Consider the following 288358-nt stretch of genomic DNA (forward strand, 5'->3'; position numbering starts at 1 on the left):
ACACAGCTCTGATTGACCTTGAGACGCAACTGACCGGATATCCACGCTCTGTGCGGTACTCGCGCTTTCAGCCAGAACTGCAAGGGGCGCATGCAGAGCAGGCCCAACTGAAGAACTGGTGATGCTGAGGCCATGAGACCTAGCATCTTCTGAAATTCTCTGAGCGAGAAGGTCGCGCCGCAGCGGAGAGAGCTCGCTGCGCGCTGAATGCCCAACGCGCGCTGTGGCGAAAGCCGCGCCGTCATGGAGCGTGAGTCCAGAGCTATACCCAAAAACAGTATCGTCTGACTGGGGTTCAGCGAACTCTTCGTCCAGTTGACACTGAGACCGAGTTTCTCGAGGTGATCGAGTAAAATGGCCCTGTGTTCCACGTCTGAGAGGAGTGAGCGCTGCGTCCATGCACCTCGTAAACGTACGATGAGCCATGGACAAGCCGAACGGCAGGACTGTATACTGGTATGTCTGGCCCTCGAAGGCGAATCTCAAGTATCGCCTGTGACGTGACGCTATCTGTATTTGAAAATACGCGTCCTTCAGATCTATCGACATGAACCAGTCTCCTCTGCGAATATGCGCGAGGAGTTTCCTGGTTGTAAGCATTTTGAAACTGCGTTTCGCCAATGCTTTGTTCAGCTGTCTTAGATCCAGTATGGGTCTGAAACCCCCGTCTTTCTTGGGCACTAGAAAGTATCTGCTGTACAGCCCACCTTCGCTTTGAGCTTGAGATACAGGCTCCACAGCCCCTTTGCTCAACAGTTTTGATATTTCGGCTCAAAGTAGGTGTGCTACTTCTGTTTTGACCGTAGTTTCGACACACGCTAAAAAGCGCGGAGGGCGTCGAAAAAACTGTAGCGAGTAGCCTCTCTTTATAATGTCTAGCACCCAATCCAAAACCCCTGGAAGCGCTGACCATGCGTCTGCATGAATGGCTAAGGGTTGGATGCGAAGCGCGCTCTGTTGGCTGGGCAACGGCAGCGCTTCGATGTGCTGTAACATGGGCGTTATGCCTGTGACATTTGAGGCGGGGAGCGCGCTGATCACAGCGGGCAGATCGCTCGTCCTCGACCCCGCCACTGTGCTTAACCGAGTGAGGGAGGGCTGAGCGGGTCCCGTGGGACTCGTGCTGTCTGTGAGTAATTGTGGGCTGTAAGCGTGCACATTTACTGCTTTCGACTCGCTGTCTGCCTGGGCAGAACGAACGTGCACGGGTTTCGTTTTTACAGAAACCACATGACGTGTGTGACATAGTGTTCGTGGGCACTGAGGAGTGGGCACGTTTACTATGTAGTGCGCGCGATCGACCTGAGTCGCTTTTATGGGCGCGAGCCCTGTGTGAAGGGCTGTGCTTATATGTGGAGATGGCACTGAGCAGTGGGCATCGTCACTACATTTATAGCACCATCGGCCGTGGCCGGGACACCAGAAATTACACTCTTTTCGGGAAATATCTGGGTAGCCGTGATAACGGCTTTTGTGTGCAGGCAAGCTGGCAACTGTACCGGCTTGCGCGTTGCAGAAGACGCTGAGACAGTCACAATCCCTGGAACTGAAACAGCGGCGCGCTTGGGTGAGAGTTCGGCCACAGCGGGACTCGTACACCGGCGCTTTCCCAGGAGTGTTAGGATGACTTCGGGGCTTCTGGCCTCACCGTAATCCTCTGCCGTGGTCCCCGCGGCGCGGGGCGACGGCCGGTAGAGCGAGAGCGGGGTCTCGAGCTGCATTGCTGACGCTGTTGCGATGAAGGAGCAGGAGGCGGGGGGTGTGGCTGAGAGCTTTGCGGGGCCGGTCTAGCACGACTCGCTGCAGAACCGGAGCGCTTCGGGAGGAAGTGCTTGAAAGCTTGCGACGCTTTCTGGTCCTCGACGAATCTCTCAACGAGCTCGTTGACAGAAGATCCGAAGAGGCCAGCGGGAGTCAGGGGGGCGTCGAGGAACACAGTGAGTTCAGACTCTGCCATGTCTGATAGCGTCAGCCATAGATGCCTCTCAGCCACAGTAGCGGAAGCCATAACTCGTCCCATGGCCTGTGCAGCGGACTTAGTAGCGCGAAGAGAGAGATCTGAAGCGCTCCTCAAATCCGCGAGACAGATAGCCTCAGGTCCCATCTCGTCCAGCTTACGGAGGAGATCACCCTGGAATATCTGCAGCGTGGCCATAGTGTGTAGTTAGGGTGACCACCCGTCCCGTGTAGCGCGTGCACGCACAGCATTTGAAGCCCAATTCATGCGTCCCGCAAATTGAGACTGTGTCACGCATAATCAATGCTTGCTCAAAAAAAGTTGGTTGCTCTATATCCTCGAGCCCCAGGCAGCCAAACGAACTTTACTTGACAGTTCAGCACGCTACTGTTGCCACACCCACCCCTCAGTTGAACTGATGACTAGGTTGTTGTCAACTTTTCCTTGTTGTCATGACAGCGCACGCACGTGCATACTTTAGATGCGCGCTTTCCAATTCGAAAAATGGAGAAAGAGACTCTGAGGCACCGCCATCATCAGTTAAAAAAGAGAACGTGTGTCCTGTTTCAAACTGTTTTTTATGCTCTTGCCTTTACTAACATGCGAGTTCACCATCCTTCCTCCTCGTGAACCTCTGGAGTTGTGAGTTTAGACCTTTTTTTAACTGTTCCTGTGGTGTTGAGCAACTACAATTCATTTTAATCCTATAATTTTATATTATAATTTATTTAAATTGAATAAATTGTAATGAAAAATAAATAAAATGTAATAGCTAAAGTAAATCATAAGTGGAAGTGCATCTGTCAATTCTGTCATGAGCATACATCAGCAATTACACATGTTTAGGGGAATAGGGCATTATTAATATACCATGTAAGGTGGTATGTGCTAGAAATGGGTAAACCACTATCAGTGAGTCTGCCCATGGGGTGGGGGCACCGCCGTGCAAGGCAGTGTCCCAGATTGTCCCTCAGAAACATACCCCTTGTCCCCCCTTGGGCTTATTAGCAGGTGGTCACCCTATGTGAAGTGCAGACGCAGCCTGCCCAGCAGCAGAAATGACGTCATGCAGCAGGCTTTAGATGGCAACACCGCTTTCATCCGCCGTCCATCAGAGGGCGGGCAAAGGTGCGTCGCTATCGCCTGTTCCACTGGCGGAAGTGACTGGTAGCCTCTGTTTTTAGCATCATCCAGTGTGGAGAATGCTGGCGAGACAGACGAAAGATTTCGCGCTGAATATGGAGCATTCAAAGCCTTTGCCACCTCTTCGTGAAGCTTAGGAAGAAATGGGGCGGGCTTTGAGTTCGGCGAAGTACGCTCATCCGGAAGAAAGCTACCATCCAGCCGGGAACGAGAGGGGGCCGCTGGTGCAGACCACTCGAGGCCGAGGCTCGCCGAGGCTTCTGAGCAGAAAGCGTGAGATCCCCGGAGCTCGCCCAGCCTTCACTGCCCGAAGCTAGCAGAGAGCACGTGTCCTCTTCCCCCGACGCGGGAGATCTACTTCCTCGGAAGACGCGGCGGCAGACAGCGGCGCTGACCATCGGGAAGCGATGCAGGGGAGGCCGGTGAAGCAGGGCGAACCGGCGAGCTCGGTTGAGCTGGAGACGGTTCCGGAATCCGCTGGGAGCGGCGCTTTTTACGGCGCTGCAGCGCAGCGGGGAATGCAGGCTCAGAGAAAAATGCCAAGCGAGTCCTCAGAGTCACCATTGGCAACAACTCGCAGTGAGGGCAGCCGCCGTCAGCGAGCGCGAGCGCTGCATGATCCTCACCCAGGCAGGAGGCACAGATAACGTGACGGTCTCCCTCGCTGAGCGGGGCTCTGCACGAGCCGCAAGAGGGCATCTTTAAAAAGACGCAGCTCTTTTACGAGTGTGTGTCGCAGGGCGAACACACACACGAGGATATGAAAAAAGGATATAGCCGCCGGAACGCGCAGCAGGAACGGCAGTGGAAGGCGGCGTTGGCCAGCGGCTTCAGGAATGGCTCGTCCCGCTGAGATGCAATCGGACGACGCTTGCTTCCTCTCGTGATACAACGATGCGTGAGCTTCGCTGAAGAGATGAATCTCAGGTGAGTCAGCCTTTTCGAGCTCCCTTTATAGGGCTAGGCCACACCCGTTTCGGCGGGAAGTGGCATGGAGGGCGCGAAGCCTGCGCTCGATAGGCTTATGCAGTTGCCGCAGAGCAGCCAATGAGCGAGCGAGCCGTCTCGCCTATGGCTGTGTGCTGCTGCAAATGCGCTTTACAATAATTCAAAATTAAGGATAATTTTTTGCTTCAGTGTATCGTGAAAAGAGACTTTTCCCGTAGCGTCTTAGCTAAGACGCAGTACGAGAGAACTCTCGTAAGAGAACCAACACAATCTGAGACCCATTTCAGATTCATTATTAAGGAGTTTTAACTTCAAACCGGCACTTCTGACAAAAATAATAGTCCATAACCCAACAGTTCCTCCAGTGAAAAAGGCCCCTGTTGTCCTCTTATATTTAACTTAAAAATGCTTAATGATGGATTTCTCTTAAATTACATAAATATCTGCATCAAATATCCACTTAACAGTAAGCGTTATTCCTTACTCGGGAGTGACATCGTGTGGTTATTATAGTACGGAAACAGAAATCCGGAAAACGCACTTCTTGCCAAGGACGTTTATTGCATGCTATGGCACACCTACATTCCGAAGTTTACTGAAACCGTTATATTTATTCGTTAATTTAGGTTAATACATTTTCAAGAAACGTAGCGTTAAATAATAACGGCTGACCAAATTATGTCTTGATTAATCATGGGAGAATCAATTCCATTCACAGTGGCATTTTTGTTTCGTTTTGTAATGGAAAGTACCCAAGGGCTCTGACCTGAGATCATTGTACGCGCTCCCGTCTCGCCTGTTGCGTCGGTTGCGCGCGAATATTAAATCTGATCCCAGATCATCCGAAGTTTTAAGAACGCGGACGAGCTCATAGATGCGCCGCGCGGTGCATTCTGGTAGTAGTTGAAAGATTCAAGATGGCGGCGAGCAGGAGACTACACAAGGTAGACGTCCAAACCGTATACTTTTTATATCGCAAAAAGAAAAGCCACACACGACGACGCGATGGGGTTTTAAACATAAAGTTTAGCCCCTAGAAAATGCGATTTGATCGTTCGCTGGTGCTATATAGGCGTTGGTTCGAGCAGTTCTCTCTCTCGATGACTCGGCTCGCTTCGCGTTTCCAAACATGAAGGAGATAAAGCGCCGGTGGAGGCCGCGGGACGCTTGAACAGGGTTTTTGGGTCTAGATCGGAGAGATACATGGTCAAAGGACACGTTACAGTAGGCTTCAGTGTTTTATCATTCGTTGACACAAATGATGTAAATGACATAAATATACGTTAACGCACAGGAGTCTAATACGACGAGTTCCGTCACAGCGAATTCGGTTGATTCAAACAAATCGGATTACAATAACTATAAATTAATCGACTGTTACAATAACTAATCGATGTTTTTAAGCGAATAATGTTGTTTTAACCCCGCTGCAGTGACGTTAGACATGACCCCAAAGAACCAAACCAGCCACATCTATCAAATATACGCATTTATTTTTACATTTTAAGCTTTAAATAAAACAAATAAGTAGAATACTACTTAAACGGTTTCGTAAGTTTCAGGTGATTAGCTGTAGTTACGCCCTTGATAAAAAAATAATAATAAAACGAAACCGTAAGTATGTCTTCAACAAGCTTTCGTTTTTCTAAACTTCCGTCTTGTCGAAGTCTCTTCATTTACAACTCATGAATAACCTGGGTTTAGACACCTAACGTTAGATGTGTCTGACCAATGCTTTTTGTAGCTTAACTCCTCTGAACTGTCGTATATTTGAAGTTTTAGGGTGTTTATGTACAGTTAGTGGACGTATTGTATGTCACAGGGATCATTTTAACTAGTTTACTTCCTTGTTTGATAAGAATGGCTGTAAATGTCAGACAGCTCTCAGTGGAGATTGAAGGAAATGGGTTATTCTTGCAGGGCACTAAAACACACCCTTTTACTATACTACAGTGAACATGTAGTTGCTGATGTTTGATTTGACTTATTGCAATAAGTAGTCAACAAATTTGATTATAAAATTCAGATAGTAACTTATTTTTTTTTTATCTGATTAATCAAATGAATAATTGACAGAATAATCTAATTAGTTGCATAGTTCCTATGTGAGACTAAATATTAATCGTAAACCGCACATGTTAGAGCAATTATTGAATATGACGCTGCATGCACTTCAGATATTTAAGGTGTGGTTTGTTGTTGTTTTTAATGCAGGCACACTTGTACTTCAGGTCAGTTATTTACAGTAAGCTGCTGAGCAAGGGATCATTTCTCCAACCCCTTAGGTCAAGACCTGACTCACGTTACATTTGGGAACGATGTCTTGTCCATGATAAACATACATAGGAGGTCTTGGCATATGATGTTAACTGTCATTTGTTTGCGCTTTGTTTGCTGCCTAATTAATGGCCATTGTGTGATTAGGAGAGACTGTCTTAGCATAAGCTATATCTCAACGTTTCTACTTGAGAAGCAGAAGTTGCAAACCCAGTAATAGTATCTAATGCATCCTTGTTTCTAACCCTTTTTATCAGGAGCTTGAAGAAATCCGCAAATCTGGGATGAAAAACTTCCGTAACATTCAAGTTGATGAATCAAACATATTGACATGGCAAGGCCTCATTGTTCCAGTAGGTGTTTAGTAAATGCTCATACATCTTTTTATGAATTGTTTACATGTTCATTGCATATGTGTAAAGTATACAGACAAGAAATGGTATGTTTTAACAGCTTTAGGATATCTTTTTTATTTTTATTATTATTATTTTTACATTTTAAAATTATTTTTGCATTGTAATTAGCATTTTTGCAAATATAGAGAGTATATGTAAAATTTTTTTTCCAAAGTTGTTTGTTTTAATATATTGCTGTTGAATAAAGTGCAACATTTACTTTCAGTCGACAGCTTTCATTCGAGGTTAGATTTTTTTGCACTTCGTAGTAAACAATTTGGGCACAAAAAACATTGCTTGAATTTTAGGTGGACTTTCAGATTTCTTGTGGACTTTAAAGCTAGACTGCATTTAGACCTACACTATATCAATGCATCAGCTATATGTGTTCTTATTCCTCATGCATTCACACTTCTGTCCTGATTTCATCATTTATTTATTTTTTAATCATGTACATTATAGACTGAGCTGGGCTCACCTCATTTACCTTATTCTCCCACAGGACAACCCTCCATACGACAAAGGGGCGTTCAGGATCGAGATCATCTTCCCTGCAGAATACCCTTTCAAACCACCCAAGATCACGTTCAAAACGAAGATCTACCACCCCAACATTGACGAGAAGGGACAGGTCTGCCTGCCTGTCATTAGTGCAGAGAACTGGAAACCAGCCACCAAAACTGACCAAGGTGAGATGCGCTGCAGTTGTTGCAGTATGCCTGAAACTGCCACATAAGTCAGACTGCTGAAGCTCGGTTGATCCTGGTGCAGAAACACACTCAGAAATCACGAACAAATGCTTTGTGATGATGTTTGTATTTATTGTCCATCTGTTTATATAGTAGGCAACATCCTTTATTTTTTTTTATTCAGGTTTATTTTGATTAATCCTTTTTTTCTGTTTTTTGTTTTATGAAGATGATGGTCATTTACGTCTTACTAATAAAAACTATAATAGTATCTAATTGATACTTAAATGACACTGGATAGATTCTTTTTTTTTAATTCAGATTTTTCATAAATATGAAGGCCAGGGTTATTATAGTTTACTCAAATTGTAAAAACACTTTTTTACAGTGTGTAAAAACACAATTTTTATTACTTAAAATAAAACAAATGTTCAAATGTTAACTGAAATAAAACATAACATTTTTTACTCCGCTAGTTGCCAATGCAGCATTTCTCTTAATGTACTAAAATAACTGAAATAAAAATAATTTAAAATGAAAGTAAATGAATGAAAACAAACATTTAAAAATAATTGTTATTAAACCACTAAAATTACCAAAAGACACAACACAATAACTAAAACTTTACAATTAAAATAGGGGGAAAAACTGAAACAAAAATTATATAAAATCCATATTATATTATAGTTCTCTATATAGTTCTCTCACTAAACTATAGAGTTTAAAGCTTAAAAGAGTATTAGAAATATAAAAAACAAATATATATAAATTCATCTCTCTGTTATAAGAACAGTATATGTATGTGTGTGTATATATAAAATAGTTAATAAATACTTTTTTTGTTGTTGTTGTTGTTGTAACCAATGATTAATGATTTTTTTCCCTTTCTTCTCACAGTAATTCAGTCGCTCATTGCCCTGGTGAACGACCCACAGCCAGAACACCCTCTGAGGGCCGACCTAGCAGAAGAATACTCAAAAGACCGTAAAAAATTCTTTAAGAATGCAGAAGAGTTTACAAAGAAACACGGCGAAAAGCGGCCAGTGGACTAACAATACAAGACAAGTGTGTAGCCCCAGACCCCTCCTACTCCTCTGATCCTCTTCCCCTCGCTCTACTACCTTCCTCCCGACTCCCAAACCATATCCTCTATCCCTCCCTCCCTCCTGCCCGCTTTCCCTCCTTCTCCTCTCCTTTCCACGTGTCACTCTAGTCGAGCTGGAGAAGTACAGCGCAGCTGCAGCCTCCGTCTTGAAGCAGGACGCCGCGAGGACATCAGATCTGAGTTTCTGGTGTTAGCTTGAGGCCCTTACTAACTTGTTTATTTTTCTTTCTCAAGTTTGAAAGCATCAAAATTTGGTTAGAGGCTAACTTAAGAAAAAAGAAGTTGGAAGTTGTACAGGGTGTTTCATTGACGAATGCTGTTTAACCCTTTTGTAATGAGAAATTGAATCATTGCATTATTACACAAAACTTTCAGAAATTACTTTTGGAAGTGACAGTTCATTTAAAACAAAGATGGATTGTTATTTATCATGTATATTATTATTACGCTGTTGTTGTTCCCTCTTCTTACATTTGTGCTCTTTGACTTCTACAAAACAAAAAGGAGATATTAAGGAGAAATGGAGGTTACGGAGCTGGAGGATTTCAGCGACGGTGACAGATTATTTCATATAACCTTTTTATTTTAACTGCACTTGTTGGGTTGCATTGTATGTCTAAAGAACAGGCTACTTTCAGCCCTTTACCAAGCCTCGAATTGGCAAAAACCACTGTAAAGTCAGTAACAAAGGTGGCTTAGGAGCAGATATTTGTGTCAAATATATTTGTTTCACAAATGAAAATGGGAAGGATGAAAACAAAGCTCTTTGTGTGAGTGAACGTAAATTCCATGATGGCTAATTTTAAACATCTCTTTTAACATGTTTCATAGGAAATTCTTGTATATTGTTGATTATTTGGGTTTAATCATGGAAACCGCCCCTAGATTTACAGAGATGTATGCTACTGAGAATTATTATTCCCATTTTCTCCCGACACAGAATAAACGCAGTAGTTGACCGTGAGTTTTCTAGAACATTCTCAACAGTTTCTTTATGAAGTATATCATTTTAAACTTTCAAAATCCATCTTAAGTGGTATTTTACTCCACTCTTTATGATGCAAAGAGGTTCTGCGGGCTTTCTCTAGTTCGAGATATTTCAGTAATATTTGCTTATGGATATGGGTGAAGTCTCTTGCAAACCCGCCTCAAATAAGCCCCAGTGTTTTCGTCTATTGTTAAAAATGTATTTTCATGCAGTATCAGACTTTAAAAATGCTCCACACTGTGTACCAAAAACAAAAAAAGGACGACCAGGCATACTCAAACGTTGGCTAAATTCACTTCTGATTAGAGTTTTCGTATTAAAATCAACCAATCCAGTAGGTTTTCTGGGATTCCCTGTTTTAAAACAGCATTATGGATCTGTGTGTGCATCAAATCTGAGCTTGACCATTTAGTGATTTTTTCTTTTTAAACCTTAATATATTAGCATAAGTAATATATTTATGAGGACTACTACTTAAACCCCAAACTGTTGCTTCAATTGCAGCTTATTCTGAAATGTCCTTAATAGCCTGAATTTAACATACAGGTTATAAACAAGTTAAACCTAATATGTGACAAAACTTTGAACTCTCCAAATAAAGGCTATTTTGACCTAGTTCTGAATGAATGTTTCAATAGGATGGGTGCTCAGTGTACAAATGTACTCCTATGATGCAACTAGTTGGTTTAAGCATGTTCTAGTGTTTACTAGAGGTGTAACAATATGCCAATACGGTTCATATCATCGTTTTGGATCCACGGTTCAGTTCTGTTTAGTGTGGGGCTCATGGCATGACACCAGCAATGCTAAAGAACACTAGATTCACTTTTAACTTCATAATAGTAATAATTGCTCTCGGTTCATGTTAATTAATGCATTAACCAATGACTGTTTAAAATTTGTTGTTTTGTAAAGTGCACAAAAAAGGTATTGCTTTAAAAAAAAAATAATGCAAACAAGTCATTGGAGAACATTACTTATGGTAATATGTACCAAAACATACGCAGGGGGTGGGGTATCAAGAGAGTATCGTGGTACATACTGTGATTGGTGTAGGCCGACTGTGTTTTTTGGTTCGGTTTGAATATCGTTACACCCCTAGTGTTTACTAGTAGGCCTATTTTACATACAAAATATTGTGCAGCAAATTTGCTGTGCTCGTATAATTATCTAATAATTTTTTCAATCTTAAATCACTTTGACCATCGTAATACTTGTTCCAAAGTTATTTTTATATTTCAGAAAGAAATCCAGATTAGGTTAGTTTTTTTCCTGTTCATAAAAAAATCATAAATACATTCATTAAAAACATTGTACCCAAAAATACCTTTGATTTTTAAATAAAGTAATTGCTACATGTTCAGTGGAGTTCAAATCTACATCTAGTACGATAAAGTCTTAAATATGGCATTGTTGTTGGATTTTACAGTTCTCTACAATATTTATATATGGCTTTGAGAGAAACTTGCACAAATGAGGCAACATTTCTAGAAACAAGTCCAGATAAAATTGCACTTTCCTAGTATAAGGATACAGCTCTCTGTGTTGAAATGGCTAGCTGCATTAAAATTAAAAGTCTAGTTGAGAAATTTAAAAAGAGGTCAATCTAATCGTATCTCGTGTTTCTGTTGAAGAATATGTATAATTCAGTTGTTTTAGCTCTACTTGAAGTAGCAGCTTCAAAACACATTTTATATGGGCTTTCGAATTCTGATTTTCTGCCTTTCCCAATCCCAAACCAAGCACTTATATGACTAATTGAGGTATGGGTTAAGATCTTGTTTCCTTAAAGCAGAAGACATTCAGTGTGCCAAACCTTAAATACTCTGACCTAAGGGTTTAAAAGTCTTTAAAGGCACAGAGGTGGATCCCCTGTTGCCTGTAGTAGTTAAGCACAAAAGGGTCACTCAAAGTGTTAAGCTCGTGTAGTCGGTCTGGAGACTGTGAGAAGTCATCTGGTCCTTCTCCACATCCGCCCTGGTGAGGCTGACTCGGATATCCTGGATGCACCATAAGCTCTGCTGTAACCGGACGATAGGAGTCAGTCACAGCATCATTGCACTGTATCAATGAGGAGGACACAGCATCATCTAGTGAAGTGTCCAGCGTGAAGCCCAAAGCACGTTTCAGGTTGGGGACAGACATGTTCTTACCCATGGTGCTCAGGCCCAAGTATACATCAGGCCATCTGAGAGGACATACAAAACCAGTATCGATTAGATTTCATCAAGCAAAAATGGAAAATACATTTAATGCATGTTGTGTACATACTGCACCTAATGTATTTGAAGGACAGAATTCATATTTATAGACCATTCAAATGTAACTAAACCTGCTCTAATGAGTACACATGACATTGTAAATGAAGTCAATATTGTAACCAGGTGCTGATCATTTAAAATGTTGCCTCACAAACCTAATTCCATAGCGATGAAAGACCTCCATAGATTCAAGGGCATCTTTTTCAACCTGTGCATTGAAGTCTCGCAGATGCGGCGGGAGGAAGGTGCAAAATTTAAGACCGGGTTCTATGGGGACCCGTGTGTAGGTGATCCCAAAATCAGAGAGAACCTGGGCGAACACCTCTCGCACCTCTGAAATGCATGGTAAAAAGGAATATTTTTTGAAAGATACTATTATTTTTATTCAGCAAGAACAGATTAAATTGATCAAAAGTGTTGCAAAAAACGCTGTTCTTTTGAACTTTCTATTAATAATAGAATCATAGTTTACAACAATATTAAGCAGCACAACTAATTTATAATATTGATATTAATAGTAAATGTTTCTTGAGTATATTATGTACTGGGTGAGTGTAATGTATCAGCATATTAGACAGATTTCTGCAGGATCATGTGACACTGATGCTGAAAATTCTGCTTTGCATCACAGGAATAAATTACATTTTAATATATATATATTCAAATTGAAAAAAAATTTTTTAATAATTTTTCACAATATTTACAGTGGTTTGGTTAGATAAACACAGCCTTCTTTAGTGACTGATTTCAAAAACATTTTTACAAATTATAATTATTTTGAACAGTAGTGCACATGAATTGTTGGTTATTTGGTGAAAAGGATCGTTCAAACGAACCCACTGTTACCTGGCAGCACGTGCATATGCTGGTGGCCGTCCATATGATAGGGTTCGTGGCCAATAAGTTCACAAAATCGATTTACCTGGGCTCTGAGCTCCGCCTCCACCTTTTAAACAGAAAACACAACTTAAGCAAACAGCATGACAGAACCAGACAAACCCGTTTCGTTGTGCTTAGTTCTGAAGTCTAAAACTTTAAAAAGGTTTCATACAATGTATTTAAAGAGATTACATAATGAAAAGTACTACTTTTGATCTTTGCAAATAAAAGAGGTTAACGAAAACAATGAAAACTTCCTCCACAGTCCAAGAAGACCATCTACTGAAACTAAGCTTTATTAAACAATTTGTTTATTTAAAAAAAGAGAGAGAAGGTGGAAAATGGTTATGTAAAAGTATAGTGGATCTGTTTTTGGTGTAAACACTCAACTAACATTAGTGTGCTTAAAAAAAGGAGAGAACAATTATGATACGGCCCCTTTACATTTTTTTATTCTAATGAAAGAAAGAAGAAAAAGGTAAAAATGGTTAAGTAAAATCTGTTTTTAGTGAAAACACTCTTGACTAACAGTGAACTTTAAACAAAATGTAACAAAAAATCAGATACAACACCTTTACACTTTTCACCTGGTTGTCACTCTTTCTAATTTAGAGGATTTATATAGTGGTATGTATTTTACCTGCTGCAGATAATGCAGTACATAATGTCATAACCCCTCTTATAAGCAAGATAATAAAATCCTTTCATGTTTTACTTTGAGCAACCTTTGACACTACTATATATGTGTCCCTGGAGCACAAAAACCAGTCTTAAGTCATATTTGTAGCAATGTCCAACAATACATTGTATGGGTCAAAATTTTAATGCCAAAATCATTACGATATTAAGTAAAGATCATGTTCCATGAAGATATTTTGTAAATTATCTACTGTAAATATATTAAAACTTAATTTTTGATAAGTAATATGCATTGCTAAGACCTTCATTTAGACAACTTTAAAGGTGATTTTCTCAGTATTTTATTTTTTTTGTTCTCTCAAATTCCAGATTTTCAAATAGTAGTATCCCCGCCAAATATTGTCCGATCCTAATAAACCATACATCAATTATTTATTTATTCAGCTTTCATCTGATGTATAAATCTCAATTTTGAAAAATGTACCCTTATGGCTGGTTCTGTGGTCCAGGGTCACATATAACATCAGTACAGTCCTATACAGTGTGATGTAAACATGCTTTATGGTTTGAATTCACTCCCATGTGACTTACTGTTGGTCTTTATGAGTGTGTGTTCCTGTGTACCTCTGACATCTTGAGATGACCACACTGCAAAACTTCCCGGAAGCCCATCTTGCCATGGAAGAATCCATCCTTGTTGAGGAGCGTCGAGCCCTTTAGATCCCGAGACACTGGAAGACCCTCTGAAAGATTCGCATGGAGCCCAATGGGGATGTGATTCCTGTGTGTGAGAAGCACTGTTATTTTAGTATCACTGAGATACTATTAGAGATTTTAGTACTATTTTGAATCAGATTTTTTTATGTTCTGTTTTCATTAAAATTTTAGTTATGTGATTTAGTCATTTTGTTTTGTGTTTTTTGATTTTTTTTCTTTTTTTATATTATGTCTATTTTTTGTTGTTATTTTAGTAAATCATGTTAAACTTAATGAATTTTTTTTTCTTAGCAAAGAGTTATGATAAAATTCTAAAGGTTTTTATGTATTTTATTTAATCTCAGTTATTTTTCAAGTTTAAGTGTTAGTTAACTATAATAGCTATACATCTAACCTCATATAAACTAGGCCTTGTCTTATCTTTGGCAATAGGTTTAAAAGGCTTACAATTCATACGGGAGTGTTGAAACAGTATGTTTAAATGTAAGATACTCAAGCTTAGATATCAAATTTTAATATATATATATATATATATATATATATATGCATGAAATTAAAAGTATTTAGAAAATCAGCTCTGGTACCTTTTGGCTAGGTCTGCCGCGTGCTCCGCTGAGACTGCATTGACCAGAAGAGAAACGTTAGAGATCCCACCAGCTTTAAAGCAGTCCACAATCCCTTGATTTCTTCTCTCGCAGTACCCAAAATCATCTCCTGTCACCACCAGCTTCACCTTGGGTTGAGGCATCTTCTCTTCTCCCTGCTGATGAAAGACAAAAATACTAGATTAGAGATTGACCCATAGCTTTTTTTAATTATTTGGTTTTTTTTTTTTGGATTAATTTTTTTTATTTCTGTTTTTAGATAATGAGGATCTTTAGACTCCACTACAAAATACGAATCAATAGCTATAAATAATAATAAATCATGCTAATTATGGCATTATATGAAGATTTACCTTATCTTAAAAAGCCACTTTTTTCATCTTTGTTTTAGGCTGTAGATCTAATTGTGAAGCTATTCCTTTCCTACTTGAAAAATAATTTCTGATTCATTAATAATGTTTATTTTTATGCTTACCAGAATTTTAATTCATTCTATTTTGACTTAATAATTACTTAAGGATCATTAGACTAAATGTTATACATTTTATTAGATTTTATTAATGCAAAATTATATATTATTTAAATATTTCATTAACATATATTTACTAACATAACTTTTTATTTTTGCTATTTATTAAACCCCTTTTGCCCGCTCCAAAAGGTCAATTGTTTATTACTGCGTCTAATTGTTAAGATAAACATTTCTAACTTTGCTGTAATTCATTTATAATTCAAAATAATCAAAATAATCAATATGAAGACAGACAGAGAAGTGTCATTCACACAACAGGAAACGCGATTCTGAGCCGCTTCCCGCGAAATCACCGGCTCGTTAATAAGACAGATCTAAAAGTCTTCGTCAGTGTTAACCAAACATGAGCAGCTGCCACTCTCTGTCCATCACATATTTTATACAATCAGCTCGATTACATACCGGTTATATATTTACTCCGCTTGATCTATTAATAAGAAACACAAAGATGTCTTACTATTTCTTTTTTGTGATATACTCCTAGTCAGCAGTAATAATGTAGTAATCGCTTACCCATTTTATAGCGAGGTTTGTGACATTATTACAATGTAACCAACTATGCGGATAGAATGACTGAAGACAATGACATTACTGAAGTTTCCTTTTCCGGAGTTGTAGCGCCCTCTACCGGATGTGAATAAAACATCGCCCCATGTATAAACAGGCTTCCCTTTCATAGGTCACTTCGATGCTGCGGTGACGTCACCACGTATGGGAACACCTTCGGTGTGACGAATGTCTGAATCCCTATACCATCCCGCCAATCCTATTGGCCAAATAGCGCGTGGCACCGCCCATGCATGCGTACGCATATATATACCTGGTGCCGCGCGCCATTTCACTCAGATTTCATTCCTTCAGTACGAAGCGAATCTTCTGTGCCCTATTATCTCGCGTTCTCAGTGATCATCTACGAGCAGTATACTCCTCTCCGCGGACGCGATGAGTCAACGAAAGGTAGGAGCCGTATGATGGGTTATCACGAGGAGGCACTTATGAGAAGTTCGTTGCAGCCTCTCTAGAGGTTCTCTCCTTGATAGCCTATGGCTACAGTAAAATATGCATACACTTCCCCTGTGCACTAACGCCAATAGGAAGTATCCGCGCTCTGGAGTGTATTTCTTAAGTCGCCTCGCGTCTAACCCCCACCGTTTCGCTTCTGCGGTCGCCGAGGCCCCGCACGAGGTGTTGGTTAGGGGCGATATGTGCGGCTTGACTATGAATACAGTGATGCACTGGAGTTCCATGTGCTCGCTCTCCACCACTCGAGCGCATTAATCAACAGTTTTGCTCTTCAAATGGTGGATTACGGCTCACACAGCCGCCGCGTTTTCGCTAGCGACTTGGACCGATGTTATCTTGTTGGATTGAATCCTGCCGTGGATACGCTTCAGGATTATATACAACGAAACCCAGCGAGTTTGACGCACACGCTTTTCTTCATGTTAATATGCCAGGGACTATGCCCTTCACTGAGAGTGCTGTTAGACTGCTAATGCACATCTACCCTCTCACTGCAGTCCCCAAACTCTAACTTTGACTGTCTCGCAGCAAAGGCACCTCGAGCGACATTGAACGGAGCTATCATTCGCGCGCCCCCTCAGACACTCTGCACAATCCAGCCTTCAGAGTTTGAGGGACGGCGCGGAGGCTGGCAAATATGGCCAGCGTATGACGGTTCACACAGCCGCCGCGTTCTTGATAGCGGCGTGGCCCGATGTTTATCTTGTTGGATTAAATCCTGCCGTGGATACGCTTCAGGATTATACACAACGAAACGCAGCGAATGTGACGCATGCGTTTTTCCTTCATGTTTGCCAGGGACTGTGCCCGCCTCCAGAGAGCGCTGTTGGACTGCTAATGCACATCTAAGCCTCTCACTGCAGTTTCCACACCCTAACATTTGACTGTCTCGCAGCAAGGGCACCTTGAGCGTCATTTAACTGAGCTATCATTTGAGCGCCCCCTCAGACACTCTGCACAATCCAGCCTTCAGAGTTTGAGGGACGGCGCGGAGGCTGGCAAAGATGGCCAGCGGATGACGGTTCACACGGCCGCCGCGTTCTCGCTAGCGGCGTGGCCCGATTTGATCTTGTTGGATTAAATCCTGCCGTGGATACGCTTCAGGATTATACACAACGAAACGCAGCGAGTTTGATGCATGCGTTTCCTTCATGTTCTCTAACATTGACTGTCTCGCAGCAAAGGCACCTCGAGCGTCATTGAACTGAGCTCTCATTCGCACGCCCCCTCAGACACTCTGCACAATTCAGCCTTCAGAGTTTGAGGGACGGCGCGGAGGCTGGCAAAGATGGCCAGTGTATGACGGCTCACACAGCTGCCGCGTTCTCGCTAGCAGCGTGGCCCGATGTTTATCTTGTTGGATTAAACCTGCCGTGGATACGCTTCGGGATTATACAGAACGAAACGCAGCGAGTTTGACGCATGCGTTTTCCTTAATGTTTGCCAGGGACTGTGCTCGCCACCAGAGAGTGCTGTTGGATTGCTATGCACATCTAACCCTCTCACTGCAGTCCCCACACTCTACATTGTCTGCCTCGCAGCAAACGGTGCTTCGAGCAGCATTGGGTTGAGCTGTAATGCCAAACGTTCCCCCAGACACTCTGCGCAACCCAGCTTTCAGAATTCGAGGGGCGATTCAAGGGTCCTGCACAGACGACCCATTTATGACAGCTCGCACAGCCGCCGTTTTTCACTAGCGGCAGAGCCGATGTTCAATCTGTTGGCCTAATTCCTGCCGTGGACACGTTTCAGGATTATACACAATGAGACGCAACGGCTCTTATACATACACTTCCCCTGTGCACGAACGCCACAAGCTTTTCGTGCCCGGACATTTTAACATGTATGACAGCGTTGCAGCGGAAATTTTGAGACCGCACGATTTGTCACGGATACACCATTCAGTTTCAATAAGGCCCGCCTCCTTTCCGCAGAATTCTTTCCACGGTGGCGAAGCCGATGGAAATAGCGGTGCTGCGACAGGAGATGTCAACTCTGCTGAGCAAAGGGGCTATAGAGGAAGTACACCCCTCTCAGATGGAGGCGGGGGTTTTTACAGCCGTCATTTTGTGGAAAAAAAAAAAAAAACACGGCGGATTACGACCCATTCTGGATTTACACCATCTGAATCTTGCAGTCAGGCTGAGGAAATTCAAGATTTTGATGATCATCAGGAGACTCAGGTAGTTCCTCAGATTCGCTTTAGAGAGCAAAGCGTATCAGTACTTCTCAAAGTGCATGGATGGATCTCTGGCCCCGTTGCGGCCGCAGGGCGTTCGTGTTTGAACTATTTTAGGCGATTGGCTGGTGTTTAGCGCAATCGCAGACTCAAGCACACTCTCATGGGGATCTTGTGCTGGATCATTTAACAGCCTGGGCTTACACATGGAATGTTTCACTCCGTTGTCTCCGCATCGGACGATTCCGGTGACACGGCGATGTGTGATGGCGCTAAAACTATGTATGTCAACTGAATTCTCCTGACCGGAGTCCGGCTGGGGATTTGCGCTTCCCGAGAGACTGTCACGACGGATCCGTCTTTGACCGACTGGGGAGCTGTTTGTCAAGGGAGTTGGCACATAAACAGGTTGGAATTACTGGCTGTTTTTCTGGCTCTCCAGTATTTCTCGAATCTGCTGATCAGCCGTCATGTGCTGCTCAGATCAGACAACACAGCGGTTGTATCATACCTGAATCATCAGAGAGGATTATGCTCTCGCCCCCTGTGCAGGCTGGCGAAACATGTTCTTTGGTTTCAGAACTAAATTCTATCGATCCGAGCTGTTCATGTCCCCGGACGTTGGACTTTGGAGCGAATTTGCTATCCAGGCAGACTCTGGAGCAAGCGGAGTGGGGATTGCACCCCCAAACAGTAGTCTCCTATGGCAGATTTTCGGGGAAGCGAAGGGGATTTCTTTGCGTCAAACACGACTACGCATTACCCGCTTTGGTTCTCCCTATGCCCTCCAGCACCCCTGGGCTTGGATGCTTAGCCCACAACTGGCCCAGGACCAGTTTGTATGCGTTTTCCCCCAATCTGTCTGATTCCGGCGGTATTATGCAGAATACGGGTGGACAGAGTGGAACAGCTGCTGTTGGTGGCTCCGCGGTGGCACACACACAGCCGTGGTTTGTGGATCTGATCAATCTGTTAGCGGGTTCTCCATGAGGGACTGATTTGGCACCCGAGGCCAGATCTATGGAATCTGTGGGCGTGGCCTGTGAGCGGAGTGAGTTCATATGTCTCGGTCTTTCTGCTGAAATTACCGAGACTATACTGAATTCTAGAGCAGCTTCTACGAGACACTTATATGCTTTCAGGTGGAGACTGTTTACGGCCTGGTGTGAAACTCATAATATGGATCCAGTTTACTGCCCAGTGCGTCAGTACTGGAGTTCTTTCAGGAACGTTTTTCGGATGGAGTGACACCAGCTACCCTAAGGTTTACGTGGCAGCCATTCAGTTTACCACGAATATATAAATGGTGCCTCAGTGGGACGTCATCCACTGTTTCTCGTTCATACAGGGTGCGCGACGGCTGAGGCCTTTCCGCCCCGTGCGCGTTCCTTCATGGTTTTTCCATTGTGTTGCATGGTTTATCAGGGCATCTGTTTGAGCCCTTGGAATTTGTTCCGGATAAATCCTGACTTTTATAGCACAGACTCTGTGGAAGTGTTGTTGCGACCAAGGCCTAATTATGTCCCTAGGTCGCATCTATCCCTGTCGCTTTCAGCAGGTGGTCCTGGAGGCTTTTTCCCCTGCAGTGGCGAAGTCTGGAGATCTAAGTCTTGCCCTGTGAGAGCTTAAGACTTATTTGGATCGTACTGCCCCATGGTTGAGTCTGACCAGCTGTTGTCTGTTTGGACAAAGGAATAAAGGCCATGCGGTTACAAACAACGCATGTCCCATTGGCTGGTGGAGGCAATATATTTAGCCTATGAGGCGCGCGGGCTCGCTTCGCCGTTAGGAGTAAAAGGTCAATCCACGAGAGCAGTGGCTTCTTCTCAAGCCTTTCTCAGTGGATCTTCTATGGATGATATCTGTGCTGCGGCAGGCTGGTCCTCACCGAGCACTTTTATCAGGTCTTACAGTCTGGATGTGAGGATGGCTCCTGGCTCCCGGGTTATCTCCGCTTGAGCAGATGCTTCCTTGAATCCAAGCTATCAGGTACGTCAGGCGTGATGGTATAGCGTTCCCATACGTGGTGACGTCACCGCAGCATCGAAGTGACCTATGAAAGGGAACATCTCGGTTACGTATGTAACCTTGGTTCCCTGAATAGGGAACGAGATGCTGCGGTTCTGGCCGTGCCATACCTTGATAGCTTTCTTCTTCTTCGTCATGAAATCTGAGTGAAATGGGCTATTTGGCCAATAGGATTGGCGGGATGGTATAGGGCTTCAGACATTCGTTACACCGAAGGTGTTCCCATACGTGGTGACGTCACCGCAGCATCTCGTTCCCTATTCAGGGAACCAAGGTTACATACCTAACCGAGATGTTATGCCATTTCAAAGTTACTTACATTCCATTTACATTACAAAGCAACTTACAAATGAGAGGTTTCTCTTCCTGATTTATGTCAAAGTCTATTTTTAAATTATAAATATATGTTTTAAGTGGATATTTGATTTTTTTTTATTTAAAAAATATATATATTTATACCATATGATCACTGCATGCCATGGAATCGTGTTCTTATTTGTTCTTAAAATGATTAATTTGATTTGTTTTCCAAGATGTTGGCCACCAAAAACACAGTATGTGCTTCTAAACACTTTAGGAATAATAGAGACTGAATGAAATGATGACAATGTGGTGTTTCAGAAATGTTTTAGATACAAGTTATAAACATTTATATAATTTTTTTATCAGATAATTAATAAACAATAATAATAAACTATAGGCATACTCACCAGATCCATGATTTTGCGGTTGTCAATGTTATGAATTTAAGCTGAATGTTATCCTTGTACACATACTTCTGGCAGCAGGTGTGACTTTGCTTACGTGTCTATGGAGGCTACTGAATGTTTTCCCAAGACACATAACCTCGTTTAGGAATAAGGAAAACATCATAAAGTATCATGTTTATGATCTTTGTTTGCACATGTTCAAGTTTTTTCAACTTCAGCCACTTACATTATGTGTTAGAATAACACTGTAGCATCACAGTTTACTCCAAACAGTGGGATTTAATGCCATTTAGAAATTTGATACATTCCCTTTAAAACTATTAAACCCCAGAAGCCTGTCTTGTTCTGCTATATATATATATATATATATATATATATATATATATATATATATATATATATATCAGCATTTGTTAAACACAGGAATTCATCATCCTGTGTATAAGCGGCTCCTGGTGAAAGAATGGTACAAATAGTAGTGAGAAACACTAAGTGAACATGAATTCTTTATTAAGTTATAGTGGAGGCCTGGGCAAGCTGTCACATGTAATGTTGTCACTATTTCTCAGTATCTATTTATGGCGTTTAGAGGCTAAAGTCCAATTTCCCTCTACTTTGTTAGTTTCAAACACCTGTTTCAAAAGAAGTGTTAAATTAGGATTACACTTTCTTGGCTAATCAAAAGGGAATTATAAAGTAAAAATAATGAAATAAATTAAATAAGGTTAACATAATAAATAAGGTAAATAAATAAAGTAAATATGGGGACGATTTTAACCGAAGGTTGAACTGTGCAGGTTGCCATGTAAATATACTGAAATGTTATGCAAATAATTTTAATAAAAAAAAAAATCAGTGGTTTCATTTACTGTTTGATAATTTTGTGTTTGTTTGTTAATATATATATATATATATATATATATATATATATGTATATGTATATATATATATATGTATATATATATATATGTGTTATATATATGTGTGTGTATATATATATATATATATATATATATATATATATATATATAGTGACGTTCATTAATATGTCGTGACGTCACAGCGTCCTCGTCCAATCACTGCCTTCCGTGTGTGCGCGTGGATCACTTCCTTGGTTTCGGACTTGTCATGATGCGATTGGTTAGAAAGCGTGTCCGCGTTTGAATGGGGTTCTCCGTATCCATCTTTCTGTGATGTACACAGACGCGAGCTGTAACAATGAGACCATTTCGAGTTATATTTGTCTTTGTGGATTTGATTTTAGTGTGTTTGATGTGTGCCCAGTGCGGCGCTCGTGATCTGGACTCCAGCTATGTGACGTGTGGCTCTCTGGTCAAACTGATGAACACTCGGCACAGTGTCAGACTGCACTCGCATGATGTCAAATACGGATCAGGTAGAGTGACATAAACTATAATCTATAAACTATAGCAATTTGATCAGCGAAGCTCTCAGAGAATGCTGTTGTTTAATTAAGCAGATTAATATTCGATTGTAGTCTTTTATGCACTTATATTGAAAACATTGTGTAATAGCAGTTGGTGCATGCATGCATTAGCCAAGAAGCTAACAACTGGTGATATTTCTAAACAGTAAAGTATTTATTTGTACGTTAGCCAATTATAGACTCTCATTCATCCCCGGGGGCTTTATTTCTGTTGGTTAGGATGTATCATGTTTACCTGAACGATCCAAGTAATCATGACAGGTGCACTACAAAATGTACAATGGTAATACTTGTGGTATTCATTCGAGTGGCGTGAATTCCTTTCATGGTTTTATATATATATGTATATGTGTGTGTGTGTTTGCTTTTCAAGTTGTGTCTATACAGAAACTGACCAAAATAACCCTGAATAGTTGTTGTTGTTATTATTTTTATTGATAATAACAAAATTATATTTAACTTGGTGGAACCAGACATTTGAGCAAGTTCTTTAGGTAAAAATGTTTGTACAACTATCTGTATGTCTACACAAAAACTGACCAAAATAATTCCAGCCTAAATAAAAAAACAAATATAATAGAAATCACTACGACTAATAATAACATAATATTGATAAGTGATATTTAACTTGGTCATCCAGATTTTTAAGGTATTGCTTAGTTAAAATATTTGTTTAATTATCTATATGCGTCTATACAGAAGTGGACCAAAATAGTGATGATGATAAATTGATATTTCACACACAATGAATCCAGATGTTTTAGCAGTTGTTTAGGTAAAATTGTTGTGTAATTATCTGTGTGTTTAACTGACCGAAAGAACTTCAGAAGAAACAAAATAATACCCAGAACACCATGAATAAGCAACATTTTATATATATATATATATATATATATATATATATATATATATATATATATATATATATATATACATATGATAATGATTTAATATTGTTATAATTAGTCATATTAATGACATCATATCAAAGATCAATTATACAAACATTTTTCCTAAAGAACTGCTAAAATATCTGGTTATTATTATTATTTATTTCTAAATATAAATATATATATATTGTACTATGGGCTATTAAGGTATTATTATTTTGTATTTTCTATTCTTATTTTGTATTTTGGAGTACTATATAAATACAGTAGTAAATGAATATGAGGTTGAAGATGATATACATATATGCTGAAATTAAACATTGTTTGCACGATATCCTGTTTTACAGGAAGTGGCCAGCAATCAGTAACCGGTGTGGATTCGGCCGATGATGCCAACAGCTACTGGCGTATCCGTGGGAAACCAGACAAAGTTTGTCAGCGTGGGGAGCCTATTCGATGCGGACAGGCCATCCGGATTACACACATGAAGACCGGACGCAATCTACACTCACATCACTTCAGCTCCCCACTGTCTAACCACCAAGTAGATCCTCTTCTGTCTTACCCTTCATGTTCTGGTGACTGTAACAGGCCGGATTTGAATGATATCATCATGATGATTTGTTTTACGTTTGCAGGAAGTGAGTGCATTTGGTGAAAATGGAGAAGGAGATGATTTAGACGTATGGAGCGTGCAGTGCAGTGCAACATACTGGGAACGTGATGACGCGGTGCGATTCAAACATGTCGGCACCGAGGTTTTCCTCAGTGTAACCGGAGAGCAGTACGGTCAGCCAATCAGAGGCCAGCGTGAGGTCCATGGAATGCCTTCACCCAATCAGCATAACTATTGGAAGGTGATGGAGGGGGTTTTTATTCAGCCCAGCAGTGATCCAGTGCGTCATGATGAGCTCTGATGATGCCGCTTCATTATTGTAGTGAGAGCGACTGAGAACTCTACTCACACATGCTGTGAAACCCTCTCTATATATACACCTTCAGTTTCTATAAAGTTGTACTTTTATTGGTCAAATAATTTTTGAGACTAAAGCCACTCACAAAATGGACAAAAAGGCAAAACGGTTCGTTTGACAAGATTTCGTATGATTGGTATGTGTTTGTTTGTACATAAGGGAATAAAATTACATGACAAACCAGGATTTTGGGCTTTAAAACTGAGTATTTAGTATTATTTATATTTAGACTGGATTACTACTGGAACAAATGACATTGTACTATAAAATAGTGTTTCTGCACCTGTGAAATCCTGTAATCTTTCTGAATTCAGTGGGGGAGGGGGATGAAATGTGCTTTGGTTGAAGTTTTCTATAGTACTGTAATTCCCAATAGTTGTTTTCCGCCTCATACTGTATATGACCCAATATGTACATAATTTGGTGAAACCATAAATAAAGTTTTTTGAAAACATACTGTAGGTACATTTTAATTTCAGTTAGAACAACTAATATGTTTTAAAGAACCATATCATTAAAAAAATTGCGAACAAGCAGACGCATTGTTGTGATGCCCAGATTTCTGAATCCAAGTCAATAAATTCTCCACACTGTCTAGACTTTATTAAAGATCACTCTAAAATTACAAATGCAAATGCATATTTCTGCTCATCTCGCTTTTCTGGAAAATCAGAGATGACACACTGCATCCAAACGGGGGCAGCATTCAGCTACTGTTTGGCACATAGTGCGTGAATATTGAAACGAAAGAACTATTGCTGTGAAATGTGTCTAGGACTGTAAACAATATGTGTAATAATGCACAGTGAGGACAAATGACTAACCGTTTCATATTAGAATAATGAAACACTGAACATTGATATAACCAAATGAAAACTGCTGTTTTTAAGAATGTAATTTGTTAAATGTAGCCTACAGTTAATTATTAGGTTTTTTTTAATTAAAACAAGTAAACAGCTTACTAACGATCTAAATGCTTTATTATTTATATATTTACTCTTTATATAAATATGTTTCGAGACCTTTTTTTTTTTGTTATGTTTTTTACTCAAATATTTACAAAAATTCACCACGGGAAGCACAGTTTCCGCCACAAATATTTTTACAATAACCCTGTCATTCAATTTAAACAAAATGTAAGTTTCTGTAAGCTTACGCAGTTTGAATCACATCCCATATTCATTCATTATGGTTTTACTTTAGTATTCACTGCCTGAATGAATACAGTTAAAGTGGGATACTCTTAATAAGTTGTCCCAAATGTTTTAGCCTCGTAGATATGACAATGTAAACAGCAACGGAAAACAATAGGTCTATTAAAAATAACTTAATATTCTTAATCGAACACGGAAATCAAGGATCTTTTTTTTTTTTTTTACTAAATTAGTTATGTACATTTTCAAACTGCACTGATTAAACTTCCTTGACTGAAACCGTGACTCTATCCTTTTACTGTTTAGAAATTTCTATTCAGATACGTTTTTGCCTCAGTAAGTTTTGTAGTTCGACTTCTCATAGTTTTTCCCACCACTGCTGATTAAATATGATACTGTTATAGAGCTGTAATATGACTCGCCTCTCTGAAAGATGTCAAAACCAAAGGATCTCATTTATAACCTCCCTCTCTATTTTAGGATGATGTGGATTAGAGAAATGGGAAAATGCACATAATGATGATTAAACCGATTAGATGAATAGCAATGTCCCACTTTACCTGTTGAAACAGAAGCCAGTAAATAATTGAAGAGACCAATGAATGAAAAAGCATGTAAAACAACTGGTAAGACAGACTTGTAATAAGATTATGGATCATTAATACATGATGCTCAACATATTAGAGTAATTAGCATACAATTAAACTTATAGATTAAACATATGAAGTTTTATTATGTGTTAAATACATTTTCATATTGCTTATTTAAACTTCAATTTACATGAACTAGCCTATCTTAAGCGCTATCTAATTTAAAATGAAATTAAGAGTTGTCAAACATATAAAATGTTATCTTAATTTTAATACTAATGCTCATTTTAAGTTTCACACACGTGTACTAATTTTAAACTTAATTTTGATAAACTGTTTTATAAACAATTTTTATCTTCCTTTGAGAGGTAAAACGCACAGAGGCAGTGGGTTGAAGTCAAACCTACTTTTGTTTTTTTGTCTTCCCAGAAGATGGCGACATAACACAGGGTTTCATCATCTGAGAGCGACTCAATTAATATCGTACAAAAATGTATTTTCATCTAAACTGAACTGCATCTGTAACAAAGACACTTCGTGTTATTATCTTCATATAGGCCTTTTGTGCCAAGCAAGGCTATGTAGATCTTCTATGTCGATTCTACACATTTATTGCAGCTGTTTGTCAACATTAATTATTGCTACGCAACATAGGCCATTAAAAAAGAGCTGATAACTGGTTGTAAGTATTACCCATCAGGTCTGTCACCATATGTGAGATACATACTGCACTAAGGGAGCCTAGTGTCACATGGGGTAAATAGCTTAAAAGCTCTCTATTGCACTATACATAATCAAATGAATAGCTGAACTGAGAATCCACATGGATGGGGTAGTCATGAAAACACGTGTCCTCGCAGGGTCAAGTGAAGAGCTATGAAAAAACATTGTACTCAAGAGAAGACAAGTATTGAGGTTACAGCATAAATGCGATCGAGGGCCGAATATTGTTGAGAGTGACCAGCAAACCGAAGTGTCTGACGTCGAAATATAGTGTGAACCACTTCTGTGAACAGGGCGACTGGATCTGAAATATGCCTTCAGAAAGTCAACTTGAATGCAAAATTGTCCCCATGGCAATTTAAGAAACACAAAGACATAAACTGGTCACAATAGCAGTTAATTAATGCAAAAAATATATATTCTTTTTTTAAATACGTTTTTAAGGACCATTCACACCAAGGACGATAACTATAAAGATAACAATATTTAGTTTTAATAGTTGTAAGCGTTAAAGAACAGCAAAGTCCATACTATAATGGCCCAGAGGAATGATATCATTGGAATCCTTTTCAGAACATATTTTTTCCAGCTGATGAAGCATAAAACATTGACAACCGGTCAGAATCCATTCGATTTTAAAGAGTGCATGCTTTTAAAGAGATAGTGGCACGTGAATATACAGTAAACAGCACATTATTGTCTTTAGGTGTGGGCATAATTTGGTTATCCTTCTAGTTTTTGGCCTGAAAGGACCTTCATTCCAATCATTTAATATATATATATATATATTTTTTTTTTCTCAACAAGCATTTGGAGATTCAAAATCAAAACAAACCTATAAACCTAATAAACTATAATCTTAAATATGGCCAAGAAACCAAAGCTACTGCATGAGACTTCTATAAATCTAATAAGTCTCTTACAATAAACTATAAAAGTAAAATTATTAATGCAAATACAATTTATGGACAGCATCCTATCTGAAAATACAATGACATTTTCCTCCTACACTTTAAGCAATAAATAATAAAATGACATTTAATTTCTAAAGCAGGCAAAATACATGTATTCTTTCAGCAATTAACAGCAATACTAATAAAAAAAATACAAGATTTACTTAATGCATTTTGCTTTTATTGAAGACTGATTATGTAGCCCTACAGAGCAAGTGAAAGATTTTCCAAAGCAAAAATCACTTGTATTCCTCATTTGTATCCAAAGTCTCTTAAAAGTCGATAAAGGCGTCTGCTAAATAAAAGATTGTAAATACAAACCACCACTTAATGAAGGTATATGGACAGATTAGTGCTCTGCGGCTCATCTGGGTTGAAGCATGAAGCATGTAGTTTGGGGTAAATAAGGGAAAGGTGTGTGTTTGGTGGTCTGGTTCAGTGGACTGATGCCCTTTCATTATTGCACTGCTAGCTGCAGCTCCCACAGTAGTGCAACAGGGAAAGAGTGTCAGGCAACAGACAAACAATGGGACCAAGAACATGCTCACACAAACAGTATGTTGTTGTTCTACATCATATTACACTACATTTTTATCATTTATAAATAGCCAAATTTATAAACACTCATTGCAGGTGGTCTAAAAAATAAAACCCTCATTCAACAGCCTTTAGAAACACACCTGTCAATCTCTGACCATCACAAGAAATGCTTTCTTATGCCTTTCATGATCCATTTCGAAGACCTCTACACAGCTTCCATATTACTGCATACACAGACTCACTCAAGGTTAAGCTATTGATTATGGGATTATGATGATATGAACAAAATTACAACTATTTGAAACCACATTTAGAGAGCTAGATTTTTATACAAAATGCATTATGAAATGTTGAATTAACTTGCTTAATATTGATTTAATGTTGAACTGCTTAACCTAAAATATATTACATATTGTATATTATAATAAAGGATATTCGGTTAAAATGTTCAGCAGTCAATAGCATTTCAAAAATCACAATTTGCAAATACAAATTCAGCTAAAAACAGTTGTGTTTTTATTAGATATGGCCAACAGAGAAACAAAGGAAGTTAAAATTGTTGTTTCAGAAAAATTTTAAGTCTATTGAAATGACAGTGCTGTAGTAATTTCTTTCTCTAATGACTTGTGAAGTTGAGATGATGTTGAGAAAGACTATATGAGAGCATGTTGAGGAAAAATTTACATGATCAAAAATGGAAATATTTCCTTCCATACACATCGAGTTGACAGAAATGCTGATTTACACTTGTCCATGAAAAGAGTATCTGAATAAATTGCTGAAGAAACTAGCCTGGGTCTATATTGTTTAAAATTAGTCGTTTTTCGACTGTGCAAAGGACAGCTTGTTGCCATGACTTAATTTTATAATTCATATTAGGAAAGGTTAGAATATAATAGCTGTTTGCACTGCTAAAAGCCAGCTATATCTACAACCATACCAAAATATTTGTGGGCCATTTCGTTTTAATGTAAAACAGGTGTTATTTATTGCATTTCAAATGAAATTGTTTAAAGCAGCCACCCCATTCTTTCTCCATAAAAAGATTCACAGATTTTCAATTCTTAGAATAACATCATTGCACATTTTAATAAAAATGACAAAGGACAATCAAATCCCTGAATATTCCCGAAATTGCAGATTACCCTTAAAGTCAAGACCCTATAAGCAATATTGCACTACTCCATAAACAGTGAAAAAAGCAGAGGCAATATTGATAGGGTCTCGCCTGCAAGATGCATTTATCATGATTAGGGAAAAAGAAAAAAAAAACATGCCTGTGCAAAACACAATAACTAGGGGTTTAAATCCCTGAATGGTGAGACTGAAAATGGATCCTACAACCCATGATATGCAAACCTCTTTGTGAAATTTGACCCTTCACAGCAAGAAAGAGCCTACAAACAAACCAAAGTGAAGGGCAAAATGGGGTTTTCAAAATTAATTTTAAGCAGAATTCAGTTTAGTTGATTTCCTGCTAAACAAAACATTTAATATAAAATGTTGTTATGTTCAATAGAGCAAACTGTTGAGGTTTTTACATGGTTGAGTTTGAATGATTTCATCTTTAATCATACATATAATTTAATCTGCATTTTGTAAAGAAACGATCATGAACATTTAGAATCATAAACCATGTGAATTTTTTTTTTCAAAAACATCATTTGTAGCACATCTGGCATTTTAAATGGGCTACTTAAAAACAATCATCTTCTAATAACAATACATGCATGCGATCAATAAAGACGCATTCTTTCAAAACAACGCAAATGGACTGACTCAGGCATTCAAATATGAGAAGCACTGAGTGGAAAGCATATTGTAGGCCCTTTGGTTATCTGCGTCCAAAAGCAGTCTTGGCGCTCTGCAATTCCAACCATACCAGCTTCTGCCTTGGAGTTAACGACATGCTACAACAGGATTTTTTTTCCTCCTTAGGGAATTTCACATTGAATTCACATGCATGATCTTACTTGTCCCCCTCGTGAATAAAACACGTTAAACATTTTACCAATCAGGTTTCATGCATTGAACTTACAGTGAAAATGTTGAATCATGACAAGAGGACGAGAATACGACGCCCTAAAAGATATAAGACGACCGGTGTAGTGTATCAGCTGAACACACTGACAAATAGTGGTCTTGTAGAAGAACATTACGCGTTGTTGAGTAAATGTAGTAGGCCTATGCAAATACGCGTTCAATATGAATTAGCGTATGGCAATTTTATCTATATAGGTTCTACATAAGAATATAGAACGCGCTACCAAATCTGCAGATGAATGCAAACTTACCACTCCTCATGTGAAGCTTAAAAAAAATACTAGCTCAGAGCTGAACCAAGATCATGGGAACAGAGAATCTGTAGGCCTCAGTATGCTATAGTGCCCTATGAATGCGCTGCGCATGCGCGTTGTGGTATAGCGCAACATTCCTCAGTTCAGACCTGTGAGTCTCAAGCTTGCCTTCCACTGTGGAGCCTCTACATACATGGGTCAATAACAAATGCTCGAGATGATGAAAATAAGTCTTTTTATAGGTCTAGTTTAAAACACGTGTGCCGAGTTCCAAGTTAACGTTCCTTTTATTTATTTTTTATTTTATTTTTTACAAAAGACTTAAAAAAAGGTCCAGTGGCTTAAACATTGATTTAATTTAAAGTTTTAAAATGCATTCCTTAGGCTACTGTGAATCCACATGAATTTAAAACAAATAATAATACGATTTTATTTTTTTTAAGTCATGATTATCACAAAGTTGTCTTAGGACTTAAGGCCTAGCCTACTTCTTTTGAATAAAGCGTGCGTTTTCATAAATAATAATAATTATTATTACCTATAACCTCGACACAGTCAAGTCATAATGGTCTTCAATGGTTCTTCTTTGTTTTTCTTGACACGTGATAACAAAATGATTCCGGAATGTTTGTTAGAACGCGTATAGCCTACTTATAAATATTAAATCAATAATAATAAAATATTATGTCTGACTTCTTACGCCAATTGTATTTTTTCATCTCTCTCGCTCTAACAATTTTAGCGTTTTATATATATATATATATATATATATATATAATTTTTTTTTTACAATCACAATTACACTCCCAAGATGCCTATTTAAGTCACACACAAAAACAATCATAAGGATAATAGCTACTGAAATAATTCCAGAGTTAAAAACGCGTTCGTCATATAAGATGTAGGCTATTTTGTATGAATTGCATGTAATATATTTGATTCAAAACTATGTGTCACGATATTGACTCGCATATACAAAGTCTGTGTGTATTGCGCAAAGTGTATTCACACACACACCAACCTGCCTACGTACAACCAATAGCAACTAATAGATTACACTTCGTTTGGCCAGATGTCCATTACTTTGATGACACAACCAAAAAGTTCAAATTGCATAACCTTGCAGATTTTGACTTGCAGAGTAAAATGTCATACGTGCGACCTCCCCTCCTCACATTCCCTCCCTCTCCTCCCATCTTGGAAAGGGACCTGCCCCCTACATTCCTTACAATAGTCCCATCCCCCACCGATCTGACTCAAACAAGAGAATCATCCCTTCCTTCTGCCTTCTGGAAGAGCTCCTTTATTAGAAATAAAAATCTAAATATATGGTCACACACCTACCAGCTCTGTTTAGTGGAGAGTTACAAATAAATGGAAGCACTGGTGGCACTTTGCATCAAACACTTTAATTCCCACAATAGTGATTAATACATTATGAATATCTGAATATCTTAAATTTCCAATTTAAGAAGAATTAGGAAAAACGATTAAACAATAAACAAACTTTACCTGCGAGAAAGATTGTAATTATATAGACTAATTTAATCATAAAGAATAAAATGCAGGATACAATTATTTACATAAGCAATATAAATGCATCTTAGCCAAAAATAAGTAGCCTATATAATATAATATAATATAATATATATATATATATATATGTATGTGTGTGTGTGTGTGTGTGTGTGGTTCTGATAATAAAAGAAAATAATGAAAATTCAACACGTTGCTATTTACAACAAGCATACACAGGGTGTATATTTAAAAACAGTAAAAGGACCATCACACTTTATAAGAGGATATTAATATTATAATAATAATAGCTATAATAATAGTGACATTTACGAATGGACAAAAAACATACAAAATGGCGTTTAGATGATTACTTGTGTCCGCTCGTGCTTTTCTGCACCTCTCTGCGGGCAGGCCTCATACAGAAGTTCCCGAAATATGCAAAAGGTTGAGAAACTCACTTCAAAGCATTGTTGGAGTGTTACTTAATCGAACACGTGGTTTTCAATGCAAACGAAAACGACCTCCGTCGTACAAAATGTTCTTTCGAAGGAGGCGTGGTCTGTAGGCATTTTCAAATAAGTGGAAAAACCTGGTATCACAGATATACCTTAGGTCAAAAATCTGCGGTTCACACGCCTGGTGCGTGCTCTACAACAATGCTGTTGTTCATGGAATGAATCCAACACCGTGCACACATCTGGGCCCTACATTTAGGTGGTCTAGACTCGTGTGAACCTCCATCTTCGCCATTTGAAATAGTCTACTACTTGAACGCCCTTAACCATATAGCCTACCGCTCGCCACAGCAATGTTTAAAGGCTCTTGTGGGTGAGTAGGCGAAAGCCGTATGCAATGACAATACTATTGCACTGCTTGAGTAGATGGTTCAGTAGTGCAACATCGTCAAAGCAACAGACTTTAGCACAGGCCACAATGCATGGGCCACATTTGAACAGGCCTTCAATCCAGCGGAGCGAAATCATCCGTCATAGTTGCATTTAGGCAAGTGAATTTAGGCTAATTAAAGAGCAATAGCCTATATAATAGTAAACGGGTAGACTAAATTTTCGCTAACCACACGTTTGCTTTAATGGGTAACCATTACGCTTTATTTTATTTTACTGGAGCGCGTCAGCATCTGTTGTCTTATAATTCTGTATAGTTGAGTAGCAACGCCATTTTGGCGTCATAATACGTCTTTATAGAATAAATTAATTACACCTGTTATATCAATCATGAAATTTAAACGGATACACAAGTTATATAGTGTACTGAGGGTGGGAGAACTTGAAAACTTCTAGGGGGAGGGTAAAGGTGACTTTTTCTGTCTTTCTATCCTCTTTTTTTGTCATCCAATGCCCTTTTAATATTGCACTGCTCATCTGACTGCACAGTAGTACAACAGAAAAAGGGCCCTGGACAACAACAGTTAAGAAACTGAACACAGGGTGTGAAATAATGGTTTATATTTTGAACTGATTAATCGAAATGACACGTGCTCCACATAGAGTGCAATCCCCCAAAATAACAGGAATTTTAATGTAAATATTAGACCATGTACTGGTCAAAATGGTGATTACCATAATCAACTTAACGCGATGTAATTTTAAGAGTTGATGTAATTTATAAAGCCTACGTGAAGGGAACATTTAAGAAAAATAAAGATACTGGAGGGCCAAATTAAAATTAAAAATCTCCAAACCTTCCAACTGGGGTATACCGTCTGTTATTAAAGCTTAAGCTGAGGGAGAAAACACACATGTAATTAAAACTAAGCAAGACGTGGCACAATCACCAAATGAACATTTATATTTAGCAGCATGTTTTTCATACAATTTCAGCAGCAAATAGCAACGAACACACTGCTTTGAGTGTGATACGAAGGAAGAGGAAAAAATAGGGCAAAGAGCACATTCCGCGATACAGTAGGCTATGAGAAACCTTCGTTTAATACGTATTATTCTTGTCCCCTTTGCCAAAGTGGCAATTTGAAACCCCCTGGTTAGGGGACAAGGTGAGGGGGCGGAGGCTCCGTAAGGTTGTTATTTTCAATGCATACATTATCAGTGCTATTGGACACTTGGTGGGGAAAAAACACGGAAGGTTTTAATTTTTCCTAAAACAAACCTTTATATTTTGGCTGAAATGTAAATATCAAACCGAACTGTACAAATCATACTTTAATGAGGAGCTAAAAACACACATATTTATGCACAACTTCGTGCAATCGACCAGTACATTTTTACGCATTAATTACGGACATTAAATTATTTATAGGAATTGCTACCCTGAATATTTTTCGAAACAACAATGGCAGTGTAAACGCACACACAAAAAAGACTGAATTTCAATGCACTCAGGAATTTATCCACAAACAAAGCATTTGCAACAAAATAACACTCTTGCAATTAGAAACTGCACATTTTTGTTTCGTTTATATAGACTTAAAACCCGGAGCTGCGATATTTAAAAAAAGAAAAGAAAAAAAAGAAGAAAAAAAAGAGAAAGAAAGTGGCACATCGTGTTTCTAGCTACTTCTCCATTTCACTTGAGCTTGCAAAATCTTTTATTTCCCAAATCTATTATCTTACAGTTACTGATTTAGACAGTGTAGAAAGACACGTGGAAAATACGGACTAGGCTTCCAACACCCTTTTGCAAGTTAATCATTGGCTTCTTGAGAATATGGTGAAGTTAGATGCTTTAGCTACATGGATTCCTCGGACTAAATAACCAACCAGGTGGCTGCAACAGATCAACACTGATGACAAAAGAAAAGAAAGAAAGGAGCTTGTTCCCTCGGACTGAATGACAGCCTGACAGACAAGACTTCTCAAGCGCGATGCCCTCTTGATATCATCACCAGCGCGCGCTTCACATTTCTAACTACAGCCATGTTAAGGGGCTTCTATGGCACCCCATTCGTCGTTCTCCCCACCCAAGCCGACTCAACGTTGTCGTTTTTGCCCCTGAGCTCCCGCCATTTCCATCAAATCACCCGGATGCTACTTGCGAACAGAAAAAGGAACCCCTAAATTTCATGAATGGTACCTGGCCAAGGGAGGGACAATCCTTGAAAGCAGAAGAAGACACCGACAAAAAAAGAAAAAGTTGGACCGAAGGGTTGCAAGGAAAGAAGCGTGAATTTCTTCAAATATATTCGCATTCATCCCGCGTAACATAGTGCCATCCCTTCACGCTCGCGCATTCTTTCCCCTCTTGGTCTAAAAAATCAAAACCGTAATTTATCCATGGCAAGCCAATGGCCCTCCTTGCTCAAGACTCCATCTTTGACTAGTTGACATTCAGCTCTTGCTGAAGCAAATTCCTCATTTGCATGCGTCTTCGCGATTGGCGCGTTTCTGCGCTAGTCTTTGCCGCTTGAAGAACCATTGGTTGAAGTCAAAGGCATTTAACTGTCTTGTGAAACCCGCGATAGGCTACTTGGAGGGAAACGTCATCGTATAGTTTTAGTTTTACAATGAACTCACAAATTCTGCTCTCCATTCACAAATTTCCTTTTATGCTAGATTGAAAGACTACATGAATTTGTAGTTTTAAAGTAGCAGATTACATGAAAACTGTTATTAAATTCCATGCCACAGGAAGAAACATAATAAAGGTCAATTTTACAAACGTTTATTGTTGACCGTATAGCTACTTTTAACTAGTCAAAATTCTAAAATAATTCTAATGGAATTTAATCATCGTTTAAAACCAATAGCTATTACTAGAACTATCATAATAGAACTATAATACATAAACAAATGAGAATCCTGTAAGAATAAAACAAGATCCTGCACAAACTCGAAGAACCCATAAAACACAAAAATGGAAATTTGTTCATTATATCTATTCGTCATTTATCCAGAATAATCTTATGTGACTCTGTGAATCTTAATTAATGTACAAATTATTATAGACATTCCATTGGCGTTTATTGAGGATTCTTTGGCTGGGAACGCTTTTCCACTTCAAAGCAGGAAAAAAGGTTGCATATTATTCGCACTAGCATAAACACATAATGATATTTTTTTATGACAAATCTTTAATATTTTAGTACACCGTAAAGTGGTAACACGCAATTGTTACCAATAGTTATTTCTACCTGATTTAACTCATACAAACATTTTGTTGTCATAAATTGGTTTATAGGTTGGATCAGTAATGTTAAATTGCCTAACGTTTGTGACTTAGTTAATTCAAATGTTGCCTTTTTTGTGTTAATTGAAGAGCCTTATATTTGTATGTTTCCTATTTGTTTTTTTTTTTCAGTCAAATTAAATGTCATTATTAGCCTATATATTTAATATAATTTATGTTAGCCTTATATCAATAGTTTGAAAATAAAAACAGATTGTAGTTTTCTCTATAATGAGCTTTGTAAGAATTTGACGGCCCTGCTGGTTTTTATAGCCTCCCAGAGATGCCAGCTTAGAGAAGCAACTGGCACTGAGAAAGCTATAGGTCTCCGGGACAGATATGGTGACCCGAGGAGAGAGAGAGGAAGGGGGGGGGGGCCCTCAGTGGAGGCCCTTTGGTTGACGCCTAGAGGAGGGCAGCGGCCTGTAAAATCCGGCATTCCTGACCAATGGAGCTTAAATAATGGCATTGTCCGGCGGAAAAGAACCGCCTCTCTCTGTCTTACTCTCCCCCGTTTACTGCAGGGAGCTGATTGTGTAGCTAATCGGCAGAGAGCGTTTGATCCAAAGCAGAGCGTGAATTCAGTATGCAGCGGACGTATCAAGAGGGACACCCTCCTCTCCCTCTCCCCTTCTATAACACACTCACACACACACACACACACACACACACACACACACACACACATGAAACGGCCTATATCCTAGCTATACCTTCTCAGTGCAATGTGTGTTTGTGTTTGTAGAGCAAATAAGAAGCATAACACGCAGGCCATGATAAGGATGATGCACTTTATTAAAAGATTAGTGTTTTTCGAAGGTTTACAAATACAATCTAAAAAGAATGTCCTTAGAATGTGAGGAACTGGTTTTGAAAATAACTTTACCCTTAACGTCAAAGGAACGTTGTTTGTTTGCTGGGAACATAAATCACGAAACATCAACCCTTTGGCCGTGAATCCATTAGCAAAATAGCATGCACTTCACAATTGTCAACGAACCATTAACTTTCTTCTCCGTGCTCGCATGCAATGGTTAATATATAGCCTGTGTTCTTGTTTTGTTCGTGATGCACGTGCTGTCCTTCTCAAACTTTCAAAAAAACACACACACACACATGCGCACAATCAGGAGTTTACACGACTAGCCTAACTATTTTTACGCATTGTAATTTTTAAATATTTATGCACGTTTAAATGAGAAATAATAAAATGAAGTTAAGTGTTTTATTATAGCCTACAAATCACTAAAGCATTTGATCTATTCTGCTATGAACATTTCGCTTTAATATTTTTAAAACATTTGCAAGTTTAACATAAATAAAAAAAAAACTTTACATTTATGTTGGTTCTGTGTATATTCCTAAAGATGAATAAAATATTCTTATTCATCCAACCCATGTTACATAGGTTCGAGAATGAGGGGAAAGAAAGAAAATCTCCGCCTCTTTAATGACCACGTGACGCGTCCCAAACCCTGATGGTCACGCCCACATCCCAGCAAATGGAGTAAACTCTCATGGGTTTGATAAAAGTTAGCTTAATTTGAGAATACTTTGCTGTTCTTTCACACGGCTTTGTTATTAATGTTTTATAATCTAAATGTCTGTACAGATACATCGATCCAAGATTATTTTTATACAGACAGATTATTTAAAATACACATTTACTGCACTTCTCTCAGTTAAGCTCAAAACCAAGTACATACAGTTGTTTACACTCATTTAACATTTGTAAACATTTGTAACATAAAATCTCATGGTGCAATTGTCTTTTTTTAATTGCAATGGTGTATGATGTTATACACTTTACATTTGTATGTTCTATTTTTTTTTAAAGCTGTAGGATTTTGCTAGAACTAAATATGACATCAAATAAAATGTTTGTAATAAAACAATGAAACATTTTGATGCATCTTTTTGGATGTATGTACAGTATGTTTGTGTTTCATGTGAAAAACAGTTTAGCTGTTAATGATAAAGAAAACAATATTAACCGCACAATCTTGTAAATCATCACAAATAAATCAAATTCTTGTTGTATTTTAGATGGGTAATCTGTGAATTTAACTGGGATTACATGAAATATAAATAAGCGTGATTAGAATAAATCTCACAATCAAAATATGTGAATAAAGAAGTGAACAGTTCAAAACAAATATAGCTTATAAAAGTCCTGAAATGTGTACAATTTTCAGAAATGTGCATATGTGTCAACCAACTCATATAGATCACTGTGTTTTTATTTAATGATTAAATAATAATAATAATAATAATAATAAAAATAGGTTTCGGTTTATGCTGAATCTCATTTTATGTGAAAAATGCATGTGTGCCTGTGCAAAAACATCTGACTATTTAAAACATATTTGCAAAGCATTGTACAAGGGGGACTTATCCAACTCACTGAAAAACAATTGATATTGAAAGAAAGTATTTAATTAAAAAACTTGCTTTTATTTAATTTAATGTTTAATTTAATTGAAGTATTTATTTAATTGAATCTGTAGCCTACATCTATGTAATTTTTTGCAATGCATTCCTCTTTGCTTGTTAATCTTAAGCGTTAAATATATAATGGAGTAGGTTTAGTAGTTGTTTCTATTTTGGGGAAATGACTCAAACATTCACTTAATTTGAGTTTTTTTCTGTTTTATCTTTGATTATACATTTCCTTCTGTTTGTTAATGTATGTAGCTGTCCTCTCTCTTCTATCTCTATATCTCTTCTACCCCCCCCCCCCCCCCCCATGTTGCCAATAGCTATTGATGACTGTTAGGGGAAGGAACTGTGAGGTTGTGAGAAGCCGATGTGTTCAAACCTCTCTTCACCTCACTTGTTTTTCTGAAGGCCCCTTCCACCTTTTCCTTTCTCTCCACCCCCTCTCTCTGACTCTTCAGGCAGTCTCCAGCTCCTTAGTGTAGCCCCAGCCCCCATCCCATCCCGTACCAGCCCCCCAGCTCCTGCTACAATCTCTCCTAATTGCATGCATGACATTCCAGCTAGGTGGGTGGCATAGAGCCTTCTGTACACTGTAAAGTGTTATAGCAGGAACTGGAGAGCTGTTTAGAGTTGAGTGACATGCAAACACAGACACATTGATGCAGGAGCATGTCATGCACTTTCACTATACCTCTGTAAACTCTCATGCATCATTCCTCTTTTAATTTTTTATTTTATTTTCAGTATTAAAAAAATACTGCCTGGTCAGTGTATATAATCAAAGACCATCCATTATTGTTGTTAATATGATTTAATTATTGGTATTTGTTAAACTGTATTTTTCATCATTAGTAATTTTGTGTGTAATGCTTTGACAATATTGTATGTAAATGCAATTACGACATCCAATACTTTAAACTGAAATTTTTATATTCTTAGTATTTATAGCTATAGATAAATCAAAATTCGGCATTAACAAATCTTGAGGGATGTTTACTTGTTTTTATAGCTGTGTGGAAAAATTAATTTTTCCTGTATTTATTTAAAATTTAAAAGCATGAATTGGTTTTGTTCTTATATTTTAACATTCATGGACTGCATGATTTCTAAGCAGCATTGAAAAGTAGAATAATGAGGGAAAAAGTCAAAGAAATTTTTTTTTTTTTATAACATTTTAATTAGGTCCCACACTGTTAGCAATTGATGTAATTTTACAATACATTTTACAACAATACACTGTATTCATGGTTTTTATTGTAAATGCGAATGCATGATGGGAAATTGAAGGACAGTCCTGTAATATTATTGTAACTACACTGTAGAAGCATTGTTTTACAGACACCACAAAGCATTGTGGGATAGCATTAAAACTGGTACTTTCATATTCTTTCTAACATAAAAAAATCCAGTTTCCATATTAGTATAATGTTATTTTAAGGTTAGTAAAATTTTCCTGCAACATTCTCTCAGTCATTCAAACACCTGCTGTGAACAAGCAAGAAAGAAAGAGAAATAAAAACACAAACTACAACTTTCTTCAGCCACAACTCCACAAACAGCATTACCAGCTTCACTTATAGTAATACTAACCAGAATGATTTTATTTCTGTCATGCATCTACAGAAGTTCTTATTGAGAATTCACAGAGGTTAAGATGTTGATGTCTTATTGAAAATGTTTTTTTGAGATCACCATCATAGAGATCAGGGTTTGCTTCACTTGTGCTCTTGACCCTCAACTTTTGCTGCAATAATTTTTTCTGCAGCAGTTGCTTTCAGAAAACATTTCTGCATATATAAAGCAGATCAGCAAGTCTGTTTTAATAGCAACCTACTGACTGCACTAAAATGGTTTAAGTGAACCAACTGATATAAAAATAAGTAATTTGAAACACTGTTGTGGTTCGTACACTGATGTTTAACAGCGTATAAATATTGTCTTTGCTAACTTTTTGTTTAAAACATGTTTTGGTTATTTATAAACTCACACACATCAACATTTGGCGTATGAAACACAACAATGGTGACATGTTTCATGCCAGCATACAAAACATGTTCATGGCTCCCAGCATGCATTGCTGCAATTCTGTTTTTCGGGATTGTCACCACTGTTGAGGATTGTACAACAACAATACAAAATACAACATTTTATTGTATTAATGCTACTGTAATCACAGCAACACTGCTTTATAAACACAGAATTTTATTGTATTAAATCAACAGTATGTTTCTTGTATTACTTGCTGTAAATTCACGGCATTTAGTTGCCAGGATTTTCCAGTAAAAATACAATACATTTTTAACAGTGCATCAGTTACTTCAGTTAATAAATGAACCAACATTAACATTGAGCATTACATTGGTCACTGTATATATATATATATATATATATATATTTCACTGTTAGTTGATGTTAGTGCAGGTTCATTAATATTAACAGATACAACGTATTACTGATGTATTACAAAATGTTGAAATTAACTAACTAATATTAATAAAAGCTTTCAATAAAAATGTATAAAAGTATATTTAATGATTAGTTCATGTTAACTCTTATGTAGTTAACTGTAATTTTAAACAAATGGAACATTATTGTAAGACCTTGCCATTTTAATTTTGTGATTTACATATATTGTTTTATTTCTATCAGAACAAGTCATATTTTAAAAAAATGTTTACATTAAAAATAGATATTTTTTAAATCGTTACGACAATTTTTGCCATCTGCCTCACGTTTGTTGCTGTCAAAAAATGAACAAACACACTGTGAATCAACTATTCACAAATGACTGGGAACACTCCCAATGTTTGTCTCACAGGACACTCAATCTCTCTTTTCACCAAGGTGCCGGAAATGCTTTCTTGAATGGAAATGTAAATAATAAGATATCCACCATTATTGCCAGATGTGGGCTCAGGCATCATCAACCTTCCTCTTTCCTCTCTTCAGACTAGTCAATGACCTCTCTTATGGTTTCCTTGCTCTCCCCCCACCTGCCCCTTGATCTCCGTCTTGCTCGCTCTCCCTCTTCTCAAAAAGGAAACTGGTGGACCCCCAGGTGACTTCTGGCCCTCAGAGGTCAACATCTACAGAATTCCCAGATGTCAGAGTTCAGAGCCACTGCTCAGTGTCTCAGGTTTCGAGCATATATCCATGTGGCGCCAGGCCACTGCTCCGCACCATACATACCACCCAGACCCGCTATTCAGCCTTCAGTCTCGGTATCAGTGTTCCTGCCTAGCAGAGCGAGAATCAGCAGAATGAACAAAAGACTGCCGTTTGGTGACGTCACAGAAGAGCTGATTGGTCATTGTTGGATCAATGCATTTAATGGATTATTTCATGTTTACTTGTGCTTGGTCTGTTTTCTTTGTTTCATTTTATAGTAATAATGATTAATTTTTTTCTTTTTAAAACTTTGAATCCTTCACAACTGATTTAATTTCTAAGATTAAAAAATATCTAAAGCCAAAAGCAAATTAACTTGCATTAAAGCATTACATTTTCTTATAATTTAATTCGTCAAACTTTCACATTAAAGAGCAAAAAATAAATAAAATAATAATAATAATTATTATTATTATTAAATTTAATTCATCTATATGCATCTTAATATACTCAAACACAATCACTACCTTGCCTAAAAATGTTTCTATAATTTATTTGACAGGATCTCAGACAGATACCTTTGTAATTTCCTGTCAAATATAATTTAAAACTCTTTAACACCTAGAAGTCATCCACTGTATCCCCTTTTTGTCATGTTTACAAGTCATTAAAACTGTCTATAATGAGAAATAGATATAACATTTTAAATTATATTACACAAAAAACAATGTAGCTAACATCAAAATGAAAATATTTGCTTGTTTGTTTTATTAATTACATTGTTGTAAACAAAAATAACACCAATCATTTAATTTACTATTTCTACTTTATCTAAGTTATTATGATTTTTATAAAGGTGCTTACGTTTGTTGCCTTTGTTAACTTCACCTATGGATTTTACATACATCCACGTTATGGAGTTATTTCTACTCTTTGTCTTTTAACAGCTAAATTTATGAATGAGCCCTATTGAGACGTAAAACTATTGGAGCTCATCTTTAAAAGCGATTAAAGGTCACAGAGATGTCTGACATTCCTCAGCGCGCGTGCGTGCGTGCGTGGAGAGGCGTGTCTATGTAAAGTGCTCATTTGTTGTCACATCACTGAAACTCAAGAGCGCTTTAGTTTTTCGACATCACGTTTAAAAGCAACTGATTTTTCGTTGATATGTGACTGTTTATTAGATGATCCACGTGTTTTGGCGTCTGATATGTGATCCAACAGGGAAATGTATGCTCTTAAAGCTTGCAGAGGGAAGTTTAAAAAAATAGCCTAACTCTGCTGTAAACGGAAAATCGCTTTAAATTATACAAATAACGGCAACATTGATAAAACATTCTTAATTAGACAAATATCTTCGGGTTGTCGTTTAAGTATCCGTCTACCCGTCTGTTTTAACAAATCCATTTTAATTTGCTTGTTCTATCGTTACAAAAACGAAAAATAATGTTTGTGCAAGCGACAACAGTTTTATTTGATCGAATTACTAAATGTAAGTGTTTTGAAAATGATGTTTAAACGAATAAAATAGAAATGAATTAATAAAGTGTCCTTCCACAACAGTTTTTTCTATTTTATTCATTGAAGAAAAAACATTTTATTTGTTAAATGTCAATACTTATTTAACATTCATTTGTTTTCATAAGAACATTATTTTAATGTTCAAACATTTCACAGCCTTATAGACTTACTATAAACTAATTGTTAGGACACCAAATAAGAACGAATTATGTGTTACAAAGGAACTTTAGTTAAAATTTTGCCATTTCTGTAATGATGAAGATCTCAGTAATTACAAGAATTGATATTCCTTTCATAATTTGTCTCGATTAACATTAATATTTTCTTTCTTTGCAAGATTACAGTAGCTCTGAACACTTTGAAAAATCTGCTCAGTGAAAAATGTCAGTGATTTTTATTTCTTAACCTTTTCATGTTTAGGTTAAATACCAAAAGTAAGTTACAATCAATAAGAAACAAAATACATATAGGAGGAGACAATTTTTTAGTTCCACAAATCATATTTTAATTCTCTAGTTCTTTAGAAAACCATCTACTGGTGTTTAAAAAAAAGTGCTGATCTGAAAAACCTATGATGTGACATCAAGATGTTTTAGAACCATAAAGAACTTGCTCTTTGCTGAACTTCAGGTGAAAAAAAAGATTAATTGAAGAAATGTTATTTTAAATGCAAACACAACCTTCCTGAGAATGTTTAGAGAATATTGCAGTTTATTAAAAATAAATTTTAATGCAGAAACAACTGGAGACATTTCTTGTATGAAAAAAAAATTGGTGATGCTTTCCATGTAAAGGAAAAAACTATCTATAAAGCATGCCTGATTCTTCCTTAGAAATACATTATTCAATTTTTTTATATCAAACATTATGATAAAGATAATTTAGGATCTAAATGACCGTAAGATAACAGAATATTTTTCATTTCTAAATACCAAAAACCCCTTGATGATGTGTGCAAGAGGATGATTACAAAACCACAGTGATAGCAGAGAGAAACCAATGTTGTGAGTAATTAATCATTGCTTTTATTCAAGTGTCTCATGATGGATGGATGCCGGACAGAGGCTGTCCCACTGTGGTCTCCTGTTCCTATTGAGAAAATAGTTAAAAAAAAAAAAAAAAAAAAGATCTGATCATGCATGTTGATAGAAAAAAAAGTCAACAAAAAATTTTATTTTCATAAAATGCAACAAAAACAAGTGTCCATCACAGTGTTTTTGTGTGAGATGGTGAGTTCAGCACATGGAGGAGGTCCCTTGTTTTTCTGCATGTGTGTGATGAACGGCGTTCCTGAACATGTTGTTTTCAACATGTTCCCAGCCCCTCGGTGGTCCTCCATGGTGTGTGTGTGTGTACTTCCCTTGTGTGTCAGCACACAGGTTTGACTTCAGACGGATTCCAGCTCTTTGAGGTCTCGCTGCACATACCTAATGCAGGAAAGGTCAGAGGGTAACAGCCCCTAGCTGAAGGCATGGCCTTGATGTGAGGACCCTGTTCAAACAATAAAGGAATGCCAGGTTCCCAACTAAGACAGAGTAAAGGATGAAGGAGCAGCAGACAGGGAAAGAGGACAAGGTGGCATTTAAACATAAATATGAATATAGTTAACACTTAAAAAGTTTGTAAGACTATTGAAAGTAAATCATATCTTAATTTTCTTTTTAAAGCTTCAGCTAAAGCTCCCTTTCCTTTTTCAACATTTGTGGTGGTTTTGATATCTACACTGCATGATGATATTGTTCACTGATCAGATGATCTGGCAATGTTCATGTTAAAAGTTCATGTTCATGTTAAAATAACTGTTTTATATTTTATGTTTTAAAATGTGATTATTCCTCTGGTGTAAAAGCTAAAGAAAATTTTCAGCATCATTCCTCCAGTCTTCAGTGTCACATAATTCTTTCAGAAATCATTCTAATATTCTAATTTGATGCTCAAGAAATATATTTTATTATTATCAATATTTCAAACAATTTTGTGGCTTGATTTTAATTCTTGTGGAAACCACTGATTTTTAATGAACGGAAAATAGCATTCATTTGAAATATAAATCTTTTGTAACATTAGAAACGTCTTTGCTGTCACTTTTTACAAATGTGACGTTTTCTTGAAGATTATTATAGTAATGTGTAATTAGATAACTTAGAGTGTAAACTGATATTTACATTCAGTATCCTAGCTCAATATCTATGCTTCGAAAAGCAATACAATTCCAGATGTGTTAAAAAAATACAGCTTTCCTCTTCAACCTCTTTCTCAGATGAATTGCTTTCCCCACCTTCCTCTTCATCACATCTTTCACACTCCTCACCTTCCTCACTGCAGAGGGATAGAATGCTTCACTCCCCGCATATCTCAGACATGTGAAGATGAGAGTAGGAGGGGAGAAGGAGAGTGATAAAAGAGAGGAAAAGATGATGACGATGATCAAGGAGAAGAGTAGAACTATTAACCTGATCTCTGAAACAGTATCCATATTGATTAACTGAACAACATAGCTTAAATTATTAGATGATTAAGAGACAACATGTTAGCAAAAGCTGTGTCTTAAAAATAAAGGGGCACCATGTGATTCCATGAAGAACCTTTTAACATCCATTAAACATTTTCATCCAACAAAAGGTTCTTTATAAATTGATAAAATGTTACTTTTAAGAACTGTTCATTGAAAGGTTCTTTGGGGAGCCAACACTAATGATAAAAAAACACTTTTTTGGATCCGTGTTTTTTAAGAATGTGTCCTCTCTTAAATATTTGAATTGTACAGCACCCAAGCAAAGACTTCAAATGTTATAATTAATGTATGTGCATAAATACTTTTTTATATGTATTGGGAATAAACCTGTTCATATTTAATCATCACTTATCTAAAAAGTTTTATTTCAAACAGGATCCGTTCAAAGCACTTTGAGTACAGTTTAGTCGAGTAGAATTTGAGTTGAGTCTAAACTATCGGAAATAAAGCGTATTGTGATGTTTAACCAGCTGATCGATTTTGTGTTTGGAATGATTCAAAAGCTAATCATTTTAGATTCTAGGTCCTTTATATTTAAATGTATTGCCAAAACCCAGAGTACAATTGTATTTTTAGGAGGGTCAATGGAGATCTCCCTCGTGTTTTATGTAGCTTTCAATATATTTCTCCTAAAATTCATAAGTAGAAATAAAAATTTATATAAGTAATTCATAGATTACATGGTCTTGGAAGTATTAAACAAGAAATGTCATATTAAGCTCTCTTGCTTTTGATTATAAACCTTTGTATCTATTGTTGATCAGATTGCTGAAACATAGAAAGAATTCTCAGTTTGCTCTCTGTTTAGATTCATTTGCTGTCTGAGAAACAACCCAGATATTAACACTATTAAGTCTTACATATGAAATAATAGTTGGAATCTAATTTTTTAAAACCAAAACATTTAATTGAACCAATGACAAAATATTTAGAAAGAAAATGCATATGTGTATTAATGTTTGTATCATATTTGATAGATCAGGGTTTCATGACTCATATAGTACAATATAGTAAGAATATATATATATATATATCAGTGTCACTTTATATCTCCAAATAAAATGTCTTGGTTATATTTAAAGAAAATTATATTAAAATGCTTAATTTTATGATCAAAGCGATGTAATATATATTGTGGGGGCAAAACATGTAATGCAATGCTATGATGAACAATTAAACGCTCCTCAAAAGCCTGATGGATTATATTAGATATTAGATTAATTTTAACATGATTTTTCTATAAAAAATAAATAACATCAAATAAACCTACATTGCTTCAGCCCAGTAAGCATTCATCATGAAATATTACTAACAATATAATTTACTCTTATTTTTAAGATTTCACAACAAAAAGTGTGCCACGAGCTCAAAGGGTAATACTTACCAAAAAAAAAGGTTGAATTATCAATCAGATTTAAAAAAGCAGGTATAGATTGTGTGCAATTGGTTTTCAGCAAAGTTTTGATCATATTGATCATTCAGATGCCTTAGAAATCTAATAAGACACATTATAGGGTGAAAAAGATTTTGTGAAGTGTAGCATGCAAGAAAACACAGTTTAGTTTTGCACATTTGTAGAAAAAGATCCTCAAAAATAAATAATTAAATAAATAAATAAAATAAGATGATGATGATGAAAAATGACATGGAGAAAAACAAGACAACAAGTGAGATCTTCACTGTTACAGTCTTCAGATCTCCACCCTGTTACATGGTTAGATCAAGCGAGTGAGTCAGCCATCTTTACTGGCAACACTTTTAATGGTTAAGATCTTTTCCCCCATCCTGCCAGTCAGTTCCTCCCTCCCTCAAGCTTTCATCCAACATATACAGTACTGTGGTGTTTATATTGTAAATTTGAAAGGGAATCCATCAAAACCTCTTTAATTTCATGTGAAAAAGCGAATGAGTGTTAAAGAGAAAGAGAAAAAACAGCAAAGAAATAAGTGCAGTTTGTTCATCCATGTCTGTAATTTCATCCATCCTAGGCCCTGTAATCATTCACTTGTCTCTCTCTTTGTCTACAGCCTTATGGTCCTCCTTCAATGTGGTGCATGTGCTCTTGGTCTTAAACACTGCTTTTTTCTTGCTTTAGATGTGTTTATGTGTCTGTCTATGAGTAAGAGAGGATGAAAGAGACAGAAAAAGGCAAAGAGTGCTGATGAATAGTGGTCAGTCATAGAAATTATGACTCATCTCACTGTATCAGTGTCACATACACACATGTACATGTAAAACTCTTTGCGGATTGATAGTCCAAGTACTCTATGACCATCTATGTTCTGGTTTTGCATAATAAAACCATGACGAAGAGAATCCGGATCAAAATTTCATTGGTTTATGTGTGTCAGTAATCTGTGTGTGTGTGTGTGTGTGTGAGACAGTCCAAATGAGTCAATACTGGAGGAGGCAGTCAATGTGGGTTGGATGGGTTTAATTGATCACTCCTGAAGGAGACAAACTCACTTCCACCCTCCCTCTGCCATCTGTGGGGTCACAGGCACATGCTGATTTTAGCAATGCAATGCAATGCACTGACTTGTCTTTCCCCTATAATCTTTTTTTTTATTAACGATCTTCCCCTTTTTTCCACTCATTCTTATAAATCAGCAATTCGGCATTGGACATTTGACTAAACAAACTAGGTGAACAAACTGAACTGTCCTGTTCTGTATTTTCTAATTGGAAGGATTTCACATGAACAGTTGCTGTTAGTGAGCTGAACTCAGATGTTGCAACAATCTGCTAGAGGGATCAAGAGATTCTCGTAATGTTACGTCGGCACCTAGTGGCCATTGAATGTAATTGCATGCGTCAATACTGCCTGCCTGCTTAATAAAATAAAATAAAATAAAATAAAATAAAATAAAATAAAATAAAATAAAATAAAATAAAATTTATTAAATAAAAAACATTTATTTCTCCTTAATTTCTGCTAGACATCTTGGTGTATTGTATACGTATCTTACAGCTATGAAACCAATATATCATATATCAAGGCAATAATGTAGGTTATGATAATTGTTTATTTGTTATAATTTATACATGTATTTCTTTATTCATGTTTTTTTAATCAATATGCCAGAATTACGATTTTATAGATATATTTTAATTTGCCAATTTGTGTTATTTAATTAAATTTTTATTTTGTGTTTTCTAATTATTGTATTATTAAATACGACTAAAATAACAGTAAATCGCATTTTTACTCTACATGGATTATGTGATGTGGATTATGGCGTTTTGAATTTTGGTATTCAATATTTCATAAATTTAGATTGTTCTTAATTTTAAAAAGTTTCTTTTTGTGACAGCTTGTGTTAAATTAAAGTTTTTATTTCTTGGACATTTTGTTGCCAAATATTCACTGGAGTGATGTGGATTAATGGAGTGATGCGAGTGGGAAATTGTGACAGACAGTTAGCAGTTTTATTTGTGAAAGTCTTCTTTTAATCTGCCTTCAGGGTGCAATTTAGGTTGGTGGTTCAATCCCCGGCTCCACCTGACCAAGTGTCGAGGTGTCCTTGAGCAAGACACCTAACCCCAGCTGCTCCCGACGGAGCTGGATGGCGCCTTGAACGGCTGACACCGCAGTCGGTGTATGAATGAGTGTGTGAATGTGAGGCACATTGTAAAGTGCTTTGGATGGCCATGTGGTCTGTTGAAAGCGCTATATAAATGCAGTCCATTTACCATTTAGGCTACCATTATTTTAAAACAAAACATCTTCACATTTTCTGTGTATTTATAATATTAATTTATATACATTTAAGCCTACTCATAATAGATAAATTTATATGTATATGTAAATAAATAAATACATTATTAAATGAATGGATGAATGCAAAAACGAATTAATTAATTAATATAGTTAATATAAATAAAATATAATTTCTAAAATTTTGAATAAAAATCAAACGTGTCAATATATTTAATATTATTTTGTTATTTTTATATTTTATATTGTTGCTTATTAGTTAAGGGGGGGGGGGGGGGGGTTAAGAAATTGGCACTTTATTGCGGGGCGGGTCACTAAAAACAAATTTATGTTGCATGGAATTTAGTGGTGGAAATTTTGATTCTTTCAAGAGATTCGTTGATTTTCAGTTGGTTCACCAAAATGATTCATTCACTGATTCGTTCAGTAAACCTTTCTTATTACACAAATACGTCACCAGCAGTTGGCGAAAAAGAGTGTCTTATGTGTTATGTCTTAGGTCAACGAACGTATTTACTTGTGACGAAAACTGATTTGGCTTTATTAAAGTGTGTGCATGATCGCATTAAATAAATAGTCTAAATAAATTGTTCAGATTAACAAACCACGAGGTTTTATCGGGGATTAAACGTGGAGTTATGTTCTGTATTCCAAATATGAAAACAAGCGTAGGCTATGTGCACCAATAACTGCGCTTTGTATCTGCTGATTGCTGATCGAGATTTACATGCTTGGCCGACTGACCCTGTATAATCTCATTCATTTCATTCACGAACGAGATGTATCAATTCATTCAACTCTTTCACCTACGAGAAGATCGTATTCGTTCACTACAGTCGTGGCCAAAAGTTTTGAGAATTACATAAATATTGGAAATTGGAAAAGTTGCTGCTTAAGTTTTCATAATAGCAATTTGCATATACTCCAGAATGTTATGAAGAGTTATCAGATGAATTGCATAGTCCTTTTTTGCCATGAAAATTAACTTAATCCCAAAAAAACCTTTCCACTGCATTTCATTGCTGTCATTAAAGGACCTGCTGAGATCATTTCAGTAATCGTCTTGTTAACTCAGGTGAGAATGTTGACGAGCACAAGGCTGGAGATCATTATGTCAGGCTGATTGGGTTAGAATGGCAGACTTGACATGTTAAAAGGAGGGTGATGCTTGAAATCATTGTTCTTCCATTGTTAACCATGGTGACCTGCAAAGAAACGCGTGCAGCCATCATTGCGTTGCATAAAAATGGCTTCACAGGCAAGGATATTGTGGCTACTAAGATTGCACCTAAATCAACAATTTATCATCAAGAACTTCAAGGAAAGAGGTTCAATTCTTGTAAAGAAGGCTTCAGGGCATCCAAGAAAGTCCAGCAAGCGCCAGGATCATCTCCTAAAGAGGATTCAGCTGCGGGATCGGAGTGCCACCAGTGCAGAGCTTGCTCAGGAATGGCAGCAGGCAGGTGTGAGCGCATCTGCACGCACAGTGAGGAGAAGACTTTTGGAAGATGGCTTGGTGTCAAGAAGGGCAGCAAAGAAGCCAGTTCTCTCAAAAAAAATACATCAGGGACAGATTGATCTTCTGCAGAATGTATAGTGAATGGACTGCTGAGGACTGGGGCAAAGTCATATTCTTCGATGAAGCCCCTTTCCGATTGTTTGGGTCATCTGGAAAAAGGCTTGTCCGGAGAAGAAAAGGTGAGCGCTACCATCAGTCCTGTGTCATGCCAACAGTAAAGCATCCTGACACCATTCATGTGTGGGGTTGCTTCTGATCCAAGGGAGTGGGCTCACTCACAATTCTGCCCAAAAACACAGCCATGATTAAAGAATGGTACCAAAACACCCCCCAACAGCAACTTCTTCCAACAATCCAACAACAGTTTGGTGAAGAACAATGCATTTTCCAGCACGATGGAGCACCGTGCCATAAGGCAAAAGTGATAACTAAGTGGCTCAGGGACCATGTTGAAATTTTGGGTCCATGGCCTGGAAACTCCCCAGATCTTAATCCCATTGAGAACTTGTGGTCAATCCTCAAGAGGCGGGTGGACAAACAAAAACCCACTAATTCTGACAAACACCAAGAAGTGATTATGAAAGAATGGGTTGCTATCAGTCAGGATTTGGCCCAGAAGTTGATTGAGAGCATGCCCAGTCGAATTGCAGAGGTCCTGAAAAAGAAGGGCCAACACTGCAAATACTGACTTTTTGCATAAATGTCATGTAATTGTCGATAAAAGCCTTTGAAACGTATCTAGTGCTTGTAATTATATTTCAGTACATCACAGAAACAACTGAAACAAAGATCTAAAAGCAGTTAAGCAGCAAACTTTTTGAAAACTAATATTTATGTATAATTCTCAAAAACTTTTGGCCACGACTGTACATTCAACAAGTCACATGCTCCGTCAAATCTTGAGTAACTCTTTGACAGGATGAAACAGTTCACAGAGCTGTTCACGAGCTGCGCATGCGCTGCTAATAGGCTGTGGAGGGAGGAACTTCATTGAACGAGAAATTAGTCTTTTACTGTCTATGGTCAGTGGATTACGTAAACGAGAACGATTCGTTCACCTGAAAGATTTTTTCACGAACGAACCATCATAGTGCAATTACCTATAGCCTATATTGATGAGGTTACGATACGAAGATCTAAGTAGCACGTAACTTCCGTGATGTCCCCGATACGCGGGGCTGGTCGGGGCGGGTCAAGAAATTTTACCTTATTTGCGGGGCGGGCTGGGGCGGGCTGGGGCGGGCTGGGGCGGGCCAAATAATTTCATAAAAGCGGGACCCGCGGGTTGGTAAAAAACCCCGACCCGCGCACCACTAACGGTCAAGCCGGAAAAAGTGCCTGCAGCAGGTGTGTTCATGTCTCGATTGTTGGTCTAATTACTCTATTTTTAGTTTTAGCTGTTAACTTTGAAATAAGATATTTTGTTATTTCATTGTCAGGTTGCGTTGATGTTTGTGACTGATAAGTAAACCCAGCAGCGATGAGGACTGAAACATTTGTTTCTTTTTTCTTCCTTTTTTTTTATCTGTTTATTGAACTTTTACAATAATAATCGAATACAGATACAGGAGAATCATGACAAAATAGTTTTTCCCCATGCACCCACCATCCCAAGAGAAAAAAAGAAAATTTATTAAATTATAATTAAACAAACTAAATAAAACATAAAAAAACCTTGATACATATTATAAAACAAAGAACATCAAGCCTAATTTGTCGAGTATAGAATATATATCAGAGCATAACAGTTTAGACGTTTAGACCGTTTATCAAAGGTATGCATACAGTATATTACCTCCACAAACAAAACATTACAGCTTTAAAGTATATAAAGCTGCATATACATAATGCATATACATAAGTATCCACACATAAAATCACACACTCCTTACCAGATTCAGGCCACGGTCATGTTAACATCTTAATGCTTAGATTGACACACTCTAAGAAGAAGTACTTTCTGACATATTCAGAAAGAAAAATAATGAAGGGATCCCAGATCTCAGAAAATATACCAGTGTTGCCCTTTAACATACACCTCATTTTTTTCCAAATGAATGAAGCTCATGACATCTCTCATCCAGTCATCGAAAGATGGAGGGAATTCTTGTTTCCACAGCAGGAGAAAGCAGCGTCTAGCTAATAATGTTAAGAAGGCAAACGTCTTGCAGTTTTTCCAGGTAGCCTAAACCAGTGACATTTGAAGGAAGTCCAAAAAGTGCAAGGCTTGATCTGTTTCATTGTCATTAAAGAACAACAATTAAAGAATGATAGCCAAAAATAAGTTATGGATGGACATATCAAAAACATCTGTATTAAATCCGCTTGGGCCTTGATGACAACGATCACAGAGCTTGATTTTTGCTAACCTCGCTTTTGTCCAGTAAATTCGATGAATACATTTTAATTGGAGACACATTTGTTTCTTGAATGAGAGAAAGAGGATTTTGTTACAAAACTAGTTTATTTAATCACATTTACAAGCATTCAGCGACTCAAGACATCTATATTGTAGTATGCGTTGTGGTGGTGTTTGTTTAAGATGATAAGCATTGTTATTCAGTAGATTTCTTTGTGGTTGAGATTACATTTAAGTGACGCTATTATAATAGTTGAATTGTTAGATTGCTTGATTGTTAGACCCAGCGCTAATTCTGTCTGGATGTAGCACATATACAGGCGATGTTCACATCCTCAAATTCCAGTGCATAAGTTGGGCATCTTGGGTTTTTTCGGAGAAAAGGCATTTTGATTGCAATGGGGATGCTCTCCAGACTGAAAGAGCTGTCGACCCCCTTACAGGAATGACTGTTCAGGCAGTTTGCTTCATAGATGACCTGTGGCACACGGTCCAGGTCGATGTTCTCCCTGTTATTGGTGCAAAAATTTTTTTTATATATATATATATATTCAGAATTGTATGGTCTATAATTGTCCTAATTGGCATCAAAACGTCTTTGAGATAAGATTGTCTGTATTTAATTCCAATTAAGACTGTCAAATTCTGAATTGTTACAAAATGTTATAAGAAAATGATTGGATGTATCTTGTATAAAATGGACCTGCAGTATACCTTTTCTATTAATGTCTGTAAATCCATATTTTTAAATGGCTTAAAAATCAGCTGTACTCACTCGTAGCTCCATGCAGCGACGCTGCGCTCGTTGATTCTGCTGGGCAGGCTGATGAGCTGTGTGTGGTACTCTTTCAGGGTGGAGGAGCAGTAGGTGTGCTCCACACACTGGGTCATGATCGGACTGCACTGGCTGGGGTTCAAGACCAGCACAAAAATGCTCAGGAGTCCTAGAATCTGAGTGAGAGAATGAGAAGTAGGCAACAAACCATCATTACGTATTATGTGGGCTTCTTTGTGTTTGGTGTGCTTTGGATGATGGGTACAAACTAATAATGTCATGCTCATGTCATCTTCAGTCTTTTAGTTGTAGACCCCTTTATGGATTGCGGCCAATTTGAAGCTAATGCCAAAATATAACACCTACATTCACAGACACTTTTCAGCAGTGTACATTGGCATCATTCAAGTTTAAGAATAGTTATAGATTAATTGTATCCCTTAGTCTATATTAAATGCACCAGTAATGACTAAATGTAGTTTACAAAAAATTTGTCCTGGGCTCTCAGTTATAGTAATTTGAGGTTTGCATCTCAGACATTTTTATTAATTGATTTTTTTTAAACAAATTTCTAATAAATACTAAAAACGTATTTTATCCTAAAGTGTCAGGTTACTTTCAGGTTTGGATCCCCATCTGTTTTAGTTTAGCGATCAGCCAAGACACTTTTGGTCAATTTAATTTTCATGATTTGTCAATTTCTCAATGTTTTTTGTTGAATTTATATATATGCATTATTTATGTATTATTTATTATTTATGTATATTATTTGCACACTAGCTTTAAAAAATTTGGGGTCTTTTTTTTTTTCTTTAAGTTCATACTTTCGGCAAGGAATCATTAAATTGATAAAAAGTGACATTAAAGACATTTGTCATGTTAGAAAAAAAAATTACATTAGATAAATGCAGTACTTTTGAACATTTTAACATCATCAAAAAATAAAATGCATGATGGTTTTCACAAAAGTACTCAGTACAGTTGTTTTCAACATTGATGATAATAAGAAATATTTCTTGAGTTCCGAATCTGTATTAGAATGATTTCTGAAAGATCATGTGACACTGAAGACTGGAGTAATGATGCTGAAATTTCAGCTTTGCATCACAGGAATAAATTACATTGAATGTATATTAAAATAGAAAACAGTTATAAACAGTTTTAAACAGTTTTAAATTGTAATAATGTTTCTCAGTATGACTGTTTTTAATGCATTTTGGTCAAATAAATGCATCCTTGGTAAGCATAGAAGACTTCTTTCAAAAACATTAAGAAACCTTACCAACCCCAAATGTTTTGAAGGATAGTTATTGTCTGTAATCGGCTGTATCAGAAGTAGAAAGTGATTCAGTCCAAGTAACTGAAGTTCTCTAGTTCTGGGTCCTAGCTGATCTTGTGAGGCAGTTCATGTGAGAATGGTGTTGGATACTTACCTGTAGATGTTGCATGCTGGAGAAACGGAGGTGAGGAGTGCAGCGAGAGGCTGGAGGCTTGCCGTGCCTGTAGAGGGTAAAGCTTCCAGTCCAAGTGTGTCCATCCCCTCCTTTTGGGTCTATATTTATGTACCACCATCTCAATGGAGACCTCCAAAATCTGTAGCATGAGCCAGAGAGGACATCATCATCATCTCATTCACAATGAACTCCATCATCAGATTTCAGCCTTGGGACAGCATCTCATTACCTGACGGGGACCGATGGCGTCATTCAGGTTTAACTCTGGTAGAGCACAAAATAGAAAAAGAATAATGCATAATCTGCTCTTAGCTTTCTCATTTTACTTTATGATGGATCGCTCAATGCCAGCACTAATTAGACTGCTTTTAGTCTGCTGGTTTGTCAGTGTCGACCATCAAAGTTTCTGACGGAGCGCTTACTGCAGAAGTCAAGCTTACGTGATCACATTAGTTGCTTTTGCAGACATTGCAGATGTGGTTCTAAGTGTGAAGAATGATGTTTGAAGCTAAGGATAAAGTCTGAATGCAATGCAATCAATGCAGTAAACAAAGTGTAAGCTTATGTTTGCGTGATTTTTAGGTTAAAATGTTTTGTCAAAATGTTTTGTCAAATGTTAAAATGTCACAAAACCCTCGTCATTACAAACTTGTATGCATTTCTTTCTTCTGCTGAACACAAAAGAAAATATTTTAAAGAATGATGGTCTCAGTGACTTCCATATTGTAAGAAAATATCGATACACGTGAGTATCGCGATATTTTGTTTGGCGGTACTGTATCAATTCTCAAAAAGGGAATATCGATATTTTTAAAAAAATTAATTCATACAAGATTCATGCCAGTTGTTTCGTTTCGAGTTTACATTTTGACTGCTACATGGCAGTCTTTATCTCTGAACCACAGTGAGCATGACAGGAAATACTAGCATTAGAGCATTACGACATGCAGTTGTGCCAATTTGGGGATTTTGTCACCAAATTGAGCTACTTTCTCATTGTTGCTGCAACTTTTTTATTTTTATTTATAAAAGTAACGATTTTTTTGGAGATTTTTTATTTTTTACACCTTGATGTAGGCCTGTGACCTCTCACATTTGCTCTCGAGTTGTTCATTAAAGCTCCGACTGAGAAGAAAGAAGCAAACCCCAAACTAAATATGGTCAAATTCCTTCAGGTGACTTTACCTTTCTTTACATGACCGATTATGGTGTTTCTAGAATTCCTGTTCTATAAATATTATATAATGTTATTATATTATAGTTAGTTTAATAACAATATTTTAACAATTACATTTAGCAGTAGTCTTTTATGTATTTAAAAACCCTTCCATAAATAACTGTTTATTGACAGGTTGAAGCGAAAAGTTGTGACTATGTCGTCTTGTGGTTGGACTGTGAAAAAGAAGGAGAGAACATATGTTTTGAGGTGAGCATGAATATGTTGAAAGAAAATGCATCCTAAGATTGTTCATATAACTGGGGCCGAGGTGTTTTTTGATTATGTATTTTTTGTTGGATGCCATCCAGCCTGTGATGAGTTTAGCTCCATCACAGACACGGATATCTGTAACGCCATGAACCGACTCGGAGAACCCAACCAGAACGAGGCTCTGTCTGTAGATGCACGTGAGGAACTGGACCGCAGGATCGGCTGTGCTTTCACACGGTACGAAAGAGGGCAGACCTGCTTTGATTTCTTGATTGTTTTTATTACATTACAATACAATCTTGTTGTGTGCAATATACACAACTGTTGAAAAGTTTGGGGTTGGTAAGATTTTTAGAATGTTTTTAACATGTTTGTTAAAATGTTTTCCTTTTAAGTTATAATAATATAATAAAAGCGGTAATATCATAAAATATTATTACAACTTAAAATATATATATCTTTTTGTATTAGTTTGATATATTTTAAAATCTATTTTTTTCAAGTGATAGCAAATCTGAATTTTCAGTGAAGACAGTGTCACATGATCTTTCAGAAATCATTTTAATATGGTAATTAGGTGGTCAAGATACGTGTATTATTAAAATTGTTGAAAACAGTTGTGCCGCTTAATATTGTTGTGGATATTTTTTTTCAGGATTCTTTGTTGAATTATACATATGTGACCCTGGACCACAAACCCAGTCTTAAGTTGCATTGGCATGTTTGTAGCGATAGCCAAATATATATTGTATGGGTCAAAATTATCGATTTTTTTTTTATGTCAAAAATCATTAGAATATTAGACCATGTTGCTTTAAGATATTTTGTAAATTTCCTACCAGAAATATACATAAAAAATCATTTTTGATTAGTAATATGCATTGCTAAGGACTTCATTTGGACAATTAGTTTTTTGCACCATCAGATTTCAGATTTTCAGATAGTTGTATCACAGCCACATATTGTCCTATTAAACTGCACATCGATGGAAAGCTTATTTATTCAGCTTCCAGATGATGTATAAATCTCAATTTCGAAAAATGAACACTTAATTGTGGTCCAGGGTCACATGTATACTTTATAAATGTATTTACTGTCACTTTTGTTTAATGTTTTTGCAGAATAAAATGAATTTCATTAAAAAAAAGAATTCTTACTTAACTCAGTAGTGCATTTGTCAAACTGTTCCACTAAAAGATGATAGTAGGGTGTTCACACCATTACCCCTAAATTTTAGTTTCCAGACCAAATACTTCCAAGGGAAATATGGGAATTTGGACTCCTCCTTGATCTCGTTCGGTCCCTGTCAGACTCCCACTCTGGGATTCTGTGTGGAACGGCATGACAAGATCCAGTCCTTCAAACCTGAAGCGTATTGGGTCGTACAGGCCAAGGTCAGTTCTGGCCTTTACTGCTGAAATTACAAAATCCAGTTTTACTAATTCTTTTACAGAACAACTGTTTATTATATTGCACTATATTTTTTGAATTCCTGCATATTCCACTTTTGTGCACACAGGCTTTTAAAGGCAAGGACAGCCCACTCACCTTGGACTGGGACCGAGTGCGAGTTTTTGACCGGGATTTTGGTCAAATGTTTGCTAACATGGCAAAGACTGCTAAGGAGGCTAAAGTTTGTATTTTTATCTCAATTCTTTATTTTATATGTAATCTCATATTTCAGTAGTGCAGAATGTGCTGAAGGTGTAACTGCATGATTTATCATGTGTCTTTTCTTGCAGGTTGACTCAGTGACTAAGAAAGAGAAAGCCAAGCAGAGACCTCTCGCACTGAATACAGTGGAGATGTTAAGAGTGGTCAGCTCTGCTTTGGGTGGGCAGCTTGCCTTGTGATATTATATGATCCAGAGCTTATTTTACACTAAAAATGTAACTAGTTAACTAATATGTAACACACTACTGTTCAAAATATGGGGTATTTGGTAAGGTTTTTTTCTGTATGTTTTTGAAAAAAGAAAAAAGTCTCTTATGTTCACCAAGGTTGCATTTATTTGAATAACAATGCAGTAAAACAGTTATACTGTGAAATATTAATAAAATGTAAAATAACTATTTTAATCTATTTTAAAATGTGATTCATTTCTGTGACAGCAAAGCTGAATTTTCAGCATCATTTTCTCCAGTCTTCAGTGTCACATGATCCTTCAGAAAACATTTTGAAATGCTGATTTGCTGTTCAAGAAACATTTCCTATTATTATCAATGTTGAAAACAGTTGTGATGCATAAAAATGCTCTTTTATGAATAAAAATACAAGTGCTGTAGTGCATGTGTGATTTTATCTTTATTTCTCAGGAATGGGTCTCCAGCATACTATGCATATAGCAGAGTGTCTCTACACACAGGGTTAAATCAGCTACCCTCGTACAGAGGCTACACATTACCCTGAAAACTTTGACCTGAAGGGCACGCTCAAACAACAGGCCAACAGCTCCTTTTGGGGTGAAATGGCCAGGAAGAGCTCTTTCCTTATTTGTATTATTTTTTTTAATATATATTATTTTAGTATAATTTATTTAGCCTTTAATCCTGATATGGCATCCTGAAAGGATGTAAAATGATTAATATTGTCTTGTGAAAAATTCTTATGTGTGTGTGTGTATACAGGTAAAAGCTCTGCTCGTTTGGGATCAATAAGACCTTTAATGTTTTTTAAAGAAGTCTCTTATGCTCATCAAGGCTGCATTTATTTGATCAAAAATCCAGAACTGTAATATTGCAAAATGTTATTACAATATAAAACAATGGTTTCTATTTCAATATACTTTAAAATATAATTTATTTCTGTGATGCAAAGCTGAATTTCCATCAGCTATTACTCCAGTATAAAGTGTCACATGATCCTTCAGAAATCATTCTAATATGCTAATTTATTATTAGATTTATCAATGTTGGCAGCAGTTGTGCTGCTTAATATGTTTTTGGAAACTGCAACATTTTTTCAGGATTCTTTGATGAATAAAAAGTTTAAAGGAACAGCATTTATTAAAAATATTAATCTTTTCTACTAACAATATAAATATTTGCTATCACTTCTTATCAATTCAACACATCATTGCTGAATAAAAGATTTAATTTCTTTCAAAAAAGACAGAATAAAAATTTACTGACCCCAAAATTTTGAACGGTAGTGTATATTGTTAGAAAATATTTCTATTTTAAATAAATGCTCTTTTTTAATAGTTTTATTCATCAAAGAATCCTGAAAAAAAGTATCTCAGGTTCCAAAAAATAAATATTAAGCAGCACAACAGTTTCCAGCACTGATAATAAATCAGCATATTAGAATGATTTCTGAAGTATTATGTGACACTGAAGACTGCAGTAATGATGCTGAAAACTCAGATTTGAATCACACAAATAAATTCTAATTCTTAAATTTTTTATGTATATTAAAATAGAAAAGCATTATTTTACATCATAATAATATTTCACAATATTACATTTTTCCTGTATTTTTGATCAAATAAATATAGCTTTGATGAGCATAAGATTCTCCTTTAAAAAAATAAAATCGTTCTGATCCCAAACTTTTGACCTGTAGTGTATATACACTTCCATTCAAAACTGTGGTGGTCCAGTATGTTTTTTTTTTTTTTTTGGTGAAAGAAAGAAACATTTTATTCAGCAAGGATGCATCAAACTGATCAAAATTCAACCGTTAAACTATGTAACGGTTGAAAGTGGCTGCAAACTCAAACCCACAAACCTGGGGATTGTTCTGGTTCACGGTTACTATAAGATTGGTAAGAAAAAACATTTCAACCTCACGTATTTAGTTGGTGAGTGCGTGACTAATTTGTTATGCTTATCTTTTTCCTTGCACATCTGTCTGTGTGTGTGTGTGTGTGTGTGTGTGTGTGTGTGTGTGTGTGTGTGTGTGTGTGTGTGTGTGTGTGTGTTAGATGCAGATTTGGTGTTGCCCGCAATCCGCAGCGCTGTGGAAAAACAGCTGGATCTGATATCTTTAGGAAAGGCAAACTTCCAACAGGTCTTACAGCACACTCTGGACACCTTCAAGAAGAAGTTCCACTACTTCGTGGACTCCACAATAAACCAAAACGTATATAGTGCAAAGCAATATAATAAGGATTGAGAAAAGTCTGATAATCATATTTGATACTCACATTTTAACATGATGTATGGAAAAAATGAAAGTGATGAATGGAAAAGCAAGTAATCTTAAATTGCTTCATTCCAGTGAATGTTTATGTTTACTGTCAAATCTGTGTAGATTATAGATACGTGTGCCTCAACCTAAAGGTGGACATTTTTATGATATTAAATGTCCTTTTACTTGCTAAAAGACTATATTTTGATCAAGTTAATAATTTAGATGCCATTCTGAGTAACTAATTTGCAAAATATGAAATAGTAGGCTTCATAGGTTTAGGAAGGGATGAGCATAAATTGTTTATCAAACTCAAGGTGTCTTTATGCAGTCGAGTTATGACAGGACAGTTCCTACAAAATGTAGTTTAAATACACAATGCTGCATAAAACAGACCCACCTCAGCCCAGTGTGACAAAGTGTATCGTTTTAATTGCTGTGTAAATACATTTATCACCTTAAAGCCACTTCAGAAGTGCCTCTGTGCCACCTTTACAGTGTGAAGTTGATATAAGAGATGTTGTTTTAACATTACTGATCACTTATCAATGTGCATCACTTTGTTTTTGTTAATTATTGACTCTTAAAACACGCTGGGAATGTTTTTAACAGGCATGGATGAGCTGATGGAAGTGATACTGGGAAACCTCTCTCGCTGTGGCAAATGTCATCGCTTCATGAAGTACATCCAGGTCTGCAAGGAATCATTTAACGTCCTGCTCATACTGCCTTATTGCTTTCTTTTTCTGGAAATGTTACTGGTGAGATTTCACAACATTACTCTTTTTATTTTTAACTCTATTGTTGATCAAATAAATGCATCATTGATGAACATGTTTAAGACTCTGTATGATGGTCGTTAGTATTAATTAAGTATAATGGTTATTAGCAACTAATGAGAGGTGGTATAATAGGAAAAAAAGGACATTTTGTCATCATTTACTCACCCTCAAGTTCAAACCTGTATGTTGTTAACCAAACCATTGCTGGTAGCCACTGACTTCCACTGTGTTTTTCCATACAATGGAAGTCAATAGCTACCAGCAACTTTTAAGGGTCAGTAATTTTTAGTTAGAATTCTGTTCCAAGATAAAAAAAAAATGCTATAAAACAGAAATATTGTAGACTATTATTACAATTTAAAATAACTATTCTATTTTAATATATTTTAAATGTAATGTATTCCTGTGATGCAAAGTTGAATTTTCAGCATCATTACTCCAGTCTTCTATGAAATGCCATTTCCGCCACTGAATAAAAAAATAAAACCAGGTAATTGCAACTTTTTATCTCACAATTTTTACTTATTTTTCTCTGAATTGTGAGTTTATATCTTGCAATTCTGACTTTATAACTCACAATTTTGACTCTATAACTTGCAATTGTGAGTTTATATCTCGCAATTCTGAGAAAAAAAGTCTGAATTGTGAGAAAAAAACTCGTATTTATTGGCAGACACAGGCTTCCATAGTCTTCAGTGTCATGTGATCCTTCTGAAATCTTTCTAATATGCTGATTTGCTGCTCAAGAAACATTTCTTACTATCATCAATGTTGAAAACAGTTGTGCTGCTTAATATTTTTGTAGAAACCTTGATGCATTTCATTTCAGTATTCTTTTGATGAATAGAAAGTTTAAACGAACACAGTTTTTTATATGAAACAGTAACATTATAAATGTCTTTACTGTCACTTTTGATCAATTTAATCAATAATTTTTTGAAAAAAAAAAAGTTATTAATTTCTTTAAAAAAATCTTGACCCCAAACTTTTGAACAGTACCCACAATACTTTGTACACCAGAAATAAAGTTTTTAAACATCTAACATCATGTTGAGAGGAAATGATGTTGATTAGTACATGCAGTGAGTAATGCAGCAAAAGTTTTTGATGCTCCCAGAGCATACACACACTAACTTTGATCCTAATTACCATCTGAATGGCCATGCTGATGTAAATCACATGGTTTATTTCTTTTTCACTCTGATGCACTTTGAGCTTTTAGGCAGATTCGTCTCTCTCTTGTCCTTTCAGCCAATACATGTGCACTTGAAAATGACCTTCAACAAGAAATCAGTTTACCTAAATATTGTCCTGTGTCCATCTGAATGTGGAATAACTCACAAATTATTCATCAATGTCCCTCATCATTCAAATGAGAGCTTAGGCTGATGGTTTAATGTCCCTGTTAAATGGGCTTCAATGTCAACCGCTTGCATAAGTGAGATTAATGTTGATTTTCTCAAGCCAAATGTACTGAGTGAGGCCAGCCACTGTATAGAGGTCTTTACTGTTACGTCCTCATTTCGGACTGTAAATTATGTGGCAAATGATAAACTGAAATATTTCAGTTATTCAGTAAATGCTGGTGGTTGACTTGTGTTTTCCACCATCAATATGTCTTAAATGATCAATTTTAACACGGAAAAGCATTATTTAATAAAAAGTCAGCTCAAATGCAACATCTAAAAAAAGTGTTTCATAAGTAATAAATATAACGTTCCAATGAATGAACATTCAATGTATTCTACAACTGCAAAAAGTTGAGTCAGACGATACCCAGATTGCTTTTCAAAGCTTTATCATTATGCAGTGTCAAAAATAAAGTAACTTTGCTTTACACATTGGTCTTTTTTAATCAGCCCAGGCCAAACCTAGCCGCCTGCACTGCTCTCACTGTGACGAGACCTCCAGTTTGCCTCAGAATGGAGCCATTAAGCTGTACAAAGAGCTCAAGTGTCCTCTGGATGAGTTTGAGCTGGTGCTGTGGACCTCGGGGTCTCCTGGCAATCTGCTTCAGCAACCCTCCCTTCAGAGACATGAAGAAAGGTAGGAGAAACTATAAGGCTCTGATTCTCGTTTAATAATATAAAATATATCCATTCTTAAAGGTTATGTGTTAAATGATGGTGGAGCAGAAACATGCGACCATGCGGCATGCACCAGGCCGGAGCAGCACAGAGAGGGAGAGGGAGGGGAAGAGGGAGGAGGCCCATGGGGAAAGGGAATCCTAATAAGCATAAAGATAAAATGGAAGCCTTGGCAGCATAATTTGTGTAGAATATTTTGTAAAGTTTATTTGTCTTGCAGTAGAAAATCAACGGCAGCTTAATAAGTCTTAAAGTGCAAACTAAAAAGATGAAAATGGCAATAAAATTTTAGCGAACAGAGTCTTTGCTGTATTTTTTCTGTGGTTTTTGGCTTATGTATATTTATATTCAATAAAAAGAGAGATTTAGACACCTGAATCTAAACTGTTTTTAAAAGAACTCTTATGCTCACCAAGACTGCATTTATTTGCTTAGACATACAGTAAAAACAGTAATATTGTGAAAATATTTAAAATAACTTTTTTTCTATTAATATAATATCTTAATAATCATGTGCCATTGAAGACTGGAGTAATATTAAAATATATTGAAAGAGAAAAGTCACACATCTATATGAAACGATATACAACATTAAGTTTGTAAATACACAATAAATCAGTTTATGTAAACTACACCAAAAAAAAAAAAAAAATTTAACCATATCTGAAATACACATAAATGCCTAAACTAGCAAAAAGATAAATTAAGTTAGCAACAAAAATAAATAAAAATAAAACAGATTATAGTACCACAACAATAACATGCTTCAGACCAGTCTTCTCTGTAAATAAGAAAAAAACCCCTTTTTATTTTATTATTTATTTAACAATGGTGTTTTAATTGTATTTTCAAACTTGCCCTCAATTGCACTTAATTTCATAGTATATAATAAACAACATTTTACACTGTTTAACTAATTGAGATCACATTATTCAAGTAAAAAAAAATAAGTTTAATAAAAAGAAAGGAAAAGAAAAGGTGCCACTTGTCTATCAATATGTTATAAAAGAAAAATATGTTTGTATAACGTTTTTGGTTTCACATTTAAACAAAATACAGTAGTATTAAGTCATCAGTCTTGCATAAAATATAAAATAGTTTTCTATGTACATCTAAAGCCTCTTTGCATGTACAATGAAAACGTTTCCTTGCTTGCCTCATTTATTTTCATGTTTAGAAACAGAACCTTGGCTTATGAATATTAATTACCTATCATGGATGACTGGACGCTCGTTGGTTAGCTAGTTAAAAGGATCGTATTAATATTCATAAGATCGGTCTGTCACCGCCCAGACAGCCACACATTGATCTGACAACCGAACGGATTGTCTTCATCCCGTTCTGACAAGTCTCTTCCGCGCCTCAAACGTTCATCCTTAACGCTTATATATCACTATGTTTGTACTTCCTGTCTGTCACAGCGACTTCTGCAGATGGATTGGCTTTTGTTGCGTAAACTAAATGGGTGTGCGTTCATGCGCGAGTACTTCAAACCGCACTCATCAGTAGAAAAAGGAAGTGTCGGCGCATAAAGCAACGCAAAACAGCCTCAAGGTACGTTTACGCACCACTATGCTCTTTTTTATGTTTTTACATAGAAAAAGTCTTAGATCTTTTATTTCAGCTCATGAAAATGGGGTCAAAAACATAAGTGTTGCGTTTATAATTTTGTTCAATGTAAAAAAATAAATAAAAATAAATAAAAACAGGTAGCCCCGCCCCAAACACACGTTATTGATTGATGTTGACAAAGGGCCGCCTCCGAATATTCTGATTGGCCAACACTCTCACATTCTATTTTGCATAGATTATTGTATGAAGAAGTGTATATACCAATAATTTATTATATCTAAAATTTCTATTCTATTCTGTTCTGTACTATTACTATAGCAACATATTTGCTTTAAACTTACAGAGACATTTACATTTACAACACTGACAGGTTCTGGTGAAAGTGGTTGTGTGTATTATTATCTTTCTTTCTTTATTCATTTATTTATTTTATTTGTAGATTCATACGTGAAGTTTGCAATTCCTTTGGACATCTCCAACTTCCTACCTTTGTAGAGGTTTCAGGTCCACACTCATGAGTTGCATGGAGGATTTTCCAAACCTGCTTGGGACTGAGGACCCGCTTCCCATCAGTCCACTTAGCTGCAAAGTCTCTGTGCAGGAGGTGAAGGGAGAGAGTCTGGATCTGGGCCTCCGACTGCTCTCAGCCAGGTTTGTTATGTGCATATCATGTAGGTCACAGGTTTCTAAACTTTCAGGTGTCTCGGACCCCCATATATGACCATCCTCAAGTAAGGGACCCCCATTCTGTAATTGAAAAGACAGCTATGTATTAAAGATGTTATTTATATTGTGAAAATTAATATTATTAGTGTGTATAAAATAATATTTAGAAGAAAAAATGTTTTTAATTCTACTGTACTGTTATGTATTATTTATTCAAATATTATGTATATTATTATTATTTATAAATACATTTTTCTTTAAAATATTTTAATGTTTTTAAAAAATGTTTATTAATAATTTATACAAATATCTTAATGAATATATTTCTGTATTTAGTTTGATCTTATTTAGTATTTATTATTTTTACATAAAAAAAATTGAAACTGTTTTTCTTTAATCTTTTCGACAGAATCTCTAAAACTCCCTTTAAGGTCTCTGGGGTTCTTTATCTTTTTTGTTCCTTAAATTATTTATTTCATTTTAATGATTTATTTTTAAAATTAATTAATTTAATTCGATTAACTTTTTTTTTTTATTCTGCTTTTCTCCAAACGTTTCCATGGATACCCCACCACACCCTTGTGAGTCCCTGGAGGTTCCCACATTTTTATTTATTTATTTATTTTAATGATATTTATTAACTTTTAAAAAGTATTATTATTATTTATTAATTTAATCAGTTAATTTGTTTATTTAGTTAGGTCTTGTGTTTTATTATTTGTTTAATTTTTAGTGTTTTTTTTTTTTTACACTATTTTTCTCTTCCATGAACTCCCTTGTGGGCCCCTGTTTGTCAGTTTGAAAACCCCAATCAAGGGTTTTGTCGAAGAGATGAGTCATATTTGTTAATGTTTCCTGCTGGATGATGTCCTCTTCTTTCAGCTATAGGTACATCTTTATGTTTGTGTTTACATGCCCATTTACTTTGTACATTTTCTAAAAACATACAGGATTTTTAAAATGTTGTGACACATCTGTCCTCTTTAGCCAGAGGAGGAGTGTTCTCTCATTCCTGTCTCTCTCTCTCTCTCTCTCTCCCCCATTTGCTTTCTCTCGCTCTCTGGCATGATCTGTTTTCCTGACAGTATTTGCACCAGGTCAGCACGTTTCACTATGCATGAGCTGATTAAGAGATTTGGTGTTTGTTTTTTCTCCAGTGTACTATCAGTGGCAATCCAAGCGTTAAATGAAAGCATTGGTGCAGAATTTTAAATCTACAATGGATTTTTGTATTATCTCTTTCTGTATCCTTTTCTCTTTCTCCCCTGACACATTTCTCAGGGCAGACTTCCTGTCTGTGGAATCACTATTGTTATACCCATTTCATTTCCTCTTTGCTGTCTGCACAGTGCAGATTTGTCAGGTTTAACCCTTTTTGTGTCTTGATGTAGGTCAGATGTGCATGATGTTACCGCAGCTCTTGTCAAGTAGTATACAAGGGAGTGTTTTCCGATATCTTGCTGTTATGTCATTAGATAACATCTCACGCAGACAAATGCTTCTTTTTAATAGTCGTGTTGTATGAGTGGGTGCTTGGGCCATTTGCCACTTGTTGCTCCAGCAGTGTTACATCTAATCTAAACCAGAGCAAATTCACTAGTGCAAGATGTGCTTTTACTCCACGGTTTCTGAGAATGCATGAGTAGCATTTGGAGAAAAATAATTTGTTTCTAGTCAATACATTTTCTACACACTCTGTATAGACTACCTTTTTTTCATGTGACACTGAAGACTGGAGTAATGAGGATGACAATAGGGACCATTCAGAGGTGTACACTCTCAGAAAAAAATTTACATCACAGGAGTAAATTACGTTTAAAATGCATTCAATTAGAAAGCATTTATTTTACATTTTACTATTTGTACTGTGTTTTTGATCATATAAATACAGCCTTGGTGAGTATGCATTCTTTACTGTCACACTGTTGACACGTGAGGTGTTTTTTTTATTACATTTTTTTTAAGAAATGCCCCATCCTGGCTGGATGCAGCGATGTGCAATGCTGCTGTCACTGCTTAAAGCTGACCTTTCACCTCACTACTGCCCCAAAGATCCTGAACAGCAACCAGAAGATGAACAGCAAGTTGTTTGTGAGTGATTCACTTGGTTTGGTTCTTGTTCTTTTCTGTTTGTGACATTTAGGGTTATTGTCACTTTTAAATTGAGGCCTTTTAATACAAGTTAATAATTTGTAAAAATAAGTCAACTTATATAATATACATACAGTATTGAACAACTGAAAAAATAACTACACAATAAATATATAAAAATATACAGAAATGTAAAAAATTGTATCGTCTGAAAAAAAAGAAGTTTTTAAAAGTATTTAAATAATTTAAAACATTTCCATAATTCCAGTGAAACTGAATGTCAAATTCTGAAGAATTATTTTGCCATCTTTTTTTTCTTTTCTTGTGGTCTTGACATACTTATCTTAAAAAAAAAAAAGTCAGAAAAATAATGAAAAATTCCCCCCAAATTTCTTTACTGTATCAAATATGTGACTAATAGGCTGACAATACTAAAGTTAATGAATAAATAAAAACAATTTTCAATGACAATTTTATGATCTCAGCTGCATAGTTGCCCTCTGGTGTTCAAACTAAAGTAGTACATGAAGTTTTGACAGATTTTACATTGTTTGTCAACATTTCTCCTTGGAAAAAGTAGCATGCTTGTTTTATTGACTGTTTACATTATTTCAGTCTAAATGTGTGGCTTCTGTGAAGCTCTGTTCAAAAACTGTAGCATTATATATATAGTACAGACCAAAAGTTGCACCTTCTCATTCAAAGAGTTTCAATTTTCAATTTTCATAGTCATGAAAATAAAGATAACTCTTTGAATGAGAAGGTGTGTCCAAACTTTTGGTCTGTACTGTATATATATTATTGCATTTAAAATGTTTTCATTATTAGCATAACAATTTGAAGTGAAAAATGTACATACATTTCATAATTTCTTAGTATGCAGACAATCTTGTACAAACAAAAACTGTCCATCTTCATTTCAGGCTGCATTGTGATTATTTTAAAGGGGGTGATTATTTTCTGTACCCACTGTAAATGTATATCCAAAATAACTTCAAAAAACAGATCCAAAACATTACATATGTAAAATAAATAAATAAATCATCAAGACATATTTCTCACTACACAAACAAATAAGTTTTATGTTATGTGCACCAATATAGCATCATGATAATCAGCAATATATGCCTACATATATTTTCTTAACAAATGCAAGTACATAAGCTTCTGTGAACATTTTTTAGCAATAATGCAAATGAACTGTTGAATCAGTTTCTAAGCTGTTTCTAAACTTGTAACTACTCAAGAATCTTGATTTTTTTTTATTTGGTTGTAAGACATTCACCTATTGCTCTAGAACTGGCGTAGGTATGATGTCCAACAACCAATGAAAGCAATGCATCCACCCAGATCCTCAATTCTTTTCTTCTCATCCTGCACAGAAAAACAAACACAAACATTCAAGATATAGTCTGGAGCTTTCACAACAGTAAACCTCTACATTTAGCTAAATTCAGAGTATAATGCTTATTTTGCCTCTCCAGACTATCAAATTGTTTGCATCCATCTCATTATTATTACTCTACGGCTTAAGTATTTATTTTGCAAATCATGTGCAGAAAGGCTGATCTTAAGTCAGTCAATGCCTCTCTAAGGACCATTTCTGATACTTTTGGCATTCAGTCGCAATAGTGTGTATGCAGAAAAGACTAATATTGATTCAGCATGTGGACAGCAGTCGGTTCCTCTGTCTCACATTTCAGCTGCTCACAGAGAACAGACGAGCATCTGATACGCTCATGTTTCTATCTGTATTGGTCAGCAATGGCTTGTAGTGTGTCATACCTCTCTCTCAGGTTTGTGTTGGTCCATTAGGGTCACTGGTTCTCCCCGTTGAACCAGCATAGTTTGAGAGTCGCCCAGCCAGGAGACGGTCAGGCGATCAGAGGTCAGTAAGGCCACCACAGCAGTGCTGCCGCAGCGCAGACGCCAAAGATTTCCCACAAAAACAAAGACAAAGGAATGTTTAGTTTGCCATCCTCTGGTAACTATGAGTGTGCCACGTCATTTTTTTCTTTTTTTTTAATACTTATGATTCTCATTACTGTAATTCAGTAATTGTGATACTATTTTGAATGAATTAATTATTGTGCTATTACATTCAAAACGAACTACACTAAATAATGAACTTAAAATATTTTATCATTTAAAATCATTTTAATTATAAAAAAATATTAAAATAATAATAAATTCACATTCTAACGATATATTTGTATATAATATATAAATCTTATATTTACATTTTTAATAGCTTTTCATTGTGATATGTTTGAAATGAACTGTACTAAATGAAATCACATAATATGTAATTTCCATTGAAATTTACGAGAATACTCCACTCTAAAATTAAAATTTTGTCATTAATCTCTTACCACCATGTTGTTCCAAACCTGTAAAAGGTCCTTTCTTCCCGTCGCTTCATATAACCCAGATTGCACATCTGATGGCAGATGGAGTATTGTGTCTACGACTTTTCATACCTTTTATGGACCTTGACACTGTTATTTACTTGGCAGTCTATGAGACCGTCTCAAGCCTCCAGGTTTTCATCCAAAATATCTTAAATTGTGTTCTGAAGATGAAACTGAGCTTTTATGGGTTCGGAACGACATGGGGGTAAGTTATTAATGACAAAATGTTCATTTTGGTGTGGAGTATCCCTTTAAGTTAAACTAATCTCATCAAATAATACTGTCAAATAATTTACAACATAAATCACTATTTTTTTTATTGTGCTATTATGTTCAAAATTAATAGCTTTAAATAAAATTATGAATTTAATAAAATATTATTTAATAAAATAATTTAGCAGACTCTTGTATTCTTATTTTACAAAATAGTCAAATAATAAATAATTAACATCTTAACATCATTTTGTCAATAATTTCACAATGAAAAAAAAACGACACTTCATTCAACTTATTGAACTCTGTATAATTTAAGTATAGGTAAAATGAATTCTTGTTTACTTGAACTGATCGTGTCATTGAAACAGAAAGTGATTATTCATATCCATACCTGTGGAGGACGACAGATGTGCAGCAAGCCTGCACCGTTTCGTTATCATGTTTTTAACCACAGGAGGAACACGGACTATATCTATCTGTATTTATAACAGCATAGGAACACTCAATGCACATAACAGCTGCATCTCAAGAAGTAGGAGATGTGTGAAAAGATTTCTTTCCATCATGAATTTTCACAAAATGCACCAGCTCGACAAAGGGGAAAAACATTATAACTCTTGAAACTGATTGTGCACAGTTTCAGAAGCAGATGCACTGAAAAAAAAACCTGTTTAAAAGAAAACAAGTGTACACTTGGAAGAAAGCCATTATAAATGTCAGCTTGCTGTATTTTATGATTTTTTTTTGGTAGAGCATGTTTAAAAATGGTTTTGTTTTATTTATTTGTTGCACATACAAATCTGAGATCACACTGAAAATCAGCTATTTCTTGGTAAATAATTTGAAACAAAACTAAAAAATAAGTTGTATATATAAATATACAGGTCATTGTACTTTAAAAAACATCCTTTAAATTTCAGAACTCAAAACTTTCTTGTTAGTCGAAAGATAGCTTATATTGAAGCCTATTGAAGCTAAAATGACAGCTTGTGGAATGTGCCACTTTATGATGTAATAGTGTGGCTAAACCCAGGCACACTTATCATTTATATATATATATATATACGCATATATATGTATTACACAGCTCTACCTAGCTGAATTTGTAATTTTGTTTAGAGTGTGAGTTAATAAAATAAATTTTATATAATTTTTTCAAAAGCCGTACGTCTCTAACGAAGCTGATAGCTCCTCGATCCAGCCGAAGGGCATGAACATTACATTCTGCTTGCTTGTGACGGTTTCTTTGACGTGGTTCAGCCTGGGGATGTCCACTGCTGGATCCACTGATAAGATCACAGTTCTTTTGGTGTTCCTCAAAGATCTGCAGCAACTTTTGACCTACGAGACGAGTTCCAGAGCAGAGCCAGGAGGAGCTACGGCTGCAGCCACAAGGATCTGAAAGGTGTTAATAAGAAGAAATTGTCCATGATAGAAGCAAATCAGAGGACCAAGAGCATCTGATGGTCTGTTCATCATCTGGACTGATATTTTAAAGAGTTGTTGAATTTGAAAAGAATATGCGATTATTGAGGTCATCCGAAACGAGTCCAGTCATGCGTTCAGAAGAAAGCTTCAAATGCAGGTGAAAGGCGTTTCCTCGTTTTATTTTTTCAAGAATGTCTGATCCCTGGTCATTTATTAACTCTCTTTGTTGCTATGTTTGAACTTGCCTTCATCAACATGTTTTCATCTTTTAACTATTTGCCTTGTTTTTAGAAGCTTATATACATTTACTGGTGCTTAAAGGGATAGTTATGTGAAAAATTAAATCTTCATTAAAAAATTAAAGTCATTATTTACTCACCCTCATGTCATTCCAAACCTGTATGGCTTTATTTTTTGTGTGGAACATAATAATAGATATTTTGTTTGTTGAAAAATAATGGTAACTAAACCGTTCCGGTTCCCATTGATGTCCACTCTATGGACAAAGAATATAATGGAAGTCAATGCCAAAACTGTTTAGTTACCAACATTCTTCAAAATATCTTCTGCCATGTTCAACAGAAAAAAAGAAATGCATAAAGGTTTGAAACAACAAAAGGGTGAGTTATTAATGACAGAATTTTAATTTAATCTCTTATCTAATTTAATATCTCATAAACAATGTAGTACTTTGTTGGTTGCGCTCCCTATTTGATATGACTGTTATAGTGCAGAGAAACTGATGTGAGTACTCTTAACATTATTGTATACATATACAGAAATGACTGACTATAAGGCCTTCAGCTCTCAGCAGATGTACTAATCCAGTGTTGTAGGAGGTTAGTATTTTTAAAAGTTATTTATTTGATTAAAAAAAGTATTTATGGCTGTACTGTATTGTGTGAACGCTCTTTCATGTGCCAAAACTGTATTTACGAGTCTGACTTTGCAAAGACTGTCTCTTTGTTGCTGCAGCTTTTCACAAAGCAGTTTTTTTCTAAATGTACAGTAAACCTTTATATATGCATATCATATTTTTTTATTCGTTTTGTTACACTGCCTTTTTCCCCAAATATCAGTGTTAATACTGACGTGTTGGTGTTGTATTATCATAGCCAGACTTCGCAAACCGCACATCCTGCATGCTGCAAGCCATCTCACGTTACGGCCGCTCAATATTTTAGAAAGCCTTGTGACGAGTAGCTGATATAGGAGCACAGTCACTATAATGTGATAAGGCCAAGAATATGGCTAACCTAATGGATAGTGAATGAGGAAGGTGAAGACAGAGTGATGAGATGTTGATTTGGTGTTTGTATGGGGAAAATGTCTCGTTTGGTTCAGTCCAATGCATTCTATATTTTAATAAAAGAGTGCAAGTGTCCAGATTTATATCTTATAATGTAATAAAGTATGTTTAAAGTTTATAACAAAACATTATTACAGTGGCATCTTAAAGTCTGAGGCCATTGAAAATCTTGGATTCAAAATATATACACTTTCGTTTGGGGTCGGAAATAAGTCTCTTCTTCTGACCAAGGCTGCATTTAATTGATCAAAAATACAGTAAAAACTGTTATATTGTGAAATAATAACTTTTTTCTATTGTAATATATTTTAAATGTAATTTATTCCTGTGATGCAAAGCTACATTTTTGGCATCATTACTCCAGTGTTGCATGATCCTTCAGAAATTATAATATGCTGATTTGGTGCATATTGAAAACACTGTAAGTCTTTACAGCCACTTGATCGTCACTGCTGAATACAAATATTAATTTATAAAAAAAATATATATATATTTATATATTTTACTAGTAGTCTCAGACTTTTGGATCCCACTGTATATTATAAATATGGTGTTATTTCCCCTAGATTGATAAATATAGCAAATTGCTCTTCCATTTTAAATATGGGATTAATTCTGCAATACTTAATTTTTGTAATTGCCAATGACCGTAAAAGCCAAAAACCTATGCACATCATCGGTGATGATCTCATATAACTCATTAGGAAATGGGATGTGCCACTGATGGGAATTTTGTGACATCACAGTTGTTAATTATGGATTTTCATTGTATGGACAAAAACATTCTTCAGAATATCTAGCAGTTAATGATGACAGAATTTTTATTTTTAGTGCCAAATGACATTAATCAGTCAGAATCTGTTTTGCTCTTGACTGTGTTTTCTAATGTATTTATTGTACTTAGTATTTAAAGTTGGTTCTTCAAAGGGTTCTAGCACTGAATTACCAATGTGTCTTTGTCCAGGAGAAAGGAAAGCTCATGAACGTATGCATCAGTAGAATTTATGCTGGTGTGCATTTCTATACACTTATCTCCTGCACTTTTTTTTTCACAGGACATTTTGTAATTGTTGCTGATTGTACTAAAAAGCACACAAACCATGGGAACACGTGTGTAACAGCTCTCTGCCTTATCTGTATGTACTTTTCAGAATCATCTTTGTACAGCTTAACTGATAAACCTAAGTGATCTGAATATTTTCAGACCTACTTTTGCTTATCATTTACCTCAATTGTTCAGGTTGTATGCACGTAATGTTTTATACTGGATCAAATAATTGGGCTTTAATCAGATATAATGTGAATAAAGTACTTTTCACATCAGTTTAGTGTCTGGATTTGTTACTGCACTAGTGGTTCCCACAGTTGACAGTGTTAGATTAGCTGTCTCTAGCGTGGTAAACCACACAACTGTGCACTTTAGTTTACCATGGTCTCCTTTCACAGGCACTTACTTACTCTTCTTATGAGAAGATTTGTCTGACTGATGTACGATTCACATGTGAAGCAAATATGCTGCACAAAGCAAAAATGTGTACACGCATGATTGTACGGTCACAGCAAAATGGTTGCAGAGCAAAACTGAACTCTTGCAGGCAAAGAATATCCAAATGTATGTGCTTATAATGAGCCATTTCTAGAGTTTGTGAACACAAGACCTATATCATGAAATTATCTATAGTATAAAATCATGTAGGTAAGATTCGTAGAGTTTTACCTCTTGATATTAAGTCATAAACTCTCAGGGGAAAAAAAAGGTACAATGCTGTGACTGGAGCAGTATGCTAGATTACAAAAGCTACTTCATTTAACCCTTAAATTGTATATGTTAGTACCTTAAAGGGTCACATTAGTACTTAAAAGTACCTAAATTGTACATATTACTACCTTTTTAAAGACCTAGCCACAGTTTTGTATATATTTTATAATATTTTATATATTTTTATAAGTGTAACCATACTTGAATCTTTTAAGAAAATGTGCATAACGTGACGATGATGATGATGATCAACAAACCAGCCTGATTTATTGGTTTCAGAGTATCTTTCATCAAGTTTATCTGGGAAACCATCATAAAAGACCAACAGCTCTTTTAATATTAATACTGACGTTTTAAGAAGATGATGTAGCCTACTGTATATAAAAATAAACAAAAGAACCTGCTGCTTCAGATAATACATACCAGTTCTGGTACACTGTAAAAAAAAAAAAAAAAAAAAAAAAAAAAAAAAAAAATTCGAAGATGTAACTAAAACAAAGATTATTGGAGTATGTTTCACAAGAAAACATGCAATTTCTGATTGAAAATTATTTATACATCCTACAAAAAAAAGAAGAAAAAAAGATTGTACACACAGCCCCTGTCTGTCACCCGTTTGGCTCTATTATAAGTTGTTAAACTGTAACAGTCTCCTAAACATGATACATCTGTTTATAATTTCCTAAGCATATTTACAATATTATCTGCAACCACTGTAAAATCGAGAGGACCTACCCATCATTTATCACCTCGTCTGGCTTAATAGTGTAACTTCTATCTCTATGGTACCACGCTCCGCTCCCTGCCCACGTGACCTGCTCCGTTACTTCCTGCGGCAGCACTCTCTCTCGCTCGCTGCCGCCTGCAGTCAGTCAGTCTCACCACGCGCAGCTTACTATCACTGTATGCCAGTCAACAACACTTTCACTCCGACGCGAAGACTTCGGCTTAGTTTAACCACGTCGCCTATCCTTCCTCCCGCTGTGTTTTATTAAACCTAAAAGCTTTTCCCGAGCTCCGTAAGCTGCTTTGGGTAAGAAAAGCGCGTTTGTTGTGCGTGTGAAGGCAGCTCGGTTTCTTAGCAATGGCGACAGCTGCGGTATCTGCCCCCGCTGGCGGCGGTCCGAACCCCGGGTCCGGTGCCGAGATGGTCCGCGGTCAGGCTTTCGACGTCGGGCCGCGCTACAGCAACCTCTCGTACATCGGAGAAGGCGCGTATGGCATGGTTTGGTAAGATGCTTTTGTACTTGTAAACATGTTACGCTTTGTTACCGCTGTTTATCCGAGAATTGTGATTATATTTCCTTTTGTCGCTTGCATTGGAGTTGTTCATTCAATCACAGCGCAGTGCACCCGCTTCTCTCGTTCTCGTGCTGCTGCTCCTTGAAACCAGTTGCATGCACTTTTCTTTTTTCTTTTTTTTTTACGCTGGACTTTTAAGATTAGCTTTAGATGTGCATTAACAGATAGAGACAAGTTCACACAGAGTCTGACATCTGTTAAAGCATTTCTAATCATGAGCTGGTGATTCATTATTGAATCATTTTGCACTGCAGATTTAATTTAGGCTGTATATTTGTCTCTCAGGAGTTTTATTTTTTTTGCATTAGCTTTATGTAAAAGTATTAACTCGATGGCATTGCAATATCAAGTTCAGATTATATAAATAGGTTTTTGAGCAATGCTACTACTCTAATTATTTTTAGGTAATGTATTCAATTCATGATAATATTTAATATTATGACAGATTAGCAGAAATGCTTTTTTATTTTTTATGCATGATCTGTGGTGCAGTTCCAGTCTGTAAATGCAAAGATATCCGACAGTTTTAGCTAAGACCAGACATCAGGAATGGATCAAAACTTAATGGAGTGTAGTTGTGAAATTTGCGCAGAGCTTTTCCAGGAATGTCAAGGTGGCAGGGCTCTCCTGGGCAGCGTGGGCGCAGGCTCCCCAAGGTTGTGCAAAACTGGTAGGAACAAGAGGCACTTGGATGTGCTTTGCTTTTGGATCTGCCCACGAAAAACAGTTGAAATTGATGGTGCTTGAGTTGGACCTACAGCCCTAACTTTATACATCAGTTAGATATACTAAAGTGGATTAAAGCATCATTTTCCAAATATAAATGTTTCACTAGATTCCCAAGACTTTTGCGTATCTGCCTTAATTTGTAAATCAAATACGTACACAGAAATGTTTATACATTAGTTTAAAATTGTATAACAAAGGAGACTTCTTATGGTTAAGTTTCAAGGCTAGCTTTGTTACAATTGAGAGACTGCTGGCTCAAACGTGCAGTCTGATCGCCCATCTGTTCTGCTGAGAGGAGTCCGTTGGCTAAACGAATGAGCTCATCGCTGGCAGGCCTAGTTTTGGTCTTCTCACATGGATGAATGAATGGTTCACACCCACTCCAACAGTTACAGAGTAGAACAAGCCACCCTGGGTTGACTGTCATATGGACGTGTAGGCCTGTAACATGTTGTGCTGAACAGGCTGTAACGGTACTGAAGCCTTTGTGGAGCCTTGCTTTTGACTGACATCAGTAACTCTGCAAAAGAGTTTGAGTAAAGAAGCATGTTAATTAATAATTTAATAATCAACAAGAACAGAATACCTACCTATACATTGTTATACTTGAGACTAGCATAACAGTGGGCATATTAAATTATGTATATTTATAGTTATACTGTATATGTTTGGATTTATTTTATAATAATTGGAAAATACTTTGACATAATTCTAAGTTATTGTAATTAAATACTGACTATTATTCATATGATATATTTTTTGTGTATTGGTTTGTTGCTGTCATTTGTATGCATAATATTACAGATACATCTTATTTACATGACAATGTGTTTCTGAGTATTTGAGAACTTTTGCTCATGTGCATATCAAAAATAGCTTCAAGTCATTCGATTTCAAAAGAGTTCCATTTGGGTATTAAAAAGCCATTTTTGGCATCAAATTAATTTTTTTCCTAGTTTTCATCCTGTTGTGCCGCATTGAATTGCACGATGTGTCATTTGAGATCTTTAATGTGCACAAACTAGTTTTGCTGACATTTGTTTTGGAGTACCTTTACAAAGATCTGCTGATGTCATCAGCTACTAAGGTATCATCTAATATGATTTGAATCCCACTAAGAGTGAATTTTAACTAATCGTTCCTTTGATTCAGCAGTGATCCCATTTTTGGCATATTATTATAAAGTAGAAAGATCTTAGAGCTGCTTCTGTTCCTGCTGAAATAAGTGCTGCACTGCCGATTCTAGTGGATTTTGCATCCTGCATTACACCCCTCTGTCCATGAGGAAGCATTTCAGGTGGCCATCAACCTGTCCTGTGTTATGCAAAAGTAAAACATGCTGTTACCATTGTCAATGGTGTTCAAAAACCAGTAATGTAAGTCACAAACAATGGGCCATTTGAACACAATCTGATTTCCATCATTCCTAGATTACTTCTCTTAAACAAACATGCACCGTGGTGAGAGAGTCTACAGATAATTCTAAACTGATGATGTCCATAATCTAGGATCTGTTTTCTGTTATCTGTAAACACAGAGCTGTACCGGCAACTGCAATTGTGGGTCAGTTTCTTCCAATGGCATCCACTGGCCTGGCGTTCGCTCAGAGGCCTCCTGTGATGTAATAGCTGGAGAATGTGGAGTTTAGCTGCGTTACTAAGAGAGGTTGGGAATAGGCTGGGTTTCATTTTTAAACCAGAGAGCAAGTGAACGAGCGAAGAGGGGGCAGGAAATGGAAAGGGAAGGGCGGGTAAGTGGATTTAGGAATGGAGAAACTGAGGCGAAAGGTTGCAGTATATTTTGTTGTTTTGCAGCACTGAAGCAGTGATTCCTGCAACTGTATGTGTGCGTGTGCAAGCGCTTGTTCCTTTAGCAGTGTCTAAAACTGGAGGTGACGTTCTCTGTAAATTCACATGGAAAGTGTAATTAAGCTGTATTATAGATGCTTAAATACAGCTTTAAGTGTTTTAGGTATTCTGGATATTAAACACATTGTCACGGTTGCAGATTGAGGATATCACTTCCACTTACAAAATGAAATAATGTTTGCGTGCCTAAATAAATAGTGTCCATGAAAGAGCCTAGAGGCTGTGACATTTATTATGGAATATTACATGTATCAAAGCAACACCTAATAATTTGATTGTGCTTGTGCTAGACCATATATTCCTAAATAATAGATATTTAAAACAATTATCTGGTAACACTTTACAATAACGTCTCATTTGGTACCATTAGTTAATCCATTAGCTAACCTGAACTGACAATGAGCAATATATCGTTACACCTGGATATACATCAAAATAAAGAAAGCATGTTCAAAATTTTGATAGTTTCTTTCATATTGACTTATTAAAAACTTTTAAAAATTATACATTTTAAAAAATAAATGCTTTTTACATTTCCAGGGTTCTCACAAGCAGAAGTTTGTTCAGATAAATAAAAGTCATGATAGCACTTTTGTGAGTTAACAAAAGAGGTAAAGATATATATATATATATATATATATATATATATATATATATATATATAAGAGATTTATTACAAGTTCAGAATGACAAATTTGCCAACATCCCCTCAGCTGTTGAATGAGAAACACTCATGCAGTAGCTCTGACTACTAGTTTTCTGTGATTTAATTCCAAGGTAATGTGACAAAGCATATTCCTTATAACACATTTTGTTATAAATATACATTAAATATACATTTTTTTTAAATAAAAATAGCTTGATTTACTATGTTAGTAACTGTGGAAATGCATCATCACGGTCTGTGAGAAAAGGGTCCACATATTAGTAAATGTTGGTATTAATTAGTATGGTTTGTTTTTATTGTATTTAAATATTCAGTTATTTTTGTTATAAGAAAAAAGTTATTTAACCTATTATACTTTATTATGAATAGTATTTTTTTTATCTAAATTTCAATGCTGTGATAAAAGCATGAGCAATTAATCGCAACAGGAAATTTTGATACCGGCATATCCCTACTCTGGAGACTCTAGAGATTGTGTGTTCTAATCCTTTGTCTACAGTGTGTTGTTACTTGCCGATTTCATGCTCAAAAGTGTTGCAACTTGCAACACTGATGTGGTGTTGTGTTGCAGAAGTAGCTCTGTGGGTAGCATCTCTAAACCATGAGGAGGAATGCTGCAGGAGTGATTACCAGTTACAGTTCCTCATGGTGTTCACACTGGAGGGCATGACCCTGCCTCTTTACTTTACCAAATTTGTTAAGACCACAGCACTGAGACGAACTTTATGAAGTCATTGTGAATGTGTCTCTTTATTACTTCACTTAGCATGCATATATCTGTGGGAAACACTGGAGCTTTTTCGCTACTTATATCAGCTGTTTTATCTAGAATTTTGTCACTTATAGGGTTGGGGTTGGGTTCGCTAGATAGGCATATGCCAAAACATTGCAAACAATTATACAATTAAAAACATAACATTCTGGTGATCATGATGCCGGGTCAGCATTGTGACGTCTGTCAGCCATCGGCGATAGATGATGCCATGCCCAACTCCAAGTGCATGAAACTGATTTAATATCTACATTGTTTTCATTTCCAAGCATTATCTTCTGTTAAATACATAAAAACATTATGCTCTTGCTTCAGTTTCAGTCTGCACTTTAAATTTAGTGTTTTTTGTTTTTCTTAATTTTCTACAGACTGATATAAGGAATCTCATAAAAGCATCCTTCCACTAATTGGATGGCTTCTGCTTTAATTGAATTTGTTAAATTGCTTGATTCAGAATTTTGTGGGAGCTCTGCCACAATAAATGCTAGGAATATTTTCTCCTATTTTAGACTACCAAAATTGCCATTTTTTCCCCCTTTCACATCTGGTAACTATCTGTTAACACTAGAGCCCGACCGATATATCGGCCGGCCGATATTATCGGCCGATATAAGCTAATTGCATTTAAATCGGCATCGGCATTTATAACGGCCGATGAAACATGAGAAACAGAGTCTCATGCTTCACTCATGTTATGAGTGTTGCATAGTGTGCCCACCAGAGGGAGCTCTGCAGCTCCAGAGTTAACAACAGCGCCAGAAGTCCACTACAGAAGAAAGCGATCAACTGTTTTGACGGTGAGTCTGTCGTTCGTCATGTGAAATGATTGTAGATTTAGTTCATACCCTGTGTATAAAAACTGTGTGGTAGTTCTAGCTAACGGTCCTATCATTATTACTTCTAAATATTCTGTAACATCACTTACAGCCGCTAATGCATTGCTATATTAGATTAGCCACAAAGCTAATACCATGTTTATCAGTGGAAGAGCGCGAACGTTAATAGGAGGTCAAACTATAACGTTAGCGTTTAACTTATTCTTATTCTATTGCGGTGTGTTTCCCACATAATGACCGCGTAATTGGGCCTTTCACACAGTACGCGGTATGCACGGCGCTTGCCGCTGGGCTCAGCGTTGCCCTTCAGATACAACGCGATTTGCGCTGCGCTATGGCATAGGCGGAGTTTTAAAAACGTTTAGCGGGAGCTCTTTCATAGTCTGTTCCTCCTCCTTTCGGTCAACAGCAAACATGTATCTGTCCCGTTGTAAGAAGCGAGCGATAGCGCTAGTCCTGCTGATGAGAATTAAGAGAGAAGCAAGGAAGAAGAGGCTACCCTCAGGTCCAGAGAACAATTTGGTGAATTCAGGCTGGTTACGTTACTCTAACGCTAATAGCTTCCTTTTTAGCAGGCCCCTTAAATGCTTGCTATTAACTTGTTTGAAGGTGGTTCTTCTCAAAATTGACAGCGGTGTGTTCATGACACTAACGTTAACCATTCAACTTCGAATTGATTCCGTAATCTTCCGGTAATAGTAGGCAAGACGATGTTTTGATTCAGACTGCACAAAGAGAAGAGGAGAAGATATACGGGTCTGTTGTGAATGTGTCTGTGAGAGCAAATATAGTGTAGTTACAGTAACTACAGTAGGTGCGTCAGAAATGATTAAACCAGAGGGGACATGTAAATAAATGTGAGCTGAACAAGCGCTTTTTTTTTTTTTTTTTACATATTGTTTCAAAGCAGCTTTACAGACATAACAGGAAAATGTTGAAATAATATTGTTAAATATAAGTAGGTAATACCTATTGCTTGACAAATAAAAAATATATATATATTTCTCATTTTTGCCTATGTAGGAGATCCCAGTTTATTATTATTATAATTCTAATGATGACATGAGTAATGATACATGGTGATATTATTAATACACATGCTTATTCTTTCTCCGTCTCTCTTTCTGCCAACAGATGGCTGAAAAAGGTGAATGCTGTAGCAGCAAAGTGTGGGACTACTTCTGCAAATACTTTAACTTTAGTATTATAATTTATTTACAGTAAACACACAGACTGTTAAAACCAGCTTCAACTGGAAGAAAGTAAAAGTGTTAAATGTTTAAAACCAGACTGTTTTTTGATCATTAAAAAATATATACTTTTGATGTGCAATTGTTTAGTCATTGAGACTGTAATCTAAGGCTTTTTTTTTAACATAGTCCATTCTGGAAAATGGTTTATACAGCCCACATACATAGAACAGGCAGATATTTTGCTATTGAATGTTGTGTAAATGCAGTTTATAAGAAATGGGTCTAATATCCAGATTATTTTTAAAATCAAAATATCGGCTTATAAATCGGCTCTTTTCGAGTTAATATCGGCATCGGCATCGGCCCCCAAAAATCCATATCGGTCGGGCTCTAGTTAACACTATAGTAATGTCTCAATTGTTGACATCAGGTCATGCATAAACCTACATGAACTAATAATGAGCAATATATATTTTTACAGCGTTTGTTAGACTTTGTTAGCTAATTAAAATAGTATTTTTTGAAAATGTACCCATGGGCCATCTATCGACTGACTCACCAATGGATCCTCTGCAGTGAATGGGTGCTGTCAGAATGAAAGTCCAACCAGCTGCTAAAAACATTATAATAATTCACAAATACTCCATATGGTTTATCATGTAGTCCATCAATTAACATCTTGTGAAGTGAAAAGCTGTGTGTTTGTAAGAAACAAAACCGCTGGTCCATAATCCATATAATAATAAATAGTCCATCCCCTGTTGTCTTCTCACATCAAAATCCACTGACATATGTGACCCTGGAGCACAAAACTGTCTTAAGTCACTGGGGTATATTTGTAGCAGTAGCCAAAAATACATTGTAGGGAAAGTGAAAGTGAAGTAACATACAGCCAAGTATGGTGATCCATACTTGGAATCTTTAACCATTAGGTTAACGATTTCCCCAAAATGTATGGGGAAAATAAAAGATTTTTCTTTTATGCCAAAAATCGTTAGGATGTTAAGTAAAGATCATGTTCCATAAGCATATTTAATAATTTTCCTACATGAAATATATTAAAACTTAATTTTTGATTAGTAATATGCATTGATAAGAACTTTATTTGGACTTCTTTAAAGGCGATTTCCTCAACATTAAGATTTTTTTTTTTTTTTGCACTCAGATTACAGATATTAAAATAGTTGTATCTCCGCCAAATGTCGGTTGATCCTAAAAAACCAGACATTAATGGAAAGCTTATTCATTCAGTTTTCAGATGATGTATAAATCTCAATTTAGAAAAAATTACACACAAGACTTGAGCCAATGAAAAATACAAAATTTGCCCTAAGGGCAAGTTATTTACTTTTCATTAGCTCAAGTTAAAAAATATAGATGTTAATCATTACCCTAAATTTCTTTAATTGGATGAATGAAATACTTTTTTTTTTTCAGTGTATAATAATACACAAAGAATATTGGCCGATATATCAATATCATCCTTTTTTCCCCTTTTTAAATCTGTAAAAAAAAAAAAAAAAAAAAAAAAAAAAAATATATATATATATATATATCGGTCGGGCTCTAGTTGTATGTGCTTTAATTAAATATGGAGCTGGTTTACTAAAGATGCCTTGAAAGAAGATACAAACGATGTTCTTAACCATTTCCCATCATATATGCAGATTGATATCTAAAAGTGTTTTTTTTTATTCTGATATGAAAATTGAATTAAAAGCCAACAATAAAAACAACTAGCTAGGTTAGCTGATTACCTTCAAAGTCCATAGATATCAACATTAGTTCATACTGCTTTTAACACATTCTCTGACAAGCAGATGCGATGAGACTTGTGTTTTCCTGTTTGGTCATGTGATGTGTGACACATACCCCATACGAATTGTATCATCAAGTATGCCCCATTCAGATGTACAGATTATTTTCTTATACATCTAATGTTTTATCTTATTGTCTAGAGAAATGCTAATGCCACAATTTTAAAACCATAAATATTGAACATATGTAATTGAACTTTTATGCTGTTCCAAAATGTCACTTAGTTATGTTATGCTTTTTGAGCAATATAACCCCAGTTCTTCTGCTTATTAGGTAATTATACTAAATTTTTACATTGTCTGAGGGTAAGAATTTCCTGTAGCTGCGACCATTAAATGCGTCATGCAGGTCTGGTGTAAAGGCTTATCTCTTTTGGCTGTTTGCTTTAGCAGGCTGACTCATTCATTCAGAGGCATGCATCTATAGCTGGAGTAAATTGAGATCTTGTGTGCCCTCCTCGCAAATAGCACCTCTTCATTATTGTTCATATTATATTAATAATTATGAAAATGACCGTTTGTCCACTTGAGCTTGAGTTCAGTAAACAGTCTGTTTGTGCCGGTCAAATTTCCTGTGTGGATTGTATGTTTCTGGTTTTGTTTGTGTACAGTCGTGGCCAAAAGTTTTGAGAATTACATAAATATTGGAAATTTGAAAAGTTGCTGCTTAAGTTTTTATAATAGCAATTTGCATATACTCCAGAATGTTATGAAGAGTGATCAGATGAATTGCATAGTCCTTCTTTGCCATGAAAATTTACTTAATCCCAAAAAAACCTTTCCACTGCATTTCATTGCTGTCATTAAAGGACCTGCTGAGATCATTTCAGTAATCGTCTTGTTAACTCAGGTGAGAATGTTGACGAGCACAAGGCTGGAGATCATTATGTCAGGCTGATTGGGTTAGAATGGCAGACTTGACATGTTAAAAGGAGGGTGATGCTTGAAATCATTGTTCTTCCATTGTTAACCATGGTGAACTGCAAAGAAACGCGTGCAGCCATCATTGCGTTGCATAAAAATGGCTTCACAGGCAAGGATATTGTGGCTACTAAGATTGCACCTAAATCAACAATTTAAAGGATCATCAAGAACTTCAAGGAAAGAGGTTCAATTCTTGTAAAGAAGGCTTCAGGGCATCCAAGAAAGTCCAGCAAGCGCCGGGATCGTCTCCTAAAGAGGATTCAGCTGCGGGATCGGAGTGCCACCAGTGCAGAGCTTGCTCAGGAATGGCAGCAGGCAGGTGTGAGCGCATCTGCACACACAGTGAGGCCAAGACTTTTGGAAGATGGCCTGGTGTCAAGAAGGGCAGCAAAGAAGCCACTTCTCTCCAAAAAAAACATCGGGGACAGATTGATCTTCTGCAGAAAGTATAGTGAATGGACTGCTGAGGACTGGGGCAAAGTCATATTCTCCGATGAAGCCCCTTTCCGATTGTTTGGGGCATCTGGGAAAAGGCTTGTCCGGAGAAGAAAAGGTGAGCGCTACCATCAGTCCTGTGTCATGCCAACAGTAAAGCATCCTGACACCATTCATGTGTGGGGTTGCTTCTCATCCAAGGGAGTGGGCTCACTCACAATTCTGCCCAAAAACACAGCCATGATTAAAGAATGGTACCAAAACACCCCCCAACAGCAACTTCTTCCAACAATCCAACAACAGTTTGGTGAAGAACAATGCATTTTCCAGCACGATGGAGCACCGTGCCATAAGGCAAAAGTGATAATTAAGTGGCTCGGGGACCAGAATGTTGAAATTTTGGGTCCATGGGCTGGAAACTCCCCAGATCTTAATCCCATTAAGAACTTGTGGTCAATCCTCAAGAGGCGGGTGGACAAACAAAAACCCACTAATTCTGACAAACTCCAAGAAGTGATTATGAAAGAATGGGTTGCTATCAGTCAGGATTTGGCCCAGAAGTTGTTTGAGAGCATGCCCAGTCGAATTGCAGAGGTCCTGAAAAAGAAGGGCCAACACTGCAAATACTGAGTCTTTGCATAAATGTCATGTAATTGTCGATAAAAGCCTTTGAATCGTAGCTAGTGCTTGTAATTATATTTCAGTACATCACAGAAACAACTGAAACAAAGATCTAAAAGCAGTTAAGCAGCAAACTTTTTGAAAACTAATATTTATGAAATTCTCAAAACTTTTGGCCACGACTGTGTGTATGTGTGTGTGTGTATATATATATATATATATATATATATATATATATATATATATATATATATATATATATATATATATATATATATAGCTTTAGTTAACTATAATAACCCTGGCATGTCCATTCATCAACTACAATATAGCAAAAACTATAATATGCTATGAGTTTATAGGATTTATCATCTAGACAGTCTTGAAGTCAATACAGATTGTAAAAGCAAAATATTTTCTGATATGTCCATGTTTTATATTATTGTCTGTGGTTACCAGAAGAATGATAATGTCACAAAGTAAAAATTAACATGTCAAAACAAGGCATTTTTAATACACTGGAAAATATTGAAGCCTGGCCTGATTTGCACCAGGATTTGATACTCATATTGTACGTGCAGTGAGGGATCTAGTCAGATAATTAAACTTTCTTTTATGCATTCTCAAGATCTTGTGTATGCACAAATGCACATGCATCTATATTAGTCAATACATGTACACGCTCACACATGCCTGCGCTTACACACACACACGCTGTTTGATGCAGGATGTGTGTGGCTATACTGCCTGGACTGTGCATCCATGCCAAACTCTGCCACGGTGCCAGTCTCCATAGCAACCTTTCTGCCAAGGACGTCAATCTGCCGTCATGTGAACCAGCCTGACTGGGAGGAGTGTCAGAAGGAGCAGCAACAGAGAGAGAGAAAGAAAGCAGAGGAAAGCCAGAGCTCTTGATGATTATTTTTATTTGCAAGGTTGGTAGTTTCTGCAAGGCACATCAAGAAGATGCATATACGAGGGTGAAAAAAAACAATTTACAATTTGGTGTTTTTTTTCTAAATTGCTGAAGCAATTATCATTGGCTTAACCATTCATAACTTCTTAGCAATGGTTTATTAACACTTTGGCAACACTAGTATCAAGTTGATGACTTTTGCACCCCTCTCATTTCCAAATGTAAACAACTAGTTTTTTTGAAGTAAGGCCTATGTGATCTCTTTATTCAGAGCAATGAAACCATTCAACCTAGTTAATGTTCTTAAGATTTTCTGGTTTATAGAATGTGAAAATCTTCTCACTGGCACAGCTGTAAATGTGCGGGCGTTTTGGGTTAGGAACAGAATGGAAAAGATTATCCAACCTTGTGGTGTACCAGCCCCATTTCCACAAGTCTCAAGAAGCGTCTTCACCCTCAGAAGGTACATTGAAATAGAAGCATCTCTGTTTTCTTTAAGCCTGAGAAGCCTGCTGATAGAGAAATTGTGACTAAACAAAGAGCATGTAAAGGCATATAATGCCATATTGCATAACGCATCTAAATGGGTCAATCTTACAAAACCAAGAAAATGTCTGGGTTGAAACTTCACCCCAAAGTCAAGCGAAAGAATATATATATATATATATATTTTTTATTTATTTATTTATTTATTTATTTTTTTTGCATTGTGACATTATTCTTGTGCCTATTAAGTACATTCACTCCCATTTCTCGTTAACATACTGCAAATGATATAAATTTAATTAGTGTAGCTTGACAAAAATAGTTCCAAGTATTTATGTATTGTAATATTGTTGTACTGCATTTAATGATGACCATGTTTCTGTTCATGTTTGTGACACTGCTGAGGTGGTGTGGAAGCCCAGGTTTCTTTGACAGTGGCCTTCAGCTCATCTGCATTTTTTGGTCTCTTGTTTCTCATTTTCCTCTTGACAATACCCCATAGATTCTCTCTGGGGTTCAGGTCTGGTGAGTTTGCCGGCCAGTCAAGCACACCAACACCATGGTCATTTAACCAATTTTGGTGCTTTTGGCAGTGTGGGCAGGTGCCAAATCCTGCTGGAAAAATACATCAGCATCTACAAAAAGCTGGTCAGCAGAAGGAAGCATGAAGTGCTCTAAAATTTCTTGGTAAAGGGGTGCAGTGACTGGTTTTCAAAAAACACAATGGACCAACACCAATAGATGACATTGCACCCCAAGTCATCACAGACTGTGGAGACTTAACACTGGACTTCAAGCAACTTGGGCTATGAGCTTCTCCACCCTTCCTCCAGACTCTAGGACCTTGGTTTCCAAATGAAATACAAGACTTGCTCTCATCCAATCCTTAGCCCAGGTAAGACGCTTCTGACGTTGTCTGTTTTCAGGAGTGGCTTAACAAGAAGAACACAACAACTGTAGCCAAATTCCTTGACACGTCCGTATTCCTTGACCCCAGCCTCAGTCCATTCCTTGTGAAGTTCATTAATTCTTGAATCGATTTTACTTGACAATCCTCGTAAGGCTGCGGCTGCGCATTTTTTTCTTCCACAATTTTTCCTTCCATTTAACTTTGTTAACATGCTTGGATACAGCACTCTGTGAACAGCCAGCTTCTTTGGCAATGAATGTTTGTGACTTACCCTCCTTGTGAAGGGTGTCAATGATTGTCTTCTGGACAACTGTCTGATCAGCAGCCTTCCCCATGATTGTGTAGCCTAGTGAACCAAACTGAGAGACCATTTTGAAAGCTCAGGAAACTTTTGCAGGTGTTTTGAGTTGATTAGCCGATTGGCATTTCAGCACAATTAAAAGAACCAAAGAATTAAACTACTTCAGTTCATGTGCATTGAATTTAATACACAAGTTTCCCAATCAGAGTTGAATTACTGAAATAAATGAACTTTTCCACGACATTTTAATTTATTGAGCTGAACCTGTAGTTTCACTTTTAGTTTTATTTGAAAAAAAAAAGTACAACTATATTTATGGCTACTCATTTTAAACATTTGAGAAAAAGCAAACAAAAATAATCAACCAACCCCTCAAACATAAAAAGGTGCTGCAACTGAACAAACATCCAGATATAGCCTCTTTGTTTAAATTAAATATTTTTTGATGTCAATATTTTAAGCAAATACAAATTGTTAAAACCATTTGCAAAGACGGTTTGTTTTAACTGATCTTCATATAAAAAAAAGGAGAATACTGTATGCACTATATAAACTGCTAAAAAAAATAAAGGGAACACGTAACAACACAATGCCACAAGTGTTCCCTTTATTTTTTTGAGCAGTTTATATATGTGTGTGTGTATAACAAATAGTAAAAAAAAAACTTTACTTTTCATTCAATCACCTCTAACCTTCCTCCTTAGTTCCTAAAGCTGGTCTGTGTCACACTTCTTCACGTATGATGTTCATAAATGCAAAGAACTTGACAGATACAACCTCATCTCAACATAAACGTGAGCTGAACTCTGCACTGCTGACACACTGTTAATGCTAAATCTGTGTCAGGTGCACCAATAATGCAGCATCTGCACCATTTTCTCTTGCACAGCAGAAACATGGCAACCAAGCAGGTCACAATTTGACACGTTTATTTTTTTTTGTTGTTGATGCCAATTTTCGATTTGTGTCATTTGACAAGAATGACGCTCACAGATCAAGCATCTGGCTGGCATTGTGCACAAAACACTCTAAAGGGCAGAAAGTGGAGAAATTACGCAGAGGTGAAGAGAGAGAGAGGGAGAGAGGAGTAGAGATGGAGGGACACAGCAAAACAGCAGGGGAAAAGAGAAACAAGAGAGGCACGGTTACCACGGAGATGGACAGGCGAGACTTTGCGGTGAGGAGTTATGCAACAGGCTGTTTCCATGGTAATGTGAAGGAGGGGGGCGGCCACAGGCTGAATGTTGGTAGTGAATTTACACAATACTCTGACAATGCCAGATACCCTTGGTGCGGAGGAGGAAGGAGGGAAAAAAAAAAGACGCTCCAATGGCATACAGTCATGTCACCAAATAATAAAGATGTCTATAAATAAAGCTGGGGCTGCATGAAAACTGAAGGAAATGACTGCTGCATGTGAATATCCTGAAGACTGAAGATCCACACAGTAACAAGCACAGCAAACTCACTATTTTAGTTTCACTTATATCTGCAATGTGTAGCTAAAGGTCTGTGAAATACAACTGGATAAGAGAGCACAGCAAAACCCAAACTCAAAGAAGACTTCAGCACAGCCGTTTGAGCTTATGAACACTGTGTGACTGAGTAAAGCTCATGAAGCTCATGGATAAAAAATAAAAACATAAATAAATGGCCATTAAAATGATCTGTATCAAAGCGTTTTCATAACTATCAAGAACATTTCTTCAATTCAACAATTCCTGTTAAAATGACAGATCTAAAGATCTTTTTTTTGTTGCATTTAATGCAATACAACAAATATTTATATATTTCTGAATAAAATCGTCAGACTGGGGAAATTTTTGCGGTAATGTAACCAAAAACATCTAAGACCCAGCAAATCTGAATTTAAGAGATTTTAAGACTTTAAAGGACCTGCGGCCATCCTGCATTAAAATGCAGAAATACTTAATTTAATGCTGATTTTTATTTAAGGGTAATGAGATTATTTGCATTACTGTAATGAGAACTGTGTCAGAATGTGCTTAATTTCATTTAATAATAAAATGAACAAATAAATAGCATAAAAATAATTTTAAATAAATACGTAGACCATTAAAATTATTTGCATTATGACAATTTCAAGACTATTATGCACATTTCTTCTCCCCAATTTCTCATTACCATAATGGGTCCAGAAGTTTTTTTTTTTTTTTTTTTGGAACCATATTTTATAATTACATCTGCATAAATTAAAAGGGGGTACAACAAACATTAAAATGCATAAATATTACATAATGGTTTTTTTTTCAAGTTACAGTGATGAGAACGAGATAACTTGCATTAAGTATCTGCACTTTTTCTTCTCTTGCCACGCCGAATTGAGGCAGTAATTAAAGCAAAAGGAGCCCCTACCAATTATTGAGTAGATGTACAGTAAATGAACATGCTTTGCAGAAGGCCAACAATTCACTAAAATATAGTTTTAGTTTTTAGTATAGTTTTTATTGGTCTTATGAAGTATTCTAATTTGTTGAGATAGTGAATTGGTGGGTTTTTTGATAAATCATTACAATGAAAAGAACCAAAGACTTAAACTACTTCAGTCTGTGTGCATTTAATGTATTTAATACACAAGTTTCATAATTTTAGTTGAATTACCGGTACTGAGAAAAAGAACATCTCCACAACATTCTAATTTACTGAGATGCACCTGTATTCTTAATGCTTTATTTTTGCTTAAAGTGTTTTATCATTATCAGTCCTTACAAGCATATTTTCCACCACCATCCTTTTCCCACTTTTACATTTTGTAAAAAAAATTTTTAAACATTATTTTTTACTTAACATTGCAAAACAGTCAGTTCCGCTTCATGGGTACAGTCTTTCTACCTAAAGAAATAGGTATTCTTTCTAAATTTTGAAGGGAAAAAAATAACTTAAAAAGGGTTACAGTATGTATTCATATATCACCCCATACGTAAATAAACACATGTAGAAATATGTAAGCAGATTTGTATAAGCTTACATAGGTGTACATATTCCCCTCATTCACAAGCATATATCGTGCTCTTTCCTCTGTATTGACTTCTACACTTTGTCCATTTTCTCCAGTGCCTTTCAAAAGTCTCTGCTTGTCTATTGTCTTTTTCAATAATTTATATTTCTGTTTGAGAAGTGTTTTAAAGCAGCTTTTCTAACAGTTCATCTTTTCCATTGTATTACACTACACTTCTTATATTGTATACTTGATATCTCTGTGTCATTTGGTAAACATTAAATGTTGTTTGTGTGGTTTTCTTTTAAATTTTGAATGTGTTATAATGACAGAATGCTACACAACACTGTTTTGAAAACCAAGAGGAAAAAAAGTTTTTTTGCTGTCTCTTTGTTTCAGCTCGGCATATGATCGTGATAATAAAGTGCGTGTGGCGATAAAGAAAATCAGTCCGTTTGAGCACCAGACGTACTGTCAGCGCACGCTCCGTGAGATTAAAATCCTGCTCCGCTTCAAGCACGAGAACATCATCAGCATCAACGACATCATCCGCACCCCAACCATCGACCAGATGAAAGACGTGTATCCTTTTTAATTGTATTTTAACCTGGAAACAAATGTAGACTTATTTGTTATTCTGTCATATTATTTTAGGCAAGTACATTAGTGACTCCTATGTACAAACAGTGATTATGATTATGTGGCTCCTTTGTACAAACAGTCAGAATTTCTTCCATTGAAGCTAAAGATGCTTTTTTTATCATGCTGGAGAACATCAGGTTTTACATTTGTCATTTCAAGTGCCGCCATCATTAAAGCAAAAAGAGAGACAAACTGAGACGTATTTAATTTTGAATTCAATACATTTTTCCGTTCCGCTTTCTAAATATTCATGTTCAGGCTGAAAATGAGGCCTCTGGCACAAACAATGCTCTTTTCCAACTGTGTAGGCTGAGACAATGCAAAAATCTCTAGTAAAGAGTTAATTTTAGGTGTGAAATCGATAGTCAGTAGGCGTTTGGATAGTGAGAGTAGTTTTATATGATCTAATCGCTGTGTTGCTCTAATATGGTTAGCGTCATACCAGAGCTGTGGTTGAAGGATGTAGAAACAAGATCTTAAAGGCCACGCTTTTCTTTCTACTGAAATTAATACAGATGATAGGGATGGGCTTGTACTTTCTGTTGCTGGTGTAGCAGGAACTTCAACAAGCTTTTGTCAGTTCTTAAATGCACCCATTTCTCTTTTCTGATCTCCAAGCTTTGTGTTTGACCTTGACCGTTGAAAAACTATAGCTACATTGTACAGGATTTGATGGAGACGGACTTGTACAAGCTGTTGAAGACACAGCACTTGAGCAATGACCACATCTGTTACTTCCTGTACCAGATCTTGCGTGGCCTAAAGTACATCCACTCAGCAAACGTTCTCCACAGAGACCTGAAGCCATCTAACCTGTTGCTCAACACTACTTGTGACCTCAAGGTGAAGTACACTGCAGTTCTTTGCCATTATGCCATTTTAAACTCCTTTAAAGCTGATGTGTGTCATATCTGTGTCAACGAATGGAACTGCAGCTGTGTTGGTTTTACAAAAAAGCACATAACTTCCATTTTATTAATGTTCTTTTCTGTAAGTATTACAAATATAAAGTTATTCCATTTTACAAAACAGCTCGTCCAGCTCATCAGCCAAACAGAGCGCAGCGAATAAGAAATAATTTGAAATAAAATGTAAATCACTGTTATTTTAGTATCGAGATACTTTTATAGTTGTTAATATAGATTTCTACATTTACGTTTGTCATTTTTATTAGTTTTTTTTTTTTTTTTTTTTTGTATAGTTCATTTTTATTTGTTATTTTAGTACATGAACTTTAAATGAAAATGAGAAATGTTGTCTTAGAAACTACCTGAAATCTTTTTAAATTTTATTTCATATTTCATTTCAAGAAATGAAAATGTTTTTAAGGTTTTAGTTTAACTGTAATGATAATCATAACTGATGTACATACATTTTTAAATTAAAATGAAATTAAAAGTTTATAAGATACTTGAAATTTAGTTTACAAATTATTTTTAATTTAGCAACTGTTCTGCAGTTTCAGGCATAGTCCTTGTAATTTTACAACTCCATTGCCACCACACCATACCACGCTTTATTAATGCAAAGTTAGGTCAGGCTCATCTTGGACATTGCTGAATATTCTTTGTAACTTCAGATTTCTTTTATTTTTCATTTTTTTGTTCTTCTGCAGATCTGTGATTTTGGGCTCGCCCGGGTGGCCGATCCAGACCATGACCACACTGGCTTCCTGACGGAGTATGTAGCCACACGTTGGTACCGCGCACCAGAGATTATGCTCAATTCCAAGGTGAGCAATCAGTCTTGATGAGAGTTAGTAATTTTATTGCTTGAACTTGGACTTATTTGAGTTATTTTCAAATGCAACATTTCCAATGCAAAGTTTTTCATCTAATATTTATAATGTATTTTATTTCAACTTTTATTTCTTTATTAACAAAAAGGTTTTTAAAAAGGTATTTTTTAGTTAGGTCTATTTAGAATTTTATCTAGATTTTTTCAGAAATAGTTTACATTTAAATGTAAATTGTCATCATTTGCCATGCTACTTCAAAGATAGCCATGGTATTACTGTGATGCGTACCACACAGAAAATTCCAATGCCAAAAAAAAAAAAACCAAGATACATTTTTTGCCATAAATGTTGATAGCTATATCAGTAAACAATATCTTCATGTCTGTGTCTGTCTCTCAGGGTTACACGAAGTCCATTGATATATGGTCGGTTGGTTGCATTCTGGCTGAGATGCTTTCGAATAGACCCATCTTCCCTGGGAAACACTATCTGGACCAGCTTAACCACATCTTAGGTAAACAACCTTGTGGACCTTATATATTACCCAGCCTGCAGCCTTTGAATTCACAGCTTATAGCTGCTAGAGAAGGGTTTGGGTCAGTCATAATTGCCATGACGTCGTTTTCCTGTAAATATAGTCTGATTTAGTCATATGATATTTACAGCTCAGGTGAAAAAAAGCTCTCTGGTTCCTATAAAAAGACTTTAGATTTAGAAAAAACTTTAAGATTTTAAACGTATACTTCCAGAACTGCACTGAGAAGAATAGGAATGTTTACAGATTTGGTGTTGCTCATAGTTGCACCACTTGTAAAAAAAAAAAAATATATATAATAATTAATACAAAATAATATAACAATAAATAATAAAATAACTGATATTTATAATTAACGTTATTGTTTTAAAGGCATATTGATATATAATAATACAATTGGCAGCCTTACAAACAAGCACAGCGAATCTGGAGCCATTTTATTTATTTTAAATAGCAGTTTTTATCAGAACATTTTTGCATCCCTACAAACAAGTATATCCTACCTTTAGCTATTTAAAATGCATTGCATAAATAAAAGACATAAATTGCATTTTGAATCACAGAAATTTCCTCAAATCGTGCAACCCTAATTCTTGATAGATCTGAACTTAGTTTATGTTGATTGTTAGTTTATGTTGAGGTGAACAGTTAAATCACGTGGGACATCAGGAAGGCTAAACACCACATTGTCTGCACTGACATCAAACTCTTCTCATAAAGAAACATGAGATGTTTTTGTACAGTTTCCACAAATCTGTCCATCTGTATTGGAAAACATGCTTTCTCAGTCAGCTGAATAATTGATGTACATTGAACGCTCTTCAAAAGCTCTGCATAGGCCATCCATCTCTGGACAGAGTTTGAAACATGATACATTGTGGTCAGTTTTGCATCGTAAGACTGAGATAGGTGCTTGATGGTTATCGCCAAAAAGGCTTGATCATCAATTCCCTTGCAAGCACATCAGATGTTGTCGCTTCCCTTCTTTTTATTTTTCCTTTCTCCATCCGCTGCATCAGTTAAAAACTGATTTCCTGTCAGAGATGCTGTTGATTTTGACCCTGCAGTGAGCTGATAATGGTGTCTGAGCTGCTGCGTGTGTTTGAAGCACTGATCTATATATGTTCTCTATTATAGATCAGTGGTTTGAAGGTGTGCTTTCCCACCAAACTCTTAAAGAGACAATCTCTGTAGTATTTCCATGAACATGTGTCTTTGAACCCATCTGGCCTGTGCGAGCAGATGTTTCCCTGTTGATAACTCTACTTATTTCCTCATTTACATTGCATGTGCATATCATTAGCCTGGTGCCCTGGGTTATTGTTGTACTGTCTCTCTCATTCTCTGGACAAGCATTTATTCAATTCGCCATCCACAGAACCAAAAAAAGTAATTTCAAATTAAATAGGCTGTTTATCCTACTGTACTTCACACTGGCGTTCATCACAGCTATTGAATAATTATATAAACATGAGCAGAATGGTATGTTTAAAAAATAGTGACATTTGTGTTGTCTCAACATTATCTACAACTAATTTGAAGTCTCAGTCTCAAAACGTCTAGCAAAATGGCAAAAGATATCTCAAAAATATTAATGACAACTGTTTGCAACACTGATCATTAGAAATGTTTAAGCAGCAAATCAGTATATCAGAATAGTTTCTGAAGGATCAGGTGACACTGAAGACTTGGAGTAATGAAGCTGAAAATTCAGCTTTGTGATCACAGCAGTAAAATACATTTTAAAATATATTCAAATAGAAAAGTTAATTTAGATTTGTAGTAATATTTCTATTGATATATTGTAATTATATTTTGATCAAGTAAACGCAGCCTTAGCGAGCATATGGGACTTCTTTATATATCAAACTATGTTTCATTTCTATTTTCTTTATATTATTTTAAAACATCAAGGAAATAATGATGCAACAAGACCAAGCACATTTGCTTTTCTGTTTATTCTCTTGTTCTCCTGATCTATATTTACATCATTTAATCCTTTTATTTGTCTTCTCTCACTCCTGTAGGTATTTTGGGCTCCCCTTCTCAGGAGGATCTCAACTGCATTATCAACATTAAAGCAAGAAATTACCTTCTGTCACTTCCCCTCCGCTGCAAAGTGCCCTGGAACCGCCTGTTTCCTAATGCAGACCCTAAAGGTCAGAGTTCAACTCCACTTACAAAGAACCTAGACCTCATATATGTCTCACATAATCTGACTTATTTTGCAAAACATGTTTGAATTTCTGTCTTAGCAAATCTGAACTTCTTAACATCCATGGTTTGTTTTTAATGAACTGGATTGTCTCTGTTTTCTTGTAGCATTGGACCTGTTGGACAAGATGTTGACCTTTAACCCTCATAAGAGGATTGAAGTGGAGGAGGCGCTAGCTCACCCGTACCTGGAACAGTACTATGACCCCACAGATGAGGTCAGCTCACTACTAGTTTTCTTTTTTTAATTCTGTCAGGATTAATTTTGAATAGTGGAATATTTTTCAAGCAAGACTAAGATAACAATGCACTGTGAGACGATAAGAGCCACAAGACAAATATTATTATTATTGTTGTGGTTGTTAATCGGGGTTGGGGAGAAACGGAATACATTAGTGATCAGATTACAGTTACATTGTGTAAAAAAAAACATAAATACTATACTATCAGGATTACAATGGTTTCATGTAAGTAAGGAATGGCTGACGAAGGGCCGTTGAATTATTAGGAAATATTGATCCGAGGTGTTGATGTGTCGACACCAAAGCGTCAGACTAATGCAGTTATGAGAGAGAGAGATTAATCACGTGTCCTAAACTATTTTACTGATAAAATCGTCAGAGCAGTGGTAACAAGGTGTTTCTGTGCCAGGTGTGTGTCTATAGCACTATTTGTGTGTGTGTCTGTTTGGGAGCGAGAGAAAGAGAGTATGTGCTCCACATCATAAAACATGGATTTTATCATTTTTATCCTATTGTTTAAAATGTATTTGATCGGTCATTGTTGTTATGAGTTTTGGTTATTTTCCTATAAGGACCTATGAAAATAACAATAATAATTATATAATGACAAACAGTAATAATAATAATCTTTCTTTTACATGCTTAATAATAATATTTAAATACAGTAAAAGATAAATATAGAATCTTCTATTCAGTTTTCAAGAACACTAGCTTCATCATATTATTTTGGAGTTTATGGGGATCAAAGGTCGAGAGCGTTTCAAACATGAGCACTATGAAGTGTACTTTAATAGCCATATGGTCATGATAACCTTTGACCGTCTATAGAGTGTCTGGTAAAATGCAATTGGTTGTCTAAGCAGTTGAAATGTAAGATTTATATATATATATACATTTTTATTTTGTCTCTGTGTACTGGAAGCTTATGTCACTAAATCAAATTCATTGTATGTGCAAGCATACTTTGCAATGAAGCTCTTTCTGATTCTGATGTAATATGTGCTCAGAACAATTTCTGTATTATGAATGCCTTTTCACATTTTATATTGTTTGTGTCTATGGCTGCATAGTTTCATTCAAAAATTACAATTACATTGTTGCATAGATTTGAGCACTTGTCCTATTGGACGAAACTGTTTTTTTTTTTTCATAGCCTGTTGCAGAGGCTCCATTTAAGTTCGATATGGAGCTGGATGACTTGCCCAAAGAGACTTTGAAAGAGCTGATCTTTGAAGAAACTGCACGCTTCCAGCCAGCTTACAGACCATAGACTGACACACAGGTAAACTGCAGTCTGAAGCCAGATGCATGCATCAAATATATAACATCAATCACATGGGTCAAAGCGAGAAGAAAACATCAACAAAAAACTGTAACCGTAAGCAAGTGCAACGAATCCAGTCATTTTGAGCTCTTAAAGAGTCATTTCCATTCTGTTCATTTGTTTAAATGATTAATATTTTCATAGTTCTTTAAGTATCACATGATCCTTCAGAAATCATTCTCAAATACTGATTTGCTGCATAAGATACATTCTTTATTACTGGTCAGTCTTGTTCAATTTAAATGGATGGTTCACCCAAAAATGAAAATGTGATGTTTATCTGCTTACCCCCAGGGCATCCAAGGTGAATTTGTTTCTTCAGTAGAACACAAACCAAGATTTTAACCGTTTCAGTCTGTCAAGTCATAAAATGTACTTTTATAATGTATATTTATATAGTTTTTTTTTACGTCTGATTCTCCGTAATGTCCAAACTGTCCTGAGAGAGTTCTCAAAAGCCGGTGCATGACGCGTCATCATCTTCTTCTTGCTTTATGGTGAATCACGGATTTATTAGTGCATTACCACCACCTATTTCTCAAATGGACCCAAATGAGATTGTAAATAGTGTCAATAGTCCATTTGAGAGAGAGGTGGTGTTTGTGTTCTTGGATGCCCTGGGGGTAAGCAGATAAACATCAAATTTTCATTTTTGGGTAACTATTCCTTTAATGCATCTTTACGGAATAAGTATTAATTTCTTTAAAAAATAAAAACAGAAAAAAACTCTTTTACTAACCCCAAGCTTTTGAACAGTAGTGTTCGTGTGATTTCAAATAAAGAGATGAACGGGTTTGTCAGTAGTGTTAAGACATGCAGTGGATTACAAGAACTTAAATATATTTAAAAAGCTGAAACTACCCGGAGTAGTTATTAATGGTCATTTACCCTATTTTATTAGCAGGACTGTTTTGTTCTACTTGCACAATGTAACAATTCTAGGTGGACTGAAAATGGAGTCAACAACAACCATGGACTCCAAACTTTTGAACGCTGGTGTGCATGCTGATGTGTTTGAAATACTCACCAAAGACGTTTTTGTTTTTTTTACTGTAATTTGGCACGTTGCAAACCTCAAATACACATCCGGGTTGGAATATAGTCGTATTTGCAATACATGCTATGCTTTAACCATAACTAATGTTGTTTTTGTTTTTTTCTGTCTGTAGGTGTTGGTCTAGATTCAATCATGCTGATGCTTCTGTCTCCACTCAGCTGTGTGCTGTGGTCCTCTTTTGGTCTTCATCGCAATCATCATCATTATCGTTATCTCCTCCTCTTCCTAAATCCCAAAACTACAGGCAGCCCTTCAGTTCTTCAGACCCCAGCTGAAAACCTGGCCTCATGCTGGCTCCTGCTCTCTTCACCTGCTTCTCTCTTACGGTCTCATTACAATGGAAGTGCTTCTCTCACACTCACACTCTCTCTACCTGTCCATCTGTGTGAAAGTTTGCCCACGTGTGTTTGTATACAACATCTCATCAAGGTTTTTGATTCCGATTAACCCCTCGCAGTCCTCTGATACACTTCAGTAAATAATGTCTATGATAGTGTTATTGTTGTGCTTCTTTCTAGCCTCCTGTTAATATTTCCAACAAGCTGGTTTTCTAAAGTGTCTGTAAGCCATTTTGAAGTCCCACAGAGGTCAAACAGGGAGAGAATGAGGGCTCCGATCTCCTCTATTCTTAAATATATATGCAGTGGACAAGCATTTATCCACATTGTGCATCGCCAATTTCCTCAAAGTGCACAGAGCTCGAAATTTGCCACGGTGCCATTTTAAGGCGTTAATATATTTTCATAAAAGCAAATATGTATTAACTAATGACCCATTAAAATGTATTCAAACTCATTCATTTATCCAATTGTTTTATAACCCCCATATAAGTGACCTGACTTATATACATACACATACATATGTGTGTGATTTTTAAAAACCTGTAATTATTTATATACATTAAAACATGTAGGTAGTTATAATATATAATTACAAGTTTTTAATCAACTTAATATATAAATTGTTATTTGTACATTGACTCTCAGTCATTATCACTTCTAGAAACTTTAGAAAAGACAAATCTATTAAATTTGCTCCAAAGAAAAGTCCCCTTTAAAGATGTTCTGCCACCTTGGAAAATGTGTACTTGTGTCCAAAATTTGACCTAAGCTCTCACATTACTGTACAGTACCTGCCCAAAAAAAATAGTAATAATTATATATATATATATATCCCAAAATCCAGGTATCTTTAAATCTAAAGATACACGTAGGTCCATTTAGAAAGTAGACTTTATCAATTTAGTTTAGAGGAGCTTCTGTCATGGGATGAAGAACAGTCCTGTGTTTTTAAATCATAACTGGTAAATTTCAAATCAGTGTCTATTATAATCGCACAGTGCCTGTCCTCTGTATTGATTTTTTCCCTTTTTGTATTTTTCTTTGTATTATATTTGCTTTCCTTGCACCCCCAGGCGCCTTGTATCAATAAGACTGTGCCCCTTGCATGACTGTTAAGAAGCTTTCTATACAAAGAAAATGGAAGTGCCACATTGCTGGGGATTCCGCTATTGGACTCTCAGGTTTTTGTTATATCCTACCTTTTGTGGTCTCATATTTCCTATATAGAGTATTAGCAGTTCAAAAAGAAAAGGGAAAAAAAGCTCTTTATTTTGCTTGTAAATTTCAGTTGCACTTCTTTCAAAATCCAGGTTGCTTTCAGTGTTTGAAGAAGAAATATTAATTATCAAGATTAGCTTTTTAGATGAACTAGCTCAACCAGAACGTCAGGTTTAATTCCACGTGGAACTTAGGAGCATCTAGCCATGGAAATGCACCTTTTATTAATCCATTTCAATCATGAGATACTGTCTGCTGGTGAATGAATAATGTGGTGTGTCAATACCCAGGCGAAATGAGAGTCTACCTGGATCTATGTGTGCTATAATGCATACTATTGTGCAATTTGTGAGCGAGACCGCACTTTGCGAAAATGGACGCCTAAGAAATTAAGTTATTGATACTGATATGCACATATGTGTATGGCTTCTTTAAGTGTTTCTTTCCCACACTTGCTTCTTCTTTGGTTTACTTACCCTACATTTCTTTTGCCTATATGTATCTGGCAAGACGCCTCCTAGTGGTGGTATCAGATGTTGGTTGATCAAGGAGAGTATGGGCAATTCTCTTATATAAATAATGAATAAAAATATAAAAAATTGTGAAACTCTGTAAGATAGCTTCTGCCGAATCCGTGTGCAGCCTGTCTGTTTCTGTGTGCCTTTATGCGTCACAAATAACATTTATTGTGCAGCTTTGTTTAGTTGGAGATCAGTTGTGACTTTTTTTTGCAGTATACTCTTGAAATTTATATATATAATTAAAAAAGTGAAAAAAAACCCCCAATTCTCTATGTAATTTTAAGTTCTATTGATCACAGCTTTTGTGATTTTCTCGTGAAGAATTTGAGGAAGTAAAGAAAAATAAATACTCCTTTATTTTCTGCCCTACCTGATTTGTTCCTGTTGCATATTGCCTTCAGTTCTTGAGAGTTTTGTGTAGAACTGTTTTTATTGTAAAAATGAATGTCTAGTGATTTATTATTAATCTTTGTATTAAAAAAAATTGTGTATTAACCCTCTTTTTGTTAACAATGGCAAACTTTTTTGTGAATTTCACTTGCAAGCTTCGTGGATCTGGCCCCTCTGGGGAAACTTGTGATTACAAACAGTTCAAAATTAGATTACAATCTTTTGAAACTATTGAAAACAGTGGCATTATGTCTCAAAGGCTTGTTTTTACTGCTCAAAAAGACAGCCAATGTTCATTGATCTCTGCATCTGCCAAGTCATGTAACCTAGAAACTGCAGAATAAAACCAATTGTATTATATTTCTGCCTCAGATTTCTGTCTCTTTGTCTTGTATTGGTTGGCACAGCAACAGAAGAGCTCCGCTCTGCACTCTTGATTGAGTGAATAAGGAAAGGTGCTGTGCAGTGATGTAGTAATTAAATGAGCATGAGCCTGTGTGGATCCTGTGAGAACCTGCCGTCCATGACAACCAGTGGCAGCTTGATGAGAACACGTTCAGTGAAAATGAACGAGACTGCGTTCACTCTCAGTTTTGTGAGAAGCAGCTAATAGTGTTGTGGCTGATGCTGAATACAAGCACACTCGGTTGAAATGTTCTCCTGTGAGAATGTGACCATTGTTATTACATAAACATTCATAATAAATGCCTATATGCTTAACACCAATGCACCATGACAGGGTTTTATGTGAACTTAATTTTGCTTTTTGTTGATGGTTTAGAAAAATCTTGTTGATTAGCCAGGTATTTAAACATTAAGACAAAAATGAAATTTAGAAAAATGAAAATGAATAATATTCAGATTTATTTTTAGCTTTTTAGCAATGACAACTAAAAGCAAATAATTACACTCTGTAAGCTATTTCAGAAAAAAGTATGTGTAACTATATATATATATATATATATATATATATATATATATATATATATATATATATATATACATACACACACACACACACACACACACACACACACACTTCACATTAGTGTGAAAATCTTTTTTTTTTTTCAATAAAAATGTCTGTCTTGTTAGCCTTAATCAGTTCTTAAAGCACAAGCCCTAAGCTAAAATAATAACCTTACAGTTCAAAGACTATAATAATTATAGTCTTTGAACTGTAACGTTATCACAGCCACTGGACAATTTCTGTGATTATCATGAAAATGCCTGTAGTAATATCAGTGTTGATACAGTAGGTGGCAGCATTTTCTAAAAAAAAAAAAAAAACATCCGCTGATGGAGAATGTGAGTTAGTTTGGCTACGAATCGCATCATTCGAGGCAGTTCTCAAGATCTCTACTTTCCATTACGTCAAACGGGTTAATTTAATAGGAATCACTTTATCATATATACATCGTTACAACTAAACGTTCCAATAGAACTGATGCCGTAGTTGTTGTCTGATTCTCAAGATAAAGATAGCACCAACATCCGGGTCTTCACGCTGTTTACATGAACCACGTGTTATGGCTATAAGGACTGCTGCGCGCTGCCGTGCGCTTTGGCACGTGTCTTTGCTGTGAACGCGCATTATCGAAAACAAGCGATATGTTGTGTGCGCGGGCTCGCGTTTGTCTGGAGAGCGGAGCTTGGGGCGATTACTCTCGGCAGCTGATTGGTTTGACACAAACTATCCTCGACCTGATTGGTTTTCATGTCTGCGGAAGAGAATGTCGTCATAACAAACCTATATATTCGCAAATACGTTCAACAGAAATGTTCAAAAACAAACGGATGGCATTAAAACATATAAAACAATGTGGTGTCTTTTAAATTATAAAATCTATCCAGGCAGTCAATGAGAGTATAAATACATAAATAATTAAAGAGAGAACACATTTAATAATGAGAACATTCAGTTATCTAGACAAATATTACTGTTGTGGCTTAAAAAATGATCTTAATAAAAATATTTTATTTAATTAGTCGTATTATTATTGTCGCATATGCTAATTGTACTAATAGCAACCTGAACTTCCCAGGCTTACTGCATAGCCTATAACGTTACTCCTTGAATAAAAAAATCAAGATAACAAATGAACCACATTAGTTAACATAAAAAGTATTCATTATTTTTATTTTTTTCCTCTACATTTTATTAATTCTCCCTGGCTTTTTATGCATATTATGTATAAAGTTGTTTATTGAATTTAAGTGGACTACAAAATGCCTAAACTGCTTCTTTATGAATTAATGTGATCATTTTAGATTTGGATAATCGGTGATTAGTTTTCGACATATTTTCGTTGCATTCATGCAGCTATAAAAATACGTTCCGTAAAATTCCCACGCGTTTGTGAATGAAGACAGGACAGAAGTAGCTAAATGTTGGTGAGCGTGGAGCGCACACTAATAGATCCACGCCTCGTACGCAACCGCATCACAGTCTCATTCAAAAAAAAAAAAAAAAGAAGAAGAGCAGAGAAGACTGTCACAGCGGAAGAACTATGAACAGTAGACTCTGAACAACAACAACAACAACAGCAACAGCAGCAACAGCATCTTGGACCGTCGTGACACATGCGGGCACAGCAGCGCTCCTGAATGAGAAACCCTGCAGTGGGGACAACAGCTGATCCACTTCCTCCCAAAAGGTATTGCATTGTACATCATTCAATATTTGTCTTGTTTTCTTTTCAGATTTGATTATATTTTTCAATGCATAGCACCCAGTTTGTGAGTTGTTTTAAGAGCACTGTATCCTAAGTGCCTCAGCGAAGGTCACATTGGTCTGCTGTTTTTAATTTATTCAGCAAGCAGTAAGTTAAAACACAACAGTCTTTATTTTTTATTTTATTATGTGAGCTGGGTAATAATTGGCTTGTGTCCGTGGGAAAAGCTTTACTGTGGGTTACCATGCTGCGGAGTTATAAAATGGGACGCAGAATGAAAACATATGACATCATCGGGACAGGCTTCCTTATTTAGCCGAAGACTTCACGAATTCACGTTTGAAAACTATTGATCAATATTTATCATCGTCGGACCACTGTGTCGGTTCAATAGGTAATTAGTTATTTATATGTGAACTGTCAACGAATATGATGTCAGTGACATTCATGTCAATGTAGACTAAGGAAGTTTTAACGTTCTGCAATGCATCTGGCGTTATAGTTACGCACAATTACTAAAACACTGGGCTGGTTCTTTTGTGACCATTTATTTAAGGCAGTCTCTTCACTTATTATTTATAAGGCGTAGCAGATGCTCTCTGACGCATAGAGATGGGGCTATTTCTTTAGTGCTGTCAGGCTGTGAAACCTACCCCTACATGAACCTCAAACCATTTATTAAGCAGTATTGCTCTAAAATGACTTGATGTGTTGTCATGATTTGCATGTGGTCTTTGTGGGTGTATTATTATGGAAAAAGGAACCAGTGACATTATATGGCTGAAAGTAGCTAGGATTCTAATAACTGCATATTACAATGCAAGACATTCAACTAACAACTACTAAATTGATTATTTTACTACTATTTTTTTTTTAATCTAAAACATTTCAGTCCTTTTTTGATTTGTTATTCTTTATGCATGTAGCTCTTTTATGGGACATAATACAAAACACCAATCAGATGAAGTCATCATCTTGACCTATATAATCGTTAAATTACATTGTATTTATTTACACATCCGGGATTATTTTCACTTGGCTGATAGCCCCGCCTCTGCAAATCATCAATTGGATGCTTCACACGCCAGTAACGCGACGCCCCGCCCACTCACAAAGCAAGCAAGTCTATCACAAAAACACAAAGAGTGCAACAAAGACTAGAGAAATGTACAACCTAACCGACACACACAACTGACAGATAGTCTCAGTCTGAGGTCTCAGACGGAATCTGCTCCTAGACAAGACAAGCGAAATCAAAAAAAAATATCACAAAGTATGCTCTGAGAAAAAAAAAAGCTTCAGCTTCCCTATAGAAAATCTATGCCAAACTTTGAAGTGAGATCCTGTTCAGGTGGTAAGTTGACACTCTACGTTCATTTGAAGCTGAAAGATACTCATATATTTGCCATGTGAAAGCATGATTATTGTTAAAAAGCTTGTTAGTAAGTTGACAAACTCAAAACCATTCCTTTCTAAATCTCTCGTCTGTCAGTGGAAAAAAATGTGGAGCCGGATGCATGCACGCGGTTTATAAATGTTAATTACACGGAATAAAACTCAAATATGGCATTTTGATTGCATGAATCATACAATGTAACATTGATATTGGTGTTTGCAGATATCAAGGCTCAAATTTAGTCTCCGTGTCATTCAGCGCTTCCTGGTTTTGTCACAAAACACGAGTCTTTGTTTTGTATCCACATCGGGCACAGGGTTTCTTTGTTGTTTTCTCTAAAGATTTTGCTGACAACAATCAGTTTGCACCTTTTATAACTGGTAGCCTATTGTTGGAGCGTGGAATTGCTTTTATGAACATCTTGCTATAGTTGTTTGTCCCTTTGCAGCGAAGTAAAACAAAAGAGAGGCATTAATGCTTAAATTGCACTGAATATGTGACCTGCTTAGTGCTATTTTATAAGTGATTAGTAGCTTAACGTGGCTATTCGAGCTCTTAAACGGCTAGATTTGTTATAGCTATTATTGTTTTTCTTAAGCCATGATAAGCCTTATCCTCTGAGGTTAACACGCGCTCATGAACCTCCTTTGTTTGTCTGCTGTTGATCTTCCTTCAGATCCACCGTCCTCCGGTTTTATTCCATTAGGCTGCTTCTTTTGTTCCCAGTAATTTAACTGTTCAACAGATTGAGCAGTTGTAAACATATTTAGAAAATTTCACAATGTTATATGTGTGTGTGGTTTCAAATCAACTTTTCTTTATAAAAACACGCTTGAGCACTAATGTGGTTGTATTTTTTTACACAATATAGGCTAGTTCTCCTAGCCTATTGTGATCGATCTCCTAGCAGATAGATCTCCTGCTTTTAAGATTGCAAGTTTATATAAATAATAATTATACAAATTGCATATCCACAGATATGATGTTTACAGGTAAACAAGTTCTCTCCTTTCCACCGAGACGCGTGCCACATCGCGCGCTGCTCGAGCTCTACTTTCCTTCATGCACGCGCGTAACTGTGTTGCCATCTCCACTGATTATATGCGACTATGTGCTTCACTTGTTTACGTAAAGTAGCTTATAATTGTATTGTATAATATAATTTTTTGACTGTTATAGAGCATGGTCTCTATAGCACAAGCCTATATTATATAATTATCAAAATCAGTAGCCCATATCCTCTTTCATTCCCTGTATCTGCTTTTCTTAGAATCTCTTTTTGGGCGTGTGTAAAGATTTAACTGGTCAGTTTTAATATGTAGAACGATGACATTATTTGTAAAAGTGGATATTCAAGACTTTTAAAGCATCATGATAATTTTACCGTGTGTTATTATGGATGTTTTATACAAATCGAAAGCAACATGGAGTTGTTTCTCCATGCTTGTTTTGGTTAGGTAAGTCAGCGGATGTTGCTTGTTTTGGCAAGCTCTGGCAACACCACAGAAGCAGAGCTCGCGGCTTTGTTGGTCGGCATGGTTGGAGCTTCCTGTGCTATTGCGGAAGTGTCTGTGTTGTTGCCCTCTCATTAGCAAAGTATACAGAGTTTCCTGTTATTTTCTGATTGACTGTGTGAACAGTATGCAAACTATGGAAAGAAAATTGCAATTAGAAAATGCACGTCAAACATGTCCAGTGTCTCAAACAGCATTCGTTTTCAAGTTTGAGAATGACTTAGAATCATGTTCCTAAAAAGTACCATGGTAAAGTGGTATCACATGGTAATATTCAAAGTCCCTTTATCTAAACCAGGGATTGCCAAAATTTTGTCATGGAGGGCCGCTGTCCTGCAGAGTTTTTCTCCAATCCCATTTAAACACAACTGAATCAGCTAATCAAGCTCTTTCTAGGCATATTAAAAACTTCCCAGCCAATTTGAGCTAAACTCTGCAGGACAACGGCCCTCCAGGACAGAGTGTGGGCACCCCTGATCTAAAGTCTCTGGTTATAATGCATGATAATCAAAGGACATGCTGTAGTCAGAATCTTTGTTATTTAAATAAGTGCAGTCTTCCACAAGTATTGTGGATTATTCTGGCTCTGTAATAAGGGGCAGTCTGGCCTGGTTAACCAGGATGAGGGAATGTCATTGTCTAATTCAGTGGTTCCCAACCCTGGTCCTGGAGGCACCCCAACACTGCATGTTTTGCAGTGTCAGACACACCCTGATTCAGGTCATCGGCTCATTAGTAGAGACTCCAAGATCTGAAATTGGTGTGTCTGAGAAAGGAGCTGTGTAAAATGTGCAGTGTTGAGGTGCCTCCAGGACTAGGGTTGGGAACCACTGGTCTAAGTGGCAATACAGCTTAGCTCAGTGCACAGGGCAAATAGCTGCCATTTTTGACATGCTTAAACAACTGTTGTTGGCTAAAAGTGAATCTTAAATATGTGGTATTAACTGGAGGGAAAATCTTTATTATTCACACTTCATCAGGCACATAACACCTCACAGGCCGATCAAGCTTAAGGTGTCAAGAGTGAAGAGGAAATTATTGTTTTCTTTCACTTTTATCTGATTTCAGCTGCTCATTGGCTATGTATTCTTGCAGTTCTATGACTAATTTTCATGCTATATAGAAATAGTTCATACAAGTTGTGCATGGCACTAGCAACACCAAGGTCATGGTTTGATTCCCAGGAAATGTTCAAGATTGTAAATTAATTAAAGATGTATACCTTGAATGCAATTATCCAACACTTTAAATAAAAGTATCTACTAAATGCATAAATGCAAATGTAGGTTCAACCTACAAATGGAAACGGTCATCATTTAATGGTTGGTCTTTCCATGCAGTTTCAAGCTTCAGAAAGGATACAAAAGTATCATACAAGTGGTCGATATAACTTGTGCACTATATTAAAAAGGCATTTTCGTTTTTCTTTCCCTTTATTTCCAGGGCGTATTTTCTCCCGTGGTGTCTGTGTGGAGCGTGCCACACATCCACTCCACAACAACGACGGCTTTTGCTTGCATCTTCCAGTGTTTGTTCTGTCAGCAAGTTCAGCAGAGCTGCAACTCGTCTAGTGCCAACCCAGAGGAACCCAGTGAGGAGCACCACGACTGTGAGATGGTAAAGATGACAAAGTCCAAGACCTTCCAGGCCTACTTGCCCAACTGTCACCGAACCTACAGCTGCATCCACTGCCGGGCACATCTCGCCAATCACGATGAGCTCATCTCAAAGGTCAGTGGAGTCTCTAATGGACTAACAGTCTTGGGGGATAATTCATCTTAACTACTTTATTAAGTACCATAACGTTGCTTCAGCTGCTTTCAAAGTGCTGTAGCTTTTTATTTCTTTAACATTTTTTGATTGAAAACAGGGCTGCATGATTAATCACATGCGATTGTCATGCGTGTCTCGTTAGTAAAGCCGGTTCTGTGATTAGCGGTAAATGTCCATCACCTGCTTTCAAGTGGAGCGGCGATTAATAGACATTGCGTAGCTTGTCAGCGAACTACGGCTCTATCGCGTTCATAAACGCAGATGAATCACATGCGGTTATGAACGCGATATCGCGTAGCTTGTCACCGAACTACGGCTTTAAAACAGAACCGGCTTTACTAACGAGACACGCATGACAATTGCATGTGATTAATCGTGCAGCCCTAATTTAAAATATACATTTACATTTATTCATTTAGCAGACACTTTTATCCAAAGCGACTTACAAATGAGGACAATGGAAGCAATCAAAAACAACAAAAGAGGAATGATATATAAGTGCTATAACAAGTCTCAGTTAGCTAAAACACAGTACACGTAGCTTTTAAATAATACAATAAATAGAAAGAAAACAGATAGAATAGAAAAAGAATAGAGTAAGCTAGTGTTAGAGGTCTTTTTGCTTTTTTTGGTTGTATAATAAATGAAAAGAAAACAAATATAAAAACATAAAACAATCCTCAAATGAATAGTGTTTAAGTTTTAAGAATAGAATTAGAATAGAGAGTGCTGGAGTTAGAGGGTCAAATAAAGATTATAAAAAATAGATTGATAGATTAGAAAAATATGTATTTAATTATTATTATTACTTTATTATTCTATTACACACACACATACACTAATATATATATATATATATATATTAGTGCTGTCAAAATTGGTGCATTTACGTATGCGATTTAATTTTTTTTTTTTCAGTTTAACGCGTAGAAAATATTTAACACAATTAACTCTGGGGTGTAACTAAGGTTGGCCATCCCACTCACAACTGCTGCTTCTGTCTCTTTTTTTTCTTGACAAGAATTGCATTTATTTAGACGCAGAACGTCTTTACAACCACATCAAATGGGAGACTTTTCAGATGCGCACTCCAACTTCACCTGAGGCGCTAGTCAAACAAGCATGGAAAAGGTACAGGTGAACTGTGGTCAGATGAGATGTTGTCAGGTCATATGTCAGTAAAAACAAATTTTCCTGTCCTGTCAGCCGTTATACTGTGCTCATAGCACATACTTTTCAATTGCTCGCACAAATGCAGTTGCAGATGCATTTCATATTAGAGCGCAAATGAAACCATGAGCATGTAATGTCGTAGTTATGTAATCAGTTAAATCATGAAGTTTCAAAAAAGGCGATAAAATCTGCCTTAAAACTGTGCATGTATGTAAGTGTTTGTTATATTTCACATTAAAAACATGTCTCCGAAATGCATTGGTTTTCAAAACTGTCCTGGAGCAGCACAGAACCGTCTCTCTTATCTAACAAACCCAATTCAACACGTCGTCTCATTAGTAGAGACTTCAAGCCCTAAAGCATATCAGAAAAGTTGAAGAAAAAATATGATGCGTGTCAGATCTGCGGCATGTTCAGTAGCGGCAGCTCTTAAAGTAATAACAGCCAAAATAACCAAATGATTTAATAGTTAAAAAAGGCCTTCTGAAGCAAAGCAAAATGATTGTGTAAGAACGTTTTTTTTTAAATTGTATAATAACAATAATTTTCGGCAGCATTCTCTACATGCAACAAATCGCTCCATCTTGCAACAGGCTCTTTAAAAATGACTTTAAAAAAACACAGTGCTTTATAAAAAATTACACCAATTCGCAATGATAATAGTGTCTGCTCTTTTTATAAATATTACGTAATCTGCAATGATCAGGAAATCTTCAGTAAGAACTACCGTAATATAAGAAAATACCTGTAATTTTATTCTTAAGATAAAAAAATAAGATGTTCTTTAGGAAGTAGTTAAGAATTTTTTGAAAGATAAGTTTCTAAGAATGTTCCAAAGTGAAAAGTTCTTAAGAAGTTCTAAAATACTTGAGAATTTTCTTGAATCGAGTCCCAGTTAGATTAGCTTCCTAATTTTTATAGTGAAGCACCAATTTAAATGCTCACATACAAAAAGAATGGGTCTTAAACCTGAAGCTGTTCAACATGTCCTCTCAGTTTTCATGAGCCTGCCAGGTCATCCAGCAATGTTTTATGGATTATGTTGACCCAAGGAAAGGAATGCTGATTAACTTGTATTTCCATTATGTATTTGGAGACATTTGTTGTTGTTGTTTATTGTGCAGTTCTGTATTGTTATTGTAAAAAATTGCTATGGCCTCAAACATATCAAGGCTAAAAGTACTTCACCTAAACAAAGGAGTATTTATTTATGTTTTTTTTTTCCTGGTTTTCAGGAATATATACTGTACATATATAATACTTATAATACTTATTCTGTAGCTCAAGTGGTAGAGCATTGCGTTATCAAGGTTGGGGGTTCGATTCCCCGGGAACACATGATAGGTAAAAATTGATAGCCTGAATGCACTGTAAGTCGCTTTGGATAAAAGTGTCTGCTAAATGCATACATTTTTTAAATTTATATATATATATATATATATATATATATATATATATATATATATATATATATATATATAAATAAATATACACACATTGCTATTGCAATATATATCAAGACACATTATATATTTATTTTTTTATATAAAAAATAAAATTAAAATGTAAATATAAAAATATATTATTACATATATAATGCTGAATTTAACACTTATTTTCCTTTTTTTAATTCTACACTTATTTTACATTTTTTTTATACATATTGGCAATAGCTATAGATTTTGGCAGTGATATGAGGCTGAATAATGCACTTCTGTTAATTGACCTGGCCAATGTTTTACTCTATCACTCGTATTAAAATATATATTTCCATATTTCTAAAATCTACTGTAGAAATGTACAAATCTCATTACCGCCAAGTTATGGCTTGTTGACACGTAATGATGATGCATTGCAATCTGTATATAAATACAAGCAGGATCTAAAATAAGACCTGTGGAGAGCAGCAGTAATATCATGCCCTCTTTAAATGCAGATTAATTTGACTGACTGTACGCATTGCCAGTTAAACCTTTTTTTTGGGACATGAAGGTAGACCCAGGACAAGTAATTGCATTTCACACTGAGCAACAAATTTGTTTGAATGGGCTTCAGCTCAGGCTCCAGTGTGTTCATCCTCCAGAATATTACAGAAAGCCTCTTTTCGTTCAGCCTGTACGCCCGAACAGGATTGTTTATGTGTCCAAATAAAAGCATTAATGCTCTTAGCACTTGAAAAACACCACATGCTCTTGGGAGGTGTGTCGCACTGGGTGAAAAGAGGGTTTGCTATATGGCTGCATTGAGCTCTCTTGCAACTTCCTTTCTCCAATTCATCTCCTCAGCACCAGGAATTACCTCTAAGCTGATTATACCATTGGGTGATAGTCTGGGTCCAGTGCTTCTCTCCTTTAGCTACTGCAAACCTAAGGGCTCTTTTCATGGCACGCATATTAATTTAATTAACAAATGGACCTGCTTGATGGCAGCTTGTATATTATGAAGGCTACATTGTTTCTGGGATGTTATCTGCGAGAAGATTTCAAGGGCAAAAATAGACATTAAACCATGAAAAGCTCAACAGATTCTTACATATCCTCACATTTAGATGGTGCCTTAAAGATGGCTTTGTTAAAAATGACCCACTTTATTTCAGAATGGAGGCCTTTGTTAGGGCTTGAAAGTGGAAAATGTTTCTGGCTTTTTTGTTTTAACTGGTAAAGCAGGTCAATTTGATAATTGCCTACTTTCATTCTTCCAGCATCGCCACAAAAGCCGAGACTTGCCATGTCAGATATCATTCTTGTTGTTCTTGTTGTTGTCTTTGATAATGCAATCTCTCTATATATATTAATTGTGCTAAAACTTTATTAAAAGGATGCATACTGTCCTACTAATGCATTCTTTCATAAACAAGGAGGTATTAAGGTATCTTGCATTATGCTTTCAAAAACCTGCCAACATTAGAGAGGATTAGCATGCATGGTGCTAGCCAACAAAAAGGCTTGTGGAAAGGCTAAGCTAAGGCTTTTCTGCAGTAAGTCATCATCAAGCACCCCTCCGGCTCATAGATAGACACCCCATCTGCTCCTGAGATGGGACATTGATTAGCATTTCACTACATAAAGACCTATATACGTTAAGCAATGTAAAAATCCTTACATGGGGCACCTCCAAAAAATACTCCTTGGTTCATGGAAGAATTACTGATCGCTCTGCACCATAGGCACTTTCCCAACACAAAAAGCCTGTTCTAAAACATTGGCAGCATAATTATTTATAACCTCTTAGGTGCCTAATTTTGGCCAAATATACTTAATTATTTATCTTGCATAAATTGATTGCACAATTTTTTTCTTTTTAAGATTCCTCATTTAGGCCAAATGTTTTTATTCATTTATCTGCTTTTCTTGCATACATGTATTTTTATTTCTAAGATGCCTTGTTTTGTTCAGATGTATATATTTATTTATTTTTCTAGGTAATAATTCATTAATAATGATACTAATTGATTTCTCATAATGCATGATAAATAACTAATAGTTAGTCAGTAATGCATACATTTATGTAAGATGTAAGATTAATTAATTTGTAGATCTTAAATTTACGTATTTTCCGGACTATAAGTCGCACTTTTTTTCATAGTTTGGCTGGTCCTGCGACTTATAGTCAGGTGCGACTTATTTATCAAAATTAATTTGACATGAACCGAGAGAAATGAACCAAGAGAAAACATTACCGTCTACAGCCACGAGAGGGCGCTCTATGTTGCTCAGTGCTCCTGTAGTCTACCTCTGAAAACATAGAGCGCCCTCTCGCGGCTGTAGATGGTAATGTTTTCTCTTGGTTCTTGGTTCTAAATAAATGCGACTTATAGTTCAGTGCGACTTATATATGTTTTTTTCCTCGTCATGACGTATTTTTGGACTGATGCGACTTATACTTAGGTGCAACTTATAGTCCGAAAAATACGGTATGCATCTTTCATAAATGTATAAATTTTTTGCTGAATAACTGAATTTGTTTGCACTTATTTTATTTTTGTACACATTTTATATTTGTTCCAAATTGACTACAAATATTTGAAAACAGAGATTGAATAATATTTAATGACATAGCGATTGGTAGATATTGGACCAATCGCACCAGGAACAAAAGCATGATTAATTGACCTGGCCAATATATTGGTCTTTCTAAAATCGAACATAGAATACAATTCCATTACTGCCAAATTATGATCCCAGAATGCCTTCTGCCAGACAAAAAAAAAGAAGAAGAAAAGAAACCAAAGATGACAAATAAAGCAAAAAAAGTTTATCATAAGGTTTTTTCCTTTTAATCCTGAAAAGTATACTATTTTAGTGTGCTCTGTTTTCATGCTTATCAGAGTAATGTTAGGTTAGAGACATGCTAAGCTAACAGTACAACTGCCTTTGAAGTTTTGGCCTTATCTGCATCTGTTTGTTGATTGGTTGGCAAATCTGATCCCTTTTCGATCTCACTATTTCTCCTCCTCAGTAGTTAAAATGGGTTACCCCTTCTATCAAATGTGCTCCCACAATCAGGATTGTAAAGAATTAGAACAAATCTGACATTGACTGCAGTTTGTCTCAGAGCCAGGTGCCTTTGATAGGAACAGTAAATTACCAACTTGTTCTGTTTTAACAACAGTAATCTCAGGTTACATTAGCAGAAGAGTTAAGATCTGGAGAGAGTGAGGAGAGTCAGCCAGTCAATGCTTAGTAAGTCTTTAGCCAATAGATAAATGAAGACAGGCAAAAGAAGCAGGAAAGAATGGATGGTTTTGTTGAACTCAGGTGGAAAGTTTCAGGCTTACAAATTAAAATCAACCTGTGTTAGCTGCAGGAAGGATCTCAGAAATTTTGCATAAAGACCAGAGAGACGTCTGTTCTTTGATGTTCTATGGTTGTGGACAGAATATCCCAACTTATTTAAAGTGTGTGGATGATGCTGGTCAAAGTTTATGATGTGATCATGACTCAATGAATTGATGCCATAAATCTTGTGACTGTCTTTTGAAGTGATAATGTAATGCTACATGCTCCAAATCTCCATTGATTGGAGTGCAGTGACACCTGTGTAGTTTCAATACACAATGTATTGAAGTATATAATTTAAGCATGCACAAATAACATGGACATATGCCAGAATGCATTTAATTTTTTATTTACATACACCAACCAGTTTGGGGTTGGGAATATTTTCAGGGAGAAGTCTGTTATGCTCACCAAGGCTGCATTTATTTTGCAGTGATATTGTGAAAAATGTTTTGTGAGAAAAGTTGTGACCAAGAAAAAATGAGATGACTAATCTAAGCAGTTTATATAACAGGCCACCAATACCAGTGCAAGTGTGCATTTGGTAGAAGGTTTTGAAATACTATTCCAAGTTTGTTTTTTGTAAAGCCCAAAGAAGAAAATAGGATTCACTCTTTTGTTACGAACATTTACTCTATACATTAGACCAGAAGTCCAAACTGCCAATTTAAATAATTGATCTTCTACACTTCATTGAGTGTCCAGGTTAACCTAAATAGCTTTGGCCCTTGTCATGCGGAAAAAAAGCTTCAGTCTTCATTAACCTTTCAAAAGAGAAATTAATTCCCTGGCAAATAGGAGCGAGTTGTCGAATCCTAGGGATCCCTTCTGTGTGGCCTGCTGTTATAGTTACAGTAAAACCAAGCAACACTTACCAAGATTTCCTCAAGCCATGTCAAAAAAAAAAGTAACCAGTCATTTGGAACACTGCAAGGGAAAAAGTCATTTAAAGTCTAACTTACACTCTGTAAAGAATGAATTACAAAGAGAAACTCTGAAACAAAAGACTGTATCTTTAATGTTTCATACTAAACGTCAAGTTGAATCGGAAGCTTGCATAAAAACACTTTGTGTTAACATTTGCACAGTGTTTCTCTTTGCTTATTTGCACTGAATGTTTCCCAGGATTGTAGCGCAAGTCTTTTGTAATTCTAGCATAATAATGGAGGCAGATCTGTAATTAAATCTCATTGATCTGGCTTAAATGCATTCTCTTCCTTCTAAATGGACCGCTTTCGCCCCTCCTCTCATTCCCATGTGCATTATGCACACACTGCCATTGTAGCTACAGCCAGATTTACTTGTCCCACAATGTAAAACGACACAGTTGGGGGCCTTTCATCGTGTCAATGTCCCTATAAAATTACCTGTTGGGCTTTGGCTCGAGCTGGTTAGACACTCCTCTTAGAAGAGCGCAGACAGCTGCTGTGGAATACTCGGGTCATCAGCAGTGGAAAAGTAAAGCCGATTCACCCTGTCCCAGCTCTTGCGACTGAGGATGACAGCTGGTTACCAGGAGCACACTGGTCTAAATCCAGCCACTTATAACAACAACAAGCATGTATTGCATTTGTAGAAAAATCATAGTTAGAATTTTCTTTTATTATTAACTGTGTTGGTGAGATTTTCACAAAAAGCTTTCCTAATTCTTGGTACTCCATATTTTTAGCTAGTGTGTAAGAGCACTCAGTGCTCCATCCATGAATATGTCAGCCTAACCATTGCACACAACATACTTCTATAATACTGAATACAGAACAACCAACTTTTTGTATTTTTCCACAGTCTCCTCAGTGTATCACTGTCATTATTAGTGGTGTTTGCTAAGGCAAGCGTCATTTTAACTATTGCGCATACTATTAAGATAAAAAGCGGAAGTGTTTTGAAGTGTCTTGTAAAGCTTCTCTGCTTCTAAACTTTCACACATATGCAAATATATGCTTATTTGACAAGTTTATGATTTATATACATATATACACACACACATTCACATATATATATATATATATATATATATATATATAAAACCATAAACTTGACTCTTTTTTTGTCTCTTATGACAGTATGTAGTGACTAGTATGCAGTGTTCAATCTTTGCCTCATAACACTTGCTAGTCCAGGTTGTTTATAGAGGGTGTGGTAGAGGCTAAATGGGTTAAGGCTTAAAAACCATCAGCGGAGATATAGTAGGGTGAAGAAAGTGGCCAAGAGATTAAAGAGCCAGAGATATTGACAGAGAAGAAAGAGGGACCCAGACAGCTTAAAAAACAACTGACACTTATGATTGGAAATATACTTTTGGGATTAGTTTAACCAAAAATGAAAGTTCTGTCGTACTTTTGGAACACCAAAAAAAAAAATGTCATTTTCAGTGGTGTACTGTTCGTTCTTTTCCAACCAGTTGACTGAATGGGGAATGGCGCTATCAAGCTTTAATTCAAGCTTCTATTTTTTTTTTCACAAATTGGAGAAGTACTTATGTCATGAACAGGAGATCTAGATCAGATTTCAATAATTTCAGAGAATACCGTTTAAATTTCACTTTTTTCTCAAATCTAAGACTTGTGTCTTATGGATGACTTTTTACAAAACTTTAAAAAAAAAATATAATTTAATTTAATATTTAATTTGTATTTATTAATTTATTTATTGCCATTTTAGAGCTTGAAAGTTTTGGTATTCTATTGAAAATAGTGGTCATTAATCAAATATTCACTTTTGTGTTCTGCGGAGGAAAGATAACCATACAGGTTGGGACAAACATGAGTAAATTATGACAGAGTTTTAATTTTGGGTGAACAATCCCGTTAAACACTGAATGGAAACCCAACAGAAGCTCCTTCTGTCAGTGTTCAGCTTAATCTCCATTTTTATAAAGAGGAATAAAAGCACCTCTGTTCCTTCACTCTCCATTAGCCAGCTCAGTGTGTGGAGCTTATAATGTAGTCTCATAAACCCACGTTTTCTAAAGAAAATACTGTTTCATACTTGCACACACATATGCCGAGACTCATTTATGAAATGCACATGTTGGCCTGTGACTAGAGCTTGGCTGTCAGAACACAGTGTGTTTCAGACAGACTTTCCATGAGCGTCTACATCTCACACACACAGGCAAACATACAGAGAGCACCACAACGCCCACACACACTCTTTCATGGAAAAGCATCTGTGCATCTGATGTATCTGTGAGTGAGGGAGAATCTGTCCATAACATTATATTTCTCTTTTTGTCTCTAGTCATTCCAAGGCAGCCAGGGACGAGCCTACCTCTTCAATTCAGTGTAAGTATATATCTCATTCACATCAATCATTTAAAGCATTTTCCATGTTGTGAATTAAAAGGATACACTATTGTTCAAAAGTTGTGAATCTGTCTTTTTAAGAAATGATTCTTTTATTCAGCAAGGATTCATTAAATTAAAAATGATCAGCTGTGGCAATAAAGATATTTATAATATTACAAAAACGTTCTTTTTCAAATAAATGCTCTTCTTTTGAACTTTATATCCATCAAAGATAATAAGACATGTTTCTTGAGCAGCAAATCAGCATACTGTATTAGAATGATTTCTGAAGGATCATGTGACGCTGAAGACTGGAGTAATAATGCTGAAAATTCAGCTTTGCCATCACAGGAATAAATTAGATTTTAAAATCTTTTACGATAGAAAACAGTTTTTTTTAAAAATATACAAATGAATCAAATAAATGTAGCCTTGATTAGCAGAAGAGACTTCAAAACATTAAAAATCTTACCGCCCCCAAACCTTTGAACAGTATTGTGTATGAGGGATAATGTACCTGGTCATTTATGCAAAATAAACCCAGACAGATTCCTAGGCAGATGGGAGTTATATCACCCTGAAGGGGTTTATTCTGTCAAAATGACCGTGTGACTGCATATTATCCCTTACATCTCTGTCTGAGGCTCATAGAGGAATGAGAATAGCTGTTTTTCATATTACAAGAGCTTTAGGCCTAAACATTGCACTGCTCTCTAATGATGCAAGTTGATGATTCATCATATTTTAGCATTAGACTACTAGTGTGTTTAAGCCTGCGTTCTGGTGTGTGTGTGTGTGAGATAAAGTCTAGGTTAAATGTGGTTAGGTTAAATACCTCAGGCAATACATAGAATGCTCAGTCTCTTACAAATATACAATTTTGACCTATAGATACTTTATGAAAGTGTATATGAAAGATGCATCAATGAAAGATTAATTTGCTATTAAATTAAATCATGTTACCACTGAAAATGCATGCTGATGCACATCACATTATTAACAAATATCATATGCTAGCTTTCAAATGTTTGGGGTCAATTTCTTTGAAAGAAAATGAATACTTTTATTCAGCAAGGATGCATAAACTTGTTGAAAAGTGTCAGTAAAGACACATAATTCAAATAAATAAATATCATGGTTTCCACAAAAATATAAAATGGCACAAATCCTTTCTATAATAAAAAATGTGAACAATTAAACTGATTACTGAAGGATCATGTGACACTGAAGACTGGAGTAATGATTATGATAAATTTAGTATCACAGGAATAAATTACATTTAAAATATATTACAATAGAAAACAGTTATTTTCACTGTTAATATTTCATAATATCACAGTTTTTATTGTATTTTTGATCAAATAAATGCAGCCTTGATGAACATAAGTGACTTCTCTCAGAAACATTAAAAAAGTCATAACCAACCCCAAACTTTTGAACAGTAGTGTGTGTAAGTTGTGAGATTCATTACTGTGAATTTTATTCATTATGAATTTCAATAAGTTTTCAGCATTCTATCAAAACCAGTTCACTATGCGGCTAATCTAAAAAATCTTTTGCTTTTTGAATTTATGTTTACTCACTTTTAGCGTTACTAACATTTGAGCCTCATTAAAGATGAACAGAACTTATTTCTGTGTAAATCATTTGTAAAACCATTCTGAGGTGAATTGTATCGAATGCTGCAGTTTGTGTATATGGTTTTACCATCGGTATGCAGAAACATCTAAAAAAAGCCCCTACATCATCTATTTTATTCAGTTGATTTCTGATGAAAATTAAACGTGATTTTTACGTTTTTTCTAGTTGTGTCCTAGTCTTATTTTATGTGATGCTACATGGCCATTGGTGACTTCCAATGTAGACACTGTTTCCAGTGACAGCCATCACATCTGCTGTACCTTTTTTTCCTCAGTGTGAATGTGGGTTGTGGTCCGGCAGAAGAGAGGGTCCTCCTAACAGGTTTACATGCTGTGGCAGACATCTACTGTGAAAATTGTAAAACCACTCTGGGCTGGAAATACGTAAGTTTACTCTCCTTCCATTCCACACAGATTATAGACTATTATTTTAAACGCTTTAATGTCTTTCCCTTGCATCAAAAGACAAGCTGCGTTTTGTTTCGAGGTGTCACACTTTGCTGATACGTGCTTGTCAGAGTGCTTGTTCTGCAGATGCAGTGACAGCAGTTGGCTAATCTGAGCTGTGTGTGTTTCTTTATTTTAGTCTACTTATATCCTGTTACTCCGCTGGTCTCTAGTGACCAGTAGTAACACCCTCTGACCTCTCACTGCAGTCCAGCACACATTTAGCTCTATATATGTCTTTATTCACCGCTCAATTAGGACCCACATTGATGCTGTAAGTGTTCATGCTGTTGTGTTTTCATACGCCATCCAAACAGCAGACACTGAATAATAGATCAGCTTTGATAACACTTTATAATAACTTCCATTAATAAGTCATTGAAACAAACAGTACCTCATAATATAATGCTCAACAGGTCTATAATGTGAATTTAAAATTTGAAATGTTTCTTTCATGTTTGAAAGTATTTCATCATACATAAAAGTACAGAAATAGGCAATAAATTAATATATTTTTTGAAAAAACTAATACTTATATTCAGCTAGCATGCATTGCATTATTTAAAAGCGAGAGTGAAGACATTTATAATTTTGCAAAAGATTTCTATATCAATTATTTTAAACTGGATTATGGATATGGATTTTTTTGACATCAAAACCTGCTGAAAAGTCAGGTTTGCCATTACAATAATAAATATTTGAATAGAAGAGTTATTTAAAATTATGTAGTATTATTATATATTATACATATGCAGTATACATATATACACATACATATATACACACATATATACACACATATATATATATATATATATATATATATATTTTGCAAAATTATAAATGTCTTCACTCTCGCTTTTAAATAATGCAATGCATGCTAGCTGAATATAAGTATTAGTTTTTTCAAAAAATATATTAATTTATTGCCTATTTCTGTACTTTTATGTATGATGAAATACTTTCAAACATGAAAGAAACATTTCAAATTTTAAATTCACATTATAGACCTGTTGAGCATTATATTATGAGCATTATATTATTATTATTTTTTTTGATTAAATAAATACAGCCTTGCTGTGCATAAGAGGCAAAAACGTAAAAAAAAAGTATCTTACCAACTCCAAAATATTGTTTAATATTGATTTATGTTCACTTGGATCAGTAATGAGCTACTCAGAAAATGCAAAATAGGTTTGCCATATATTCCAACATGTTCAAACTTACTTACCTTATTGCATGTTAAATGGGACAAAATAGCTTAGTATAATGTATCTCTGCTTTAAAAAGCAGTAGTTTTGTGCTAATAAGTTTTTGTCATCTAATAATCTTTTCACCTTAAGCTAATGGTAAAAAGAAAGCTCTGTTGCATTATTTGTGTGTTTTTGTAAATGGCAGACATTGAGGTTTTATGTAGTTGTTTCTCTTCCTGATTAAACCGGAGCTCTAATCGTATCTTAGGATTGGTTAAGAGGGATTTTACACTCATGACTCAATTTTGTTAGTCTTCAGGTCTCCACATGTTTGATCACAGAACATCTAGATTCGAGCCACTCTGGAACAGTGATCACAGAGCAGTTTTTCGAAGCTCTTTTCACAATCATCTGATGAGTAGCACTCAGTAACAGCTCTTATTTCAAGCCAACTGAGTCGAAGCTGGTAGTGTAGGGTTTACAACCAGAGGCACGATGACACACCACTGCTCTAGTGGGACGATTTGAGTCAGATGAGTAATGGACAGGTATGAGAGGAGATTCAGACAGCCTAAAGCAGTTAAAAAGACTTTAGTTAAGCTGACCATACTAAAGCAATAGCTAGTTTTAATATAATTTCATCATGCTGTATTGTGTATCAGGGGAGTCTTATCCTGTCCAGAATACAGTCGTGGCCAAAAGTTTTGAGAATTACATAAATATTGGAAATGGGAAAATTTGCTGCTTAAGTTTTTATAATAGCAATTTGCATATACTCCAGATTGTTATGAAGAGTGATCAGATGAATTGCATAGTCCTTTTTTGCCATGAAAATTAACTTAATCCCAAAAAAACCTTTCCACTGCATTTCATTGCTGTCATTAAAGGACCTACTGAGATCATTTCAGTAATCGTCTTGTTAACTCAAGTGAGAATGTTGACGAGCACAAGGCTGGAGATCATTATGTCAGGCTGATTGGGTTAGAATGGCAGACTTGACATGTTAAAAGGCGGGTGATGCTTGAAATCATTGTTCTTCCATTGTTAACCATGGTGACTTGCAAAGAAACGCGTGCAGCCATCATTGCGTTGCATAAAAATGGCTTCACAGGCGAGGATATTGTGGCTACTAAGATTGCACCTAAATCAACAATTTATAGGATCATCAAGAACTTCAAGGAAAGAGGTTCAATTCTTGTAAAGAAGGCTTCAGGGTGTCCAAGAAAGTCCAGCAAGCGACAGGATCGTCTCCTAAAGAGGATTCAGCTGCGGGATCGGAGTGCCACCAGTGCAGAGCTTGCTCAGGAATGGTGGCAGGCAGGTGTGAGCGCATCTGCACGCACAGTGAGGCCAAGACTTTTGGAAGATGGCCTGGTGTCAAGAAGGGCAGCAAAGAAGCAACTTCTCTCCAAAAAAAACATCAGGGACAGATTGATCTTCTGCAGAAAGTATAGTGAATGGACTGCTGAGGACTGGGGCAAAGTCATATTCTCCGATGAAGCCCCTTTCCGATTGTTTGGGGCATCTGGAAAAAGGCTTGTCCGGAGAAGAAAAGGTGAGCGCTACCATCAGTCCTGTGTCATGCCAACAGTAAAGCATCCTGACACCATTCATGTGTGGGGTTGCTTCTCATCCAAGGGAGTGGGCTCACTCACAATTCTGCCCAAAAACACAGCCATGAATAAAGAATGGTACCAAAACACCCTCCAACAGCAACTTCTTCCAACAATCCAACAACAGTTTGGTGAAGAACAATGCATTTTCCAGCACGATGGAGCACCGTGCCATAAGGCAAAAGTGATAACTAAGTGGCTCGGGGACCAGAATGTTGAAATTTTGGGTCCATGGCCTGGAAACTCTTAATCCCATTGAGAACTTGTGGTCAATCCTCAAGAGGCAGGTGGAAAAACAAAAACCCACTAATTCTGACAAACTCCAAGAAGTGATTATGAAAGAATGGGTTGCTATCAGTCAGGATTTGGCCCAGAAGTTGATTGAGAGCATGCCCAGTCGAATTGCAGAGGTCCTGAAAAAGAAGGGCCAACACTGCAAATACTGACTCTTTGCATAAATGTCATGTAATTGTCGATAAAAGCCTTTGAAACGTATGAAGTGCTTGTAATTATATTTCAGTACATCACACAAACAACTGAAACAAAGATCTCAAAGCAGTTTAGCAGCAAACTTTTTGAAAACTAATATTTATGTAATTCTCAAAACTTTTGGCCACGACTGTACATTCATAGGCTCATATTCTACATTTTTATAGCTTTTTATTTCCCCCTTTCTTGGACCAAAAATATTTTCTTCTCTCTTTCTGGCCTTTTAAACAGCCAGTTTTGGCTACTGTAATTTAAAGGCCTCTGTTATGATTAGTTAACATCTTTATGTCAATGTAGTTCCAGCAACAGTATTGCAGCAGTACATAAATATTATTATTGTTTATTTTATAGTCATTTCACAGTCATTTATTATTTTATAGTCATCAGTTCAGAAAAAGTGCAGTTCTGTTTTCCCCCCCAAATTGTGCTGCCATACTAGAAGAAGAAACCATATGTAAATGTGTCATATGTTGTGTGATAGTATATGTATCAATTGTGATAAAAACATTGCGGTTCATTATGTAGTTCAACCTCAATACATGGTCTGGGTACACTGATGAGGGAGCATATCAATATTATACTCAATTAAGTATAATTCATGAATGTTAATTAAAGGGGACATTTCATCCAAGAAATGAATATGTAATCTTCATTTACTCACCTTCATGTCTTTTCAAGCCCATAAGATTTTGGTTAATTTTGAAACACAAATGAAGATATTTTAAATGAAGCCTGAGAGGTTTTTGTCCCTTCACTGAAAGTGAAAGTGAAAAAAAATAAAAAGTCCAGGTGACTAAAATTCACTAGACCCTAAAAGGTCATAAAACAGATCCATATGAATTGAGTGGTTAATCCAAATCTTGTGAAGAGATACAGTTGGCTTATATGATGAACAAATTTAATTTGTGCAAACAATGATCGACAAACACATACATATAGTGCATTGATTATGGCAAACACAGAAGCTTTTTTGTGTGTGTGTCAAGCACTAGAACACATTTAAAAGCCTAAATGTCTCCACATGTTTTGGATTAAACCACTCTGTTAAAGGCATTTTTGGATCTTCTGATCTTTTTTAGAGTTTCTGTTACCCAAACGTTCAGTGGAGGTTGTGAAACTGCTCAGCTTTCATTGAAATATGTTAATTTGTGTTCTGAAGATTAACCAAAGTATTATGGGTTTGGAATGACATGAAGGTGAGTAAATGATGACAGGATTTTCATTTCTGGGTGAACAATCTCTTTAAGTAGACAGAAGTATTGCTTGATTTATTTCAGTAGTCAAAACGGCATGTTTTTCAGTCCTAATGCTTCGTCTGTTTTTGTCTGTTACAGGAGCATGCGTTTGAGAGCAGTCAGAAATACAAAGAAGGCAAGTTCATCATCGAGCTGGCTCACATGATCAAAGATAATGGCTGGGAGTGACCTTCATCTACTTCCTCTCTGCTCAGTGACCTCTGGGCTGTTCTGTCGTGGACTTTGCCGAGTGACACCACCACACGCACACATACAGAAACAAAAAATGCACAGACACGCGCACGCACACACATGTCACCGTCGACCATGACACATCCTGACATCTCTACTGGGTCATCAAAAAAACTCAAAGGCAGAGTGACTGGAAGCGAATCAAAGACATCTACAGTCACTGAAAGGCTCTTGGACCTTCTTCCAAAATGGACATGTCAACACTTTGGGTTCTGAAACTTCTCCCTTCCTGTTGGACTGCCCCATTAACTGCTTTGGGTGTGTGTAAACGCTCCTCGTAAGCTGTTAACAGTATCCAGAAGACACATTCTCACTTTTATCATGTGACATCCTCCTCTCCTTTCGTGAATATGCAGGAGGTGTGCGTTTTAGTGTGCGTTTTCTTTTCAACAGGAATCTGGAGTCCTTCCTGGTGGACTGATGTTACTGGTTAGCATTTTTCTCCTTCTCTGAAAAAGCCCGTTCTGATTGTCTTTCCATTCACGTTGGGGTAGTGACAGATACAATTGCCATACGTTATTGAAGATGGGGATGGTTTCAGGGTTAGGCTATGTAGCAGAATATTTCAGATGGGCGGTGGGGGATTTGGGTGGGCGTTCAGCATTGCAGTGGCATGGCATTTCCCTTGCATTTTACCTATTTTATTTCCAAATCGAAATGTTTTTCTTCCTCTGATGACTTCACTGTGCAATTCGTGGGACACTCTGGTACAGCAGTAGCGTCTGACCCCTGCAGGAGCTTTAATTGTCTCTGGTGCTTTTGGTAGGATTACACAAACACTCGTCTTTGAGTTGGCATTTGTGGCGGGTTCCATTTTTGCAACCGTACTATAGGCGAGAGTAAAAAACAAGACAAGCGACAGCCGTTTGGATGCACTGGACTTTGGGGAAAACTGAAACTAGTGTCCTCGGAACATTGTTTGCATTACATTTTCATCCCCCTTCACGCCAAATGATGACATGATTTTACAAAACTATTGTTGTTGATATTACAATCATGTTTATGTTCATAGCTATGTGTAATTTATGTGGTAAACCACATGTTTGGACATGCACATGCATGTTAGCTCAGTGTGTTTTACGCATTATGTTTATGGCATACTTGAATGCAGTTACTTTGTTTGCACTTTGCAGAGGCCTTGTTCATGGGTTTAGAGGCAAAAGTCTGTCCATTTTATGGCCTTTTTTATCGATAATAATCGAATGATTGTATTAGATGCTTTGAATGATTTGAAGGGTTGGGTGGTTGCTGGCTTGATCATCTTCCTCTAGTTTCAAACACAAAATCAACTGCTTTCGCAATCTTCTGCAGGCTGGCAGACCTGTTCGCTATGCTCGTAATTCGTCCTATTGGATTTGCAAATCAGAAGCAGGTCTCAAATTTTACAGTCGGACACCATTCAATGTGCCGTTACTCAATTCTTTTGCTGCTAATAGAGATAAATGCAATCTGGAGCTTTTACTTTAAACCTTCTGCACTTTAGCTGGACTGTCTGAGTGCATGCGAGCGGATGTGTTCCTTTTGTAGCTTTTCTCCACATCTTTGCCTCTAAGCAGCATGAATCTTGTGCCTCTTCAAAAGAAAAAAAAAGAAGAAAAAAAGAAATCTCCCTCTCTTGTGTTGTGCGGCGCATGACTCCGAGAACCCAGCACATCTAATAGAAGCTCTGCTGGAGCTTCGTATCAAACTCGAAAACAACACATACTTTGAAATTAACCTCACAGAACCGCTATCTACTCGAAAGTCTATACAGGAACTTAATATAATCCAGTATTTTTTCATAGTTCTATGTCAAAGCCAGAGATGTTATGAAACGGTGGTTGTATTCTGCAAAGGGGGCGGGGCAGTTAGAACGGGAGGGGCGGAGCTTGCTTCCTGTAGAGGTAAAGAGTGGCATTTAATGTAGATTTTTTTTTATTGAATATAATTATAAATATATATATATTGAATCCTACAGATAAATATCAAGGTTTTGTCATACATAAGGGTGGGTGGGATTGGCGGGCAATAGTAGAATAAGTGGCAAACCTTTAGTTAGTGTTAGTGTTCGCCGCCGATAAGGTCAGTCTGGTCACGTGACCTTCGAATCTGTCAAAGACAATGCAAACAAAAAATAGTTGTAGAAATATCTTACTTGAAAGATGATAACAGAGTTACAGACAATACATTGTCCCTCTCACAAAGTTTTGTACATAGAGTAACATATTTAAGGTTTTATACATATTTGTACTGGGTTAGTTTCTCTACTTCCCCGACTTGAAGCACTTTTGTTCACTGTCTCTCTGGCTTTATATATATGTGTGTGAATGGCGAGAGAGAGTGTGTGGATGCATGTATGCGTGTTTCATTACTTCCCTCACTTTATTTGTAGCCGTTTTTGCTGTTGTTCACTAGTTCCTCTGTGCTGTTTCCTTTATGACACTTCTTTTGCTGTCTCACAGCATGTTTTGATGTGTGCTCTCTAAGCTTGATGGTAATGAGCTTTGTATTTAAATTGTATTTTTTCTTTAATATTAAAGTTGATTTTGTTTAGTTTCCTGTTGAGAGCCTAATAGCAGAATGTCTGCTGGTCGTGTTTAAGCATTATGGTCAGCGGTGAGCTGGATTCACCTGCCGAAATTTCACAATAAAAACACAGACCCAGACCCGTTTTACAAAAAACAGCTTTCCCTAAGACTTTCAGAAGCAGAACTAGATCCAGGTCAGTGTCACTGTCAGTGTAAACCAAAAAAATAATAACACATCACTCAACCGATACATTTTTACTGAAAACTAAATCACTTGGTCAAACCAAAAATCAAGTTTGTGGCCTCTTTGAATTTTTTTTTTTTTTAATTGTGATTTGTCTTTTGCAGCAACATATTATGGTGTTTCTGATATTGGCAGTAGAAACGATTGTTTACTTCCATTTTTTGCTGTTTCTTTTGGTGACACTGGATTCAAACCTTTCTAGAGGTGTAAATCAAATGATATCTAGTCTAAGGCAACAGTGGTATGCAAATGAAACGATTGTATAAGTTTGCAGAGTTATTATGTTTTATTTGGACTGTTAAAATATAAGGTCTAAAGCATGTTGTATTTAAAATGGCTATTTTAAGTCGTGCCTGGTTTTCTTTCTTTCTTTTTCTTCAATGCAAAAAAAGCTTTTTTCCTCTTTTTACTTGATTACATTGCTTTGCATTACGTTCTAGTAAAGATGAGTCACATTTGTGTGTTTTCACTGTATTGTAAACTATTCAGATATCACAATAAAGCTTAAATGGTATTATGTTTTTTTTCTTGGATATTTCTTTAAAAAAAATCAAGAACACTCATATCCTTCAGTTTTCCTTCATATAACTGATCAAAAAGCAGTTTTTGCATTATGTTTACTAGTCGTTTCTACATGTCTGTATCTATTTCTGTTGAGGGACTTTATTCTCCTGTTGATCAAACATCTTTACTGGGCTGTTTTTGGTCTTTTGACGCTCACCCACTGTGCGTACTGGCTTAAAATTCAAAAGTTGTGGCATGAAAGCCATGTGTTGTCAGAAACGTTAGTAGATGCTTTTATCACTTGCCATTGGCACTGGAGTATTGCTGACATAGTAGCTGTAATATCTAATAGCACAAAGTTCTAAATGTATTTATCTCGCAGGCTATTAAATAATAAACCTTCAGTTTTTATTTAATGTTGAATATTCTAATAGCATAAATTAAGTTTATAAAAGCTATGGATGATTGTAGCCTAGTGGATTTTTTCCCTTCAATTTAAGTTTTAAAAGTTTTAAATAAACCACTGCTGTAAGCCAGTGTTATTTTAGTATAATTCAGACACTGTTATAGTTTTAAATAACATTTTGAATTAGTTTTTATTTGTATAGTTTCGGTTTTCATTTGAACTTAAAGTTTTAGTAGATTTGTGCTTTTGTCATTTTTTTATTAGTTTGTTTAAATATGTATATATAATTACTGCAGTTTGAGTTAAAGTACAACAACAAACCAAATGGAAAATAAGAAATTCCCTGGCAACTAGCTGAAATAAAATCAAACTTTTTTTCTTCTTCTTTTTTTTACACTGTAATATATTTAGGTTCAAACCCATTTTTTAATCTATCAGATATCGAAAATATTCTAAAAGTTGAAAAGAATAAAGTACTTCACATTTAGTCAGACCAGTAAAGTAGTTTTAATTCTTCTCTTCAGCAGACTCACTGACCTGAAACAGCAGTCAGTCAATGTAGACTATACTGTCTTTATTCACCATAGGCCAGTTTTGACCTACTGGCTAATATAATAAGCATGTGCAATGATTGTGAGTGATTTAGTTTGAAAAGTACAGTCACTGAAGTGACATTTTATCCTGCAATTAATGGAAATATCCACCACTGAAGTCAGCAGTAAAACGCAAATCATTCAAAACCACCCAGGTACGTTTTGGCCCGGTCTCAGTACAAAACATTCCCATAACGTTTGAAAGCCAGCATATTTTGAAGCATATATCAGTATATCTCTTATCATATGAAAACAGAACTTCTCTCTTACTGTATGAGTGTTTTTATTCTTTTATGTTCAAGAAATGTTTGCTCGGAGAGTTCAGGGTTGACTTAACATCATATTTTAATGTTCAACATTACATCTGCTAACTTGTGTCAGGACAAAACATGGCAAGAGTCCAGTCATCTGACAATGGATCAGTTATGTCATCATGTAACAATTCTATTGACTTCGTCCATGTTCACAGCGGTAAAAAATGGCCCAATCTTACATATTCAGTTAACAGCCAAATGCGGCATTAATCAAGTGCGTTAATAGGTCCAAAAGACACATGAATGAAGAGCACAAGCATAAGAGGTCTGGAGGTCGCCTGTGTCTTATCAACGGTTGGCTTGACTCCAGATTGGGGAACAAAGAACAGTGATGGCCGTTGGATAAGGTGTCTGTTAAACCAGATAAGATGTGATTTTCTCACAGGACATTCAGGCTCTCACTCCCTTTTTTGTGCTAAGAATATTCTGTGGTTTCCTAGCGACTGGCACTTTATTGCCGTGTGGTTTACAGGCCATTTAAGTGTTTTTAGTTAGTGACTAACAGACTTGCCAGTCTTTAAATAAAGACAGGTGAAGAGTTGCGTGGTTAACTTGATCAAAACAATGGCTAAATGTAGATTGTGCACTCGTTTTGCATGTAAACATTCAGTATTCATATCAGTTCTAGGCCTGTTTTCATTGTCTTAATACATGAGTGTGTTACATGTTCATGCTGAAATGAAATTAGGCCCTGTTATTTGTGTGTGTGTGTGTGTGTGAGAGAGAGAGAGACTTTTGTGTCTCTGTGTACCAGGTGTGAGATGATCTCCCAGTTTCCAGTTTCAGCTTTGAATGATTTATTGTATGGACCTTGTGCGAACACACACACATGCATTAACATGCACTCTGATGCATAATTATTGAGCAGTTAAAAGAAAGATGCTTTTCTGGCACCGACAAACAGAGCTTAGGGAAGTGAGGGTGAGAAGATGGAATTCAAAAAAGTAATATAGCAGCTCTATATAACGTTGTCAGAGATTATGATTTGATTAGTTCTAGTCTACTAGCTGCATTAGCTACACTGGCTTATCACCATGAAAAAGCAACCATTAGGTTGTGTTGCCTTGCTACACAGTGTGCTGTTTCCATGGTAACCTTCAAAAACCAAAATAATGGCCAAAACATTTTAGGTAATCCAGTAGGGACTGCAATTTTAGAGCCTCGGGGCAAAAAAATAAATAAATGAAACATTCACGTAAGTTCATAAATGTGAGGAACTTGCCTGTCTCCACTTGTTTGAGCACAGATATTCAGAGTTAAAGCACCTGACTGCATCAATTACCACAGAAATTCATTCTCAAAAATGTTGTTTATCATAAGGCACATCCTAAAGCATTTTTAGATATTTAAATTTGACATGTAGAGCTCATATTTTGTAAATGCACTTGAGAAATGTTTTATTATTTGAGTGCAAAGTTATCTAAACGAAGAATAATCATCATTTTGATATAAGACAACATCTAAGGTGTGCAATTTTATTTGTATTTTTTTAGGAAAGCCACGGCTAAAGTAGTTCCAGGCGTGTGTTCACCATATCACTTCGCCAGATGATTTCAGTTACATATAGGTCCTTAAAGCCTATAACACCAAAAGAACCAAAAAACCCATGAATGCACGGATCATAATAAATATAACAACTGACAGGATATAAATTACAAACTATTTTCATGTTTTCCCCAAAACTTTTTTGGATGGAAAACATTTATTTTTCCTGCTCTCTCCTAAAAAAAGGAGACACACACACACACACACACGTTTGTTTTTGTGAAAAGTGGGGACATCCCATAGGCGTAATGGTTTTTATACTGTAGAAACTGTATATTCTATCACCCTTCACCAACCCTACACCTAACCCTAACCCTCACAGGAAACTTTGTGCATTTTTACTTTCTCAAAAAAACTAATTCTGTATGATTTATAAGCGTTTTGAAAAATGGGGACATGGGTTATGTCCTCATAAGTCACCCTCTCCTTGTAATACCTGTGTCATACTCATGTCATTATACATGTTGTGTTGTGTCCTGATATGTCACAAAAACAAGAGCACACACACACACACACACACACACACACACACACACACACACGCACGCACACACACACACACACACACAGAGTAACATACATATGAGACAGGCACTCACACACTCACGGAAATATACACACTCGCACTGAAATTTGTTTATCAGCACTGCCCTGCAACTATATCAGAATAGTTTTGCAACCGAAAAGCTATGTGACATTTCTTAGTAGCGAAGCAGTAACATCACTGTTCTTAAAGCAGTTACACTTACAGTTTATTAGTAGAGACGCTGCAGCCGAAACACTGTTGAGAGACGTACAGAATGCTGGTCGAAATAATTGGCGTGGCAAAAAGTTGATTGCAGAAAGGTGAATGCTAAGATATTTTAGATTTAGTCCGAGAGCTCTCAGTCCCTCCATTGAAGCTGTGTGTACGGTCTACTGTCCATGTCCAGAAAGGTAAGAAAAACATCATCAAAGTAGTCCATGTGACATCAGAGGGTCAGTTAGAATTTTTTGAAGCATCGAAAATACATTTTGGTCCAAAAATAGCAAAAACGACGACTTTATTCAGCATTGTCTTCTTATCCGTGTCTGTTGTGTGAGAGAGTTCAAAACAAAGCAGTCTGGAACGAATCATTCAGTTCACCAAATCGAACTGAATCGTTTTAAACGGTTTGCATCTCTAATACGCATTAATCCACAAATGACTTAAGTTGTTAACTTTTTTAATGTGACTGACACTCCCTCTGAGTTCAAACAAACCAATATCCCGGAGTAATTCATTTACTCAAACAATACACTGACTGAACTGCTGTGAAGAGAGAACTGAAGATGAACACCGAGCCGAGCCAGATAGCGAACAAAAGACTGACTCGTTCACGAGTCAAGAACCGGTTGCATCGGTTTTCGGATCACCAGTAGTTCTTTCGGACAGTTCGATACAATAAACCGGTTGAAGAAAACGGTTCACCGGTTCTTTTGCGCTCGACGTAATGGCGTCATTGGCGATGATTGCCCTTGATTCAAGCCTTCGGTTTACCAGCGCTCATAACACTAGCACAGAATCAGTTCAGAATCAATCACCAAAAGAATCAGTTCGGTTCATGCGCTCTGTATGTTAGTCTGCTTCACGCTGAATCACACATGCGCAGTATCATCAGCTCCTCGGTTCTTCTTATCTGGCTCGGCTCGGTGTTCATCTTCAGTTCTCTCTTCACATCAGTTCAGTCAGTGTACTGTTTGAGTAAATGAATTACTCCGGGATATTGGTTTGTTTGAACTCAGAGGGAGTGTCAGCCACATTAAACAAGTTAACAGCTTAAGTCATTTGTGGATTAATGCGTATTAGAGATGCAAACCGTTTAAAACAATTCAGTTCGATTTGGTGAACTGAATGATTCGTTCGCGAACCGGATATCCAGCTGCTTTGTTTTGAACTCTCTCACACAACAGACACGGAAGAGAAGACAATGCTGAATAAAGTCGTAGTTTTTGCTATTTTTGGACCAAAATGTATTTTCGATGCTTCAAAAATTCAAACTGACCCTCTGATGTCACATGGACTACTTTGTTGATGTTTTTCTTACCTTTCTGGACATGGACAGTATACCGTACACACAGCTTCAATGGAGGGACTGAGAGCTCTCGGACTAAATCTAAAATATCTTAAACTGTGTTCCAAAGATAAACGGAGGTCTCACGGGTTTGGAATGACATGAGGGTGAGTCATTAATGACATAATTTTGCTATCTGGGTGAACTAACCCTTTAATTTATAGTTCTCACTCTACTCAGATATTCTGCAGTTGTGTAATCTCTGTTTAGGGCCAAATAACATTCAAAATTACTTTGTTTTTCTGTTGTTTGAGTGCAATAAGTTAGATAATTTTTTTGTGCTTTTATCATTTGGTTGGGCCGAATTCTGTGGATGTATATTTCGTTGTCCTGATGCTGGCTATTGTTAGTCATGCTTGTTTTTGTAGCTTCAGGACCATCTGAAACAGGGGCCTTTTTTCAGTGTTCATTTCATGGCTTTTAAGGGCTTTGGGGTCACTTATGTTTAGGTGTTTCTCTCTCTCTCTCTCTCTCTCTCTCTCTCTCTCTAATAACTGCATTCATATAAAAGGTACAGTATTTATTTATGTATTTTCACACATAAAACACCTTATTTACACAAGACATGCACAAGACATAAATATTACTTCACAGAGACTTCTTCACAAATTCTTCCACACACCTCTTAACACATCTGTTGGCTGTTATTTTGAGATGCTGCTATTCCAGCATAATGCCTTAGGGGTTCACAAACTTTCTTATAAGCAGAACCTGTATTACAGAAACTGTTTTACAGTTTCAAACAGCCAATTTAGACTATTTTACAGCTCAAATATCAAGTTTATTTATTGAAAAAATATGTAAATACTTTAACAAAATTAAAGCTTAGCTTTTTTTTTTCAAACTGAGGTACAAGTTGAAATTATTTTCCCTGAAAACTGACAACATTACAAATCCTGTATATGTAGCTGAAGTGACATTAAACCCAGAATATAAAAACACCAGAAAGAATACATGTGGTTTTTACAGCATTCTAAACAGCACTTGTGCGTATTTCGATGACATAGTTGCACTAAAATATCCGGTTGGATGTCCTGTGATTACAGTGCGGCCATATCATTTTAACACAGCTTTACTAAGAATAAAGAAAGAGTAGCTTTGCTTTCATAATTTTGCCCGTTTTGTGGCAATGTTTTTGAAAGACAGTTGATACAAATTTTATCATCACATGCTCCATTCTTCCTGATTTTCCCCCTTTGTTCTGGTGGCTTCTAAACTGGAGAGGAAATTGATTTCTTTCCAACACAAGCTCAGTTCATTGTGATTATTTTTCATAGTGTTACATCACCGACCTTGTTGGGTAACAAGACAGAAGAATCATAACTAGTTCCTTCTTGTTAGCATGACAACTTTCTGTGACGAACACACCACAGGAAGCAAGTCATACCAGTTTTAAACAACATGACGGTAAGTAAATAATGACATTTAAGTTGAAATGTCCCTTGAAGTCTCATGTTTCTCAGATTTATTTCTACTTTCTTATATAATAACTCAATAGACCAAATATATTGAAAGATTAAAAGGAGCAGTTGGTAATCCAGTTGTGAACAGATGTGGTATGTCACCCCTTTAGTGCTTTTTTAAAAAAAAATGCAAACTCTGGTTTGTATACTATATGTGACCCTGGAGCACAAAACCAGTCTTAAGTCGCTGGGGTATATTTGTAGCAATAGCCAAGAAAAACATTGTATGGGTCAAAATGATTGATTTCTCTTTTATGCCAAAAATCATTAGGATATTAAGTAAAGATCATGTTCTATGAAGATATTTTGTACATTTCCTACAATAAATATATAAAAACTTCATTTTTGATTAGTAATATACATTGTTAAGAACTTAATTTGGACAACTTCAAAGGTGATTTTCTCAGTATTTTGATCTTTTTGCTCCCTCAGATTCCAGATTTTCAAATAGTTGTATCTTGGACAAATATTGCCATATCCTAACAAATCATACATCAATGGAAAGCTTATTTATTCAGTTTTCAGATGATGTATAAACCTCAGTTTCATAAAAATTTACACGTGTTTTGTGGTCAAGGGTCACATATAGTTATTGTATGCCATGAATGTTGGCTTTGTTTTACAATAAATAAATTATTAATAATAATAATAATAATACATTCACAATAAGCTCAGATTTACCAAGATACCAAAGTCTGCAATGAAAAGTAAAAATTACCTCTATTTATCATCAAATTCTTCCAAGTTTGTGTTTGTGTGTACAGGCCCAAAGCCAACACTGTCAGCAGACAGAGCTGAAGGTCACCGCAAAAACAATCAATGATACATTGTCCACCCATCAATACAGCATTGACATTGTACATATACACTCATTCCACACAACGGTAGAGCACAGACTGTCACATGAACACCACAGCATTGCGTTACTGTAAACAATAGAGCTGCTTCCTGAAAACCTATAGAGTGTAGGTGCATGAAACATGAGCATGTGTGGTGTTTTTTAGAAAGCCCTGCAGGTAAAAAAATAATACCATTTAACCCAAAGTGCTATGGAGTTTACAAATGGCAACATACTTTTCCTTCCTTTTCTCACTATTAAGAAAAACCAACAACAAATTGCATTGTTGTAATTATAAGCGCAGCCTTTAAAGCATGTACCTTGCTTTGTGCATTGGAGCCCAGTCATACTAGAATAGAAAAGGGCCTTCCCCAATCTATTTCCACAAAGTTAGAAACATAACATTGAGCAAAATGTCTTGTTATACTGAAGCATTAGGATTTTAGTAAGGGGTTAGGCAGGCAGGAAATGTTCTCCTGCAATTCGCCAAACCTAGACTTGCCCATCAGACTGCCAAACAGAGAAGCGTGACAATTCCCAGAACATGTTTCCACTGCTCCAGAGTCCAGTAGCCTTGTGCTTTACACCCCTCAATCTGACATTTGGAATTGTACGTGGTGACATGAGGCTTGCATGCATCTCCTCGGCCATGGAAACCTATTCCATGTAGTTCCCACCATACAGTTTTTGTGCTGATATTAATGCCAGTGGAAGTTTGGAACTCATCAGCAGAGCACTTGTAAGCATCATGCGCCTCAGTACTCAGCGAAACTGATCTGTGATTTTACCTGGTCTTCTTCTTTGTGGCTATTCCTAAACGCTTCCACTTTCCAATAATAGGCCTACCATTTACAGTTGACAGTGGAATATCTAGCAGGGATGAAATTTCATGAACTGACTTATTGCAAAGGTGGCATCCTTTCACAGTTAAACGCTTGGTTCACTTGCTCTTCAGAATGACCCCGTTTTTTTGGAATTGCAGTCTTAAGAAAAAAGTCAATTTGTAAAAATATTCCATTGTTAGACCAATGCTTACTATAGAGGCTTAACAGCTCGACTAGAGTACCTGCGCCAAAATCATTTACCAAAGCCATGATCTTTCTTTTATAAAGGTGGATGGAAGTAATTTTGACACTCAGTGATGAATGACAATTTCCCCAGAATCCAAGACAATGACATCAAGTCTATTTTCTCACCCACAGACATTATAAATGACGCAAATGACATAAACACCCACTCCAGAGCCACTGGTACTAGAACAATTTTCTATTAAATCATTAAATGTCAACTACCATTAATATACAAGAAAATGGTTCCTTCTAGACCCAGGGGATCCATAATGACACGTTGCATACATGCTTTTCTCCATTTTGAATGTTTTTCCTTACAGTAGCTTTGGGCACTTTCTCAAATGCTTTTTGCATGTGTGTTGTCCTCATGAAACTTGCCCTCCACATCCTCTCAGATTAAGATCTTAATTAGTGGCATGTATACCTAAATCTGAGTGTGAGCCTCTTTTGAAGTGACTGTTCTTGAGGGCTTGTGTGTGTGTGTGTGTGTGTGTGTGCAGTGGTTTCTTTATAGATGTTAATGCACACAGTTCCTCCAAATGTGTATGAAAGCTAAAGAGCAATATTAAAGGTTCTCCCCAGCCTCATTTCCATTTGCCTCAAATGAAATCCATCTACCCTGACTGATGTCCATAATGAGAGTGATGCTTTCCACTTAAAACAGCACAGTTAAAGCTGTAGATTAAGGATGTGCATGAGCATTAGAGACAGAGATAAGGTCAGAAAGGGACAAGAAAGCACAGAGATTAACATTAGAAGGTTCTTCATTCACAGATCCAGTCAAGCATGCCACCCTGACCCACTTCTGTGGGCTGCAGCAGAAGGAATAAACAACAACGGCATGCCTTTAATAAAAAACTAGCTTTCTTCTCTCCTATATAAGTGAAATTCTCTTATCTATTAACCTGTATCCTAAAGGTGCATTCATACTGAGAGATGTTTGCAGTGATAAAGCGTCCGAATTTAACTTATTTTCAATGAGAGTTAACTTCCAGTGATAGATATCATTTTTTATTGTGTGACACAATATGGGCCTTTCCAACAATTTGAATAAAATTTGTGCAAATGATATGTGACAGTTTAATGTTTTTTCTGGTCTTCATGATTTATACTATCATTAAAAATGTTGGGGTCATTATGAATTTTTTGTAAAATAAAATATTTGTATTAAAGAATCTAGAAAAATGTATATAAAAAATAAATACCAAAACTGTTTTCAACATTGATAATAATAAAAAATGTATCTTGAAATCAAACAGGCGTATTAGAATGATTTCTGGAGGATCATGTAACACTGAAGATGAAAATGTATCTTTGCCATCATTGGAATAAATTACATTTTCAAATATATTATATAATGGAAAACAGTTATTTAAAAGGTTTCAGGTTTTTTATTATTATTATTAAATAAATGCATCCTTGGTGAGACTCCTTTTAAAAACATTACAAAAATCTCTGCCTACAATGATAAAAAATTTGTAGAATAAGAAGTTCATTCATTTTATGATGCTTAATGCACCACTGGTGTTTATATCCAAACACCTTCTCTCCAGGACAGTCATTTGTAGTTGTCCAAATACAATATATATATATCACAATATATGTGACTAATGTCACAGAACCGGAGGAAACTTTTGCAAATCTCATGAAAATTAGATTTATTAACACATTTTCTAACACATTTATTAACACATTTTCATGAGATTTGCAAAAGTTTCCTCCGGTTCTGTGACATTAGTGAAACCTGAGAGGTTTTAGTACAGCAACCTCTCTGTAAGTGTGAATAAGGTCAGACAGAAATGCACAAACTAGTACATACTGAAGACAGGAGATGATGCCCTCACCTAAATGTGATGGGTCCTGATGACATAATGACTTCCTCCAACATCCATGTCCCTGCAGAACTACTGTGCCAGAGCATCAGGAAACCAATTATGCACAACTACAAAACAAGAAGTGCAATACAGAATTCAGAACAGTCTCATCTTTTGTTTTATTGGGATTTGTTGATTAATAGTAATACAAAGCAACATGTTTGCCATTTAAACTAGTCTTAGCCTCACAATGCACACACGGACTGACTGACACATACATTATTGAACAAAAAACAAGAAGTTTTCTCAAAACGACAAGCTCTAATCTGATTAGCTAGCTTTACGCAATTTCCTGGAGTCAATAGTACAGGTTTTTATCAGTCTTCTGGGAAACAAATTTGTGTTTACAATCTCCCAGTCTGCTATGCAATTTCCAAAAAGACCTAGCTTATGGATTTGGATGGGAAGTTTTACTGTTAAACTTCTGATTGTGTTTCACTCAGTAGAATGGAAGTGCGTTTCTGCCTCAGAGTAAAAAAAAAAATGAAACATTTGTAATACATTTATAATTTATAAACATTATATCTCAAAATTTGACTTTACATTTTGAAGTTTCAACTATGTATATATCTTAATTGTGACTCAAATCCATCAGCTAGGTCTTGAGGCAGCTGTGGCCTATAGAGAGCTGGACTAGTTACCAGAGGGTCGCCTGTTCGAGTCCCGGTGCTGGCAGGAGTTGTAGGTGGTGGGGGGAGTGAATGAACAGCACTCTCTTCCACCCTCAATACTCATGGCTGAAGTGCCCTTGAGCAAGGCACTGAACCCCCAGTTGTTCACAGTGTGTTCACTTCTCACTGCTGTGTGTGTGCACTTGTGTTCACAGTGTGTTCACTTCTCACTGCTGTGTGTGTGCACTTGTGTTCACAGTGTGTTCACTTCTCACTGCTGTGTGTGTGCACTTATGTTCACTTCTTACTGCTGTGTGTGTGTGCACTTGGATGGGTTAAATGCAGAGCACCAGTTCTGAATATGGTTTACCATACTTGGCAAATGTCACGACTTTCATACCTCAGTGTGAAACAATGTACAGTACAACCATTTAAAAGTTTGGGGTCTGTAAGATTTGTAAAGGTTTAAAAAAAAAAAAAAAACTCTTGTCACCAAGGCTGCATTTATTTGATCACCAACTAGTAATATTGTGAAATATTATTATACAACATCATATTATTTAATAGCTGTTATCTGTTTTAATAGATTTTAAACTGCAAGTTATTCATGTTATGCAAAGCTGTTACTGATTGCTTAATTTTATTGAAAACAGTGATACATGTTTTCAGGATTCTTTAATAAATAGAAAGTTCAAAACAACAGCATTATTTCAAACAAAATTACATGTCACTTTTGATCAATTTAATGCATCTTCTTATCTAGAAGTGAACTATATTTGGAGTAGATTTTTTTGATGTCTGGTCCATCATTTCATACACTCATTTCTTCCAGTAAGAGGGATTTTCCTGTTTTCTCTCATTCTTGTGAGTGTTTGCGGGATGTTGTTCTACTGTATAACTCTATCTCTGACCCACTCTATGATTTCATTCTCACTCTTCCGCTCTGGAGTGCTTGAACAGATGAAGTGTCCAGAGCACTTGGCTCCCACTAGCTTGAAGTAACACGGCTATTTTGGGCTGTTGATGACATCATAGGGAGGCCCCAGTAACAAGCTTCATGATGGCATGACTCTTAACCACACACACACACACACACACACACACACACACACACACACACACACACACACACACACACACACACACACACACACACACACTTTAAAACAATTAACATGACTTCATTCCCCGACCACTGCCCTGACAATGAAATTGAGTAGACTAGACTTTTAAGTTATGAGCAAAATCATGACATATGACTTTGGTCTGCAAAAGACAGATTTGACTCAATTTTCACCAGATTCAAAGAAAATAAAAGCCATTTTCTCACATGCAGTGTTGGTGAAGCTACTGCATTTTCCATTCCAAAATAGAACATTGTATATTGTAATATTGCATAAATGGAGATGCTCCAATAGACGACCAGGAACCGGAATTAGCCTAATTCACACATCCGATTCCAGTCCGTTTTGCATCCACACCTATGCTCAGATACGCATCCAAACAATTTTACTTTCCCGACCGGAAAAGAAGCCTGATTAAAACATCAACAACAAACATAACTATGGAGGCACTGAAGCCTTGCAGAAATCAAAACAAATGAGTGCAATAGCTCACACAAAGTAACTCACAGAAAGTTAAAGACAGAAAAATATGCTATTTATGTATACTATATCGATAAGCAACATTACACAACCAAGATGTTTCCCCGAATAACAACACGATTGCATTGTGACACTGATTTTATACAACAGTAGTTCAATAAACATGAAGTTAAAATTAATTGACTTATATTTTAGACAATATTGACTGTTTTTGCTCAATTTCGCAAACAAAAATCACAGCCACAGCAGAAAGCCTAGGCAGCTGACATGCTGCCTTATGAGGCAACGACTCATGCTCATCCTTAATCTACAGCTTTAACTGAGTTCTAATTGACTTCCTCTTTTCTTTTAGCATCCAAATTGCTTGCTTTCCTTTCAGAGTTGGCTTCCTCGTCTTGATCCTGGTTTGTGTGTGTCATCATCGAATGTAAGACTTAGAATGCAGAAGCAATGGATATAACTGATAAGACACATTCCCTGCTTTTCATATCTGAAGAATTAATGCAACAGGACACAGCTGAACACTTAGAAAGACATGTGAGGCTTATGCTCACATCAGATAGGGAGATGAAACTCTAAAAGTGAAACTCTAAAAGTTGAATTACCCAATAATAAAATGTGACATTCTGTAGTTTTGTCTCATATTCATCTTTTAATCATATTTACAGGTTTCTTCACTCCAAAGCAAACAGAACAATTTTGTCTTTACTGTTCCAATATTTATGGAGGGCTATATATATATATATATATATAGTAATTAACACATACAATTTTATTATTTTTTATATTAGATGAAAAACTAGAACTATACAATAATTAGAAATGTTGCATAAAGCACTAAAACTAAAACTGGAAATAAATAAAAATGTCTGAAATTTGTTTATTATAATTTTTTTTTTGTGGTTGAATCTTCACACACATTCTGAAAGATAAAGTGTTTGTAAAGGACAGACGCGCGTAACACATCATTAATGAGATTATGGTATTTGCTGGTAGTTGCTGTATTGCTCATTTGAATAAGGTTAAACATTTCTCTCAATGCCAAACTGCCAAAAATAGCCAGTTTATCGAAAATCAATGCCTTCTGGTTGCTTTATCAATCCTAATTGCTGTGATTGTCCCTTCACATATACACAGTAAAATATTTATTTTGCGTAGAAAGAAAAGCAGTAAAAGCACATTACACTAAACATTACAAATGAACAGTCACCATGTAATACTGTAGCTCCACAATGTTCATATTATCTGTGTGAATCTTACTTTATAACCCTTAAGAGCTACATAATGGTGATTAGCCCTGTGTGTCACTGATTTCTACCTGTGTTTGGACAGGAAGTTGTCTTCCTCTATGATGTCATCACAATTAAGCATCCTACGCACTTCAGTAGTTCCAGCTCTCAACATCTATTGTTACCATGGTGACAGTGCTGACACATGTACTTTTTCTGTCTCACGCAAGATACTTTCTCCATCATTTAATACATGATTCAAGCATATGCCCTCAAGCACAGGACTATGGTTAATAACTCAGTGAAAAAAAGAGGGCCAGAAATACCTTGCATGACTTTAATATGGTTTGAGGCCAGGTAGTTTTGGGGTTATTGAATGAGAGGGAACAGAGGGAAGGTGGGTGTTATAACTGTGCAGGGAAAGTAAAGAGCTCTTTCACTCTGAGAGCAGCTGGTGGCGTCTCTCCTCTCATCCACCCACCTAAACACAAACACACAAGCACACGTACAACCACAGACACACACACACACACACATAGATATGAAGGAAACTGCAAAACCTTCCACCGTGTCTTTTTTATTAAAGTATTAGTTTACCCAAGAATAAATGTTCTGTCATTATTTACTTGCACTCATGTTGTTCCAAACCTGACTTATTCTCTTGTTCTCGTGGAACACAAATTATGATTTTTTTTAGGAATATGCTGTGGTTACTCTTATCTATAAAACTGAATGAGGATGGGGGCTAAGTTCCATAGCAACTAGAACAATACCCTAAAAGAATCACGAGAGACTCAAAAAAACAAACAAAACTTAAATTTGAGTCATTATTCACTGACAAATGTCCCCTCCAGTGAGCTGTTAACCACTGTACCAAGACCAAGTCAATAAGTACCGAATCAACCTGATTTATGAATTAATCATTTACGCTGCCAGTTGATTCATTAAAAAGATTTGACACTAAAACAGTGTTGATTCTGTTAAAGTGCCCCTATTATGGGTAATGAAAGGTTCATATTTCGGTTTTGGGAGTCACCAACATCAGGTTGACATGCATGCAAGGTAAAAAAAAAAAAAAAAAAAAAACAACAACAACAAAAAAACCCACTTTCATTGTCTTATAATATGCATTTATTTTTAACTTACATGCTCAACGACTCCCAAGCGATTAGTTAAATGATTCATTTTTCCAAGACTCTTCTTTGCATGACGCTAATTGTTTCGAATGGTCTCAGTTTCATTTCATCATGTCTGTAATGCCTGATAAAGCAGGTTTGCGCAGTGCTGCTTTGTGTACAGCGTTACCAGGGAAACCGCTATTTTCACCACTCCAAAAGCAAAACCTAGTGGCAAAGTCCTAGTGGCGAATCTGCATTTTCATTCACACCAATGCGAAAACACCATGTGGGTGGACAATACGCCAATGTTTCATGTTGAGGTCAGCATGAAACGGCTTGGGATTCCTTTTAAAAAAGACTCAGTGATTTCAATGATTCAGAGTCGACTCTTTCATTTAAGGGAAAAAAACTTAATACACGATGCACTTTCAGATTTAAAACTCTGCAGGATGTTTTCATTCACTTAGAGCTGTGTTACACACTGCATGAAAGGTAATTTTCAAAAATCCATAAGAGCACTTTAAGTAAAACTAGAAATTAGTTACAATTATTCAGAAGTCGACTATTTCATTCACACAGAAAATCATTGCAAAAGAGGCTGGCTGTTCACAGAGCTCTGTGTCCAAGCACATTAACAGAGAGGCGAAGGGAAGGAAAATATGTGGTAGAAAAAAAGTGTACAAGCAATAGGGATAACCGCACCCTGGAGAGGATTGTAAAACAAAACCTATTCAAAATTGTGGGGGAGATTCACAAAGAGTGGACTGCAGCTGGAGTCAGTGCTTCAAGAACCACTACGCACAGACATATGCAAAACATGGGTTTCAGCTGTCGCATTCCTTGTGTCAAGCCACTCTTGAACAACAGACAGCGTCAGGAGCATCTAAAGACAAAAAGGACTGGACTGCTGCTGATTGGTCCAAAGTTATGTTCTCTGATGAAAGTACATTTTCTTTGTAAATCAGGGTCCCAGAGTCTGGAGGAAGAGAGGAGAGGCACACAGTCCACGTTTTACACGTCCAGTGTAAAGTTTCCACAGTCAGTGATGGTTTGGGGTGCCATGTCATCTGCTGGTGTTGGTCCACTGTGTTTTCTGAGGTCCAAGGTCAACGCAGCCGTATACCAGGAAGTTTTAAAGCACTTCATGCTTCCTGCTGCTGACCAACGTTATTAAGATGCAGATTTAATTTTCCAGCAGGACTTGGCACCTGCATACAGTGCCAAAGCTTCCAGTACCTGGTTTAAGGACCATGGTATCCCTGTTCTTAATTGGCCAGCAAACTCGCCTGACCTTAACCCCATAGAAAATCTATGGGGTATTGTGAAGAGGAAGATGCGATATGCCAGACCCGACAATGCAGAAGAGCTGAAGGCCACTATCAGAGCAACCTGGGCTCTCGTAACACCTGAGCAGTGCCACAGACTGATCGACTCCATACCACGCCGCATTGCTGCAGTTATTCAGGCAAAAGGAGCCCCAACTAAATATTGAGTGCCGTATGTGCTCATACTTTATGTTCATACTTTTCAGTTGGCCAAGACTTCTAAAAAATCCTTTTCTTTGTATTGGTCTAAAGTAATATTCAAATTTTCTGACATACTGAATTTCATCAAAATTAAAAGAAAAAAACATTTGAAATATATCAATCTGTGTGTAATGAATGAATATAATAAAGTTTCACTTTTTGAATGGAATTAGTGAAATAAACTTTTTGATATTATATGACCAATATATGACTAATTATATGACCAACACCTGTATTTCATAATGTAACCGCATGTATTTTTGATCAAATAAATGTGGCCTTGGTGAGACTTCTTTCAAAAACAAAAAATGATTTTACCAACCCCAGACACAGGACCAGTAGTGTTTATCAAAGTGCTATGATAATATCATTTGAAATCATTACTGTACCATGGTACCACCACAGTATTTGTTTCCCCTCAGCTATGTTCTGTTAACACTTGTACACTCATACACTCCTCCCCCGTTTGCTTCAATGTCAGTACAGAGGCCTATGATCCAGTCAAGCCTAGCTACTGGCGTCAATCCAACTCTAACTCACACACACCCTGCCTAAACCTTCACTGCATTAGTTGAGAGTGCAAGAGAGACAGAGACAAATGAGCAGCTAAACACACACCAACTCCCTCCCCAGATCTGCATCATCAGAAGTCAGGCTGGTGTCTCAATGCTGCATTAGTGATCCATTAGAAGTCCCTGCCTCTGGGATCAGCGATAAGGCTAAATTTAGCCATGTGTTTGTTTCAAGAGCAGCATTTGGTGCGCACACATCTTACTGGTCTAAACTGTAGCACTAGCAGTAAAGAAAATATATAGTATGTCTGTCTGACTGAGCCAACAAAGAGGGCTGCTGAGACCCTCTCACTGATCTTGTAGATATACTTTCATACAGAGGCCTCAGGGGGAAGCTCAAATCCAGCTGCAGGTCTTATAGGCCTAAAATCATGTCCACACTGTTTGCTTAGAGAAGTTCTTCTTAAAAAGGAAAACCAAAATAAGAATAAAATGGCAACACTGTACATTAAGGATTCATTTGTGAACTACATCAGTCAGCGTGAACTAACAATAAACAATAGTTTATAAATAGGTCAAATTCTAAGAATTATATGTATATAGCTGTTAAGGCAATACCTTTTAGCATTCAGATTTTTAATTTATCTACAATATATTTGAAATATCATTTATTATTTTCTTTAGTTTAATTTACCATTCAGACATTACTTTTCAAAAGTTTAAGATTGTTTTTTTAATGTTTTTTAAAGAAGTATTTTATGCTTACCTAGACGGCAGTTATGTAATCAAAAATACAGTAATACAATGAAATATTATTAAAAATTAAAATAACGGTTTTATATTTTCATACATTTTAAAATGTAATTTATTTTTGTGATAGAAAAGCTACATTTCCAGTCTTTAGTGTCACATGTTACTTTAGAAATCATTCTGGGTGCATTTAATTAATCAAACAAACATACGGAAAAAACAGTTATAATATGATATATTATAAAATGGAATATTATATAATATGAAATATGAATATGCTGATTTACTGCTTAAGAGACATTTCTTATAAATGTTAACAACATTTGTACGGCTTAATATTACAATTATTATTAATATTACATTACATATTACATGTATTAATAATACAGCTATTAATATTCTAATACTAATATTACTTCACATTTTGAGATGAAGATTAACAATATTTTAGAATATTTCAAGTATTTATAGATTATTCTCCAATTTTTATCTCCACTGTATAATAAAACAAACAAAAAACTGAAAAAAACTCACTAAAACAGTTAATAACTAAAATTTTCGTAATTTCTGCCAACGTGAATGGTGATTTATGTACAACAAGCATGAATCTCAGTTTTTAAAGATAGTGTCATTTTAGAAATAGCATTTACAATCCACTAAATATCCACTAAGATGGGACACATCTTTAATATTTGATTGTGAAAAGTGGACTAAAAAAAAGAAACTGATTTAATGCAGAATCATACACAGTAAAAGGGGCATTTTTAATGAAATTGCTATAATAAACTTCAGTGCAACTAAGAATAATGACTGTTTCCAAACAGTTTTCCCAAACACTCCCTCCATGAACCATTGCTCAACAGACAGTCTCAGCCAACACTCAAGCATCCAAGTTCTGAGATCAGCTAACAGATGCAGAGCGCAGTCAGTCACACAGACAGGTGTGATTTCTCAGGACACCTATTTCAGTCAGGTCTGTCAAGAAAGAAAGCTATTTTATGCTGAAAGAAAACGCTTACATCAGTGACTGTAGAATAAACTTAAGCATTGAAGTATTACCACCTCATATAACCTTTTCAGTGTTAGTTTGGAGATACGATTGTTAAGATGACAGACTTCTTTCAGAGAGAGAGACACAATATATACACATTTTGTGCCTCAGGCATTTTCTTTTTTACAGCTGACACAAAAAATTCCAGCTGAGACTCGCCGAAGCGATTCTGCCTCACCCCTTTCTCGATCCCCTCCCTCTGAATCTAATATAATGTCTGCATGAGCACAATCAACCACTCCCACCTATGAATCATACTCACCCTGTCAAAAACACTAGCTGTGTCTCAATGTGTGTTATGATACATTTGGTTTTACAACAGGCACTTAGTTTCATTTTCAATTTGAAGTGATTTACTGGCATGACACAAAACACAATACAATTAAAACAATAAATTAAAATGCTAGATCAATTAAATAAAATACTACAATGAATAATATTAAAATAAAATAAATGTAAATATATAAAAAATATGTAAACAAAAATAAAACTAAGTATATTAATGAAATGAAATACTACAATAAAATGAAATAATATTAAAGTCAAATTATCAAATGAAATTGAAATTACAAAACAAAATGAAAAATAAACCATTTTTAAAATAAAATGTAAAAAAACCCTACAATCAGTGAAAATACTGTATGAAATGAAATAAAGTACAACTAAAATTTAACTAAAATAATAAGAAAATAATTAAAAGATATGAAACAGAATTAAAAAAGTAAAATCTAAAAAATAAATATTTTGTTATTAAAATAATATGAAATGTTTAAATGAAAAAATACCATTTAAATTAGATTTTAATTACATTTAAAATAATAATAATAATAAAGAATGTTTTCTCTTCACATCTCTCTCATTTTCATTGGTGTCATAATGACACCATATTTCCAACCAACAAATCAGAGTTCATATACAAGATATCCAATCAGCTTCAGCTTTTTCAGACTTGTGTACACTTCCAAACACATGTTATCTGGAGCAGTGCTGATGGTTGGGCACTGGTGAGGTGGCAGGGGGCCAGATGGGGCTGGAAAGTTCCCAGCTGTCAGCAGCTGCTCCCGCCATTGTCACCTAGTCTGTCAGCAAAAATAGCCTGTGAGAAGTACAAAGAGAGAGAGAACAACTGAACCAATTCCCCATTATCAGCTGATTCCCTGAACAAGATCAGCCAGAACCTGTCCTCTCTCACAGACACACACACACACATTAGTGACAGCTGATCATTTTTCAGTGACCGTTGTATCATCGATCCAATGAGTGCATTTGCAATAATGATTCAACTCGCTGTTGAACAACTTCAAACCCACTGATCTAATAAAGGCACAGATGCTGCGATGACATCATCAGCATGCTGACACAGAAACTCTCGTTCTCCAATGATCCACACAACATGAAGGCTTAACTCACCACTAAAATAAAAATGATGTCATCGTGTCTTTTAACAGGAGATTGTGCTGGCTGCTCTTCTTCAAATGAAGAAAATGAATGGGCACCAAAAAAGCAATATAAAGTATGTAAAGAGTTGTACACTAGTCAAAAGTTTGGAATGATGAAGATTTTGTAAATGTTTTTGAACTCTTATGGTCACAAAGAAAGAGAATTATTAGACCAGAAATACAGTAAAAACAGTAATATTGTGAAATATTATTACAATTTACCAAAAAAATAAAAATAAAATAAAAAAAATTCAAATATATTTTACATTGTAGTTTATTTCTGTGATTGAAAGCTGAATTTCCAGCATCATTGCTCCAGTCTTCAGTGTCACATGATCCTTCAGAAATCATTCTAATATGCTGAGAACTTATTTTCAATGTTAATATTTTTGTGGAAACTATAGCAGATAGACTGCTATTTAAGTTATTTGAACTTTCTATTCATCAAAGAATATTAAAAAATATATCTATCATGGTATATAAAAGTATCATGGTTCCCAGCAAAAAATTATAATAAACAACCGATAATAACTAAGCGGCAAACCACATGTTAGAATAATTTCTGAAGGATCATGTGACACTAATGATGCTGAAAATTCAGCTTTGCATTTTAAAATATATTTGAATTAGTGGTCTATTTTATTTGATAGTATTTCACAATATTATTATTTGATTGCCTTTTGGATCAAATAAATGTAGCAATGGTGAGCATAAGGGGCATTTTAAAAACATAAAAATTAATAAATAAAATAAATAAAAAAATTATCCCATTATTCCATTGATTTGGACCAGTAGTGTATATCAAATCATCTGAAATCTATAATGCCTTTGCAACAACCTACAGCATAATCTGTACTTTACATCTCAATTCATATAGACAGCATGTTTCATAACTTTAAGGAAACCGCTCAGGCCCTAAATAAGTGAAGTCCATGCATCCTTCAAAACAGTCCATCCTGACTGTTTAAAGAGACTCTGGCATTCAGACATCACAGAAATGGCACGCACAGGAAATTTTCCTGGATACTCTGTAAGAAACAGATGGCTAATGCTTTACTGAAAGCGGTTTCAAAGGGGCTTCTAGGAATCTACACACGATAATAGAAATTAGCACTATTAGACACTTATGAACGCAGCACAATTATATAACTCTGAGATAATGTAATGTTTGACTGAATCTCTGCTATCACTCGCTGTGAGCCTCACTGACAGATTTTAAAACCGATTTAAAGATGAGTTTGTGAGTTGCAATTTTCCAAAATGTGTGGTTTAAGAACCGGTTTCAAATATATATAAAACTAATTTGACAACACTAAAAACATACGGTTTAAAGTAAACAATAACATTATTCTTTAGTCCACAAGATATTATATTTTCTCTACATGAACATATTATAAAGGTCACCTTTACAGAAAAGCCACATGCTGAAGCCTCAAAATGTCATAATATTACAATTTGTCTTCATTAAAATCTTATTGGAACATCTTTGCTAAGTTAAACTGCTGTTTTTGTTCACTGATCAACTTTAAACAAACATAGTTTTATAGTATATTGAGAAAATATGAGCCATATGGCAAGAATGTTCCACAGTGTGACTCATGCAAATCCTCACAGGAGACTGACAAATTATATTACTGCACTTATTAAGTTGGTGACGGCAAAAAAAAAAGATTTATGCATAAAAACACAATGGTTTTTTCCATGTGTTTAGAAAAATATACAGAATGCATTTTTTTAAGTATATATATATACAATTTTTTTTATCTAATATAAAATACAACTATTTTATTGTTAGAACATAAGCATACCACAGAGGGTTAATGTTAAATATGTATTATCACAAAAATATTTAGCAATGACTCATTTTGTACAAACCCACACAAACATTTTGTGGGAAAATAATAAGGAACTTGTGGAGGACAGAGCAGCACATTATTTGAACATGAATCTGTTGGCAAGTAAGAGCATTTGGTAAACAGTGACAGATTTCCTCCTGCTCTCTGACACTGAAGAGACGAGCCTGACTGACTGAACCCCTGATCACAAGAGCAGGTCCCGCAGAAGACAGATGTAGGTTTACGTAATGGCCGGAGGAAAGCACTCCTCTGAGATCCACAAGTTGTTTACCAGGGCATGATCACATCACCTGCCAGTATCACTTACACACAGAAACCTGATCTGCTCTCCAGCGTCCTGAAAGACAAGGCACAAAGCAGTCTGTGGTTCAGTCTCATAACAGGTCATAACGTTCAAATGATTGGGGCCTGTGAGATTTTTTTTATGTTTTTGTCACTTATACTCACAAAGATGGTATTCTTTTGATTTAAAAAAAATAATAATAATATGAAATTGTTATTTTTATTACATTTTAAAATGTAATTTATTTTGTGATGATAAAGCTGAATATTCAGCATCATTACCCCAGTCTTCAGTGTCACCTGATCCATCAGAAATCATTCTAATATTCCGATTTGCTGCTCAAGAAACATTTCTAATGATCAGTTGAAAACAGTTTTTGTGTAAACTACAATTAATGTATCACGTATTCTTCGATAATTAAAAAAAATTAGAACAGCATTTATGTGATTTTTTTTTAATAACATTATGTCTTTACATGTTTCATCAAACTGTCATTGCTGAATAAAGAAAAAAAAAAAAACGAATGACCTTAAACCTGAGATTCGTCCAACAGAAGGAAGTGAAAGAGGCAACATCAGAAACACTAAGCTTGTGTAATTGGCCTCTGGGGTCGTATGAAATACACTTGGGTCTTAGCAGCTAACTAAACTAATAAACCTACACACTCAGCAAGAACAGTCAAGAACAAAGCAAGCAAGCACAGGAAACTCCCCTCCAGAAAAAGAGATATTCAAAATCACAGCATCCACAAGAAGAGAAATGCTCTATTGTGTAAACTACAAAAACATTCCATGCCCCATTCTGGAACTTGTAGATGAATCAGAATGAGACGTCCCATTGGAGAACTCCTGATACTATAGCTACAAGCGCAATGCCACAATACCAGCACACAATGACAAAACACTAAATGAAGACGAGGAAAAGACTAGGGGTGCTCCGATCACGATTGTCCGATCGTTAATGCGCATCTCGTCAGTAATGCCGGTTACCTAATCAGCGGTAAATTCCCTCAGGTGCGTACTGTACTGATACTGACGAGTATCGGCCGATCATGATCGGCGCAGCCCTAGAAAAGACTGACTCACAGTATGTGAGTGAAATATAAAGTCAAAATTACATTTTTTGTTTGTTTTTCTTTTTCGGCAAAACAAATAAGTCAGCAATGGGCTTCCATACCGTACAATCAAAAATAAAAACATTCAAGCATGAACAAGCCAAACTTTTAGCAAATTGCATTTATTAATGCATAGATGAAGTCATTTAATATGCACAAATTAATTATTTACAGGGCTCAATATAAAGAAAGACTTGACTGCACATGAACTAAAGTCATGCACATTATTATCTAAAAATACAACAACTTTCAAAATAAAAACAATAAAGGGGAAAAACCAAAAGGTCTGCGCAGAGTAAGGTAAGTCCAATATCTCAATTTACCCACAATCATTCTTCGTGAAGAGGGACGGTGCCGTGCTTCTACCAGGAACTGAAGTCTCCAAAACCTGTTCTGCCTTTGGGTCTCTTGGCAGGAGCTTCACTAGTGGAGGGTTTTTCACCATCTGGGCGGGAATGTTTCCTGATGAAGATATTAAAGTTAATTAGGTTTGTGTAATTGATTCAGTAGTGATTATGTGAGTCTAGCCTCAGCAGTTTGTCTGGCACGTTTCAGAGCACAATGTTTTGTGAATCGTTCACAATATAAATGCAGGATTGCAAAAAATGAAAAAAGCTGTTATTGAATGAAACCGCAGCAAATCTTGAACTTGAATGTAAACGCTAATTTACACGCAAAGAGTTTAGCCAATGACAATGGAAGTCCCTTACATACAAAGCTCTTAAAGGTACAGTAGCCTGTTTAAACCTAAGGTTCACAGTAAGGGTGAAAATAAAAACCTACACTTTCAGTAGTAATTAGTCTTTTATGGTATCTTTAAATCAGTGTTAACCTACAATATAAAAGAATCTCATGCAATATTTAAAAAATTTATAAAAAAATAAACTAAAGTAAAAAAAAAAATTAAGGACAAGAATAAGATATACCTAAAATACACAAAGTATTGAAATAGTAAAAAACTAAATACATGGCAGATTGTTCTCATTTGCATATATTTGCATGTTTAAAACATTCAAAAAACAACAAAAATAAAAATAATTCATCCTTTTATAATTTTTTTAAATGTCTTTTCTTTCTCATTTTCCAAATTCCTCTAATAGAATCTTAATTGTCAGTTATTTTGAGCTCATTTAATTATCTGAACCCCATGTTTGATTGTGATAAGCAAAAACTCAAAATGAAATAAAAAAAAGCATATTTTTTCATAATACTTGCAGGCAGCTTGTGCATGTGAAAAATGGCGCTATTCCCATCAGGTAATCATCAGTGTGTGTGCGTGTGTGTGTGCGCGTGAGAAGCAGTGGGGTTGTGAGGGATAATTAGAATGATCTCCTGTTGTTCTCAGTAAACGGTGCTGATATCCTGAGTCCTGCTGTGGCGCGGGACAAACCCCTCACTAGTGACACCCACAAACCTACTCATTTACCATCAGAGCAGCTTTATATAAGAATTATCCCTCTGTACAATTACAAAAATATTAACCATGGTAAACACTGGTCAAAATACTGTAGTAATGTAGTATCTATCTATCTATCTATCTATCTATCTATCTATCTATCTATCTATCTATCTATCTATCTATCTATCTATCATTACAAAGACAGAATACAAAGTTCTTCATATCAGAGTATAAATCAATTTTGGTTAAATCCTTTTTTTATTGTCATAATGCTGTAGACTCAGCGTGAGAATGCTGAAATCCTATAACCTTTTGATAAATAACAACAAATAACATTTTTGTTTTTAGAAACCAGACAAAACATTGCTTTACATGAAAATGTTTTTTTTTTTTTTTTGTGATAAAGATGAGAATTACCAGAGAAAATTTCAGACTTTGAAAGTCAACAGACTAGGTATGAATCATTTCTGTGCTTGCAGGAGAGCTTCTGGTAATGTAACTCATATTTATTACCTCAGTGATGATCAAATAACCTCCTCACTGTTGCAAGAGATGTATCTGTAGATACTGAACTGAAATAAATCAATACAATATCTCGCAATATAAAAAAAATCTATCAAATCTTATTTTAAACAGTTTTTGTATTCAACTGCTCGGCATCATCCCGGATGTGTGTGTGTGTGTGTGTGTGAGAACTCACGTGGCAGCAGTGTTGATGTATTTGCCCACTCCTGGTCTGAAGGTTTTAGGCTTGTCCTCTGTTTTTGCCCTGTTGACTGAAGCAGATGTTTGCGCTCTCTCTTCCTCCTGTTTCTGTGCTTCCTTTTCTCGCTCGGCTGCAATCTAAACACACACACACAGTGTCACATCAACAGCATGGCATGAAAACACAACAAATATGATACTGTATTGCATACATGCATACAGATTCTTACCTGTGCATCGGCTTCCTCATACGGGTCCACAAATACTGTAGCGCTCAACAGCTTTATCTCGGACTGATCATGGAAAGAGAAAACACTTTTCACCTATTAGCATGCTGTTACCTTTTCAAAAATGTATATCTTGAAAAGGAAAAAAAAAAGCACTGAAGCAAAATGTCAAACATTCTTCTGCCCCAAGCTATAACATTTTACATGAAGACAAAAATGGTTGAAATTCTGCCGTTTTAAATTGGACTGTTTGCTCTTTTGGCACTGTGGGATTTGACAGCAGGTGGAACAATCTAAACAAACAGGAGGTACCATGAGTCAACATAAGCACGCCAGCCCTGGACTGCTGACACACACTTGTGTAACCGAATCGTACATTTCTGATGCTACACAAGGGAAATAAGTGGCTTCTGAACCTTGGGTTTGTCGGTCTTCGGATTGCTTTCAACATTCTCCATCGCTGTGAGGGTCTCCAAACCACCAACCACTCTAAAAGAGGGCAAGAGAGGGACAGAATCCTATTAAAATCCTGCTTCAAAGAATAAATGAGGTATAATTTAGGGCCAAGTGGTGATAATATCTCTAATGAGACTGAATCAAACTCTCTCACTGTAGCCTACAATCTTCAGCTTTTCTTTTAAAGTAACAACAAAACCAAAAATGCAAGTTATTTATCCTCATCTTGAGCCGTTATGCTACAAGAAGAGCAAAAAAGGACCAAAGCATGGAAAATTATACTGTATTTTAAGTCTTTTGAAATCATACATCAGCTTTTAAAAGGTTTGTTATTGTTAACTAAAACTATTATTACTATTGAAATCATTTTCAGTAAGAAAAAATGAATACAAAATTACATGAAAATCCTAAACTTGCATGAAAATAAGAAATGTTGCTCTTCCAATGTAACTGAAATAAACTTAAGTTGAAATCCTAAAATTAGTCAAACTAAAGCTGAAATAATAATACAAAAGTAAAGCTAAATAAAAATATATAAAAAAAATGACAAGCACATAAAATTACAAAAACTGAAAATCAAATTCAAATGATTAAATACTATATATAAATATTAAATAAATTGGCGTTTAAGTCGCTGCTAATCTTGCAAATATTCAAACTGGGTTTTAGAAAAAAAATAAAATAATAATAATATGGCTTCAAAAGATTAGAAAAATTGTGCTTCTATAATCATTTTTTAGCAATCATTTTTGCAATTAACCAATTAATAAATCTACAACATGCAAATGATCAGTAATTGATGCCCCATTTGTCTTTTTTGTTGTGTTGGATCTATATGCACACATACTGTGAACTTTCTCTCTTTGTACAGCTTTTCCTATTAAACAGGTTGCCCCTAGGGCTGAGGGTCGAGGGGTGTGTGTGTGTCTGCGTGTGTGTGGGTGCATTCTCACAGCACGTGCTCAGTAAGTACACACAGACTGAGAGGTGCATGTGAGTGTGCACAGGAGTTTGGTTCAGGCTTATGCTGACAAGCCTCTGAATTCCACAGCTAGAGTCCAAGGATTTCAACTCAGTGCCAAATGGGCAAGACTTTCCCTCAAAGTGCAAGTGTGTGTGTGTGTGTGTGTGTGTGTGTGTGGAATGTTCTGATTCAATAGCAGACATGCTTTTCCCCAGGAAGGGCTTCACACAGAGAAAGCTGACCAAATGAGAAATTTACCATTTACCCTACACTGGAATCACTGTAATGAACACAATCTCTACACAAATACACAAACAAGCATGCATTTTAAGATAAACATATACTACCATTCAAATGTTTTTTTTAAAGAAATTAACATTAAAATGATCAAAACAGTGTGTGTAAAAACATTTATATTTAAAAGGTTTGCATTTCAAATAAATGCTATTCTTTGAAACTTTATAATTATCAAAGAATTAAAATAAAATCAGTTTTCACAAATATAGTAAGCAGCACAACTCTTTACAACATTGATGATGATAAATCATTATTTCTTGAGCACTAAAATTTGCATATTAAAGCTATTTCTGAAGGATCATAATGATGCTGAAATCCTTTAACATCACAGGAATAAATTATGTTTTAAAATAAATATTTTCATACAAAAAATGGTTATTTTCAATTATAATACAATATTTCAAAATATTACTGTTTTTATTTTATATTAGATGAATGCAACTTTGGTGAGCATAGAAAACTTTCTAAAGAATTAAAAAAATCTTAAAGGAATTTTTTTTTGAACTGTAGAGTAGAGATTCATGATTGATATCACTGTCAGTTATTTTACGTTATTTTTTTTTTACAGGAAACTGCACGTCAGACTAAAATGTTGAAAAAACATTGCATCTATAATCACAATTCAATTATTTATTCAACTAATTGGGGAAACCTAAAACACTTAAAAAAAAACCCTTTGAAGAATCTATTTATTTTTAAAAGACTGGTCATAAAACTTTATTTTTTAATTTATTATTATAAAAAATGTTTTTATTTAGTTCTGCCCTGATGAAGCTGTTTGACTGTGAATGTGCCATTACTGAAAACAAATAAATCCATGAATAAAATTACCTTCCAAACACAGTGTGCTTTCTGTCCAGGTATGTGCATGAGCGAAATGTTATAAAGCTGAAAGTAAACAGACAAAAAAAAGTTTTTGTAAGGGCAATTTCATACTTAACATATATTTGCATTTCATGATCTAAACATCAGTGCTTACAAAGGCAACAAAAATAGTGTTGAATTTTCAGGTCAATTTAGGCTTTGATTCCTCGCATTTGTTATTGCTGGCCACCGAGGGTTAAAGAAGTACAAGAAAGACAAGACCAACCAGAATCCAGTATGCAAATATCAGAATGACATCATAGGTGCTGGTTATTTATAGAATAGAGAAAATTTTAGCAGTGTCAAAGGTCAATATTTAAAACTGAATCTTCTGTTAAAAAGGTTTATAAAAACCCAAAGCAGACATCAGGTTAAAGTGATCGAAAGTTTGAACAGAGTCTGTGTTAAGAGGCTCAGGCTAAATTAATTCATAGGTTTAAAAAAATCTCTCAACAGAGCGTTTGATATTAATCCAGTCACTGTAATGAGCAGATGAAACATTTACTCACAACTGGGATTTATTAGTGTTGGGTCCTGAGTTAGCCATGCTCAGAATACCACGACCCGTGTGAGACAGATTGGGCCTGAACTCGTCCTTGAACGGCTTCCCCCAGTAAGACTCTCCTCCTAATATACACAACAACAGAAATATGGATATTAAACACAATGGGGAGTAGGAGTATGAGATGTAAGAGTAACACATCATGACACCCCAATAACAACCCTGCTGTATGCAGCATCATATCTGGAGTCTGGTATAATTACAGAGGAAGAACAAAAGCAGCGATCCAGCACAACACAAAAACATAACCTTTACACAAAAAGAAAAACATCTGTTTAAAAGTAAAGTGTCATTTCTTTGACATTAGTGGCACCAAACGAGATTGCAAAACATATACTGGTCCCCTTATATAGCTCAAATCCCTTATTCAATGTCGTAACTCATGATATTGTAAACACATTTCTAAATAAAGCCACATGATTTGAGGATAAATTCATGTCTGCAGCAAAATGTATAAATTGTGGTGGGACAATTTACGTACTGAAGTTCAGTAGGTTTAGCGGTTTGTGCAAATCTTAAACACTAAGAATAAGCAATATGCTACAAAACAAACAAAAAAAAAACTAAATTGTGGCAATCCCAAAATCACACAGACAACACGTACTATGGGGTTAGTGAGATTTCCTTTTTTTTGACAGTAAAGACATTTACAACGTTTCAAAAGATTTCTGAAGGATCATGTGACACAGTGAAGACTGTATGATGCAGAAGAGAAATTCAGCTTTGCATCACAGGACTAAATTACGCTTTAAAATATAATAAAAATAGAAAATATTTGTGATAATGTAGTAATATAAATAAATGCAGCCTTGGTGCGCATGAGTCTTGTTTCAAAAACATAAAACAAATCTTACAGATATATTTTGAACATTAGTATGTAATGAAGCAGTCTGGCTATTTAATTCTTCCCACAGATTTTACACTGAACTATTAAGCAGTGCAATTGAGCTTGACCTAGATTGTCTTTTTGAATCACTTCAAATCATTTATAAAATCATTAACCCAGTGCCTCAGGCACAGGCACCATTTGCCGTCTTCTCCCACCATAAACAAACACCTCGTGCCAAAGGCCTCCAAATCAGGTACACTAATTAACGCTTCATCACGCTCAATCAAAAGGTCTGCTGGATGCAGCTCTCTCAGCGAGCGATCGTGTGTGTGTGTGTGTGCGTGCATGCAGAGACTGGCACGAGACTCTGCTCAAATGCAAGATTAGGAGAAATTTTCCACAACTTGGTGTTCTGAGACACCTCCACCTACTGAATTCACACAGTCACGCGAGTTTGATGTCTTTTATACTTCTCAATGAGCAGTGGCACATGATTCTAGCTGGAGAAGAGCAGGAAGGAGTTTAACATCCAGCAGCTGGTGTCGCTGTGGAGCGATGGCTATATGGTGCACAAATCTGCCTTTGAAAACTTGCACACCCTCATAAACCTTCCCCAGGTGACATCTTTGCATAATTTATGATCTTACTGACATTTCTACCCCATGCCACTGACTTGGGAGGAAAGAAATGTGGATGAAAATCAACCGGACAAAATAAGGCTACAAAGATTAAAAACAACAAGGAATTAATCAGAGGTGGGTATTAACGAGTTACATTTACTTCGTTACATTTACTTGAGTAAATTTTTTGGGTAACTAATACTTTTTGAGTATATTTAAAGATGGGTACTTTTACTTGAGTAAGTTTTTTGGAAAAAATCTGTACTTTTACTTCGTTACTGAGGGCGACGCTCCTCTCGTTACTTTATCTTAATGCAATAAATGTTATAAATGGGCTACATTCGATTACAGTACACGATACCTGTGACATTAGTTTGTTGTACGTGTGACTTATAACAGACGGGAACCAAGTTGAATGCAGCTTCCAAAAGACAAAAAAATAGCCGATTAATATTTTATTAATATTAATACAATCACACCGGCGTGAGAACGTTCAGCGAGTCATATCATCAGCTGCTAAATTCAGATCTGTGATCGCTGGCTGGCGCTGAGCCAGAGATAGACGCGTTTTTACAGCACTGCTCATTATAACCAATCACACATGATTCTTTTGAGCTTATTAAAGCATTGGCCAATCAGAGGTGTTCCGATGAGTCATCGCTAAAATTCTGGTTCTTCTTTCACTCGCTCACTGACTGAATACCTCTTTCTGGCAAATTCTCTCATCAGAAACAAAGTGCAGATGTGTGTACGAATCGGTAAATAAGATACTGATTTCACAGTGTTAACAGTTTCAGTGATTTTAATGGGAGTTTTTGAGAGTGATTGAGCTCCAGACTGTCAGTGAAAATGATTTTTGATAATGTAAATGTTATTTGCTCTCTTTATGAACAATGAAAGATTAGTAGCAGTTTTTATATCACATTGAATTTCAATGTTAAATTCACATTTAATATAAAGTCAGTCATATTAAAAATATGTTATGGCATGACACCTATATCTGTTACTTAGGTAAAGGTTACTTTCTGTAACTTAACGGTCATGTGACGAGTTTTCTCTCTTCTGTGTCAGAGGTTATTTATACATATATAATACATACTTTAAAATATAATTTATTTCGTGATGCAAATCCAAATTTTCATCAGCTGTTACTCCAGTTTTCAGAGTTATGATCCTTCAAAATATAATTCTAATATATTGATTTATTACCAGTGCTGGAAACAGTTTTGCCGCTTAATATTTTTTTGGAACCCGTGACATTTTGTTTAGGATTATGATAAAAAGAACATCATTGATAGTAAATCAACATATTGGAATGATTTCTGAACAATTATGTGACATTGAAGATTTGAGTAAAGGCTGATGAAATATATATATTTATACACACATACATACATAACATACATTTTATCTATATATCTAAATAAAAATAAAATAGGCTCAGTATATATGACCCAAAGTAACTAGTAACTAACTACTTGAGTAGATTTTTTATTCGATACTTTTTTACTCTTACTCAAGTAACTATTCAGACTAGTACTTTTACTTGAGTAAATATTTCTATAAGTACTTTTACTTTTACTTGAGTACAGTTTTTGGGTACTCTACCCACCTCTGGAATTAATTTAATAATTTTGAACACTTAAGAGACCACATTAAAGAAATATTAAAATCCAGAGTTAGAAGGTTAAATCCAAGCATCTGTGGTCTGCTGTGGATTAGCACAGAATATTTAGACAACAGTCAATGGGCCAAGTTCATTATAGATGTTGCCTAATAGATTTCCATTAAAGGAATATTTCAGCCAAAAATGAAAATTTGCTGAAAATCTGCCCACCCTCAGGACATCTAAGATGGAGATGAGATTGATTGTTCATCGGAATGGATTAGGAGAAATTTAGCATTTCATGCTAATGAGATCATCACAATAATCCACAAGAAGAAAACAAATCCATCAAAGTATTTTAACTTTAAACCATCCCTTCTGGCTAAAATAGTCCAGAACCCTGTTGTCTTCTCAATCCACAAACACATTTTTTAACAGTGCTTGATCTTTATTTCCCCAGAATCTCCTGATTTAGCTGGAACAAATGGTTTAAAGTTAAAATGATGGATTGGTTTCTTTCAAACACAGCTTTTCACTTCACAAGATGTTAATTAATGGACTGGAGTTGTTTTAATGTAATTTTTTGTTTTTATTAGCTGTTTTGACTGTCATTCTGACGGCACCCATTCACTGCAGAGAATCTACTGCTGAGCAAGTGATGTAATGATACATTTCAAATTATTTGGAGACAGAGATGAATAATAATAATAATTCTACCATATATTTTACTTTTAATATTATGACTTAATTACTTAAAAAATAATGCAATAAATAATAAATCAGGTCCTTTGACCCATACATAAAAAATAAATTTCATGCAAAGGCAATCTATTCAAGATTGAATTACGACATTGACGTTTTGAGTCTGCAGTGACTAATGGAAAATTATTGCAGATGGAAATATACAATTTAATGTGTTTAATCTGATTAACCGGCAATTGATGTAAAAACCCAGTCATATGATTGCTGTAATTTTAACTAAGCAAATCACAGCCAATGAGCACCACAAAACTATTTAAGGTTTGAAATATATATGCTTTAAAATTATCTACTTTTTTTAAATATATATATTCTTTGTCATATGGGAAAGATTTTTATGATCTTTTCCTTCTTTCCATTAAGTATACAGATCTTTATATCCACACACTCATTCACGCACAGTAGTGTGAGTTGTGATGTCTTCTGCAGAACTGATAGCAAATGCTGTGTAAGAAGCCTTCATTTAATTTTGTAGAAGAAACCTAGAGAATCATAATCACTGCACATTCATCCACAGCTGAACAGCACACCATTATTATCGAACGCTGCATTTCTTCAAAGGAACATTTTGTGATTTGTCACACTCATGACTTTGCAGCATCCACAAAACATTTTGATAATTTGGTTACTATTATTAAGTCGTTATTCATTGTGTCCAGATGACAATCAGTCAGTTAAACTCAAGAATCAAACCAGTCCGATTAACTGGATCCAGTATTGTTTTAGTATAACTATTATAGTTTATTATTTGGAATTAGATTTTATTTTGTATCTTTTTTGTTTTAATTTTAATTTGCAAGTTTTAGTAATTTTGTTGTGTGGTTTTGTCTTTTTTTTTTCTTTCACAAAATCTCTCTACATAGTTTGATTAAGTTTTAGTTTATTTCATTTTAGTTCTTTCAGCACTTCAACTAAAATTTGTATTTGTTATTATTGTATTTTATTTAATTTCAGTTAAAGTTAATTTTATTTCTTATATATATATATATATATATATATATATATATAGGGTTTTAGATTAAAAAGATCTAACCAGGAAAAAAAAAAAAAAAAAAAATCAGAGAATAACTTTAAATTCTGTTCATCACACGATTGCTCTTATATTTGAGCCATATTCACTTTCATTAAACTAAAAAGAGGTGCCAGGATATTCTTCAAAAATTCTCCTTTTGCGTTCATAAATCAGTCATAGAGACATGAAATGAAACAATGGTGAGTAAATAATGACAATAATAATTTACATTTCTGTGTGAATTATTCCTCATGTGCCTCATGTGCCTTTAATTAACCATATTGTACAATTATAATCAAGAGAATATATTTGCATAATTGTTGCCATTCTGACACTCTGTCCCACTCAAGCAACTAAAAGCACACTTTTGATGCAATGTCTCTCCCTCTTATTTGCATCTATTTTAGGTCAAATGCAATAGCAAACCTTGTCTCAATGTGCATGATAATATAAGCAAGAGAAGACTGCAAGATCACATTTTAAAACTGACTCTCCGTTCATGAAAAATCTGTCGGTTTATTTCCTTCACTTCCTCTTGCTCTCAATCCTTCTTTTTACGCAAGGGTCTCAGGTGGGGCTGGTGCATTTTTTACGGGATTGAATTTTAGATACATGGGGTAAAGTGCATTAACTCCAGTCCTTTCTTACCCTTTCTGTTTCTCAGTTAGACCTCCACCTTTTAATAACCACAGGAAAACATCCCTTGCAAATGTGGATCAAAAAAGCCGTTCAGTTTAATGTTCTGACGGAAGCTCAGCTCAAATTCTCTAGACAGCTCAGGAAAGTTTGAGAAAGTAATAAAATGAAACTGAATATAAAAAACTATTTGCAAGAGCAGATGCTTTGATGAAAGACTAAACTTCCAATAACTGCTTCCACTCGAAGTCATCCATCTGGCTTATACTTGTAACTAAAACCACGCATTCAATATATATAGCACTTTGGTGAGGATAGATGCCATTTTTAATTTGATGTGAATGAAAACAAGGCTCTACTTGCTCTTTCCTGGTAAAAGACATGTTAAATATCAATATTGCTCACACTTTTCCAAACAAAGTGTGAAGACTGCCACATCACGACCATTGAAACATTTGGATTCATGCGGAATCACAAGAGAGGTACGCGAACCCAGAGATTTAAATTACGTGAACATGGCTTTGTGTTCTGCAGGTGGGTCACTTAAACTGTTAGAGAAAGCATTGTTAGTCTAACCTTTTTTAGAGATTTAAGTCAAGATTAGACATTACTGTTATTACCTCTTCCATCTACACTTGACCCTCTAACTCTAGCACTCTCTATGCGGTTTTCTATTCTACCTACTTGTTTTCTATAAAAAAAACCTTGACCATCTAACACTAGCACTCTCTATTCTACTTCTATTCTGTCTACTTGTTTTATTTTTAATTACTAAAAAAAAAAAAAAAAAATCTGGTAACACTTTACAATACGGTTCATTAGTTAACATTACTTAACTACTTTAGTTAACATGGACAATACTTCTACAGCATTTATTAATCTTAGGTAATGTTAATTACAAAATTTATTAATGCATCATTAAAATCAAAACATTGTGCTCGTTAACACTGTGCAAATAATCATCACTGTCACAGTCCGAGTTGGAACAGTTATACATGAGTGATCAAAATGATAAATGATTCAGAACTAATGTAAAAATGATTACCTGTACCAGTCCCTGTAGGGTCTCCTCCTTGAATCTAAAAAAAAATAAATAAATTTTTTACGGTAATTCTATAGCTTTAAATGGCTTGAAATCTGTGAACTCCAATGTCATGGAAAATTCCAAGTCTGACCGAGAAATTTAAATGTCTAAACTACTTCAGTTACAAAATGAATAAAATGAAATTTTATGAAAAATATATTTACCATGAAATTTCTAATAGAGCGGTGGAATATTGTGCCATCATAATATCCTTTCTTACACAGTTTAATAAAGTTTTCTCCAGCCTTGGGGACCTGCAAGGAATAAAACACATCAGCAAATGTGATTTATGAAAACTCTGTCAATATGATGACACTTGAATAGCAGCCCCTAAACTGAAGAAGGTGTGAAGAAATTGATTAATTTACAAACAACATCAGGACAACCTACAAAAACACTCTTTTGAAGATCTTTTGACTCATATGAACCTAATGAATCTCTAGGAAATAGGAAAATTGTAAATAGTTAAAATAGTTTCGAAACAGAAAAAGGGCCTATTTTAACGATCTAAGAACATGGTCTAAAGCACACGGCGCTGGTTCACTTGTGTCCGAATCCACTTTTGCTAGTTTTTAATGATGATAAATCGGTCGGCCCATGAGAATGCATGGGCTAAATGGGTTGTTCTTATTCTCTTAATGAGTAATGTGTGTAACATGCAACAAACCAATCAAATTCTCATCTCCTATCCCCTTTAAAAGCCAGTTGCACTTGCGCCATAGCGGGTTCGCTATTTACATGGCATAATGTAACTTTTCATTTTAAAAATGTTTGTGTGCTGATGTGTTTTCCTGTGTGTGTAATAAGCAAAGTGTAAGAGTGTTGTGCACCTGCCTATAGGCACATATTACTAATGCGCTCTAAATCTCTACAAAAACAAAAAGTCATTAAATAGTTAAAACAAGGAACTATAAAATCAAAAGTAAAAATGAAATTAGAAATGTAAAAATTCTTAATGATCCTTTTTTGCTATGATATTGGAGGTGAAATATACGGTATTTCTTCATGAGATTCAACCAAAGTGAAAGTTTAAGCCTGTCTCCAATTAAAGGACTGCTAAACATTCACATTAATGAAACTGCAGCTTGCAGATTTTAATCACTCATGAATATTACAGGGGCTTTGTCCACTATAATTTCAGATGATGACTTAATTATTTTACTTCACATATGTACAAGCCCTTTTCACAAAGCCCTTGTGTGCAAGCAAAAAGACCGTCTGTGAGCTATAAAGGTCAATAAACAATTAGGTTTGTTAGTAATACATTTGGCAGCTTTGAATGTATGAGTCTGCAAGGTTATTCAGGAGGTGAACGGCTTGCTTATGTAAGACGTTGTTTAAAAAAACCAAGGCACTGAAGGTTTAAGCAGTAGCTTCCTCTCCCGCTCTGTAAATGTTTGTGTTTGTTTCTATGGTGATCAGACATCCCTCTCTTTAAATAAAACCTCTGCGAGTCAATAAACTGATTTTGTGTTCAGAAAAGACAGAAGCAAATTCCACATTAAAGTTTTGCAAGTCACCCTGAGAGGAGGTCAAGCATGTCAAAACTTAAAATAAATAAAAAAACATTCCCATTTCAATGCCACACACTTACACAAAAAGCACTTACAAAAATAAAGCAGTCAAGTAAGATCTCAATCATCTGCTCCATCTAGACCTGACAATGTTACATAACGGTCCACAATGACGTTTCAATCTAATTGCCATCATGTGCTGTAAACTGTAAATCCTGGACAAGGAGACTTTTGTTTATAGACAAATAAAAAAATAAAAAAGTAAAATAAAGAATCATTTTGCTTATATAAATGAAGACTATTTTAGGAGGATTAAAGAATTCAGTTTTGCATTTACCTTTTTTTGAAAATAATTATCAACCACATTTCTCGCAAAATTCTCATAATGCTAAATTCTCATAGTAATTCAAGATACATAAATATAAATTATTTTTATTTATTAAAAATTATGAATATTATTTTTACTACATTGAATAAATAAATACATCAATAAAAAATATTATTTAAATTGTAAAGTGCATGTACTGTATAGGTTAAATACTGTATTGTGTTTCATTTTAAAGCCATTGTACTTAATGTATTTCTGATTATATTACAGTAAAATGTTTGCTTAATTGTTATGAAAAGCAAAATACCCCAAAATAAGCTTGACAAAATAGAATTCAATTTTGTTTTGGAGTGAGATATGAACATGATCTTGGTATTTTTCTTGTCCTTTCATAATACTTACCCTTACAGTAAAAAAAGGCCTTTACTACTTTGTAAACACTGCACCACAAATAGAATCATCAAAAATGCAAACAAGCCACAGAAGGGAGGGAGTGAGTGGAGGAGAGGAAGAAAAAAGGCAGAGGGTAATTTTCTTATCAATGTGACCTCTCCTCTTTATCCTGATTTGACAAGCAAACTGCCACTGAAAAGACACAAAAATAGCATCTAGATACTAGGACTACGAAGAGAATGAAATACTGTTTCTGTGTCCATTAGGCAGTTCTTACCTTGGTTCCCAAGTCACACTGACACAAACACACACACGCTACTACTGGATGCATTTAATAGCTGTCTCTGCACACTTTAAATAGCACAAAGTACTTCAGTTTTCACAATATTTTCCCTAAACTTTAGATTAAATTTAAATATAAAATTCAAAGGATTTTCTGACCAAATTAAGTATTTTATCCTGTAGCCTTGTAAAGGCCGTCTGCTTTTGTGCACTGCATCAATTAAAGACTGAGCCAAAGTGTTCATAAAAGTGATAAAATAGTGCTAAATTGCATTTTTTTTTTATTTAAGTGTATGGAATATTATATATGTAATTAAAAAACGTTCAAATTCCCCTGTACTGTACACTTATTGATGGGTATAAAGTGACTGATGTGCAGGTCTGACCCGGGAATGAGAACCTGGCACACGCTCTCACATAAATAAGAACAGGGACTCTGCATCTGCTCAGCTAAGAAGAGAGAACTATGGGTAAGTTTTACCGCCAGCGCAAGGCCAGAACGAACAGAATTTTTTCTGAGGAGGTGTTTCATGGCAAAGATGATTTTACAAGCTCAGTGGGATACAGAGCACACCAAGAAACGAGAAGAGAGAAAATGCATTAGAAAAGGACACAGAGAGACTGTATAACATTAACAGCAAAAACAAACAGGAAACTATAACAGAGCAGAGTAAGAAAAACAAGACAAAGTAAAAAAAAACAGAAATAAAGAACATAGAGTGAGTCAATCGATGTAGGTCAGCAGTTGCAAGTGTGTCAGTGAGACCGAGCACTCTGAATGGATGAATTATATATTATGTACAGACAAGATGGCCTATAGACCACTACTCACACACACAGAGAGCAAAGTACATTACACACCGCTAACAAACCCCTGCTTAATCCACAAATATCTGCACAGGTCTGTGTTTTTATGTCTGAATTGGAGTTGAGTTGTATACATGTATTAAGTGAATTTGCTGCATTGACCAACAAAAAGCTGCTTTTTTTGAACGTGAACTCCTGCAAAAGAACATCTTGATTGGAACTGATTTCATACATCCAAAAACAGGACCTTGGATTAAAAATAATTGAAAAAGTGTCACATAAATGTGAAGTTAGTTTTGAGGGAAGCTCTAGCAGCAGTTGTTTGCGGATGCCATTTGCTTTGATGTTTTGTATCTAATGCAATGAAAGCGTGACTTAAAGGGATACTCCACCCTAAAATGAACATTTTGTCATTAATAACTTACCCGCATGTCGTTCCAAACCAGTAAAAGCTCTGTTCATCTTCGAAACACAATTTAAGATATTTTGGATGAAAACCTGGAGGCTTGAGACGGTCTCATAGACTGCCAAGTAAATAACAGTGTCAAGGTCCATAAAAGGTATGAAAAGTCGTAGACACAATACTCCATCTGCCATCAGATGTGCAATCTGGGTTTTATGAAGCGACGGGAACAGTTTTTGTAAGCTAAGAAAACAAAAATAAATGACTTTATTCAATAATTCCTTTTTCAATGGTCTCCTCTGTGTCACTCCATATCACTGTGCTGCGTGTGCTCTTCTGTCACAAGGATACGCCATTTCATTTCAAATCAAAGCTAAATATATGTAGAAACAACTCTTATTTACTTGGCAGTCTATGGGACAGTCTCAAGCCTCCAGGTTTTCATCCAAAATATCTTAAATTGTGTTCCGAAGACGAACGAAGCTTTTATGGGTTTAGAACAACAACACTTTAAAAGTTTAAATCAACCAACACATATACTTAAATATACTAAGGTTTGTGTTAGTGTTTGACCGTTTCACGTTGCGTTACCTTATCACAGTGCAACTCCACATTCACATCTCCTTTGTTCGTGTGCAGGCGGACATAGCCTTTCTTCTTAACATACTGGAAGCGAACGGCATCATCAGAAATAGCATCTGAAATAAGACAAATATTTTCATTCATTAAATTTATGAAGGACTCTGCAGCGGATAGCACTGACAACATTTTTGTATCATTTACAGCCTTATACTAGTTTGAAAGAGAATGAACAGGTATGCAAGACCAATTTGACAGCTGCCAGATGGTTTCCTGAGGTATACTGAAGCCAGGTTCAATTTAAATGAGAATAAAATACTAACACTTGCCAGGAGTTTCAGGCACGCAATGATGCAATGTTATGAAATGCATGTAACTTCTTCCCAGCATAAACAAAATAGGAAATAATGTTATTTGTTGTGTGCATCACCAGTCACGTTGACATTTACATTTGCACATTTAGCAGATACTTGAACCCAAAGCAACTTTATATATTAGATACAACTAGATGTATTCAGGATATGTAGAGTAGACATTAAAGGAATGGTTAACCCAGAAATGCAAATTTGCTGAAAATCTAAACATGCTCAGGTCATCTAAGATGTGGATGAATTCGTTTCTGGATCATAACAGATCTGGAGAAATTTAGCATTACATCACTTGCTCACTAATGGATCCTCTGTAGTGAATGGGTGCCGTCAGAATGAGAGTCCAAACAGCTGACAAGAACATAACAAGAAGTAATCCACACGACTCTAGTCTATCAATTAACATCTACTAAAGTGAAAAGCTGTGCATTTTTAATAAACAAATCCATCATTTAACTTCAAATGGTTGGTTCTGGGTAAAATATGAGTCCTCTATCCATAATATTGCTTCCTCCATCTCATCTGAATCAGGAGAGAAATATGCACAGATTAAACAGTCCAAAACATCTCTAAAGAAATATGTCGGTGGATTCTGATGTGAGAAAACAACAGGGGATGGACTTTTTCACTGTAGGAAGCATTATTATGGATTATGGATGGTCACAAGCTTCAGATGGACTGGAGTGGTGTGAATTACTAGTGGATTATTGTGATGTTTTATCAGCTGATTGAACTCTCATTCTGATGGCACCCATTCACTAAATTTCTCCAAATCTGTTCTGATGAAGAAACAAACTTACCTACATCTTAGATGGCCTGAGGGTAGTAACAAAGAGAAGGAACCCTGAGAGGACTAATAGGAAATGTGTGACCTGGCCATCATGATGCATATATCACACATATGTGACAAGAGCAAGCTAAAATGGTCAGCTGGCTAAAATTGGTACGAGTAAGAAAGGAAAGCAAGTTTCATTTATAGCTCCATTACCTGCTTCATGGGTGGTGGCTGGAGCCATAGCTGTAGATGTAAAGGAGGCAGACACTCTTCCAGTGGAATAGTGAGCCTGGAGAAAGAGAGACAGACATGCATAACAGATAAGACTCTCCAGATAAGACAAAATAAGCTCTAACACCCACATCCAAAACAACTAAATGATATTCACATGCATGACATCACTAACACCTGCTAATGTGTCCATCACACTTAACAAAAGTGTTTTATCATCCATTCTTTGTGAAGACAGATACGTTTATGAATATGGACAGATATGGATATGTTTTACTGATTCGTGTGGGGCAATTCAGGTGCGTTTGGATGAGTCTATGTGCAGATGCTTCTTCTCAACTGATCTTTAATGAACAAGTGAACAAAATGGGCTTTTCTTTAACACTTTACATTTCAGTATTCAATGGAATTAATTTAAAGTGATAAACTGCACTACACAAAAGTTTGGGGTAAGTAAAAAAAAATAAATAATAATTTACGTCTCTTTCTCTTGTTTTTGCTCTCTTATTTATTTGATCAAAATATATTAAAACATTAATATCGTGTAATATCACAAATTAAAATAACACTTTATTATGAATATATAAGTCACATTAAGGTAGTATTTATTTCTGTAGCATAATGCACAATGAATAATGATTTTATTTTAATTATTTAAATCTATAAATTTTTTTTGAAATTCTGGCCTTCAAAAATGGTACTCAAAATGGTAATAGTAATAGTTATTTTGGTAATAGTTAATCTTTGGGATATCATACTTTTCTTAGTATGGCATAGAAATAGCAAAGCGTAATGAGTAGGAGAGTGGGTCAGGATTCCAGTCTATTTCAGCATCACAATGCCAATCCAGCATGACTTGGGCTGAAATAGACTGGCATTCAAGCCAAAAGTCAAGCCAATTACATTCAATGCCTGCAAAATTTGAATGGGCTGAGCAAGCAAAGCTAATATAACTAAAAGCACGGGGGCAGACACTTCAACCTGGGCTAAAAGAAGAGTTGAGACACAGCCAAAGACGCACTTAAAACCATCGCAGATCAAGTATGAAAAAAAAAAAAAAAACACTCACGGTTTAGATACCAATTACTCACTTCCTGAGAGACGACACCAGATAGATACATGGTATGTTAATTTTAGATCAGTAAAAAAATATTTACAAATGCAAAAAATTGACATGACGTTCAGAAGAAATTGTTATTCTTGCTGTGAGTGTATGTGGTCGGTTGAGGATCCTGCTAGGCATTTTCTTCTGCTCCAGTTGCTGTGTGATGGTGGTAGAGTCTGAGAAGCATCACCTCATAATGCACTTCACACAGACACAGCAAGATACTTCACTGTGACCCAAACAGCACTGCACAGAACGGTTTAATCTGGCCCTAAACACCTCAAAGGAGACCACATTAGCACCCATTCTTACACTGCTGAAAGTTTGAGGTCTTTTAATGCTTTTGAAAGAGGTCTCTTACACTTACAAAGGCTTAATTTAATTGTTAAAAATACAATCAAAATAATATTTTGAAATATCTAATTTTTCTAATGCAATATATTTTAGAATTTAATTTATTCCTGTGATGCAAATCAGAATTTTCAGCTTCAGTCATCAGTGTCACTGACAGAAATCATTCTAATATGCTGATTCGATGCTCAAAAAACATTTCGTTTTAATGTTAAGGCTGAAAACATTTGTGCTGCTTAATATTTTGCAGAAACCATTTTATATATATTTTTTAGGATTCTTGGAAGAATAGAAAGTTAAAAAATAACAGCATTTTTTGAAACAGAAATCTTCAGTAACAAATGTTTTACTGTCACTTTTGATCAATTTAACGTGTCCTTGCTGACTACAAATGTTAATCAAGTATTTTTTGATCCATTAACAGGTGTAACCAAAGTGACAACAAACAGAAAAGAATCAATGAATAAATGAACACAGTTGAGAGAGAAGAATCTGCCCCAACTAAAGCTAGAAAGGCAATATCTTAAAATACTCACAGCATTGAGCTTGTCTGTTTTTTTGGCTACTGGCTCTTTCATAGTGGAGGCCAATAGCTCATCTCCTTTATAGTCCCTGTAGAGCTCTGCAAGGGTTTCACGCGTCTCCAGGTTTGTGGTTTTCAGATGGTATGATGGGCTCTGCTTGGCTTTCTCCTCGTCTGTAGGCGATAAAAGAATGGAGCTCATAAAAGTGACAAATCTCCACAATACAATACAACAGTCACAAAAACCTGATTACCTTGCATGTGAAATATCCAGGTTTCCACAAACACAAAGCAAGCACATCCAAACTTTTTATTACAGTATATTCATATTTTATAATCAATATTTCATAATTCGCTTTTATTTATTAATTGTAATATGTTCATTTAATTTTAGACCATATGACACTGCCGCAAACCAAATCTGCACACTATATACTGCATACTTTAAGAGCAGTATGCGGTTCCCAAAATACTGAGACCTTTGTTAAAACAAACTGCACTTTTTTTGTACTGCACTGAAAACACTTAACTCACCAGGGTCAAGGACTTTCATATTGTTCTTCACATGGAAGAAGTCAGAGACATTGAATTTATCCAGATTCGTAGGATCCTGTGATATAAAAGGACAAAATGAGATGTTATATGACATCTTCGGATTTGTTGACTATGTAGAAATGAAGTAATAAAAACAAATGAAATATGTCCTCGACTCAGGACTGGATAATTGTTATAAAACAGCTCGTGTCATATTTTTCCCTAAATAGAAAGACAAGTAAACGATCATAATAAATGAATTTGTTTTGGCACAGTTTTATCAGTTTAGTGGAAATGTTGCTGGCTGGACAGTTTGAGGGCTTGGCTGCTGCAACACACTCTCACACAAACAAAAGAGAGTTCAGGACCTTTTCATCTCACTCTCTCCTCCACTCTTTGCGTGACCCACCATAGTATCCGTTCCAAATAGGTCAGACAGTGAAACTGTACCACAGGTCGCTTCAGTCCTGCTTTTTCAGCTCAACTCTCACTCAACCAGCTCTCTCTTTTCAAATATTCCTCCATCAATCCTTTTAAAACTCCCCCTGGTGTCCCACCCCACATGGCTCCCAAAAATAACCTCTGTGTCTGTCTGAAAACCTTGTCGCCCATCACCTCCCTGACCTGCCCTTCCTCGAGCTCCAGGGTAAGACACATCCAAAGCTCCTACCCATCAACTCTCTCCCTGAGCTAAAATAAACCATGCAAGGACAGCATGGCTTGCTTGCTTTCTATGGATACAGGACACTGGAGGTCAGATGAACACAGACAGAAAACACGGAGTCTTTCACACATGCCCACGTTTCCCTGTCTGAGGAAAGACATACCATATCGTTCAGTTTGATGTTATAAGTTGCACTGAGTAAATTTAGCTGGATAAAACAAAAACTGTGTCCATCTTCATTTCAAATTGCAAAGCAACAAAATGTTTTATTATTTTAAAGCGGGATGATTCTTTTCTATACCCACTGTACAAGACCTACTAACACAGATCCTAACATGTTAGCACCATGCATAGATTTTTATAGAAATTTTTTTTTACACTCAAATGGATTTACAGGTAAGGCTTTACACAACTTTAGACAGTCGCCATATGCTACTGTACTTTTTAACACCATCTATACATAAACATGCTGTGTTTTATTCATAAAATGTGCAGGTCCTCAACTAGTGCTTTATTGCAGTCTTCATTTTTGACTTAAAAAAATGTACAGATTTTTCTGTCTATCTTTTGGCATCCTTGTTACCAGGTTTACAGGTTTTATGAGGACATTAATCATGAAAAGGACATTTTAAAATACAGTTCATATGCTAACATGTGGCTCTTGTGGAAACAGTGTTTTAACACTCATACCGATGAAATGACTGCAGGATCAGTATTGTTATAGTTAAATAAAACAGATACTACAGAATAAGCCTGACGGTCTGTCTCTCTCTCGACAACTGTGATCACTGTGGATGTGAACAGACTGTACATTGCCATTTCATAACATTGCAATCACACAAAAAGCACAGGTTTTGACACAAAGACATATACAAACTTCAAATTAAAATCTGTATGAAATCACAGCCATGCTGATATAACAGCACCCTCGCTCATGCGACATCGCTTAATCATATTCGACCGTCGTTAACACACTCTCTGTGCTTGTCACCTGTAGTGTGATGAGATCCTGGCGAGTAAAAGGTTCATCTGTCAACAGGTCTTTATAACTCTTTGTCTTGATGTTGAGCTGTTCCACTGCCTAAACAAAACACACATCCACAGAATATTGACCACTTACGTACACATTTATACGGTTTAAAGAAGGTTATTGCATCAATAAAAAAAATTACTGACGTAAGCATGATATTAAAGGGGACATGAACAACAGGATTTTCCATGCTCTTTAGTGTAGACCTACATTTTCCACCATGCATGGAAACTGAACAGCAAAAATGGGTAATTCAGACATCACGGATGTGATGTCACAACCGCATTAATGGTTTATATTTCATTATATGGATTCAAAAAACTTGCAACAGTGCACGAGTCATATGGACTACAACATTCAGTGGTCACTGTTTTTGTTGAACAGAACTTCGATAAAATGATCCCTTTGTGTTCCACGAAAGAAGAAAAAATCCAATACGAGAGTGAATACGTTCATTTAAATTTATAAAATAAAATAATTTACGATATATTTTTTATAAATGAATTTAGAATATAATTATACAAATAAATATACATTTAGAAATATTTCTAAAATATATATTTAAGTCATTTTAATAAATGATTATTTCATGTTCGGGTAAAATATTCCTTTAGTAGAAAAACAGAATGTTTACTTTAAAACAAATAAAATTGGTAAAAATAAAATAATTATGACTGAAAAACTGCATTATAACTGTTTTGGGTGCAAGAAACCTTGAATAACATTATAACTGGACCACAGGGAGAAAAAAATGCTACAGAAGTATTGAGTATAGGAAGGCCCTTTTGGGATGTAGCGTGTCTTACCTCATAAGAGAAAACATTTCCTGTGACTTTGTTGGTAACAATGTGGGAGTTGTTTGTGAACACTGTGTAGAGCACAGGACAATGGTACTTCCCTAAAGTAGAGAGAGAAAAGACAGAATATGCACTGTAGAGGACATAAATCCATAAATCCATTATTTCTTGTCATTAGCACATCTTGCTGTTGAAGCAGGCCAGGTAAGAGGATCACGAGCGCACACACACACACAATCATATTTACCTTCATTGTTTTTGCTGAAATTAAGCTTGATGAGGGATTTAGCCTCAAGCTTCTACAGAAAGAGAAAGAAAAGGGAAGTTAAGGAGTTAGTGACTATATCTTTCAGACTTTCTGACACACCTACATTTCAGATATAATGTAATCACACCCTGTTCATGTCTGATTGTGTTTAAGCACAAATTGGCTGATCGACAGTTCATACAGCACATGTTTGGGCAATGATAAGACAAGATGCTAACTGAATAATACTCATTTTACACCATCATGCAATGCTGGGGCTAGTATGGCTTTAACCACATTAATTAAATTCCTGTGTCTAATGACACTTGATGAGATGAGCAAATAAAGTTTCATATGATTGCCTTAAATGACCACACTGTGTGTCCAGTGACCCACTGATTCAGACTCTATAAGATACTGCTCTCCATTCTCTGGATTATTTTAAGCCTCTCCCTCCATGATAAACCCAGTAGCTGGCCATCTGACTGCTAGACTGTCTCAGACTAAAGACCTGATGGATCCTGCATCAGCTGCAGTCTGACTGGATGCATGGATTTCATCCATTAGAATTTGACTGATCAACTGGCTTGATAGTATTGGCTAATATTATTTTCCCCCAGACACACAATCTTACTTAAATCAGCAGAAGAGGTAGAAAAATGCTTCATATCTTGATAAATGGTGATGAATATCATGCATTCATCAATTTTGCACAGTAAAATATTTTTATTAGGAACATAAATGAGGCCAATTGTGATTTCATGTCCACAAGAATGCATAGCTGTGCATTTACTGAATGAATACTGTGCTGCATTCAACTAATGCACTGCATCCTCATATTTATTCTTTCATTTTATTTTTATTGGTTTTTAATTACATAGCAAATCAATTGTACTTTTTAAATTACTTTTAAATTGTATTTCCTCAGCTTCTGTTATGATTATTTTTAAACCCTTTTTTATGTAAAGCACTTTGCATCACCATTGTGTATAAAATGAGCAACACAGGGTTTGCAAACCCCTGGGGGTTCATGAGAGAAATGCAGAGAGTTGATGAAGAGCTGATAATTAACCATAAAATATAATTTAAATTAATTAATAAAAAGGGCTGTACAAAAATATTAATGGCCCTTAGTGTAATTCTTAAATTATGGCTGTGAATTAACTAAGAAACTTTATAGTCTGATGTTCTACTCTTCTCAAAGTGAATTTAAAGGTATACATATTATTATTGTATCTTGTAGTGTAAAATAAAAATTATTATAATTAATTTCAAATAATAACAATACATTTGCAAGATAAAAAAGTGATGCCTTGCTTTGCAAACACCTCTAACAATATTATTATTCAAATTGATTGGTTTCCTAAAACACCAGTGTGAATGTAGAAATTTGAGTTCACATTAACGTCCAGCACAAAGTCAAAATTAAACAGTTACTAAAAAAAAGGATATCAGAGAACTGTGAATACATGAAAGTGACATTAAACTATAGGAATATTAATTTAAAATATCAAGGGGTACTTTAAGTGAATATTTTCTAATGGGCTGACAAAAAGGTTTGGGAATCCCTGTGATACACAAGTCAACTTGCCTTTCCTAACAATCACATACACATAACACGTATCTGATAACCTGCCTCACTGCTACCCATTAAAACACAAACTTGTAAGGCAGAATATCTCCACTGGAGAACAAGTCCTGGCATGTCCAAGAGGTCTCTGTAAAAGTCACTTAAACACACACACACACACACACACAGTCTGTGTTTCTCATCAGCCCTAATCAACTCCAGCACTTTCCTCCTCTTCATCTAGTGAGACAAATCAATCATGAATACTTCGGATAACACAGTCTCACTGTGTAGTATACTAACACACAAAATCACGGTGGCATGTCCAGACATGCTCTCACTCAGATGCACAGCTATGAAGATGTAAAGATGCATTACAGATGACAGCCATGTGCCTTGATTGACACTCAATATGGATTTTAAAGCGAGTAAATACAGGACTCCCTACATCACGCTCTGTGTAAACATTCACACAACTTTTTCTGACGCTAGTGCTGAATGATTATGCATGCAGCATGCACACAGAGATCCTATAACTCCTATTCCATAAATTAAGAGTGCAGTGACGTGCATCCAGTGAACTGATTACACAGCAATTCACACCCACATGCACTTCTGGCACACTGAACGCTGTTAGCCACCATCAGCAGGCCTGTGAAATATCTTCATTATGGTCTCAATAATGATTTCTAGATGAGTCCAGAAATAGAGTTTTTTCCCTCTGAGCACCGCATTAAGCTTGAATACTATCCAAAACATAAAATGAAACTCTCAAAGCAGAAAATACTAACTGTTTGGCAGCATGTAATGAAATTAAGATTATGAAAGGCTTTCGGTTATCTTAACACTTTATTGGCACTTTCATCTTATTTATTTCCCTCTTTTATTTTTTATTTGTTTTTAATGACAGTATTTTTAGTTTTACTTTTTTACTGTTCATTTGATTTCTTACGCATCTGTTATGATTATTTTTTTAATCGTTTTGGTTACAATAGAGCATTTCCCCTCTAAGTGACACATTAAGGGGAAGTCGTGGCCTAATGGTTAGAGAGTCGGACTCAAAATCGAAAGGTTGTGAGTTCGAGTCCCGGGCCGGCAGGAATTGTGGGTGGGGGGAGTGCATATACAGTTCTCTCTCCACCTTCAATACCACGACTTAGGTGCCCTTGAGCAAGGCACCGAACCCCCAACTGCTCCCCGGGCGCCGCAGCATAAATGGCTGCCCACTGCTCCGGGTGTGTGCTCACAGTGTGTGTGTGTGTGTTCACTGCTCTGTGTGTGTGCATTTCGGATGGGTTAAATGCAGAGCACAAATTCTGAGTATGGGTCACCATACTTGGCTGAATGTCACTTCACTTCACATTAAGCTTGACTACAAAACATAAAACTAAACTCTCAAAGCAGAAAATACCTACCGTTTGGCAAATATATCACGAATTGGTGATTATGAAAGGCTTTGGGTTATCATCATAACATTTAATTTACACTTTTTTACCAAAGCATATTGAGCTTTGAATGTTTTTCAGAGCGTTCCTATGTAGTTGCTAGTGGGTTCTGGGCTGTTGCTAGGTGGTTAATTGCTGGGGCCTGTTTACCAAATAAGCCAGGTTTATTTCAGTTAATCTGATTATATATATATATATATATATATACACAATTTATTTTTAATTACACATACATCTGGAGTTGATAACTGTAATCAGTTAAGCCCTGAATTCTCCTCAAAAGGAGTCTGACGCCCTCTGGTGGTTGAATCCATGCAGTTAAGGGTTTGGTGCCTTCCTCAAGGGTCTCACCTCAGTTGGGATTTTTAAAAGTAAAAGAGAACTTTCCCCTTTAATGATTTTAAAGTGTATAGGTCCATGTCAAACAAATATTATACATCAGAAAATCTGAAATACCTCTCCTGTTATGGGGTTGGTACCAAACTTCTTGATCCAAGGCACAATGCTCCTAAAGAGAAAACAAATGTTTTTTTTTTTTCTGGCATCACCACACCATTTGAGATATGTACACTTCAATTCAAATGTTTGGGGATGAAGATTTTTTAACCCTTTTGAAAGAAGAAGTCTTTTATACTTACCAAGCCTGTGTTTATTTGATTAAAAATACATACTATTTTAAACATTATAACAATGTATTATAACTTTTCTATTTTATTCCTGTGATGACAAAGCTGCATGATTTTCAGCATCATTACTCCAGTCTTCAGTGTCTCATGATACTTCAGAAATCATTCTAACATGCTGATTTGCTGCTCAAGAAATATTGCTTATTATTATCATCAATGTTGTTGTGCTGCTTTATATTTTTGTGGAAACAAAAGAAAGTTTGATCTTTCAGGATTTTTTGTTTTTATTTTAAATAGAATTTTTGTAACAATGTAAATGTCTTTACGGTCACTTTTGACCAATTGGATGCATTCTTGCTGAATCAAAGTATTAATTTTGCCCCCCTTAAACTTGTGAAGGGAAGTGTATGCAATAAATAAATATAAGCTACTATAAAATAAAAGTATATAATTAATAAATGTAAGCTTTTATAAAATCATGAATGCAAATAACAGCTTTACAAATGACTAATATATTACTTATACTTACATTAGGTCAAAAACCACCCCATCCACTGTGCACATGGGATACTCAAAGGGCTGAAGAGACAAACTATTCAAGAAATAAGAGAAGAACATTAAAAATCATGCATACAGTATGCCACTAAACTAAAGCTCCCGTGTGTCATTTCTGAGCCACCAAGCACACTGATTGTTTCCAAAGTCTCCCCATCTTCCACTAAAATGAAAGAACAACAGCCCAAACTCACATGATTTTTGAGAAACATCAGGCTGCTCCAATAACCAGAGCAATGTTTTAAAATAACAATTTTCTGAAAGTAAACCTACAATTGTCAACCAATAGCTGTCTATGCATATTAAACTGGAATATGAGAAAAGGATTTTGACATTGAGAAGAAACTGACACAAAACACACAACTCACAAAAACAAACAAACAATGAAAGCATTGTTTGAAACCCCAGATCAGCAGTTATGAAAGCAGAATATATTGCACTAGAGCTAAACTACTGACCAGAAGAGACACAAAGGACTTTTTTTTTATCCAACATGAAAGAAGTGAAATCTCACCTGCAGTGATCAAAGGGCAGACGTCTGAAATTGGCTCGTGGGATTTCTATAAACGAAGACAAAAGGCTAATTTTGTCAGTGTTTTGGAGGAAAAAGCACCAGCAATATCAAACACAAAGTCTACAAAATCAAACTATATGTGGTGCAATCAATCAAAAAACATAGTGAATGACAGGAAAACCAAAAGCATTACATACACTACTGTGCAACAGTATTTTTTTTCTAAATGCTGTTGAAAGAAATATCGGTATATTGGTCTTCTATTTTAATATATTTTCAAATGTAATTTATTCCTGCTATGGGAAAGCTGAAATATATATATATATATATATATATATATATATATATATATATGTGTGTGTGTATGTATGTATGTATTTATATATCTCACATGAACATCAGTTACCTGAAATAGAATTTGGTAACATTATAAACAACTCTACTGTTACTTTGGATCAATTTAATGCATCTTTGCTGAATAAAAGTACAAAAACAAAATCTTTCTGAGCCAAAATTTTGAATAGTAGTGTACTTAGATTTCACAATCTGCAATGTGCTTTATTTACTTATTTATATATTATATACTTATTTTCCCTCACATGACATGACAGTAATCTATCTATTAATATGTATCCCTCAATGTTATGTATCCCACAAAGTTTTCTGTTTACTGTTGAATGTTCAACAGATGTTTTATTAATATAAATAAGTTCAGTAAGTTACATCCAGACTATTTTCAGTACCTGATTTCTTCCCTCCATAGAACTGAGTGTATTCTGTACATGTGATGTACCTGAAACAGACAGATATAACGAATGTTATTATAATTACTGAAAAATCTGAATTAAATTAAAATAACAAATGGGTAGCAGTTTACTATTAAATAATAATACAGTGCAACGACACAACATCACGTCAAATTAAGATAACGTTACTGCAGTTGCAATTTGAACTTTACAGTTTTCAAACAAATACATTATAAACCTCAGATTACACATAACACGATATCACAGCAATACAAATATACACATTCTGTTTTCAGTGAAATAATCAGACAATATAGCCATATAATGCTCAACAGTTACTGTTGAGTGCAAACACGTTAAATTTTACTCTCATTTCAACTCACATCTTATCTTTTTGGTGCTGCCTTTTCCCCATTATTGTGGAGCAAGAGGTTGTAGCAAATAAAAATAATAAAAGTTTATATAAGCATAAACAACCAAAACAAAACCTACGACTGTTTAAAACACACACTTCTGGTTCGTTTTCAGTGCAACAGTAAAATGTGTCCGACGTAAAACGAAGGAACGTTTTTATTGTCCCTCTTCGGTACGGAATATTTAGATGACTAAAAATCTGACTGATTTTACTCTTCAGTAAAAGTACTTTTGAAGTGTCAGTAATTTATCAGAGTGTTTTTCTATCTATCTATCTATCTATCTATCTATCTATCTATCTATCTATCTATCTATCTATCTATCTATCTATCTATCTATCTATCTATCTATCTATCTATCTATCTATCTATCTATCTGTCTGTCTGTCTGTCTGTCTGTCTGTCTGTCTGTCTGTATCTGTCTATCTATCTATCTATCTATCTATCTATCTATCTATCTATCTATCTATCTATCTATCTATCTATCTATCTATCTATCTATCTATCTATCTGTCTGTCTGTCTGTCTGTCTGTCTGTCTGTCTGTCTGTCTGTCTGTCTGTCTGTCTGTCTATCTATCTATCTATCTATCTATCTATCTATCTATCTATCTATCTATCTGACTCTATCTATCTATCTATCTATCTATCTATCTATCTATCTATCTATCTATCTATCTATCTATCTATCTATCTATCTATCTATCTATCTATCTATCTATCTATCTATCTGTCTGTCTGACTGTATCTATCTATCTATCTATCTATCTATCTATCTATCTATCTATCTATCTATCTATCTATCTATCTATCTATCTATCTATCTATCTATCTATCTATCTATCTATCTATCTGTCTGTCTGTCTGTCTGTCTGTCTGTCTGTCTGTCTGTCTGTCTGTATCTGTATCTGTCTGTCTGTCTATCTATCTATCTATCTATCTATCTATCTATCTATCTATCTATCTATCTATCTATCTATCTATCTATCGTTTTATCGTTCTATCTATCTAGCCAGGGTTATCATTAACTAAAACAAAAAACCAAACACACACACAAGATTTTCGTTGCCAATTCAGCATTTTTGTTGAGTTGAATGAAGTAGGTTACTCAAATGACTAAACGTAACTAAAAAGGAAATCTAGACAAATTTAAAATAATAGTAATAATACATAAAAAAGACAAAAAGTCACATAAACTTTAATGAAATTAAAATAAATGCAGAAAATATAAAATAAAAACTAACTTCAAATATTTTAGTGAGTGCTACTAAAAGTAGCTCATTATGTCACATCATAACCACATTATAACCACAAATAAAATAATTTCTTACCCTTCAAACACAGGATGCGTTTTCTTCCAGGCCTACTAATGAGTGCATGATGTGTGCTATTGAAATGCATTTATGAAGTTGAAGTGAATCTTCCACTGAGATCCAATGGCAATCCTTTTATCTTTGGGCGTGAATGGAGATAGGGCAGTGTGCTTTATCAAACAGCACAACTGCAACTACAAGAAGAGATGCTAACAGTGAGAGTGAAACATGAACAAGACACTGGTATGTTACATAAAGTTTTTATTTTGCATCTTTCATGGATTTCATGATCGGAGTTACTTATCATTCATGTGATGATAACAGTAAAGCTCAAGTTCTGAATGAGTCTTAACCATTTTAAGAAATTATTGCTATTGCCATTGGCACCAACAATAAGAGCTTCAAATAATGAGGTCATTCAACAGTAGCTGATTGATTTTTATGATTGATTCAAGCATCCACACACTACGTACATAGTGGTGACTTACAGTACATTTCTGAACAAAAAACTAATGTTAAAGATGTGACTGTCACCACTTATTCAGGTAATATTCATTAAATATGAAAATGTTTTATTCAGTCATGTCTTTTAATGTTTTATCTCTTTCTGACACAGAAAAACAGGTTTAGATTGGTTGTATACAAGTCTATGGAAACTTATTTTCGCCATAGAATAAATAAAATAAAAAAATCGAACAACTCTTTTCAAAACTTCTTTCTAAGAATGTTTTTCTTCCACTATTCTGACTCTTCTTCTCAAAAGTTTTTATATCATAGTTTTATATAATATTATAATATAATATATTATAATATAATATTTTATAGTTTATAGCTCACAATTCAGAAATATTTCTTTTTCTTCTCTTCTTGCAATTTTTTTTTCACAGTTCATAATTTATATCTTGCAATTCAGAGACTTTATATATATATATATATATATATATATATATATATATTTCTTTTTTTACAGAATTGTGACATATAAACTTGCAATTCTGAGAAAAAAAATATTATTGCGAGAAGAAAAGTCAGAGTTGTTAAAAAAAATATTAAAGGTTACTTTTTTTTTGTTTGAAAAATTAGTTTTTATTTTTTTTTGTCTGAAATAGAGCTATATTGAGAGTTTATATCTCTATTTATTATTATATTTATATTTATATTAAGTCTAAACTGCGAGATATACACTGAATTGTGATATATGAATTTGCAAATCTGAATTGTGAAAGAGTCTGAATTGAGGAACAAAACAATCCGAGAAAAATGTCTGATTTGTGAGACATAAAAAGGTAGAGTTGTGAGATAAAAGTCACAATTGCATTTTAATATTTTGTTATGAGGCGGAAAAAAGCTTCCATAAAGTCAGTGCTGACCTTTCACCTTAGCAAAACATTTCTTCTGAGCTACCAGTGAAGGATCTCTCTGATGTGACCCCACAGTCTTGTTATCCACAGGTTGACACCCATATCGGTGAGATACTGCAGCTCTGGCGTGAGCATCTTCCTGCAGAGTTTCTGGTGTGCTTTGTCAACATTCTTTTTCAGATTGTATCCCATAATCGACTTCTCACCGATGGGTTGCCATGGCTGCATGGAAGTCTCTGAGATGCTTCCTGCATCAACAGCATGGCCTCCTTCAATGCAAATGGAAGCCATTTCTGCATTTCTGCGCTGCAGCTCTGCTATATCTCTCGCCATGCGCTCATGGCCGTAAGCATCCACTTTATGCCAGAAGGTGGTGTTGAAATACTGGTAAAGCTTCCAATCGATGGCGTTCCACTCCAGTGCTTTGGCCCTGAGCTCTGGAGTCAGTTTAGAAACAGTTGAACCTTTCCGGGCATTGAGTTTGAAGAAGAGCAAGTCCTCCATGTCCCAGCAGAGCGCATCCTTGAGCAAGATGAGCGACTCTTCGAAATACTCCACTAGCATTACCAAATGGAAATGCTTGGAGATTGCTTCAATGGCCTCGTCCACCTTTGGGTCATCTAGATTTAAGTTACTATCCTGTCCAAAGTCAAAGAAAAGCAAGTTTTTGAGATAGAACGAATTGAATCCCTCTGGGTCGTAGTAAAGCTTTGGATCCGTCAGGAATTCTCTCATCTTATCATCTCCAGAAAGCCTCCAAGTGAGAGGCACAATGCGTCCAAAATAATGAAACGAGGACTCTGCGAGATCTGCCGGATCCCGGAGGATTGTGATGTACGAGGTGTCGGCTGGAAGCACTTTGGCCACCTCAGCAGCATTGAAACGCATGTGATTACAGATGATGTTGAAACACATTCCGGGCCTGTAGTCCTTCACTTGTGAGCGATGAAAAGGGGACGGGTAAAAGAAGTCATTGCGGCTGTTGGGGAAGGCAAATTTGAGGTGGTGTTTTTCACCAAAGCGAAAGAGAATGTTGAGGAAAGTACTACTAGCTGTTTTATGGGTTTTCATGAACATGATGTCCACTTTTGGAGTGCAGATTCGCTGCCCAGAGGCATTATGGGAGCTGTTAGAGATTGTTGAGGAGTGGGCAGCAGAGGGGCGATGAGCACATGAGTAAGGCACTGGGACCCTGTAAACAAAAATTATCAAACATATTGTAATTTGAATTAATTTGAGATGCATTTATGTCATCTTTAGAATTAGTTCACAGAGGCTTCATCACCGAGACAGATCCATTTACTGGCAAGCAATTCGAGCTGCAGTGTTGAACCCATTGCCCATTGAGTCTCTGCATTATATTGTCTTCTTGTGCATTTTTCTTACGTAAATGTCTCATTTAACTTTTTTATACAATGCTTCAGAATACAATTAATTTATGAAATATGCTCAAAAACTGCTTTCTACTCCTGTTAGGATAACTTAAAATAGGACTAAACACTGAACTTGTAATTTAAGAAATGGTAGGGTGTTCTCTAATCTATCTATCAGAGTGTCTATCTATCTATCTATCTATCTATCTATCTATCTATCTATCTATCTATCTATCTATCTATCTATCTATCTATCTATCTATCTATCTATCTATCTATCTATCTATCTATCTATCTATCTATCTATCTATTATTACATGTATATACAGTTTATTTCAGCAAATTTCAACAATAAATGTGGCATGTGACAGTTAAGCATTAGTATACATAGATTTCAATTTGTAATATTCTATATTTTTTTATATTTCACAATAATACTAAATAAATGCATCCTTGGTGACATAAGGGAGTTAAGATGCATTGCTAGAATTTTGTACTGAATTTAACAAAAACTGTAATTTTAAATAATGTTTCCTGTCAGGATAGAATGACAGAATAATTTAAGGAGAAATGATCTTAATAATTATTTTCTTTATTAATATGAAGTATTTTTGTTTTGTAATTTTGATTTTGGGAAGAATTATTTACTGACTATTTCTTCATGAAATTCCCCCCCGAAATACTGCTCTAATCCGGTGAAACTTTGACTTGGTTATTGAAATAAAACTGCTTTCTGTTGTACATAAATTCTTGTTCAGAATACATGAAGGGACTCACTCCTGCAGGCCAAACTGGACCTCTGAGGCTGACAGGCAGTACAAAAGAATCATGCAGATGGTCAGGAGAGCGCCCAGGATCAGTCCCTTACAGATGGACCTCCACTGCCTGACTGGCTTTCCACCCATCATAGCTGCCTGGTTAGACCCTGGAAGAAAACCCTGAAGCAAAGAGAAAGACACTTCAGTAATGATTAAGTGCTTCTAACTTAATTATATCTCTAAAGGCCCTTTTATGTAAATAAAAGGTGCTGCGCTATCTGCTGTGCTTACGCATGCACAGTACTCTAGTGCTGCAAGCATTTGATTATCGAAGCTTTTCTAGTGTGTTAAAAGATATTTGTCGTCACCATTTCCTCAAGTGCCCAATTATTTAGGTAGTACACTGCTGCTCACTCAATTTATTTTCTCCCTTGAGTTCAGACATGCAATCTACATCTGCTCAACATGTGCTTATATGTGGGGATTTGCATTGGCAATTGCTTTGCAGGTAATTTAGCTATTTGGGATTCTAGAATATTTTCATTTTAAGTCATGTGACAGGTCACTATTTATTTTAAGGTATTCTTTATTTCTCTGTTTCCTATTAACAATTCCTCTATTACCGATTTATTTCCACTGAAATAAAACATAAAAATAAAACTCCTCTCTAAAGAAATTTAAAGCAAACAGGAGAATTCTTCAGATTGTCTTCTGGACTAAAAGCCCTTAGGGACGTAAAGGACTCTGAAGAAAAGCAGACAATAGTTTTTTTGTTTTTTTTTAGTGGACACAGAAGGTCCATGTTTCATATTAAAGTCGCAGACTCAGAAAAAGTGATAGTCACTGTAAGATATTTGTAACAAAATGGAGGTGAGACTGTGCTACTGCAGGGGCTTCATGAGAGCCAGATGTCCAACAAATTAATTATGCATTCAGAAGTAAAGTAACACTGTCCGCATCTCTTCTTGCCTCATAGACTAGGATCAGATATCTGCAGTGCTGGGCCACAGGTGGATAACTTAATACTACTAAGAGAGTAGTGACTACTACAGCCATGCTGCTGTGTACAGGCACCAAAAGATAGATTGAGAGACCAAAGGAACAAAGCCGTTTCTCTCAAATACATCAGAGACTAGAAATCTAGAAAGGGGCGAAGAAGTCTGAAGGAACCCATTGTTCTTATTTGCAGCGATCTCTAACCCTGCATTTTTCAAAGTCATCTTTTGTTGATAGCAAAAACACTTACCACATCATCATTGTTATGCTGATCGTGAAGAATAAAAAGGATTTTACAGAACCACAAAGAATTATGACAGCAGCTGCAGCTCTAATTTAAGACTTAACTTATAAATGCATTTTGCATCCATCAAACACAAGTGTTGTTTTCATTGAGATTTGTAGTCCATCAGTGCGTTGTACAAAAGTCTTTGGAGATGTTGAATGTTATATTTAATCATGGGTGCATTTAAACTGGGCAATTATAATAATTTCTGCATGCATTTTTGTGATTTAACAAAGAATTGTTACGTAAAAGAACACAAAATCCAATTGCAAGTAAACAATTGAAAAAAATAAAAAGTTTATTTGCCACAACGCAAAACAGCAGGGAACAAGAAAATAGAGCAGGTGAGCTGGTGAACAGGTGAGCTGGTGAATCGGTGAGCTGGTGAATCGGTGAGCTGGTGAGCTGTCTCTGTAACATGGAGACTATGAGGCACTGACCCGAACCAACCCAGAGAATTCTCATAGGAACAGGCGTGGAAGCACACTGGGTGATCTCCTTGGCAGAGTGCAAGAAGAGTGATCTGAGGACTGAGAGCAAGAGCAGCATCGACAACTACGAACAACGATCTGACAACATGCAGTAACAACCACAAGACCGATAAAGACAGGACAGAACCAGCATCAGGTGCAGCCATGCTGATTAGCTCATCAGCCCAATGATTGCCGGAGCAATGCTGAATGAGCAATCAGACAGAAAACGAAAAAACAGACATGCAGAATGAACACACAGATCTATGAACCGTGACAGTACCCCTCCTCCTAGGAGCGTCTCCTGGCGCTTCCAGAGGAACCTACCTGGCGATTGTGATCATCGATAAGCGAATGATCCAATATGTCCCTAGCGGGAACCCAACTCCTCTCCTCCGGACCGTAACCCTCCCAGTCCACCAGGTACTGAAATCCACGTCCCCTCCCCCTGAGTCCAGAATACGTTTCACCGAATAAGTGAGTTACCCATGTACGAGTCGCGGCGGTTGGGGAACTGGGACAGGCGGATTAATGGGGGCACGAAAAATGGGCTTTAATTTGGAGAGATGGAAGACGGGATGAATTCTCCTGTACGCAGGAGGAAGTTTGAGGCGGACTGCCACTGGACTAATAATCTTGGTGACAGTAAACGGGCCGATAAATTTGGGAGCAAGCTTCTTACAGACGGAACGGAGAGGAATATCTTTAGATGAAAGCCACACTTTTTGACCAACGATGTAGATGGGTGGCTCAGACTGGTGGCGATCGGCCTGGGCCTTGGTGCCCGCCCCCACCTGGAGGATGGCTTCTCTAGCCCTCCTCCAGGTACGGTGGCACCTCTGGACAAAGGCATGAGCAGAGGGGACCGCGACTTTGGATTCCATACTCTGAAAGATAGGTGGCTGGTAACCTATGCTACACTCAAACGGAGATAGGCCCGTGGATGACACTGGTAAAGAATTGTGTGCGTACTCCACCCATGAGAGTTGCTGACTCCAAGAGGATGGGTTTTGAGACACCAAACACCGCAATATGCGTTCCAAATCTTAGTTGGTCCTCTCCGTCTGACCATTACTCTGGGGATGAAACCCAGAAGAGTAGGGGGTGGGTTTTGAGACACCAAACACCGCAATATGCGTTCCAAATCTTAGTTGGCCCCCACCTCTGACGCATCGACCTCCACCACAAACTGATGGAAGGGGTCAGGGGCCAACAGAATGGGAGCTGAAACAAAGCAATCCTTTATTTTGTAGAACGCAGCTTCCACCACGCTAGACCACCTGAACGTCATCTTGGCGGAGGTCAAGGCAGTCAAAGGGGCGGCTAGCTGGCTGTGATTGCGAATAAAACGCCAGTAAAAATTGGCAAAGCCCAGAAACCTCTGCAGGGCCTTGCGGGAATCTGGGGTTGGTCAATCTACCACAGCCTGAACTTTGTTGGGATCCATGCGTAATCCCTCGGATGATATGATGTACCCTAGAAAAGAAACAGATTGTGCATGAAAAATGCATTTCTCCGCCTTTACAAGAAGCCCATTCTCTAGCAGCCTCTGAAGCACTACCCTGACGTGCTAAACATGTTCCTGGAGAGAATGAGAAAATATCAAAATGTCATCCAGGTAGACATATACAGGTAGACATATGAACTGATCAACCATGTCTCTCAGCACATCATTGACTAGTGCCTGGAAGACCGCGGGAGCATTAGAGAGCCCAAACGGCATAACAAGATACTCAAAATGCCCCTTGGAGGTATTAAAAGCGGTCTTCCATTCATCCCCCTTTCTTATGCGAACCAAATGATAGGCATTACGAAGATCCAATTTTGTGAAAAAGGAAGCACCCTGCAGACTCTCAAAGGCTGAAGACATCAACGGTAAAGAGTAGGTATTCTTTACCGTGATACTATTCAACCCTCGATAGTCGATACAAGGACGCAGGGAACCATCTTTCTTTTCCACAAAAAAAAAAAATCCTGCACCTGCAGGAGAAGAAGGACGGATGATCTTGGCTGCAAGAGAATCAGAAATATATTTCTCCAGTACGGAAAGGGAGTATAACCTGCCTTTACGCGGAGAAGTACCTGACAATAAATCTATTGCACAATCATAAGGACGATGCGGAGGAAGAGAAGCAGCCCGGGACTTACTGAACACTTTCTTCAGGTCAAGATACTCCGCGGGCATGTTTAACAGATCCACATTTTCATCCTGCAACACAGAACAAGACACAGAAGAGCAAGCAGACAACAAACATGATGCATGACAATATTCACTCCAGGATGAGACTGTGCTTAGTTGCCAGTTTATATTGGGGTTGTGTAACACTAGCCAGGGGTGACCCAAAACCACAGGAGCCAAAGGGGAATCAGTCAAATAAAAAGAAATGGTCTCAGTGGAGCCCAAAGTGATAAGACTCACCGACTCAGTGGCATGAGTGATGGGTGGAAGCGACTGACCACAGAGGGCACTGACTGAGATAGGTGGACTAAGTGGAACTGCACGAATACCCAGCTTAGACGCTGTCCCACAATCCAAAAAATTACCTTCTGCCCCAGAATCCACCAGTGCTTTACAAGAGAAAATGTCCCGGCCCCTCCGTATTTGAACCGAGAGCAGAGTTACCGGGGAGGAGGACTTCTGAGTGGTGACTCCGCTCGTCAGTAGCCTCCTTACTGACGGGCTCTGGTTTTTACCGGGCACTGTGCAGCGATGTGACCTGCGGCACCACAGTACAGGCACAGCCCCAGGTTCCTACGCCTGTCCTTCTCCTCTCGAGAAAGGTGAGCCCCGCCCACCTGCATGTGTTCTGGATCAAAGCGGTGATCGGTTGTCTTCTCCGCCATGGCTGCAAACTGGTCACGCTGATGTAGTCTGGTGTCCACTCGGATGGCCAGATCGATCAATCCGTCGAGTGAAGTGGGTAATTCCAGGGTGTAAATCTCCTTAATGATCCGGTCGGCCAATCCATGCCTAAACATGTCCCACTGCGCTTATTGGTTCCAGTTGCATTCCGCCGCCAATGTTCGAAACTCAATAGAATAATCCGTAACCGACCGATTTCCTTGGCGTAACTCCGCCAATTCCCTTGCCGCCTCCATGCCAGATGCAGCCCGATCAAAAACCTTCCTGAGCTCCTCAGAAAATAATTGGAATGAAGAACAGCAATGGTGTCCTTGGTCCCACACCGTTGTTCCCCAGAGAGCCGCTCGTCCAGAAAGCAGAGTTATGATAAAAGCCACTTTGGACTCCTCTGTAGGAAAAGACGAAGGCTGGAGAGCAATGTGAAGAGAGCAAGTGGTCAAAAATGAACGACATAACAGCGGCTCACCAGAATAAACAGTTGGAGGCGGTAGACGAGGCTCAATGCGTCGGTGGGTGATATCCACAGGTGGAAACGTCGGAGGATTAAGCGCAGTGGGTTGTTGGGCAGATTCAGGTTTTAACTGTCTGACCTGAGTGGTGAGATCTGAGACCTGCGTGGCAAGTGCCTGCACTGCACGACCAGTAGCCATGATTTGCTCCTCTTGCTGTGCAAAACGACTATTGCTGCTGGTGAGAATGTCTCTCAGCTCCGCCATACTTGCTGGATCCATCTTGGTCAGATCGTTCTGTTACGTAAAAGAACACAAAATCCAATTGCAAGTAAAACAGTTTATTTGCCAATACGCAAAACAGCAGGGAATAAGAAAATAGAGCAGGTGGGCTGGTGAACAGGTGAGCTGGTGAATCGGTGAGCTGGTGAGCTGGAGAGCTGTCTCTGTAACACGGAGACTATGAGGCACTGACCCGAACCAACCCAGAGAATTCTCCTAGGAACAGGCGTGGAAGCACACTGGGCGATCTCCTTGGCAGAGCGCAAGAAGAGTGATCTGAGGACTGAGAGCAAGACCAGCATCGACAACTACGAACAACAATCTGACAACATGCAGTAACAACCACAAGACAGATAAAGACGGGACAGATCCAGCATCAGGTGCAGCCATGATTGCCAGAGCCAGAGCAATGCTGAATGAGCAATTAGACAGAAAACGAGAAAACATGCAGAATGAACACACAGATCTATGAACCGTGACAAGAATGCCACAAGCGCTGCTGGTAAATTCATAACAGACAAGAAGCCACTGTAATTAAGTTTGGTAATGGGATACAAATAGAATAAAGGTTTCTTTTACTTTACAGATTGAGCAGCTCGATTATAGAGGAAAGTTTAGGAATGAAACAGATAGCCTAGCGTTTCAATAGATTCAGCATTGTGAGGACTCATGGGGATATAAAAGTTTTCTTGGAACAAATGGCATTCAAAAGAATAAAAATACTATATGCAAATAAATAATATGTATTTTATTTCATTTTTCACTAAAGTTATCTACAAGATAAATATATATGAGAAGCAAAACTGTATAAAATATTAAGGCTTTTAATATTTTTTCAATTTGTGTAATTAAATATATTTTTCTTACAACATTGATGACTTATTACTTTCTTGTTTTAATAAATATAACAGAATTTAGTGAGCTTTATGCTTAAATCCAGAAAACTTTGAAATCATCAGAATAATGGTCTGGCAACAATTATCTTATTTATTTATTTTTTAGATGTGACGATGTTTAGACTAGAAAATAGACTCAAAAATATTCATGAATACTTATTAATTCAGATTTTTATATGAGTTAAAGGTACTACAGTCTTAGTCTTAAACAACGGCAATAAAAATATTACTGTAAATATTCTCCCAATATAATTTGTATTGAAGATTAAGTACAAAACATTGTTTAATATCTTACCAAATCATGTATCCCTGTCACAGCTTGATGAAAACAGAGACTCTGAGAAATCTATGAAAAATGACTTTGTTAACAATGATGCCTGGTCAAGGCAATTCCTTCACAGTTAACTCTCCAATCGTGCAATCCAAGATTAGTAGCATCTGTATCCCTCTATTATCTTCTATGAATATCCAGATGATCATTCACCCTGCACAGACACACACACCTGATGATTTTGAAGCCCCCGCCTCTCCTGTCCTCCTCCTCCTTCGTCTGCACGATGTAGAGCTGAGCTGGCTAAACTGCAGGCTCGGTTTGAGCTCTCTGTGACGCAAGACCAGCCGCCTGGGGACCTGCACTTCTGTGTCTTTTTGCATTTGTGAATGAGAGTACAGGAGAAGGTCGAGGGCAGAAAGAAAGAGGAAGGTGACGCCAGGATGAGAAATACGGAGACAGAAAGACAGTAAAACTAAATAGGAGAGAAAGAACTTCAAAACGGAACAGGGTTAGCGAGAGAAAATGACCAAGAGGGAGGGAAAGGAACAAAAGAGAGGAGGGATCTGTTCAAGGGGGAAACAGAGAGCTATTGAGAGCAGATTACTGGTTTGGAGTGGTTTGAAAAGTTGCTAGAAAGCGTAGTTAAATGCATGAGAGGCCAATCCATAATTCAAGGTATGTGGCTTTACACAAAGTCCCAAATTCATCAGCTTACTTAGCTTTCCAAGTCCAAGTCACAAAAACACATTCTTAGCATGTATACTGTTTGATGATAAAATGAAATGAAAGTTAACTGAGCAATAATCAGTGGCACAGAAATGGTTTTAAAATGGGAGAAACACTTAACCCTTATGCTGTGTTGAAAATTCTATACCCAATTTGCTGGTCAAAAATTATTAGCCTTTTGAAATTGCTTATAAATCTATATTTATAAGCTATTTATTTGCTTATAAATCACCAAACCTTGGATTAATTTTTATTTTCATCAACTTGTTTTCTTTCAATTAGTACAGGTTTTGGATTTCTGATCTCAGCATATGCACCCCAGATTTTGACTGAAAAAGCATTATTTGTGGAATCTCCAGGTCAAAATGACCATAAATTAAACACAATCACTTGACACATTATCCGGTTCTTTCCAAAGCTGTCTACTGTGAATTTTTTACTTTTGGGAGGTATTTGTGATAACAATGAGACTGGGGAATCTTGTCCCTATGTTTTAAAAGTAAAATTGTAGTATTAAAAAAAAAAAAAAAAAAAATATATATATATATATATATATATATATATATATATATATATATATATATATATATATATTTATTTTTTTAAATACTACAATTTTGTGTGTGTTTGTGTGTTAGTTTTTCATTTAATATTTATTTTTTATTTCATATTTTTAATATAGTTTTAATTAACCATAACAAAACTGGTGCTGGAATTGTGTGCACAGATTTGTAATGTTAATGTTGTTATAAAAACAAAAAATACTATGCTAGTCAATAGCTACCTTTAACTGTTTGGTTACCAACTTTCTTCAAAATATCTTCTTTTTTATAAACAGAGGAAAGAAACTCATACAGCTTTGGAACAAGTTATGGGTGAATAAATTATGACAGAAGTTTCATGTTTGGGTGAATTATCCCTTTATATGCTTTATTATACTGTTACATCTATCCTGATATTGCTGTAATTCACTGATCCATTCTCTTCATTTTGCTCACTTCTCAGTGTTACTTATTGTCCAGCACAAGATTATTCTGTTCATCCAGATCTCCTTTTGACGGGTGTCAAACACTCGGTTCATTGTCTGCAGCCACACATGGACACACAGAATGTCATGCCAGTGCCAGGCAGTGTAAGAGTGACATGGTTGGAATGCAGATGGGTAACACTGCATGCTTGTGTGTGTGAACATGAATTAGTAATCAAAAGGCCATGAGTTGCCTGGCCTAAAGCCCACAGGGGTTACACAACGGCGAGGAGAACAGCAACGTCATAACTTCCCACCACAAATATACAAGGAAAGCGAAAACATACAAAGCTGCTACCAGGGGTATAGGACTTCACTGATAACAAACACCTCATACAATAAAAAAGCGTTTCAATGGCACATTGGGTGTGACATACAAAGGAAGAGACCATTTCATGTGTTATACACATGCGTACAGAATAGAAGAGAGTGGATCACTTTTGAACTCAGTTCAGACAAATCCAGATTTATACAAAGCCTGCCCATAAAATATATATTTTTTTTAACCAAAATCTGTCACAAAGGACTGAAATGGACACTGGAGAACCATTCAGATCTAAATAATTCAGCTTGTCATCCTAAACCAGTAGAATCTGACTCCATTCTGTGCTTGGAAAATGCACAATGAGGAATTCAATGCGATCTGAAACGCTCATTTTATCATTACACCCTTCATTCTCTTTGGATTTGAAAATCTGTAAAACTCAAGTTACATTTCCCAACCTATGACTATATCCATTTAAAAGTTAGTTTTTATATATTAGGGAACATTTACAGTATTTTGCCACATGTCCACTATTTGAGGTAGCCATATAGCCTATTTATGAAGCAAGTGAAGTTAGTTTTTACAAAGAATATATGAGTCATACTTATTCCCCACAAAGTTACATGGTTTAACTGTTAGTATAGAGGGACTGGCTTAGTCTTTAATGCCATTTTGTGTAGTGAGCAACTTTTCAGCAGCAGTGAGCCTAAAACCCTAATGCCGAAAGCCACTTTTACATTGTGATGTCCTACAGAAGAGTCCTTCGGGAAGGGAGTGTCAGGGTTTCAGTTTTTTCTACTTAAGAATTTGACCATGTGAGTGATCCTTGGAAACTTCAGTACATGCTAGACTTCGTTCCCCTTGGGTACCGAGGCCTATTTACATGAGAAACCAAAAGATGAAGTCAAACAAAAGGCTTGCTCGCATTAAGAGAGATAAAAAAAAAAAAAAAAGTTACCATTCCAAAGTTTTTTAAATCTTTCTGAGAAGATTTTTTTTTATCTAAATGCTTTCCAGTTTATTTGCTCATAAATACAGCAACAGTAATATTGTGAAATATTATTACAATTTAGAATGACTGTTTCTATTTGAATCCATTTTAAATGAAATTTATTCCTGTGATGCAAAGCTGAATTTTCAGCTTCATTACTCCAGTCTTCAGTGTCACATGATCCTTCATCCTTTGTCTATATACACAAAAGGCCTATTTCTCTCAAATATTGTTCACAAATCTGTCTAAATCTGTGTTAGTGAGCACTTCTCCTTTGCCGAGATAATCCATCCACCTCACAGGTATGGCATATCAAGATGCTGATTTATCTTTAAGCATTTATCTTTTTACTTTCAAATTTGATCATTTTGATGGATCCTCACTAAATAAAAGTATTAATTTCTATAAAAAGGAAAATTCTAAACAGCAGTGTACATCCCTTCTATTTTATTAAACAATGTACAATTTATGACATTGTGTTCAGTGAATCATGTATTATCCCCATTAAATGATGCAAACACTTCTCAAAGTCTCTTGGCAGAGAGAAAAAGCACAAGAAGGACTTACATAGGACAAAGGACAATTACATATAAAAATCAGCACTTTTTCTTCTTCTTCTGCTTCTTGTCTGCTTTGCTGGCGTCATCGTGAGCTTTCTAGCTTGTTTGCCTGTAAGAAGTTTGCAGTAGATTCATGAAGAATAAAGTCAGTAATGGTCATTGGAGCTTAAATAATGAGCCAAATGTAGGTCAAGCACCTTTTAAAGGGCTTTGGAAGCCACTGTGCTAGCAGTAAATTAATTCAACGTTTACTCATTTAACCATTAACCAAAGCACACATTTACAAATCAACATGAAGGCTCGTATCTTACTAAGTAAAAAAATTAAATAAATAAATATAATAACTAAGAATCAAAATGAAGCTTTATTCTGAATCATTATCCTGGTTAGATGATTGTGTTTTCATACAATTTTATTTTTCATTTACAAAATAAAGCAGATTTATTATGTATTACCTCTCTGAGGTGTCTCTTCTTGCCAAACATGATCTTGTCATAAAGATATTTCTCTCTCTTCTTCATCATGGTCAGCCTCTTCTCCTCTGCTTTCTCCTCTTGTTCGGTTCGCATGTGGTTCTCTGGTTTGACTTTACCAGGGGTCACCTTTACTGACAGCCTCTGAGGGAGAACCTGTCACGGTGTCTGGTCTCTGTTTCCCTGGGTGTCCACTAGTGGTCTCACTTCCCCATAGACACCTCACCGCAGGCACTACAATTCCCACAAAGCCTTGTCCCTTCATCACAGTAATTGCACTCCTGTTAATTGCACTCAGGTGTCTTCACTTGATAGTCATTACCCTGCCTATATAATCCGGTCTGTTTCCATTTGTTTTCATGGAGTCCTTACTTTCCTTCACCAAGTTTCCTCGCATTCCTTGTGTTCTAGTTTCTTGTTCCCTGTTTGTTGTTTTGGTCTGATGTTTGGTTATGACCCCTGCTTGTTTCAACTCTGATTTTGGATTACCCTATTAAACTCACACTGCACTTGGTTCTTCCGTCTCCTGTGTTCCCGAACGTGACAGAAGGACTCCATCAGATCAGATCCAGCGGTGTGGGATTTTTTTCTCCGTTCCCCAGCCAGCATGGAGGAGCGGAGGAGAAGATTCAGTAAATGAACCACCCTCCGTCAATGGGGGAATGAGGTGGGTGGTGTAGCGCAGGAGTTCTGGACGTTGGTGGTAGGATTGGGGTACAATGATGAGGCCCTGAAGGACCTATTTAACAGCTGCCTGGATGACCCTTTGCCGGGGTGGGAAATGAAGGGGCTGGAGATCCTGGATTTTTGGGGGTTCACCAGTTACCTTCAACATCGATCTTAGTGGGATACCTCAGCCACAACTGACTCTCCCGGTGGGATGGCCGACTCTAGACCGGGGTCTACAGACAGTAGGACCGCCAGCCCAGCGCCACAGCACAATATGGCCGCCAGCCCAGCGCCATACTACCAGAGTCTCTCCACGTCTCTGCTGAACTACCAGAGTCTCTCCACGTCTCTGCTGAACTACCAGAGTCTCTCCACGTCCCTGCTAAACTACCAGAGCCTCTCCACGTCTCTGCTGAACTACCAGAGTCTCTCCACGTCTCTGCTGAACTACCAGAGTCTCTCCACGTCTCTGCTAAACTACCAGAGCCTCTCCACGTCTTTGCTGAACTACCGAAGCCTCTCCATGTCTCTGCTGAACTACCAGAGCCTCGTCACGTCTCAGCCGAACTCTCTGAGCGCCGACTGATCCTGTCGTGGGCACGGAGGCCACCCTTAACTGGTTCATGTTCTATGTTTCAGACTTGACTATCCAGACTTGCTCTCCTGTGTCATCGATCCCACTGTAGTGGTCCTCGGCGCCGCCCTGTGTGGGCTCATGTCTCGACCGCATGCCTGTGGTGGTCTTCTGCGCCGCCCTGGTGGGCTTCTGTCTCAACCGCATGCCTGTGGTGGTCTTCTGCGCCGCCCTGGTGGGCTTCTGTCTCAACCGCACGGATGTGGTGGTCTTCTGCGCCGCCCTGGTAGGCTTCTGTCTCGACCTCATGGTTGTGGTGGTCTTCTGCGCAGCCCTGGTGGGCTTCTGTCTCGTCCGCACGGATGTAGTGGTCTTCTCTGCCACCCCGGTGGGTTTCTGACTCAACCGCATGGCTCCAATTCCACCTTGCTCCACCCTGGATTCCTGCCCTGTCGGTTCGGCCCTGGGCCACTGACCTTTCTGTTCTCCCCTGGACTTGTGTTTTGTTGTTGTTTTGTTTTTGTTTTTTGTTTTCTCTCTGTTTCCCTCTATGGACCTGGCCCTCTGTCCCTCCCCTTGGTCCTCCGCCGGTCCACCTCCCTCCTGGTCTCCTTGTTGTTGTTTTGTTTTTGTTTTTTGGCACTTCCTGTCTCTGTTACCCTCTATTACCTGGCCCTCCGTCCCTCCCCCTGGTCCTCCGCCGGTCCACCTCCCTCCTGGTCTCCGTGTTTTTGTTTTTTGCACTTCTTGTCTCTTTTTCCTTACATTACCTGGCCTTCCGGCCCTCCACCTGGTCCTGGTCTCTGTGTTCTTTGGTCTGTTCTTGGGTTCAGGTGGAGCATCCGGTAGCTGCTCCGTGGAGGAGGGGGTAATGTCACGCTGTCTGGTCTCTGTTTCCCTGGGTGTCCACTAGTGGTCTCACTTCCCCATAGGCACCTCACCGCAGGCACTACAATTCCCACAAAGCCTTGTCCCTTCATAACAGTAATTGCGCTCCTGTTAAATGCACTCAGGTGTCTTCACTTGATAGTCATTACCCTGCCTATATAATCCGGTCTGTTTCCATTTGTTTTCATGGAGTCCTTACTTTCCTTCACCAAGTTTCCTCGCGTTCCTTGTGTTCTAGTTTCTTGTTCCCTGTTTGTTGTTTTGGGCTGATGTTTATGACCCCTGCTTGTTTCAACTCTGATTTTGGATTACCCAATTAAACTCACACTGCAATTGGATCTTCCATCTCCTGTGTTACCGAACGTGACAGAACCAGCACAAAATTGGACTTTTTCATATTTATTTGATACATTCTTCCACAAAATGTTTCATTTAAAGTGCAGCAACAAAACTAAAGATTCCATCCTAAAAATCATCCATATTTAGAATCAAATAATGTGATTTTGACTTTTTTTTTTAACCTGTAAAGCCTGATAAACAAAATAAGTTAGAAAAATCTAACAATAAATCTAACAAGTTTGTATTTTGATGAGTGTCATATCTGATACATTAGACATTTATGGCTCATATAGTATGACAATATGAAGCTCACACTCAAGGAGAAAAACATTTTATTCCCAAAGGCCCAAACTGAGCAATAATACGCAATTCGGTGCAGTTGCTGATAATTTAGATTTATAAATTTAAGATGAAATTCTGATAGCTTGTAAAGTAAATCAATGAGATCTTTATAAAAGACTACTTGCATTAAATGCATATTCATATCAGTTGTTACTTTATCTATATATATATAGTTGTTACTGTATATCCCAAAAATGCTGTAGTAAGATGATATTTAAATGCTTAGCTTTATGTTTAAAGCTCTGTGGTTTTTATTGAGGAGGAAATACATAAAGTACAATACAATGATGATTGAGAGATGAACAAATAAATATTCCTCAAAACAGCCTGATTTATCATACTTGATAGATTTTAACATGATTTTTCTGAAAAATTATGTATGGATAATTAAGTAAACCTATATTGCTTCAGTTCATTAAGTGTAATATTACTAACAACACAAAATTTATTCATATAATTACTTCATAAAATTCAGTAAGATTTCAGCACAAGAAGAAAGTACCACGAGCTGAAGGTGGATATTTTTTATAATTATACTAAAAGGACATTTACTTGCTAATAAAGGATAAACTCGTTCAGACAACAGAAGGTATGTGGTGCAACATATTTTTTTCAGTAGATTTGATCATGTTGATGACTTTGCATATCAAATATGATACAGTAGGCATTATAGGGTTAAATGTTTTCACTTACAAGTTTAAGTTACGTAAAATGAAAACAATCATACCTTTCCCTGAGCTCTCTTCTCCTCCATTTAAGCCAAATTTGCTTCATCTTCAGACATATCTTCTTCCTCACTTTGATCATCTTCCTTTTCGTCATCTTCATCCTCGTCTTCCTCCTCCTCTTCTTCTTCTGTCTCTGTGAAGAGTTTGTTTGAGTCGAAAATCACTCAAAATTAACATATTATAATTATATGACATATAATGACATGTTAAAAAGCCTCACGTGGCTTCACTCCTCGCTGCAGGGCCACGAGTTTGAGTTTCTCAGGTGACACATGATCTCTCTCACTCTCCTCCATGAATGGCGACAAATGGGCCGGCAGTGTAACTCCCAGGTAATATTCCTCTACAGGTAACAGCATCTTCGCACACAGTCATACATCCACTGGGGCTGGATGTAGTAGCTGCAAGGATGAAAATACATTAAGTACAAGAATATAAATTGATTACAGTAAATGTTAAGTAGACACTGTCCACAATCAGTGAGAGTTGGTTTCGGACCTGTTGATACTGTTTGTCGACGGTAGGTCTGTCCACAATGTGATGTGTGATCATTTCATCTGTTTCCTCATATGTGCTGCCGATGCACAGGGATTTATCCCAGGACACCTGTCCACCGAAACACCTGCACAGCGTGCAACACATTCTTATGTACTGACAAAAACAGTAAAACTGTGCATACACAAACTATGAACGGCAGCGATTCAACAAGTTACATGTTTTGGGGTTTTTAAATTTACAACTGTGTAAAATAAAAACTCAACTATAAAGTAAAACCATAAAAAATGGTTGAAATAAAATAAACATTATCTGAAATAAAATAAAATATAAAAACATTTATTTTATATTGAAGTACTAAATTAAGAAACTAAATGAACTATAAAGATTAAAAAAAGATTAAAATGATAAAACCACATCAAATAACTAACTAAAAATGTAAATATTTACAAAAACGATATGATACAAGAATAACACTGACTTGTATGCAAACTTACCACAAACTAGTCATCAAACTACCTTCATCAAACAAGTTCCAACATTTTATAAAAAAAATAAATTAAATTAAATAGTGACTCAGACAAAAGAGGGGCTTAAAATACTGTCTGTCTACCTCAGATTAAATATTATGAGATGTTTCATTTTATATTTCTTTTATACATGTTTGTGATTTAAAAAAAGAAAATCTGTGTAATTTTTGTATTTTTCCAACAATACAAATTATAAAGCAAATAGAAATATGTTTATACAAATAAAAATAATGGAAAATAATATATATATATATATATATATATATATATATATATATATATATATATATATTTTAAAACGAGGAAATATCTATGCAGTAACAAGATGTGAGAAACAGCTAAACATCATGTAATTTATTTAATTTTAAATAAATATAATAGAAATTCAGTAGTCCTAATTATTGACATTATTACATGATTTGTACTGTTCTATAGAGCTGAGATTGTGCAAACACATATTTCCTGATCTGCTTTTCATGTTGATTACTAGATTATCAAAAACATCTAATCTAATATCTAGTTCTACCTCTAAAGAAAATGAGATTTGTGCCTGGGAAAACCATTTTGAACCCTATTTAAGGAAAATGCCATAGATCAAATGATGAGTGGTAAGTCACAGTCCTTCACCTGATGAGAAAAGCCAGTGATTCCCTGGGAACTTCTCTGTTTGGGAAAAACTTCAGCCCTTCGAAAAGAGCTTCTTCTGTTTGTTTTGCTCCATCTTCTCTCTCGCCTCCATTTTCTCCAGGTCTTCCTGCAATCAAAAGAGCACATACAAATAAAGTTCTATAAAAACTACATTAAATGATGAGGCTAAAGGTTGCCTGCAGTCATGCTGGTTTCATCCGAATGTTTTTTTAACACCTTTAGCGTGTAAACATAGTAACAGTTTCCCTCAGTGAACTTGAAACATGAGGATGTGAGGTCCATCCAAAACAACAATTAATCAAACTCGGGTTAAATGCTTCACTGACTCATTCCTTGTAATGTGTGACTAAATACCAAGAGCCTTATGACACTTTTAGTTAACTTGGAAGTGTGGAAAATTATTGTGACAGCCTTGACTTTGCTACAAAACAGCTGTGCAAATTGTTTTTATATTCTGACCCGTGAACTGCATTTTATTAAACTTTAAGCCCCCACTGGTTTTATACATAAACACACACACACGTCACACACACACACACACACACACACACACACACACACACACACACACACACACACACACACACACACACACACACACACACACACACACACATATATATAGTAATATGGTACCAAATAATTACCATAATCACATATTATCATCATTATTATTATCATTGCAGTGGTTATATTGACATGCAATATAATGTAATACAATTAATAACCATTATCATTGTTATTATTATTGCTGTAGTCATATGGACGTGGTAATGTAATCTTTCAATAATTTTAGATTGTTATAAACTCTAACAATAATATTAGAATGTAAAATATAAAACAACAACAGCAAAATATTCTCCAAATAACCACAGTTATTATTATTATAAATTATATTACCATGCCTATACTGGTTAATTATTTGTATGTATATATTTTTTTAGGTATAATGTTTTAACTACAAAATGTTTCCGAACATGTTATCCCTTGTTTTGAGCAGAGGTAATTTTGAATAATAAAAAGCACATTTAAACATTTTATGTGTGATGGGAAGTCGTGGCCTAATGGTTAGAGAGTCGGACTCCCAATCGAAAGGTTGTGAGTTGAGTCCCGGGCCGGCAGGAATTGTAGGTGGGGGGAGTGCATGCACAGTGCTCTCTCCACCTTCAATACCACGACTTAGGTGCCCTTGAGCAAGGCACTGAACCCCCAACTGCTCCCCGGGTGCTGCAGCATAAATGGCTGCCCACTGCTCCGGGTGTGTGCTCACAGTGTGTGTGTGTGTGTTCACTGCTCTGTGTGTGTGCACTTCGGATGGGTTAAATGCAGAGCACAAATTCTGAGTATGGGTCACCATACTTGGCTGAATGTCACTTCACTTCATACCTTGGGCAGGTAGACTATGTTGAGAGTCTGGTAAAGACGGAAGTTGACAAATCAAAGCAGCGTTGTGTAGAATTCTGTAAATGTGGCCATAACTCTGTAATCCACATCTGTAGGGTGCTGAGGGAAGCAGGAAGCTTGATTAACAGTAATGATGACACAGGCAGCAGCAGGTGAATTAGGCTGCTGTCACTTTAAGACCAACTGCACAGATCCAATATACTGACAAACCTGCTTTCCTAGTGTGACATTAGTAAAATTAATAAATAAAATTCAATTATTTACTGAGCAAGCTTGAATTTTACAAATGGTTTTTGATGGTTTGTCCCAGGACCTCTGCCGGGTAGTAAATGCCCTTTTGGAAATGGAAAGAAAAACCTGAACAAACAAAAATACAATCTTTAAGAGTCAAAGACATGGTTGTAAATACATAGTTTTTAAAATGCAGACTTTTCATAGCATTTGTTTACAGTACCTTTCTCGGGGACCGTGAGTCAATAATGTAGTTCATCCATTCGACGCTGAGTCTCCGGCAAAGCTGAATTGTCTGAACGTGGCATTTTCCTGTGCAAGCGAACGTGGAAAACCGGAAACACATACAGAGGGCATCATCTACATCTCAGAGAGCATCAATGAATGTGGGATACCTGGAAAAACAAACTTATCTTAACTTATCTTAGAAACATTATATGAGACAATGACAGACTGAAAAATGGAGGAAGAAAGCAAGTTATTCAATGAGGCAACTGAACAAAATATTTTGTTTCGAGCTAAAGAAGCTATATTTGGTGCCAGAGGTGATTTGACATGTTATGGAAATCTCATTTTTAACGAACTGTTTTGGAGATCTCCTAACTCCTAAGCATCTAAATTACAAAAGAAGTGGCCCACTTTACTTGAATTCACGCTAAATGGTAAATGGACTGCATTTATATAGCGCTTTCAACAGACCACATGGCCATCCAAAGCGCTTTACAAGTTGCCTCACATTCACCCATTCACACACTCATTCATACACCGACTGCGGTGTCAGCCGTTCAAGGCGCCATCCAGCTCCGTCGGGAGCAGCTGGGGTTAGGTGTCTTGCTCAAGGACACCTCGACACTTGGTCAGGTGGAGCCGGGGATTGAACCAGCAACCTTCCGGTTTGTAGACAACCTACATGAACCACTGAGCCACTGCCGCCCCTCTATAGATACACAATACACCATCATAAAATTAAAATTAAAATTAAAATTAAAATTAAAATTAAAGTTAAAGTTAAAGTTAAAGTTAAAGTTAAAGTTAAAGTTAAAGTTAAAGTTAAAATTAAAATTAAAATTAAAATTAAAATTAAATGTATGCATTTAGCAGACACTTTTATCTAAATCTACTTACAGTGCGTTCAGGCTATCAATTTTTACCTATCATGTGTTCCCGGGGAATCGATAACGCAATACTCTACCAATTGAGCTACAGGAACACATATATATATATATATATAATTTGAACTGCAAGAATAGAAAATGGGTAAGACTATTAATTTCTCAATTCACCACAAACAATATGATAAAAAACCATGGAAAAAAGGAAAAGGTTGCCATTACAGCAGAGAGGGAGGGAGGGAGAGAGAGAGAGAGAGAGAGAGAGAGAGAGAGACTGTGGTACTCAAGTGGGTGTCACCATCCAGCATCAGTTCAGTGGTGAAGATTAGGACGTTCATTTTGCAGGAACATACAAGGATTTTTTTTTATATATAAAAATGGGATGTTTGGCGTTCCTCAAAGACTTTTTCCTGGGTTTCTGGGACTATGAGACTCCAAAAGTAATGGTGGTGAAGGACAGAAAACTAGGAGTCATATACAGAGCCGTGCAGTTCCTGGTCCTCACATATTTCGTTTGGTAAGAATCTGCTCTGTTTGTTGTTATTTCTGTAGCCTACTAAAAACTAGCTTTTCATCAATCACAAAATTGATACTTTTAAATGGGGGTAATTATAATGTTTATTATATTTGTCTCTGAGATGGCGAATGGCGAACACCTAAATTCAAAACTTGAGTAATTTCATGGTCTATGATTAATTCATTGTAATTGTACTATATATATACAAATTTGTAATTGGATTGGTTGTTTTGGACTTCAGCTGCATCTTGAAGAAGATAAAATACAGTATATGCAGAAGAAATGCAATAAAAATATCAATGATACCAATCAGTGATACAGAGATTTATGTATAGATGAAATGTCAAATCTAATTGTAACACTTCATCTTTGATTGTGTTTGTTCCGATGTTCTTTTTATTCATATATACAGAATTTCTTTCGTTATACCTATGAAGGTGTGTTTTATTGCATGTGTGGAGATGGATGGATGCATTTATGTCATGTTTTATGTGTGCAGGTACGTATTTATCAGTCAGAAATCGTATCAGGACACAGAGACGCGTCCGGAGAGCTCAGTGTACACTGAAATGAGAGGTGTGGCCATGCTGGGAGACAGCGTTCAGGACACAACGGAATATGTCAGACCATCTGAGGTGAAGGCCTAGAAAAATAATAAACTGGAATATTTACATCATATTTTCCTTGCTAGATCATAGTATATATTCTTACTCGGAACTATGTATTTCTTAATGCAAAGGGTTTTGACATCATCAGCACAATTCTTAGGAGAGAAGTGACGCACGATCAGATGCAGGGCACGTGTGCTGAGGTGAGCACAAAACACATACACAATTGCAGTTAAATACACGTTTGCATGCTTTGGTCCTAGTCAAACAGCATTTGTAGATCTATTTTTTTCTCTATTTGTTTTCTCAGCATTACAGTGTTGCCAATGCAAACTGCACAAAAGATTCTGACTGCACTCAAGGAGACATTGATTTTGATGGTCATGGTAAGGTTTACTTTTATAATGAATACTCACATATATACAGTGTCAGAGACCACTAGTTTAATGTTAAACTACTTCTACTTTAATACAGGTTTTTTTCTTTTTTTGTTATTATTAAGTGCAGCTTTAATTGCTGCAGTATTTATTACTTCTTTATTTTACTTAAAACTAGTTCAAACTTAATTGATTAATTGACTTATTCATACATTAATTAAAAAAGATTTTCAATGCATGGTCCACTGTAAGATGTGAACTTGTTTTTGAACAGGTCAAAGAACAGGACGATGTATCCCCTACTACAACTACACATTCAAGACCTGCGAGATCAAGACCTGGTGTCCCATTGAGGAATATGCTGCTGTCAGGTATTGTGCTTTTATTGACTGATCCGTCAAAAATCAAATAGAGAAATGAACTAAAATGTCTTTCTTATCCCCATAGTGAACCAGCTTTGGAAAAGGCTATTAATTTTACAGTGTTAATACAGAATGCCATCCTTTTTCCGAAGTTTAAAGTTCTGAGGTACGTTGAAGAGTTTCAGCATGTTTAATAATTCAGAGTGCCAGCATGCTTTTGAACCTTTTGTCTGATCAAAGCATTTAATAAAACATAAATGTATCAGAAATTTCTATTTACTCTTTACCGTTCAAAAGTTTAGGATATATTGTTTCTCACAAAGTCTTACTAAGGTTGCATGGAATTGATCAAATGTACACACAAAAATACAGTAATACAGTGAAATAGTATTGCAATTTAAAAGAACTGATTTCTATTTTATTATATTTTAAAATGTGATTTATTATTGTGATGCAATGCTGAATTTTCAGCATCATTACTCCAGATCCTTCAGAAATCATTTGAATATGCCGATTTGCCACTCAAGAAACATTTCTTATTATCAATGTTGAAAAGTTGAGCTGCATAATATTTCTGTGGAAGCTATGATACACTTTTTTTCAGGGTTCTTTGGTGAATAGAAAGATCAAAAGAATAGCATTTATTTAAAATATAAATATTTTGTAGCATTATAAATGTGACCCTGGAGCACAAAACCAGTCTTAAGTCGCTGGGGTATATTTGTAGCAATAGCCGAAAAACAAAAAACAAATACTGTATGGGTAAAAAATTATAGATTTTTCTTTTATGCCAAAAGTAAAGATCATGCTCCACGAAAATATTTTGAAAATTTTCTACTGTAAATATATAAAACGTAATTTTTTATTAGAAATATGTATTGCTAAGAACTTCATTTGGACAGTTTTAAAGGCGATTTTCTCAGTATGTAGGTTTTTTTTTTGCAACCTCAGATTCCAGATTTTTTAATAGTTGTATCTCAGCCAAATATTGTCCTATACTAACAAATTGACTATAAATGGCCCCTTATAACTGGTTTTGAGGTCCAGGGTCACAAATGTCTTTACTGTCACTTTTTTTTTTTTGTAAATGCATCCTTGCTGAATTTATGTTTTTTATGGTCCTAAAAATATATATGTATATTTTTGTATCTGAAATGGAAATTCAATGGTTTCAACTACAGGAGCAACATTAAACCAAAAAAGCGAAAGAAGTTGTCACGGTGCCATTATCACCCAGACACCAACCCGTACTGTCCAGTGTTCAGGCTGGGCTTCATCGCAGCGCAGGCCCAAGAGAAATTCAGCGAACTTTGCATAACGGCATGTATACGGCTTAATGTCAAATAACACATCAACGTTTATTTACTTCTGAATTTAGGCACTTTTTAATATATATTTTGAATGTCATTTTATTATATGTTCAGGGTGGAATAATTGGCGTGTTCATTAACTGGAAGTGTGATTTTGACAAGGATCCTTCAGAGTGCATTCCGACATATTCGTTCAGAAGAATGGATATAAGAAAAAACCTGACCAGCTCCGAATATTACTACAGGTGTGAGCTCTAGGGTTACAATCTACATGAATTCCAGTAATCAAATGTCATTAAAATGACGGTCAATTCATTATTAATGTTTATTTAGAAATATATTAACTTCCAAACATTTCAGGTTTGCGAAATATTACCATAAGGATGGTGTGGAGTACAGGACACTTATAAAAGCCTATGGGATGCGCCTGGATGTCATCGTTCAAGGATATGTAAGACCATACAGGAAGTACATTAGCCACATGCTGACCGCACATATGGCCTTTTATTGAATCTCTTTATTTCTTTTCAGGCGGGAAAATTCAGTCTGATTCCAACCATTATCAACGCAGTCATGGCCCTGACGTCAGTAGGAATTGTACGTTTTTGCTAAATGCATAATAAAAACATGATTTTGGGGGGGGTTTAAAGTGTGAGATAATGACGTCTTTATGAGACTGATGGCAGACATAAACATTCACGTATACAGCTTGTATTTTGTCCTAATGCTTAATCTTAATATTAGTAAATGTCTCATTTTTTCTCATCTAGTGCTCAATCATCTGTGACTGGATCATGCTGACGTTTATCGATAGGAATGAAGTCTTCAGTGAAATGAAATTTGATGATGTAAGTCAAGAAGGATGAAGATTACACTGAGTTGTAAATAAAACATTTTGGAATTTGTTTTGATAGAAAATACTATCAGTTTTACTATCAGATCTAATTCAATGTGTTACTTGCTTTGCAATTGTTGGTGCAATATGCTTGCAATTTCTGAGTAAAAACTGAGTGAAGAAATTGGTGTAGAAACAATTTTCCCTCAGAAATTGCAAGCAAATGTCACAAATTATTACAAATATATGTCAAGCAACACATTTAATTAAATGGGAAATTTTCAAGTACGAAAATGTAAGTCATATTTTATGGAAACTTGTTTCTGCCACAGGATAAAAATATAAAATAATTGCAAATAAATAAATATCTGATTTGCTAGATTTAAAATTTGATTTGCTTGATCAGAATTCTGATGAAAAAAACCCCCCTCAGAATTATGCTCAAGAGCTGTAAACATGGAACTGCAAGGAAAAAAAGTCGGAATTGTGGGATAAAAAGTTTTAGTTATCTTTTTAAAATCCTGTGACAGGAACAAGTTTCCTTGTAAAACATACTCGAAATCAATTTTGTTTTTGTTCTAAAAAAAAATCTTTTTTTATAGTGTATATGTGCATACAGTGAATGTTTCTAATATGACTCTTTAGGGTCATTCATTAAGAGATATTCAAAAGATTTCCCAGTTTTAAAACAGCACTGCAGTCAATAAATGATGACAACATTTTTATATTAATTTTCTTGAATAGATTAATCAAAAGCTTTTTCTATTTTTTTAACCAGGTCTCCAAGAACCCCAATCAGCCAATCACAACAGACCTCACACTTACAAGCTATGGCTCCACCCACTCTGACCTCTCAGATGGCGTGCCATTATAAAACAACTAAAACGCTCCAGTGCCGGCGGCATGCCATTCCAAATATACACCACAGTAGAATCTTTTTACATAAATGACGGATATTTTCCTGTCAGAGGAAAAATAAGAATAGAAAACTGCACAACATGTCATATCTGAATCTGAAAAAAATAAAAAAATAAACAAAACCATGTTTTTTCCATTAAGCTTCACTTCAGTAAATATTAAACACTGATCACCAATTGAATTGCTTAACATCTAATTCAACTCCACAACAGGTTTGCATGTATCTTCGAAGACTCATGAAATATGAAGTTTCTCTTCTGTAAAATGTGACATATTTTCATGAAAAAGAATCTTCAATAATTAAAACTCACTGCATCTTGTTTCACATAAATGTGTCACGTGATTTAATTCCCAGGACCTAAAGCAGCATTTTGATCAGACTGTTCAAATATCGCTGGTTGTCTTTGAAATGCCTATGCAGACATTATAAATCTGGATTTAGCATTGACTTTAAAATCTGACACTAAGTGATTAAAAACAAAGTCCTAAAGGACAAAATTCTTTCTAAGTGATCATCTCTTTTCTGGGAACCGTCTTCCATCAAGTCATAAGGAAAGATGAGATGGTTCTCTAAAGAGCAGCACTCGCTCTGCTAACCCGATAACAACTCCTCCTACGATATTGGTTACAGTAATGCGATTTATGGGAAGAGGAATTGCGTCTGCTCAGCTCTACTCTGAATGTGCGATTAATAGAAATGCATTGATTTATGCAGCTCACACTTTTAAAGGTTTTTGATAAAGGATACATATAAAACCTCATCTCCCCAGATCATATGCTAAAGAAAATAGACAAACAATGAACTTAGCTGTAGGACTTGCTATTTGTCTACAGAACATACTCTTATATCCCTTCTTTACACTACTTTTGGTTTATTAAAAAGCTGTAGAAGACTACTAATTATAAGTTATTAATTTTTTCAAAAGAATTTATTAAAAAAAAACTTTTTATTGCTTTTTTGGAAGGCTGATGGGTTAGAAGTACAACATTACAATAATCATATAGGGATACAAATAATACAAAAAATATATCAAGTTTTCACTAAGGCTGCATTTATTTGATGATAAAACAGTAATATTGTAAGTATTACATTTTTAAAAGAATTTTTTTTAAATATATTTTAAAATGTATTTTATTTGTGTGATGCAAAGCTGAATTCTCAGAATCATTACTCCAGTCTTTAGTGTCACATGATCCTTCAGAAATCATTTTAATATGCTACAATGCTGCTCAAGCATCTTTCCTATTATTATCAATGTTGAGAATCAATGTTTACAGCCATTTTTGGCCAACATAATGCTTTATTGCTCAATATAATTTCCAATTTCTTTCAAAAATAAAAAACATTATATTATATACAGTATTTAAAATAAAAATTGAATTTTATTTTTATTTAATTATGTGTTATTTTATTATAGCAGTAAATATTTCATTTATTGCCACAATAAAAATAAATATTGAAAAAGTTTTTAATTTGCATTCAGACAATTCTTTTTACAATAGCAAATGTGAAACAAAACAAATAAGATTAAATTATGATGAAATTATTATTAAATAGTTTGATGACCTGATTGACTGGGATATTATGTATTACATAATACTGAGCTCCTACAATGACCATTTCTGTGAAAAAAAAAGAAAAAAAAAAGAACACAAAACACTTATTCTAGTGTTTCAGACCTGTTCTGAAGAAAACAACTTTTGCTCTTATGAGAGAAAGAAACATTTGAATAAAAGTGGTGAGTTCAACAATGCCAATCCACAAGGGTTGGATTCAAATTGCACATTGCACAGCATGTCATTTATCTCCATGATGTCTAGATCTTTGCCTCTGAGATAAGAAATCAAATTATAATATGGTAATGTAGAGTGTGTAAGAGCCAGGCAGTGACATGGATGTCTCAAGTTAAACTGGGTAGTTGCTGGCAATTGCACCATCCTATATGTGGATACAAAACCCATAAAAGCAATATTCTTTACAGAATTAAATTCATAAATGTCAAAAAGAAGCAATGTCCAAATGGACCATTACCAAAGAGACATAAGTTGCATGCCACTATGAACAACAGTGATACGCCTCATCTGCAAATATCATTGCAGATTCAGTTAGTAACCATAATGACCAAAATCATCATTCAATTACTTAGGAAGTAATGACAGAAGATCATTGCAAAGGTGAATTCTTCATATACAAAAATATTTATTAACAAATAAAAGTGTTCCAGTACAAAATGTTTCCACTGTTATCATGTACACACATTTTAGAAGACTTCTAAACAGAACAAAACATTTGTAGGTTACCATTCCACAGTTTGGGGCAGTTAGACTTTTAAACCATTTTTGAGTCTCTTATGTTCAATTTGTTAAAATTTAGTATTACATCTCTTGCTCACCAATGGATCCTCTGCAGTGAATGGGTGCCATCAGAATGAGAGCCTAAACAGCTGATAAAAACATCACAGTAATCCACACCAGTCCATCAATTAACATCTTGTGAAGTGAAAAGCTGAATGTTTATAAGAAAACAGACAATCTTACTTTAAACCAATGCTTCTGATCAAAATACTAGTCCATAACCTCTCGATTGAAACCTACCAACATATTTGTTTTCACTTGTAAATGGTGCTTGATCTGTCCATATTTCTCTCCTGAAGCAACGATTCTAAGTTAAAAACATCTTTGATTTTTTTCTCACAGTTTTTTGCTTCACATGATCCTGATTAATGGACTGGTGTAGTGTGGATTACTTATGGATTATTGTAATGTTTTTATCAACTGTTGTACTCGCATTCTTACGGCACCCATTCACTGCAGAGGATCCATTGGTGAGCAAGTGATGTGATGCTAAATTTATCCAAATCTGTTCTGATGAAGAAACAAACTCATCTACATCAACTTCATTTTCATGAAGTTTCAGCAAATTCTCATTTTTGGGTGAACTATTTAGAATCAGAATCAGAAAGAGCTTTATTTATTGTCGAGAATGCTTGAGCATTCAAGGAATTTGTTTTAGTGGCATAAGCTTCCAGTACACAGAGACAACAACAAACACACACACACACACACACACACACACACAAAATTGTAATTGTAATTCCTTTAATGTATCATTTCTAAATAAGAGTATTAAATTATTTCCAATTAAATAAGTCTAACCAACCACAAACATTTGTATTAGCATTTAAGTGTACCATAAGTACCTCTGTTGTGATCTCCAGCACAGCTACAGTACAGCAGCATGTTTGCTTCCTTCACTCTTTTGCATTTGGCACATTCCTATGATGGGATAAAGTGCCATTTACATAAGTGAACATCAATGGATGTGCATTTCCATTACACTAGGACATTTACCACTCAAACATTTTTATTTTCTAAATCCTCTAAAACCCTCTGAAAGCATCAGAAACATGGTAAATAATGCTGTTTGTGTCTGTCACCAGGTCTTGTAGTGTGTAACTCATGAGCTTCTTCTTCTGGAGCGCCTCCACCAGGGCCATTTCTAAGCACTCGGTGTCATACTAGGCCATCCTATACAAACCATCCTACAAAGGTAAAAAAACAAAGAAGAGCGAGGTGAGAATATGATCACATGACAAAGGTCTAAAGATGGGAAAACACCAAGTAGTATTAGCTTAACGACTTTCAAAAAACCTCTGGAATCCATTAAGCAAATGTAAAGATGAATGAGTAGCAAATCATCAACCACACATTCAAATAAAAGATTAACTGTAAGAGGAGCCCTGTTGTTACCTGGGAAACTTTGCAGAGGTCAAGATCACGACAGAAGTCACAGAGATGACAGATGACCTCGGGCAGGACGTAGGACTTGCAGGGGTCACAGAACTGGGCATCCTCTGAGAATTCTCCAACATCCACCAATCACAAGAGATCTCACTTCAGTTTGATCACCTGATTGACAATGTTGACGTCCAGAGAGAGCGCCAGAATGGATATTACAAACAGAAACAACATCAGACAGGTGTGAGGACTGTGTAAAAATGTACTTCTTACTCTTAAAAAGTTTGTGGTCAGCAAGATTTTTGGGAAATAAGTCTCTTATGCTCACCAATTTATCTGATCAAAAACACAGTACAAAAAAAAAGTAACACTGTGATTTTTTTTGCAATTTAATATAACTGTTTTCAATTTGAACGTAATGCAATTTATTCCAATGAGGGAAAGCTGAATTTCCAGCTGTTATTACTCCAGACTTCAGTGTCACATGATCCTGATTCGATGCTTGAGGAACATTTCTTATTATTACCAATGCTGAAAACACCTGCAGCTTAATATTTCTGTGGAAACCGTGACACAGGATTTAGTTTCAAGATTATTTGATGAATTGAAAGTTCAAACAAACAGCATTTATTTGAAATAGAATCTTTTTTTGTGTGTGTACTGTCACTGTCATGCATTGTTACAACTTTAGGAGTTTAAAACACATTACTGCAGTATAAAACCACAGGAGCTGGAGGTACATGTTGATACCCGACGGACGTATTTAATAAACTGCAGAGCAGGGTTGTTGAGGGGCAAGTAAGAAGCAGGAAGAACAGGAAACATCTCAACAGCTCGACACTTTCTGAGTGATGGTGAAGAAGTTCTGTGTGAGTTCACTTGACACATACTCCTGAGAAAATGTAATCAAACCTACAACAGCCAGCACAAAGACAAGAAAAATAAAATCATTTTTAGTTTCACATGTAAATATGTTTTTTTCTTTCAAAATCTTTTTAACATTTTAATGCAGTCATAAACAAATAACCCATTTGAAAACACTCAATTTTTGAAATAGACTATGCTGCATCCTTTTATGTCTTAACAGGAAGTGCACTGACATCCCCAGGTGGCTGCTGGGATGTTTGGGTCGCTCCTCGTCTCTTAATAGGAGTAGCATCAGGGGCGTTTCCCCGAAGCTCTTGTCTCATGCTGTGATAGACAGCTGCAATGTAGGCTGCAAACAACCAACCAATTATAATGAAATTATGATTAATTATAATAAAACAGAGCTGCACAAAAAAATTAAACCTACAAATAAAACCTGTAATGTTACCTGAAATGATCATGAGAAGGTATTTCTGACAGGATGCTGTTTGAGGAAGGTACTGCATGATGTTCCAGTTACTTTCAGTCAAGTCTTCTACATCATCTTCCCCATCCTGTTCTTCATCCTCCCCTTTTTTTTCTTTATCTTCATCTTCATCCTCACTTCCATCCTCCTCTTCTGCATTCTTTTTCTTCTTTTCATTGTCATACTAGAGTGGGTGGGGGGAAAATGTGTTTAAAAAACTCAATCTGAATAGTATCAATTATAAACGTTTTAAATTTTTATACACACAACTTGTACAGAACAAAAAAAGGTTTCTAGGCCCTTTGCTTTACCTCTCATACAGAAGGCTTGAGGGCAGATTTCCCTTCACTCCTCCATAGTTAGCTGGATCCACCCACAGCACAAACTCCCAACAGCAGGAGAATGTGCTGGAAAGAGAGTGGAAGATCTCCTTTGAATGGACACTAAAGCCGAGACACAACACATGAAGACAAAAAGTAAACAGAAAATGTATCCAAATAATCTAATACCAAAGCCTGGACTTCAGACTTTCACATTGCATGAGAAACTCAGTTAAAAGTCTTAATCGAGAATGAAAAAAAATGTAAAAATGTATAAATCCCCCGTTAGTGATGTACTCCACGTATGCAATGGCATCATCAATGCACTGTTTCTTGGTGCAGAGAATAAGTCGGTTGAAGTTTCCATAGATCACAGATGATCCCAGGCACTTAAACTCTGCCACAAGTCTGACGTGTTTAGAATAAGAAGTGTGAACAATACATGTAGTCAAGTGGCTCAAACAATAGTGCATTAACTGATTATAATATAAAGTTGCTTTGAGAAAAAGCATCTGCTATGTTAAATGCATAGAGGTAAAATGTACACAATGCGATATTTAAAGGAATAGTTCATCCTGAAAGTTTTATTTGCTCAATTTGAGTTTGTTTCTTCATCAAAACAGATATGGAGAAATTTAGCATTAAGGGATTCTTTAGGATTTTTAAGCTCAAATTTAAGACTAAGATCTTTTTTAAGACCTGCACAAATAAAATAAATACCATATAAGCGGGCTAGGGCAATGTCTATAGTACCATATTAAACCGTAAAATTAACCAGTTCACATTTAAAACTCTATGTGTTTGCAGGGTAAAAACATGTTCTGTTCTGAACTCTGAACAAAACAACAGTTTTACTGAAAATGCTCATTCATTCTGCCAGCAGGTGGAGTGTTTGGTAACAGCAGAACACAAAGCAGCACAGCACAGGACTTTAAACTGCAGCGCTCATGTTTATTTCATGAAATCATAGCCTTTTTTAGTTTAATTGTCACATTCAGCCATATAGCAATTCAAATTTTTCTGTCCCTAAATTTAAGACCTCTTGAAATCATAATAAAGACTTTTTTGTACAATTAAGGACTTATTGAGGCCTTAAATTCGATCCAACTAAATTTAAGACTTTTTAAGACCCTGCGCAAACCCTGAGCATTACAGCTCTTGCTCACAAATGGATCCTCTGCAGTGAATGGTTGCTGTCAGAATCAGAGTTCAAACAGCTGATAAAAACATCACAATAATTCAATCCAAATCCATCAAGACCAAAATACAAGTCATCCATAATATTGATTTTAATAATATCCATAATATTGCTTTTAACAGTGAAAAAGTCAATTTTCTTCCCATTGTCCTCTCACATAAAATCCACCAAAACATTTCAGAACGGTCTTAGACTGTTTTCACATGTAAAGATGCTTGATCAGTGCATATTTCTCTCCTGATTCAGACGTGATGACTTTTGTACTGAAGAAAGTAATATTATGGAATTGTATTTTAGCCAATTGTGATGTTTTTATCAGCTGTTTGAACTCACATTCTGACGGCACCCATTCACTGCAGAGGATCATCTTGGCCTGAGGGTAAGTACATTTTTAGCCAATTTTAATTTTTGGGTCAACTATTCCTTTACATACTGTATGCATTTTTGCTTATGTGTCACATTCCTAAACAACCTTTATAAGGTTTTGGACTTCATACTGACACTTTTCAGCACTGATATACAGTAACTGGAGACTTAATCTCTTTTATTTTTTTATTTTTTTTAAATTACACATATTTATGATTTTTTTTGCTCAATGGTACTACTCATTTCTTTAAAAAAAACTTAGTAATGCACCTTCAAATATAATACAGTTACAATAAAAATTAAAAAGCTGCTTTAAGACAAAGTTCTGAAACTGTAGATAAATGAATAGAGCAACCTTCTGTAACCCCAAACAACAAAGCTTAAACTTCTGTGAGCTGTACTCACTGCAGGAAGATCTTCTTCATCACCGGTAAAAATGCATCACCTGATTATCAGCATAGATGTTATGATACTGTGTGATCTCTCGAACCCAACCAACAATCCTGCATGAGGACAGAAAATAATGAGAACTCTTTACTCTGGCCTTCCTCATTTCTATATGCATACCTGAATGTGTTGAAGCAGAGTGCAGTCTCTATGTGTCAGATCCTGTGTCTCAGTGCACTGAACTGAATTTGCTTACCTGTGGAGTAGCAGCCATGGCTATTGATCTCCATGGAGCCTCTCTCATCACTCTCCATCACCAGTCTGCTGTCATAAGCTTCTTTCCCCCCGAGGTCCGGCCGTGACGTAGGTGACAGCCACAACAAGTGGTTGTGCTTCCTCAGATGACGTGCAATAAATAGATCTGAATCCAAATATAGAAATGTCCTAAGGCATGATAATACCTGCAGAGAGAAAGAACATTACAGCACATGAGTCTGAAGTCAGCACCTCATAGCATGCTTTCTGATGTTGTCTTTCTAAGGGTTTAAAGGGGTAACTGCACAATCAAATGTTCTTTGATTTGAATATTATATACAGTACAGACCAAAAGTTTGGACACACCTTCTCATTCAAAGAGTTTTCTTTATTTTCATGACTATGGAAATTGTAGAGTCACACTGAAGGCATCAAAACTATGAATTAACACGTGGAATTATATACATAACAAAAAAGTGTGAAACAACTGAAAATATGTCATATTCTAGGTTCTTCAAAGTAGCCACCTTTTGCTTTGATTACTGCTTTGCACACTCTTGGCATTCTCTTGATGAGCTTCAAGAGGTAGTCACCTGAAATGGTCTTCCAACAGTCTTGAAGGAGTTCCCCAAGAGATGCTTAGCACTTGTTGGCCCTTTTGCTTTATGTCTGCGGTCCAGCTCACCCCTAAACCATCTCGATTGGGTTCAGGTCCGGTGACTGTGGAGGCCAGGTCATCTGGCGCAGCACCCCATCATTATTATTAATATAAACAATAGAATAGATAAAAAAATATATATTTTATTGTTAATAAATTGTAAGTCAATATAATGGACTGTTTGTCCTAAAGGATATTTTAAGCTTATCTACAGGTAACATGATAATATATTTTCCCTTACATATTGTCTTACATTTTTATCCAGCTGAATGGAATTGCACAAAATTAACTTATAGTCAAGAATGCACATCACATAGATCATGCACAGAATTGGTTGTGAAAAAGTTATAAGCAGACCTTTTTGCGATTAGATCCCTCTTCTTGCGTGGGCACTTTCTGATTGACATAAAACACTCGTGGGATGTTGAGTTTCATGCAGTGCAGGTCACTGCCAATGACCGCCCACAGCTTATAAAGATTTGGGTGATTGGTCTCTGCAATCTGGAGCAAGTGGATATTGAAACACATCATGGGTTTTGATAGAACTAAAAAACACAAAACTGCTGTCATGTTTCATAGTTCAAATACACTACTATTAAAAAAAACACTTGTGACAGTAAAGACTTTTACATTGTTCTTTGGCAAGTACTAAATTTACTAACTGAAAATAAAAATTAATAAAAACTATTTTAAAATATTTTTTAAACCAATAAAAATGACAAGCACATAATAATAATAATAAAATTAATTTCGAAATATATAAATAAAATAACAACATTAGGACAATTTAACTGCAAAAAAGCAAAATGTTGACTGATTTGTAAAACCATAGCTGACAAGTAACGTTATCTTCAAGACTCAAATCATTAACTTAATATAGAAGAACCTGCCTTTACACACTTTCAGCGTGAGTTTATGAATTTTCAGCTACTTGCATATCATTAATGACACACCAACAACAATAAAACGTCATATCTCCATTTTCATACAAATCGTTCATACTGTGCCGCCCTTTACTGTGTATGGTGCATATGGTGCCGCCGCCAAACAAATTTCCGCGAGCAGTCACTTTCCTGCTTTGCTCCTGTCCCTCATATTTTCAACCAATGAAAATGCAACCTCACGCATATGACATCATGTATTTGAGTCCATCTAAGAATAAAAAAACAAAGTTCGGTAATAAAATTAAATTAATTGTGATAAATATTGTAATAAATAAAAATATGTGTAATTCATTTGGTGTTTTTTTTATGTTGTTGATGACGTCTACTGTGCTCTCCTCCAATCAAAGCCGCGAATCCGCGCATGTCAGTTAGTCTCGTCTCCTCCCTTGACGTTAGGATCACAAAAGCTAGAAGACGTGCACTTTTTTATTTATATATTTCATAATATCATTTCTTTCTATCGACTCGTTGAAGTGTAATATTTAATGTTCTTTTCATATTACGGTTTCTATTATGCTTTTAGATTATTACACCATGGCAGATGATCAGATACAGTTATAGCTAGGTTAACGTTAGTCAGACTGAAGGTAAGATTGTAAACAATCATAATCTTTCAGGCAACATGATTTAGATGAGCACTTGCAAACAAATTAACTTTAGACTTTTTTTCGTTCTAAACGTGATCTTCGGCTGGAATAAACCTTGTTAGATGTGAACTGAATGTCATGGTTTCCTGGAGCCATGTCTTGTAAATCCAAAGTGGCTCCGAGTGTTGATTTTGACCACAGCTGCTCTGACAGTGTTGAGTATTTGACACTCAACTTTGGGCCTTTTGAGACCGTCCACCGCTGGAGGAGACTACCACCATGTGATGAGTTTGTGGGTGCAAGGTACACTTTTTATTATTAATGTTTAATTAGATGATTTTTTGTTTTCAGCTTTAAAAACTGTCTATATTGGGTTTTGTTTCTTGCAGGCGTAGCAAACACACTGTTGTGGCATACAGAGATGCCATCTACGTCTTTGGAGGAGACAATGGGTGACTATTTGTTTTTCTTTACTTACTTCCTTAAACTCCAAAACGTGCAGAAGGATCTCATTTGGATTAATATTTCTTTCAGCAAGAACATGCTTAATGACCTGTTGCGGTTTGATGTGAAGGACTGCTCATGGTGTCGGTGAGTGTTGCATGACAATCGCAAGGTGGATGTGCTTAAAGAGTTAGTTCATCCAAAAATGAAAATTATGTAATTAATGACTCACCCTAATGTCGTTCCAAACCCGTAAGACCTCTGTTCATCTTCGGAACACAGTTTAAGATATTTTAGATTTAGTCCGAGAGCTCTCAGTCCCTCCATTGAAGCTGTGTGTACGGTATACAGTCCATGTCCAGAGAGGTAAGAAAAGCATCATCAAAGTAGTCCATGTGACATCAGAGGGTCAGTTAGAATTTGTTGAAGCATCAAAAATACATTTTGGTCCAAAAATAACAAAAATTACGACTTTATTCAGCATTGTCTTCTCTTCCGGGTCTGTTGTGAGTGCATTCATGGTGCTGCATTGACGCTGCATTGACGCTGCTGATGTGTCTTCTGGTGCGTCCAATAACAAAGATAACACGTCAGCAGCGTCGTACGTCATCAGCATCAATGCAGCGTCGTGAATGCGCTCACAACAGACCCGGAAGAGAAGACAATGCTGAATAAAGTCGTAATTTTTGTTATTTTTGGACCAAAGTGTATTTTCTATGCTTCAACAAATTCTAACTGACCCTCTGATGTCACATGGACTACTTTGAAGATGTTTTTATTATTTTTCTGGACATGGACAGTATACCGTACACACATTTTCAATGGAGGGTCAGAAAGCTCTCATGCTAAATCTAAAATATCTTAAACTGTGCTCCGAAGATAAACGGAGGTCTTATGGGTTTGGAACGACATGAGGGTGAGTCATTAATGACATAATTTTCATTTTTGGGTAAACTAACCCTTTAAATATGATTTTATGTAGCCTCTTATATCTATATATTTATGTCCTTAAACAGGGCGTTTACTACTGGGACCCCACCAGCACCAAGATACCACCACTCAGCTGTTGTGTACGGAAGCAGCATGTTTGTGTTTGGTAGGTTTTCAGTGTGCCATTTAATGTTGTGTTTTCTTTCCCGTGTGTTCAATGTTTTCGTTGCTTGTTTTTTAGGCGGCTACACTGGAGACATCTATTCAAACTCTAACTTGAAAAACAAAAATGATCTATTTGAGTACAAGTTTGCCACCGGGCAGTGGACAGAATGGAAGGTGGAGGGACGGTAAATCATATTGATCATTACTCATATTATCTGTAATACTCTTAATTGTGTTATAGTCTGTCTGACACACAATTGTATTTTTAATGCTTTTTTCTTTGTATTTTATGTTCCAGTCTGGTTGCCAGATCGGCTCATGGAGCCACGGTCTATAACGACAAGCTTTGGATTTTTGCTGGATATGATGGAAATGCCAGGCAAGTGTATTAGTGTATCTTTACACAGCTTTGAATATCAAATATAAATATGTTGTAACATTAACAAATCTATTCCAACATAAAACTAAGGTTTTTTTTTTTTTTAATGTTACTCAATATATGTATGAACCCTTTTTTTTGTTTCCAACAGGCTAAATGACATGTGGACCATCAGTCTTCAGGACCGTGAGCAGGCATACTGGGAAGAGGTGACTTTATTTGCATAACTTTAATTCAAAAACAGGATTGTTTAATTATTACACCGCCGTTATTAAACCAATTTTAACTTGTGTGAATGATGAATGATTCTGAAGACATTATTTTATGGCTAAGCCTGAATTAGTGCCAGTAACAGAAAATGCAATCATGTCAGATGTTTTCTGCTAAATCTGTAGATGTCAACATCCAAATAGCAACATAAAATGACAAAAACTTTGTCATTAACTGCAGTATTTGAACATGTATATATTTGGGGAAAAACATTCTTAAAAGCTATCCGTGATAGAAAGTTTTTATTGATATTTTGGACTGTGTTATTTGATTTTAAACTTTTACTTAAGGATTTGTGTTCACATTAAAGCTTATAAAATACACAATTACCTGCCAGTAAACATGCACCATGATTTACTGCTTTCTTTGTTTCCTTTAGATTGAACAAAGTGGTGAAATCCCACCTTCCTGTTGTAACTTCCCAGTAGCTGTATGTCAGGATAAGATGTTTGTTTTCTCCGGCCAAAGTGGAGCCAAGATCACCAACAACCTCTTTCAGTTTGAATTTAAAGGCCACATGTAAGCACGGCAAAGAGGCACATTTCATGTGTAATATGCACACAAGCTTTTATCATGTCAAGTCACATTTATTTATATATCGCTTTATACAATACAGATTGGTTTAAAGCAGCTTCCCGGTAATAAACAAGAAAAACAATGAGAGTTTATCAATTTCAGCTATAAAGCAGCTCTACAAGACAGTGGTGTCATTTTCAACTCAACATTACATAAAGAGGAACTATCGTTTTTTTGTACTCAATAAGCAGTGTATTTTCGCTTCAGATGGACCCGTATACCAACTGAGCACTTGCTGCGTGGCTCCCCTCCGCCCCCTCAGAGACGCTACGGACACACCATGGTGGCGTTTGACCGTCACCTGTATGTGTTTGGAGGAGCAGCAGACAACACTCTTCCCAATGAACTCCACTGCTATGATGTGGACTCACAGACATGGGAGGTCATTCAGGCCAGCACGGACAGCGAGGTATTAGAGAATTCATAGGAATGTGACTTTGAATTACCACAATAACAATAAATTTATAAACAGGCATTGCAAATTAGTTTTTTGTTTGTTTGCTTGTTTTTTTTTTTCTTGAAGAGATAAATACTTTAATTCAGCAAGCAGCACGTTTAAAATATTGTGTTTGTTAAATGATGTTCTTTTACATGTTCTATTCATTAAAGAATCCTAAATAAAGATGGATTGTGGTTTCATCAAAATGTTAATCATCACAGCTGTTTTCAACATTGATGTCGAAATATTACTTGAGCGTAAAATCATCACATTAGAATGATTTGAAGGGTCATGTGACTGGAGTAATGATGCTGAAAATTCAGCTTTCCATCACACAAATAAATTAAATTGTAAAATATTTTGAAATAGAAAATGGGTATTTTAAATTGCAAACATTTCACTTTTTTTTTTTTACTGTATTTTTGGTTTAAAAAATGCAGCCTTGGTGAGCATAAGGGACTTATGTCTTACCTACCCCAAACTTTTGAACTGTAGTGTAGTAAACATAAAGACGCATGATGTTTAATTAATTTATTGACATAAATTTATATGAAGTAAATCTGAACAGATTATAGTACCTATAAATTCATAACAACATCATAAGCACCCAAGACCCAATTCTGGATGTTTTCACCATTCTTTTTAATTTTAATCTAGTTAATTGAGTTTCTCAGTTGTTAGTGGAAAAGGGTTTACCTTTTGGTCTGTGGTGTGTAAATCTATAATTCAGAACTGTGATGTTGATTTCTTACAGATGCCAAGTGGGAGGCTGTTCCATGCAGCGGCTGTTATCCATGATGCCATGTACATCTTCGGGGGGACTGTGGACAATAATGTGCGCAGTGGAGAAATGTACAGGTTTCAGGTGAGGGCCTGACCTCTAGAAATACATCTGTTTAGTCTAATTCAGTTGAACATACTATATTATTCTAACTGTTCTTTATTACCTTGTGTACTAGTTTTCTTGTTATCCAAAGTGCACACTTCATGAGGACTATGGCAAACTGTGGGAGAACCGTCAGTTCTGTGATGTAGAGTTTATCTTGGGGGAGGTCAGTTTGTCCTAGAAAAAAAAGTCTGATACACACTGTCATTCTGAATAATTGGCATTGTTTTAGTAATAAATCGCCTCTACTCAACGGTTTGTGTTTACAGAGGGAGGAGAAGGTCTTGGGTCATATCGCCATTGTAACAGCTCGCTGTAAGTGGCTCCGCAAGAAGATTCTACAGGCGAGAGATCGACAGAAACAGGTCTGTTTCATTTTCATTAATTTATTGTAGGTATACATTCATTTTAATGTGCACATCCTAATAAAATGTGATTATGAGTCAATTCTGTACGCATCTTTAAGGAGAAATTAAAATTATTGAAATAAATTATTATTAAATATTAGATTTTTTTATAGCTGTTTAATTTGCACTATTTCTATTTGGGTTATTTGCATTACATTTTTTATTCTTGGTATTGTTCCATTGTCCCGGTATTGTGGTCGACCGATATGTGTTTTTTGACAGCTGATGCTGATGCCGATATCTTGTAACGCAGGGGGGCCAATAGCCAATATAAAGCCGATATGATTTTTTTAAAATTATGATTATTATTATTTAAGAAATTTGAAATAATTTGACAATGGATTAAAAAATAAATGTGTAAAAGAAACATGCTTATACTTTAGATGACAGTATTTTTCACAAATAAATAAATATTTAATAAAAATATAATTAAAAAGAAAGTAAACACTGTAACCAACAGGGAATCAGTAATCATATTTTTCAAATAAAGCCAGGGTAACCCTCATTTTACATACAGCACACAGTGAAAATGACATGAATATGACAGTGGGCAAATGCATAAAGCGCAGTATAATTTGAAATCACAAGATAGTTTAAAGCATTCAATTCACACGGGCTAACCATCACGCAGAGAACACGTGATCATGCTGGATAAAAAATGCACACTTTACAAGATCTCACAGCTGGATTCGACTAAATTTGCAAGGTTTGTGAAATTAAATGTTCATTAGTCATTCAAAGATTTGTTTAAATTATATGAATGCATATTTGCTTAATGCTGATGGCAAATGAGAAAGTATTTCTGTATACATTTTCTTTGTTGAACGGTTCTATCTGATTGTTAGACAGACTTTCATCTATGTTAGACAGAACTGTTAACGACGATGACGAACAAGAGAGAGAGTGTGAGCACTGTATGCACTCAGGCGCTGCCGCTCTCAGCGCCGTCAAAATAAAAGTCCTGCATCGAACACATCAGCCAAGCAGAAAAACAGTATCGCCAAGGCCGATATATCGGTCGACCACTAATTTTATGTACATTCTCTTAAGGAGGAATGAAAATTCCTGTCCAAATCTGTTTACTTTTGGCCAGTCAGAATGTAAAATAATATTTAGCCTCTCTCTCTCTCTGTCTCTCTTTTTTTTTGTAGAAGAATAAACTGGAATGCAATGAGGAGAGTGAGGATTCTAGCTCAGGCAGTCAGAAGGACAGCTCTGGAAGGTCAAGGGGTCCTCCTTTATTGGAAGTGTCAATCAGAGAAGCAGACGCACAACCGTTTGAGGTTTTGATGCAGTTCCTGTACACAGACAAGATACAGTACCCACGTAGAGGTAAGTTACACTAAACACCCGTTTACCTGATATGCCTTGTGAAGGTCTGCTTAATAAAAGGTGAGCGTCATATTTTCCTCACGTCTCTCCTCAGGTCATGTCCAGGATGTGCTGTTGATCATGGATGTGTATAAACTTGCTCTGAGTTTCAAACTGTCCAGACTGGAGCAGCTCTGTGTTCAGTACATTGAGGCATCTGTCGATCTGCAGAACGTTTTGAGTGTGTGTGAAAATGCAAACAAGCTTCAGCTGGACCAGCTCAAGGTAAATTTGAAGGAACACACTCCTGATCACAAAATGACCTTGCCAGAGAGTCAAATACTCTTTTGTATCTCCATATTTCTGCCCCCAGGAACATTGCCTGAACTTTGTGGTGAAGGAAAGTCACTTTAACCAGGTGATCATGACCAAAGAGTTTGAGCACCTGTCCACTCCACTGATCGTGGAGATAGTGAGACGCAAACAACAGCCTCCTCCCCGAGTCTATTCAGATCTGCCGGTGGACATTGGTAAAAAGAAAAACATCTTCTCACATCTTTTTTACACATAAGCTTTCAGGACAGATGCAAAATAAGGGCATATGGCTCCAAAAAATATTTTGTTTCAGGCACATCTCTGGTGCAGGACATGAAGGCTTATCTAGAGGGGGCGGGCCATGAGTTCTGTGACATCATCCTTTTGCTAGATGGTCATCCGCGCCCTGCACATAAGGCCATACTTGCTGCTCGCTCCAGGTAATGAACATGATAGTCCCCAGGGCCTATAACAGGACCTCAACAAAAACTCGCTTTGCATGTAAAATATTAAAGGGGCAGTTCACCCAAAAATGAGGTTCAAATAAACAGTTGACAGTAGGCATTGAACATAGTATATATGTATTTTTTTCATATTATGGTTGTCAGTGGCTACCGTTAACTGTTTGGTTACCAACATTGTTTAAAATCTGTTCTTTTGTGTTCTGTCCCTTTAAAAAGATGAGTGTATGACTGTGTTCTTAATAGACCGTATTTACATATAAACAATGGGCCTTATTCATAAAGTTGCATAAATATATGAGTAAATTCAGAGTTAATATGTCCATAAAACAGACCTTCCAGAAAACGAGCGCTGTGTTTTACCAATAGTTTTCAAATCTCGGCTGAAAAAAAAATGACAACGCAAATTAACTTGTAAAATATTATTATAGTAGTCCAAATAAACTGTCATCCATTTGCCAGAAAGAACACATTTTATGCACCATTTACTCATGGTAGGGAGCAGGTTGACCTTTCTTCCATACCAACTGATATTTTGAAAATATAAAAATTTTCATAAATTCGAAAGTATATAGAATTCGGAAATCAGAACGGCTTTATTTACACAAAAAATTATTCTGCTCGTGTCTCATGAACGATGCCCAATGTTTGTTGAAGTGAATTATTTTTGATTTAGATTTTTTTCCATTTTTTATCAATTTTATTTTATTTTTTAATTAATTGAATAACTTTTATGTCTGTTTTAGGATTTTTTCAGTTTTAATTTGAGTAATTCAAGTACTTCAGCTTAAACTAAATTAAAATAAGAAAGTTTGCCTTGGCAGCTAACTGAAATATTTACTGAAAGTGTAACTGAAAGTTGTACATATATATATATATATATATATATATATATATACATTTTTTTTATTTATTTTTTTTTATTTTTAACAAATGTGTTTTAATAGATTAGGTTAACAAGAATAGCACTGCTTTGGTTATGCAGCAAGTGATCTGGGTATTCCATGAACAATATGTGCAGTGTAGTGCATATTACTTTTTTTTTTTTTTCTACATAAATAAAAGCTGGTCAGCCATTCCAAACCTGTCTTGATCTTTTTGACTGTGTCTTTTAATAATTTACCAGTTGATTGTCTTCTCGATTTCTTTGACAGTTATTTTGAGGCCATGTTCCGCTCCTTCATGCCAGAGGACGGGCAGGTGAACATTTCGATTGGTGAGATGGTTCCAAGTACACAGGCCTTTGAGTCCATGCTGCGCTATATTTATTATGGGGACGTCAACATGCCTCCAGAGGACTCGCTGTATCCTTCTTACTGCCTCATGCTCTTCATTTTATAGCACTGTATGCAATCTTTATTTTTGGTAATGATTTTGACCACCTTTTCTATTATTATTGTTATACATTTGAACAAGTAAGTGTCATATTAACAAAAATTTGGACAAAACTCATCCCCCTTGCAAGAGACATGAATGATGCCTCAAATAGTGTTATTGTTAAGGAGAGGTGTGCGCTTATTTGCAATTTTTTTGGTGGATGATAAAACAGGTGGAAGAAATCCATAGATTAAATTGGAGTGAAATTTTCAACGATTTGTTTGCCCTTAACTAGCACATAGATACCTGTTTGCAGCACCTTATTACTACGGTTTCTCCAACAACAGACTGCAGGCCTACTGCAAGCAAAATCTGGAGATGAATGTTACTGTAGAGAATGTCTTACAGGTATATATCAAGTAGTATACACTACCAGTCCACAGATTGGGGCCAGTCAGAAATTAAAGGAATAGTTCACATAAAAATGCTAATTTGCTGAAAATGTACACATCCTCAGGCCATCCAAGACATAGATGAGTTTGTCTCTTCATCGAAACAGATTTAGAGAAATGTAGCATTACATTACTTGCTCACAAATGGATCCTCTGCAGTGTATGGGTGCCGTCAGAATGAGAGTCCAAAACAGCTGATAAAAACATCACAATAATCCACACAACTCCACCCCATCAGTTAACATGGCAGCGTTATTTTTGATTATGTCCATCAAATATTAAATGCTGGTGTTTTGCACTTTCTGTTCATTAAAGAATCCTGAAAAAACATTAAACATTCAAACCATTTGATAATCAAGAACTGCATTCGCATGCTATCACCTTTTGTATCTTCAGATCTTGGAAGCAGCTGATAAGACTCAAGCCCTGGATATGAAGAAACACTGCCTGCATATAATAGTCCATCAGTTCACCAAGGTGGGTGTGCTATTGACCACAGCTCTGAGCGTGTGCTGGCTGCCTCGCCACGGCTAAAAACACATCACCAAGATATTCACTGCCACGTGGACTGCCTCTACAAACTGTTAAATGTGTCATTTTATTAATACAGAGAGATCTGTAACTGCTAAAGGCTTTTTATTGTGTAAAACACTGAGTTTGATATGCATTTAGGCCTATTTAATCATTACCAGTGTTAACAATCAATTAAACTCACACCAGTAGTCATAAATTGTCCCACTTTTGGCTACATCAAACAATAATAGAATTTTTAAAATGCCTTTGAGCCTTTAAGAGTGCCTTTGTGAACAGAATTCCCTAAAAATATTTGACATTCTGGTCTATTTGGCCCTGTTAGCTTATCAGTTTCTTTTTGGCTGTTTATTTGCGGTCTCTTGCATGGCCTGTGTTGTTTACCATTTATTTCTTTGGTTCTCCTTCCTTCCCTGAAGGTGTCCAAGCTCCCAAACCTGCGATCGCTCAGCCAACCGCTGCTGTTGGACATCATTGACTCGCTGGCATCCCACATATCAGACAAACAGTGCACTGAGATGAGCTCTGATATATAGTTTCTCCACCCCTTTCATGTCCCATCCCATCCCTTATGAACTTTTTCATTTTTGCTTCCACGCCATTTCCTTCCCTTGTCATCCAGCACCTCCTCCCAGCCCATATAATCCTGCATCACACCCCACCTCAGTCAGATTGGGTCTGGTTTGCTGCTTCACGTTCCCCTAGATTTTATTTACCTAATTGTGTAGGAGAAACATGCTGGATATTGTAAAAATTGTAAAACTGCAAAAAGACTCACATTTACATTCGTTTTAATGTGCATATATTTTGGACAAATACCTTTATTTGGTAGTGCACATCGAATCTGTCAATGGCCAACATTGTTGTTTAATTAGACATATAGTTATTGTGTCCCACATAATGAAAGCTTCACTCCTTATTGGGTGAATCTCACAAAAAAAAAGAAAGAAAATGAAATGACATATTGCATAAAGAAAATTAACACATTTTAGGGTTACCTTTTTGTGTGTGTGTGCCTTTTTTATGACAATTATGAACATTTTCCCTCTAAATTACAATAATGAGTTCAGATATTTTACTTTTTCAATAGTGGTTTTCATTAGTTTCTTGATAATAGTTAATTAAAATATAAAATAAGTAAATAACAGCATTGCAACAAGTGCAATATATACAGTACAGACCAAAAGTTTGGACACACCTTCTCATTCAAAGAGTTTTCTTTATTTTCATGACTATGAAAATTGTAGAGTCACACTGAAGGCATCAAGGGCTATTTGACCAAGAAGGAGAGTGAAGTGACATTCAGCCAAGTATGATGACCCTCAGAATTTGTGCTCTGCATTTAACCCATTCAAAGTGCACACACACAGAGCAGTGAACACACACACACACACTGTGAGCACACACCCGGAGCAGTGGGCAGCCATTTATGCTGTGGTGCCCGGGGAGCAGTTGGAGGTTCGATGCCTTGCTCATGGTATTGAAGGTGGAGAGAGAACTGTGCATGCACTCCCCCACCTACAATTCCTGCCGGCCCGGGACTCGAACTCACAACCCTTCGATTGTGAGTCCGATTCTCTAACCACTAGGCCACGACTTCCCTCTTGTGTAGTGGGGTGCTGCGCTAGATGATCTGGCCTCCACAGTCACCGGACCTGAACCCAATCGAGATGGTTTAGGGGTGAGCTGGACCGCAGACAGAAGGCAAAAGGGCCAACAAGTGCTAAGCATCTCTTGGGGAACTCCTTCAAGACTGTTGGAAGACCACTTCAGGTGACTACCTCTTGAAGCTCATCAAAAGAATGCCAAGAGTGTGCAAAGCAGTAATCAAAGCAAAAGGTGGCTACTTTGAAGAACCTAGAATATGACATATTTTCAGTTGTTTCACACTTTTTTGTTATGTATATAATTCCATATATAATTCCACATGTGTTAATTCATAGTTTTGATGCCTTCAGTGTGAATCTACAATTTTCATAGTCATGAAAATAAAGAAAACTCTTTGAATGAGAAGGTGTCCAAATTTTTGGTCTGTACTATATATATATATATATATATATATATATATATATATATATATATATATATATATATATATAAAACAACTTTCAGTTACGCTTTCAGTAAATATTTCATTTAGCTGCCAAGGCAAACTTTTTTTTAAAATTTAGTTTAAGCTGAAGTACTTGAATTACTCAAATTAAAACTATATATATATATATATATATATATATATATATAAACCATTATGTGTATATACTCTACAATTTAAATACTAAAAAATAATGAAACATTCTTCTTTGCAGTGAAGTAATGATGCAGAACCTGATTTTACCAAGTGAGACATGTTCCTGGGACAACATCTTTGTTGTCCCTGGAACAACATTGTGATGAACCAATCAGATTTGAAGAACCAGTTTATAGATTTTGTGAAGTTTATGCTTAAAATCACTGTTTGGTGCTTGTACATCAGTGTCATTCATCTATCATTTCCTCTGATTTTAGGGATTACTCATGGTTAGGGTTAGGTTTAGGTTCAGGGAAATGGTCAAGAATAAATTTTTGGAGTAAAATGTTGTTCCAGGGTCAGTAATGATATTGTTTTAATGATGAATATTCATTCTTTAAGCAATGTGTGTAATTGTGTGTGTAAATATGACCCAGACTTGATCTACTGCACTTTATGAATATAGTAGTACTTTATTTATCCCTGAACCTTGTAGTGATTCTGCGCTGCTTTTATTATCCTGAATTATGCCAGTGCCTGTTATTATGCAGTTATGGCATATATTTATAAGCGGATCATCACAACAGTCAATGTTCAGACTCATGTATGCTTTACTGTAATCATTGAGATAAAGCAGAGTGTTCTGTTGGTCCTGTGGGCAATATGCCTTAATAAATTGTGCAACATCAGCAGACTATGTTTTGTGGTTTATATTACGCATATGTATTATATAAACAATATGAGATGACTTGAGGGGATTTACCATCGATGATGGCTAGAAACAAATCTGTAAGTATCTGTTTATTCATCCTTTGTGCAATGTGGTAAATAAGACTACATTACCATCCATTACCATTTTTTTTCTGAGAGTGTACCATGTATAAACTTTCTCTACCTGACATACAGTACATCACTGAATTCCCATGCTTTTTTTAAACCGCTTGTGCTTTTTTATTCAATCAGAAAAGTAGTATTTTAAAGATTTAAGGTGGTTGAAGCGAATTACAGTATACAGCACCTTCAAATAAAAGATTATTCAAATTATAAATGTACTACTTCACTAAAAAGTCAAAATCATTGTTCTCACGCAATTTGGAACAAAATATAAAAATTGCTGTTTGCTGGAATTTTCAACAGAACACCATAAAAGCTGAGCTTCAGACAGGGTTGATGAAAGAAAAATGAAAGGTTTTGGATAGCAGCACAAAGGGGATCATTCTCTTCAGAGTAGCACACGTGCCAGGAGCTGCAACTGCACCTGGGCATCTCTCAGGCCACACAGCCTCAGAGATCAGACTTTATTACTAGCTGGCATTGTTAGAGATTGAGCATGTCTGGGAAGATTAGTATAATTTTAGAGTTGACTGAAGAGGACCTTTCGCACTAGTTTTATTGTTTCATTTTCATAATTTTTTTTTGGGGTTAAATTAAAGGAATAGTTCACCTGAAAAGGACAACTCGCTGAAAATGTAGGATATCAAAGATGTAGATGTGTTAGTTTTTTCATCAGAACAGAATTGGAGAAATTTACATCAGTTGCTCACCAATGGATCCTTTGCATTGAATAAAAACATCACAATAAGTTTAGAAATGTTTTGGACGGTTTTTGCTTGTAAATGGTGCTTGATCCATGCATATTTCTCTCCTGATTCAGACAAGATGACAAGATAAAAAAGCAATATTACTATATAAATCGGACTAGAGACATGGATACAATTTTCCGCAATTTTTCATCGAAAAAGAAGAACCTGTGGTACACTGTGTTTTCAAAGCGAACTACTGTATCATTAATTCAGCTACTACACGACACAGCATCCTGTAACTCCTTAGGATCACTTCTGAGTTATCATTAGCAAGGAAAAATGCTCTTTTAACACATTTCACCAGAGGTTTCTTTGAATCTCAATAAAGTCTTATTGCACTCTGTTCAGGCTTCTTGCACAGACTTAAAACTGGACATATCGGATTTCCTCTTTAAAAAGCAGTTATTGTCCTCGGTACAGATATTCATCAGTTTGAAAAACAGTCCCGTCGTTGTGAAGGGCTGCTGGATCATCCGGCAAGAACAGGTGGGTTTTTATTAAAGCAAAGGAGGAGCCAGTCCAGAGTAGATGAAACATACCAGTTGAAAATCTCAGACGGACAGACAGACAAAGTGAGAGGACAGACGAGTGTTAACATGGTGCTGTTAACCACCAAGTTTGTCCAGAGAGCTTCACTCTTTATGTCCTTCGGAGGTTTAGTCACTACTGTTATTACAACCTTCCTGCCACTATGGAAGACGATGAACTCGGATCTGAATGAGATGGAGAACTGGTATGAAGGGCTCTGGCACATGTGTATCTACACAGAGGAAGTTGGGATTCACTGCAAAGCCTTCGAGTCTTTTTTAGCCCTTCCACTAGACACTTTAGCTTCACGGGTTCTCATGTGCCTTTCCATTGCAACAGGATTTCTTGGTGTGGCGGCTGCTTTTTTCGGACTCCAGAGTGTTGAGATTGGCAGCGGGCGGGAGAGGATGAAAAGGACTCTACTCATTCTCGGTGGAGTGTTTATCGTTGTGTCAGGGATCACGACCCTCGCACCGGTTTCGCTAATGGCATACATTATGGTAGTGAAGTTCTGGGATGAGAATCTTCCAGATGTGATGCCCAGATGGGAGTATGGAGAGGCCATGTTTTCTGCATGGTTTGCTGGACTTCTGTTAGTTGTTGGAGGGGCTTTTCTTTTTGTTGCTGTCTGCATGGGCGATCATGAATCAAAGCTGCAAAGTAAAATTCTGCCTCGCAATCTAGAACAATGCTCAAGAACTCAGCATTACCGAAAGACAGAAATCATATAGTTTAGATTTCATCTTAAGGCTGGAAATATTCAAGAACGCAACTCAGCATTACAAAACAAACATGCCAGATGGGAAAATTTGGAAGCATTTGGACAGACCATTTTTTTACAATTTCAGTTGACTTTCAAAGCCCAATTTGGTAAAGAAATCAGTGGCTTAATTGTATATATATATATATTAACAGAGATTTAAAAACATTTCAACCAGTAGTGTAAAAAATATTTTATTTTATTTTGTTTTATTTGTGTGTGCATTATTTGACACTTTTTTTTAATTATTACCAACATTATGTTTTGTCAATGGAAGCACTGCCAATGATGGTTAATTCTCTAATGCAAGTTTTGTGTCAGAACTCAGAATAAAACTGATACTACTATTTTCGGGATCTGTTTGCTGTGCATAATCAGAATTACTGTATGACATAAAACTCATAATAACTGAAAACATTTTAATTTAAGAAGATTTGTTCTTAGAGATCATTCACCCAAAAATGATCTTATGATATATTCTTTTAAGTTCCACAGAAAAAAGAAAGTCTTAAGTTTCAGAGAGACCTGAGGATTCCCATAAGCATAATGAAGTCAGTTATTGACTGAATATGTTTATGTTGAATTACTGTTAAATCAAGCCAAGTGTTTTATAAATTTATGGATGAATGAGGATTAACTAAATGAAAGGTGGTTTGATCAGATCTCATTCCGAACGCCTCCATTCCTCTGTTGTGTAGTGGTTTTTGGATAGAAAACATTGTGTAGCCTGTATAACATCCTTAATGGATATTTTGGCATCAGCTAGAACAACATTAAAGCAAGTACAAATGAAATGAAAGAAGACAGATTGGGAGAGGCAGACCACAGTTGAAGCAGAAGCTGGAAAACAATGAATTCTTTTTTTTTCTTGTCTAGGACAGGCATGCTACCTTTTAGCACTCGGCTAATCATGCCAGTGAAAGTTAGATATATAGCATAGAGTTCAGAAAAGAGTTTCCTGTGAAACACATGTGTCTTTGAGCATACATCCCCATACAGATGTGTTAATACATTTAGTTTAGTTGATATCATCCCTGGCTAACATCTAAAAAAGCACATGCTGCAGTGCTAAAGCTGTTTTGATATCATAAATGTGTGAACTATAACCAGACAATGTCCTCTTTATATTTTGTATGCTTCACAGCAAATGGCACACAGCTATTGCATAGAAGTCAAAGAGGTTTAGTCAGTTTTACAGTTTTTTTTTAAAATATATATATATATATATATATATATATATATAAACATTATCATTTATTATTGACATTTTTGTCTATATAACCTATGTTAAAAGGTTTGGGGTTAAGTATTTATATTTTATTTTTTGAAAGACATTAACACTTTAATTGAACAATAATATATTGTGATGTTACAAAAGATTTCTGTATCTAATAAGAAATGTTTTTTGGGCAGTAAATCGGAATGATTTTTCAAGAATCGTGACACTGAAGACTGGAGTAATGGTGCTGAAAATTCAGCTTTAGGAAAAAATTATATTTATACAAATGGAAAATAGCTATTTTAAATTGAAGTAATTCATAAAAAAATTCTTCTTTAAAAATATATATCCTTTTTTTTACTTTTTGTAAATAAATTTGTATCAAATAAATGCAACCATGGTGATCATGAGACTTCTTAGAAAAATATTAAATGAATAAATATATATATATCTATATATCAAACTAATGATTTATTATCAATATCCAACCATGTACTAACCTTATAAATAAGTAATTGTGTCCTTGAAAATCTAAAGCTATTGATTCTTTCCAGGACACACTGTCTCCACAGGATAAAACCAGAAGGAAAGGCACCTCTGGAAGAAGACATTAACATTCATATCAGAGAAAATCAGGCTAATTCATAATTCATCAGCGCCCTGATCTTCTATATAATATGCTGAGACCTATATGGCTCTTTGCACTGAGGCAGGTCATGTCTGGTAAAGGGAAAGGGTGCTTAATGAAAGAATCTATTATGTTTGTCCTTTTATCCTTGAGGTAATGTTTCCTCAGCTCTTCACCTCAAATCTCGGGTGACGTTCCTCCATTGCCAGCAGAGGGCCTCACAAGTAGATGATCTACCAGGATCTTTGCTTTCTGATGGTAAGTTTGATTTTACTTGCTGAAAGATGCTGCAGACATGTTAGATGGCTGCAGTAAAAACAGACTGCTGCTGCAAGACTGACTCCCTAGTGCATTGGTTGGGATTTACTTCTGCCTAAATGCATTGTGAAAAAACAGTTTACTGTGTTTTTTTTATTTACATATAGATATCTAAATTGTGTCGTTTGCATCCAACTGGCAAGCACAGTTTTATTCAGTGAATCATCCTTTCAGGTTTAGTCAGCCTTTCCTGAAATGAAGTGCATCCTGTTCTCTGATCCGACAGCATATTTAATGAAAATGAAATCAGAGAGGTTCCTCTTTTGTGATGAGCAAAGCAAAAAGAGCCTCATGACCCTTTCGATAATAATTAGACTAAGTATCATCAGACATCTTTTTGCCCCTTTTACAAAAGTTGTGAGACACATATGATGGAGAAAAGATGCATATAGATGTTTACATTAGGGTTTGTCCTTAAGGTCAGTGCATAGTTGCTACAGAGCATAGTTAGATGGTTTCTAGGGTGTTCTGGGTGATTTTTAGCACATTGCTATGTGGTTGTTAGAGTGTTTTATTAATGCATGGCTAAGCACTTGGGTTTTTTGATTGGTTTTAGTGCATTGTTGTTATGTAGTTAGGGTGTTTTGGTTGGATATTAGTGCATAGATATAACGTTTTATGCGTTTTAATGGGTTTTAGTGTATTGCTATGCAGATACTAGTGTGTTCTGGGTGTTTTTTTATAGCATGATGCTATGCAGTTGTTAGGGTGTTCTGGGTGGTTTTAAGTACATGACTATGCTAGGTGCTGAGACTACTTTATAGCATTGCTGTGCATTTACTGTGGTCTTCTGAGTGGTTTGTAGTACGTTGCTATGCAGTTGCTAGGTTTTCTGGGTGGTTCTATGCATGCTGCCACAGTTGTATGGGAGTTCTAAATAGTTCTAGTGTGTTGCTATGCAGTTTCTATCCACCTTATTTTGGGTATATCTCTATACCGCAATTGCACACAAACTGCATTGCAATCATTTCCCAAATTGTCATTTGTATGGGAATATTACCTAAACAGCCACAAACAAAGGCCCGAGATGCTGAAGATGGATGAAAAGAGTAGAGCTCCCTAATCCTAGGTATGAGCAAAAATAACATGTAGCAGCACTAATGAGCACTAATGATCTGTAGACAGATCATCCACAGGGGCAGCATTTACAGTAATGAAGCAAGAACCTGAGATTTGATCTGCTTATACATCAATTTAGACCAATGATGAGATGCATTTGAGAGAGAACAAGCTCAGTAAAACTAAGGACAATAAAAGAGAGCACAGGAACAGAGTGATTTAGATAGTGGTCAACTAAAGGATGCAGACTGATAGGTTGGGGGAGTGGTAAAAAGGATAGATGGAGGTGCAGGAGCGGGTGAAGAGTGAAAGGGAAAGTGGAGCGCTGGGAAAATTGATGCTGTGTTAGCATCCCTGAGCAACTCCATCAATACTGCATACAGCTGAGCTACTGGCATGAGTCCCACTGCTGCAACCCCAACCTCCGCCAGAGAGAGAGAGAGAGCAGGAGTGAGTAAAAAAGAAAGAAGGGGGTAAAAAGAGAGGGTGTTTATGAAAGACAAGCACAAAAGCGGAGAGAGAGAGAGTAAGAGAGAACAGTTCTTACAGGCGGCTCTGCTTTCTGGTGTGTGTGTGTCAGAGGTTTGTGGTGGGACTGTGCCTTGATCTTGGGCTACTGCAGTAAAAGCGTGAGGAGGAGGCAGGAGAGGAGAGTGCTGCACTCTGGAATTCTCCATAGGAAAGAGGAATAACACCAGTCCAGCTCCACAGATAACATCGGACTGGATACCTAGTGAGATTTCAGCGGCTTCCACACCTCTGGCCTTATGCAGAAAACTCTGAGCACACCTGATTTAGACCAGACCAGGTGAGAAGAGATCATTAACTCTCAGTTTGACAATGTTATGTAATTCAGATTGTGATCTGCTTGCACATGGATCAGTGTCTTATCAGATTGAATGAACCTCAGATAAGATAAAAGAATGCTCCATATGTGTTGAATTTTGTACTAGGAAGCTGTTTGGTCAGGTAACTAGATTGGTACAGATGTGAGGTCCTAACGTTGGAGTATTATAGTGGTGCATTGAGATTTCAGATGATGGATGAACTTATGTAAACTTTAGTTCTTGCCATCTATCTCAGCATCAGTTTTACTTTCTACACTACACTATATATATATATATAAAGATTATTGGAGTACGTTTCAGTCTTTCTACTTCAAAATATCACATTTAACTCAATTTGTTACTAGCAGTTTCTATGTAATTATTTTTTATGTTTCCTAGCAATTCCTCAGTGAAAATTAATTAAAGTAAATCTTTCACAAAATGGGAGGGATATGAAAGTATAGCTGAGATTTACAGTATAACAAAAGATACTGAACGATTACTATACAGTAATTACTGTTCAGACTGCATGTATTGTATTTACTTCCCATGGGTTTGCATAAAAAAAAGAAGTTGCTTTCTATGAGGTGCATTTGAACATTCCCACCATATACTCTTCAAACAACATTTGCTTTGACTGTTAAGGTAAATGTGCAAGTAACAGCTAGAATTTTGAGTATGTGCCTTAACCCACAATGGTTTAGGTTTAGCGTCTAAATTCCACAACCAGATCAGTGCTGCACTTAAGTGAACTTCTGATTATGGAAAAGACTTACAGAAAGTCACACCATTGTCAGCTGAACTCAAGGAGAATGTAAAACAAATGTAAAATACCAGAAGGCCATGATGTTTTATTTTTCTTCTTTTCAGAGCTCTTATTGAGGAATCTGATTAGCTGTAAGCCAATATTTGAGTTTAATTTGCACTGTAATAATCCTGTCAAACAAAAGTCAAACAAAAGCCTCTTTACATCTCACTACAACTCAAGACTGCTATTTTAGTTTTGGGAATTAAGATGTAATGTACATTTTTATTGCTCAGACATTGTTCTGTGGATGGATGCGTGCAGGGCTTTTGGGTAATGGGCTGGCTACTAAAAAGTTCTGTGATCTTAACAAGGGTTCGGTTAAATTGTGTTTAAGTATCAAATTTGTCTCTGATGTTTCTCATAAATTTCCGCAAGAATAATAATAACAGCAAGAATAAAGAGCTACAGTATGAATTGAACGGGGAGATAATAATCTCACATCATGTTTATCAATGAGAAATGTTAGTGTCCATAGTGAAGACTTTTAATAAAAAATTGAATGCATAGATGTCTGCCAAAATACATAAATGTAATGTTGTTTTATTTATTTTTGAGATGAGCACTTTGGCATATTATATTACAAAATGACTGGCTCTTTGATAAAATAGCTGTTGTTCTCCTTTTCTAGGTCACTTTGGATAAAAGCATCTGCCAAATGCATGCATGTCTGCTAAAGTGCATAGATTTTATATTATATTATTTTATTTTAGAAATGAGCGCCTTGTAATAAATGCAATACATTTTTGAGTTATAGGTATGAGAACCTGTAAGCTGTCTTTTACAGTCTACATCATTAATAAAAATAATTAGCATGTATCATAAATCATTATAATCAGGAGATATCAGTTTGCTGTTTCCTGATACTTAAGCCTCTAAATGATTTATCTAAGTGCAAACACGTCATTGTTTGCTCGTACAGCCCAACCATTCATCTAAATACATGCAGGAACTGCTTACAGTATGGCATCCCTGATTGAGGGTACATGCAAATGTTCTGGTGTAAACACTCAAACAATGCTTTGATGCTTTGCCTGTATTCCCACAGCATGTTGATCAAACATCTGGACTGCAGTGCAGCTGGTTAACTGTGTTGTGGAATAAAACTAGTGACAAATATCATAGAATGGAAACAGGAGAGAGCAGGGTGAAGACTGTCAAACATTAAGTTGTGGTTCTGCTTTGTTGTGAGTGTTGACCACTGATCTATATATATTATAGATCAGTGGTGTTGACACTCTGATTTATCTTCCTTTGATCAGGAGACACTTTATCTTCTTGTGATCAGGGCAAATGGCCTAATGTTTAACCAGAAGACACTTTTTTTTACTTAGGGAATGTTGAAATCTTCTGCAATCTTTTGTTTGAGCATCACATTCCCCTTGTGATTTTCTTAGATGCTGGTCAATAAAACATTGCAAAGGATGTTTTTAATGTGCAGAGGTTACTTGTTTGGTGGTTTTGAGAGGATCTGTCACCTTGGATGTATTAAATGAGAAACATGAGAAAATTGAAGTTGAATTGGAATGACAGGAAGTGGAATATATACTGAACACTTCAAAGAAATTCAATACAGGTAATAGATTATGGGAAATGGCGTGTTCTTTCTCCCTGATCCATAAAATTAAAGTTATTTCCCAAATACAAAGAAGTGTATTTAAAAAAATGAATACAGAATCAGTGGAATCAGTCAGATTTTTTCAATGTTTTTCTAAAGGAATCTAATATCCACCATGGCTGATTTATTAAAAAAAAAAAAAAAAAAAAAAAAAAAAATATATATATATATATATATATATATATATATATATATATATATATATATATATATATATTTATATATATAAAATCAATATTGTGAAATATTATTACATTTTAACATTTCTATTTTTAAATGTAATTTATTCTTGTGATGCAAAACAGAATTTTCAGCATCATTACCCCAGTCTTCAGTGTCACACGATCTTCCAGAAATAATTCTGATATACTGATTTTATTATCATCAGTGTTTATGTTTATATTTTTGTGGAAACCACAATGACTTTTTCATGATTATTTGATGATAAGAAAGTTAAAGTTGTAACATTTTAAATGTCTTAACTGTCAGTTTTGATCAATTTAATGCATCTTTTTTTGATTTGAGCATTAATTTCTTAAAAAAATAAAAATAAAAATTTCAAGACTTTTTAAACTTTTTACAACTTCCAGACAAGGTTTGACAAGTGGTCACTCAAAGTTTCTATTTAAAAATGACACTTATTGCAGTTATATGAATTTCTGCTAATTTAATTCTCAGTTCATTTCTGAATGGCACACTGTTGTGTTGTTTGTTTTCTTGAGTTTTCTGAATGATTGACACCGTGTGATAAAACCAGTGCTGTCATATATCTACAGTCTAACTGCTGACACATGCTTCCATCTGTGGAGTTACGTTGTTGCTGAAATCATCCAGTGCTAATGTCATGACTGTGGAACACATCATTGTATAGCGCTGCCTTGTATTCGCGTGTCAGTCAGAGTCCAGGTGACAAACCTATGTGTGTGTGTGTGTCTCTCTAAGGCTTTCAGGAGGAGAGAAAATGCATTTGCAGGCTGTTTGTTTGGAATGGGGTTGCTTGTATTAATGAAGTGGCTTTAGATGGTAGGCCAGAGCTGCTGTTATAATGCAGTCTTAGGCCAGTTTTGCTGCTACATTGCAGTATTGTGAGCAGAGCTGTAACTTGCAACTGTCAACTGAATGATTTGGTGGATAAGCAGGAGTAGAAAATGAAAGTCTATAGGATCAATAATGTTCCTGAGGGAGACAGTGTTTGTCCTGAACACTGCTGTAAGAAAATATTACTGCTCTAGTTCTTGAGACTTAATGGACTATTGACTGTGTCCCCTAAAAGTCCTTACAAATGTGACATTAGTTGACATACAGAATATCATCAGTAGCAGAATAACATTGGTATTCAATAACACTGAAATACTGTTCAGAAGTTTGGGGTAAGAAAGATTTTTTTACTGTTTTTGAAAGAAGTCTCTTCTGCTCAACACGGCTGAATTTATTTGATCAAAGACAGTAATATTGTGTGATATTACAATTTTGATAGCATTGTCTTCTATTTGAACATATTTTAAAATGTTATTTATTCCTGTGCGAAGCAGAATATTCAGCATCATTACTCCAGTCTTCAGTGTCACGTGTCACACTCTTTCATATGTGGAAATAATGCACTTTATTACTGCCTACATAACCCAGCTGCTACTAGGTGCTACTATTTAAATAATTCCTGGTATGTCTGTATATATACATGTAGGGAAGGTAGTGAGGCTGACAGCTTGTTTACCACAAAGAGTTTTCGCTTTTGGCTTATGGACAGATGTAACAGTAAGCAAGAAGGAGACCAGTGTCGCATGTTGTAAAGGCTGAAAATCTGATTAACCTACTTTAGGGGGAAAAGTGAAATATTTAGGGCTTGCTGCCCAGAAAGACCAGCAGTTGATTCAACAATGTGCTGAGACACTATTCATTATAATGTAAGTAAGGCATTGTGGCAATGCAGTGCTGTTAATAGCCTCTGCTAATAAAGAGTACTGTAACAGACAAACAATGTTGTAAATTAATGGATTAATCTAATGCAACATATCAAGGACATGTCCAACTTATATTTTTCTTGAGTATAACCTATTTTAAAATGTTTTGCACTGTAATTTTGACACTTAAGTGTGTTTGCCTCTCTATTTAACATTACTGCAATGCAATAAAATAAAAAGTGTGTGTGTGTACTCTACTCACTGCTGTGTGTGTACACTTGGATGGGTTAAATGCAGAGTTCAAATTCCGAGTATGGGACACCATACTTGATTACGTCATGTCACACTTTTTTAAGATTCACCCTACCCTACCTTAAGAGTATGAGTAGAGTAGCTTTTAGTGAGATGCAGGTTTATTGTAATTGATCAATATATTCTTATAAAAAGTAAAAGGACAGAGGTATGAGCAAGAGCGTGACTGGAATAAAATTTATTTACCTTCATGTAAGCCATAAACCATAATGCATTGTTCACAGCTTAGACAGATTCACAGTTGCTATGGAGATTTTCATCAATTTTTCTAGAATAGCAGAAATTGCTTTTTTTCTGCCAGCAGGAAGAGGGAGGCAGTCTATTTTTTGCTGTTTGTTTCAGGCGTGCTTTTGGAATTGTTAAAAGTATGTGTTTTTCATACTGCATCTCTAAATACCAAACAACAAGGCAGATATCAGAGAGAGACGAGAGGAGAATGTAGTGCCAAGAGAGTGAATTCTGTTTATTTTATTTCTTGCTCACCTTTTTATGTAATTTGCTTCAAAAGGTGTACCACAACCAGATGATCATTAAATATATTTAATGTAGCAGCACTCAAAGCTTGTGGTTTAAAGGTTCTGTTTCTGCTCCTGTTTTGTTTGTGGAACATTTGCAAACTTTGGTTTATTACTCGCCACTTCACAGACCTTTGGGTGTGATGTGAATATCAAGTGGCTCTTACGCTGAGGCCCTGATGCTGAAGCATTTAAGCTCAAGTTATATGAGGCTGAAAGCAGTGATTTAGATTTTTAAGCCTGTTTCATCCCTAAAAATGTTGTGGGTAAACAGACAGTACTTTAAAGGCTATGAAACAAGAAGTATCCGTGAAAGAACAATTCAGATGTCAGTGAGGGAAATGGTTAACTGAAACAAGTTTTAAGTGGAAAACTGAGGACAAATAGAGTTGGTGTGTTTAAGATGCATGCTCATGCATATGTAAACACACACCCTTTGTTGTTCCTTAGTCTGTCCCCCCCCACACCCCAAAGACATATTAGTTTTTGACTATCAAACACCATTATAACTCAATTTCTTTGTCTAAACTTATTCTTTGCTTTAAATATATCTATATATTCAGTCACAGTAAACTTGGATATGAGAAATTGTTTTAACAAAAACATTAAACCTTGACCTTTATTATTACTTATCTGACAGGAACAGTTGTGTTCCTGCTCCACTCCTTGATTCTTGCATTTCTCCAAAGGGACTTCTGAATGCACTGTCCTGCTCACTATGGACACAGAAACGATAGATCAATGTCAAAAAATGCAGTTTTCTTGATTTGCATTATAATAAATTAGCAAGGGTATTTGCAATAAAAATAAATTTGATTTGCAATAAAATGAAGCAAGTTGATATGAACCGTTTGATGTTGCATTTTGTTGGCTGGCTGGGTTCCCATCATCATCTACACTTGCATTTGATTAGCCTTGACATAAACATCTGAAGACTGTTTGTGCAACAGCTAAATAGCTGCATGTTTAAAGACTGGCATGCGAATCAGTCATGGACAATGACTCAATGGGAATGTTTTTTACACCGGCAAAGTTTGTCCAGTCTTTACCAAACTTGACCTTCAGATGGCCATCACATGACCTTCAGACCAAAATGCAAATGGATTTTTTATATTCAGTAATATTGTCAGTAAATTTAAGGGTAAATCCTGAAAATGGACCTGGGTATTTTCAGTGTGTTTGTGTGGTTAAATTTAACTTTGTATGTAGCCCCTGCAAAGTTAGTGAAAGTGGTCTAAACTTGGCTAGAAAAAAATTATGTTCTGATGCTTGAACATAGTCATATTACATAATGTATTTTAAGTAATTTTGGCTTTGCTGGGGGAAAATAAATGACAATTTTGAATGTTGATTCAGACTGGTTTAGGCAGGTTAATGTTTGTCTGGTAAGGTTTATTTGCTCACCAGCAAAACTAACCTGATAGAGCTGTTTGGCTAGAAAAGTAAACCAGCACCTCAGCCCCCAAAACACTAGTCAATAATAGCAAAGCAGTGGTGAATAACTAATTATAGTTAAATATTATATGTTGTCTTTTCTCAGGCTGTGTGTTATGTATAGTCGCTGATCTCTAAGATGGCCTTGTGGGCCCAACAGGCCCAAACATCGCCCCTGCAGCGCTGCTTCCACCTTTTCCAGGCCCTGTGGCCCACCCTGTGAGTCTGATCGGCCCAGCTCTGCTAACACCCAACCTGGGCTTCTCTCTCATCGGGCCATCTGGCTTCACTCTGGGCCCACCATGGGAGGATGCCTCTCCAAACCCAAACCAGGTGATGAACTCACTTACAGTATATTGAAAACCCTTAATCTGTATAGCGTGCCCTGTTGATTAAATCCTGTAATAATTGCGCCTTGTGTCTCCACCTTATACATAGATCAGTTAACATGGCCCCTGACTGCTGTTGTGATGTGGCTTTCCTTTAGTGCAGGTGGAATTTTAATGCTCTTAATTGTTCTGTGTTCAAGAGGATTAGACATTGGAATATGAGTTGGGTTTCGAATGTTTCACAATGTATCGCTGTTTCTCTTCTGTGGCGTCTGGGGGAGGGGGCTCTGAATAAACTTTCATCTGTCCAAAGACTCTGTTGTAAATGTGACTGTGGGTGTTGGATTTCAGAGGGTGCAGAGAAAGACAGAACGGCCCGAGCTAGACTGTAACTCTGTAGCCTTTTGAAGTCAGTCGCTGTGCTTCGGAGCTTATGTAAGAAATTACCATGTCTGTCAATTCTGTTATGACCATACAACATGTCGGAACAACAGGATTAGTTCGGTGATGCAAGCAGCAAATCAGCATATTATAATGATTTTTGAAGGATCACTGAAGACTGGAGTAATGGCTGCTGAAATTCAGCTTTGCCATCAAAGGAAAAAATTACATTTCAAAATTTATTAAATTAGAAAACAGTTATTTTAAATTGTAATAACAATTCCAATATTACTGTTTTTACTGTATTTTTCTGACCAAATAAATAAGACTAAATATTTTTTCTTTTCTTTTGTTTTCAAGAAACCTCATTTAAAAAATGTCTGAATTGTATTGTGTAATGTAATGATTTTTTTTATATTATATGAAGATGTATTTAAAAAAAAAAAATAATATATATATATATATATGAAAAATACATTGCAGAGTAAAGAGGACATTGACAGCACACTGACAGACAGAGCAGGTTACTTTTTGTATGAAATAAAGTCTCAGCTTTCAATTTTTTTTCACACTTTCAAGCAATCAATACCATTTTGTGGCTCTTTTAATGTGTCATGACAGATCGCTGTAGTGCCTCAGTTCAAACGGCGTGTGAACCGTGTGTTTGTCGGACAAAAATGGCAGATTTAGTGTTAATGGTCATTAACACTAATTGCTCAGATCGCATGTCAATCAAACTCCAGCCGAAGGTTGAATTGGTGTGTTAACATCTCGTAAATAGTGGGTAATTCTGACTTTTTTCTCAAAAATTGCAAGAAACACCATCTGAATTGTGGTTATAAACTCGAAATTGCAAGAAAAAAGCACTGGATTACTTAAATGAAGCTCAAATGACTGATATATCACCATATCTTTATATTTAAAGCTTATCGTTTATGTCCACTGATTATTTCTTTGTAGGCTGAAAAAGGGAATGAAAGTGTGGTTTCATTGATGAACCCTACAGATACGTATGCCCACTAAATAATCTTTCAGATGTTATTTTCCCAATTCGGTCACTGAAAACAAGGCGAGTTTTCTCTCTTTTTCTTTCCTCTGCCGGCTCAAGTCATCTTGCATGATTTTCCATTGATTTTAATTAAGCTTCACTCAGCAGGTGTGAATTCCTGTGTGATTAAGGCATAAGAAGCAGGCCCTCAGCACATTTTTCAAGACAGAGAGAAAGCTAGAGTGAGACCGGTGTAATGGTCGCTTTCTATAAAGACATTAAAATGTGGACATTAAAAATGGTGCTTTGTAATTCTATTCCTACACAGAAATAGCACTATATTTGTTATGTATTAGGTTCAATTTCACTTACATTTCTAAATCATTAGACATGAAATTATAGCGTCTTATACTACAGGACCATTGAATGCTTGAATCTGATTGGCTGGCGAATGTTCTGAGGCGTGCAATTATTTTCAGGGAAATGCACGGCAAAGGTAGATCCAGGCAGCTCTCCTGACCGCATTACAGTTCCATATCACTTCACATAGTGAAGCTGTAATAAATTAAATTACAGGACTAACAAAAACAACAACATGACAGATGATTTCCGAAAGTAAATACACATGACATTTCTCACTAGCGAGGTAATAACAGCGCTGTTTAGAGACGCTGCTGCAGCCTAATTCACACAAGTGCTCTCTCTCTTCTCTTCTTTCTCTGTGTGTCTCTGTCTCTCTCGCTCTCTTTCTAATAACTTCATTAATAACTGCATTAGAATGCTATCAACGGCTCATGCCTCCATAACCAACTTTAAAATGATGTTTTGGAAACAGCAAAAGAGGCGTTGGATGAGATCCGGAAAAAAATCCTACTCACAATAAAGATTTAAGTACACAAACCGAACGAATCCCTTTAAATATATCATCTGATCGATGTATTGAGGTGTGGTAACCGTAGAATAAGCGGAATAATCGATGACGAGCCGTTGGAATTATTAGAAAAATAATGCACCACCTCGGGTGTGCATTATTTTTCAAAAAATTCAATGGCCCATCGTCAATTATTCCTTACTTAATTCACCCAAAAATGTAATTTCTGTCATTAATTACTCATCCTTATGTTGTTCCAAACCCTTAAGACCTTCGCTCATCTTCCGAACACAAATTAAGATATTTTTTGCTGAAATCCGAGAGCTTTCTGACCCTGCATAGGCAGCGACATAATTACCACATTCAAGCAAGTTTGTGAACGCGTGTCAAACGATGTCCTTACTATCTTGCTGGGCCTTGAAAGTGATAATTGCATTGCTGTCTATGTAAGGTCAGAAAGCTCTTGGATTTCATTAAAAATATCTTAATTTGTGTTCCAAAGATGAATGAAGGTCTTACGGGTTTGGAACGACATGAGGGTGAGTAATTAATGATGGAAATGTCATTTTGGGTGAACTATCCCTTTAAGGCCTGTGCACTTGAAGAACAATTAATAAAGTGTTATCAACATATTTAAAGATGACTGTGGATCAAATTTTAATTTAGCTGAACAAATCAATTAGAAGTTCCTGAAGTAGAGAAAATCGTGTGATTGTGTGTTATTCTCTTGTGCTTATATCAAGCAAATTTTTGTTTCTTTTTTTGCAGTAGAGATCAAAGTTGAGCTCACTCTTTTGGACAAAGAGAAGGAGGTGGACCTGATGTCTCCTAATGGAAAGGCCAGTCCATTTTCAGAATGCAGACCAAATGGATCTATGGGACACTGTTCAGATGAGGACACCATGACACTGTGGCCACAGCGCAAACATAGAGATTACATAGAGGCGTCTGTCTGCCATGTGAAAGACCTTGAGAATGGACAGTAAGTTACTGATTTCAATACAATACAGAATTTTCATGTTCCTGTATATTTGAGTGCATGTTTGAGTTAGAGCTAATGAAAAAAGATTTAAACAAAATACATTTTCCACAAAAAATGTTTAAGAACTATTTTCTTTTCTTAACTGAATGTTTAAGTAATACATGTTTCTTGAGAAGCAAATCGGCATGTTATATGTAGAATGTTTAGACTTGCCATCACAGGAAAAAATTACAAAATTTAATTAAAAACATACATTTTACATTTCATATGTTAAGAATATTAATACATTAGGAAAAAAAACAAGAAAATAAATCAAATAAATAATAAATATATATTTTATTTTAGTAAATATAAGTTTTGCGGTATAGATGTCTTTAGTACATCACACCAAACAATTCAAATGATTTTTTAAAATTCATTTAATGGGGCCTCAAAGCCTTAAACACACCATTAAATAATATAGTATATTTATATATATATAAATTAAAGAAGTTCTATTAAAACAAGAAGTTGAGCCAGTAAATTAGCTATTAGCCTTTAGTTTACATCAGAATTAAGAACAAAAACAGTTTGTTTTCTGCATATTATTGATAGCTGGTGGCATTCTCATTCTATAGAGCATTTTTGGGACTAAAGTTTGCATATGGTAATAAGCATGAAATGATATCAGCAATATTTTGATCTCTTTTCCCGGAAGATCTGCTAAAATGTAAAATTGTCAACCTTTTGAATACGCTAACATATGGATTGGGATCAATGCTAAGAACCAAAAAATACTAAAATATAAAGGTTTTTTTTATGTCAGTTTCTTTTCCATCTTTTGGTGGCACAAAAATAACACACTTCAGTTATTTTTGAACGCATCCGTTTTTTGTGTTTTGGATGTTAAATCTGTGCTGATCTAATGTGTTGTGTTTTTTGGCAGAATGCGTGAGGTGGATTTAGGGGCAGGTCGTGCTCTGCTCATTAAGGAACATGGAGAATTCTTTGCCATGGGACACAAGTGCCCACATTATGGTGCTCCACTGGTCAAAGGTGAGGGATGTCCTGTGGAGCGCTCCTGGTCCTCTGCATTCCATAGCCAGTAGCTCTCAGAGTACTTTATAACTCCCTGCTATTATACAAGCCTTATCAAATAGCAAAACAGGTTGTTCTTTCAGTAATAAGTTGTATTTAAAAACAATTCTCCTCCAGGTGTGCTGTCAAAAGGGCATGTGCGATGTCCTTGGCATGGGGCATGTTTTAACATCACTACTGGTGATATTGAGGATTTTCCTGGCCTAGACAGTTTGCCTACCTTCCAGGTAACACATGTTCCTCTTTAACCTCTCCTGAAGTTCTTCTCTGAACATTCACTGCATCCTCTTGTTCTTACAGACTGAACAAATAGAACAAATATAGTCTTAAAGCTATGCCTTCCTAAAAATGTGGCTTGTAATGTTAATATATTTGCAGTTTGAGTTTATTTTAAATTTGATTGATTTAGAAAACAATATAAGTGTTAACTTAGTAAGGACTCATATTATATTCATATTATATAAAATAAATCTGCATTTATTTACATATAAAATAAATAATATATAATATTATTAGCATATATTAATAATAATACTTTTTAATTTATTTATTTGAACTTATTGCATTGATGATTCATAATATATGAATACTATTAATATTAATAAATAAATATTAATTCGTAAGTTTATATAAATATAATATAATTATAAATACAAATATAATTTTATTATCATATATTAAGAAAACATTTATTTATTTACTTACTAACTTGATTAATCATGCTTTTTGTGTGAGAATGTTCGCAGGTGCAAAAATTTGTAAATGAGACCTATAAAAAAAAAAGCATATTCCCGACAAAACATAGTGGGAATACATACTCCTTATACATCTGAGGGCATATAATTCATCAGAGTAGAGAAAATAAACCTCAGTATGTGTCAGCAGCGGGGGTGCTTTCGTAATCCCTGTTATGTAATAATCTGTCAAGTCAATTCATTTTTCTCACTATTTCAGGTCAGAGTCGAAAAGGAGAAGGTAATAATAAGTGCAGACAAGCAGGTGAAGAGTCTCTCTTTCTCTGAAGTGTGTGTGTAAAGAGAGTTATATTTAACAACAGTTGTAAATGGTGATGTGGGGAATCATCTGTTTCCTGACAGGCCCTTCAGACTCAGCGGCGGTCAAAGGCCATGTCAAAATGTTCAGCTGTCATCAATTCCAGCACTGGATTCAGCCACATTCTCATTATTGGATCAGGTTGCTGCCATAATGCTATAAAATGAGATTAAATGCAATAACATAGGGGTATATTCACTAAGTGTTATTTATTTCCATGCCCTGTTTGTGTTGCTATACAGGAATAATCTCCAATCCATGATACTTAAAAAACATACACAGATATTTATCTTAAATTTTGACAAAAAAGTTGCACCATGCAAATAGTGCTGACTTCTTTAAATAAGGTTCAATCTGTAATAAGTCTAATGTACACAGAAATGGTTTACTCTGTAAAGAATAACAATGATTTAATTTAAGCACTCATGGCACTGTGCCATTATGAGGTTAAACTGGATTGCTGGTAATATGTAGTTTTTGCACTGTAATAATGTGTGCCTACTATTTGGTGAATTCGCCCTACAATGTTTGAGTAGTAAACCTTTATACAGCTTATATGTGTAGCTGAAACATAAGCTGGTGAATACTCAAGAATTAATTCATTAATTCATTAATTGTTACCCCAGGTTTTGAATGACCCAGGTTTAACTATTTCAAGTGTGAAAAGCCTTTGTCTATCTAAATATGGGTAACTAAACTGGATAATGTACTATTAAATGTACATTTACATGCCATGACAGAAGTCAAGTCAAGTCAAGTCACCTTTATTTATATAGCGCTTTAAACAAAATACATTGCGTCAAAGCAACAGAACAACATTCATTAGGAAAAGTTACGTTTTTACGTTTACGATTTGTTTAGCACGTTTAGTACAAGTACAAAACTATGCAAGGAGGGAACGAAGCCACTCTAGGCTTGTACAGAGTTCCACTCCTGCTACAGTGAAAACAGTGTGTCAATAATGCAAAATGATAGTTAAAGGCAGTTCATCATTGAATTCAGTGATGACATCTCTGTTCAGTTAAATAGTGTCTGTGCATTTATTTGCAATCAAGTCAACGATATCGCTGTAGATGAAGTGACCCCAACTAAGCAAGCCAGAGGCGACAGCGTCAAGGAACCGAAACTCCATCGGTGACAGAATGGAGAAAAAAAACCTTGGGAGAAACCAGGCTCAGTTGGGGGGCCAGTTCTCCTCTGACCAGACGAAACCAGTAGTTCAATTCCAGGCTGCAGCAAAGTCAGATCGTGCAGAAGGATCATCTGTTTCCTGTGGTCTTGTCCTGCTGGTCCTCTGAGACAAGCTCTTTACAGGGGATCTGTATCTGGGGCTCTTGATGTCCTGGTCTCCGCTGTCTTTCAGGGCAGTAGAGGTCCTTTCAAGGTGCTGATCCACCATCTGGTCTGGATACGTACTGGATCCGGGTGACTGCAGTGACCCTCTGATCTGGATACAGACTGGATCTGGTGGCTACGGTGACCTCGGAATAAGAGAGTAACAGACAAATATTATCTTAGATGCCATTCTTCTAATGATGTAGGAAGTACATAGGCTGTTATGGGAAGTGTTCCCGGTTCCGGTTTACCTAATTAATTCAGCCTAAAAATCCTTTAACGGATTTGGATATTAAAAGCATATTAGTATGTTATGTGTAAGCCAGGTTAAAGAGATGGTTCTTTAATCTAGATTTAAACTGCAAGAGTGTGTCTGCCTCCCGAACAATGTTATGTAGGTTATTCCAGAGTTAAGGCGCCAAATAGGAAAAGGATCTGCCGCCCGCAGTTGATTTTGGTATTCTTTCTGATTTGATATTGAGTTTTGAGAATGTAGCGGACGTAGAGGATTATAATGTAAAAGGAGCTCATTCAAATACCGAGGTGCTAAACCATTCAGGGCTTTATAAGTAATAAGCAATATTTTAAAATCTATACGATGTTTGATAGGGAGCCAGTGCAGTGTTGACAGGAACGGGCTAATATGGTCATACTTCCTGGTTCTAGTAAAAACTCTTGCTGCTGCATTTTGGAATAGCTGTAGTTTGTTTACTAAGCGTGCAGAATAACCACCCAATAAAGCATTACAATAATCTAACCTTGAGGTCATAAATGCATGGATTAACATTTCTGCATTTGACATTGAGAGCATAGGCCGTAATTTAGATATATTTTTGAGATGGAAAAATGCAGTTTTACAAATGCTAGAAAGATTGCGATCAAATAGCACACCTAGGTTCCTAACAGATGACGAAGAATTGACAGAGCAACCATCAAGTCTTAGACAGTGTTCTAGGTTAATACAAGCAGAGTTTTTAGGTCCTATAATTAACACCTCTGTTTTTTCAGAATTTAGCAGTAAGAAATTACTCGTCATCCAGTTTTTTATATCGACTATGCATTCCATAAGTTTTTCAAATTGGTGTGTTTCACCGGGTCGCGAAGAAATATAGAGCTGAGTATCATCAGCATAACAGTGAAAGCTAACACCATGTTTCCTGATGATATCTCCCAAGGGTAACATATAAAGCGTGAAGAGTAGCGGCCCTAGTACTGAGCCTTGAGGTACTCCATACTGCACTTGTGATCGATATGATACATCTTCATTCACTGCTATGAACTGATGGCGGTCATATAAGTACGATTTAAACCATGCTAATGCACTTCCATTAATGCCAACAAAGTGTTCAACTCTATGCAAAAGAATGTTGTGGTCAATTGTGTCAAACGCAGCACTAAGATCCAATAAAACTAATAGAGAGATACACCCACGAATAGATGATAAGAGCAGATCATTTGTTACTCTAAGGAGAGCAGTCTCAGTACTATGATACGGTCTAAATCCTGACTGGAAATCCTCACATATACCATTTTTCTTTAAGAAGGAATATAATTGTAAGGATACCACCTTTTCTAGTATCTTGGATAGAAAAGGGAGATTCGAGATTGGTCTATAATTAACTAGTTCTTTGGGGTCAAGTTGTGGTTTTTTGATGAGAGGCTTAATAACAGCCAGTTTGAAGGTTTTGGGGAAATATCCTAATGACAATGAGGTATTAATAATAGTCAGAAGAGGATCTATGACTTCTGGAAGCACCTCTTTTAGGAGCTTAGATGGTATAGGGTCTAACATACATGTTGTTGGTTTAGATGATTTAACAAGTTTATACAATTCTTCCTCTCCTATAGTAGAGAATGAGTGGAACTGTTCCTCAGGGGGTCTATAGTGCACTCTCTGATGCGATACTGTAGCTGACGGCTGAATGGTTGCAATTTTATCTCTAATAGTATCGATTTTAGAAGTAAACTAAAATCTGCTGTGGTGTGGTAAACATTACTGCTGTGGTGTTGGGAAATGTCAACACTTGTTGAGGCTTTATTTTTCATTAATTTAGCCACTGTTTCAAATAAATACCTGGGGTTATGTTTGTTTTCTTCTAAAAGAAAAGAAAAGTAATCGGATCTAGCAGTTTTTAATGCTTTTCTGTAGAATAGGTTACTTTCCCGCCAAGCAATACGAAATACCTCTAGTTTTGTTTTCCTCCAGCTGCGCCCAATTTTTCAGGCTGCTCTCTTTAGGGTGTGAGTATGCTCATTATACCATGGTGTCAAACTGTTTTCCTTAACCTTCCATAAGCGTAAAGGAGCAACTGTATTTAAAGTGCTAGAAAAGAGAGAGTCCATAGTTTCTGTTACATCATCAAGTTGTTCGGAGGTTTTGGATATGCTAAGGAATTTGGATACACCAGGAAGAAAACTTAAAAAGCAGTCTTTTGTGGTAGAAGTGATGGTTCTTCCATACTTGTAACAAGAAGTATAATTTACAATTTTGGCTATATGAAGTTTGCACAAAACTAAATAATGATCTGAGATATCATCACTTGGCTGCATAATTACAACACTATCAACATCAATTCCATGTGACAGTATTAAATCTAGAGTATGATTTCGACAATGAGTAGGTCCTGAAACGTGTTGTCTAACCCCAATAGAGTTCAGAATGTCTATAAATGTTGATCCCAATGCATCTTTTTCAATATCAACATGGATATTAAAATCACCATAAAGTCTGTATGTTGCCCTGGTGGCCTGTATACAGTAGCCAGTACAAACATAACAGGGGATTTATCATTAACATTTGTTTCTCTGGATAATGTTATATGAAGCACCATTACTTCAAACGAGTTATACTTGAAGCCTGCCTTCTGAGAAATCCTGAAAATGTTGTTATAAATTGAAGCAACACCTCCCCCTTTGCCTTTTAGACGCGGCTCATGTTTATAACAGTAATCTTGGGGGGGGGGGGGGGGGGACTCATTTAAAATAATGTAATCATCAGGTTTTAGCCAGGTTTCTGTCAAACAGAGCACATCTATATTATGATCAGTGATAATATTATTTACAAAAAGTGTTTTTGTAGAAAGGGATCTGATATTCAATAAGCCAAGCTTTATCATTTGTTTATCCATATTGCATATGTTTTTTATTTGTTGAACCTCAATTAAATTGTTAATCTTAACTTTACAATTTTTTTGTATTTTCTAGTTCGGGGAACAGACACAGTCTCTAAAGTGTGATATCTAGGTGAAAGAGTCTCTATATGCTGAGAATTAACTGAGCTCTGTGACGTGAGGCAGCTAGCAGACGGTCAGTTTAGCCAGTCTGTCTGCTTCCTGACCTGGGCCCCAGTTAGTCAAGTATAAACACTAAGACTATTTGCCATATTTCTAGAGAGAAGAGTGGCGCCACCCCAGGAGGGATGAAGACCATCTCTTTTCAACAGGTCAGGTCTGCCCCAAAAGCTCGTCCAATTGTCTATGAAACCAATGTTATTCTGTGGTCACCACTTAGACATCCAGCCATTGAGTGATGACAATCTGCTATGCATCTCGTCACCAAGGTAAGCAGGGAGGGGACCAGAGCATATTACAGTGTCTGACATCATGCTTGCTAGTTCACACACCTCTTTAATGTTATTTTTAGTGATCTCTGACTGGCGAAGTCGAACATCATTAGCGCCGGCATGACTAACAATCTTACTGTATTTATGTTTAGCATTAGCCAGCCCTTTTAAATTTGCCAAGATGTCAGGCGCTCTGGCTCCCGGTAAACATTTGACTGGTGGCTGCTGTCTCTATATTCACGTTCCATACAATAGAATCACCAATAACTAGAGCACTTTCATCAGGTTTCTCAGTGGGTGCATCACTGAGTGGGGAGAACCTGTTTAATGTTTTGATCGGAACAGAAGAGCGGTGTTTTGACCCACGACTACGCTGCCTCACTGTCACCCAGTTGCCCTGCTGCAGGGGCTCTGTTGCCGGAACCGAACAATGTACAGGAATCCCTGAGCTAGACGCATCCAAAGCCGTATCTAGAGCCCTAACATTCTTACTGTCCTCAATTAAAGTTTGGATGCGTGTCTCTAATTCTGAAATCTTCTCTGTCAGCCTAACTATTTCCCTGCATTTATCACATGTGAATCGCTCATTTGCGACAGAGATAGATAAACTGTACATGTGGCAAGAGGTGCAAATAACAATAGCAGGAGAAGCCATTATTCACCGTGCTTGATGAAATATTCTTACTGCGGTTGTTTGATGAACTTGTGAAAAACTGGAGCGAGAGAGGAGAGGAGAAAAGAAAACAGTGATAGGTTCGAATGAAAACGCTAATGATAAGCTAACGAGTGCTAACGCTTTCCAGGTGTACTGCACTCACGGATATAAAATAAAAGTGAACGATCAAAATTAATCTGATAAGATTGATCGATAATATCAGAAATATCGTGTGAATTAAGTTATATTTTATCACTTTAAAAAAACAGAGTGTGATAGTTAGATAAAGATTCTAGAGAAAAAAATAAAAACAGCTACACAGAGCTACGATTAGCTACAGAAGTCCAACAGGAAGTAGAGAAAACACTGTCCAAAAGCAACACACGCCAAAGGAAAGGCACACATTATTTCTAGTCCAAAAACTGATTTTATTTTTTTATTTATTTTGTATTTCTTTTATGTGTGGCAGCCTAGATAAGCTACTGAATTTCTACATTTGGAACAGACTTGATAGGTCCATGCCATCTTTAAACATAACACAATACAATTACTGGTTAAGTAAAAATAAAGATAAAGTCTAAAAGATAAGATCCAAAGCATTAAATAAAATCTTGCATTTATATTCAGATTCGAGTTCAAGATGAAGATGACACCTTACAATGCTCCTCTTGACCTCTGTCGATGTTCTCTCTAGGTCCTGCTGGTCTGGTCTGCGCTGAGACTTTGAGGCAGGAGGGTTTTACTGATCGTATAGTGATGTGCACCATGGACAAACATCTGCCTTATGACAGGCCTAAACTGAGTAAGGTTTGTACACAGAACAGTCCATAGAACAGGATGAGAACAAAGTTTTACCATATAAAATTAACATACTTTTACAACAGAAGGTTTTATTTTGACCACACATGTGTGCTAAAATCCAGCAAGTATGATATTGATTTAATGCCCATCCCTCATTTCTTCAGTGTTTAGAGAGCACAGCTGAGCAGCTTCAGCTGCGCTCATCTGACTTCTTTCGGATGCACGACATAGAGATACTATTAGAGAAAGAGGTGAGAAGACTTAACCTGAAATGTTTACTTAATTTACTGAGGAAAACATTTATAAATGTGTCTACTCTGTTTTTTAACCATTACACATTGTGGTGGTACCATTGTACAGAGATGGTTTCAGATGGTAATACAATAGTGTTTTGAAACACCAAGTATTCAATTATATTTTTGGTACCGTTACTGAAATGACACTGTTTAAATAACTGATGTGTAAATCCGTGATATTACATTTTGCCATAATTGCCATATGTTACAAATTGCCATATGTTTCTTCACAGGTTGTCTCTTTAGATCTGAAGACACGGACTGTGACATTTCGGGATGGTTTTAAAATGGAGTACCGAAAACTCTTCATTGCCACAGGGAGCAGGTAAATGCTCCAGTTAATAACATAAACTCAGTTCCCTGCTATAAGGGAATGAGTGTTCTGTTACACACTTATGGGGAAACTCCTGTTTACTCTGATACTGTAGTCTGATTTGTTCATGTTCGTGTAGCTGTATGAACCAAAAGCACTTCAACCTGCCAAAAGTGGTGGAGCTGACTGCTATGTAAGTCAGCCATGAGCGCCATTTTGTCAGAATTTTTCGACTGATGGCAGTCATCTACTCGCTTGTAGCCTTATAGCACAGCAGCTTACGCAGCACTCTTTCCCTTATCTCAGGGAACTGATGTTACGTTAGTAACTGGAGCATTCCCTTTCAAATGGTCTTTACTGTTGAGTTACATGCTTATGGGAAACGCATCCAATTGTGTGGTGCTTTAAAGAGAGTGCAGAATGAAGCCGCTCTGCAAGCTTAGCCACGGAGTGCCCATACTGAGGGCTCCTGTATGCATGAGCTAATAATGAGACCCAAGCCACTTAGGCTGTGGACTACAAAAAAAAACTTCTCCACTTATAGAGGGCATTAGGTAAATTTAGACAAAATCCATGCTTGGAGGGCAGAGATGTCAAAGTTATAATACTTGGTGAAGGTAGATTGCCAGCCAGTGGCCGCACAGATATCAACGATAGAAATCCTGTTGGACCAAGCCCAGGAGGAGTCCATTTCCCTGGTGGAGTGGGCCCTCATTCTTATAGGACACTGTTAGCCCGCAGAGCCATAAACTAGGGCTATAGCATCCACTATACAGTGAATCTCTGCTTCGTAACCGTAAGTCCTTTAGAGCAGCCTCTGAAGCACACAAAGAGCTTCTTTGATTGCTGAAATGGGCCAGAGGGCTCAACATACTTTCTAATGGCGCTTTTCCACTGCGTGGTACGACTTGGTTTGGCACGGCTTAGTATGGCACGGTGCAGATTGGCTCGGTTTGCATTTCCACTGCAGTTGCAGGCCAAACCATGGCCTCGAATGCAAATCTCAAGAACGGTCTGTGATGAGGGGATACCTGATTGTGAAAGTAGACAGCTTTCAGTTCCAGTGATAAAAACCAGTCCCTGGGCCATATTTGTGTGAGGATCTGCTTTCAAAGTCAACATATTGAATGGTCATCTCATAAGCGAGTGGAGAACAAGAATGGGCTTGAGCCCGCCATCTTTCTTGAGAACTAGAAAGTAACAGCTGTAAAAGCCTAATTTGCTGTTCACTAGAGGAACCATTTCCACTGCTCCTTTTGCAAGCAGAGTTTGAAAATTGTAACAAAGTTTGAATTATACCTCTGAGGCGAGATGACCTGAGAGCAAACTGGAGTGAGTAACCTTGTTTTATGGTTTATAGAACCCAACTTGATACATCGGTTATGGCTTTCCAAGCCTGAAGCCGGATGGGAAGTGGTCTGAGATTTTTGAGTGGCAGTTTGCCACAAAAGGGATGGGGAACTGACATTTGTGGTAATGTAGAGAGTAGAAATGTTCTTTTGAGTATGTGGGTCAACTATCAAAGCAGTAGTTTGCTTGTGCTTGAACTGAAAGAGAAGGGCAGACCCAGTCTTAACAGTTTCCCTTGCTCAGAGCTAAGCGGAAGGAGTTCCGGATCATGACGGCTTCTGATAATAATAATAATTAGCCTTAATATTAAAAATAAGACTTCTATTGATATCTTTCAGAAACATTAAATATTAAGTCCCAAACTTATGAAGAGTGTTTATAAGAATGAAAAATGCATTTATTTTTATTTTTGTATTTTAATGAATAAGTTCCATTTTACAGACCCAAACCTCTCAGCTACAAAGGCAAAGATGTGGGAAATGTGTTTCACCTCAGTACACCAGAAGATGCCAACAGCATCGCGACTCTCGCCAGCAGTAAGAATGCCGTCATTGTTGGAACCTCGTTTATTGGTATGAGCTTATGTAAATTTTACATATATTGTATACATTCTCTTTGTAGATAAATAATAATAGTTTAAAAAGTGTTTAGACTCTTAAGCCACAATTAAAGATGAATCCGTGTCATTGCATTAGACAACAAAATACCATGTGACACGTATTCTAAAGATGCACAAGCACACTTTTCAAGTAGGTGTATCCAAATATTTTTTGAGGCCTCAGTATGAATAACGATTATATGTGCTGTTAAAAACTCTATGTGCTGTTAAATAACGATTATATGTGCTGTGAAAAACATGCTTATGGCGCTGCACATGGCAGCTGAGGTGCTTCGCTCTCCAGTTGTTTTAGTGTTTTTGTTAGCTTTTCCTGTATTTGTTTTTCATACTCAATCAGTTTCACCAAGGGTTAACTGCTGAACATTCAGAAAAAAACACCACAAAGTGTCCTACCGGTTTTTGATTATTTAGATGTTTTGCTGAACGTTGTTATCGGTGGAGCAGTGGTGCTGATCAAATGTTTCAGGACTCGCAGGAGAGCTGGCACGCTCGCCAAGCTCAGGAAGTACGGATTTCGCACGCCGTTGCCAAGCATCCATCTGGCAAATCTTTACTCTGTGTTCTTTCCTGGGCAAATAAGGATTTCTCACACTCTGCTGCTTTGTGTTTCATGGTACCCTGGCTGAATGACGCCATTCCGGACAGTGTGCTCCATCTGCCCAGCTTTCAGCTATTTAGAACAGATTGTGACGCAGAATCAGCGGGGAAATCACGTGGCGAAGGGACATGCTTTTACATCAACGAAAGGTGGTGTACAGTTGTAACTGTGTTAAAGAAGATGTGCTGTCCTGATCTGGAAGGTTTTATTAACTGCAAGCCATTCTGTTCGCCATGGGATTTTCACTCAATTATTCTCGTTAGTGTTTACATTCCTCCGCAAGCGCAAGCGCATGTGAGCCTAGCCTAGCCTTGCAAAAATTAGCTGATCAGATAACAGAGATGGAGCAACAACACTCAGACACTGTTTTAATAATTATCTGTCTAAAATTAACTGTTTTATAATTATAGGTAAAAACATAAATCTGCTAAACCTGTAGTAAAGACTGTAAAGAGATGGATCAACGAAACAGAGTGTGCTTTAAAAGCCTGTTTCGACCTCACTGATTGGAGTGTTTTTGAAGCTGCTACCACCGATCTGGATGAACTTACAGAGACTGTAACATCCAATATTAGTTTCTGTGGAGATATATGCATTTCTATCAGGACTTATTTATTTATTTACATTAAAAAATGAAAAAAGCCATGGTTTACAGCAAAACTCAAACATCTTTGTCAGGCCAAAGAGGATGCCTACAGAAATGTGGACAGAGTCTTGTTCAGTCAGGCCAGGGACACACTGAATAAGGAGATTAGAGTGGCTAAAAGGAACTAAAAGTTTGAAGATCAGTTCATTTCCAATACCTCAGCTTCAGTGTGGAAAGGTCTGAAAGCCACTCAAAAACTACAAGACACCATCCCCCTGCACTGAGGCAAATAAATAACTTAAAATCAGTGAGGACAATGTTTACCAGGTTTTCAGGAAGAACAAAAGAAGAAAGACACCAGGCCCAGATGGTGTTACACCAGTCTGTCTGAAAACCTGTGCTGACCACCTGCCCCCCATCTTTTCACAGATCTTCAACAGATCTCTGGAGTTGTGTAAAGTCCCTTCCTGCTTCAAATGCTCCAACATCATCCCTGTTCCAAAGAAACCCAAGATAACAGGACTTAACAACTACAGACCTGTGGCTCTAACCTCTGTTGCCATGAAGTCATTTGAAAAACTGGTTCTGGCTTATCTGAAGGACATCACTGGACCCTCACTGGACCCCCTGCAGTTTGCTTACTGAGCGAACAGGTCCATGAATGATGCAGTCAATATGGGACTGCACTTCATCTTGCAACATCTGGACAAAACAGGAACTTATTTGAGGATCCCGTTTGTGGACTTTAGGTCGGCTTTCAACACCATCATCCCAACAGCCCTTTAGACCAAACTGACCCAGCTCTCTGTTCCTAGCTCTGTCTGTCAGTGGATCACCAACTTTCTGACAGATAGGCAACAGCTAGTGAGACTGGGGACATTCATGTTAAACAGTCGCTCCACCAACACCGAAGCTCCTCAGGGATGTGTTCTCTCCCCACTGCTCTTCTCCCTGTACACCAACCTCTAAAGACCCCTCGGTCAAGCTCCTGAAGTTTGCAGACAACATTACAGTCATCAGTCTCATCCAGAATGGTGATGAGTCTGCTTACAGACAAGAGGTTGGCTCCCCTGTTAACCCTTCAAGAACTGTATACACCCAGAGTGAGAAAAATGGCTCAGAAAATCACTCTGGATCCTTCATATTCAAATTATCCCCCTTTTGAAATTTTGCCATCTGGCCGGCAGAGCCACAAATACCAGGACATCCAGGCACAAGAACAGTTTCTTCCCGAGGCAATCTACCTCATGAACAGTTAAATGTTCCCCACTTTATGCAATGAAGTGTGCAATAACCTAATATTTATTTGTTACCACCTACATCATAGTACATCCCAGCATCTCATTCTACTCTATTCCATTTTAACATCTACAGCCCAACTATTCATACAATTTATTTATTTTTCAATTTATTTTTCAATATTTGTCTATTTATATTTACACATGTGCATTTTATTAAATTTTTTGTCTGTGTACTGGAAGCTTATGTCACTAAAACGAATTCCTTGTATGAGCAAGCATACTTGGGCAATAAAGCTCTTTCTGATTCTGATTCTGATTTTGATTCTGATTCTATGTTCAGGCATGGAGGTGGCTGCAGCTCTCACAGATAAGGCTCACTCAGTGTCTGTGATCGGCATAGAGGCCGTGCCATTCCGTAAAGCACTCGGAGAGAAAGTGGGAAAAGCCTTGATGAAGGTGACAGAAAATTACTATAAACAGAATTAAATAAAAAATAATATGAAGGTTTAAGCATTAAATAATAATTAAATGGTGTACATCAGAGGTATTCAGACTTTTTTTGTATATGAAGTTTCAAAAATCGAATTTCAGTGACGGCCATGCTTGGAATATACCCAGCTATATTATAAAAATTACCATGTTGTGTTATCAGTCTGTTGTCTTACTTTTCATTAACTTTGATAGGGTGAAAATTACTCGCTGACTGTATATTATCCCTTCTTGTAACCAAAATAAACCCCTTTTTTCAAAGAATATTTTTAAATTAAATTTTCTAATTTTGTTTCTCTCCTCAGTTGTTCGAGTCAAACAGGGTGAAGTTTTACATGTTGAACGAAGTGTCGGAGATGCAAGGGCATAATGGACAGGTACCATGAAAGTGAGAGAAACAAAAGTTCAGTGAAGTGTAGGGCTCTCTCTCTCTCTCCCTCTCCCCCTCTTTTGCTCTCATTCTTGTGGATTAATTAATTACACCTGGTTTTAGCACTGCTAAGATTTGAATATTTTCAAATAAATATTCCAGTAATGGATTGGTCTTGAGGTAAAAGGCCAGTTCTCATAACACAAGTGAGCATACAGTCAGCAAAGTAAATGCATAATTGAGAATAAGCAGAACTGTGATCTATTATGAAATAAAATGTTTGATAAACATTTCTTAAAAAAAAAAGTACTGAGAAAAGTAATTGGCAACTATGACATAAATATTAAACTGAATTTTTTTTTTTTTTTTTTGATAGTTAAAAGAAGTGGTTCTGAAAAGTGGCAAAGTCTTGAGAGCTGACGTCTGTGTTATTGGTATTGGTGAGTCTCTGTTATTATTGAATTGCCTTCTCATCTTTTTTGTTTTTTCTCTCACTTTCCCATTTCAGGTCCTATTATAGTCTTGGCTACAAAATTAATTAACCCTTTCATGCATGAATTATGATAACCTCAGTCAGGATTTTTTTCCTATGTGTTTTTATTGCTCTTAGGGCATGAAAAACAAGAATTGATTTTTATTTTATTTTTTTACAAATTTTTCAAAGAGATCTTCAGATGTCCACTTGAGTGGACAGCATGCGGTTGGTTTAAACTGAAGATATACTGTATTAAATATAAGACAATAATCAAACAGATAAAGTATGTGAATTTAACAAACTAATCAATGCAATTATATCAAATAATGTGAAAACTATAAAATATATAAATGCAAAATATTGCAATGCTTCATACAACTTCATACAAGTTGCACTTCGCGTATCTATGATATCAGAACATGAGGACGTGATTCCATCAGAATTTTCTACAGCCTGTCAAGGTACAACTGTGGAAACCACTCAGGGAGCCTCCAGTGCACCAGAGTATGGAGATTTACCCTTATTAGCTGATAATTCTGATTATGTTCAAGATGGACATGCACATTTCTATCATAGCCCTCCTCTGAGAAAACCTAGCGATACGTTTTTTCAATCTCATCTGAAATGATCAGTGTTGGGGGCAATGCATTACAAGTAACATGCATAACCCATTCAGATTACTTTTTTGATGTTACAAGTAAAGTAATGTGTTACAAGTAACATGCATTACCTAATCAGATTACTTTTTGATCTAACAAGTAATTAACTACAAGTAATGTGCATTACCTAATCAGATTACTTTTTGATGTAACAAGTAAAGAAACGCATTACAAGTAACATGCATTACGTAATCAGATTACTTTTTGATGTTATGAGTAAAAAACGCATTACAATAACGCACATTACGTAATCAGATTACTTTTTGATGTTATGAGTAAAAAACGCATTACAATAACGCACATTACGTAATCAGATTACTTTTTGATGTTATGAGTAAAAAAACGCATTACAATAACGCACATTACATAATCAGATTACTTTTTGATGTTATGAGAAAGGAAACGCATTACAAGTAACATGCATTATGTAATCAGATTACTTTTTGATGTTATGAGTAAAGAAATGCATTAAAAGTAACATGCATTACGTAATCAGATTACTTTTTGATGTTATTAGTAAAAAACGCATTACAATAACATGCATTATAAAATCAGATTACTTTTTGATCTAACAAGTAAAGTAATGCATTACAAGTGTCATACATTATGTAAGCACATGACTTTTTTCGATGTCAATGAAAATTACATTTTAATAATACAAATACATTTATTTACAGTAGAAAAAATCAATGCATATTAAGTTTTTAATTTTTAAATTTCAAAAACAATATTCACATTATAATTATGAATTGTAGCTGAAATAAAGCCATTGCATGCATGACGTCCACTACAGTGGACATGTGATTAATCAGAGTTTTCTCTCAATCTAAAATCAAAACTTGGAAAAATTTACTGTGATATGACTCATTAGATATTGCTTTATGCTGCAATATTTTTTTTTACCTACAAGAGTCTCCTAGGATAGAAGGAATGGGTGGATATTCTGGAGCAACTTTGCATGTCTGTCTGGCCCTTGGCCATCTCGGTTTGGAGGGGGAAAAAATTGAAACACAAAGGCTTGCCACTTGGTTGCAATTTATAGGATGATGCACCAGGGTCAAAATGAAGAGATTGATGTGCAACTTTGCCATAAAAACCTGTGCAAATTCAAGAAAATGCTTTTTTAATAGCTGTCCACTGTAGTGACCACTATGCGTGAAAGGGTTAATACATATTTTATTAGGTTTTTTAAGGTTTTGTCTCTGCATTTGTTTGATCTAATATACAGTAAAACATTAATATTGTGAATATAATTTTAATATATAAAAAAACGCTTTCTATTTTAATATATATTAAAATTATAATTTATTTCTGTGATGCAAAGCTGAATTTTCAGCATCATTGCTTTGGTCTTCGGTGTCACGTGATTCTTCAGAAATCAGTCTAATACGTGACGTGCTGCTCAAGAAACATTTCTTCTTATTATCAATGTTAAAAACAGTTGTGCTGCTTAATATTTCTGTGAAAACTGTTAAATTCTTTAAGGCTTTTTTGATGAATAAAAAGTTAAAAAGAACAGTATTTATTTGAAATATAAATATGTTGTAACATTCTAAAAGTCTTAACTGTCACTTTTGACCAATTCAATGTATCCTTGCTAAATAAAAGTATTAATTTCTTTTTTTTTATCTTTCTGACCCCACTCTTTTGAACGGTAGTGTACATATACATTTACATGTATGCATTTAGTGGACACTTTTATCCAAAGCGACATACAATGCATTCAGGCTATACATTTTTTTTTTCAGATTGTGTTTCCTGGGAATTGAACCGCCAACCTTTTGCGGTGCTCCAGTATAAAGTGTTACATTATCCTTCAGAAATCATTCTTTTTTCATTTTCTATGTTAAGTAAATGATCTTCTTTGTAAATGAACGTATATTAATGTAAATGAACTTTTTATTCAAATTTTTTTCATATTAGAATGATTTCTGAAGGATCGTGTGACACTGAAGACTGGAGTAATGATGCTGAAAATTCAGCTTTGCATCACAGGAATAAATTTGATTTTAGTGTATATTCAAATATATTTCACATCATAATAATATTTCACAATTTTACATTTTTTCCATGTATTTTTGATCAAATAAATGCAACCTTGATGAGCATATGAAACTCCTGAAAAACATTACAAACTTTTGACCAGTAGCATATGTATATATATATACCAGTATATATATTAATATGGATGTATGTATGTATGTGTGTGTTTGAAAGTGAAAAAGTGAAAGTAAAGTGACCCATACTTGGAATTTGTGCTCTACATTTAACCCATCCAAGTGCACACACACAGTAGTGAACGCACACACACCATGAACACACACCTGGAGCAGTGGGCAGCCATATTGCAGCAGTGACAGGGGAGCAGTTGGGGGTTTGGTGCCTTGCTCAAGGGTCTCAATTCAGTCGTAGTATTGAGGGTGGGAGAGAGCACTGTATGTGTGTATCATTCACTGAACAGAGTGAGGCATGTTGTCACATTACTGTATGTGCATTACAGTTAGTTGTCACAATGGAATCTCGCAATTGACCAGGCCTTTAATCAAGATTTAAAAACAATTATGAAATACAAAACAATTCATGAAACAAAGAAAAGCAAATATTTAAAAAACGTGTGACAACATGCCCCAATGAAAAATGCAAACTTGTGCCGGGGTCCTGATCATAAACGTGTATGTGTTTAGGCTCCAGTCCAGCCACAGCATTCCTGAAGCAGAGCGGAGTGCACATGGACTCCAAAGGATTCATCACAGTCAACAAGGTTCAGTCATTCTGCACTGCTGCTCCATGTGTACTGTACATCTGTTAACGCATCTTATAGCACATTTACTGTATATCTTTTTACGTTCAGAATGTGTGTTTCTGCAACCTGTGCTAATCTGCCCATGCTTGTGTGTCAAATTGTTGTTTTACTACAATGACCTTTAATATTTCATGATAATTAGCTACAAAGCACAAGCTACAGTACAACGCGCAAGTAAACTTATATGCATACTTTAACCCTTTCAGATCATGGAGACAAACATTGATGGGGTTTTTGCTGGGGGTGATGTGGTAACGTACCCTCTAGCTTTACGTTGCAATAAGAAGGTGAACATACCCCACTGGCAAATGGCTCATGTACATGGTAAGGCCTGTAGCCCATTGGGAGGTATTCATGTGCTGCTAATACCAAAGATTCCATTTATTATGAATAATGAATTATGTTTCATTCATTTTTCACCACAGGTAGAGTGGCTGCCCTTAGCATGATGGGAAAGGCCTCAGACATTAAAACGGTGCCTTATTTCTGGACAGCCATGTTTGGGAAAAGCATACGATATGCAGGTAATGACATACTTCTTGCACTAAAAATATACATAAAAAAAAAAACATTGAAAAACACACTTTGTTTAGATTAGAAGAGTGACAGACGTAGTTTCAGCATCAGTGCTCCTCTGATGCATTTCAAGTGCTTTAAATGTTCTTGTCAAGGTTATGGAGATGGCTTTGATGATGTCGTCATCAAGGGGGATTTGGACGAGCTGAAATTTGTTGCATTCTACACAAAGTGAGTTGAATTGATTCTTATTGTCTCCAAATATGATCAAGCCATTAAGAGTTAACACATCAAAATCAATTCTGATTTAGATCAGGGATGTGATTATTTTTATTGTATTGTTTTATTTTTTTCTTTAATAATCATCAAGCATCATCATCATTATTATTGTAATTGTTGTATAGTCAAATTAAATGGGTTCCATAAAAGTATGAATTAAATTGTGCAGCCCTGTTCATTCTAGTGCTCTTTAAAAAAGCATGTTGGCTGTTGATGTTTTATTAAAGCACCACATCAAAGTACTTAAACAAATTATGACAACAACAAAAAAATAATATTAAGATTTTTTAATTATAATAAACTACTGAAAACTTGAATCTTTTACACAAGTGATTTACACAGAAATAATTATTGATTTGTTACAGAGTCTCTGATAAAAATGAGTGGCAGGAATTGAACTAAAGTTTCTGTGATTAGTATTGGATATTGCTAATTATGTTAATCAGTGCAAAGATTTCAAGTTTATTTTTAAGAATTAATCTGAAAAATTGACATAATCTACAATTTTAACTGCATTATTCTTATTGTCTGAAATTGACCTTCAGTCACTTATTTATGGCTTAATTTTAGGTGAACTAACCCTTTAATGACTCGAGTCTCCTGGGCTGGGCTAAAGGAAATGTAAATACATAATTGGTTATAGGGTTAGTGTTTTATTGCGACACACTCTGGGATAGTTCACCCAAAAATAAACATTTTGTCATTTACTCGCACTCAAGTTGTTCCAAACCTGTATAGAATTCTTTCTTCCATTAAACACAAGATATTTTGAATAATGTTAAGCTGCTGGTAGCCACTGACTTCCTTAGTATTTTTTCCATTTCTTTAAACCCCTCAGAACACCTTACTTTAGAAATGCCCTGGCAACCACCTGCATTGTGACTGTGTGTGTTGTGTGTTTAATCTACCGTGATTATAGGAGTGAGGAGGTAGTAGCCGTGGCCAGTATGAACTACGACCCCATTGTGTCACGGGTTGCAGAAGTCTTTGGAGCTGGAAAGACGATTAGGAAACGTGATGTGGAGTAAGTACATTTTCACAGAAAACAACAGACGTAGTAAGATTTTCCATGGTTTACACGTCAACGCAAAAGTGACAGTTCAGACTTCTTTTCAACATTGAAAATACTAAGAAATTTTTCTTGAGCAGCAAATTCAGATTTCTGAAGGATTGCGTGACACTGAAGACCGGAGTAATGATGCTGAAAATTCAGCTTTGCCATCATAGGAATAAATTACATTTTAAAATATATTAAAATAGAAAACTGATATTTCAAATTGTTATAACATTTCATAATATTGCTGTTTTAACTGTATTTTTGATCAAATAAAGGCAACCCTGATGAGCATAAGAGACTTCTTTCACTTTACTATACAGTGCATGGAAAAATCCCTTAATACATTAGGTTAATTTTGCCTCAATAAGTTTGTGCAAACTGGAAAGTGTGTGTAAAAATGACCTACATTATTGTGCATTGTCCTAAATAACAAAACCTGTTCACACACATTTTGTCTTTTTTTTCCCCTTTAGTATTATTTACATACTATTGCAGTTTTAATTTATATTTTGAATGAGCTTTTTAATATTTTGAAAATAAGTTTTTATTGTTATTTGTTAAATTTTTTAGTAATTTTGTTATGTGCTTTTTTCCCCCTTACACTAGAATATTATTTCAATATTTAATATTACTATTTAGTTTTCATTTATTTTTCTTTCACTTTTAGTGTTAGTTCAGTTTTAGTTTTTCAGTAAGTAGTTTGACTTTAATTTGAACTTGCAAATTTCATTTTCTAATTTCCATTTAGTTTTCAACAAATACTTGTTTTTATTTCAAATTTCAGTTTAATTAAATGTAATATTTTAATTAACAAAAATATTTTTTATAGATTTATTTTACGATTATAACCCGACACACACTTCTTGCTTTTGAACCTTCTTAACAAGAAAAGACAGTAACTGATGATTCAAATTCTGCATTGTATTATTTTCCCCTACAGGACAGGAGACATGTCATGGCTGATCGACAAAAGCTCGCAGTGAAGATGTGATCAGTTTAGCACAGCAAACTCTTTGAGTTTTCTTGCCAAACTTGGATGATCACCTGTAACAGGCGTAGTCTTAGTGCTGCAGCTGTAGCTGGTTAAGTTGGACACTAGATGGGAGACGTAAACTGTCCTTACCCGAGTACCTGGGTCGTGCCGAGGACATCGTCCCCGTGAGGTGGAACCTCTCCAGGCCTGGATTCGTTCACAGCACTAACAAATGAGCCATACCTGGTTTTTAACCCTCTGTACTAGACAGGACAGCTCTCTGTTTCTCTTGTGGGTTGGTCGAATCTTTTGCATGAAGCATCTGCCTGTACACAATGTTCATGGGAGAGCAGTTAAGTGGAGTTGTCATATTTTATTTTGTACATGGAACTTTGTATATAGCTGTTAACTGAAGATACATTCAAACAATTAGACTGCACTTTTTTCTACCGAACCTCTGCTACTAAATAGTCAGGCTAAAGGAATGAGAACAGAGCTGATGTCTGGCTCACATCGAAATACGCAGCTTCACTTGTGGCAGTTTGTAGATGTAGGTAGAACAGATGCATGATAATTCATATGCATAGGGCATTAGTTTTCATTAAGACTCTCCCAAAGGATCTTAATGTGGGATCATTATTCAGGGAAGGTAACAAGGTCCATATGTCAATGTCTATGAATATAAATCCAATATAATATAGTATTATCATATATCAAAATTCACTAAATGGTGAATCTCAATCAAAATCAAAAAGAAACAAGTGTGTGTCTGTATATTGCTTAAAAACAATAAGTTTTTAGGACCATTCAGTTTTTCATACATATATTGCAATAATGAGAATTTGGATATATTTATATATTATTTTGTATATATATATATATATATATATATATGTATATGTATATGTATATGTATATATATATGTATATAATCATATATATATATATATGATACTATATTTGAACGAGACTGAAGTAACTGCTGCTGAAAATTCAGCTTTGCCATCAGAAATAAATTTGATTTAAAAATATATTTCAAGTTATTTTAAATTGGAATATATAATCCCTTTTTTTTTTGAGGGCATTATTTTTTCACGAGAATTAAGCACATTCATTACTACAATTACCTATTACTTATTTCTTTATGCGAAATATATATCAGTTTGGTTTTCTTTTGTGATTTTGGGGTTGGCGTGTTATTGACAGGCTTCACGAATCGCTGAAATCTTTTATTTAATTCTCCCGGCCATCAAGCATTTCAAGTGGAAATTTACAGTGAAAACTCCACGGCAATAAAGCGATACTGTCATTTTGAATGTTCTCCCCCCAAACTGAAGCATGACCCCATGCACCAGGACTGGCCTGAATCACTCGCTGACCTTTACAATTATTGACTATTACAATATACCTCTTGCTCATGGGAACTGTGGTTGCACTGCTAGTAAATTGCACAAGATAACAAATATTTAAACCTATTACTTTATCTATAGAAATGCTCGTATTATAAGAGGATTGTATTTTCTGACTAATCGTAAAATGTGTTATTGATGACAGACTGATAGATTTTTGATTGTATTTTTAGATTGTACTCAATAAGGAATGCTTTTCTTGTAGCTCTGACCTCCTATAGCTTTTCTTTGGTACTAACTCAGGGAATGGAGGTTTCAGTTATATGAGACTGGTTCTGGTGGAATAATAAAAAAAAGATGAATAAATTTGTTGCTATGACATTTTTATTGTGCTCCTTGTTCTTTCAAATATACTTACACAAACACAGCAAGCTTTTTATCATAGTATAAGACAGTGGAATACAATGACAGTTTAGTCAATCAAAGACAGATAAAAACCCGCCATAGCTATAGAAAAAAATAAAACATTTAAAATCTGTATAATAATACATTATGAAAACGTTATTAAATATGAACTATTGCAGCCCTAAAAAGGCATTTTTGCAACACTGAGGTAAATGCATGTTTAAGTAAGTGCTAAATTTGTAAATTTCTTCAAATTTAGATTTAAAAAGTGGAAAAATAAATTAAAATGTAATTAAATTAAAAGAAATTTATAATAAAATTATAAAAGAAGTTTATCAGTGCTTGGTTCCACCATGTACGAATGCCTGCCTTATATATCGATGTGTAAAAAGTTGGCTCTCACCAAGTATGCATCTTCAAAACCAGCTATTTAAAAAAAAAGTTGTATACATAAATCAATGCCCAAGGAGAATAATGCTAAATGTTTACATTTTAGGTAGCATCACTACAAAACAATCATTTTTAGACCATATATACATAGACAAACATGCAATAGTACATTCACATACATATGTAAGACAGGAAGACCTAAAGTTAGTTGAGTGCTTTTTCTGTGGCTGCTGGGAGAAACTCCTCTGTGTTACATTATAAAAAGTAGAAATGTCACTTAATCATATAAACACCTGGTAAAGAGTATATGAGGTTGAATTGGATACCTTTGGTTTCTCCCACGGTGCTCCTGGAGATCAAAAGAAGGCCACAGAAAGCACACTTAAGTCTTGGGACAATCAATCTCGTCAAGTCATTATATGGTGATAATGTAGCTTACTGGCTATAAACAGTTCTAGGTCTGATTATTAAAAATGATTTACATAGAAAAACTAGCTGGTGTCAGAAAATATTGAGGTCATGTTTGTATATCACATTTCTTCATCACTATTCACATTTAACAAAAAGGCACGATTTGTTATTATCGCTCATGCAAATATGAATTTCACACATGGATGTACTTTCTATGAATTATTCAGACAACTCTTGATGTGACCGACGGCTGTCATGCCAGCTTCCTTCAGAAATCATATTCTGCAGCACACTGGCGAAGATACTCCTCATACAGTTTGCGCTAAGATAAAGATGACACATATTACCAGATTAGATGACAAACGTGCTCTGGAATCCTTCAAAAGGCTTACATTTCAAATGCAGGTTCTGTTTTAGATACTCTCAAATTTCTGCTTGAAAACCAACATGGTGGTTAGCTGGTCTCACAGCCAAGCCAAACTGGATAAACTGCTCTTGGTTTTACAGGGTTTTAGGCATTTATTACAACTTTTTTGCAGAGTATTATATTTATAATTAAAAATGCAATCAAAAAAAAAAACCTACAAATAATATTTAAACACTGAAAATAAGCAGTGAGGAATTGACAACTTTAACAACTTTACAGAAATGAATGACTTTTACAGCATTTTTGCATTTTTAAATTTGAAACACTATTAAAACAAACTACCGTTCAAAGATTTGGGGTCGGTAAGATTTCATAATGTATTTGAAAGAAGACTCTTATGCTCACCAAGACTGTATTTATTGGATCAAAATACAATCAAAACAGCAATTAAGTGAAATATTATTACACTTTATACATTATAAGGACTGTTTTCCATTTGAATATATTTTTAAATGTAATTTATTCCTGTGATGCAAAGCTAAATTTTCAGTATCATTACTCGTCTTCAGCGTCACATGATCCTTCAGAAAACATTCTAATATACTGATTTGCTGTTCAAGAAACATTTATTATTAATATTATTAATGTTTAAATGGTTATTGCCGCTTAATATTTTATTGCTGACCCCAAACTTTTAAACAGTGATTTACATTTCAACGCAAGGAAGGATTGTGAGACTAATGTACACCTTTATAAAAATGAATGGCTAAATAAACAGCATAATTATGATATTAAGAATTACGTTTACTTATATATGTTGTGAATATTGAATATATCATGTAGCCCTACTGGGAGATCAACAAACCACTTTAGTCTGGACTAAGCAGGAAGCTACATGAATGAACAGCATCAACAGTAATTGTACAGTAATGTGTGTCGTACCTTCTTGGATTTGACAATATCCTGGATGTAATCGCTGTACTCTGCCAGTTTCTTCTTCTCTCTCTTAGTCAGCGTCTTACTGCCCTGACTGAAGGAGAACACAGCATTGAGAGGTATGCTGTTAAACTGACCAAGTGACCGTTACAAAAAACGAAATCAGCTCAAGAGTCGAATTACAGTAATTGGAACAGTGCGCTGAAAGATTAAATGTTAGCATTCACTGATTGTATTTGATTAAAATGTTGATATACTAGATATATCTTGACATATATCAATATTTATTAATAATATAGGGTTTTTAAGAATTTTCCCTCAATAAACTCCTAATTTGTTGTAGTAGTAGGTTTTTTTTGCCATGCCAGCAGCCAAGTTGCCAGGAGCTGGAATAATACAAGAGTTACATAAACGCAAAATAAAAACCAACCAAACACTAAAACGCAGCAGTTACATTTATACAACATGATTAAAAAAATCTGGTAATATTTTAAACAAGTCCCTGAGTGAGCGTACTTCATATATATATATATATATATATATATATATATAAAAACCTTTTCTGCATTCTATTTATTGTAAGTAAGGAAGTTTATTGCAATTACTGTATGTTTAGGTATTGGAGAGTGTTAACGGATCTCCAATAAGCTAATGCAGAATCTAAAGTGTTAGCATATTATTACAGACAAATATATAAAAAAGGATATGCAGTGTGGCAGGCAGGTCATTATTTTTGCAATTCTGTTTGGTGACACTATCTTGACCTTTCCAAATAGTATGTAAAACAGTAAGCATAATGCAAGAGACCGTATTTGTCATTAGACCTCATTACACATGCATAGTGAGTTCTGTGAGTGTTGTCTTGTGAACAAATTTGGTTATTTTGCAGTTTTGAACCAACAGTGTGTAATAACTTATTTTTGCATTGCAAAAGTGTAGAAATTATGTAAAAAGTCTTAATTTGTTGCACTGGGAAAAAATAGGTCAAGTTAATTGCACTCAGGGATATGCTATTCCACGCTGTATGCTCTATATTGATTTTTTTTTTATAGTAGTATCTGGAAATTCCATAGAGAAAAATTAGCATACTGTGTACAGTACACACTTCATTGTGCAACATAGGCAAAATTTAAAGTGCCAAATAAATTCATGTAAATGATGTTATATTTACGGTGCCCCCTTGTGACAATAAAAGGAAACACTTAGAGACAATCTTGCTTGCTCACCATGCAAAATACTTTGCTAGAAAGAGCATAAAGTAGCACAGAGCACCGAAGATGATCACAAACATTATCTGCCAATCTTCAGGAATCCAGTCCCACAGATACACGACTATTCCCTGATAAACACACACAGATAAAGAGAAAAAATAAAACACTGATTCACCTGTGATGGGAATAAGTCTTCAGTAAACATGAAAATGAGAACATACTGTGGAAAGGTTGAGCGTTTTAGCCAATCCCTCTCCAACAATAGTGTCCAGTTCCTCTGGAGTGAAAGTGCTGATGATGAAGCTGAGGATGAAGAGCGACGGAAGGAAGATTCCCAGAACTCCACACAGGATGGAATTAAAACGATTGCTTTTATTACTGCTCACATTCGTCCTGAGGGAAGACAAATACACGCAGAACTGATAAATATGACATATATGAGCTCTAGAGTCATTATACATACTGTAGAAGATGATGTGATATAGTGCGGATGGATGGATGGATGTGTACCGGTCCTGTTCTAGAGTATGGTTGATGGTAGAGATGATCAGGTTACAGTCTTTCTCCAGCTGGTCAAGTGTTTTCTGCACTGCCTGCTTTATGCTCTTCTCAATGGTCTCACAAACCTCATCAATCTGGTTGATGCATCTGCTGGGCTGCACACACAAAATCACAATTTTAATAATTTCGTATTAACTTGATCAACTATCTATAGTAGTACTATTATATGCTATAGCATAGTAAAGCAATAAGCCATAAGAAGCTGGAAAATTGTACTAATTTAACAATTCAAAACAAACAATTAAAAGTGATACAGTAATACAGCTACTTTTTGCAAAAGGTGGACTAATGGAATGAAGTATTTTACTGTTATTGCCAGCAAAACTGCATATGTATTCATTTTGGCATTAAAACTAATTTTAAGGATGTGAACAGCTCAGAGCAGAATATCAGTTATTTTATAATTACAGTGATTCTGTCGAATCTCAGGTAAGCTGACTAATATTACTGACCAAATACACACTACCATCAAATCAGCAAGATTTTTTTAATGTTTCTAAAAGAAGTCTCTCATGCTCAACAAGGCTGCATTTATTTGTACAGTACAAATAGTTTTATTGTGAAACATTTTTCCAGTTTAAAAACCTTTTTTGTATTTTGATTGATTATGCTTTTTAAATAGAAATATTTTTTGTGATGATCAGCAGATGAAAAATGCAGATTTGCTGCTCAAGTAAAATTTTTTACTAATATCAATATTGAAAACAATTGTTCTTCGTAATTTTCGTGGAAACCAAAACATTCTGATGTGTAGAAAGTTCAAAAGCATTTACTTGTAATATTATAACCATCTATACTGTGACTTTTTTAATCAATTTAATGTTTTCCTGCTAAATAGAAGTATTAAATATTTTTTTAATAAACAAACAATGAACAATACATTTATTACAGTAGTTATGAATCTTCTGTAATGCTAGTTAAACAATCGTTTGTTGTTAGTTCATGTTAATTCATAGTGCATTTACTAATGTTAACAAGCACAACTTTTGATTTTAATAATGCATTAGTAAATGTTTTAATAAACATTAACTACGACTAATAAATGCTCTACATAGAAGTATTATTCATGCTTAGTTCATGTTAACTAACGTAGTTAACTAATGAACCTTATTGTAAAGAGTTACCATAAAAATAATAGTATAAAATTTTTCCAAAAACAAAACCTGACTGACTCCAATCTTTTGAACAGTAGTGGATCATAAGTAGCCTGAAATCATCTTTTGTCTTAATACGATCAGTCCATTTCTCCTTGTAGCTTTAAGTTGGGTTTGTAAGAGAAGCGCCTCTGCTGACAGACAGAACTAATTCATGTAAATGCTGCAGAGAGACATAAATCCATTTCCTCTGACACAGCAGTGCAGCATGGGCAGGCTTCCATTAATCATCTCACTTCTCGGAGGAAAACCATGGACATTTGACCAGCAAAGCAATCTGTTACCATCATTTCTTACGTTCTGAGGGTTGGGGATGTATATCGTGGGCATTTCGAAGCCACATTTGTTGAGTCCAGGTCTTCTGCACAGCTCTTGAACAATCTGCATCATCACTCGCTGTGGGAATAAAATCAACACCAACACATTTGACCTCAAGATGCTAATGCTAAGCTAATGCTAACTTCTCCCAGAGGGCTCGATTTGTAAAAGCACCTGTCTGGTTTCCTGTCAGAGAACCAACTATAATGGCAAGAAGATCAGGATTACATATTGAAGTGAGACTGGAAATCACCATATTCAATTATAAGTCCCGTTATGCATTTTTATTCCAGACAGAAATGTATCAGATATATCAGAATGAACACACACACACACACGCACCTGTCTGTCTGTTTCTCGTCCAGCCTCGTCAGCTTTGCTCAGGTAAAAGCGCAGTTTATCTCCACATTTTTCACTCAGCTTCTCAACAATGTTCAGTGTGCGCTTGCACAACGCTTGTCCCATCGGGTCAAAAAACACAAATATGAGGTCCGCCTGCTCACCTGAAAATCCACAAATATGTAAAACAAGTTAAACTTTATTACTTGAACTGAAATTTGTCCATTTTGTCTTATTAGTTTAGAAGGAAGTTGGGTTGGGGAATTTAAAAAAAAAATAGAAAATAGCCATTAATTTACAACACAAGCCTTGATCCGAGATTTGCTATGTGTAACAAAAGTTTTTTTTTGGTCCAATGTCTCTGACAAGAAAGACTGTACATTTGAAATGCTCCTGACCATTTTAAATGATCTCATTATTTTTGTCAAATTTTATTAATACACAGTACAATACGTAGTAGTATTTACTTATTACTAAAGTAGTTATAGTAATATTTTGAATTAGCTTTAGATTTTCTTTTACTTTATTCTTAGTACTTAAACTTATTTAACCTTGTTGAGTTAATCTAATATATGTCTATTTTATTTAAGATTCATTTCTTTAACAAAGGCAAATTTTGAATAGTTTTAGTTACCCGTATCAACACTGGTACACAAAGCTAACATGCAGCATATTAACTAAACGGCTGAAGAGTGAAACAACCCAGAAAATGCATTTTAAAAATAGCATCAGAAAAAAGATGTATACAAAATACAAATAAAATACATTAAATCTCAGAGAACCAGCCTAGACACTAGCCCCCCAACACTACACATTTTGAATGTCTCCTTTCTCTCAAACATCTATTGTAGATCTCGGAGTCTCTATTAATTATCCAATGACCTTAACGGAGTATGTTTGATTAAGGAGACATGCAAAATGTGCACTTCTTGGGACGTTCGAGGAACAGGGTTGAGAACCACTGCTATAGAAGTTATAACTGTCCAAAATGATGAGGCACACAGCCTTACCAAAAGAGGTGATGGCACTGTTGACATCAAAAGGGTACACCATATCTCCATCCACCAACCCTGGAGTGTCCACAAACGTCACCAGGCTGAATTTCTTCTGTTTGGAGGTGGAGATCTCAGCGCTCAGGTAATCTGTGACACCTACAATATACAACTGCAGGAATTTATAAAACGGCGCTTGTTCATAATGCGGATTTTATCAGTAACAATCTCCAGTTTCAAAACCAAAATTCTAAGGGAAAAAATCTGAGAAATAAAACATGTTCATGAAATCTGATTGACTCGTCCAGTTTTCTTGACCACGCCCCCTCTGGTGGGCAGGTGTTATGGTTACCCACAACAGCTCTTCAACTGGCAGCTTTAAGGTGGAGCCACATAAAGCTAGCCAGTGAAGAACGACTGTGAAGCAACGCCAGCCAGCCAATAAAAAACACACGCTAAGTGTTTTGAAAGTCATCGCCACAATGCCTGCTTTATGGCTGCTTACAAGTTCTGAGTGATGATACACAGTCGCTAAGGTTTTTTTTGGGTGGTTTGGGTGGAAAATCACAAGTTTGATTGTTTAGAAAAGTAATGTCACCTTGAATCTGCATAGTAACTACATGTCATGACTCATTAAATGTTTCTGCTACCTTCACATCTGCGGTTGACACTGGAGCTCTTTCAGATAGTGACTGCAGGAGTGCAAGATCTCACACAAACCCGTCTTGTTCTGTCTCATCAACATTCAACAAAGGTGCACCAACACACCCTAAATCTGTGTGACCATCTCTATCTCTGTCTCTCAACCACTCTCTCTTTCTCACTTCAGAAAATACTCAGATTTTGAACATTACTTGTTCAATAGGTTGGCAAATATTTTAAATGTTTTGAATGTTTCTTATTCACAACTAGTCTGGATTCTTGATTCAAAATACTTTAAAATAACTGATACAATTTTTTTTAACTACTACACTATAAAGGCAAAGCTGAATTTTCAGCACCCCATGATCCTTCAGAAATTATTCTAATATATTTAGTTGGTGCTCAATAAATTGTTTTATTACTATTAATCAATACTGAAAACAGATCTTATAATATCTTTGTAGAAACTATGATCCATTTCCAGAATTCTTTGATGCACTGAAGGTGAAAAACAAAAATCTACAGTAACATTATATGTCTTTACTTTTGTTAAATTTAAGGCATCCTTGATGAAATTTATATAATAAATAAAATAAAATTCTTGCTGACCATCAACTTTTGAATGGTAGTGTACCCATGTAGTTGCTGTAATTCCACAGGTGCTCTGTACAGTAGTTAAAATTAAATGTATTGACAGGCTCAATAATCACTAAGAGATCTTTGAGTCTTAAGGGTAACTGGAGAAACGTGTCTCACTTTGCTGCTGAAAGGTGGAAGGAGATACCGAGGGATCTAGTCCACTGGGAAAAAGTCAAAGGTCAAGAAAGTGCTGCGTCATCACCAAACCGCACAGCAGCACCACTGCGGAGAGACCCGAGTCATGATGATAGTGACAAACTTATTGAGATAAGACAAACCAGCCAAAGCCACACCCAAACAATGCACCAATCGCAAATCTCCTTATTCTTTCCTACACACACCCACATCCTTATGACCAATACTGATGTTTTAAATGTTTGAAGCCAAGCAAAACCTTCAGTGCGACACCTCATAGAAGTTCCCAGGAACATAAAAACATACGCATCGCATTCATGCTCAGAAATTTGACTAAACAAAGTGAGATTCATAAAAACAAGAAAAATACCGGTTTATACTTAAAAAATAAGAGGATGCGTGATTTTTTACAGTTTAATCAGTATGTTTTAAGAATGCATCTGATAATTATGTCAGGTTTGGACTCCGACTTGAAGCTCGTAATATGCAATGGCTGTACAAAATGCCATTTTCATTTCATATTTATGCCTATTGTTGACTATCAATTGAATGATCTCTGCAGCAGTAATGTGGGAAGACATTTCCCTCTGTCTATCCCACTGATGCTGCACTGTTGTCAATGTGAATGACTCATTCTGGTTCTCTGTACTGAGTGAACCCACACTGCCCACTGTAAGGAATACTGCACAATCAGTGTGCGGCGATGATGCCCTCTGACACACCCAAAGACCACACACCTAAACCAACGAGGTCCCATCACTCAGACACAGCCAAGCTGTGACATCAGCTGGACTCTCGGGATTAACAGTTACATAAATACACAGCGAAAAGCCTTAAGTCAGCAGATCCAGAGGGAGTTTATCGACATGCATGTGAATGAGATGTGTTGCTATGTTTCGTGCTCTCAGGCGAATACTGCGCTGGACATACATACGCTTGCATGACTCAGTGTGAGGTGTTAGTCATAGCTGTAGAGACTCCTGCCTCAACCTAAGACTAATTTCTAAGCAATAAATGAGGGAAAAAAGCACTAAAAACTACAAATATTTAAAGGTTTGGCTGTTTAACATCATACATAATTGTATTAAGAAAGGTTTTTTTTTTTATTGCCATGGCAAGTCACACTAATCAACAACGCCTAGAAGCTGTAATTTACTCTCACTCGAAATGCATGGCACAGAAGAGATTTTCAAATTTGAGATATTCAAAAAACAGGTGTGCAAAACTACAAAAACGAATTGTAATGAAAAAATTAAAAGCAAAATACTAAAAAGGTAATTTAAAGTAATGTACGACACAAAAAAAATCCCTGATTTAAAGTTTCTGAAATATCTAAATCATAAGATAATATAGCACACTAACACATTTTAAAGGGACACAGAGGATGATAAATAGAAGAGATTAAGATATTCTACATTGCATATAAATCATAGCATCTCTAACATGCTGATCAACCTGAAATATAAATATATATTTATATATGTGTGAAATTATACGTAAATACACACACACACACACACACACACACACACACATATATATATATATATATATATATATATATATATATATATCAATCTTAAATGAAAACTTCCTACCTTTGAACTCCAGCAGAGGTCTGAAATGCGGGTAGAGGTGTAACGTTGCATTTCCCTGTGAGGAAGAGAAGCAAACATGTCGATGAAGGAAAGATGAGACACATTTAAAGAGGAGAATGTGGTGGGAAGTCAGAAGCCAGGCCCTGCTGTAGGGAGGCTCCCTGCTCTTCCTCTCGCTCTCGTTTTCTCTCTCTCTTTCTGCAGGCTGGCTGATGGTGTGACACTCTCGGCCACGCTGCACCTCTCTTCCTGTTCTGCTGGTGGGCTCTTCCTGTAAAGAGCTGATAATCCTTCATATCACTCCTTCACCGTAATTACATTACTCATGCTGAGGTCTGAAGGAAGGGGAAGAGCTTTATATGCTAAGGAAAAAAGACGCTGTGCCTTTAAGACAACCCCTCTGCTTCCAGAAGGAGCGACTGACTAAGCTGTGATATGCTCTACTCTTTCGCCACATACACACATGTACGATTTTAACTGAAAAACACAGTCATTTTTATCCAGTTTGTCTTTTGGACAAAGTCTTAAATACTTTTGCATCCCTTTTTGCATTCTGCACGTAGACATATCTCAGACAATTTGGCCTTTAATTAGAACTTCATTGATCAGTGCTTCATATTTACATTTTTTGATTTTTTACATTTCTGACATTCTTTATTTTTTGTTAGAATCTCTTATTCTCACCAAGGCTACTTTTATTTTAGTAATACAATTTATTCAGTAATAAAAAATGTCATATTGTGAAATATTATTATTATTTAAAGCAGCCTGAAGCTGCATTTATTTAAATAAAAAAATTAAAACAGTAATATTGTGAAATATTATTATTAAAATAGCACTTCTATATCTATAATAATGTGCTACGTAATATTTTTGTAGAAACTATGAAGTATTTTTTTCAGAATTCTTTGAAGAATAGAAAGTTATAAAGAAAAGCATTTACTTAAAATACTTTTTTTTATAATAATGTGGAAGTCTTTGTCACTTTTAAACAATTTAATGCGTCCTTACTGAGAAAAAATATAAATTAATTCAATTAAACTTTTGAAAACAAAGTTTTCTATATTTTCTCTCTACTTACGTTCATTTAACGTTCATTTAATTAACTGTATTCAACATTTTACTCTATCTAAATTCCATCTGAAGAATTTCTTCCTTAATCAGCAGAAAAGATTCCAGAGATTTCATTTGTATCTGCTCACAAGTAAAAAAATTTCTGGACTTGTGCCATTAGAGAGGAAAGTTGAGTGAGAACTAATAGAAATAATGAAATAATGTGGAAAAAGTGCACAGAACAGGATTGGGTAATGCAATTATGTTACATTTGCTCTGATTTTAGAGGAAAACATGGAGAATTCTGTGAAATGGGTTTAAACATAAATATGTTTTAAATGAATCGGAGTCTACAACAACATTATTGGTAGCTAAAAGCAAACAAACAGTTCATATACTTCATATACATATATTTCTTTAAAGTTATTTCTCTGTATGAATACTAAAGCAGGCGTTCACAGCTGTCCTGACATCAGGAAAAGGTACAAATAAGGGTTGTTTTTGAAATTAATTGAAACAGGTTCAGCTAGTGTGTTTTCAATTGATTGATCTCTTTGCAGCAACAGCACCCAGAGAAGACCCCCACTGGTCAACATGTGACCCAGGAGTCATTATTATTAATCAGCCCATAATTAACAGCACTCACAACTGCACTTTCACTACTCATCTGTTTCAGTCACGTGACTTTTCTGCTCATTTGCCATATTTATGACCATCAGTAATGCAAAATAACGGCAGTAAATACAAAAACGAATACACTATTCATCTTCACATACCTTTGTATATAAGCATTATCTACAGGCTTTCGCTGGTATACAGATATAGATTGTGCATTAAATGTTTATAAATACCCATGAATATTAAATACAGTAGGGACTGTACTAACTTTATTCTAAAACCTGGTTGGATCAAATACAATGATGATGAGCGTTTATTCTTGGCATCTCTGTTCATGTGTTTTTGTACTGTACTCTATACACTAAAAAGGTTATCAATGTACCAACACGATCAAATATAAAAAAATTTCCCTTGTGCCAAATACAGGGGATAAGAGTCTTAACTGCACCTTAAGCAGCTTTCTCACAATAATCTGCTTTCTGGTGTGCACAAAAATGTACTCACTGTTAGTGACTCTCGTTTTCTTCCACTAGTTATAAATGTGAAGCCTTGTGTCTCAATTGCAACACCTGTCTTCTGTATGTGCTCCTCCACATACCTGAAAGACAGATTTAATTTAACATTTTTATAACAATTTTTATACCCATATTCATCCATACTATTTTTTTTATACAGGTTTGCAACCCCGGGTTTCAAAATGACTTAAAATGATTTTCATTTTAATTTATTTTATGATTTCTAGACCTGATAAAATAGACATGGAATGGACATTTTAATAATGAATGTAATTTATTTTATTTTATTTTAGCTACATCAATCTCTATTTTATCAGACAGAAACTGTAAGTAAAACTTTTTTTTTTTAATCCTTATGCTTATTCATAATCCTTCAAATGTATAATCACAACACAAAGCCTTGGAGTCAAAAAGGATAAGAACAAAATAATGGGACATGATGTTGGTATATAAAAATAAAATAAAAAATAGGGAAAAGAAAATGTCATTCAAATGTAAATATGTGTCTGTATAATCTTCATCTCCAGATCTCATTCTATGAAATAATTTAGGGATAAAAAATGTATTTTGATATGAGAGGTGTGATTACCAGTTAATGAAGGAGCTTTTTCCAGCAGAATGGTTCCCCATAATCATAACAATAATCTTTTTCCGAGGAGGTAACAGCCTCACTCCCAAACTCTCTGCAATTGTCACCAAACCTGTTAAAAACATCCAGACAAATGGAGCTTTATTATCAGTACATGATGCCTTGTTGCTTTCCAACAACAACGAGTATTGATTTATACAGTAAATGTGAATACAAACATGCAGCTTGCACATGTATATACAGTAAATATTGCATGTTGCTGCCCTGTAAAAGACCTTTCAGTTTAGATGAACTTGAAGATATTGTATAATCTTGGATTTACATATAGGGTACTGTAATATTACTGTATTTAATTCTGTACTGACCCATAGGCTACAGTAGTGTGACATACAAAGACAACTGATCAATAAGACTGTGTTTCAAATCCCTGCGCTGCCTACATAGTCATGTGGCCATATCATATGATGTCCGAAACTGTCTAGGTAAGTTAGGCGGCTTGCTAAGTGTTAAGTGTAACATTTAAAGTGTAACAAAACTTCTAAAGGAGCGACTCGTATAAATATAACTATACGTTTCGGACTTTCAATGTGATTTTCTATCTTATTATGTTTAATAATGTTTTAAACCATAAAGACACAACCGCAACACGTGTTTACATACGAATGATAAGTTACCCGTTTTTTACCGTTGTCGTTGTCGACATATAAACTGTGGCATTCTTTCAGTATTCTCTCACTCGGAGAAGTAATGGTCGATTCGAAAGGATTTGCTACAGCTCGCGGCTTCTTACAGTCAGACATACTGAAGACATGTAGGACTGATATTCACCGGCACCGACAGCGGGGGAACCAAAATAGTGTTGCACACCAGAAACGTCAGAAATGTAACGCTTTGGCGCGCTCTAGAGGAGGAGAAAGTTTAAACATTCCATCAGAGAATGGAACGCCTTAATATGAACAGAATATACACGTTCTAATACTAAATAATATGATGTAATAAAAACTATGAACAAAACATAACATGTATAGGATCCAGGCATAGATTTTGTCTATAGGACAGAATATATTTTAGTGAATTTCTCTACGACCATGCACGACACAGTTTTAAGTTTGTACAGAGCACATTCAGGGCTTTTTAGAGATATCAAATGTTTGGAGGTTTGATCATAAACACACCTTCTCTTTGCTCTTTAATATGACTGATATTGAAAGAATGGTCTATTTTAGCAATCTAAAAGGATTTATTTTTATTTTTATAATGATCATTTAAATCTGGCTAATTTTAATAAACATCTCAGAAAAATGTTATAGGTAATTATATTGTAGTATGACTTTTTTTTTTTTTTTTTAACGAAACGGGCATAATTTTCATACATGTCTTCTGTAGAGTACACCAGGACAAACAAAAGCCGAAAGCCAAGTTATTACTCCCATGCATAATTACACTTCTTCTTTCATTATGGTTTGCCCCAAGAGCACATTAATATGAACATTTGGTGCACTGTATACATACATTGTATAGAATCTGAATAGGCAACACATTTTTTGACATTTTACAAACATATTTCATAAAGTAGGCCACAGTATCAAATCATTCTGTTATATATTTCATAACAAAACAGAGAGTATTAGAACATATGAGAATCATCTTTGTACAAAGTTTGGCTAAAAATAGCCTGAAACCTAAAAACTGATTGGTGAAAGAAAAAAATAAACATTGGTTTTGACTATACATGCCTTTTCATGTCTATTTTTATTTTATTTATTTATTTTTTTTGAATAATTAAGTGCTGGTATCCTCTGCAAAGGATATAAAATAAAATATTAATAAAATATATTTTTTCCAAAATGTTTTTTCTCCATTTGTTTTGTATGCTCCAACCAATGTAATAATAATAATAATAATAATAATAAAAAAATACATTAGCGTGGAGTGGACACATTTGCCTTTGGCTTCTCACATATGAAAAAAAAATGTGTATGTACAATATAATTAGAAATCTAAAATAATGTAATTGTTATTATTATTATTATTATTTAAAAATAATTATTTATATCAATATTTATATAAAATTTGAAATATAATTACAAATATTATCCACTATAAAGTAGTCATTCATGTTTTTTAATGCTATATGTTTACATGAATTTTTATTGAAGTTACATTTTGCACGTGTACCATATTTTAATGCATTAAACTACTTTGAAATACATAGCATTTATTTATTTAACAATAACTCCGCTAAAGAAAGAAAGAAAGAAAGAAAGAAAGAAAGACAGAAAAAGAAATATACATCAAGATAAGTAGGTTTATGTACAGATGTGTGCATTTATGTACTGTATACGCAACTGTCAGTAAAAAAGTATGTATTTACATTTTAAGTAAAGTACGTAGTTCCAAGGCATGGATTTTGGACTGGGATGCTTTTAGGGATAATGTGCCACAATTCAGAGTGCCTTGAATAAAATATGGTGTGTGTCTCTTTAAGAGCGCAGGTGAAGGGTGTGGTCAAACTGCAATTTCAAAGTTCAAAGTTTCCGGGAAAGAAAGCAAAGTAAACAGGTTGAAGATGGACATGGATCAAACGTGGCACAAAACATAGCCCAAAATAGCCCGCATTCCAAGCCTAAAGCGATTTTAGAACGTTCGATCTTAAAAATATCTGGTTATTTATTTAATTAATAGAAAAGCGTTTGATGCGTTTGCCAGGAAACAAAAGGAAACTCCATCGAATTTGAAAAATAAAATATTTTATCCCATAATTTGATGGGATATCCTGACAATCCTAAAATTATGATATCTGCAATAGTTCTGTATCTGCTTCTTCTGTCACATCAAACAGGTGAGTTGACAGGAAAATCTCTTCTGGATCAATTTTATAAGAAATATCATGCTGGGATAGCCTATTTTATAAGTATATACTACAAAGTAATTTAATATAGTGTTTACAGTACTCCAGGGAATTTCCAAAAATACCAAGATATAGTCCAAACCCCATTTTCCATAAGTGAAACAACTGTACTGAATGACATTTACATGGTACTTAAAGCTCTAATACCAAGGTGTTATTATTGCACCGCATCCAAAAAACATAGTATTACTTTAGTACTTTGCTGCATATTTGTAGCACTGCTCTAAATGTTTTCTCTGTGCTTCTTCCTGTAGGGTCAGAGGAGCAGGTGGAGCACTATATTATTAGAGAGAAGGGTGAGATAGCTGTTCTACAGTGTCTTGACCAGCCAGTTAATGAATCTTCACTTCTTTATCGTTGGAAGAAAGATGGGAATGTTGTTGCAGCAACAGAGCATCTTTCCATTTTAAACAATGGCTCTCTTTTGATCAGTGGCCTTCAGTCTACAGATGTAGGCCAGTATGAATGCGAATCCCAAACAAAGAATGGGATCTCATGGCAAACTATCTCAAACATCCTGCTCAGAGTGTCTGGTATGGTGCTAATCATACTAATGTGTGAAAGCTTTGATACAGTATGCAATAGATGTCTCCAGTTTCTGTGAGATCGGGAGTCTGACTTCAAACAGGTTTTACCGGTTTAACTGCAATGCATGAACCTAGAAAACCACCGTGTGACTGACTGACATGCATTAGGTTAACTAACACGCATAACAACTAACTGAACACAAGAAGAAGTCTTAGTTTAGTTCCTCTGAAACTTTTATTAAAATGTTCAAAATTTGGGGTCATTAAGATTTTTGAAAGAAATTAATGTTGTTATTCCGCAAGTGATAATAAAGGCATTTATAAGAAATGTCGTTAAAAAAAAAGAAAATCAGTTTCTAATAAATACTGTTCACTGATCACACATTTTTGATGATGGTTTAAATGACAGGTGGTTTGTGAGAGTCGAATGAATAATTATTCATGTTTGTGTGTTTGTATTATTTCAGAGGGTCCAACTAGCGTCTCACTGGCCATAAAACCAGCAACTCTCCTACCGAATGGAACATTATATGTTCAAAAAGATTTAAATGTGCATTTTAACTGCTCTAGTGAGTATTTTCCCTCACAAAACTTGACATGGACTGTTGAAAATTTGGCGCTGGACATTAATGACAAGGCATCTGGGAACAAATCATTCCTTGACTTCTTCATAAGTAAAATCCAACCAAGCCATCAAGGGATGTACACCTGTACATCCCAGAATACACTCTCCAAGACAACTGTGAACAAGAGCCAGGAGCTGCTAGTTTACTGTAAGACGCATGTTTTCAAGCATTTGTTGTATTTTGTTCTTTCAGTTTACTTCGAGTATCATTGTCTGTTTAGATTTAGCTTTGTTTGGTAGATCTGTGATGTATAGGCTATGTTGTTTAATTGTCTCTAATGCCTTTATCAGATGCTCCAGAGAGGCATCCGGAGTGCAGTTGGGTGATACTAAATGAGCCATCCGATGTCTTGTTCATATGTAAATGGCATGGAGGTTACCCTGTACCCACTCTGAACTGGCATGAGGTCCGTGAAGAAAATGTTATAGCCAAGGGTCCCACGATCAACTCCACGTCTCAGGAGACAGAGTGTTTGGAGGTCTATGTGAATAGCACTATAATGCACAATGTAAAGGAAGTGAAGTGTATCGGACATCACGTGACTGGTGTGGAGAAAAACTGCTCCTTTGAGCTCAGTAAGACTATTTTTCCTACAGTACTGCAGTATTGAGAATTATAACTAAAAAAATAAAGGGAATAGTCCTGAAAACCTTATTCAGAATGTGATTCATTAATAGTTTTTCTTTTGATTATATGCAAAATGTGATGCAGACATGTTTTCATGAGATTTACCTACTTTTATACTTAAAAAAAAAAATAATAAATTAGATTCACCAAGAAAACATTAAATTGTTTAAGAGTAACTGTAAAGATGTTTGTAAATAAATGTATATTTTATATAAATACTTAAATTACACTTTTATTCATCAAATAATCCTGGAAAAACGTTTTCAATAAGAAATGTTTCTTGACTATCAAATCAGTATATCAGAATGATTTCTGAAGGATCATGTGACACTGAAGACTGGAGCAATGATGCTGAAAATTCAGCTTTGTCATCACAGGAATAAATTGTATTTATATAAAATATATTCAAATAGAATAAAGGTCATTTAAATTCTAATAATATTTAACAATATTTCTGTTTTGCTGTATTTTTGATCAAATAAAGGCAGCCTTGATGAGCATAAAATATTACTTTCAAAAACCCAATTGATTTTTCTAATCTAATCTACACTATCAGAACCAGTTTTTGCTTAAACTTGAAATGGTTCTAGTAGCACAAGTGAAATGTAAAAAAACAAAAAACAAATTTGAGTGGGCCACCTTACCCAATGTCGTGAGTTTGGGCCAGGGTTACATGTGTGTCTGAAAAAACTCTATGAAACTTCTTTCAAATCAGCCATTATAAATACAATTCTGTTTGTTGTTAGTAACAAGTTT

The 288358-nt window shown here is 36.0% G+C and overlaps 14 protein-coding genes, 1 long non-coding RNA gene and 3 pseudogenes across 20 annotated transcripts in view; 10 read left to right on the plus strand and 8 right to left on the minus strand.

The window, feature by feature from the left end:
* Positions 1-4951, minus strand: part of LOC132139983 (uncharacterized) — a 9244-nt gene extending 4293 nt beyond the window's left edge. The window contains exon 1 of one of the 2 annotated variants that reach the window (XR_009433696.1): positions 4815-4951. This is a non-coding gene — a long non-coding RNA (uncharacterized LOC132139983). Of the gene's footprint in view, positions 1-4589; positions 4716-4814 lie in introns of those variants that run through there. The other variant, XR_009433695.1, reaches the window with a different exon arrangement.
* LOC132139982 (ubiquitin-conjugating enzyme E2 L3) lies at positions 4861-9478 on the plus strand. Of its 2 annotated transcripts, none has more exons than XM_059548725.1 (4): positions 4861-4992; positions 6583-6678; positions 7223-7409; positions 8307-9478. In XM_059548725.1, the coding sequence occupies exons 1-4, from the start codon at positions 4966-4968 to the stop codon at positions 8459-8461; spliced, it is 465 nt and encodes a 154-aa protein (XP_059404708.1). In that variant the 5' UTR covers positions 4861-4965; the 3' UTR covers positions 8462-9478. The 2 variants fall into 2 exon arrangements, with proteins under 2 accessions (XP_059404708.1, XP_059404709.1); XM_059548726.1 differs by lacking the exon at positions 4861-4992 and adding an exon at positions 5094-5272.
* Positions 9479-10762: 1284 nt separating this feature from the next.
* LOC132139981 (carbohydrate deacetylase-like) lies at positions 10763-15743 on the minus strand. Its single transcript, XM_059548723.1, has 6 exons — positions 15649-15743; positions 14583-14761; positions 13906-14062; positions 12610-12709; positions 11919-12096; positions 10763-11690 (listed from the first exon to the last, which is right to left on the minus strand). Exons 2-6 carry the CDS (start codon positions 14744-14746, stop codon positions 11342-11344), a joined length of 948 nt encoding a protein of 315 aa, XP_059404706.1. The 5' UTR covers positions 14747-14761; positions 15649-15743; the 3' UTR covers positions 10763-11341.
* A 6447-nt stretch (positions 15744-22190) lies between these two features.
* On the plus strand, positions 22191-24842 carry LOC132139984 (stromal cell-derived factor 2-like protein 1). Its single transcript, XM_059548727.1, has 3 exons — positions 22191-22471; positions 23760-23956; positions 24051-24842. The coding sequence occupies exons 1-3, from the start codon at positions 22294-22296 to the stop codon at positions 24327-24329; spliced, it is 654 nt and encodes a 217-aa protein (XP_059404710.1). The 5' UTR covers positions 22191-22293; the 3' UTR covers positions 24330-24842.
* Positions 24843-53569: 28727 nt separating this feature from the next.
* On the minus strand, positions 53570-55844 carry LOC132131437 (interleukin-17A-like). The gene is made up of 3 exons (XM_059543461.1): positions 55692-55844; positions 54259-54434; positions 53570-53992 (listed from the first exon to the last, which is right to left on the minus strand). The coding sequence occupies exons 1-3, from the start codon at positions 55704-55706 to the stop codon at positions 53773-53775; spliced, it is 411 nt and encodes a 136-aa protein (XP_059399444.1). The 5' UTR covers positions 55707-55844; the 3' UTR covers positions 53570-53772.
* A 363-nt stretch (positions 55845-56207) lies between these two features.
* LOC132135883 (DNA topoisomerase 3-beta-1-like) lies at positions 56208-64285 on the plus strand (annotated as a pseudogene).
* A 12130-nt stretch (positions 64286-76415) lies between these two features.
* LOC132139985 (mitogen-activated protein kinase 1) lies at positions 76416-102911 on the plus strand. The gene is made up of 9 exons (XM_059548728.1): positions 76416-76823; positions 92729-92911; positions 93625-93814; positions 94587-94703; positions 95109-95223; positions 97272-97403; positions 97567-97676; positions 98854-98982; positions 100194-102911. Exons 1-8 carry the CDS (start codon positions 76678-76680, stop codon positions 98968-98970), a joined length of 1110 nt encoding a protein of 369 aa, XP_059404711.1. The 5' UTR covers positions 76416-76677; the 3' UTR covers positions 98971-98982; positions 100194-102911.
* A 2088-nt stretch (positions 102912-104999) lies between these two features.
* Positions 105000-129284, plus strand: LOC132139986 (protein yippee-like 1). 2 transcript variants are annotated; one of them, XM_059548730.1, is made up of 5 exons: positions 105000-105208; positions 109580-109867; positions 119101-119144; positions 121063-121171; positions 125864-129284. In XM_059548730.1, exons 2-5 carry the CDS (start codon positions 109751-109753, stop codon positions 125951-125953), a joined length of 360 nt encoding a protein of 119 aa, XP_059404713.1. In that variant the 5' UTR covers positions 105000-105208; positions 109580-109750; the 3' UTR covers positions 125954-129284. The 2 variants fall into 2 exon arrangements, with proteins under 2 accessions (XP_059404713.1, XP_059404712.1); XM_059548729.1 differs by lacking the exon at positions 105000-105208 and adding an exon at positions 106357-106580.
* Positions 129285-152666: 23382 nt separating this feature from the next.
* On the minus strand, positions 152667-181514 carry LOC132139987 (RING-type E3 ubiquitin-protein ligase PPIL2-like). Its single transcript, XM_059548731.1, has 20 exons — positions 181351-181514; positions 180965-181014; positions 180222-180267; positions 179682-179744; positions 178983-179034; positions 175512-175563; positions 175274-175365; positions 174429-174518; positions 172774-172849; positions 172253-172413; positions 170243-170318; positions 168899-169005; positions 164745-164834; positions 164542-164575; positions 157982-158099; positions 157440-157496; positions 155308-155380; positions 154895-154957; positions 154660-154802; positions 152667-153022 (listed from the first exon to the last, which is right to left on the minus strand). Exons 1-20 carry the CDS (start codon positions 181380-181382, stop codon positions 152923-152925), a joined length of 1575 nt encoding a protein of 524 aa, XP_059404714.1. The 5' UTR covers positions 181383-181514; the 3' UTR covers positions 152667-152922.
* Positions 181515-183869: 2355 nt separating this feature from the next.
* Positions 183870-193185, minus strand: LOC132131445 (galactosylceramide sulfotransferase-like). Its single transcript, XM_059543470.1, has 4 exons — positions 192929-193185; positions 192721-192771; positions 186203-186363; positions 183870-185244 (listed from the first exon to the last, which is right to left on the minus strand). The coding sequence occupies exons 3-4, from the start codon at positions 186331-186333 to the stop codon at positions 184092-184094; spliced, it is 1284 nt and encodes a 427-aa protein (XP_059399453.1). The 5' UTR covers positions 186334-186363; positions 192721-192771; positions 192929-193185; the 3' UTR covers positions 183870-184091.
* Positions 193186-196304: 3119 nt separating this feature from the next.
* On the minus strand, positions 196305-202236 carry LOC132135899 (pescadillo-like; annotated as a pseudogene).
* Positions 202237-205039: 2803 nt separating this feature from the next.
* On the plus strand, positions 205040-209821 carry LOC132131454 (P2X purinoceptor 2-like). Its single transcript, XM_059543483.1, has 12 exons — positions 205040-205218; positions 205718-205853; positions 205958-206029; positions 206137-206212; positions 206478-206574; positions 206651-206731; positions 207747-207885; positions 207990-208120; positions 208236-208326; positions 208407-208472; positions 208646-208723; positions 209489-209821. Exons 1-12 carry the CDS (start codon positions 205079-205081, stop codon positions 209582-209584), a joined length of 1203 nt encoding a protein of 400 aa, XP_059399466.1. The 5' UTR covers positions 205040-205078; the 3' UTR covers positions 209585-209821.
* Positions 209822-213757: 3936 nt separating this feature from the next.
* LOC132139990 (DNA polymerase epsilon catalytic subunit A-like) lies at positions 213758-219103 on the minus strand (annotated as a pseudogene).
* An 85-nt stretch (positions 219104-219188) lies between these two features.
* LOC132139989 (leucine-zipper-like transcriptional regulator 1) lies at positions 219189-229204 on the plus strand. The gene is made up of 21 exons (XM_059548732.1): positions 219189-219414; positions 219537-219717; positions 219804-219866; positions 219949-220005; positions 220875-220954; positions 221030-221138; positions 221252-221332; positions 221484-221541; positions 221982-222121; positions 222386-222587; positions 223372-223482; positions 223577-223669; positions 223773-223868; positions 225062-225242; positions 225337-225506; positions 225595-225751; positions 225850-225976; positions 227152-227301; positions 227617-227722; positions 228163-228243; positions 228717-229204. The coding sequence occupies exons 2-21, from the start codon at positions 219548-219550 to the stop codon at positions 228831-228833; spliced, it is 2349 nt and encodes a 782-aa protein (XP_059404715.1). The 5' UTR covers positions 219189-219414; positions 219537-219547; the 3' UTR covers positions 228834-229204.
* A 3475-nt stretch (positions 229205-232679) lies between these two features.
* On the plus strand, positions 232680-233512 carry LOC132131460 (putative claudin-24). The gene has a single exon (XM_059543495.1). The coding sequence runs from the start codon at positions 232704-232706 to the stop codon at positions 233364-233366; it is 663 nt and encodes a 220-aa protein (XP_059399478.1). The 5' UTR covers positions 232680-232703; the 3' UTR covers positions 233367-233512.
* A 3564-nt stretch (positions 233513-237076) lies between these two features.
* Positions 237077-269543, plus strand: LOC132139991 (apoptosis-inducing factor 3-like). Of its 2 annotated transcripts, none has more exons than XM_059548735.1 (20): positions 237077-237427; positions 244138-244364; positions 247372-247582; positions 248508-248617; positions 248777-248886; positions 249614-249658; positions 249757-249853; positions 255959-256071; positions 256230-256316; positions 256595-256686; positions 258466-258596; positions 261409-261524; positions 261863-261934; positions 262304-262367; positions 265746-265822; positions 266071-266188; positions 266290-266388; positions 266536-266611; positions 267579-267683; positions 268657-269543. In XM_059548735.1, exons 2-20 carry the CDS (start codon positions 244334-244336, stop codon positions 268697-268699), a joined length of 1797 nt encoding a protein of 598 aa, XP_059404718.1. In that variant the 5' UTR covers positions 237077-237427; positions 244138-244333; the 3' UTR covers positions 268700-269543. The 2 variants fall into 2 exon arrangements, with proteins under 2 accessions (XP_059404718.1, XP_059404716.1); XM_059548733.1 differs by having other exon boundaries at positions 237078-237427; positions 247369-247582.
* Positions 269544-270426: 883 nt separating this feature from the next.
* LOC132139992 (uncharacterized) lies at positions 270427-283796 on the minus strand. The gene is made up of 12 exons (XM_059548736.1): positions 283597-283796; positions 282912-283023; positions 282312-282405; positions 280137-280191; positions 277141-277281; positions 276134-276294; positions 275771-275869; positions 274269-274414; positions 273980-274151; positions 273774-273886; positions 272554-272641; positions 270427-271566 (listed from the first exon to the last, which is right to left on the minus strand). The coding sequence occupies exons 1-12, from the start codon at positions 283709-283711 to the stop codon at positions 271513-271515; spliced, it is 1350 nt and encodes a 449-aa protein (XP_059404719.1). The 5' UTR covers positions 283712-283796; the 3' UTR covers positions 270427-271512.
* A 1668-nt stretch (positions 283797-285464) lies between these two features.
* The window catches only part of LOC132139993 (V-set and immunoglobulin domain-containing protein 10-like), a 5520-nt gene continuing 2626 nt past the window's right edge, over positions 285465-288358 (plus strand). For both annotated transcript variants that reach the window (XM_059548737.1, XM_059548738.1), the window contains exons 1-4: positions 285465-285753; positions 286077-286355; positions 286817-287122; positions 287266-287550. In XM_059548737.1, the coding sequence (XP_059404720.1) occupies positions 285678-285753; positions 286077-286355; positions 286817-287122; positions 287266-287550 (946 nt within the window). In that variant the 5' untranslated portion in view covers positions 285465-285677. The remainder of the gene's footprint in view (positions 285754-286076; positions 286356-286816; positions 287123-287265; positions 287551-288358) is intronic.

The sequence above is a fragment of the Carassius carassius genome, chromosome 4 (genome assembly GCF_963082965.1).
Source record: "Carassius carassius chromosome 4, fCarCar2.1, whole genome shotgun sequence".
NCBI lineage: Eukaryota > Metazoa > Chordata > Actinopteri > Cypriniformes > Cyprinidae > Carassius > Carassius carassius.

Coding starts and splice junctions, on each gene's coding strand:
- LOC132131454 (XM_059543483.1), top strand. CDS start 205,079: ATGGGATGTTTGGCGTTCCTCAAAGACTTTTTCCTGGGTTTCTGGGAC. Junction 205,219..205,717: donor GTCCTCACATATTTCGTTTG/GTAAGAATCTGC, acceptor TTATGTGTGCAG/GTACGTATTTATCAGTCAGA. Junction 206,575..206,650: donor GAGGAATATGCTGCTGTCAG/GTATTGTGCTTT, acceptor TTATCCCCATAG/TGAACCAGCTTTGGAAAAGG.
- LOC132131445 (XM_059543470.1), bottom strand. CDS start 186,333: ATGATGGGTGGAAAGCCAGTCAGGCAGTGGAGGTCCATCTGTAAGGGA. Junction 185,245..186,202: donor GTCCAGTTTGGCCTGCAGGA/GTGAGTCCCTTC, acceptor TTTTGTTTACAG/GGTCCCAGTGCCTTACTCAT.
- LOC132139986 (XM_059548730.1), top strand. CDS start 109,751: ATGGTAAAGATGACAAAGTCCAAGACCTTCCAGGCCTACTTGCCCAAC. Junction 109,868..119,100: donor ACGATGAGCTCATCTCAAAG/GTCAGTGGAGTC, acceptor TTTTGTCTCTAG/TCATTCCAAGGCAGCCAGGG. Junction 121,172..125,863: donor CCACTCTGGGCTGGAAATAC/GTAAGTTTACTC, acceptor TGTCTGTTACAG/GAGCATGCGTTTGAGAGCAG.
- LOC132139985 (XM_059548728.1), top strand. CDS start 76,678: ATGGCGACAGCTGCGGTATCTGCCCCCGCTGGCGGCGGTCCGAACCCC. Junction 92,912..93,624: donor ATCGACCAGATGAAAGACGT/GTATCCTTTTTA, acceptor GAAAAACTATAG/CTACATTGTACAGGATTTGA. Junction 93,815..94,586: donor ACACTACTTGTGACCTCAAG/GTGAAGTACACT, acceptor GTTCTTCTGCAG/ATCTGTGATTTTGGGCTCGC.
- LOC132139982 (XM_059548725.1), top strand. CDS start 4,966: ATGGCGGCGAGCAGGAGACTACACAAG. Junction 6,679..7,222: donor GGCAAGGCCTCATTGTTCCA/GTAGGTGTTTAG, acceptor ATTCTCCCACAG/GACAACCCTCCATACGACAA. Junction 7,410..8,306: donor AGCCACCAAAACTGACCAAG/GTGAGATGCGCT, acceptor TTCTTCTCACAG/TAATTCAGTCGCTCATTGCC.
- LOC132139991 (XM_059548733.1), top strand. CDS start 244,334: ATGGGAGGATGCCTCTCCAAACCCAAACCAG. Junction 261,525..261,862: donor TGGGAAAAGCCTTGATGAAG/GTGACAGAAAAT, acceptor TTCTCTCCTCAG/TTGTTCGAGTCAAACAGGGT. Junction 265,823..266,070: donor GATTCATCACAGTCAACAAG/GTTCAGTCATTC, acceptor TAACCCTTTCAG/ATCATGGAGACAAACATTGA.
- LOC132131460 (XM_059543495.1), top strand. CDS start 232,704: ATGGTGCTGTTAACCACCAAGTTTGTCCAGAGAGCTTCACTCTTTATG.
- LOC132139981 (XM_059548723.1), bottom strand. CDS start 14,746: ATGCCTCAACCCAAGGTGAAGCTGGTGGTGACAGGAGATGATTTTGGG. Junction 12,097..12,609: donor GCATATGCACGTGCTGCCAG/GTAACAGTGGGT, acceptor CATGCATTTCAG/AGGTGCGAGAGGTGTTCGCC. Junction 11,691..11,918: donor TTTCATCGCTATGGAATTAG/GTTTGTGAGGCA, acceptor ATGTCCTCTCAG/ATGGCCTGATGTATACTTGG.
- LOC132139992 (XM_059548736.1), bottom strand. CDS start 283,711: ATGTCTGACTGTAAGAAGCCGCGAGCTGTAGCAAATCCTTTCGAATCG. Junction 277,282..280,136: donor ACCTCTGCTGGAGTTCAAAG/GTAGGAAGTTTT, acceptor TGTATATTGTAG/GTGTCACAGATTACCTGAGC. Junction 274,415..275,770: donor ACATCCCCAACCCTCAGAAC/GTAAGAAATGAT, acceptor TTGTGTGTGCAG/CCCAGCAGATGCATCAACCA.
- LOC132139989 (XM_059548732.1), top strand. CDS start 219,548: ATGTCATGGTTTCCTGGAGCCATGTCTTGTAAATCCAAAGTGGCTCCG. Junction 219,867..219,948: donor GTCTTTGGAGGAGACAATGG/GTGACTATTTGT, acceptor TATTTCTTTCAG/CAAGAACATGCTTAATGACC. Junction 220,955..221,029: donor AAGCAGCATGTTTGTGTTTG/GTAGGTTTTCAG, acceptor CTTGTTTTTTAG/GCGGCTACACTGGAGACATC.
- LOC132139984 (XM_059548727.1), top strand. CDS start 22,294: ATGAGACCATTTCGAGTTATATTTGTCTTTGTGGATTTGATTTTAGTG. Junction 22,472..23,759: donor TGATGTCAAATACGGATCAG/GTAGAGTGACAT, acceptor CCTGTTTTACAG/GAAGTGGCCAGCAATCAGTA. Junction 23,957..24,050: donor CCCCACTGTCTAACCACCAA/GTAGATCCTCTT, acceptor TTACGTTTGCAG/GAAGTGAGTGCATTTGGTGA.
- LOC132131437 (XM_059543461.1), bottom strand. Junction 53,993..54,258: donor GTCGCTGCATGGAGCTACGA/GTGAGTACAGCT, acceptor CACCAATAACAG/GGAGAACATCGACCTGGACC.
- LOC132139987 (XM_059548731.1), bottom strand. CDS start 181,382: ATGGGGAAAAGGCAGCACCAAAAAGATAAGAT. Junction 179,745..180,221: donor CTGCCCTTTGATCACTGCAG/GTGAGATTTCAC, acceptor TTTCTTGAATAG/TTTGTCTCTTCAGCCCTTTG. Junction 170,319..172,252: donor AAACAGACAAGCTCAATGCT/GTGAGTATTTTA, acceptor CTCTTTCTCCAG/GCTCACTATTCCACTGGAAG.